At 40.7% G+C, this 288,358-nt stretch overlaps 12 protein-coding genes across 20 annotated transcripts; 6 read left to right on the top strand and 6 right to left on the bottom strand.

Moving 5' to 3' along the window:
* The first annotated feature begins 5,900 nt into the window (after positions 1 to 5,900).
* LOC115567777 (thrombospondin type-1 domain-containing protein 7A-like) lies at positions 5,901 to 101,153 on the top strand. Its single transcript, XM_030394624.1, has 27 exons — positions 5,901 to 5,913; positions 7,050 to 7,884; positions 13,464 to 13,712; positions 14,858 to 15,042; positions 24,237 to 24,392; positions 26,384 to 26,587; positions 30,999 to 31,193; positions 36,080 to 36,326; positions 48,574 to 48,689; positions 50,052 to 50,187; positions 51,774 to 51,877; positions 54,218 to 54,412; positions 55,722 to 55,988; positions 63,831 to 64,010; positions 65,155 to 65,293; positions 66,439 to 66,592; positions 68,001 to 68,142; positions 72,788 to 72,903; positions 73,477 to 73,594; positions 77,118 to 77,263; positions 79,288 to 79,462; positions 86,099 to 86,272; positions 88,986 to 89,078; positions 90,548 to 90,630; positions 92,126 to 92,339; positions 95,156 to 95,243; positions 99,105 to 101,153. The coding sequence occupies exons 1-27, from the start codon at positions 5,901 to 5,903 to the stop codon at positions 99,193 to 99,195; spliced, it is 4,815 nt and encodes a 1,604-aa protein (XP_030250484.1). The 3' UTR covers positions 99,196 to 101,153.
* Positions 100,070 to 119,589, top strand: LOC115567422 (neurexophilin-1). Its single transcript, XM_030394015.1, has 3 exons — positions 100,070 to 100,175; positions 104,508 to 104,907; positions 117,837 to 119,589. The coding sequence occupies exons 2-3, from the start codon at positions 104,809 to 104,811 to the stop codon at positions 118,635 to 118,637; spliced, it is 900 nt and encodes a 299-aa protein (XP_030249875.1). The 5' UTR covers positions 100,070 to 100,175; positions 104,508 to 104,808; the 3' UTR covers positions 118,638 to 119,589.
* A 15,735-nt stretch (positions 119,590 to 135,324) lies between these two features.
* ica1 (islet cell autoantigen 1) lies at positions 135,325 to 148,498 on the top strand. 2 transcript variants are annotated; one of them, XM_030393875.1, is made up of 13 exons: positions 135,325 to 135,450; positions 137,522 to 137,551; positions 137,655 to 137,826; positions 138,389 to 138,461; positions 139,732 to 139,855; positions 140,383 to 140,581; positions 141,683 to 141,808; positions 142,038 to 142,136; positions 142,569 to 142,669; positions 142,851 to 142,894; positions 143,512 to 143,745; positions 145,868 to 145,957; positions 146,203 to 148,498. In XM_030393875.1, exons 2-13 carry the CDS (start codon positions 137,535 to 137,537, stop codon positions 146,322 to 146,324), a joined length of 1,401 nt encoding a protein of 466 aa, XP_030249735.1. In that variant the 5' UTR covers positions 135,325 to 135,450; positions 137,522 to 137,534; the 3' UTR covers positions 146,325 to 148,498. The 2 variants fall into 2 exon arrangements, with proteins under 2 accessions (XP_030249735.1, XP_030249734.1); XM_030393874.1 differs by having other exon boundaries at positions 143,482 to 143,745.
* On the bottom strand, positions 148,495 to 171,373 carry glcci1b (glucocorticoid induced 1b). 2 transcript variants are annotated; one of them, XM_030393871.1, is made up of 9 exons: positions 171,206 to 171,373; positions 170,697 to 171,058; positions 165,760 to 165,908; positions 158,624 to 158,713; positions 154,519 to 154,644; positions 153,548 to 153,685; positions 152,376 to 152,565; positions 151,197 to 151,317; positions 148,495 to 150,891 (listed from the first exon to the last, which is right to left on the bottom strand). In XM_030393871.1, exons 2-9 carry the CDS (start codon positions 170,992 to 170,994, stop codon positions 150,540 to 150,542), a joined length of 1,464 nt encoding a protein of 487 aa, XP_030249731.1. In that variant the 5' UTR covers positions 170,995 to 171,058; positions 171,206 to 171,373; the 3' UTR covers positions 148,495 to 150,539. The 2 variants fall into 2 exon arrangements, with proteins under 2 accessions (XP_030249731.1, XP_030249733.1); XM_030393873.1 differs by having other exon boundaries at positions 154,519 to 154,641.
* A 1,309-nt stretch (positions 171,374 to 172,682) lies between these two features.
* mios (missing oocyte, meiosis regulator, homolog (Drosophila)) lies at positions 172,683 to 185,703 on the bottom strand. Of its 2 annotated transcripts, none has more exons than XM_030394735.1 (12): positions 185,563 to 185,703; positions 183,924 to 184,790; positions 183,347 to 183,836; positions 182,749 to 182,847; positions 182,363 to 182,617; positions 179,942 to 180,111; positions 179,300 to 179,365; positions 178,995 to 179,153; positions 176,875 to 177,027; positions 174,893 to 175,097; positions 174,505 to 174,634; positions 172,683 to 174,220 (listed from the first exon to the last, which is right to left on the bottom strand). In XM_030394735.1, exons 2-12 carry the CDS (start codon positions 184,740 to 184,742, stop codon positions 174,130 to 174,132), a joined length of 2,637 nt encoding a protein of 878 aa, XP_030250595.1. In that variant the 5' UTR covers positions 184,743 to 184,790; positions 185,563 to 185,703; the 3' UTR covers positions 172,683 to 174,129. The 2 variants fall into 2 exon arrangements, with proteins under 2 accessions (XP_030250595.1, XP_030250596.1); XM_030394736.1 differs by having other exon boundaries at positions 174,505 to 174,628.
* Positions 185,704 to 186,325: 622 nt separating this feature from the next.
* Positions 186,326 to 204,118, top strand: col28a1b (collagen, type XXVIII, alpha 1b). Of its 2 annotated transcripts, XM_030393219.1 has the most exons (35): positions 186,326 to 186,501; positions 187,016 to 187,158; positions 188,723 to 189,288; positions 190,893 to 190,913; positions 191,020 to 191,079; positions 191,201 to 191,254; positions 191,331 to 191,375; positions 191,464 to 191,490; positions 191,582 to 191,626; positions 191,708 to 191,752; positions 193,522 to 193,575; positions 195,066 to 195,134; positions 195,504 to 195,572; positions 196,148 to 196,216; positions 196,466 to 196,534; positions 196,681 to 196,749; positions 196,878 to 196,946; positions 198,236 to 198,304; positions 198,416 to 198,487; positions 198,583 to 198,651; positions 198,780 to 198,851; positions 199,626 to 199,694; positions 199,782 to 199,850; positions 199,928 to 199,996; positions 200,088 to 200,156; positions 200,284 to 200,352; positions 200,451 to 200,519; positions 200,634 to 200,702; positions 200,808 to 200,888; positions 200,974 to 201,009; positions 201,201 to 201,237; positions 201,328 to 201,882; positions 202,001 to 202,185; positions 202,474 to 202,768; positions 203,454 to 204,118. In XM_030393219.1, the coding sequence occupies exons 2-35, from the start codon at positions 187,017 to 187,019 to the stop codon at positions 203,624 to 203,626; spliced, it is 3,600 nt and encodes a 1,199-aa protein (XP_030249079.1). In that variant the 5' UTR covers positions 186,326 to 186,501; position 187,016; the 3' UTR covers positions 203,627 to 204,118. The 2 variants fall into 2 exon arrangements, with proteins under 2 accessions (XP_030249079.1, XP_030249080.1); XM_030393220.1 differs by lacking the exons at positions 186,326 to 186,501; positions 187,016 to 187,158 and adding an exon at positions 187,853 to 188,010.
* Positions 204,119 to 204,664: 546 nt separating this feature from the next.
* LOC115567776 (uncharacterized) lies at positions 204,665 to 216,495 on the bottom strand. Its single transcript, XM_075488153.1, is given in 14 exon segments — positions 204,665 to 204,885; positions 206,014 to 206,147; positions 207,070 to 207,151; positions 207,154 to 207,191; positions 207,287 to 207,384; positions 207,429 to 207,441; positions 210,096 to 210,241; positions 210,772 to 210,940; positions 211,460 to 211,581; positions 211,726 to 211,866; positions 212,095 to 212,255; positions 213,039 to 213,220; positions 213,750 to 213,892; positions 215,896 to 216,495. Coding segments are annotated over 14 exon segments (2,007 nt in total). The 5' UTR covers positions 216,348 to 216,495; the 3' UTR covers positions 204,665 to 204,759.
* A 308-nt stretch (positions 216,496 to 216,803) lies between these two features.
* LOC115567056 (protachykinin) lies at positions 216,804 to 219,044 on the top strand. The gene is made up of 5 exons (XM_030393240.1): positions 216,804 to 217,932; positions 218,182 to 218,281; positions 218,378 to 218,401; positions 218,479 to 218,535; positions 218,618 to 219,044. The coding sequence occupies exons 1-5, from the start codon at positions 217,792 to 217,794 to the stop codon at positions 218,626 to 218,628; spliced, it is 333 nt and encodes a 110-aa protein (XP_030249100.1). The 5' UTR covers positions 216,804 to 217,791; the 3' UTR covers positions 218,629 to 219,044.
* Positions 218,933 to 235,854, bottom strand: septin7b (septin 7b). 2 transcript variants are annotated; one of them, XM_030393229.1, is made up of 15 exons: positions 235,706 to 235,854; positions 234,676 to 234,677; positions 233,701 to 233,803; positions 231,887 to 231,993; positions 230,305 to 230,405; positions 230,030 to 230,164; positions 226,103 to 226,220; positions 225,598 to 225,690; positions 225,411 to 225,507; positions 224,991 to 225,042; positions 224,609 to 224,737; positions 223,569 to 223,589; positions 221,947 to 222,082; positions 221,015 to 221,157; positions 218,933 to 220,288 (listed from the first exon to the last, which is right to left on the bottom strand). In XM_030393229.1, the coding sequence occupies exons 1-15, from the start codon at positions 235,707 to 235,709 to the stop codon at positions 220,249 to 220,251; spliced, it is 1,281 nt and encodes a 426-aa protein (XP_030249089.1). In that variant the 5' UTR covers positions 235,710 to 235,854; the 3' UTR covers positions 218,933 to 220,248. The 2 variants fall into 2 exon arrangements, with proteins under 2 accessions (XP_030249089.1, XP_030249090.1); XM_030393230.1 differs by lacking the exons at positions 234,676 to 234,677; positions 235,706 to 235,854 and adding an exon at positions 234,080 to 234,395.
* A 394-nt stretch (positions 235,855 to 236,248) lies between these two features.
* Positions 236,249 to 250,915, top strand: nek10 (NIMA-related kinase 10). 3 transcript variants are annotated; one of them, XM_030393222.1, is made up of 36 exons: positions 236,249 to 236,443; positions 236,604 to 236,718; positions 236,840 to 236,900; positions 237,025 to 237,158; positions 238,736 to 238,831; positions 239,240 to 239,324; positions 239,418 to 239,456; positions 239,553 to 239,631; positions 239,721 to 239,788; positions 240,754 to 240,833; positions 240,912 to 240,998; positions 241,251 to 241,475; positions 243,134 to 243,273; positions 243,799 to 243,860; positions 243,961 to 244,032; positions 244,146 to 244,210; positions 244,390 to 244,492; positions 244,645 to 244,773; positions 244,875 to 245,012; positions 245,122 to 245,167; positions 245,259 to 245,380; positions 245,627 to 245,729; positions 245,839 to 245,914; positions 246,056 to 246,185; positions 246,293 to 246,363; positions 246,460 to 246,667; positions 246,837 to 246,924; positions 246,998 to 247,072; positions 247,215 to 247,260; positions 247,435 to 247,472; positions 247,568 to 247,668; positions 247,812 to 247,922; positions 248,402 to 248,507; positions 248,745 to 248,788; positions 249,119 to 249,174; positions 249,384 to 250,915. In XM_030393222.1, exons 1-36 carry the CDS (start codon positions 236,383 to 236,385, stop codon positions 249,418 to 249,420), a joined length of 3,297 nt encoding a protein of 1,098 aa, XP_030249082.1. In that variant the 5' UTR covers positions 236,249 to 236,382; the 3' UTR covers positions 249,421 to 250,915. The 3 variants fall into 3 exon arrangements, with proteins under 3 accessions (XP_030249082.1, XP_030249081.1, XP_030249084.1); XM_030393221.1 differs by having other exon boundaries at positions 239,415 to 239,456; XM_030393224.1 differs by lacking the exon at positions 244,875 to 245,012 and having other exon boundaries at positions 239,415 to 239,456.
* Positions 250,916 to 251,231: 316 nt separating this feature from the next.
* LOC115567051 (retinoic acid receptor beta-like) lies at positions 251,232 to 268,243 on the bottom strand. 2 transcript variants are annotated; one of them, XM_030393226.1, is made up of 8 exons: positions 267,433 to 268,243; positions 261,475 to 261,635; positions 259,810 to 259,951; positions 257,026 to 257,192; positions 255,547 to 255,723; positions 254,561 to 254,765; positions 254,236 to 254,394; positions 251,232 to 254,068 (listed from the first exon to the last, which is right to left on the bottom strand). In XM_030393226.1, exons 1-8 carry the CDS (start codon positions 267,602 to 267,604, stop codon positions 253,884 to 253,886), a joined length of 1,368 nt encoding a protein of 455 aa, XP_030249086.1. In that variant the 5' UTR covers positions 267,605 to 268,243; the 3' UTR covers positions 251,232 to 253,883. The 2 variants fall into 2 exon arrangements, with proteins under 2 accessions (XP_030249086.1, XP_030249087.1); XM_030393227.1 differs by having other exon boundaries at positions 268,155 to 268,204.
* A 5,128-nt stretch (positions 268,244 to 273,371) lies between these two features.
* On the bottom strand, positions 273,372 to 274,508 carry LOC115567775 (C-type lectin LmsL-like). Its single transcript, XM_030394623.1, has 4 exons — positions 274,490 to 274,508; positions 273,792 to 274,133; positions 273,598 to 273,689; positions 273,372 to 273,493 (listed from the first exon to the last, which is right to left on the bottom strand). The coding sequence occupies exons 1-4, from the start codon at positions 274,506 to 274,508 to the stop codon at positions 273,392 to 273,394; spliced, it is 555 nt and encodes a 184-aa protein (XP_030250483.1). The 3' UTR covers positions 273,372 to 273,391.
* Between the last annotated feature and the right edge of the window lie 13,850 nt (positions 274,509 to 288,358).

Genomic DNA, 288,358 nt, shown 5'->3' with positions numbered 1-288,358 from the left:
CATTTGCTCTTTTCTTTGCTAACCCCTGCTGCATACTGAGGCCCATTAAGACCAAAGGGCTAATATCCATCTGGTGCTAAATGGTGATCTTTTGACCGTGCCCCATAAGAAATGGCATGATGTAAATGGCACCATTTGTCGTCTGAAAACTGCATTTAGAGCTGGCTGCGCTCTTTAAACACAAAAACAATGCACAGTTGGCCCATCACACCAGATTTGTGTTGCTGCTCTTGGCAAACAAATGCTCCGCTGAGCTTAATGTGACTCAACATGGCAAGTTCAGTGTGGTAATACTTAGCTCTCCCAGCGGCTATGCAAACATGCAATTGTCACATTGTAGCTCATGTGATTAAATCTGTCTAAACTGTGGAGTTGCACAGAGGGTTGAACACTCAGAAACCCAATGTGAAGTTGCTTTTTTAAAAACTCAAACAGCGGGGCGTAGCAGAGTAGTTTAAAACACTGCAGTTGGGTTTAAAAGCCGCGAAAGGTTACATCATCAAACTGACATCCTGCATTCTTCGCGTGGAACTGATGGACCAATTTTCAGGGACGTTTTCACGAAACAAGCTTTGGATGATTCGTTCAGGCTTTTACAAACCTTAAAATACCATCGGAACACCAAAACATGGTTTGTTTGTGAGCCATATGCATAAGATAAATATAGTCATCCGTGAAATCAAACCTCTGTATAATCATCTTTCTCAGCTTTGATTTGATCTGACAACTTGACTGAACTCATTCTCATGTCCTCGAACTGTGTGGGAGAACAAAATCTTAAGAGACCTGAGGCTTACACAATACTGTACGTACATTAACTCACTTCTACCCATCAGACTCCTGCTTCTTGTTTCTCTACTGCATATATATACTCTGACGATATACCATAGGAGTTTTGACAGTGTTGTAGTTAAGTTTCAACTAAGGGTGGAAGGATATTCTACACTTTTCTCAACAGTGCACTAACCCCGCAGTGCTGTCTTAAACTTATTATCACTGATTGAGGCAAGCCAGCTCCTGTTTCATTCGACTTTTTTCCATGAATAGCAGCCAGGTTGCCTGATTTGAAGTCAAGACACTGGCCATAGGAGAAAAGTGCCGGGCAGACAACCGAGACCATCCAGAGATGAACCCTGACCCGGCTGAGAGAGAGGTCCTGTCTTTGAGCGCGAGAGCCTGATGCTGTGGATTTGAGATATAATAAACAAACACAAGCAGAAAGAGAGAGACACAGTGACCCATTCATTAGTGAAGCTGACCCGGTGGGGACAAAGGAGCTGTTCATTAAATAGACACTCGAGGCCCAGCCAGAGATCAGGTCCTCAAACTGACAGTGAGGATATCACACTCGACATATATTGTTCAAAGCAAACGTCCCCAGTGAGCAGCCGGGGAGACTGCCAGGAGACTCGCTTTTGGCTCCATGCTGGCCACATGTAATACGAGGAAAAGCTTGTTTTGTTGTTATTATTTCAGTTAAATTAGTTTGAAGTGGCTGCAGAACTGTCATTGCAGGTTATTCTAATCTTCATTAGCACATCCCCTGGTTTTACTGCAGGTAAAGGTGTCAAAGCTCATTATAACAGGAAGGTAAAGTAGAAAGAGAAGTGAGAAAGAATTAAATGTCCATGATCCAATGACATTCTTTTATGGAAATTAATAATACAGTTTCAAGGTTTGCCAATGATTCATCCATAATTGATTGGTTTGAGGTATACTGTAGATATCAGCACATTTATTTATCACCACTATTAATTCCTTCTTTAATAATGTTCCTGTTTTATACTGTATAATGTTGTCAGCACATTTTCCTTCTCCTTTATACATTTGCCGTCAGAACAGGTCATCTGGCTAACGCCTCTGCCTCCTCAACACCCGCCGCCATCCTCTTATTTTTCCGTCTGCGCTGCTCATCTCTCACTTTGCTCTGGTGTCAGCAAATACAGCACAAACACGAGCTCAGTGACAGAGGTCGCTGCTCCAGACATGCATGAATTTTTCATTTGCTATTTTGAAGCAGATATTATATAAAGGGGTATTTGGTTGAGCTTGAACTTTCAGCCAATCCAACAAGTTTCCAAGCCGCAGGGTTTACTGAATTCAGTTTTCTTCACACTCACCTTTTAAAAGGACTAACTGGTTCAGATGCATGGTCAGGGCCGAGTCATATTATTCTACTAATGACAAGGATCACATGGTGTGCAGTGGAAAAACCTCCAGACACACTTGTAGTAGAGCATTTTAATTGATGGCTTTCAACAGGGTCATCCTGATGCTCGGGTTTTGACCTTTTAAGACTCTTCTCCTTCTCCATTCACCTGGGAATTAGGCAAAGTGTTGCCAGGAACCTTTACTCTCCTTCTTCAAGAATTACATGGCGGACAGATCGCCTCGTAAATACTTAACTTATCTTCATACCTGAATGACTGAATAGGTCGATTGCCACTCCAAAAATGGCTTCCATCGCCGTTACCAAAAGCGTTGCAGCCTACAAGCAACATGCTTACAGACACTTCATCATACGGCGGCAGTCTGTGCTGGTTTAGGCAAGAAAACTACCTGGATAAGTTTCCAAAAATATTGTGGTTTGGGTGATAATTCTGTTACAAACACACAGACTTTACATACGTAACCCACCATTAACTTTTGGTTTTGCACACGACATGTACAGCACCTGACTTCCTCCTTTGCTGCTGTAATAATTTCCACAGCCACTAGAAGTCGCAACCTAACAACAAATGTCAATATGGGTCATACAGTAATAAACTGCTTTCACAGTTAGTCCATATGGTTTTTCTGATGAGGATGGGCGTAAATATACTACACACGAGCGATTTTTGTCTCTCTACACAGCATTTATTTATTGATTTTTGTGTCTAGAAGTATTGCTTGCTCACCTGGCTCACCTCTGATTGAGTTATAGATAGCATTGATTAAACATGCTGCCTGTTTTACATGAAATCCGGCAAGAATATAAAGCCTCCAGAGATCATCAGTAGATTTAGTTACTATAATGAAAAGACAAAGAAAGGATGTTTTTGTTGCTGAACGATAAAACTACATTTACATTTAGATTGAGCAGCTCTGTGCTTCGTGTATGCAGCCAATGAAAGCTTCCTGAAGGACATGCACATGCTTAGAAATGTCTAATTTTCACCAAGATGTCAATTTGAACTCTCTGGATTTCTGTTTGTTCATTTTTCTTCTAGATTAAATTTAACCACACAATAATACGAATGGAAACTATTAAAATACTTTCCAATTTCCACATTTGGGAGTAGTCCTGATGTACAGTTGAGTAATGGATAATCTGTGAATACTTTCCAGACATGTGATAAATGGAGGTGAAACACAGTTTGTTTTCAGAATGTCAAATAGGGCTGTCAGAGCACATGCAATATTGAGAAGGTAGCTTTAGGCAACGAGGGCCTTGCATTGATTTAGATTTGGAGGAAGTTTCATTTGTTTGTGAAAACAGTGTGAGGAAGCATGCAAAGGGTTGCAAAGATCTGACTTAACAAACACGTAATAAAGGATATTAGACGCAGAATAAGATGCATCCTTAATGAGGACAACGTCAGACAAAAGCCATACTGTGTGACCGGACAGGTTGAATATGGCCAAGCTTTTGCGATCTCATTCGTTGAGAAACCTTTTTTATTCCACATTCAGAGCCAGACGAGTTTGATCGTGAGAGCTGTGTCAGAGAATATCCTCAGATAGAAGATAACGTCTGTCTGGGATGGATTAGATTAGGGCAGGAGGTGTTTAATTTTGGTACCGCAGAATCTGTCAGAATCCACTGCATTTTATATTTTGGGATGGGTATTTTCTCCACTGCATTTTCTTTCTCCACCTGAAACTCAATATCAGCTCTCGAGATAACATTCACCATCTTTATCGGTTGGCATTGTGAAGGAAAAAATTCTCAGGTCGCCTTTTTCTATTATTGGATTAAAAAATAAACATCACAGAGATTTTATGGACTCAGACAAACGCCTGAGAGGTTTCGTCTTGGGAATACTAAATGTATTTCACCCTTTGAATCTTGCTCTTAATACCAGGATGTCTAAAAACTGGTAAAAAAAAATACAGTAGCATGATGTGATCTGAAGCTATAGACACCAAGCTAATCTGGAAATCATTTGATGATCAGACATTGATCGAGTGTGTTGATACAGTGACTAGTATACAACCATTTACCAATATTCTTTGAGGCTCCTGTGAAAGCAGCATCATGTCGTCTGGAGATAGATCCTGTCAGCTGTATCAGCAGCTGAGATCAGAGGCAACAAGCAGCCCCATCAGAGGCAGTCATTCCCGGAAATGTGCTCGGATTTTCTACCAGCACGATTTTTTAACTCTGCATGGGCGTGGGTCAACATGAGCTGCCCTCGCTCCGACTGCCCATTGCCCACAAAGGGTCCAATCAGCCTCAGGCCACATGCTAATATAATCAATTACCCAAGAGGTTAATGCGAGGTGAAAAGGGAAGCTTCCCAATTAGTTTGATTTCCTCTCCCTTGTAGTATCAATAGCCTTCGGATGAGACAGTCAGAGCGCAGGCACCCTGCGTTAATTAGTGTTTTTCTTTTACTTGCTTGGACCAGCTGAGTTGGGCTGACAGTTCTCATGCTGTCAGCTAAGCTTTCAGTCCTGAAATCAAGAGTTGTGCAGGGGAAAGCAGAAGAAGTGTGACTCGAATCTTAAAGGTAATAAATAGTGCGTGCAGATCCTTGTGTCTGGAAGATGCTCTTTGTTGCTGTTAATAGATTTATATTCATACTGCTTGAAGTTGTAAAGATTTTCAGCTATTTGAGCAGAGCTGATGTTTGTTTATGATGTTTCTAGTTTGTCATAATGTAAGGTATACCCACAGGAGTAATAGATTAACACAAACTAACCATAATACTGTATATGTGCATAGGGCTGATAGGGTTGTGGGCGATGACCCTAAAATAAAAAAGCTGTATGCCGATGCTATAAACAAGTGTCCAGTTTTTAGTATCAGGGATAAAGGAGAACAAAGGTGTTAGTCCGTATTTCTCCTATTGTCAACAAAGTCAACACAAAAAAAAAGAAAAATACACTTTTTAGCGTTTTAGTTCATATCTCATGGTACTTTCTGACTTCCCTACCCTGTCTGTGTAACTCTAGTTGGACTTACCAGAAGCAGACAGTTGGTTTAAAGCCTGTCAGGAGGCATCTTCTTCAGGCGCGTTCCCCTCTTCCTTCTATTTCTGCTTGTTACTGTTTCAAAAACCCTGTCACTACAGGAAACAACAGTAACAGCAGTTAACAAGCAGACAACCTACATGTTGAAGTTGCACTAACTTGGTTGCTAACGGTTTGAACCTAAACAAGCTTGCCGCTGTTACTGTTTCTTCTGCAGGCATTTAGACATTTTACAGCCAGTGCTCACCACCCCATGTATCTTCCCTACTACATGATTTTGCATGAGCGCCCTCTCTCCATCCTGGGTTTGGCAGCGCCCAAGAATATTGTGATTAGTTTGAAGAAATACAAACAAGCCAATGCGAGACTAGTAGCACTCCAGCCTATATCTCGTTGGTTCTCAAGGAAGATATTCTTCAAAAATTGGGTCATCAATATATAATTTGTAATTTTCAAAATGCCCAGTTATTTGCTAAAAAAGCTAGGCATTGTAGTTTTTTTGTAAACCTTACTAAAACACCAGTAAATGCTGCATTCACGAGGGACTATTTTTTAGCAGTGGATCGATCCAAATTTGGTGCAGTTCTGCAAGTATAAAGCAGCAAGACAGTGCATGTGGGATTGATTCACAATAAGTAAACGGTGTTCATGTTCATCGTAGTGAAAGAGCATGTTGCCTAGCACAACGGTGACTCATTGATGTGTTTGGACAACATGGAGCTCTAATGGCACAGAAGAGTAAGCTACATTGAGCTACCCAGACAATACTCGTCAATAGAATTGATTCATCCCTGCTTTGTTCTTTTCATGGCCTTTTTGTAAAAGTAAATACCGAATATTTACAGCCTTGTCCTTGACGATTACTGTAAAAAGCCCTCTTTTTTTAGCAAGCAATGCTGTATTTTTTGTATTTAAGATAAATGTTTGATGAATGACTAACCTTTCACTACCTCAGTCCTGTTCCAAAACTATTTGTTGGATCTTGACTGCAATTAGTAAGAGAGGATAAAGGAAGGCTTTGCCAGAGACTTGTGTACAGACAAATCAAAGTTTATCGATGTTTTTGGCAACTCCTGCTGGTTGCCAATAGAGTTTGATAAAAGATTACTCACAGCCCGTGTAAATTTGCTTTCAAACACTTTCTTTGATCACCTTTAATCTCCGCTGTTGCACATCATATTTGCATTGCCTAATCATCCCTCCACATCCCGATGGCACTCAGACAGTTTTTACCATGCACTGAGAACCGATGTGTCTGACCTAAGTGTAGCACAAAGCAAGGTCACAGATTATTTTTATTGAATGTGGCATTTTTCTGCGCTCACACATCATCTGCTGCTGGTTGCCAACGGCTTTTCAACACATTTTACATCAAGGAGCATATTAGAGGAGCCTGTGAATTTACTGTGCCGTCCTTGAAGATGCATTATGTGCTTTCTCATCACTTGACAACAAGTTAAATCAAACTCTCAGTCTCTCCTCAGCATTAAAGGGTATGAAGTGTTTGACTAACTGATGCTTGAATAATATGGATTTTTGTTTCAAAGGCACACAAGAGCTTTCAAATGGCATCATTGATCTCCTTTGATTGTTACTAATGTAACTACAGGCTATTTGTTAATTCTACACTTCCAATCAATTCACAGCCAGTGCAATTATATCACTGCACTGTGGTGCAGTCTCTCAAATGTCTCCAATATAAATGAAATGTTTCCCCCTTTTCTGGGTTAGTTTTGATATGTGTTGAAGCCGTTTACTGTAGAGGTTTCTGACAGTACACCACACTGTCCTTCTTTGAATAACATCTGAAGCTCAAAGGTCTATTGTTTCTTATGTTTCACATTGTAATTTGGGTCTGTTCATTTGTTTCCCAGGTCCATGGGGAAGATGCATGGGCAGTGACTGTGGCCCAGGTGGCAGCCAAAGCCGGGCAGTCTGGTGTGCCCATGTGGACGGCTGGACGACGCTTCACACCAACTGTGACCAGGGCCAGCGTCCGTTAAACCAGAGAAACTGTTTCCGTGTGTGCGACTGGCACAAGGACCTTTATGACTGGAAACTGGGTGCCTGGAATGAGTGCGTGCCAGTTTCAGCAAGGACCTTTGGGGCCCTACGGCCGTTCACATGCAGTGGAGGCGAAGAGGGCATTCAGACCCGGGAAGTGGGCTGCATACTGAAGTCAGACGGGTCTCCAGCGGAGGATGCCATCTGTGAGTACTTTGAGCCTAAGCCACGCCTGGAGCAGGCATGTTTGATCCCTTGCCCCCAGGATTGTGTTGTTTCAGAGTATTCGCCATGGACTTCCTGCTCCAAAACGTGTGGAACAGGCCTCAAAAACAGGGTCCGTAGTGTCCTGGTTCCTCCGCTTTTTGGAGGCGCAATTTGTGCCAACCTAACTGAGTTCCAGTCTTGTAAACTGGGGCCTTGCACAGGTCCAGAGGGCATGTACAGTCTCAGGGTTGGACCGTGGAATCCTTGCACCCTCCCACAGACTCGGACAGAACGCCAAGCGAAGCGCAGGAAAGGTAAAGGCCAGGGGCTCAGAGACAGAGCAGGAGTCAAAGATCCGGAGACCAGGGAGCTTATCCAGAAGAAACGAACCAGGAATCGCCTTAACCGGCAAGAGAGTCCATTCTGGGACATCCAGGTGGGCTACCAGACCCGGGACGTGACCTGCATACACAGGAATGGGAGCGCTGTGGGACGCCTGTAAGTTGCATTTTTATGTTAATGTGACAGTAAAGTTAATATGTTTGTTCCCCTCAGCGCTATTATCTGCCTCTTCAATTTTCCTACTTAGGCAGTGGGGAATGATCTGTCAGGATCTGAATTATATCTTAATGACAGACATTTTGAAATAAGGCTTTATTATTTACCATATTACAAGCCTTAAGCAAGTATAGTTATTGAATCAATTTGTCTGTATAACTGCATTTTTTCGTTGTACTTATATCAGTAAGCAAGCTGTTCCTCGTATTTTTTTCTACCACTGACGTTTAGGTGTGCTGGTCCTTAAGTTACTGCGTTTCTAACAGCTGAACACGATGCCAAATTTGTCCTCTTGAAAGTTTTTCATCTCCCTGTCAGGAGGTGACACACAAGGGAGGATGTTTATTGGCTTCGTCTTTGTCACCGCTATGCTGTCAGAGCAATGAGGAGCAACTACCGCATCGCATTTGATGTCAACTTCCACGGATAGAAGTGGCAGAGCGACTCAGTTTATGACATGCGATCAATCTCAGCCATGACTTTAGTGGCACTTTTGAATATAATGCAATTTACTGGGCTTTGAACTGAAGCGCGTGAAAATCGACATTAAAAGACAACATGGGTCGTCGAAAGAGCCTAGATTACATTTTTTGCGCGAGAATATAAATCAAATTTTGTTTGATATTTTGTTGTCTTTGAGATTTTGTCTTTGAGATCAGAGTAATTAACCTCGACCCGCATCTCAAAGTATGTGGTGTCGTCGAATTTGAGGGATTTGGGCATGGAAAGTCCTTAAGAAGGCCTTGAACTTGATGTTGAGTTGTGTAGTGAAGTCACAAGAATGTAGGTGACTACAGTGACTTGAAAGAAGAAGCCAATATATCAAGTCAGTGTTTTTTTTTTTTTTTTTACATTATTATGTAAATGTATCAAAATGGAAATCCCTCAATGAATCATCACTTGAATATGTAATTGAGTTCTGCCTTCAGTTGGCACTATTATCCAAAACACATGCTGTAATTATACAGTATGAGCACTCACTTAAAGTGTTTGTAAGCCCAAGTGGGATCTAACCTCTGGCCCTGACATTATTATTGCTGCTGCCACTGTCTGACTGAAGATGAGATGAATCAAATGGTTCTGAAGTCCTACTCGTTCCTCGGCAGACGTCTCAGCCTAAAATACAGAAGAAACTTTCAATTCTTAAAATGAAATCATCAGCAGAGTCTGATAGGAAAGCAACACAAACATGAAGCCTCACAGAAGTCAGACACACACAATATATTTTCAGGAAGGATTGGATTGTTATCCTTTATCCAATAATCAGGTAGAAATGCAGCTTATAACACCAGAGATAGAACGCTATCCTTCAGACACTGATTGGGGTTGAGGTTAAGTGCTAAGGCAGGCGTCCTCAAGGTTTTGATTACTGATTGCCAATTTTGGGAGCCAGTATATGATTGAGAGCCTCACAGGAAAGTCAATGAACTTGTCATTGCATGTGTGAATAGACTCGTAATGCCGTTTAACATTCATTTCCCTGAGCGCCATTTTCAGCAGTAGTCAAATGTAGTAGCAGTAGTAGTAGTGTGGTCTTTGTAGTCTACTGAAAATGAAAGTAATGAAATGACCTGTGGGTGATTAATAAGATAAAATGCATGCTTTTCATGCCACTCTTTGCCCTTGGCTCTCTCTTTGAGAAACTAAAGGTTCAAGTCTGAAATATTTAAAAAAAAAAAAAACACCTTTTCACTGGTTTAAGAAACATTCTACTCAGATTTCAGAAAGGTTGCATGCATCAACTTCTCCATCACTCATCTGTAACCCTTCCCCTCAGATTGTAGGTATAAATACAAACCGTTTATTTTTCTGCTCCCCCAAATTATTCTGCAATTAGTCTTTTAGTCTTTAATTGGGGGAGTATTTGGTTGCAAACAAAGAAGAAAATGTTGATCATCCAAAGCGCCTCACAGAGGGAAGCCTTTTTAAAATGTTACTTTGATTCTATGTGGAAGATTCACAGAGTACAGCTGTTCACCTGTGGATAGACGGGTTATAGGAGAGAACCAAGGGCCGACAATACAGGAAAGAACTCCTGCACACAGTTTACCTCGCAACCAAGTTTAATTACAACACTCAGGTACTCAGACCGTCGTCAGGTTAGCGTTAGTTTGAGTGTGACAGTATGAATCACTCAATGCAAGCTTTTTAGACAGCATAGTTTCATTGGATGTTAGTCATGTAACAGCATCCTGTTTGGTATGTTTCTAACTAATTGCCTGAATATTTATATCTTTGACTAACAAGCAGGAAAGTTTGAACTATCAAATACAACAGCTACCAGTCTGTAGCTGCAGGGTGTGGTGAAATGAAATTAGAGGGAAACAATAAGATGAAATGTTTACGTGGTTATCAGGCAACAATATTTTCTTTATTAACAAATTGTAATAAAGGCTTTCTCTACCCTTTTCGATCCAATGAAAATTCCCTCTGAGAGAGTCTGATCAGGCCAGTCTCTTACAGCTGTAATTATGATTATTAGTGGAATATAAGGGTCCATGTAAATGCAGCCACTGTTCACAAGAAGCTGTTTTCATTTCTCAGTGTTTGATGAAATATATGCAAGAAATAAGAAAGAAAATCATCAAGTAGTAATCAGTGAATTCTGGTTCTTGTTACAACATTAAGTGGTGTTATTTGTAATAACCCAGTGATGTCTTTATTAGAAGAGTGTGAGTAAATCAGTGATCCTTCTAAAGTGCCTTTTCTGTGGATCTATCATCTTTTGCTCTGTTCCTGAATTGACTGTAACCTAAAATGTCACTGCTCGTCTCTAGAAATGTGGATTTGGGGCTTCCACAAGGTCTCTGATATCCAGGAAAGAATCCGCGACGATGTCAGTAGAACAAGCCTCTATTCATATTTGTCACATGCCACTGTACTCCAAGATTTGATCAATTATGTACTAAATCTATTCATTAATGCTTTGTTGGCGCAGAGCGCTAAGCAGTGACTGGGATCAAATATTTCAAAGGAACTGTGAAAACAACTCACATGCCCTTAGGAGCATAAATATTAATCCTTGACTTGTTTATTTCTTGTTCTGAAATATTCATAGTTGTTTTTGCCACTTTCGCAAAAAAGTGGAACAAACTTCCCAGTGAAGCAGTAACCCAGTCATACCCCAGCCAGGCGCTCTCTGAACATCTTGCTTCCTTCATTTCCAATTTTGTTTGATGAACATCTGTCATTGGGCCTCTACTTTCTCTGTAGTCCTCGACTCGTCCCAAACAGGCCACTTCCTCATAACTCAGTCTTCTGCTCGTACTGTCAATCAAACCCTCACCATGACCTTTTAATTCAGCTGCCGCTCTGCCACTAAAGGACTTCACATCATCACGTTACATCATTGAGTTTAATGTCAATCGTACAGTTTTTTTTTTGTTTCTCATCTATTTTTGGAATAACTTCTCCTCTCAGCTGTTTTTTTCTCAAAGGCGCCAAAGTTGTGAAAAGGCGATTTTTTAATCACTTGACCCATATGGAATGATGTTTTCGGTGCGACACTGTTTTAATGGATACAGCTCAAGTAATGAGCGCACAAGTGTTAAAATAAGGAGACTTTCTGACTGCTTCTATTTTGTCTGAAAACCCTCAGAGCTGTTGCAATTACAATGTAAAACCTACAGGCTTAAAAATGAACATTTCTCAGACATCATCTTACTTATTTAAATAGTGAATGATTGTGTCCTCATTCTGTCTGAATGACTGAGATGAAGAAATAATGACTTCTTTTTTTGCAACTTTGAAATCTCCGCAAAAATGCTCGGGCATGCACACAACAAACGGCAAAGACTCAAAGGAACCAGCTGCCGCGAAAATGGGTCATTGGCTGCATTAGGGGCTTTTTAAAACACAAGAAGTTCCTTCTGAGACAGGAAATCGAGCCATCACCCTCAGTGCGTCACATTCACTGTTTAAGTTCCTCATTGTTTTCCCTTCAGTGTTGGCAAGCTGGCACACCGAACGTGTTTGGCAGAAAAACAAATCTAAGATTTTTCACAGTGTCACTTAGGTACCACTTCAAAGACTGCAGAGGTGTTTTAATCTGCAAAGACACAGGAGTTAAAGGAAGAAAAAGAAAAAAAACACAGCTCACACTCAGCTCATACATTTACCTCATTTATACCAAAAGTCTGAGTTGCTGGAGGTGAAGTGTGGTGGCAACGTCTAAATGAGAGGTTTCTAAATGAAGCAGAGCTGTAATTAGCACTAATAGCTCGTCAGCTGCGACGCCTCAAGGGGAAAGACATCCAGACTGAGCAGCAGAAAGCAGTCGGCTTTAGTCAGAACAAATTTCTAATGATTCGGTAGGGGCCCAAAGAGGACGGGTTATTCATTACATCTAAATGCTATTTAGATGATCAAAAGATGTGTGCGAGCGATTGATCAGAGGTTGTTTTGGTTGTCTTAATACTCGCGGATACACACACACCACGCCACACCAGTCCTGTTTTACTCCTAATGTGAAGCTGATTATGCAGTGTGTATGCTAATGAGAACAGCTAATGACAAAATGTGGCACCAGTCAAGGGCAGAGAGTTAAAAGTGAAGCCCTTGCACACCACTTGTGGTCACATATCTGTTGCTCTAACGTGGTCGAGGCCACAAACTGTGGCTTGAAGGCATCTTCACACAGTGACACTAAAATCCCAGCGAGAGGTGACTAAAAGATTTAAAGTCACCATAATGAGGCATCAGAAAGCTGCACACTGCACGACTCTGTTTACCATAAATATGCTCTGTGACCAGCTGATGCCAGGGGAAAATAAACAGAGAATAGGATCAGTCTCCGGAGAGTTGTAAGGCTTATTTACTTACTGTTTTTATTTGATTCTCCAGCTTAGATTTGTAACTTGGTGCCAGTCAATCTACAGAAATTTAATTCAACATTTTTGTTAAGCAAAGATTGGTGTTGTATAAACATTGCTCTCACTAGGCCATTTTGTCAGCCACAGGGCACGAAATAGACCAGGAAAATGAAGGCTGGCAGGCGATCCAGTCACACTGGCACCATTTCTCTCTGCTTTCATGTCTCCATTATAGACTAAATGAATTAAAAAAAAAACACATTTTTTCTGTGTTGTTGGTCATTGCTATTGGGAAGAAAACACAAAGCCATGTACTTTTCTTTGTGATACCAGCACCAACTACAGTACCAGTTGGGAAGCAAATGTGTTTGTTGGTTTCTTGTATTTTAATGTTTGCATTTGCTGGTTTTTGCACTTTATTTTATTTTCTCCCAGAAAGACAGAGTTTGTTGGGCATGGTAGAAATAATGTGCCTACCAGCTCACTTGTCAACATGAATATCTTTCTTATTACCAGCTTCTTGGCTGGGACCAGTGACTTTCTGGACTTTTGGGCTGAATAATTTCAGTTTAATGTTCGTGTTCCTCTGCTTAGAACTCAAAACATTGCAAATCATTGCAATGTTTTGAGTTCTAAGCAGAGGAAAACCTTCTCTTATTCTAACGTGTTCAATATCATAACCACACCTCCACTTCTTATCCTTTCTAGCCTGTGCGCACCAAGAGACCTGCCGCTGACTGTCCAGTCTTGCGTCATGCCAAAAGACTGCCAGGTGACCGACTGGGCCGAGTGGGGCCCCTGCTCCAAAACCTGCGTGGACCCCGAGACTTCCAGAGGCAATCGCTCTCGGATCAGGCAGGTGCTCCAGTTCCCCGTGGGGGAGGGGGCCGAGTGCCCGCCGCTGGAGGAGTCGGAGTCGTGTGAACCTGCGGGTGAAGGCGTGCCACCCTGCGCCACGTGAGTTCCTCCTGTTGACAGGGGAGGGAGGCAGGAAGCACAGCAGGGGCTTTCTTTTTACATTCTAGTGGAAGCTGAGATGTGTTTTTTGTCGTGTAGCACTCGACAGGTGCTCATGTTTCACACAGATGCAATTGTTAGGTTGTGATAGTACCCTCCCCCTTTGGTTCCAGCATTGTGAAGACCCTGCTACAGTACGAAACACATGACAGGAATTCATTCTGTACTCCAGTAAAGCTCAGGCGAAATCAAAGTATTTGCTTTAAAACCTAGCTGAGGCTGCACAAGCTTCCTGTTGACTTCCCTTTACTCATATCACCAAGCTAATTTGCCTTCTGGGTGGGCCGTGTGTGTCTGTGTGTGTCTGTGTGTGTCTGTGTGTGTCTGTGTGTGTGTGTGTTGGACATAGCATATTGAGACAGATCCATATAAGTGCTTGGGCCAGTGCCAGGGACAAAGTAGAGAGGAATGGAGGGAGACTGCGAGGATATTTAAGACCCACACACACACACACACAGATTTGAAACATAGGCTGACAGATGCCCGTCTTTGCCTCAGTTTTATCCTGTAACATCCTTGCAAGCTATTCCCAGAATACATATCCATACTCTCATCTCGGAGAGGGTTTGATTTTCTGTCAGACTGGCCCAAAATACTTTTTTTTGTGAAGAAATCATCCTCTCAGACCAAAATGTCTTTTTTATTGTCGACTGACACTTCTTACTGTGCCACCACACTATGAGATAACTACCTGCTGTGATGACAATCCTCTAGATCGTGACTATTAAGTATTCATCATCATTTTCCAGAAATCTGATGTCACTTGTGTGACTTTGAATAGTGATTTCAGAGACATGTGTTATTCTGTCGGGTAAATAATGGTTTTAACCGGTTAAACAATGGTGAAGCAGCTGAATTAAGTGAGAACGGTCCAGGGAATTGTCTACATCAATGAAAGTGCTGTCATACTGTTTCAGAAAAACAGGATGACTAAACCGGTTGTAACTATGCAACAGATGTCAGTGTCTAAAGTTAGAGCTGCATAATTGTAAATGTGCCGTACTTTGACACGACATCACACCTACACAGATCTCTGTCTCTGCCGTACGTCTGTCCCCTCTCCTCCACGTTCTCCTTCTCTGTAGTTACACCTGGAGAACCACAGAGTGGAGCGACTGCAGAGTTGACCCATTGCTGAGCCAACAGGACCGTCGACGTAGCAACCTGACAGGGCTTTGTGGGGGCGGCCTGCAGACGAGGGAAGTTTACTGCGTCCAGGCCAACGCTGAGCTCCTGAAATACCTCAACGACCTCAGAGAAAAAGACAAAGGTAAGGAATAAAACATAAAGCAAATTGTTCTTAAGCTATAAGCTCATATTATCACACTGCAATTAGAGGTAAAGAGATTTAAATTATAGCATATATTATCAGCATTACATACAATGTGTTTTATTATACAGTCTGACCTCATGTTAACTTGCACAAATGATCCCAATGAGTTCCCAGCAGTAAGGTATACAGCACTGGTGTGTGCCTGTTATATTTTCGTGTCTCAATCTCGGGCTGATCTATAAAAGTTCTTTCCGTTATGTTCCTCTTCACACCCCTCCTGAACACTTTCAGTATCTCAGCGTGTTCAATAATGTGAGAAGCTCAGACTTGTTCCTCAAGGTGAAACATGGTGAGCTTGTGAAGATGCATCTTCACCTCCATTCACGCCCTCCAGAGAAAATTTGCATCTGTTTATACCCACTCACTTCTTTGCATTGGCTTAATATGCAATCACACTGCCTATAAGAGGTACCTTGTGCTCAGTCTTAACAAACTTAGAGAGGGAAATAATCTTCACCATTTGGACCCTTAGTGCAGCGTTGGAGTCCCTGAACACTTGGCTCCGGATCTTTAGTGTTTCTCGATATCGCTCATAAGAAGCGAGTTTTCAGGGCCATGCTGAATATATTTTAACATAAATGTATTAATCATCTTTAAGGAGGCCGTATCATTAAGAAGCTGTCTGATGCTACAGGGCTCATAATCAAGATTTTGCACAATGTTTTGAATGGATATTAAGGACAGTCAAGCTTCTACCAATTTTAATAAAACTCTTGTATTGAAGGTCAAGAGTTTGGATTCCTAGACCCAACCTGTGCTTATGGGCTGGTTAGGTTAAGGCATAAAACCATTAGTGTTAGGAAAAAGATCATTTTTTGGCTTAAAATACCTGGTTTTGTTCACACAAACATGGCTGAAGATGTCCCAACTTCGCATCAAAGATATCCCCTTTTGTTGCCACAAACAAGGCTGAAATATCCAGATGTCTAGTTAAAAACACTCACTTCTTTCACCACAAACACATCAGGAAATGTCCCAACATCTCATCAAATATTAGGTTTTGTCACTAAAAACACAACTGGAAAATGTCCTGTCGTCTCTTTAAAAACACCCTGTGGTTTCACACTTAAAAATGACCAAATGAAGACTCCAACAGCAATCACTGGCATGGTAGCCATTTCCTCTATCTTCTTTGATTTTGATATTATTATTTAACTCGAAAAAATTGCCTCTGGTCCATCACACATTTTAGTTGTATTGATCTCAGGAGGCTGTCAACCAATCTTCCTTCATTACTGACACCAAAGTCAAGGCTGCAATTGCATATATCAAGTCTTGCAGCAGCACGCAGCATAGCCTGAGACAAATCAGTTGAACTCTCTGGTGTAACGCAAATAGATTTGATCAAGCACTATTACATGACAACTTACATCCTCCAACCCTCCACACAGTATATGAGAACTGCAGTCCCCTGGTGGATGTGTAGCAGATCATTACCTATCAAATGCCTTTAACGGATAAAAGCCTACACGTTGACTCAGTTCATGTCCAAACATGCACTGATGTACAATATTACATTTGCATTAATAGTCACTGTAGTATGCAGGGTTCGTACGGGTGCTTGAAATCCTTGAAAGTGCTTGAATTTCAATGTTGTGTTTTCAAGGACTGAAAAGTGCTTGGATTTTAGTTTAAGTGCTTGAAAGTGCTTGACATTATAACTCTGTCTTTCACAAAATTGGGATCAGACTGGATAATTAATTTCTGACGTTTTTGCTATTATGAAACATAATTTTAGATGTTTACAGCATAATACAATGTACATAATTGTGATAAGTAAAAATAACGAGTATATATATTCCTGTAGATACGTATTTTACCCCAGCAAAAAGGTGCTGGAAAATCTTGAAAATGACCCTTAAAAGTGCTTGAAAAGTGCTTGAATTTGACCTTGAAAAATATGTACAAACCCTGAGTATGTTTTCTAATCTCCTGTTTTCCAAATATCCCTCTGTGGCCACATTGTCAGCTTCAGTCTTTGTGCTGGAACATTCAACTAGACTCTTTCCCCCCCGCCATGTTTTCCTTTTAAACCAAATCAGGAGTAATTTAGAACGGGGATTTGTCTGCTCGTGTGACCTGCTGAGACTGTCATGGTCACAAGTGCAAAGGCCTCCAATTCTGACACTTGTCAAGCCAGCTTAAAGTCAAAGCTGCCCTCTTAAAGAGGGCGTTAAAGACATTAGTTGAGGCCAAGCTTACGGAGACCAACCATGCTGATTGCGTGAGAGACAGAGTGGCAAAGTCTAAGAGGTGGTGAGATGCCCACTCTCCACTTGTGCCAGATGTAAAGAGATGTTCCTCTCACGCACACTCAGTGCTTGGGCTGCACTTTATCCATGCTAACGGGGTTTAGTGTAAGTTGTCGATACATGGAGATGAGCTGTAGGTTGTATCCTGAAAAGTGGCATAAATTGTAAATGCAGTTGTGTTTGCATTTAATTATTCAGTCGGACATTGTCATTTTTTCATGTATTTTACTCCAACCAATCACTGGTAATTATTTATTTATGTAGAATTTTTAAAAATATAGTCACAGTTTTCTTTACAGTAAATCAAGAAATACATTATTTCTTTTAAAATGACATAAAATGATTATGAAAACAGTTAGAATAATTTACCATCAGACAGCCATTAGTCGAAAATGATGCTTTAAAGAAGTCGTTTTAAAGAGGATGCTGACCTGCTGAAACTTAATCTGCGTCAGCGGAACTTCGTTACAACCAAAGTGTATTCTCTGGGTTGCACCACACAAACTATTTCTAGTCGCACTGAATATTTACAGCTGTTACCTGCCAGGTGTAACTGTCGTCAAACCAACAGAATCCGCTGTTTGATTTGACTTGCTCAGACGAGAGTATCAGAGTTAACTTGGGCTGACCTGACACTTAATAAATGCTGTTGAATAAAGATTTAAACATGAAATTGCATTTCAAAAAATAACACAACGTGCCTCAGATTACACAACTTAATGCTAATAAAGTTAAACTCGATGAAAAAAATAAATTAGGTTTGTATAATGAGATAATTCCAATTTATTCGAAACTGAATGGGGTTTTTACACATTTTTCATGGATACCTAGATTTACAAAGTACTGTCAGTAGGTTTGATATATTGTTTGTCACCCTAAAAACTTCTGATTAGGTGGTCGTGCATATATTTAATAGCTACTAGTTAAACAAGCACTAAGGTATAGTTTTCGCACAACACAAGCTTGTAATCTCCAGGAACTTAAGAAGGAATATGCACAGAATTTATTCGGTAGCTGATGCAGCCCGATCCCGCTGTTATGCTTTGATGAACTGCCTTTGAGCTAACTCAATGTTGTGTTACAGGAATACATTTTGTTTTTAACATTTCTTGAAGGGTTCTCATATTGATCTAAAATTATCTTATGTGATGTTGAATAAATTCATGATAAATGAGATGTGAGGGAAGAGCTGGCAGAGCATTTTCTATGGCCAAGCATTGTTTCTCAGAGTTTGAATTGATCAGTGGCCCTTTGGCTCTCTGTGTATCAGCCCTAATTAAAGAATAATGAGTCTGGGACCCAAGTTAAACATCGATAGACAGAGAATGTTGTATATATGAAGTGATGTTTTATGTAGACCTTATGAGTTTGTATTTCCTCTGAATCTTTCCTTCTTTCTCGCCTCCAGATAAATTGCTATAGGGCGAGGGAGATCACAGAGTACTGGAATGATCATACACACTGAGGCGCCTATAACCTCTGTTAAGATACAGCTGAAGGTTCATATATCAAACATGTTGAGAGTGTTGCTGCTAGGGCTGCCGGTGCAGAAAAGTGCGTGACTTGTGTGTTTGCGAGAAGACACACATACACACACACACACACGTACACACATGCTCAAAGTTCTTATCTTCGTGGTGCAGGATTTCTCTTCCCTCCATTGGGGGGTAATCTTCCAGCATACCACTGAGACAGAGAGGTAGACAGTGGTTCAGTGAAGTTTCCTGCAACCAGCGCTCTCCTTCCCTCCACTCTCTTGCATAAATATCACCATGCAAAAGGGCGGAAGATCCCCTCAGGCCAAGATCTGAAATCAGCTTACAACCTCCTAAATCTTAACCTTAATCTTTATGGGGGAGTGGTTCCCATATGACCCCAGATCAGTATCGCAGCCTAAGTAATGTCATCCGGCACTTCCACATCTAAGGCTGTGTATCTTTGGGTCTGCTCAGCTGGAGCATATAGGTGCCTCAAGCACTTCTCTAAACCTCATGGGATTTGACATTTTGGTCACATTTCCAACTATTTAAGATTTGAGATTGACTCAAAAGTCCTTTAGAAAGTGTAATGAGACTGAGTGTATCCGGGGAGGCTTATTAGAAATGTTTAAGTTCATCCTGTCACTGCAGGTTAGAAGTGTCTTTTAGAACTCGGGTCGCACCAAAACCGCTGATGACAGAGGATATAAAAGGAAAAGTTCCTTTTCTTTACCTTTTTAAAATGTATTTTCTTTTTGGAGTAAGTCAAGAAAAGTGATACCAATCACATGCCTTTGCTTTAAATAAAGAGCAGGGGTAATGACTGGGTTAGCCTAGCTTAGCATAAAGAATGCAAGCAAGGGGAAACAGCTAGGCTCGCTCTGTCTTTATTAAAGAAATTAAATCTCCTCAGTGGTCTTATTTGTGCAGTGTGTGTTTGTTTTATCAGTACGTGAGCAGAAATGTAAAATCAATAATTAGTGATTTAAGTGCATGTTATTATTCTACGTAGCGTCTTCAGTTACAGTATGGGCAAAAAACTGTGTTAAAGCTTCACGGCCATGCTGGAGGTGTGGCTGAGGGCGGTGACTGTATAATTGTGACATCGATGTTCCCCCCGACACTATTTTGCAGGGACACTATTGCTGCATCCAGGGTTAGCACCCCTAAGACTATTGTGATTGGTTGAGAAACATGCAAATAAGTGTTTTTTCCCCCCATACCTGAATGTGATTCGATGCTGCCAGACCTTTTTTCATCGCTTTTAGTGGTGCAGTGCTGTAGAGATAGGTCTGGCTGTCTGAGACTATACCAGCACCTAGACCTGCTTTATAATTAAAAAAGTCTTGAGAATCGTACTTTCTACAATATTGGACCTTTAGTTATTCAGCTTTAGAGCTGCTGGGAGGTCTATTTTGAAAAGAGCAAGGCTAGCTGTTTCCCCTGCTCCCAATTTTTATGCTAATCTAGGCTTTAGACATCCTGACTCCAGTTCTGTACTTGACACACAGACATGAGAGTGATATTGATCTTTTCATTCCAATCTTGGAAAGACGGTGAAGGAGCATAAAAATGTTGACCTACTCCATTAAATACCTGGAAAGCCTATAAAGACAAATTTACAATGTGGACTGACACGGACTTTCAGCTGAGCTAATTAGCTGCTATGAGCAGCACCGAGTCTGTTGCTCCAAAGTTGAAAAGACTGTAATCTGATTTATTTTGATTGCAAACACCAAAATCTCCAACCTGATCGCATGACATGGTCACCAAAAGTGTATGTGGCCTTTGATGGTGAACCGTGGCTCAAAATAAGTGATGCACAAACAAAACTTCCACTGTCGCTCAGACCAAAGATAATAAAAGACCGATTTAATCATGTTCTTAAAGCAGTTTATTGCAAACAAGCCTGTGATGCGAGGCCCAGCTCTCTGCGGCCTCTCCTGCTGTTGCATTAGTCTCTGGCTGTCTCTTGTGTTTCCTGTTACACTCTGTGTTTGCTTGATAGTGCCTCCGTCTCCCCAGTGTGTGTGCGTAGCTAATAGCGCTATCTCCCCTGTAATTGCAGCGGGTCAGACCCAAAGACAGCAGAAGCCTAGTGTCCCCCCTCTCCTCTCCATCACCTTCCAGATTACAGGTAGGTCTTCTTAGTCACGCTGATAACAAAGCCCTGTCCTGTCCTGTCCTTCCCTCTGCCATTGTCTCCTCTCCTCTGCTCTCCTCATTCATTTGAATTCCACTTTGATTCCACTCTTAAATTGTCCTTCTCCTCCACTCTACTCATTTCCTCGATTCCTTGTTACCTCTCCTTTCTTGTCCTCTTCTGACCTCTCCTATCCTTCCCTAATTTCTCCTTTCCTTTCCTTTCTTCTCCTATCTTCTCCTCTTCCTCTCTCCTTGTTTCCTCACTTCTTTCCTAACATAACAATGGATCACAAAGGGAAAACAACACATGATAATAATTCAAATAATGATTTTAACAACACTTAGAATGTCTGCTCTTGACTCACTGCTGTAATAATTAAATGTATATATATGTTGATGATAAATGTACACAACACACTTCAACAAAGTTACACGCCCTGCTTCTCTTTATGCAGGATGTCCGGGATTGTTGCCAAATCCTACAAAGGGACAAGTAGTATTACAACAAAGTTCTGTATTCGCCCATAAAAAATCCGGGCAGACAAGTTGAAGCTTTGAGGGGACTGTCAGAAAAAACTTTGTTCCTCCACAAACAGAATATGGAAATTGAGATGTGAGACATTTTCCACTCCTGCAGACAGTAAGCCACACTCGCATGAGGGATTTTTCCCTCCGTTGTCAGTTCAGCACAATAGAAAAAGGAACTCACTGGAGAGAACACTATGAAATGGACTAATAGAGAAGCAGGATATAGAGAGGGTTTTTTTTTTCTCTCACTCTTCAATACTCTGTGTTGGTCCTCAATTTTGTATCCCCAAGTGGATTGATGTTAAAAGATTGAAGGCAGTGTAGTTCCCCAATAAGACATGGATTAACAGTGGCTCAGCAAACTCAGTGTTCGACTTTCAGTGTATTTGTAAGAGGAATTAAGCATTTTGCATTTCAAAAGCCGCACTTGCCTTCCCGTGTACAGTTCCAAGGGAATTATGATTCGGCTCTCCTGATGATGAGAGACTTTAAGCTCTTAGATGTCTTGTAGGAACAGTTTGAATACAGGCAATAAAGTGCCTCAGGTTGATCATGTGAAGAGGTCTTTTTAATCTGAATAACTAAATATCTGATGTATTTGAAATGTATCACTCAGCACTTGAAAAGTTGAGATCAATCCGTCCTTCTTCTCTGTTTCAAGCTTTCATGCCATAAATGAGGTCTTAAGACTGAGGTGGATTTTCTTTTGCCGGAGGAAGAACTTTGAAATATCCCAAACACACACAACAAAAGATGCTAACTCAATGTTCAATATTTTCCATCAAATTCAAATAAAGCAAAGTCTACCTACATTAACAGGTGTCCAGTGAGCACCACAGTGTCCTGAGTTGATTACAGGAGATGAAAACAACACCAAACTCTCTGGAGAGGTCGTATTGATTTGAGGAAATTGTGCTTGATATCATATTGTCTGTTACAGGTTCGCTTTCATAAGAATCTTTTTTCCAGTGTTAAATTATTCTTGTGGTTAATATCTTCTGAAATGACTCTTAGCAGAGAAAATGAAATGAAAAGACTATTAATTATAGTCTCAGTGAAGATATCAGGTTTCAGCTCTGTCTCACTAAAATAAAATGTCTCTATATTTTATGCAGCTTTGAAGGTTATTCATTAGCACTTGGTATGCATTTAAGAATGAACTGGATCCATACACACGGCTCCTCATGATTGCTTTGTATTAGTGGGGCTGAGAAAAGGATAAAGGATTGTTGGTGTCAGTCAAAGTGTGGAGCTCCAGACGGGGGGTTGAATCGGTCTGCTGAACGAGCAGAACTCCCTTTAACACAAAGGAAGCATCAAGGTGTTGCCCTGTTGAGCCACTGGTTTAGAAAAATAGGCCAACATCTTGGGAATCAGAGATGAGACCATGATTAATACGACTTTCATATCACTCTGTTAAATATGAAGCTACAGCCGGACAGCTTGGAACAAAGACTGGACGTAAGGGGAAACAGCTAGCCTCGCTCTGTCCAAGGTCAAATAATCCTGCAATAAAACACAATATTCTGCTTGGGCTCTTTGGTTTTTGTGTGGATAAAACAAACTAGATGTAATGGGTGAATGAGTGAGCTTTAACAGTGCTGGTAGGGAAATGTTGTTGCCTTTTGAAGAGAGCCATGCTAGCTGTTTCATCCTGTTTCCCGTCTTTATGCTAAGATGAGCTAAGCTAACCAGCTGCTGCGATGTAGCTTAATTTCTAACCTACATAAATGGTAATTGTATCAATCTTCTCATCCAACTTTAAGCAATTAGGTGCATTCACAAGATGTTAAATAAGTCCTGTAGGGACCATACAACATAACAGCCACCAATCCCCAAAGCTAAGTAATGCCCCTTTTAACTTTGGATGGATTTTGAATCAGTTTTGCTATCATCACCACTTTCTCCTTCTCTGTCAATCTGCACCATCTAGTATCGAATATAAACTCAAAAAGGGGGGGAAAAAAAAACATGAATCTTGAAGATGCAGCAGCTCCCCTTTAAAATGACACTAACGCATACATACAGTTTGTGCATGCATAATGCCACACCTCGAGTTTATTTATCGCGGCACGGTTGAGCAGACATGTAGAAATGTATTCTGCACAGTTGTCACAGAGCTTTGCCTTGCATGGCGATAGCATCTCTGCTTTTTATTCCCACAAAGTTCCTCAGTGTGAGTTCAGACAGGCATGGACTAACCCGTCGTATCATGAAAAAGGCTCTCTAAAGCCAATATGGCACGGCAAGGGGAAGTAAGTGCCAAATTACACCTCATGGAATAAACATGAGCCAAGACATTACTGTTCTCTTACACCTTGACTGTTGTATTGTTGCATCCTCTCTCCTGTCTTCGTTGAGAGTGGATGGGCCAAGCTCCACAACTCTTTTATGTTTCTAGCAAGGCACTGCATGAGATAATCATTGCTAATTTATCATTCTGACATGCTAACATGGAGGCGATAAAAACAAAACAAAGGCATAATAGTGTCTACCTCACAGGCATGTTTTGTTTTTTCACTGTGCTTCTCATCTGCTCTCTAAAGGGACTGTACTGCCAGGAATGAAAGTAAATGAGCATTATTGTATCCCTTGTTCCTGTTGATTGTAATGCTGGTTACAATAAAAAAAGACCTACATGAAGACAAACCAGAATAGGATCAAAGTAAAGCAGCTTCATTTTAAATGCATCTTATTTGTGCTTCCTTTATTTTGTTCATCGGCACAGCCTCCCGCCCAGTGGAAAACAAGCTGTGCGTGGGTCCGATCCCCAACCGGTCCCAGCTGTGCCAAATCCCTTGTCCCATCGACTGTGAGGTGTCACCGTGGGGGGCCTGGGGGCCGTGCACCTTCGAGAACTGTGACGACCAGGCTGGAAAGAAAGGTATGAAGATAAGGTTTGATGGTTTAATGGTGCTTTCAGTATTAGAATCATTTATTTATTTAATGTGTATTTGTAAAGGGAAATGTATGACGCATAAACTGATGCTACAGTTCTCAGCATTTATAATCTAGGCTAATTTGCAATTCCCTTCCCTAGATGAGCCTTTAAAAAAACATGAAACATGAAACTCAACATCAAATCCACAAGAGACAATACAAAGAGAAGTTCAACAATGAATACATATAAATAAAAACAGACAGAACACTACAAGACAAACTGTAAAACAAAACAATAGAACAAAAAGCATCTGATCATTCATGTAAACATGATCTGATCCATCTAGAAGATGTTTGATTTTAAAATGATCCCAGTCGGGATCCGCTTTAAGTACTGCAGGTGATTCCACATACTGATCCCGAAATGGAAAAGCTGACATTTCTGTTAGATTGAGCCAGAAACTCAAAGTCTGTTTGCGGAAAGGCAAAGTCATTGAACTCCTGAGGAGCTTGTATATTTTTTTATATTTTCATACGTTTATAAATTAATTTAGAGATTAATTTGTAACAGTTATTGTGCTTATTTTATTGTTAAAAGGCGATAATGGCCAGTTTCTCAGGCCAATTAAAATGTTTATGTATTTCTAAATACCACTGACTCTTTATTTTTGGCTCCATTAAACATATTAAAAATGTCGAAAGAAATGTTTTCCATTATCTGATATGAATACTGACGGTTTCACTCTGTGAGGAAACAACAATGACCTCTTTATTTGTTCCTTGTTAATATTTCCAGGAATTTTACCAACGTATTCAAATGAATGTGAGCATGACAAAACATAAGCACTTTCATTACCTTCATCTGGCTGCTCTCCACTATAATAACCCAAATACTATGGTTAAGCGTTTTTCTTTTTACACTCTATCTGACACTATTGTATTTTTTTTCTGAAACAATAGAATTGAGATACTGTAAGCGGTCATCAGTCTGTGATATTCATTATAGTTTTTCTACGTATTACTATCAATTTTATACCAGCGATGTATGGCCGCATAGCTTCAGAGCATAACACTGAATAGTTAATGATTGAACGTCTGGTAGGAGGACATCTTGTTAAAAATACATAGGAAACATACCATTCTGTAGACGGTACTGCAGCCACATTAACAAGACACTTTCAGCACAAAATGTACCTTCTGTTGTATCAGTAGGTAGCAATTGTTCAGTCAGTGCCGTCATAGTCTGGGTGGAGTAAAATGTTCATGCAAAATTTAACATAATTTAATGCGATGTATGGGAAAGAGCAATTAAATGATCAGCCTCAGTGTCACAGGCCAACTTCTTTGCCTGACTTGATTTATTGGTCACATGTGCATAATGACTGCTCATCTGTAACGTTACTGGAGGTAAAAACTCAGGGCATACTGTAACAAGATGGGCGGAGTAGGACTTCTGATTGCCCCGAGTGCTCGGTCCATGTGGGGAAATCATCAAAGTTTTTCCCTCATTAGTATTAATGAGCTGTCTCATCAAGTCAGCCATCAAACCAAACCAAGCTAATCCAGAACATCTATCATCAATGCTTGAATAAGTACTCAGATTATTTACTTAAGTAAAAAAAAACTAATTCCACGGTTCCAAACTCCTTCATTACAGCTAAAACTACTTTACAGAGTCAGTTCACCCCAAAATCAAAGGCAACTGGACTTGCTTGAGGTTCTTGCTTGATGAATGAGGTTCTTTAATCCTCAACAATTAGTTTTGAGCCTGTCAGAATGATTTATGTGTAAATTCCTACAAAATCCTAATTTTAGAATCTTAATCTGAAAAGTAACCTGTAGCTAAAGCTGTCAGTAAGGTGGAGTATGAAGACTATGAAGATAAGGCAGAATAAAATGTAAGAGACATATTCACACTTGATTTTAAATATAGAACCGTTTCAGAACACTTTGTTACTGTGGTGACTGTTGTTCTACTCTGTTGCCACGATGCAGGTTTTAAACTGAGAAGACGACGGATCACCAACGAGCCAACAGGAGGACCTGGAAACTGCCCGCACCTGGTGGAGGCGGTGCCGTGTGACGAGCCCAGTTGTTACAACTGGCAACTGGTCAGCCTGGATGAGTGTGTTCCTGATGATGGGAAGCCATGTGGCCCCGGCACCCGGCTGGCGCAGGTCCAGTGTGTCAACAGCAACGGTGAGGGGGGAGAGTTCAGTCTCATTGTTTTGATAGATGAGAGGATTTCACCGAATTTGAAATGCAATTCCGACTTTCTACTTTCTCATCCTGTGAGTTCTGCTTTTGACCCATCTCCATTCTCTTTGAAGAAGTGCAGGTCTCACATTGTGTGACAAATCCCATATTTTTCAAGGTCACCTCTCCACTGACCCTCCACCTCCCGCTGTACAGCTCTGTACGTGAGGAGATTTCCACGACTCCACTCCCGGCTGCCATTCATCAACTTTGTGAGGAGTTCTCTGCCTCCACTCCTCTATCCTCTCTCCTCCTGTCTCTCCCCCTGTTAAACCTCTCCTACTTTAACGCTTGCTTGATTCAGCGTCGCCTCCTCTCTCACGCTGTCTCTCTCATTACTGTCTTCCTCTCAGCACGCACAATTAAACCTTACTCACACTAAATCAAATCAATCCTCCATGGCCCTGAGTCTTGGAGTATCTGGTGCCCTTTGCTGCTCCTGATTTTTACTGCTACTCTTTATTACTGTAAATCTTTAATACAAGGGGCGATGGTGCAGAAATGATTTCCAGACTTTCTGTTGCCTTCAGGTTGTGGACAAGTGCCAGGCAAAATAAGGTACAACACAGTATCGATTTTTATACAGTTGCTTTTTTCCCCAGCCTGGTGTAGATTACATACCACTTTTATTTATTCAGCATGTAAAGTTAGAAAGTGCTGCAGCTCTTGGAATCTAATTCTCTTCCAGATGTACTCAGTAAATCTTCATTTTACGATCCCATACGGTGACTTTGTTCATGTTTTTGCCTTTCGTGCACTTGATTTGTCCTTCTAACGTCTCCCACAAATCACACTTCTTGTATTAACTGCAGGTATTCAGTGAAGTTGGTCCGGTGGAGAGCGAGGCCTGTAGTGCCAGAGTTAACAGAGACTCTGCTCTGTTCTTTCTCCCCTGACTTCAGTTGATTGATCCCCACCCCACCACACACACACCTTCACTCCCCCATCTGATGAAAATTGATTTGTTCTGTTTGGGTTTTCACTCCGCTTTTTCGCCTCAGAGATTTTTCACTGCGATGTCAGCTGTATATTTTCTCCAAGTGTGTCCCAGTCATAAAAGAAAAAGGCCACACAGCCGGGCCCCAGACAACAGGCGAAGGTCGATACAAACGTTATTGAAACTGGCTATTGATATTCCCCTTGCTGACTGCTTGCCCACTTAGGCAGAGAGCTGTGTCTTCTCTGCACACTGAGCATGGAGGTTTTCCTCTCATAGTGGGTGTTCTGTTCATTCATGTTTTTCTCTGTGTGAGCCTGAAGAAACTGCCCGGGTCCCTTGTCACTTCTTATTTGCGTGCCTTCTCAGTTCAGTCATGACTGGTTCACTGCGAATCTGTCAAAGTGACATCTTAATGCAAAGTCAGGCCCAGTCTGACTTTTGAAGCTCGAGCAATTTTCCTCTGCTTGAAATTTCAATTCAACCGTTAAAAGCTTTAGATTTTCCTGGATGTATGCATCTCTTTCAGGGGAAAATATTCTCTGCACGGTTCATGGCAGCACTTGAAACAACGCAGATGAGTATGTGGGTTAATATAATCCACTCATGGCAGATGTAGGGAGCTCATTAATAAAACATCGACGGTGTAAAAATGTCGGAGTCCCATGTGAGTTTTCTTTTGCCATGTTCAATGCCACTTTAGTATGGAGATGGGCCGAGTCAAGAGTGCATTGATATGAATATTCTACCGATAAACCATAAAACGGGGTCAGAGCCTGTCGTCATATCAATATGGAAAACACACTTGAAACATGTTGAATTATTTCTGTGGCGAATCACAAAAATAAAGAAATATTGGACCAACTCCAAACATCAGACGTGTCAATACTTAGAATGCTTTTTGCTATTTGTAGTGTTAAGTTTTTGATTTCACGGGATCGTTGATGTAGCCTCCCATTTAACATTATTCGCAAATAAGGTTGAGTTTGTATTTAAAGGTGCATAAAGCAATTTATCAGCCTGACGAGACCAAGAGACAGCAGGAAATAACTGTCTGACTTTGTAATTTATTCAGTTACATTAATATTGTCCATAAATCTTTCAGTGAGATGCCCGTCAACTCCACCTCCATCCTCGTGAAATTAATCATCATGTTTGCAAACCTGGCTTGGCTCAAGATTGCTTGATATCACACAGAAAAGATGAATCACTGCTTCATTTAATCAACCTTTTCTGGAATGTCTACTCTCTCCATGCTGTTTAGGAATATAGTTTGTATAATGTATTATTGTATCCTTCAAATTTCCAATTCATGTCCCAGATTTCCTTACCAGCCACGTAGCTCCGTCAAAAGAATGCCAAGTCAAATCTCTTGCCAATTTGGAATATATCCTTCCTCAGTCGTCCGAGGGACAACAGGCGGCTTAAGAAAACAAGCACGCCTCTACAATTTGAATTGAGCTGTGTGCTTGACATTGCGCCATCGATTAAGACACACAGCTGTTCATTTTCCCAGCTGCTCCAACCGTCTCTGGACTGAAGTGTAGTTTGAGGGTGGTAATCTAATTCTTTCGATTAATCTTTAAGCCTTCCAGTTTATTCTCATTACCCAAGTTCCCACCTTGTCTACATACTCAATAGGCAAGGTTCACAGGTTTCACTCAGCGATTCATGAGGCAGTTTTTTTTTGGTGCTCATGTTTTTATCAACTGTATCACTCCTTCCTAGACTTCTGTGTTGAGCATTTATTCCCCAGTTGGTAGATATTTTTATGAATGTGCTACGGAGCATAAAACGGTGAACCCCCAGAATAAGCACTGTAGCTTGGTCACACAAACATGGTGATTAAGGGGGTAATTACAGAGGACACACTAATGAGGATATCTTGGTAATAATATTCATTTTTTGATTTAAAAAAAACAATGTAGCGTTGGCTAATTTGTATCATCATGGGATAATATGATTGGCTAATATCCGTGCAGTACTTTTACTGTCACAAGAGAATTCCTCGGACCAAATATTGATTTTATTATTTTTATGTCATTCAATTAAACTTCCTCTAAAATGACTGTAATCCATTGCCTGGAGGCACAGATGGCAGTTTCTGAGTAACAAACTTGGCCCATAAATGCATATAAAATTTTGACTATAATTACAGATACGAATGCAAAACCACCTGTTTCAGCTTGCAACTTAAAACTCTTATGTTCAGGACTATATTAATTTAAATAAACTGAAAGGGCTGGACTCTATACTTCGAACAGCATATGGAATTTAAGCATTTTCTGAACCTTAAACCATGGACGAAAATGCAAAATGCATCTTTTTTTTTACATTTAAGGGCCAGGAAACCAAAATCAAGTCCTGGAATCAATGCCTGGAAACACAGATGCTAGTTTCTACGAGATAATCATTAATATATGGAAAATATATACCCTCCCATTCCCACTGACATCCCAATTAGCATTAAACAGGACTTCATTATATCCCTTTATTACATTATATACTCTTCAAGATTATAAACTAATATAACCACATTTTTATCAAGAGAATATTACTCTGATATTAAATTCTGTGAACACATATCTGCATATGAATTCTGAACCTGTAGGCAATGGATGAGATACAGTTTTTTGTTTGTAGCCTAAGTAGTATTGAGCAATCACATTTTAGTGGGCAAGTAAACGGTCCATGTTTAGAGCTAAAGAGGTAGAACGCACTGATCCGAATGCAATTTGTAACCCATCAGCTGTTGTCTGGTGATATGTAAGCATTTATTAGTTTATATGTTTGTTTTATTTACCTGCATCAGTCTCTGTTAATAGTGATTAGTCAAATTGTTATCGTTTCAATTCGGTAATCTGACTCTAAACAACGACCAGTGCGCAAAAGAGGAAGTCTTGGCTGGGTTATCCATTATCCTGGTAGTCTGTGGCTACACTAGAAGCCCTGAAATGGCTCCTGATGGTTAGTTGGTAAGTTGATTTTTGAGTCTCAGTCACAACTCGTCAAATACTGACTTTTGGACGCTGGCCGACCGAGCCTACAATCCCCTTTGCCTCAGTATTTGACAAAGTGTGATTAGGACTCAAAAATCTACAGTCTTACACATTTGACTTTGGGTCTGTGTTGCTGATGGTAATAGTAATACGTTTGTGATAATGTATATGATGATGCTGTGAAACCATGAAACCTTATGATGTGGCAACCCTATTCTGAGATTTCTCTGATATACCGCTGTTATCGGGTTAGATTTCAGTTTTGTCACCCAGTCATCTGAATCTACTGTGTTGTTCCCTTGTTTTTAGTGAATTATACAGTGTAGAAATGAATTATATTTTACGTTCAAATGCAGCTTCAGTCTGTCCTTCCTTTCTTCCTCTGTGTTGATGGTGTATATTTCACTGTTTCCTTCAGGCGAAGAGGTGGACAGAAATCTCTGCTCGTCCTCCCCGGCTCTGGAGCCCGTGCCCTGTGAGGTGCCTTGCTCGAGGGACTGCGTGCTCAGCGACTGGACCTCCTGGTCTACTTGTTCTCAGACCTGCTCCAGCAAAACCATCGAGGGAAAGCAGATGAGGACACGCTCCATTCTGGCTTATAACGCCGGGGAAGGTGAGCCTCCACCTGTCGACTGTGCGACAGTCTCCTGCACCATCTTGTATGGAAATATATGCAGATGAGGCCTGGATATTGGCTTAGTCATGGCCTTTCAAGTTGTCCTTTGCTGTCACTCACTGAATGTCTGGATTTCACACTTGTCTGCATGTGCGTTTGTCCTTATCTCAAACAGTCTGCTTATCTGTCCTGGTGATTATTTCTGTTGGTCCGTCTCCTCGCCTGACACTCACTTTTTATCTGTTTCTATGATCATTCCTCTGCATATGCTTGTTCTCTCTGGTTTAAATTTCTGTGTGCATCCGCTGGTCTGTCTGTCTGTCTTAATTTTTGTCATGTCTCCAAACATTTTCCTTCTGTCTTATCTGTCTGTGTATGTGTGTGTGTGTGTGTGTGTGTGTGTGTTTCCTCACAGTCACTGCGATGGTTGTGGCGTGGATCACAGTGATGGAGGGTAACATTTGTAATTACAGTCTGCTTGTAGCTGTTTTAAACCTCTAGCCGTGTGTTTTCACAGTCAAATTAAAATTGTAAGCCTGTTTTGACTTGTAAAAACTGCACTATCAACACAGCTTCAGGGTAACTTATAATTGATTTAGAATTTATTCCGTAAGTTGTAATGCAGTCAGGCCTTGTTGGTGGCCATGTGTGAAATAGCTTGATTACGTTAGCTCTTGTTCTGTTGTTCTGCTGTAGTGTTAGTTTGTGTACGGCATATCTCACCTGTCACATTAACGTATTTGATGTCTGTATTCATCAAAGGTCTTTCCCGGGTGCCAAAGTTTCCGGAACTTTTCGGTAAATCTTTGACTTGAGATTATAGATACCGTAGCTGTTCTTGTAGTAGCTTTAGAGCGATCTAGAAACACAAAGGAAATCATATCAGAACTATACTCTGCTATCTGTTCAGACACACACGCTGAAGAACAATACCTGAATGACGCTTTGTCTCTCCATCACAGGTTTCCCCCTGCAGAGTAGATTATCTGATTAGATTTTGAGCTCCTTGGCGGGTTTCATAGCTCCTGTGTTGCATGTTAATGAGGAAAAAGAAAATGTTGAAACTAGAGGAGCCACTCAAAGCTTAACATACAGGCCTAATGTGAATGAGCAACCACCAATATGTTGGTTCAGAATTACGTTCAAATTAAAACATTAATACGCCTAATTAATGATCTATTTAGCTTTCTGCTTACGTTTAATTCCATGGTGATTATTGTGGGACTAATAATCACCCAAGTGCCTCTTACTGTTTGACACCCGTCAGTTGAATGATATTCAAGATGCATGCTAAGTGCCACTTGCTCCGGCTCTTTGTGAATGAGCCATCAAACTGTAATCTATCCTGCAAACATGAACACATTCAAACGTCTCACATACGCTGGCCTTGTTTGTCACCCCACCATGTGGTCTATGTTTCCTGTAAGCTGCTTCGCATTTCTCCCATTGTCTGACATGCAGCTTTTCTAGGTCATTGTTCAGGAACGCTTCGTGTACATTGGGCACCGTGTCATGTTCCTGGTGGGACTAGCATCTCCATGTTGTTAGTCAGCTAAGCCGGCATGGCGCAGTGAGCAGAGAGGTAGTCATCCTCGCTAGTCATTAGGTTGAGATTTGTCTGAGTTGGCAGTCTGTGATTCAGGCCCTACTGTGTGCACACCACCGCTCATTACAGAGCTGGCTCTCTGCCAGCTCCAGCAGCAAAATACAGGTGTGGAGGACTCTCAGCCCCGCAACGCCTCTCAATCTTTGCTGAAAGCTCCAAGTGTCGGCAGTTACTCCGAGCCGCAGAGGGCTCTCTCAGTACATCGACCCAGCAACTGAATGACTGACTGACTGACTGACTGACTCACAAGAGAAATGAGAGGCAGACAGGCACAGAGAGAGGGGAATGAGAACAACAATACATGGAGGTTGTACACATCATAGCAGTGCTCTCAGAGTTTGACCTGCGACTCGCAGTCATAAATAGTCCCCAGAAAACCAAAATGTCTGCATGAAAAGAGCTCTGTCTTCCCGCATGTGAACACACCAGCATGTCCGCACTGTTTTAGTTGTACCAACCCAAAGCAACAATAAAATAAAATATGAATGCAAAGCACCTCTCTGTACCTCTGCTATGATGGTTTGTTTCCTCTGGGAATTTTGGCGGTTAATTACTGTTCAGGTTTCCCCTTGAAGTCCAACTCAGTAGCACACAAAGTTAAAGACTTTGTGTGGAAGCCAGAATGCTTCACAGAATTCAGTGCATAAACATTTATTAATGATAAAGTGTAGCACCTTCTCAGCAGATACTTTATACTGGGAGAGCAGATGTGTGTTTATAGGTGCAGGTGTATTTGTAGTTGGTGTTTTAAGTAAATGAAGGTCAGAGGGGTTGTGGAGAAAGTTATCTGTGTTCAGACTTTTCGGGAGCTTTATATAGATTTCTATCCAGCTTCTAGTTGAGCTGCAGGATATGGTTTAAAAAAATATATTTTGCGAATATATTACATTGCAATAGGAAATGATGATGAATACAATACTGCATTTGTAAGTGCTGAATCAAAGGCCACTGGACTTGTTTTATAGTTTCTTGAAGACGTTTCACCTCCTACCCAAGAGACGTCTTCAGATCTAACTGGAGGAGAGTTTGCACGTTCTTTAAACTCTGTGTGGGAGTGTCCTTACAGAGTCTTCAGAGTCGTTGGGGCCACTGGTGGGTCGTTGCAAGTACTGCATTTCAATACTGTTGTGTCACACATTTTACCTTTCCACACTTAATCCCTGTCACAGAATTCTAAACCAGGGTCTTTGGTATAGTGTATGTGTGCAGGTGTTTTTATCAGCACTGTGTCTTGATGGCCTTGCACCTATCTGATGTGAGTAAAATGACTCCTCTTCAACGCGATTTTAACTTTATCAAAAATAGTAGCTTCTGCAGCTGCTCTCGAGGATATTTAAATCACAGATGTTCACCTCAAGTTTTCAGCATTATCTTGAGTTAAAGTTTCAGATACGTGTTTGGCATCACTGTAACCTCAAAGAAATGTTGCGGTAGAATAAGATGATGACACAAGTGTCAAGTGAAATGACAGTAAAGCATACACAAAAAAAATCAGGGACATTAGGCACTAAGCAGTGACAATGATAGAATAGAAAATAAGATATCACTGTGAACATTTTTTAAAATCTTTATCACAGTTAAACTCAAAATTGAGCAGTCTCAGATAAATTAATTGGAGTCTCAGTGTGTAGCCTCCAGGAAGCAAACTCTCACATCTCAAGGTTTTTAAATCTTGAAACTGGCTCATTTACAGTCTCTTCTTAAAGTTTTTATTTAAAAATATCCATCTCTTTCTGCTTGAAAAAATTTCTAAGGTTAAATGTAGGGCTATGTTTTTTTTGTTTTGTTTTAATTAAATGTAAAAAGAAAAAAGAAAAAGTGACATTTAGAATCAGTGGATCACTGGGTTGGATGCTTTATATGTCTTGAAATCCTGGTGCGCTCTTACAAAACATAGCAATTATCATTCTTCTTCCTTCTAAAGGCTGATGAAAGCGTTTCTTAAACAATAGAACATATGTGTTTGAGTGTAGATTTCATTTAATGGGTTCAGATGATCAGATGTGCTAGATTTTAATAGAGCTCCTTCCTGAAGTGTGCATCAAACTGAAGTCTGAATAGCAGTTAACAACGTCTGTGGTCCTAATTCATGGTATGTCTCATTTTAGTATTACAGCGGTAATAGTAGAAGGCTGTTGCTGCCCGGGGCCAATGGAAGACATTTCTGTATTCGATGTTCCAACATTGCCATGAATTACTTCATACCTTACACTTGTTCATCCTGTGTCAAACTTCTAATAATAATACAAAGTAATCTTTATCCATGGAGCCCTACGTTACATCCATAATACAAAGTGCTTCACAAAGGCACCAAAATAAAACAGATAAGTCATGAAATCGTCAGGTTTTAAAATAAAACAAGAAGACATTAAAACTGAAAAAGAAAAGTCAGGATAGACTCTTCAAACAAAGTTTGCTTAAAGAAGAGACTTAAAGGAAATCACTGACTCAGTTGACCTGATTTCCTCAGGCAGATCTCTAACATATTCATATCTACTCTTTACTCTTCACTATACATTTGTACATACTCTGCACTTCACTGCTTTATATGCTTCTGGTTAGATGCTACATTTCCTTTCATGGTCTTGGGACCCATACTGTGTGTACTGACAGTTAAATAATCTAATATAAAGCAGGAACACAAAGTTGAAATATTTTTTCCTCATAAAGTTTGAATATTAAATTTGCCAGTAAACTGCTGTATATTCCAATATCCAAAAGACACTGAGCAACATTAGCCTTTATGTTGTTGTGTTTCTGACACTTTGTAACTCAATGTTACGTCCAATATTTTATCTTTTTTTTGCTTTGTTTTGGTCTCCACCAACTCTTGATTCAAATATGATTCTCTTAAGCGGCTACACCTTTCACACTACACGTTTTCAGTTGTTTGTTTTCTTTCAGTTTTAACTTTCCCAACAAGTAGAACATTTATATCTTATGATATTCACAGGACCGAAAACAAAGTTTAGATGTAAAAATAAGCCAAAAACTCAGAACACCAACCAATACAAACAACACCGGAGGTTACAATGTTAATGCACAATAGATATAATCAGCAGAAGCCTTGCAGCATGATGGCACAGACAGCAGACTTTATGTGGTCCGAATAGGATTCAGAAATGTGTAGAATTGGTCTGTTTGTGATGGTAGTATTCATGTGAGGTACTAAACCCGACCTATCGACATTTAATCCATTGGAAAACAACGACAAAGAGAATTATTTTGTTTTTCTTATGCTATACATTTGATCTTCCCTTTGTTTTGATATTCTCAGGCGGCACCCTGTGCCCAAACAGCAGTTCCCTCCAGGAGGTTCGGAACTGTAACGAACACGCCTGTACAGTTTACCACTGGCAGACGGGGCCCTGGGGCCCTTGTACCGAAGACCCCTCAGCCTCGTCCATTAACACCTCCATAAGTGTCCGTGGAGGCGGCGACGGTCAGGGTCCCTGCTCCCTGGGAATGCAGACTCGAAAGGTCATCTGCGTCCGTGTCAACGTGGGACAGGTGCCACCTAAGAAGTAAGACTTATTTTCTTTGCAGTGTGATTTTAGTTCTTATTTATTGGTGTTTATAACTGTGAAATCAGCTCCTGGAGTCTTGTGTTGAAATGAAAATTGCCCAGTGCTTGGAACTAAAATCCTCTGGCTTTGAGCAGCCGCTCTCAATCATGTGCTCTTAACATCCAAGAGTGGGCAAGTTTTCATTTCAAATAAATCCCTACATCAGCTGATTTTACTGATTTGAAGACACTCATCTAAAAGGAAACCAATCAGTTAAATCTGAAGCCACACTTCAAAGAATAGAGGACAGGGAGCGTTTTGGTTGCCTCCTGATGTGTGAAACCTTTTATTAAAGAACCTCTTTTGTTTTGGGTAGGCGATTGATGAACACAGAGAAAGGTTAGAGTCATTCTCCAAGCAAAAATGTAAAAGCCTTTCTGACGTTGCCAAGTCAAACAGTGATCTTTTAGGATGAATAAGCGAATAGAGAAAGCATTAAGACACTTCTGTTTGTTTACTTGAAAGGAGATCAGTGGTAAACCTTCCAGGGTAAGATTGAATGGTGCATGCAGATATGTCTGTGGAACTGAAAGCAAGTGAGGTTTTAAAAACTAAAGAAGAGTCAGGAGGTGAGAGACAGATGAGAGAAGAAGCAGCGATGGAAGCAAAGTGACAGCAGGAGGGTAAAGTGAGCCAGAGACCGAAACAAGGAACTGGTTAAGCAAGCAGAGCAGACTCTACGTGAAGTTAACTCCCAATTCATATCTCCCCTTTGCAGGCGACCGCAGATAAATAAATAATCTCTCCGTCCCTGAAAGCCTAATTAACCCTGCCGTTTTGGGCGCTAGTAATTTCTCATTGATGATAATGACAGTAATTAAATGGGATTGATACTTTAAGGCAATTTAATCATGAGGCAGATGAGAGGCAAGATGTTTGCGGTTAGCTCTGACGACCACACTGTGGGACTTAAAATATGCTGTCGAGTTTACTTTAGCGTCTGCCAGAAAGTTCGGCTCCAGCCTGGTGTCAGTTATGCTTGACTTATTCACTCGACAACAAAAGATAAAGCAGTGGATGTGCTGGTGTCAAAATCTGTGGATAAAAAACCAGAGTAGATTTAATACTTGCGACTAATGCTTAAAAAAAAAAAAGGTCCTAGTGTTGAATTTGTTGCTTTTCTTTCTCACTATTTTTTAAGGTCAGGAAATATTTCTCCTCGTGTCTTACACCTCCCAAGAGTGGTTATCAGTGAGGAAAGGACGGGTTCATAAATAATTTAAAGAGTCGGAGTGCCTTGTGTACGAGGTAAATGGGATTCATAGAGGGCACCACGTGATAAAATGAGGATTAATGTCCAGTTCAGTGGTGGCTGACCCAGACTCTGCTGCTGCACTGATCAGGCTGCAGAGGAGAGGTCCAAGTCCAGGATGTCTTTTATCGCGTGTGTTTTGTTCTTACAGAGCTGAAACAAGACAGGCACGAGTCCGGTGGGTTGGAGGAGAGTCGGAGGGTTAGAGGTGTTGTGGGTAATGCCATTGAGTAACTGACACAGAGAGGTTTCAGTTGATCTGCCTCCATTACCTTTTGTTTTCACCGGTCAGTGTAAGCTAGTAAAATTTGTAATAAGGGCAAAAGAACATCATGTAACAGTATCAATGATTACAAATGAAAAGAAGTAACTTTGCCAAAGTGGACTCCCGTCGAGCACCTACACACCCACTCAGTGGGTGGTTGATGCTTCTCACCTCAGCTGAGGTGGTTTGAGGTTTTGAATAATGCATTTCACACACTTGACTTAAAATATGCCTGGAGATGGTTGACATTTTCAGCCATTTATTGGGGAAATTTTAGGTGACTTGCAGTTACAACAGGTCATCTTTGATTTCTATTATGTTGTTGCTGTTGTTTCATTTTTAGCTTGAATCAATTTTGAGTCTGAAGTAGAGTCCACTCGACTGAACAGCACAAAAAGTCAGACTATCGACAGGTTGTTTCCAATTCTCTACTATATAAGAGACTTATTTGTGAGTGAAAACTGCAGCTTTAGAGGATAAGATAGTAATAATATGGCCTCTGGATAAAGAAATACAGACGTACAATTTCTTTCTTTCTTTGAAATAGAAAAAAGCACATTGCCTAACATTCAGAATCGATCTGATGTTCTGTTTTTAAACATTGCAATTTTAAATCTACTCTGAAAATGTATGATCATAGAGTCATATATAGGATTATTATCTCTCTGACGTTGGATTTAGGTATTAAGCTTCCACCCCACAAGTACGGTTTTAAGATTTTCTCAAACCTCCTGTTTTTTTTTGGCCTTTTATGGCTTTTTTTATTGATAGAACAGCTGAAGATATGACAGGAAACGGGGTGAGAGAGAGGGGAAGTGACACGCAGCAAAGGGACCCAGGCCGGGAGTCGAACCCGGGTCCGCTGCAGAGCCTCGGCACATGGGACGCGTGCTCTACCCACAGAGCTAAACGGCACCCCTCAGACCTCCTGTTTAGTTTTCATTGAAAGACCTTTGAACCTGCGGCTTCAGGTATATTACCATAATAAAAGGATTTTAATGTTGCACTATATAGTACCTAAAACAATGAGTTGCGGCAGTCATGAGAATTGGAGAAAGCGTCCTTGTTTCTCTGCATACAATAGTGTTCTGCACATGAACTTTAAACATTTTTGAATTTACAGGGAATAACAGGATATCAATTCCAGTTATTTCCGGCATTTACCTCCCAATCCACCCTCAGCTATTGTTAGGACCACAGAAAAACAATTGTATGTGTCATCACAGCCTCAGTTTTCTTCTGCCCGATGGGAAAATGATAGAATGACAGATAGTGGGGGTGCTGTACTCTCTGTTGACTGTGAGGTTTCTTTTCACCTGCCCTCATGGAGCAGTTGTGCTGTCCGTGGTGCTGAAGAAGCTCCCCTCAGTCTGCCTTGTATACAACCCCAGCTATGCCTCAGTGTCCATTATTATGTCCTTTTGTGAGAGCCCTGTCTGTTGTAACCCTTCAAAGCTCTTGTTCAAAGTTTGTAGGTGGATTTTCCTCAGGCCATTCTCACTGGCAGGGGTCCAGTAACAGGCTGTAAGCCAACATGTAGACTTTGACTGCACTGTAAGAGAAAAAAGCTGTCCTTGTGTAGACAAAACATCACTCTTTTATTTAAGCCGTTAGCATTTAAAAGTTTTCGTTGTTGCCCAGAACTATTTCACACACACACAGACACACACACACACACACACACACACACACACAAACACAATCACGGGACATAGAATAATTCGAGCACCTCATGGGGAAATAGCTTCTTACTATTTCTTCAACTCGCAAGACAAACACTGCCACCAAGATGGGTCCCTATTAGATTGATTGCCAATTAGCCCCATTTGTCAGGTAAAAAAGAGGTCTAGCAATCAGCGCTTTGATAAGCAAGATTTCAACGCAACATGAGACAATTAAAAGAGCTGGCAGAGGCCAAATCAACGTGCATGAGCACCGGTCGAAAAAACCAAAACATGGAAACAAAACGTATTTATTATGTCGAGGGGAACGGTTTTAAAAATCTAATGAAAACATGCAACTAACACAAACTGCAGTGATTAAGATGAACATCACTGAAAATTAACCAAAACTCAACCATAGCATTGTCATCCCATAAAACAGATCTACAGACAGGACACAGATAAATGATGTTGCCATGCCGATCAAGCATCAAGTCAGAAAGCGCTCAGTGTGTCATTCTCGAGGGCATGGACAAACAGCGTGTTTTGTTGGTTGTCTTTTGGCCCTGAACTGTAGGACAGACAGACAGCAGAAAGCCACTTAAAATCAGCAGCTGCGGCTCTTAAGGCAGAGCGGGTCATCCAGTAATCAGAAGGTCTCTGGTTATATTCTCCGGCTCCCACGGCTGCATGTCCAAGTATGCTTGAGCAAGATACTGAACCCCAAATAGTTTCCGATGAGCAGGTTTTCACAGTGAACGGGTGAACTTGAGAAGTGCTGTAAAGCAATTTGAAAATTCAGCAGACTTGAAAGAGGCTACAGAAATGGATGGAGTAGTAATCCTTTTACCATTTAGTCCCAAATCACATCCTAACCTGATGCGCTGGTTTCTAACACGACCATCTAGAAAAGTCAAAAGTCATCAGTCTATTCTGAACGTGACCAGTAAAGGCCTTTGGTAAGAGCATTAAACTGTTACTGAAGCCAGTTGAAAGGGATGAAAACCTTTCTCGCTGCCTTCAGGGCCAGTCTGTGCTCTTCTCTCTGTGAAATAAACTCTCCGGTTCTGACATAAGTGATGCTATTGCAGCATCGACGCTAACCTCTTGAGGAGTTATTGTTGTTTACTAGCAAACAGTCGCTTCTCTTAACGGCCATCACTTCTGAGCCACACCTGTAGCTGCTGTCTGAAGTTCACGCCTGTGTGCCAAGCTCGTAGCTTGAAGCCTGACAAGAGAGATTTGTGCAATCATTTGATCTCAGGAATCCTGCCGTCTCGCAAGGTAAATCATCTCCCTGAGCTGGAAGAAACTGTTTTGATCACTTTCCAATACATCAAGAGAATAATCAATGGACCAGTTTACAAAGTTTAAGAAGACACACTTCAGTGCACCTTGTCGCAGACTCTCCAATTCTGTGGAACTTTTTCCTTTTGATTGACATCTTTCTGTAGTTGTTTCAAGGTTACGGTCCTCCTATCATGAAAGTTTACTTTGTATTACCCCTGTAGATTTGACAGACTGCAGTGGCAGGTGTCTTAGGCTTCAGGATTAAAGAATACTTTGTTTGTACATTTCTTGACCAAAGCACAAAGATGCTACAGCGCTGGTCTCCTGGCCATCTGTTGCTCAGGGGCAGTGTTTCCTAGCCTGCACTCTGGAGGCTCTTGACATATTGTTTTTTTTTCTGCTCTGCATGTCTTCATCTGGCACAACCCAACTGGCAGGTATTCTTGATCAGTGCTCTCATGGGATCCCAGCAGAACAAACAAACATGGCCGCCTGCACCCTGCTTATGCAGATGTGCCCTGTCTCATTCACAGATGGATCTGAGCTGTCTTCCTGCAGCAGCCTGAGGCAGTGAACCTCACAGAGAGCATGTCACACACACACACACACATGCAAACAGCACACATAAACGCTGACTGTCAAAGCCCAATAGAAAGGAGAGACACTACTGAGACAAATATGTCAGCGCCTGAGGCTTGGGCTGCTATCATCCTATCGGGAAAGCTGTTGTGGTGTGAGGGAAAAAAACAACAACGTCTGCTTATTGATTCTGACAGTCTGTGTGCTGACTGGTACCAAATGTGTTTTCGTATAATCACACTGATGCTGTGGAATTTGTGAAAAATGAAACTGAATGATTCATGCTCATGATGTTCGACAGTAGCTGTATTAAGCCCAGTCAATCATCCGTCTGCCATGTTTTCTAGTTTTCTAATGGAGGCTGTGTTTACTGTGACTGTGATAGATAGCTGAAAGCCCTCGGGAAGGAGGCCAAAGACACCACTGAAAGGGTCCTTGAAGAAGCCGCAACTGCTCTATGCTAAATTAAACAAATGATGTTCTTGTTTTGTAGTCCGTAATATTGATAATGAAATTAATTAGGCCTTATCTTTTCCCACCAGACCTTGTTTTTGGTGAGTGCATGTGTGTGTACATGCTCTTAAAACTACTGACAGTTCTTAGCTTTGAATCTCCTCTCTTCATCCTGCTCAACCATCTGCTCATTTCTCGAAAAACAGCCTCTCGCCGAACAGATTACTCAACGCACTAATAGCGGCAAGCAAAACATAAGCATTAGCCTGGCTGCTCGTTTTAATGTTGTGCTTTGGGACAAGCTCCCAGTGCCATGTTGTGCGTGTCGTCGCCTCGCTACAAATCATGACATTTAAAGATCATTATGAGATCATGACTCTGACTGGAACCAGCCAGTCAGTTAAAACCAGATGCTATTACTGGATGTCTTCATTCATTTCAGAGCAAAGCATTTCCACAGTGATAAACACACAAGTGAACTGTTAAGACAAAGACAGAGGAAAACATAGCGTAGAAAATTGTGCAGTTAGGTTGAAATACCCCGGGCGCCTTGTAACTACACATTTGTTCCTCAAACAAACAACAAAATCAATGTGACAAGCACAATTAATATTGGAACGAGAGCAGGAGAAGTAAAGGAGGAACACAGCGGAACAACAAAATGTATACATAATGAAAAATGCATAAATGACAATAATACACTGAGCTTTCACACCCCCACAGACAGAGTCTCCAAGCCAAGCATTGTGCTGTTAGTATTCTGGTTCGTATTGTGTTCTACCATCAAACATTGCCTGTTTTTTTGGGGGACTCTGGAATATAATTGAATTTTAATCATCTAAATTTGGATAATACCCATCATTAGTGGGGCTACATTATAATGAGACTAAAAGGGGAACAAAGGGGATGGTTCCTCTCTCTGTTGGAGGTAACATGCTGTAACTCATTGCCCTACATGTAAAGCACTTAAAACACACAGGTTAATAACGAAGAAGATTATAGAAAACAAAATCAAGAGTGAGAGCCGCACTAAGCGAGAATTTTACCACAGAAGAAGAGAAACGTGCCACACCCAAACACTCCATCCACCCAAATCAAATGTTAGCAGTCAGATGAGGACAGATAAGAACTGCATAGAGAGTGTTACCAACCATTACGGGTCTCACGAGGTTTGGGCCAGTCTTGGCATGCAGTCTCTAACACAAACTATTAGACCTATGGTTGATACAGAGTCTTCAGTTATATGACCTGTCAACACAATCTCATCTCAGGTTGTCAAATATAGACAGTGCTTTGTCGTGGCCCTCGTTGTTTCACAGAGACGTATAAGCTTACCTTTAGAAGCTTACCAGAAAGCCTTTCTTGCGCAGTTTTTTAGGGTTTAGGCACAGTAATTACTTGGTTAGGTGAAGGAAAAGCTCGCTGACATTTGCTTTCACAGAGGATGCATACACTGGCCTCCTGCGGGAATGTCTTGTGTACTAAAGGGTACCTTCTGCGTCTGTATGAGACTCTGAGAGACGTGACAAAATGTCCGTGGCTCCACTGGGGAATAAGTCCAGGCTGCTGTATTATTTCAAACTGTGGGCGGAAACCAAATCCCCTGAATGACACTGAGACTTACAGAGAGAGAGATGGCAACCCAATTGTCGGAATAAATGTTGGTATTTTCTGCAAACCACAGATATGTTGCAGCTTCACATTTCTTTAGGTTCAATTTGCTATTTTATGTCTTGACAACACTTTGCTTATGATTATCGGTTGGTTGATTGGTAGGTTTTGGCACTTGGTTAGGGTTCGGGAAAAAGATTGTGTTTTGGCATTGAATGCCTGTTTTTGGGAATGCAAACACAGCTTGAGATGTCTCGAGTTCTTGTTACAGTCATCCAGTTTTGTCGGATGTCAACAGCTGGAAAAAATTACGGTGTCTTTAAAAATATTCAGTGGCGACACGCTTGCAAATTTTGAGACCCAGTCTTCAACCGCAGCTACCAGCCTGGTAGCCTCCTCACCTAGTCGGGACTCCACCTGCATCGCCTCCATCTTCTGATCTGAATATCAGGTCATAAACATGTAATGTAAATTTGATACATGTACTATATGCACAAACTAACCCAAGAGTTGATCCTTACCCTACCAACACAAAAGTGTTTTACCTCCTTTGTATCAAATTATTATAAAACTACAATACGGTAGAGTACAGTACATTTATTAAGCTTTCGTCCAAAGCGACTGTACAAAGTACCGTACACTCAACCATATGGATACAACCCAATATTGCAAGCAATTAGAAAATCAGTGCCATCAAATGAGCTGAAAAGTGTCAACTGCTACATTTAGTAGCTTTAAAAGGAAGTTTCTCCTCTGATGCTTCTGTCGACAATCACCTTTTCATATTAATACTGAAGTCTGTTCCCTGGCCTGTCTGCTGTAATTAAGGCTTGGTTGGGTGTGAGCACAACACATACTTGGTTAAGTGTCAGCAAAAGTCATGCTTAAGGCTCAAAGAAAGAGGCAGGATATGAACAGTATGTTTTCAAAGTCATGCATCTTTGTTTGACCAATTTTCCACCCTGACATCCTTCCTAACAGGTTTTATTGCTCTACGACAACACCATGTGACTTCTACCTTTGCTACTGAGAGATTAGTCATAATTCAGACAACTATAAGGAACACGGGTTGTTTTAGGCGTCCGAAGCAATAAGGAGTGCTGTTGTGTTTCTTGTAAGGACATTCTCACCAGAAAATGTGCTTGTGTTTGTGTGTATAGGAGAGTGAATCTAAAAGGTGAGCAGTCTGTGGGGTCTGTGAGCACTCTGAGGTTTGGTTTTGTATTCAGCGCGTGCTCCATCTGGATCAAACGTGAAAGTCAAGCGGTGCTTTTTAGCTGTAGAGTTTTATCTCAATTGGAATATTGTTTTATTGCCCATGCTCTTTCAAGATCTTTCACAAGTGGTAAAATGTGGCTCATCCTGAGACATTTACCATTTTTGAGTAGCAGAGGGAGTATTACAAGGTCAAAAGCTTAATCCCTTCCTTGTCAAGCTCTTGGAGTCAAGAAATCTTATAGCCTCAGTGCTCTGATCCCTCATGAAGAGGAGAGAATCAATAAACAAAAGAAATGTGACATTTTAATTCCCTTTAGAAACACAAATAAGTCATGCTTATGCTAACAAACCAAAACTGTTTCAAACATGCCGATGAGAGTTTCGGGATCACTTTGCATGGATAACAAGCAAAACCAATTCTGTTTAATGTTTGTGTATGTTGTTGTGACATCTCTTCAGGGTACCTGTTTGCATTGGAATTTGTGTTGAATTTGATTATATCACCAGCCAACATCCTAACAAACTAATCAGCAGTCTGTTTTGGAGAGTGTTTCAAGGATGAGCTTGTGACAAACTTAAATGAAAAGGTTGTTTTGTTTTGCTGAAACATAAATAATTTGGTTTATGAACCATCAGATCTGATATTGTAATGCATTTGTAATACACTGCTGTTCTCTGTGTTCTGTATATACTTTGATTGCATTTAGATCCTGCAGATTTCTGTTTATTTTTGTCCACACCCTGCTTTCTCTGCCAGGTTTCCCCTCATAAAGAGTGCCTTCATCTCTGCAGGCTCTAAACATCACAGAGTTAAAATAGGTTCAAGTATTAAGTGATAAAATCCTGGCTAGCACTGGGTTGTAGTGTAGAGATTGTTCTGCAGTCTCAGGTTCAAGGGTGGGATCTTGCATCTTGTTGAAGTGTCCTGGGGCTAGACACCTGTTCATTCACTTCTTTATGGTGTTGAGCATCAGCTGAAGGCTAAAAATGTAGATGTATCCTCCCCCTGCTGCATCCGGCAGCTGTTTTTTTTTCCCGGGGACCATTCACTTGTACGAAGACACCAGAGGATTTGTTCCGCTCGAGAGGGATTTAGCTCTGTCTATTGGTATTAAAAATAAATCTCTCCTTGTGTCGCCGTTACATTATTACATTTTCCCTGCGCGGCTCCCTATCGCTTCCCTGATAGCACTGTGCTAACGAGTATGGAACGCCCAGCGGAGAAGCCTCATTCCTAGCAACATTAAACCTGACCCAGATGATCGCTTTGTCAGCCATAGGTTGAGGCAACAAAGTGGCAGCATCTCGCTGCGAGAGCGGGGACGCGGTGTTGCAGAGATCAGATTACAAGATGTCTTCCAGCAGGTCTATCTCGACCTATTTATCTCAGCCCAGTTGTATGCACAGGGGACCTTAGGTGCTTAATGACTGGAGATTAACTATAACCCTTGTTCGAAAAACCTCGGCTTGACCCCCTATTCTGTGCCATCAAAAGGATTATCACTCGCTGATAGCAGAATCCTGCTAAAACAAGGGAGTTTCTGTCCTGAGGCCGCTCCGGTCGTCTGCTGGCTTTAGCCTGGAGGAAATCGGTGTGTTTCAGTTTCCTTAGCAATGAAAAATCCATGTAAAACATCCTCCTGTAGATCAGCTGAACAGCTCCTGTGGTGCCTGTATGGGGGTTTGACCACCTCGTCTCTATACCTTTCAAGTACCAGCCAGATGGCATACATCAGCCATAAACTGGATGTGATTGCATAGGTTTTCATCAGTTTTTATTGCCCTAGATTGTGGCTAGAATAATTACATTCTGTAAACATCCAAGCAATGCCCAGATGGCTGGTGTGCCAAACCTCTAGGTTATATTTATTAAAGCTTTAAATCATGGATTATATTTCTAGCAGTGACTATTATGAATGTCAGTTAATTCCTGACTGAAAGTCATTTAGACCTGGTTGATGTTTTACAGTTTAGTTAAAATATCCATTTTTCAATCGTCGTAGGAAGCTTTTAAAAATGTTGGTAGGACTTTCTAACAGGGGTCCTGGGTTCTTCACCAGAACCTGTTTTAATAGAGTCGATTTAATTTCCTGCATTTTGGCTCCTCTAAGCAGGTGGGATGATACTTTAACCTTGCGCAGCCAGCATGAGAAAGAATATTGGTAAATATTGGTAAATCATTTCATCCAGAGGAAGTGTTTGGCCCCAGATCACATATTTGAGGATATTAAAGAGCTAAAGGGACAGAATTGATTAAGTGACTAGTTTATTATAGCTCTATGGCACAGGCCCCTGATATTTACTGTGGGGGCTAAAAATATATATTTGCTAAGATTTCAAATAGAAAAATCCAACACCACCGATTAATCTAGTGGAATATCTGCATTAATGTGAGACAATTAAACACTCCAAGGCGTTGGTGCTTCTGGCTGTTTTGATCTAATAAGGTGCCCAGTTGTATTAATTAATTGTGGCACTGCAGTTGTAGTTAAAAGCTTAATTTCATCCCTTTCTGTCTCTCCCTCTAATTTACTCTTGTTGCCCACTGACTTTCCTTCTTCCTGTCATGTTTCCCTTCTTTCTACCAAGCTCAAGCTCTTTGCACAAGGCTTTTTGTGGTGACAGTTTGTGACCAATCTTGACTCAGCTGCCTGGCATTCGAGCATCAATGACTAGTTAGCATTTGTGGCACTTGCGCGTATTTCTGTGCATGCTATCTGTCTGAATAGGCATCTCTTATTAGCATCAAAATGTCTAAAAACGACGTGGTCGCGTTCTATACTTACATTATCCTTCAAAGTTCCCTCAATGTTGACACCCAGAGAAATTAGATATTTTATTCAAGGTAGCGGTGCGTTTCTTTGCTCAAATGAGATACATCAGATACAACAGAGACTGACGAAGGAAGTTGGGGAGTTTGACTAATCATTTGAATAAAACTCTTTAACGTTACCTCGCCTTGGACTTTTCTGCCTAAGTTGTGTAGGTAGATTTTCATCAGCAATGCTGATTGTTTAGCAATTAAGACAACAACTCCCAGTATCCCACGCTACTTCATCAAATTGAACTATATCTCTTGTTGTAATGGTTTAATTGAGAGACCCCTGGTGGCAGAAATAGCACACCGTGTGTTTAAAGTAAGTTAGTTAATAAAATATAGGTATATGTTCAAGGATCTTTTATTTTGAAAAGCTGTCAGTGAGTGCTGAGTTGAACATAATGCCATTATCCTTGTCAAAAGAAGATTATTATACATTATTTAGGGCTCAGTGTGCACTGACTCAAACAAACGTGTTCATTTTTTACTTCATATTCTACTCACAGTTGCCAGCGCCTCTTTGCTCTTCAGAACAAGCTGTACTTAAATCATTGCTTCCCACAGTGAAAGTGCCTGCAACTAACACCACAATATCATTTTGGCAAACAGGGAAACATAACGGGACCTCCCTTGGACACTTTGTTGTGTTTCTGGGTGATGAAACCTGGAAAAAAAACAACCTCTTCTGCTTTAAAATGACCAGAAATCCAAACCTTGTGTTGAGGTTTTATCTGGCCCTCAAACAATTCAGAGGCTAAAGAGTGTAGGAGGTGTAAACAGTGTTTTTGTTCAGCCCCCAGTGATTTTTAAAGAAAGCTGTTTTTTTCCTAAGCCTGTGACTTGCCAATGGATTCGATTCCGGCGTAGATACTGTGTTGTGTGAGGGGCAAGTGTCAACAGAAATCCACTGAGCAAAAATCTGCTGCTGAATATCAGAATAATTCAGTTTATTTGATCTTTGAGGTTTCAGACCACTCGCCGCTGTGTTTTGGTGAATGTGTAAAGAGTTCCCAGCTGTGTTACTCCACAGCCTTGCTGTGTTTGTTTTTGTTGCCTAGGTGTCCAGACGGCCCTCGCCCCAACACAATGCGACCATGTCAGCTGCCCTGCAAGAAGGACTGTATCATGACCCCTTTCAGCGACTGGACTCCCTGTCCTGTTACTTGTGACGCAGGTACAGTGAAAACAAAATGTATCCTGGAGGGAGCAATGAACTAGAAATGACATGTGAAGTAGTACTGCTTCATACAGGAATCACAGTTATTATTGTTTTTTGGGGTTTTTGCCTTTTGTAGAAATGTACTGGCCCATTGTATCTAAGTTTTTGTCTGTTTTTTGTAGTTTTACATTAGCAAAATATAGAAAAAAAATGGATTAAAATAGGATAATTTTTGCAATGACTCTCGACTAAGGCTGCAACTATAATCTGTTAATTATTTCCTTGAATAATTGTGTCCTCTTTTGGTTTGTAAGATGTAAAAAATGTCAAGTACTGTGTCTCAAAACTCAAGATGACGTCAGGAAATGTCTTGATTTGTCCACAAACCAATGATATTCAATTTACTGCCACAGAGGAGCAAAGGAACCAGAAAATATTCACATTTAAGGAGCTTTTTCTTAATCGAAAATCAAAAAGTGAGCGATTAATTTAATAGATGACAGCTAATCAATTGCAGCTCTAGTCTTAGCCTTGAAGTGTACACAGATGCAAGTTTTAATTCACTGTGTGGAAAAACTACTGAGGTGGGACTCAGCACGGAGCCAGACACATTAACTACCACATAAACACATGCACTCGCATCTCGTTACACATAATTAATTTGACAGATTGTTGTGTAAGACAACCTCGAGGCCGACCTCCTTAAATGTGCCTGGAAAGCCGACTTGCTCGTGGCTACAAGTGTCAGCGAGTGCATTGTGGTCTTGTTGTTTTCATGCTGTGAAAGAAAAACACTGTTCAGATGAGGTCACCTTTGTCACGCAGCCATTGCCCGAGCTGTTGAGCAGAGGCAAAGACATTAAACTGATTTACGATGGAAAATCATTATCGTCCACATTTTGATGACCTCTTCGTGTGACACTGTGGCATAAATCTCCACATTCTGAGCATGCTGCACCGATAGCTGTGCATTTTAATGTGATGCTGTTGATATCTTCAACTTGTGCTGAGAATTTCACACCACCCACATACACAGGTTTAAACCAGAGTTCAGGACTATCCAGAGGCTCGTTTCATCTTAATGAACTACTCGAGGGCATCTCAACACATGTGAATACCATAAATTTAATCTGAGTCAATTCCAAGGTCTAATGGGATTTTTCTACATCATCGTTGTTGGCCTGATATCCCAAGTAATTAGACGTGCGTGTTGTTTACGATAGCTGTCCAATTAGATTTGGCAATAGCATTCTCCAAGTGCATTCTTCAAAGACTGTGAACAGAGTGGCCTAGCTTATCATTTTGACATGTTTCTCATCACATTCCCATGCAGACATTTTTTTTATTTTAATTCAATAATTGTCTGTGTGTGTTCAGCTGGTAATGCTCTGAAGACCAAACAATCAAGGAAACGTCTTATCATCCAGCTGCCGTCCAACGGAGGACAGGACTGCCCAGAGCTGCTGGAGGAGGAGAGGGACTGCGAGGTCCCTAAAATCTGTCCAGGATTCAGGTAAAAATGACTTCAGTGATACGATAATGCTGGTGTCGGATGGAGGATTGGCTTTTTTCGTGTTTTTGACTGCTTGGATTGACAGAGTATCAGTAGGTTGAGATGGTTTAAAGGACCTTTTAGCTCAATTGTTTTTGCTTCCTCGACCTTATCCTACATATTATTACATAGACAGCCATACGATTAACTTACTGTACTGTAGACCTAAGAATGTCAAAAGTCAAATCAAACTTCAAAAATCAAATGCAAAAATGTTCATAATAATATTTAGTTGTTATCATTATTTTGGTTGCATATGAAGACATAACATTCACTTACACTTGAATAATGAAGGGTTATGGGCTAACTAATTTACTGATATTACAGCAATATTGTGTTGGATGACATTATCAATAGTTTGAGTGGTTTGTGTTACTGCCTCATTTAACTCATTGGTTCTGTTGAACAGCACAATAGAGTAATTGTAAAATATACCAGTACTACTATATTCCACTGACTCCATAGTGAAAGAGTTTATTTCTTTATTTGGATTCAATACAATCAAATATTTAATCAGAACTGTTTGTTCATTGCTTAATATTGGACAAAGAGCTATTTTAATTACTCTCGGAGAATTTCCTTCATTTTGGACTTAACACAAAGATTTTGTCTTTTTTTAATAATATGCCAAAGTATGTCAATATGTTACAGCGATAATGATGAAGGGCATTCAAATAACAGGGTCTACACACCACTCTGTATCATTTTTTAAGTGTGTTAATTAAAAAGTGCACTCAGTCTTTTTGCTGCTCAGAAAAAACAAACAAACAACAGAGTGGTCAGTCTTCTCGTATATCAACGATCTTGGGCAAGTAACAGAGTGATAAAGTTATCAGAGGGTAAACATTGAAGTAGATTAGAAGATTTCAGGATTTCGGTGGTAAGGCATGGAGGTTACACAATATATTCAATCAGTCAATCTTTATTTGTATTGCACCAATTCACAGCAAAGGTCATCTCATGACACTTTGCAAATTTAGCAGGTGTGGACAATACACTTTCATTCACCAACATGTCCCACATGATCAAGCATTTGGCAACAGTGGTGAGAGAAAACTGCCTTTGCTTCACAAACCTCAGATCAGGACCGTACTCAGTGGTGGGTTGGCATCTACCTAGACTGGTTGTGTTGTGAGAGAGAGATTCCTACAGCAATGAGTCTGTGTTTACTTGAAACTGTCATACATAGATGCCACTAATAGAATATCTGATTACATTTGTGCCAAACTAGTCATATTTTCTAAAACAAATAATAAAATCAAATAAAGAGGATTTTTCTCTGACTGACTCTGCAAACAACAATGTCAAGCAACTGCATAATTTCATCTCAATCTATTCATGTAAAAACAAGATCCAAGATAAAAGACGTTTGTGTTAAGTGTCTGATACTGTCAGATTCTGTCTTGTACCGTACACTTCAAAACAAGTTTCCTTAAATAGTTCAGCCTTTAAACCGAACTTTATTACATATTGATTGTCTGACATGGTGCAGTGTGTTGGTGTTCAAGCAAACACACTGATTGTTAAACTGCCCTGATGTATTCCAGGTGGAAAACACACAAATGGAGGAAGTGCCAGCTGGTCCCGTGGTTTCTCAGACAGAACAGCGCCGGCGCGCAGGAGACCTGTGGACCAGGACTTCAAACAAGAGGTATAGAAACCAATCTCTTCATCTCCGCTTCCTCCCTGCATCTTCACTGAACCATTCCTAATCATCGTAAATTAAATCTTTGCTCATTGCGTTGCATCTGGAGCCCGGCCATGAGGCAGCAGATGGATGTGCCAAGGTTTAGAGAAAAGGCCAATTTACTTAGAGCACATATCAAATCTTCACACTTACAAGATTCGACACATTTGGAGGCTGACGCTCCTAAAAACATCTGCAAGAGACTTTTTTCTGATTTGTTTTTATTTTTTTGTTTTTCTCCAGAGCTTGGAGAGGACGTGTGCTCACAACTCGTCATATGCCTCTTGAGACGTGTTTGACAGTTTTCGTTGTTTCACTGCTGGCTTTTTTTTTCGCTTCAGGCTCTTGTCATGCAATTTTAATCAAGTGTCTTTTGTTGAAATTTAGGAGGAGATATGCCGCACCTTGCCTATAGCATAAGCACAGCCCAACATCCTGCTCATATGGGTTTACACATAAGTGAAGAGTGTTTTAAAGAAGTCGTGGCTCTCTCTTTAAAAGCATATGTCCTCGTGCCTTTTTATAGAGGATGGATGTGCCATGTAGTCCTGGGAGGCTTTCATAAAAATCCAATTTCAGGGGGTCACGCAGAATGATCAATTTCATTATGCTCCAGCTCCTATAGAAGGCCATTCTTAGTGCTTATATTTCAGTTTTCCTTTTTTGCTAGCTCATAATAATGGATGGAAGAATCAATTTATTCGTGAAAATGCTTTAAGGTCCACTCACTGCACTATTCTCCGCAGCTTCTCACTGATTTGATACCATGTGACAGCTGATGCCCAGACGCTCCTGCACTTGTCGTCATCCCTTTGACACCTTTGAATGACAGAAATCATTTTGTCATTGACTTAAACAAAATAGGACACGCTGTCTTTTCTGGTCTGATTTTTGGCATCGTGTTGTCTGCCAGAACAGAGGCTTTCCTCGGAGGGGAAAACACTGTAGAAGCACTATTAAACACAGGGAACAACTGAGAGCATGTGCTTCCCTTTTTTCTTCTTGAACACACATACCTGACCTCACACACCACGAGACGCAGGCTTTCCAAACCAATAGCAGTGCCCACAGGGGTTCAGCAAAAAAGTGCTTAGAGATTGATTTCTCTATGAAGGTACAGCCCTGCAGAGCGTCTGCATCACAAGAAAATGAAATATTGCAGCAACAAAAGTAATACCCTTTATTGAAAGAACAAAGAAGGGGGATGATGCAAGCTAACATAAATTGACCTGTGGGCTTTAAAAACAATTGAGGTAGAGATGCATTTGTTCTGCTCTGCTTGTGATTGTTATTTAGCCCTCCGTGAAATCTAATCTGAATTATAGAGTCGAGCTATTTCTCGTGAGCTCTTGTCCTCTTTGAATCTCTATTTGACGCTTTGTTCACAAGTGGAGAAAGACATACTGGGATCTCTTAAATGGACCCCCCAGCTTTATGAGATATCAGTCGTTTTACCGGTTACAGGGATTACTTTTCAGTCTGTATCGGTTAAAAGCAACAAAAAACACAAAAAACACTGGGGTCGGTTCTCAAACAAACATGTTTTCTTACATCTGGAGAAGAAGAAATTGGCAATTTACCCTTATTATTGTTATTATATGATTTGGCCATATAACAATGTTTTTTTTTGGTTAATTGTGCAGCCTTTATTCTTTGTCAACAGTTTAACGATATGTTGTGTGGCTCCAGTTGAGCTTCATCTTTTGTAAGAAAATGATTAAGCGCCATCACTTAAACTTATAGATGTAAAAAACTGAATAATTTATGTCCATTTAATTTTTCATAATGTTTTTAAAAAACAGTTATGTAAAAATACATAAAAAGAGACACTCAATTTAGTTATCATTAAAGGACTATTTTAACATTTTGATGAAAAGGCTTCTTTGGTTTTTTACTGCGAGTGAGGTGAGAAGATTATGTGTCCATTAAATATAGTATTAAAATACAGATATCAACCAGTGAACCAAGCTGAACAGTGAACTAACTAATTTGGTGTGCAGTTTCCCAAAGTGTTGGGCTATTCCTTTATTAGAAATGTTAAAAACTACTTTAAAATACAAATGCAAAATGTTCTAAACTTTAAAAACACTCATATATCTGGAGGTAAACTAAAGGTACAGTATGTGCTGCACTTGGGTACTACAGGTCACTCATTTCCCCTCTAATCACCATATGTCATTAGTTTGCACTTTTTAAAACTTGCTATAACCAAACCTTCTGTTGAAACAGTGAAATAAGCCACTTTATGGCCCCTTACACATTCTAATTAAGCTTTTTTGACCTGTCTTCCTCTAATTCTTCCAGCTGTGTCCTGTCGCCAGCTGGATGGGACGCAGGCCGACATCAGCGAGTGCCTGAAATTCGCCAAGGCCATGCCCACCATCACTCAGCGCTGTCAGCTCCCGTGCCAGGATGACTGCCAGCTGACCAACTGGTCCAAGTTCTCGTCCTGCACAGCTGACTGTGTGGGGGTCCGCACCAGAAAGAGGGCATTGATAGGTGGGGAACACAGAGTGGCACAGCACAAACAATGGGCTGTTGTTTTGAATCCCTTTTTGACAAGCTTATTTGCACTGTAGTTTAAGTGTTTGTGAGCTACCAGACAATTTAGGGGGTAATTTTACTGGGCGACGCTCCAAGAGACGAGGAGTAAAGTGAAACACAATGTCGTAAATCTGTTCATGTAGTTCTTTCCCACTAAATGCTCCAGTGGGATTAAAGCAACAAATCTAAAGTGTCTCCTCAGCCTTTGTTATCCATCAGAGTGCCCCCAGAGAGTTGCCCTGTGTATCACAGTCATAAAATCAAAACAACAAGACTGGTTGAATGCATTAAGACACCGACATGGGAGGTCACTAGGGGGGGAGTCAAGTTGGAACTGTGAGAAAGTGGATTTGAAAAGCTCTTATTTTCCCCTGATGTGAGATGTTCTGACCCATTCAGTGGAGTGTAAACGAGCAGAGAGGTCAAGTAGTGCGTAAAAAAGCCTCGTAGAAAGAGTGGTTTAAGTCTTCTTAGCTTTCAGATGGCGTGGATTTTATTTTATCCAGATTCCTTACCGCTGTATTTGAGAAAGTTGTCAGAAGTGTTGGCCAGTCCCTCGCACACCCATTCACCAGTTAAAAGAGTCTTCAAGACTCAACTTCAAGAGTTGTTTTTATCTTCTTGTTGCTTTTGTTCAATCCAAAATGTCTACTTTTCTGCTGCTTGTTGGTCACTCTGACCTTTACAGACAGATGCCACACAGTCATTAGTTGTTTAAATACAATTAGGAACAACCAGCTGTGGCCCTCATTGAGGGTTAACTGCGCAAAACCTTTGCTGAAATTATTTGAATGCAAAACAATTAGTCAAACCAGCTTTATGGAGACACTGGCACCTACAGGTAAAGACATTGTGGGCTGTAAGGTAGACAGTCACCATTACCTTATTTGAATGGGAACAACTCCTGCCACAAGAGAAAAGATTTTTTTGCATAGTGATCAATGATTAACGATGCTTGACATGTCTGAGGATAAAAAAAAAAAACGTCAAGCTGTTTCAGTAAAAGAGCACTCTGCTTGAAACTATTTTTGCCGGCATAATCTATCATCAGGAGTTGCTGTCTCCCCATGCATGAATCCCACGTGAGGGACAACAACTTTTTTCAGTCAGTAAGCTTTGCCAAGCCTTGAAAGTGGCCTTGAGTATCAGGAGACTCAAGGCCGCTTCAGCCCTACAGAGACAGAAATCCACCAACACCAACAGACACGTGGAGTCACATTTCCCATGGCTGTTCTCCTCATCTCTGTCCGTCTGATCTACTTAGGGCGAAGCAAGAAGAAAGACAAGTGCAAGAACACGCAGATGTACCCTTTGAGTGAGACCCAGTACTGCCCCTGTGACAAGTACAATGCCCAGCCGGTGGGGAACTGGTCAGACTGCATCCTGCCCGAGGGAGGTCGAGTGGAGAGCAGCCTGGGGATGAAGGTCCAGGGAGACATCAAGGAGTGTGGACAGGGCTATCGCTACCAGGCCATGGTGTGCTACGACCAGGACAACAGGCTGGTGGAGACCTTACGCTGTAACAGCCATGGTGAGTACATGTGAATGTGTTTGTGTCACTGCAGAGGTTTAATCACAGAGTCGGTTGCGTTGTTTAAGGGTTGGTTCGCCAAGATTACAAAAAAAGGGTATTTTTGGCCATGAGCCTCCACTCATAGTGTACCTAACATAGATATTATATAAAGATAACATGGATTATGACTCAGTAATCTTTATTTGACACTCTCTGTAGTTTAGAACTCATCAAGGCTTTGCTTTTACTGAAAAAGACTAAGACTAATTAGATAAAACTCAGTTTCACATCTCATGAACTCTACTTAGTTCAAAAGGAGCTTTCCACTTACTTTTTTTCAAACAAACCCACACAGCACACATACATTTGTTGTAGTTTTAAGTGTTTAGCTGCAGCTTGTGTGGAGGAGTGAATTTATCAAACATATAGATGTGATGAAATTAGAGAGTACATTCTTATTTACAGCCCACACGGGTGGAAGTTGTGTTAGGCTCCCTGCGGCCCTCTCCTTAGTGTTAGCAAGCCAACTGGGATTGTTGCTGAGCTCAGAACAGAACCACACCCTCTGACACCACGTCACCCCTGAGAGACATTAGTGTTTCACTTTAGCAATAGCTCACGGAGGGCCATGATAAATTGTTCATGTTGGGCTGAACAAAGCCCCTTAGCTGTGATATAATCACAATATATCACAGCCTGGAGTGATGCATTGCTTTTATTAAAAGGTGACCAAGTATTGCTGTATGAAAGTTACACACATTCAAATTATACCGTTTTTTTAATAACATGTTCATAAAACATTCACACTCCTGATCTTAAATGTTTCCTTTTTATAGCAATTGTACCATTGACAGTGTCTTACAGTGTTGCTTAGAGGGAAGCAAGCCAGACATAGGGTGAGGAATTGCAGAATTGTGCAAAGGAGTTGGACGGAATTACCATTTTAGAGAGTTAATATTCGACCATCCGATTGCTTGATTTGATTTATCAGTTTTATAAGCTCATTATACATTTTGTGTGATTCAAACTTAACCTAAAAAATGTAATACAATTGAGTGTTCTGTGAATCATCCGATTTGTAAGATTTTGCTGTCGAATTGACCTGGAGAAATAAGACCAAAACTGTCTGCAACGCTACATACATGTAGCACTAGAGGCCAGTGCAAAAATATAATCTCTCAGAATTTGGGTCAGCTAATCTTTAACTTTGGCCTGGGACCCTTGATGATGGAAGAGGCTCTGACAGAAATCTGCATTTGAGCACAGAAGTCTTGAGGTGTAGTACTTTATGTACCAAATCAGATTTTCTTTCCCTTGCCAGCCTTGGCCAGGTGAGAAACATACTGTAGCATATTGGATTGCTGTAGACGCAAGAATAACTTTTTGTTCTCTTAAATATTCATCTGAAGTGAAGGGTTTTGTTTGTGCCTGTATGAAAACACCTCCCATGGAGGCTAGAAACTCATTTTGCATCCTGACTTTCACATAAGAAGACCTTTTTCTGGCACACTCCTGTCAGAATCATTTGTCTCCTTGTTGTAAGGTCTTATCTTAGATCCAAAATACTTCAAGCAAAGAATCCGGGCTCAGAAACTCGTTGTGAAATTGCTGTGAAATAGAATGCGGGAGATGTTCAAATGAATACATCAGCGTTGTGCATATATAAACATGGTTTTAGTCTCCTTCTGTGAGTCACAGATTCAGATATGCGTCAGTTAATCTGAGTGTGGGTGTGACAAGAGCACGTCGTAAAGATGTGGTTGTGTGTGTGTGTGTGTGTGTGTGTGTGTGTGTGTGTGTGTGTGTGTGTGTGTGTGTGTGTGTGTTTGTCAGCTTCTGTGTATTTTTACACCTATGTGAATGTGTGCGAGTGCATGTGTGTGTGTGCATCCATGCATTCATCTTCAAGCATCGTTGAGCTCAGAATAAAAGATTGTGTTCCTTGAGTTGCGCACGAAAACAAAAACACATTCATGGGGCTTGGCATTTGTACATGTGAATCTCAAAGATATCATTAAATCTCTCTTTTATCCTCCTCATTTAGTCGCTCTTCCCCTTCGCTCTATCTGCCACTCCTGCTTTCATTTTCTGTGCCTTTCCCTCCATCTCAGCCGTCATCGCTTTTAATCTCGGTAGAGGAGGAGACGGGGTCCTTCCACGACTCTGCGGCTGACACAGTGCCCTCGGCTATGATGGTGATCAGGAAAACTGTGCCACTGTTATCTCTATATTCCACAGACATCAACAGAAAAAAACGGGATTATCATTAAAAGTGCACGTTGAGCCAAGCTTTGTGGTGTTACTCACTTTTTAGCTTGCCTCATTCCTCTATGAGAGAGAAATGAAATATTGTTAGAGAAGATGATGCTAAATCTTTGTGAGCAATTCTTCTGCAGCAAGTAACAATATGAGGGTCGTCAACTACAGAGAAAAATAAATCAAAAAGGACTTGTGTAATTTGTGTATTATATTATTTTTTTAACTATATAAATCATTTAAATTTAGCTTGACAGCTGGGAGACTAATATTCAGCAGCACAAGAATTTAGTAACATCCAAATGACAAATTCCTGATTCTATTAGTTCCCTGCAATGATTGCAGCCAGCCACAAGAAGATCTAATTAGTGTGTTGTCATGTTCAATATAATCAAGACTGAGGGGGTAGAGGCTCAAGACTAAGCCACAGTGTTACAGCTCAAGACAATGACCGGAATTGCTTTGGTCTGCTGTCATTAAGATGGTGTCTAAAGTTTTTAATCCCATCTAACAAAGATTTTTTTTTACCGTATCAACAAAAATCTAATGGCTTTATCTACAACTATTAGCACTGTGCCAAAGGTCATGGTGTAGTCAGGGGAAATGTCCTATATATGACATTAGTCATATAGTTCATATATGTATGACTACAAGCGACCCATGATGCTTTGACCTTTACCGTGACTTAATATTACAGGACAGCTCAGGGTGCCTTAGCCCCGTTTTAGCAGGAAATGGTGAAGGAGGAGGGAATACAGTCACTGTGGGAAGCTATAAAGGGTAAAGCTGAAGGGCAAGTATCTTGCTGTGGACCTGTGAGCTTGACCGGTACTGCAGTGACCAGATTAGTTGGTGCTTTACGAGTCATATTTGTAATTACAAGAGAAACACACTTGACAGCTGTGCCGTATAATTGAGCTTAGGCTGTTTTGAGTGTTTCAACATGTAGACAATGGGCTTCCAGCTCTGTGGACTGAGGTCAGTGTCTTTAAAGATCAGTAATGTGCATCAAAGGGTCCTTCTGGCCTCTGGTAACTCTTATTCCTCTTTGCTCCGTCCTGAGCAAATAGCCTCCATAGTTTTTTCAGAGCATGCAGGGATTTCGCTGTCCACTTTGCCTTGGAGATGATTCTGGTGCAGGAGGTGTAACAGGTCAGAAACCTGGCAGTAATGTTGGATGATTCCTGGAGCCAAAAGGTTCATGTAAAGCTTCACAGGCCCACCACCCGTCGAGTGTTTGAAATTTGTTTCAGAAGCCAACACTATGGTGACTGAGCTGGGATTTATTCCTGGCTGGGTGGCCAGAAATAAGTGGTGGCTGGATCTGCTATCAGGGTGTCCTGGGTTCCCTGGGGCCCAGCATGCTTTTGGTCCTTGAAAGTGCAAAAAAAAAAAAAAAGGGAGGGGGGTAAAGTATTTGGCAAAATCCCATTACTAACTCATGTGGGTACAAACATCAATCTAGTAGTGTATACCCCAGAGCTTTTCATAGTCCAGCCATCTACCTTATTATACTACCTTATTACAGCTCTGATTAACAAATTGTGATTCACCGTGCGTATGACCCTCTTCATAACGATGTGAATTTGATGGCCGACAATCTGTCTGTGTCTGCACTGCCCCCACATGCTCTGATTGAATGTGTGTTTGCACGCACTCAGCTGAGAGGTTGCGTCCTGCCAAGCTGGGAGTCGTCTCCAGCATTTGACAAATATTAGCAAAATAACTGATGACAAAAGACATTAAGAATTGAATTGATTACACACACACAGCAGATACTCTCATTATGCAGGCCACTTTGGAAAACACTGGTGGAAGTAACTTGACAATGGCACAGTAAGCATTAAAAAAAGTCCCCTGAAAGCACTCCATTCTACATATACTTAACTCTAAACAAATGAGTGAATTAACTTTGTTTACTTTTTTTTTTTACAGCAGAGCCGTAGACTAATTGCAGACACACATTAAAACGGTAATATTGTCACAAGTCTGTATCATTAAGACATTTAATGAGAAAAACATATTGCACCTTAAAATAACCTTCTATTGTTGCTCAGCTAGAGAACATGTTTCTTGTTAAGTAATACTTTAACCATTGTGGCCTTCATGAATGAGGGTGTCAATAAAAAAGAAAGAATAAACAAAGTTTAAAGATTCTTAATCACAAAGGTTGTGATCATGTCTGAAAAAAACACAAATGTACTGACAGGTCTACAAAACTTTATTTAGCAGGCGTACCGCTGTGAAGGTGATGTATCTTAAGCCATATTTTGTGGTCGTGTTCTATTTTATGTTCAGTCTTTCCTTTTGAGGTTTATTCATATCTTAACATTATGTCAGGTTGTTAGGAGGGATCGTGTGTATGCAAACAGAAAATAGCAGTCATAATCATTTTATATATATATATATATATATATAAAAAATGATTATGACTGCGCTTAGAAACCTGTCTATTTGTAGAGGCATTTAAATGCATATCCCAATTTTCAGTTGGATGTTCAAGAGCTGGTTGGACACTTAATATTTCAGGTGCAGTTGGGCTGTCAGTGTTTAGAAAAGCTTCACACAGCAGTGACAACTGTGTAGGGATTTATAACAAGAGCTGGTGCCAGGTTAGACGTTGACTTCTGAAGGCAACAGTAGTGATCTCCTAGCTGGACTCATCCCAAAAACCTCCCTGAGCACTGGCCAAGACACCTATCAAGTTTATATCAGGTGAACTGTAAGTGAACTGCAGACAGAGGTGCGGCAGCTTTTGCACTGTGAGTGAACTAAAAGTGACAGCATCTGTGATTTAGAATGACTAGACTGTATGTAGAGCCTACAGTGGGAGGTCAGAGATCATGACGCCTCCGCTTCAGCTTCCAGAGGCCGTGCTGAACTCAGCAAGGTGTTGATGTAGAGATGCTGATCTGGACTCTGGGCAACAGAGTGTAAGGAGGTCAGGCAGAAGTGTGTGTGTGCGCGTGCATGTGTATGGTTGTGATCATGTCGCTGTGCATTTAGTTTGTGCCAAAGTGCTGCCAGGATTGAAGTCCTGACCGGATTAAACCGAGTTTTTATTTTATAATCATATTAGCCTCAGGAAATGTTACTGCTCAGTTTTAGGACTGCATAGCAGCAAGATCACCCTTCAACTGTCCTCTTTAGCTCAGCCAAGTTTAAACCCCATGCTTAAGCTCCACTCATCCATATATAAGACACGTCCAAGTGTTTCTGAGCAAAATGTTTCCACCTATGGCTGCAGAGTTCTGCAGATATGCTGAGAGAGGACAAGCAGAAAGAACAGTGAGAGGCCTCGTAAGGGTTAGAGATTATTTTACCTGTAAGAGGTCTCACAGATTTGTTTAGTTGTAGTCACCACATCGATGGTATTAATCTCGTGCAGACGTTGTCCTTAATAACAAACCCTCACCCATCCTGAATGATGGTAAGGCTGTGTTCAGACCAACACTTGCACTGAATTGAAAAACTAAATGTTTTCTTTGTGATTAAAATTAGAAAACTGCATGAACATCCGGGTCATCTGTCAAAAACATCAAAGCCAGCTGAAATTTTTTCTGCAACATGTTGAAAGGTCTTTGATTAATTTGGCAATCATACACGTGCACATTCTTGATGGGTTAATTTTCAACATAAATGGGTGTCATCAGGGAAGAAGTGGTAATCGGCATGATAATTTTCTTAAGTTTTACAACCGTGTATCATTGTATTATTAGCTGTGGTGCACTTTCCTTGGCATCGGCTGAGCCCTAAAATGTGTAAATGTATTAGTCAGACTGAGCTTTTTGGATTATGTTTCATCTTCTACAGTACCCTTAGCAACATGCCCACACCAACACAGCCGAATGCATTTTTTATTTAATTATTTCTCTATGTATTCATTTATTTTTGGTCTGATCATGGCCTGACATAACCAGGCATTGAGAATGGGGCAATAGCTGTTGTACCCAGCAGATCAATGTGCTTCTGAGCTATTCACAGAAAAACACGTCTGCCCTGCAAGACTTGACCGCGGTTAAAAACGTGACAATAAATAGTCAAATATAAATTGACGAAATTGATTTGTAAGAGCTGAATAGCCTCTTTGGGATTCCTCTAAAACGAGTCCACTAAAATCGTGGGAAGTGTGTTTTCAGCAGATCTGTCAGTCAGTGTAGCACCACATGTCTCTCACTGAAGAGCAAAGCATCCTGAAAGAGCCCACATCAGAAAGAGGAAGTGTTTAGGCGTCCAGTGAGACACTCCACTTTCCCGGCTCATTCACCTCATCGATTTTCTTAATCAAAGGCTAAACGGATTCACAGCCAGTGCTGTTGCATAAGCCTAAAAAAATGTCTTAGGTTCTGTCTTCTAAACAGGCTGTCTCTGAGCAAGTGAAAAAAAAGTCTTTCACACAGCCAAAAGTTCGGAAGAATAATCTCTTTCAGCACATTTGACTGATCCCTAGACTGTGTGTACAGGCGAAAACAGAGGAAGTCACAGCCCAGAGTTGGTGAAAACACAAATAACAAGCAGAGTGAAATGCTTGAAATCATCCTGGTGAACTGTGTCACGGCCCTGTGAGCTGAGGAAAAATAGATTGAAATAATGAAGCCTGCCGCCCGCCCCAACCCAACCACTACTTTGGTAGATTTTTAGACCTTTATATAACAGAGCATAAAGTTCGACCTTTGACCGTGGGCTGTTATCATTCCAGTTGGCTGGAAATCAATAGATGCATTTAGATTAGTTTGTGAAATATTTGTCAGTTAATAGTTTGCAGTGCTCTTACAGCTGGGTACTTTTCCCCATCTAGTATTTAAAGAGATCTTTAACTGTAATGCTCTGGTAGATTGAAAAGCCAAACTAACTTTAAAAATGTAGTTTTATACTAGATAAGAAAACAAGATTCTTCTGGGAGATTCACTCATTCTCAACATGGAGGCTGAGAAGCTGAAATCCAGCTGGTGGGCTGCAGAGTGAAGGGAGTTTTATTTCTGAGGAATCTAAGTTTTCTGGTGAATATTTTTTCCTTCTGATATCATTAATAACAGACTACAGTGCACTGTCTAGTAAAGCAGCAAATCATCATTTTGTCTTGTGATGTGTGTGTGCACCTCATGGCAAAGCAACAATCATCAGCTACCCTTTAAAAGGACATAAGCCAAAAAACAGAACTGCCACCATAAGAAATCTTTTTATCTCTGTGAAACTACAACCATTATTCAATTAATGGATTGGTTGTTTATTCATCTGTGACAGTTATCTAAATATCTTTTAGTTGTGGACAAAATTAGCCGTTTAAATGTTTCATCTTGGGCTTTGGGAAACACTGATTTATATTTTGGTGGTTGATTAACATTTGCTTGTTCTAGCATCTTAAATTTGACAATGTGCTGCTTTTCTGTAAAATGTATGACTGTAAATGAACCGTCTTTTGGTTTTTGGTCTGCTGTTTTAAAGATGTCACCTTGGGCTTATGGCAATTGTTATGGACATTTTTCCCAAATGTATAAAGCTAAATGATCAACTAATTAATCATATGAATAATCATTAACATTAATCGTTAATGAAAATGATGTATTTTCAGCCCTAAAACAACCCTTTTTGTGCTCCTTTCAGGATATATTGAAGAGGCGTGCATCATTCCCTGCCCCTCAGACTGTAAACTCAGTGAATGGTCCAACTGGTCTCGTTGCAGCAAGTCCTGCGGCAGCGGTGTCAAAGTTCGCTCCAAGTGGCTCAGGGAGAAACCGTACAATGGCGGCCGGCCGTGTCCCAAACTGGATCACATCAACCAGGTACAAACACTGAAACTGGCACTTTCCCCAGCTCAGTTTTGAAGTCTGAATCGGGGACTGAGCAGGAGATTGAGATAAAAAAACAGAGCTGGCTTTCATCTCGCCATTGATTCTTGAATATTTATGAACTGTGCTACAATATATTTATACTTATTACAAGTCTGATACACATTATACGTATCCAACACTGGAGAGAGAGAAAGAAATCCATTATTAATGAATAATCAGCTTGAGTCTGCAGAGCTTTCCTTTACCTTCCCCTCATTATTGCTGCACTCATTTTTTGCTGTAGCAGCGACAGTGGAAAAAGCAATGTGTGCTATAAATGGATCCCATCCACCACATTAATGCCCCAACGTGTGCCAGTTGATTCCTTAAGGTTTCCATGATTTGCAAAAATGAAATGCTTTCCAGGCCCGTGAGTATCAGCAGATGCAGATTAAGTTTGTGTTGATATATGCCTGGCAGTGTGTGTACTGTACGTGTGTGTATCTGCTAAGTTCACACATGTATTTATGCCAGAGGCTTTTCTGATTATGCCCTCTCGAATTTTGCATTAATCATAGGTTCTGCACTATATGAACAGTTGGCATGTGCTCATTAATCCATCTGTCTCCTTTTAATCCACCCCAACGCTCGCTGGATATGACTCACTGCTACAGGCTCAGGTAAGAGCTGCTTTCCTCAGCTATCTGTAATGTAGTCGCAGATGTTAAGTGTCACTAATGTCAGTGGGTCAGTGACAGATGTATGTACACAGTATCCTCACTGTAAGTAAACAAGGTGCTATCAGATGGGAGTTATATTTATACAGACATGTCTCAGAGGCAGAGCTGCTCTGGGGGCAGAAATAATCTTGTTGGCTGAGTTAAACCTCGGAGAGCTGAGCCAAAGAATCACTGCGCATTAGGCAAAACTTTTCTGACAAACTTCCATGGCTAAGACGAAATATTTCTAAAGAAATATATATAGTTTTTTGAGGCCACTTCTTTTTTATGTCCAAGATGATTATGACACTAGCTGGCCCAACCTCCTGAATGTTCTCTGGAGTGAAAAAAAAAAATTACATCCATCTGTTACCTTTGTACTTGTATCTCATTTCAAAAAACTTTGAAAGCACATAAATACTGTGAGGCGATTCTGTCCTCAGGTGTATGAGGTGGTGCCCTGTCAGAGCGACTGTAATCAGTATGTGTGGGTGGCTGAGCCGTGGAGTGTGTGGAAAGTCAGCAACGTGGACTTGAAAGAGAACTGCGGCGAAGGCGTCCAGACCAGGAAAGTCAGGTATCTATCAAGCTCTTTGTCCTACTGTGTGTCTGTGTTTCTACTGTTTCTATACATCATGGATACATCACTGTTAAATGTGTCTTGAATTAATGCTGAAATGATGAGCCAATATGCTTACTGGTCAGTTTAGCAACAAAAATTATGTAATAATTGCTTTGGTAATTGCAGATGTGCTAATGTGCTGCATTTTTTCTTTTATTGGTTATATGTTTTCGTAAATTTGAATTTTGGACTAATGATCTATCAAAACAAGCAATCTGAAGAATCACTGAGCTCTCTATGAATATGTGGTGTCTACTTTATAGGTTGTCATCATTATTATTGTTAATTTATCATCAGAGGATCTTCAGCAGCTGCAAGCTGTCAGAGCTCCAGTAAAGCTGACAGGCCTAATTTACATTAATTATTTAATTAATATGACCCTAACCCACTACATTATGTAAAGTAAGGCATTTTTTGTAGGAGGGGAAAACATTCAAATGATTGCATGTTGGCTTGACTGACCTGTCAAACATGGTTTAGCTGACAGACAACAACCTACACGCTGCCAAATGCATTGAGATGGAACTCTTGAACTTATAAAAAAAACACAAGTCTCACGCCTTGTATGATTGTTGGTGTTCAGTCACGGAAGGCTGCTTTAGAATCACAGTGATTAAAAATTCGGCTGATCTTAGCTGAGTTTTTACTCTTTAGAGAAGGTGAATTTATCAGTTACACTAGTGGCAGTCTCACCTCCTCTTTATCTTGTCTGCTGCAGTGTAAAAAAAACTAATGTGGAGGAAATAAATCCAAAAATTGTGGCAGCAACAGTTGATGAAAGCCAGGATTCAGTTCAAAATAACCACATGCATCAAAATAATAACCTTCCTTTGAATTTTTTCATCTTACTTTGAGGTTTCTATTTAAACCATTCCGTTTTCATCACACTGCCTTCGACAGTTTGTGCTGCTGTCACCAAATACAACACATTTTCTTTATCCTCATAAAATTGACCTCACGTACTCTGACTGACACACCACACTGCTTGAGAAACACAGAACTTCATGTACCTGCCAACTCTGACTCTTTTGCTCTGCTCTTGCGAACAGCAGCATCACTAAAATAAGGTCAAATTCAGCGTCTCTCAACAAATCCCACAGGTGCATGCTCAACACTATAGATGGGCCGTCTGAGTCTGTGGAGGACTACCTATGTGACCCAGAGGAGATGCCCTTGGGGGCCAGAGAGAGCCGACTGCCCTGTCCCGAGGACTGCGTTCTCAATGACTGGGGCCCCTGGAGCCGCTGCAGCCTGGTGAGAGCTGAACCCAGATCAGAAAGCAGCAGCTCAGCTATCTGGCACACAGTAGATATGGGAGCGTCAGATTTCAGCAAAGCCCACTGAGATTTATCTTGATATCTTTTTCTTGTCAGAAATATTTTTTTTCTCTGAGGCTCGAGGAATTCAAAGCGTAGCTGCTCTGTATTATAGTGAGCAGTGTATGAATCTTTGTCAACAGGTTATTTCTCGTCCACCAAGGAGGAATAAAAGAGATATATGAACTAGGAAGCAGGAGAAAAATTGCTTATATATCACCTATATTACACTGTACTCACTGTGCATTCAGCAGGGAAGGAAGATGATTTATGATGAAGACTCAGGAGGTGTCCAAATTTACATTTTCTGACACACACACTCCAACTGTCTCTACATCAGCAGTGGTGTACAAAAGTTGGCTAAAAGTTGGCTAAGAATGAGATCATCCTTTGGCAGTCAGCCATGACGGTGAAAATAATTAGTTGTATTTTCAGAAAAATATCGATTTAGTTGATGGCAGAATGAGAAGATCTTAGAAATTATCTCACTCCTACATTATGACCTGAAAGTCCTTTTCCAACTCACTATAAAATATTAAGACTTTGCAGTTGTTTTTTGGAAAGGGTCACCGACCCCTGATTTAAGTCAGCAAAACTTACACCTACAAACTGCAGCCCGAAGAAAAACCTTCGTTCTTCCTTTTGCAAAAACATGCAAGATGTCAGAACATCCTGTTCAGCTCCTCCGCCCCTGAAACCTCCCGTTCGGGCTAAAATGCCATTTTAACTGCTCTGGTTTCACCTGCTGTTCGCACAGCAGCATGCTGGCCATTGTTAATCACACCCCATTCTCTCCCAAAGTGCTTGACACACCGACTTCCCACAATTCCAATCTCGAATTGGAGTCTGCAGTGGCACCAGCGGGGCCTCTCCCATGTTTTATTCATCTCACCAGCAATGGAGTTATTCAAAAGGCTGTCATTTTCCCCCACAACTCTCTTTTCTGCAAGCAATGACCGTGTAGGATCTGGTGGTTTACCATTCCAGCAGAACATCTGTCCTGTCATTTCCTGCAGGAAAAAATTGAATTCCACATTTTGGGAATGCCAGGTTAGAGCGAAGGGGAACGCTCTTTATTTATTTATTTTCAGACCCTACAGGAATGAGGCATATTGACGCTGTGGGAGAATTTTTTTTCCCGCACCGAGATTTTGACATCTCAATTAACTGTGGCCCAGTTAGATGGGAAATAGTCCTGACATGAGAAAACAAACACAGTTTCAGCCATTAATGTTCAACATGGACATCAGTAGTAGCAGGAGCTCTATGGCTTAGTTCCACTTCAGGGATATGTTTGTATTCAGTTATCATCATTTCACTCTTTAATTGAGAGTTTTCTGTTCCAGCCATGTACCAGAACCAACAGTCGAGTGCGAACAGCGTACACCCTCCGGTCACCCAGCGTCGGGAGGGAGTGTCCGAACACGACTGACAGTGAGCCCTGCAGCCTGAACCTCAACTGTTTCAACTACTTCTACAACATCACAGGTAAGGGAAATGTTCAAGAATGTTAAGAGATGCACTGTCATTAAGACGCAGTGGTCAGAAGTGACTAAGCTGAGTTTCTGTTGATTCGCCTCTCTCTGTAAGGTCGTGAAAGCAGTTTGCTTGTTGCAGACATGGTTCCCATCAAAATGACGGTACTGTACGTGCCTTGTGTTTTTGATAGACCAGATTGGTATTTGGGCTGCTGCCAACGGTTTGTCAAAATAAATGTTTCTCAACTACAACCGAATCACTAATGTGAAAACAGCCCTTGAAATGGAATAAATCATCTGAAATTGAAACCCTCTGTGAACATCAGAGCAAACACAGCCTCCGTAACAGTAGGAGCAATTAAAAAAAAAAAATTGGATCATCTATTTTTATTCTTAGCAGACTTGTTACTTTGATTTGTTTTGTAAGTTAATTGCAAACCTTGCAAGGTTTTATCAGACCTTGTCTGATATGCTGACCATGTTACATTAAAGAGCTTTTTTAAGTTTTGCTCACAGCTGCTTTTTGCAAAGTTCTTGTCTGGACACAGGCTGATCTCGGTGTTGGTTATGTTTCACCTTGGCTTCAGTTTTAGAGGGAAAGTTAAGTGGGCGCACATTGTGGTCTGCAGTTTACTACAGTGACAATCATTAAAGTCTAGCGGTTACCAAGTACAAGTAAAACTGTTGGCCACTGGGGTTGAACCTGCCAGTAAACAGTTGCTTATTTACATACCCAGCAACATTATCATTCTTTTGGAGGTGTCTACCAACTCCTTCAAGAAATATCTTTAGCTGCTAAAGCTGCTGAACAGGTAGTGTACAGTGGGTCTTCAGATGTGTTTTCGCTGAAAACAGCTGCCTTCTTCGGTCAAAAACACTTTCAGAGCGTACAGCTTAAAAATGAGCTAAAACTCACTATAAAGTCGAGCTGACCTGCAGATCATGTGATAATTCTCAGTAGGTTCATCAGTATGAGCAAACACTTTCATATTGTCCTGCTTTTATCAAATTGTCATACGACACATGGTTTAAAAATGTCAATTAAAGCTGCTATGAAGAAAAATATTTCAGAACCATTCAATGATTTGAACTGGCCGTCTTCCAGACCTCCCCTGTCTAATCTGCAGGATATCACACCTCCATATCACATGTCACAGAGGCAGCTCTATCACATTTCATTCTGGAAACTGTACCAACTCTTTCAATATGAATGGAAAAATTAGAGATTGTCTCTGTTTCGATATTTCAGTTCCAAAGATTTGTTGTGTTGCCTGCGTTGCCGCTGCTCCACATTTTCAACCAGCCCACCCTCCTTCTCTGTCGGCCCTTTGTGTGGTTACGCTGTGAGACGTGACATATAATCCCTACTGCTGGGTTCACAGTAGCATACTGGCATCCCGGGGTATATGTACATAATATACGAGCAGAGATTATTATTGGGTAAAGCACTCCTTTTTTTTTTTCTTTGTTCATGCCGGGACAATCCAAGCTGCACCTTCCTTCACAGTTTTACTCATTTTCTTGCTGTCTCTCTCTTTGTCTCTTACTGTCACTCTTTCTTGTTGCAATCTCCCTATTTTCAGTCCCCAGAGTGCCACAAAGCTACTCGGCAGAAGGAGACACAATTCCCAGAGTTGAGCTTGCAAACGAGCTCACTGCAGCTAAAAACAGCCACTCATCTTTGTCAGCGAATGGCACACTTCATGAGTGATACCTCAGCCTCCCTGTTGTTGCAGAGTGTTTTTACCAACAGACTGCACACTGTGGTTTTAAAGGCACTGGCACCCGAAGTCTGGAATGAAAAGTTGACTTTCCACTTCACAGATTTTTTATTTTTTTTTGCAAGGTTCAGCCTCTTATGTCTCTGTATTTTTCTGGTGAGGTTTATTTAGGAGAACTTGAATTGATGTTACTTTTAAATCCTTTTTTTTTTTAACTAACATATGACGGCCTGGCACCACAGCTTACTTATGATGCTGACATAAAAGGATACTGATGGCAGCCAGATTTATTGGATTTAGTGAGCTGTTATAAATCTCCAGTGACGTCTTTGCTGACAAAGTCATCATCTGTTATCGACAGTGATCTTCGACATTCAAGAAGCTATATAGAGTCTGACTCACACAACAAAACACGCACCAATTATTTTAAGTTTTAAGAGCGTCATGATGGAAGGGGAGGACGGCGGAGAGAGATGAAGTGCGTCACACAACAAAGGTCATGAGATGAAGGCAAACTCACAGTATGCCATGCACACGGCATGTTTGTAATTTTGTCGAGTCATCTGTGAGCCCGTAGTGGTTTCATTTGTATGCTTGGCAAATCCCTCCAAAAAGATCTATCACATACAGTGCAGTGAAGGAATGAAAGTTTGAGTTAAGTCAGAAATTAATAATTAATTTTGTAGTGTCACGTCTTGGAACACCACATCAAAAATGTAATACAAAAGTTGCCTTCTGCCACATCTACATGTATATCAGCTTATAAAACATTAAGCTAAACATCTTTCAAAGTAACATGAACTCATGGTGCGACCGTGCATTTCTGCATGTTCACTCTCAAAAGGCTGAGGCGCGCCATGGTTGTTTCTCACTGTCTGGGATTTATTCATTCTGAAGTGTAAAGAATTTGTGACAGCTGACGCATCTGAACACATTTGAAAAGCGTCTCCTTGTGTTTTGTCCCGTCACATCAACCTGCTTCAACCGAAAAGACATCCAACTACAGAAGACGAGCGCTCGTGAAATGCTGGTTTCTGTGACTTGAATACATGTTCCTCTCCCCTTCCATCCTGCTCCTGTCTAAATCATGACTCCCTCTCACCTGCCTTCCAACTCTGCTTGCACTCAGGGTGGTAAAATCAAGAGCAGCAACCTGCTGAACACTAGCACATATTTGCTGTGTGTGGCTAAGTTGTCTGTTCTACTCTCCAGCAGGAAGCAGTCATCATGTGAGGGTCATATTCTGCTGCAAAATGTAGTTGGAGGATGTTTCTTTGCAACTCATCTTGTACAAATATGACCAACTCATTTTAATGTTCCAACTGTATTTTTGTGCCTGTATTTATCCATCAACCCTGAATATGACAAATATGATTATTTATTACAGCTATTTTGTCCTGTGCAGGTGCATGTTAAGAGCTGTAGTGTTATGACATGTTCGTGAGTCACACTCAAAGGCGCTATAAGCAATATTATACATAATTGATCAACTGTCTATGTTTGTGTAGGTGAAAGGATCACTTGTTATTATCACCCAACTCTGCAGGTCCCCTCAGCTCCATAGAGCAAGATACTTTCGCTCATTGTTTCGGTTTTCCTGCCGTGAATTCTACTGTTTTGGTTCATCCTCACCGATCTCATCTGTGTCTTTTCCAGGCACGACAGGCAAATAAGCTCTGTTAAACCCACTAAAGGCTACCTGCCCCGCGTCTAACAGCAGGCAGATCCCAGCTAGCAGGGTATCACAGTGGAGCATTTAGAAGCTAATTGAGCTGGATTTTGCCTCGGGAGTTGCTGTAGAGCAAAGCAGAGTTATATCAGAGAAAATATTGGACTTCATCACATGGCCACATACACAACTTCAAATGAATGCTAATGTTGCTCAGTATCTGCTTGATGTATAAAGACATTTTCAACTATACCAGTTTAATAAGTGATAATACTGTCTGTCAGCGTTGTGTTTTTTTCTGCTGTAACCAAGCGGTCAGAAAATGTGATAATAGAAGTCTAAGAATGGAGTTGGAACTTGCCTTTGATTTTATTCAGATTTGAGAAAAAGGTTTAATAAAAAATAAAGAAGTAATTGAGCAGTGTAGGGTGTACCACACACTTGCATACTGACACATGTGAGAGCACAATCACATAAAAACATTAGTAACAAAGTTTTGACGGATAACATTTTCAAATGTTGTGTCATTTAAAGAGTTCACATCTGAAAAACACATTGTATTTGCTAAGGACTTCTACATTTACTTGAACTTACCCTTAATCCTGCAGCACAAAATGTTTGCTGCTGTTATTTGCCTAAGCTGTCGTACCTGCCCTCAGCTCTAAAACATCAATCTTTGCTGGTTGACTTGAAACGCATTGCTGACGGTGGGCCAGCGTGAGAAAATCACCATGGACTCCAGTTTTAAAAACTCTGGTACATTGCTCTATACAGAGAGATTGATATGCTGCTGATAGGCTTGATGAACTGGTTTGGCACAGTATTGAATGTAATGGACTCTGCAGGTTTGAGGACTTGAGACCTAAAATTACTTTAGATTTGAATTTGCTACACAGAAATGTTTTAATAGCTATGACGTTTGTATTTTTGTAAAAATAGCTTTTCCTACTAAGAGTTGCACTGACAAGGTTAAGAGAAACCTTTCTGATGTTGTCACCGGTGTTGTTTATTTTGATTTATTTCTCATTGTATTCAGGGTGAGAGCTAATGGAACTCAGAAAATCCTCAATACCTGGTTTTAGGATATCATTTGCCAGGATCAAGGCACTTTGCTGCATTAGAATCCAACTAAGAAACTGACAAGTACATTTAGCATATGTGGCTTTTCTCCTGACAGTTCTTGGACTGCTTGCAGTGTGAAAGAAGCAAATAGAGGAAATGCAACATAGTCAACTTGAACTTGAATATGTTCTGTTTCTCATTAGACTGGAGCACATGTCAGCTGAGTCCTACGGCTGTGTGTGGAAGTGGCATCAAGACCCGGATGCTCGACTGTGTTCGCAGCAACGGCAAATCAGTCGATATGAAATTCTGTGAGAAGGTAAGACTTTCCTCAAGTGTTTCCTTTTACTTTCCCTTTTGGCTTCTGTGGCTGTTTAGTTTATTACACTCTTTCTTTGACACCATCATTTTTCTTAATGACTTAATCACATCACTCATTACAATAGATTACCATACCCTTCCAGTACTATTAGGCCCAAAGCAACATTAAATATTCACAATATTCCCGTGCAGAGATTGTTGTTGTAGCTTCAGGCTTAGTGTTTTATTCATTCATAATGTGTCTCAGCTCCCTGTAATTGTAACCGGCGGGCTGTGGCTGCGCCGTCCCCTCAGCTATTTAACCCTTGGCCCACTTCATCATCTGGCTCATTCACAAAAACACATTGTGTCAGAATAGCTTTCACAGCAGCTGTGATGTTCCAACTCTGCTGGCCTGATGCTGCCCAGCAAGTCCGTCCCCTGCCAGAACAAAGACTTCTGGGAATTGTAGTGCTGAGAGGTCAAACTCCTGTCTGGCTGTAACAGATTGAATCGGTTTGTTCCCCTGCGTTGTGAATGATATGATGATGTGTCATGACTCGCCCCCTTTCATTTCCTACCTGTGCTGCAGTTGAATTTAGAAAAGAAGTGGCAGATGAACATCTCCTGTGTTGTCGAGTGTCCCGTCAACTGTCAGCTGTCGGAGTGGTCGGCCTGGTCAGAGTGTTCACAGACATGTGGACTAGAAGGTAAGGTTCATAATGGTCGAGGCATTTTGCCCAACACTATGATGAACTCAAATTTTCCAAAACTGTTGTTGACATTTATCCCTTGAGCAGTTTCCAGTTAGATCAAAGAACAGAAATATGTGACCTTTACCCAACAAGACACGTTCTCTAAATGTTAGGTCACCTCTTCCTCAGCAATTAAACACCCAGTATGTAATTTCTGCCGCTAGACGTCTTTCAGTCAAAGCAGTGAAAACCAGAGGCATAGGTTGATGACATCTGAAGTAGCGTGGGACCACGTCAGTTTTAGTCTTGAGCAACCAGTCAAGGAAAAACTATCTGGCATGACTCAGGCAGAAATGTGTACGGATGAGGTGATGTATGAAAGCTTTGTTCACGTTATGTTTAGTCACGTTCCTCTACTTCCTTCCTCACTCCCTGACACATCATCTGAGCTTTCCACTGAAGTGATAGCAACAGGCGACCAAATTAAACAAACTGCTACAGTATCTAATTCAAGGTTCCAACACTGTTAGAACATTTGGGACCGGGAAGTGCACAACTGAAAAAATACACAAAAAGTTCTAGTTAAGTTATTACATATTTTAGTGCATAAATGTTAACCTATTATATATTTAGTAGTAAGTAAACACTTACAATGATCACTGTACTGATATGTGTTTATATTACAGTTTTCAATATCCGAGAAAAAGACACATAACCCCATAAAGACACGCTCAGGGGCAAAAATAAAACTTACTGACATTAAAGTTAGTCTATAAATGTTTTGAAGATGGGATATAAAAAATGATGCAGAATTTGTCTGAGGTTAGCAAGTAAGCAAACACATCAAGCTATTGAATTTGCAACAGATAACAGGGGCAGTGATTCAGCTCAAATTAGGTTTGACTCTTAAACTTCACAGCTCTGCAGTCGATTCAGTCATTACAGACTCATGCTGTGCAGCGTAGCATTGCACAGCATGAGTCACATTTTTAAAAAGTTATTGAAATGTGATTGCATTGATGCACAAGACATCAATAATATTTCTATTTTCTATAACTTTGCAGCAAAAAGATAAATAAATACATACTAAATCTATTTAAATATTTCACTAAGTGTAACGATCAGGCAGCTTCAATGAAAAGCTAAGAGAAGCTGATACAGAAAATGATGATGAGATGATGTTAACAAACTTAAAGGGATTTCGTAGAGTTCTCTTGTAAACAAACAAAAGGTAGTTTTACATCCATTATTACTCACCAAACCTCACTGTGTGTATCCTTGAGGTCAAACAAACATGTTGAACACATTTACTTCAACCTAAAACATTTGCAGAGATCATATTTTTAAACAATATAAATCCTTCCTTGTTTGTAAGAGTATAAATGTTTACTACCCTGCAGTCTTCTTCATTCCTGCCTTTGTTCTCATGTTTTCTCATGTGTAAATAACAAAATTGAGGATTCACTCATGTGTAAACAGCTCCATAGCACGACTAGAGGTCGAAAACTCAGGTAAGCTTCAAAGATACATAAGAGGGAAAATGGAAAACTGATATTTTTGAAGTTGAAATGTTTACAGCATTCAGTAACCTCATGGCTGACACATCTGCAATATGGTTGCTATGATCTCACCTCCATAAACAATGTGGGACAAGAAATTAATCTGTGAATATTTCCAACAGCGAGGATCACACACACCCCCGGTGTGCTTGATGATAATGACATTGTTAATATAGTATGATGATGTGAAGAGGCAGACCTGACGGATATTATCATTATGATCCAGCAGCACTGAGACACAGGTGTGACTTTTTGTTTACACTCCCTGGGCTGCTTGTAACATGAAATAATCATATACTGAAATTGCAACAGTCGGCTTTATGATGCTCAGTAGCCAGTAAAAGAAGACTGCAGTTGTATTTAGCAGCCTTGAGTTGTAGACAACTCAAGGCTGCTAAATACAACTGCAGTCTTCTGATTGTGAAGCAGGGAGATGCAAGTAAAAACTCACAGGTCTGCAGGGGGCCTGCATATAGGAAGGACATACACACACAGTATCAGGTTTGTTTGTAAGGAGAATATTGCATCAACAGTTTTCTGCATTAAAGCATGCGGTGGTTTGGTAAACATGCACGCTCAGCAGAACATCCTGGAATGACTAAAAAAGTCTTATATCACACATTTCCTGCTCCCCCAGGAGGCATTTGGCCAGAAAAACTCACAAAAGCACAAAAAAGAGGAAGTGTTTATTTAAGAGACCTTACAGTCTTCCCCAATGACCGGCGAAAATTTGTCCCCCTGCTGCCTTTCTGTTGTTCCGGCGGTTCACACAATTGATTTTGTCCCATTACATCTTCCTGCTCCTCAAGGCTGCAGGGAGCACTTTGAAGAAGCATTGCTACTGCGATAGTTGCTAAATCACAAGGAATAAGATAAAAGTTTCAGAAAGGCTAAAGGAGCAAGAGGGGACCTTATTTGATGTGTTTTTTTGTGTGTGTGTGTTTGTGATTGTGTGTGTGGGAAGTTCTCTTGCTGGAATAGGATATGAGGTTGTACAGTTTGTGTGAGTGTGTGGGATGGCTGGTTTGTGTTTTATGTGTCGAAAGGTGTCATAGGTTAGGCAGAGGTGTATTATGAGGTGAGCAGATTGCTGGCTAGGCAGTGTGAAAATGAAAGTGGGACGTTCAACAAATGAAAGGCTCTGTGATCTGAGAGTGGGTGGTTTAAAACAGGTAGACGGCAAGGTTGCATTTTAATGTGTGTGTGTGTGTGTGTGTGTGTGTGTGTGTGTGCGTGTGTGTGTGTGTGTAGTGTTTTCTTTGCAGATTCATAGTGTAAATTCTGCTCTTGAATCAAACATTCTCTGAGGTGTTAGCTGCTGTAATTTCTTGGATGATGAGAGTTTGCTGATTGATGTGGAAGCAAAGCTATTTTACACAAGTGCACCTGGAATCAAGGTGGCAGTGAAAAGAAACAGCGCAGTATTACAGGCTATTCATAAAACCCGGCTCCTTTGAAGTGAAGTGCTCTTGCGCACAGTAACATTAATTTAATGCGTTCAAAACAAACACATACACATGTATTTAAAATGAGCTGTTTAGAGGGGGAATGGATAGCTGCTGTGTGGTAAACCTTAATGGCCACTGTGTGTGCCAAATCTGCTTGCAGTAAGTTTATTGTGCAGAAAAGACAACATTTGACACTCAATAATCAAAAATGTGTGAAACAAAAACCTGTAAAGGTTTTGCAGAAAGAAAAAAACAAACACAACATTTAAAATCTATCAAGCACAACACTCAAGTTTCAGTACTGGTGCGGGGAATAAGTCAGAGAGGACCTTGTTGCTACTGTTTTTCTAGCTTGAGTGGTACTTAATTTTATCATATAAATGATATTTGTTTTAATTGAACAAACCATCACAAATAATTCGGCTGTGCAATCATGGCAGTACAAATCCTTGGCATACTCTGCGGGAAGAGCTCCTATCTTCAAACAAAAATAATACACTGATTATGTCACTTCTTGTGTGTTTTCTCCAGGTAAGATGTGGCGGCAGAGGTCGGTGGTTCAGGCCTCTCAGGGTGACGGCCGGCCCTGCCCTTCTCAGATGGAGCAGTGGAAGCCATGCCCTGTGCGACCATGCTACCGGTGGCAATACAGCCCCTGGTCTGAGTGTCGGGTGGAGGTATGTCAATAAATCATAACGTTATACAATTAATTATTAATCATAGTATCGACCTATGTCAGCCACACGGAATGTAGCTTTGACAGAGGGATCAATAAACACAACAGTTTGAGCCAAAAAGTGGATTTTGGAAGACAGAAATCTCAGCACATAGCAAAAAATAATGGAGTCTTTAGTATTGATGAACAGTCCCATCAAATCCCAGCTCATGCAGTTATTTTGTGGGATAGACAGCAAAAATCAATCTAATGCACTTTTAATGCAGATACATTGCTGTAAACCAATACCTTTGCCAAGATATTTGGCAGCCCTTACAGTTCATTTTGCATCGTGTGCCACCAGGTCAGATTATTAGAGTACTCTGCTGCATCGCTTTATCACATAAAACTAAACTTTGCGAGCATGGGTGTACTTTTATGGGAAGACAGGGAGACTTGTAACCTCTTAGCGATAATTTAGGTCATCGTTCCTCTCAATTAACTCTATCAAATGTCCAATAATCTCAACCTTCCTCACACTTATGACTGAGAGAAACAGACGGAGAGAGGGAGACAATTTTTTCGAACCACAGTTAGTGTCGGCCATTACCACTGATGCACAGTAATCCACTAGCCTGATGTCTGCAGGTCTTGAAAGATTTCAACTCTGATATCGCTGTGTAAGAGTGAAGCGTGAATAAAATTAAATTAAAAACAGTCACACTGGATTACATGCATGTTTTCCTTTGAATCTCTTGTGTGTGTGAGGGCATGGTGGACCCCACCACTTACAATGAAAAGTACTTGCTTAAAACTCTTAGTCAACTTAAATCTTTAGACTTTTAAGTCATTCATGTCTTTATAAAGTAATTACATGGGTAACCTCTGTTTTTTAACCTGGGTGCTTTGTTTCCATGTCTTCATGTTAAAGTAATTAAATGGGGACAACGTTTTTTGAAATGGGTCCAGCTGTAATTTAGTTGAAATAAACCCATAATTCACCTGTTAGATGTTAAATTACTCCTCTCCTTATATTGCCACATCTAAACGATTCTGTTCTTTAACATAAACATTCCTCTTAGGGATCTTCTTCATAATGTTGTCAGACACTCTGACCCTGTCATTTAAGTCTACATATTTTGATGGAGCACAATTGTCCTTGATTACTTTACATCTGGCTTTGTGGCTGCCAGCTGCCGGCTGTAGCAGTCTTGCTGGACCAATTTCAAAAAATGTTGTCTCCATTAGTCACTTAGACACAAAAACATGGAAAATAGGGTCCAGGTGTGAAGTTACTCTTTAATTTCAACAAAAAACATTAATCTGATTCATGTCTGAAAAGAACAATAGAGTCTGAACACAACTTTAAGTCAGTTTAATGACAATATGGCTTTCTTTAAGCATCACGATGTTAAGGTATGGTCAGCAGTGATTTCTGTCCAACGAGGAGACAGCAGCGTTTTTGATGATTAACTAAATGAAACCGTTCCAAGACGAGTGTTTGAAGACGGGAAAAATAATGAGCATGTGCAGATTTTAATTACATACTTGTCAAATTTTAAAGAAGTGTGTTCAGAGAGCTGACTGTCCATAAATGTATTAATTAAATAGTGGATTAACTTACAGTGAATAAGGAAACGTGAGTTTTTCCTTCTTTACCAGACCAGGGCAGACATGCACATGTTCATCAGTCTCAGAGTGCAAAGAGCTTTAAACTGACAGTAATATTTTAAACTGTTCATGATTTTTTTTGCACTTGGTAAAATGCAGCACAGATGAACTACATGAATATATACACCATTTAAAATCCCAACTCATGGTATTGCAGTTTAGTCAAAAGTGATCCTTTTAATAATGGTCCAGCAGACACTTGAACAGATTCAGTTTCGGAGCCGTAATATGACTTTGAGTTATCGCTTAAAATAGCTAGCATAGCTATAAATTACCAGTATTAAGCTGTCACCAAATGGCTGTAGGTTCATGTAACTCTCCTCTCTCACTGGGGTAACTCATCATCCTCCTTCTGTGGTGTCCCTGTCCTGTCAGAGTGTGGTGTGTGGACACGGCATGCGCTACAGGAACCTCTCCTGCTTCGTGTCGGACGGCTCCAACGATGGCGAAGGTAGCCAGGTGGACGAGGAGTTGTGCAGCAGCCTGGAGCTGGCTGTCAACGGAGACAAACAGATCAGACTGAAAGAGGCCTGCACCCTCCCCTGCCCAGGTAATAATGTCATTTTGAGCTTCCTGTGTTGCATGAGCAACCTTGCAAAGTCACATCCAAACACAAGGTAGAGCAGGAGCAGTATCAACAAAGTAAGGATGCTTTCAACACCTGTATGTCATAGTCATTTGACAAATACTTCTACAGTCAAGATAGAGAGATGATATTTGTAACAATACAAACATGTTTATTTCAAATACTGGGGCAGAAATGTTCAGAAGAAGTCTTGAGAGTCAGTGACACACAATATATCTTTAAGGCCAGTCTATAAGAAGGAGAATTTGTCACTGAAATGCTGCTGGTTGGATTGTGTTTGTCTGAGTTCCTGGGTCAGTGTCATGTCCACACGTGAACATGGATGCAATCAGTATGTGTGATTTAAGAAGCACTAGTGCTTTTTTTAGATTGTTTCATCTTGGTTAATGTCAAATTTTGTGCAACTGACACTACAATGCAATTAATAAATTGTTTACAATGTGTCAGTGATCGCAGAAACACTGTATCGTGATACTGACGTTATCATGGGCAATGTGTTGTGATTTGTATCATCTCGTGTTTTACTCTGATTCCCATCACTATTTAGAATTAGTATTAGCTTCTAACACACCGTTATTTGAATTTGGTTGAATCTCAGGCTGTGTTTCATAGACAAATCTCTGACTCTGCAGTCAGTGCTGTCAGTTTCCTTGAACTTTGATTAATCTTTGATCCTGATTTCTGAGGAACTGTTTCTTCACCATTTTCTCTTTTGCATCTGGCCCCTGGTCTACAGGCTGACTGATATAACATTGTACTCACCTCCACTGCTGCGATACAGAGATTGTCGAGTTCACTTGAGCCTCGATCATCTGAGTGTCAGACTGATTTCACCCCTAAACAAACGTTGAAGTGAAATAATCCTTCTCAACTCTGTTTTGCATTGCAGAGCTGCTCTCAGGTTCAACCAGCAGAACACAGAAGTCAACGTGCAATGCAAAACACAGACAACACGTGTCAGCGGTTTGTTTCATCTCAAAGCAGCCTCTAAAAATACTTTTGTTACAGGGTAGATTTTATTATCTTTAACCACTAGCACTCAGGATCTATCATGACCTCTAAGGAGGTAGGAGCTTTGCTGTGGGCAGATTAAATGGACTACATTATGACTTGTAGATACTTTATAAAGGTGCGGTTTTGTGCGAGTTAAATTTACTGGTACCTACTGTATTTCATTGCCTGCAGCAAGTCAGAGAGCCCTCTGTTCTTCTCTGCCAAGGTATCGTACTCCAAATGCAGATTTCAGTCTCATATTTTCTTCCAGTTACTTGATGTCTATCCACAGTTTGTCCCACGAAGGAGATTAAATAAAAGTCAACCCCTTTTTTTTTTCACCTCCCAGAGAAGTCTCACATGAAGAGGGTAGAACACTAGTGCAGTGGTCAAAAGATGGTCCCTCACAGGCCCTCCCACCCGCGAACATTGTTAGTTGTGTTTGTTGAAGCGTCTGGCCAAGCCACAGGCGCTACTGCTGTCAGGGACCATTTTATGTTTTATGTGGAAGACACAAACTATTTAGACCACCTGCTCTTTTACTGAAATAGACTGAGAGGTGGATACAAATGAAAGCTGTGACCCCTTCAATCCAATTTATTCCATTTGTACAGTGAAGGCACATGGAGGCAAGTGATTAAAACACACACACACGTTGAGACAGAGATAAATATAACGGGGGGAAAAAGGGGTGCAATCAATAATCTGTGTGGGCGAGATAACAAAAACCCTCAGGGCTGATAAAAAAAATAAATAAAAAAAAAAGACGAGATGGCAAGCGGAGCTACATCCTCTGAATAACAATCTACTGTGCTGGAAATGACAATAGATTTTATGCATTTATTCACCTCACACATGAATGTGGATGCTGATTAAGAGGAGAACAGATTGAAGAAGTGTTTTCTACGTTGATTATAGACATGGCTCATGTGACACGCGGTGTGGCCCTATACTTGGTATGCTCACAGTAAGGCAGTTATACAGAATATTTCATAAACAAATGTGATTCAAAGTGATTTATATACCGCATTAAAGCTTAAGACATCAAAAACACAAAATTAGAAAATAGAAAGAAATTAAAGGGAGAATTAAATCAAAGGACAGCTTGCAATCATGACTGTGGTAGATTTATCACTTTTTGAAACAGCAGGTCTCTGATTGATAGACAACACCAGGCTTCTCATCTCTAGCTGATGATTGTCAATATTTCTGGAGAAATGACAACTGTAATTAGCTGATTTTATCAGCCGTAGCTAGCTAACAGACTGAAGCAAGACGCTGCATGTCCTAGGGAAAAAAATATGTGGAAGTCAGGGAACAAAAGAAGAAGCATGATCATATATATCAGTGGTAAGATTACAATTTAAAGCTAGTTGTTCCCCATATTATGAAACATTTAAATCAGAACTCTATCTGAAAAGAACGTTTTTGTAAAGCCTTGTGTGATATATTCCCTCTAAACTTTATATGCATAGTTTTGGAGTAGATAAGCTGTAGAACAAAACTCCCAAACACGACTGATGCCATGTGTCATTTTGTTGAAGCCTCCCAAAGCTCGTTAGTGCGCCATGTGTGCACACATTTTCAGCATGGGCAGCCTCAGCACGTAACAAACCCTCAAACCTGGCAGTGTCAGCGCACGATCGACCTGCACAGGATGACTCTTTTATTTCGGTGAGTGATTCGGTCTCAGCACCGTCTTTATGCTGAGCTGGACATCTGTTGTGATTCAAATGAAATTCAACCACGCAAAGCAAAACCCGTGAGGTATTACACAGATGCATAGTCTAATTTAATTGCTGTAAGTCCTTAAGTGGTTTATTGTCGTATGTTTAACAAAGTTAGCAACCCATCTGGCAGTTTAAGTCTAATGTTCCTTCTACTTTCTCCACATAAAGTAAACATTGAAAAGCAGAAGCATATCAGATTTTCCCTCAGTAAGCTGCAAGGCGCCATCTCCCTTCCTCCTTCAGGGTCACCTTCACACACAAACTCCACCTTCAGAAACTCTCCACACTCAGGAAATCACTGAGCTAGTTGCTTCTTGTGGACAGCTTCCTGGTTTTTAATGCATCATTTTTATATGAATACATTTTTCCTATTTTGTGTCACTTATTCATTTTACAAGACAGGGATTTAAATAATTCTTTATTACCTCAACATCTATTTTAGCAAGACATCTTCCCTCTTAATATGATCTATTGATGCTATTTGGTGTTAATGCAAAATCAGCTTTTGCATATTAATACGCTGACGTGATGAATTCAAGATAACATGCATTTTCTCTTTTAGATATACTGCTGCAGTTTGCTCTACGTTGCCTTTTGATTTTGTTGTTTAAAGTGAACACGTCCTGCACAGATGTTTCAATGTAACACCTTCAGGCAGCTCGAAATTCAAAACCCTTTCGTGTCCTGCTACGCTTTTATTGTGAAATATCTGTTGGACTCTTTGTTGATAGTTGCTTGACATCAAACAAAAATTGAAAGTCGAATCGGTTGTAATCAATAAGTGAACAAACTCTAAACAGCAGATTGGTGATAATCTACCAGATGTTGTATTGTGATAGAATGAGTGCTGCGCATATGCACTTTATCCTGAATTTACCATCTGAGCCGTTACAGTTCTCATTGAGATCCGAGGTAATTCGTCCAGCGTTGGAGAGTTTATCCTCTCCTAGATGGGCAGATTAACAAAAGATTTCGCCCATACACACTCTCAAGTCGAGCAGCTCATTTTTTCGGTCTCCTCTCCCTCGTATCTTTCACGCTGCTCGATGTTTCGTTGAGTCAAGCTGTTTTAGATCGTATTCCTTGACAAAAGCAGCTTTCTTTTTGCAAATGACACAGGAGGCAGTCACATTAAACCCCTTATCCAGTAATGATGAACTGTCTGCCTCTCTTGATGCTGTTTGTGCTCCAGGTCTTAATGTTTATTTCAAGTTAAAAAGAGACAGTTTTTTGATCCTGTGGTGAAGTATCTGAAGTGTTTATGTCAACATGAATGAGCAAAAATAATGACGAAACATCATTTTTATGCTGTGATTTTGCAGCCTTTCTAAAAACTAAAATAAAGAATTGTTGGGGGAAAAAAATCATGCGGAAACAATTTTAAAGACATTTGTAGTTTGGATATAAGACATTCTAAATGTGTGAAAGCTTTATGAAATAGTTTTCAGAGTAATTTAAGGTTTTTTGGGGGTAGACGCAGCTTATGAGAATGCTTGTATCGTGTTTTCAAGGACAGTTTTATGTACTGAATGCTCTAACAGTGATAAATCCTTTTCAGCAGCGGTAAAAGCATTGACTTAGGAAGTAAAAGTGGTGGGTATTTGGCAACAACAGCAGTAAGCATTGTGTCTGCTGGGGCCTTCATCAATACAAGTACAGCAGCATATTGACTGCACGTTGATTAACTGGTGATCTCTCAGCATTGCAGTGCAAAAACAGCATGATCCCAGCTTAGCACCAAGGATGTCAACCAATTGGGGGAAAAAAAAAAAAATGGGGAGAATCTCACAGATGGGATTATCACTTCAAAGCTTGTGTCTGATGAGTTGTTGTCAGGTTTTGTGACAGAGGCTTGTCAGCTGCTGGGTGTGATGTAGCTTCACAGTGCAGAGCAGAGCAGACAGGTGAGCTCAGCCCAACAACTGCTGGACTCTTAGCATCAGGTCCGCTGCTCCGACACTCCACTGCTCCTCCCAGAACCTCAGCGTGGTCTTTATATTGTCAGGCTTCACCCTCGGCATTGTGCCGCGCATGGAGAAGTGAACATCAGTTTCCGTTGGGTAAATAGGGCAAATCTACACCATTTCACTTAGAGGAGATGGGGAACTGAACCCAATTTATGATTCAGCCTGATAAGAGGGTTGTATTTTCACACAGTGCGGGCTTAAATATGAATCAGTTATTTTCAGTGTCAGCGGGTCCCTGAAGGGAGAATTATTGTTACTTGCTTCTGCCAGAAGACAAAATACAAATGTGGGGTTCATTTCCAAAGTGCTCTGCGTCTATTTTGGCTCATCATTGATCGCTCATCATTCAATCTCTCTAAAATATAGAGCAGGAAAAACGCTGCCCTTCTTTTAACCCGCAGCTCGTTTAAAAGCATCAGGGTTTGTATTCGTTTTATATTTTAAGAGCAAGTGGCAAGTGTTTCCGCTGGTGTGTTTCTCATTTTGGAGGGGGGGGGGGGGGGGGGGGGGGGACTCTCATCAGATTTCTGCTGGTCCCTGAGATGGAAAACACTGAGAAACGTTGCCCTAGATAACAAGTCAGTCCAACCCCTTTTGCCAAACTGCAGGAGCACTGAAGTATCAAACGGCAATCAAAAGCACAGACTGTTTTCTGTGCAGAGAGGTACTGTAGTGTGATTATGAAGGAAATTCAAGGGCTGTTTGTGCAGGACCAGGGACAGCTTGGGAATTCTGGCAGGTTGCATTCACACATGCACACACACTTTCATGCACTGCCACCCTTGACCCATGTACTATTTCCCCCGCTGTTTGATGAGCTGCAGTAGTCAGCTGTGATCAAAACCAACACGCTCTGCATTTGGAACTTATACCCTCTTCCTCCTGAAGCTCTTCAAAGCACCTTAAACATCATGATAAGATAATACAGAAGCAGTATCTCTGCCGCATGCCTTAACACCTCACCCAGGTTGAACTCGTTTCGCCCAAAGATAAATGGGTGAAATATTGCTTTAATTCTGCCAAAGTTGAAGATCTGATTTCCCTCAGGACACACACTACAGCTGCAATGCAGATATTTTTGCACAGCTTTGCCGGTTCTTTAAAAATGACATGAAAGGCAATGAGTGAAAACAAAAAGAGCCAATATAACAAGAGATTGAAAAGAGATTAATAAATGTATGAAACATTTAAAGTGAGATACAACTAATCAAGTAATTCTCGATGTGATTTCCGATTCTGTCTGCTGAAGCTCCTCAGGCAGGCCCTGGTGACAAAAACCTGCTCACCTTTTAGTCTTAACCTGTGGAAGAACCGACCTGAAGAACCTGCCTGAGGATCTGAGGCTGTGCACACTGGCTTACAGGATATTAAAAGATTTGGGATATGGCTCAAGGCAAGACCGCACAATCTTTTACAGGTTATCAGGCGTTATTTTAAAAACCGGACAGGTTACAGTGACAAATTGTTGGAGAGATGTAGTTTAATTTCTGCCTGTTGTATTTATACCAAACTGGAAGTTTTGTTGTTGTTCTACTAACTGATTGATCGTCTGGTAACACACCTGACTCTGGTGTGTGGAGGTATAATTGTGTATAATCTGACTGTTCATTCTCTTTTTTTTTAAATCTAAGTGACAGGTTTTGTGTCTTGCCTATTTTTGCACTTAGTATTCACTATATATTACTATGTAGTCAGTTCAATCAATCTGACAATAACTGTCACAATAAGTGATTGTTTAGCTTGTAAATTGTAAAAAGATAGTGAAAAAAAAAACATCCATCACAGCTTCTTTGTGTCCAAGGTGACATCTTCAAGTGTCTTGTTTTGTCCAGCCAGCAGAATATCACAATGACAGAGAACAAGTAAACCTTATATTAATGGTCCCAATTATGTGTTTTGTCCCTTTGTAGGTGAATGCTACCTGATGGAGTGGTCAGACTGGGGCTCATGTGTGAGCATCTGCGTCAAGGGGGCCGGCGTGGACTTTGGCTCTGTTCAGGTCCGCTCTCGAGCCGTGTTGGCGCAGGAGCCTGAAAACCTGCAGCTGTGTCCTGACCAGGCTTGGGAGTCTCAGCCCTGCACAGGTGAGAAAACTCCCTTTGACTAGTGAACCTGCAGTGCAATGCAAATTAGCTTGCAGCAAGCCAGCAGCCCCAAAGTCTAATTCATTTATCCTTTTACTCTACCGTCACGTTCCAGATACACATGATCATGGAGAGAGGAAGTCAGTCTTAGCTTGTACGGAAGGCCGGGAAACACGAGGGAGAGCTCGTCAGTGCATCATGGGGCTAACACAGAAAGACACTTAGATTCAGGGTCATACCTGCAGGCTATTTAGTCTTCTGTCTGAATGTGCACGTTTGACTGTCAATGGAAACTGGAACACCAGTAGAAACCCACAGAGAGAAGATATTGAGATTGAGGAGAAGGGATTGAGGCCAAAGCAGTACATACCCTAAATCAGGGGCTATGTTCAACTAAACCAACACTAAGCGCAAACCACCGTGATCGCTTTGTTTTTCCTCGTTTACACTGGGTCAATTGGCGTTCTCCCAGATGGGATTTCTAGAGTCAGATCTCTAAACAGAGGAAACCCCCACACTCATTTGCTGTTGTGATATCAGCGTCTCCCTGGGCGCGTTAATCACCCATTAGGTGCAATATGGGTTGTGAATCACTCGCACAAAAAGCTCGATATCAACACAGTAGCCATGGGCTCAGTCTGTAGAGAAGCCACCCTCATCCAATCCTCTCCTCCCTCGCCTCCCACGCTTCCTCTCCTCCCTCCCTGGCTACCGAACACAGCCCTGCAGCAGTCTTCACCAGCCTGACCTGGTTTCACAGCATCTCTCCAGGCACAGGGGGGAGGAGTGGCCCAGCCAAGACCAGCGAAGGCGGAGGAGGCAGAGGGAGCGGAGGGAGGGGAAGATGGAAGGCGGTGACTGAGAAAAGGAGGCTAGGGACAGAGGGAGACAGATCAAATAGGTACATTAGAAATGACTTGTGGGGGCGCCCTGGTTGCCTAATGGTTAAAACAGATACCACATAACGGCTTAGATTTCCAACCACAGGATCTTTGTAGAATTTCAAACCTTTCTCTCGACATTTCCAGTCTTTCTCCCCGACGTTTTTGTATGCTCCTGTTGTCTTTGTCAGAGCTCTGCTCATCCCACACATTCACATTCAGCTAATAGGAACAACATGTCAGTTTTTAAAAACATATATGGTGTTAGTAGAGGTTGAACGTTGTCTGTAGTTAAGTCATATTTCCATTGGCATCACTTTATTCTCTGTCTGAACAGGAAGGAAAACTAGATTAAGACAGTTAAATATCAGTAAAATGAAATGAGACATCAGGCTGGCAAACATTGATAGTTTGATTATACTTTGATATCAGCATCATCACAAACACTCCATTTGCATCATCAAAGAAAATCAAAAAAATGAAGACAAAAAACAAAGATACAAACATTTAAAATAACATCACAGTCACAGAAGACGGTATTCAAAGCCCTTTAAACACATTTGATGTGGGAATGTGGGATGAAGCTCCATATTTAATTCAAGCATTAACTGGTGTACCTTGTTAAAATGAAAAACTCTGTATCTCCACTTTGATGGTAACAATATGTTTTCACTGTTGAAGTCATGCTTGTGGTCAGAAACAATGTTATCTGCCAACTTTAACATGTTGTTATGTAAGACTAATTCATAGACTTATCACCAAGCAGTTTTTCATTTGGTGGAGCAGTTTTGACAAACATTTGGACTATGTCCTATTACAATACTGAAGAATTTACTTATATAATTTTTTTAAAAAGTTGTGTTCTTGCAGCAAAATTCTTGCAACAATTGTTTAATAGATGGTTTATAAAGCTTTTTATTGATAAGTAAAAGTGAAAAACATAGTAGCTAAAGTTTAATTAACTATAAATTTCCCATTTATTATTGATGTTTATTATAATGTGTTGGCAAAGTGCTATATGAGTGAAGTCTAATTATAACTGTGGTTGTAATGAAACTTTGTTTTAAAGTCAGTGGGTTTGAAAATCTGCACTCTTGGTCCTCACAGAGACTTTTAGTTATGTCTCAAAAACCTGTGATATTTTTGAGCTGACACAACTCCTGACATTATTTCTGCTTCCAGAGCGGCTCTCCCTTTGAGAAATGTTTCTATAGTAGTAAAACTCCAATCTGCTCGTAAAAGATGGTGGGAAGTGCCGCTGAAGTGAGTGATTCAATGATAACTTGACACATTTGAAAAACGGCCTCAGCTGCACCACAGCGAGAAAGAAAGGGGAGAAATGGGAAAAGTGGAGAACATAAAGGGTGAATTTGTCTGAGCCGCAGACAAATTGTCCCGTGAAGCCTGCAGATAGAGCTGTGCCATCGACTGGAGCAGTGATACTGTACCCGGGCCTGTGGAGAATAGATCTTTTCTTTGTTCAAGGTTAAATTGTTCATTTGAGCTCGCCGAATGGGCCGGACTGATGATTGGTTACACAGGACTCCTTTGGGAAATATGGTCATTTACTGCACTGATGGAGATATTGATAAAGTCATAATAGCATTGATAGAAAGTCATTAAGCAAAAGCTCTTACTGAAGATTAAAACATTGAACTGGACCCCTCTGTGAAGACACACTGATGGTGATATTATACGACAGCAGCCTATTATACATCCATAACTTAGCAGCTGCTTTATTAATGTGTCACACGCATGATTAATGGTCCTCACTGCAGACTCCCACTGTACAGTCTGTATAGATGTTGATTGTTTTTTATTTTTGCTCTCAGGGGGCGAATGTTACGAGTACAAGTGGTTCAGCAACGGAAACGCCAGCCGCCCTTTGATCTGGTGTCAGCGCTCAGACGGACTCAATGTCACCGGTAAGGCACTCTGAAGTCTTGGGTTATAATACATCTGCTGTTTGGAGAACTGGGTCAGTAAGTCAGCTCACTTGTGAGGTGTATGACGCAAACAAAAACACACATTTTCCATGTATGCCAAACACAAGATGTTTCCGTAACTGAGGTCAGAATCTGGTGAATGGCACTCATTAGAGCGCATACCTTCGCCAAGGCCGAACAGTCCCCTTTAAGGCAAACAAGCCAAATCAAATAACCGATAGCTCTCTATCACTCCACTCTCGACCGTCATTTAAGATCACCAGATCTGGGATCCGCATCAAATTGTACTCACTCGTAGATACCAGCCACCTACTCACATCCGATTGCTTCAATCAAGGTCCATGCATTGTTCTCTGAGACATTTACAAAAAATGTCCAAGAACCAGATCTCGTGATGTCAAAGAAAGTGAGAAAAACAAAATCCTGGATCTGCACCAAATGTTAATGGGATTGATTCTGTGCTGAGACCCGTCCTTCATCCAGGTTTTGTGGTAATCTGTTTAGTGTTTTTTGTGTGCTGCTGACAACAAGCCAACTAACTAACAGACAAACAAGATCAGGATATCCTCGGCGTAGGTGCTTTGCCACACAAAGTTAAGTTTAAATAGACTGCAGTTGTTATTTTAACCTTTTTGAGTGGCACTGACTTTATGCTCTCATCATTGAATAATCTGCTGATTATTTTCCCAGTTGGGCAGTTTGGTCCATGAATAGTGAAAAATGGACATCGCAGCTTGCTGAAGGGCAAGCTGACATATTCAAATTGCTTGTTTTGTCTGAGCAACAATGCACAAACCCAAGATATGTCAGTTTAATATCACAAAAGATGAAGAAAACTGGCAATTATTTACACAAGGGATGCTGGAACCAGATATGTTTTGGTATTTATTAATTCATCGGGTTTTAATGTATTCAAAGAAAGAAAAAAAGGGAAAAAACTATTTTTCATTGACCTGACTTCATTCTGTAGACACACAACTGGTGACAAGGGATTTCAAGTAGACCTTGGTTTGTTTTACAGGGTCGACACAAACAGTATTCAGAATAATAAGTAGCGTAGCTGAATTGATCTTGAAAGTGAGAAGCTGAGATGTACCAGCAGTACTAAGGCTCAAATAGCTAGTCTACATCAGAAATACAACATACCATTTTTAAAAAAGGGAGTGTTGTTTCTGTAAGCAGTGATGGTGGTGGGCGATGGCAGCCTGTAGAGCTCTTCATCCCTGTCTAACACATGAACACGTGGCTACTCACCAAAAATAGTTTCAGAAATAAACCTGGCTACACCACATCAGCTATATTGAACTATAGGTAGTTTTTTTCTTGTAAAAATGTAAGAATATACAGGCTGTGATACATACGAAAATGATTGTTCTGCAGTACCTCTACAAAAGCACATCAATGAACACCTTGTAACCCTGTTTGATTCTATTTTCTTCCTCCCTCAGGTGGTTGTCCTGCCATGAATCCTCCAGTGGACAACAGCTCCTGTGACCCTCCCTGTCTCATGCCAAAGTCTTTCTGCAGTGAGGTGAGCAGCTCTTTGTTCTCATCTGGCCAATTCAACTGGAAAAAAAAAGAAATAAAAAGAAAATCTCATAGAGGAATATTTGGTGTGCAGACAGAGATGCACAATAAAAACGGAGTAAACAGAATAAAAACAATAAAAAGAGATAAACCTGAAAGCACATGTCCTCTGATGAATGGCAGCCTCTGTACTCACTGTGACACACCGCTGACAGAATTGAATTTGAATGCAGCGGGGAATGAAATGATGGCAGCATGAAGATGTAAAACCTATTTTCCTGTTGTGTCACTCAACTGTGCAGCATCGAAACCAGGATAATAAGTTTAACATCCACAAGATCCCGCAGCTGGTAAATCTCCAAAGTTTATCCATTTTCATGGCTTTTGATTTTTCCCAATACAGGATGGTTATGAGCTGTATTGGTTGGTCGAGCCAGCCGATTTAATAACCACAGAATAAGCAGGTCAGAATGATCTGATGAGAATCAGGCTTAGGACCTCCGGGGTCACGGTGTCAATCCTGCATCATAAATCTAAATCACTTTATTACGTACACATAGCTAAAATAAACACAGCTTAATGCAACAGCCCAGCTTTAAACCCAACAGTCATGAATATTGTAATCCTCAGTTTTTGTTTAAGCTGGTCTAGGGAGGTATGGATTCAACTTTATGGGCACTGTGGAGGCTGCAAGTTTGGCCTGCTGACAGGTGTTTCCAGGGCTGGATAGTAGGACTACATGTAATCGGGATTATGTAATCAGATTACAAAAATAAGTAACTATAATCAGCCAAGATTACATTTGAAATAAAACACTTGTGTGATTGGGTTGCCAACACGTCGTAGCACACGCACAGTGCACCTGCAGTTTGTGCCAGTGCTGTTTTTGAGAGGATAATTCAATTTAAACAGTTACTGAATGATTTTCATTCTCATAATGAAAATGTTTTGAAATGTTTAGGAGAAAATAGAAAATGTGTAGTGTTTTTTTAGTATGAGGTGCAATATTCTTATAGCTGGATTTTCAAGTCATCCAAAAGTATTCCAAGTAGATAGATAGATATAGATATATTATTTGTAAATCTATGGATTATGTAACTAATCACAGAAATTGACAACATGTCAAAGTAATCTGACCCACTCCTGCGTGTTTCTGATATTTTGTCAACTCCACTTATATCAAAAGAGGTAAATAGCAGAAACAGCTCTCTGTATGATGAATAAAGCTCACCAACAAGCTGGGAAATGGTTTTGTTTTTTTATAATAAGGGATGATGCTTTTATCTAGATTGAAAGAATCAGGCAGAGACAGCACACATAGATGCTGCTGAGGACGTACAGGGGTCCAACCTGTGACCAAAAATGTTGAAGAACATGAAACATACAAACGTCGAGGGCCTCTTCCAGAAATTCACTTCCATGATGACATGACCCAATACTCCCTTGATGTATTGTGACTGCAGTTCAATCCAAACTTGATTCTGCGCTGCCCCCTGCAGGCCAGCATCTGCATGTGCGAGGAGGGATTCACAGAGGTGCTGTCGCCAACTGGACAGCTGAACCAGTGCGCCCCCATCCCCATCCTGGAGATCCCCACAGCAGGGGACAAGAAAGGGGATGTGAAGACCAGTCGTGCCATTAACCCCACCCTGCCTACCACCATCCTGCCCGGACGCACCGGGCGGACCTGGTACCTGCAGCCCTACGGACCAGGTCAGACCACATGAAACGTTTTAGATCAGATCCACCAAACTAAAAAACGACTGCTTCTCTTCTAAAAGTATGAGAAATACAGGGAAGACAGCGTTGTTGCTGTCAAGTGAAAACCTTTTAATCTTTTAACTGTCATGTTAAGGAGAACTAACCCTGCCGTAATGTTCCCTTCAGAAGCTCCTATTTTCCTATTGTCAAGCCGTAATTATAGAAACCACCACATTCAAACGCTTCATGTGGAGGAAGTCAAGCGGGCGCAGATGTTGTTGGGTTATATTTTGGGAAATGTAACAAAATGTTTGACAGTGTAATTAATCTTCTCCGACAGAAAAAAAGTATAAATAAAACTCATCCAGCCAATGATAACTACAAACAGAGTCTATATTTACTGCAAATGTGCAATTACTTGCAGACAAATAGTTATCCTGCCAAGATAAAGGTCAGGAACGTCGTCGCACATCGTTTCCAAAGTTCACGCTTTGTTTATGCATGTAAACGTTTCAGGTCAGGAACTTGTTTTTAAAATATTTCCACTTTTTCCTCTATTTTTTTTCTTTGTGCCCACTACGTCTTTAAGTTTATCTAAAATGGAAAAGACCCAATTTTCTCAGCCTGCAGAGCACCATGTAATCCTTGAGGTCGAGTTAGGAGGTTTTCACTTGACAACAGCAGACTTAACTTTGAAATTGTGAGAGGCAGATTCAGTGTTGACAGGGTCTAATTAACACAAAGGTCTAACACATTCGCACTTGCAGCTGCTGTGCATGAAATAAAACTTGACACATTAAAAACAAAGATGCATCAGACATGTTCTCAGTCTGTTCCACTCCGCTCTGATGCATGTAACTTATCAAAACTGCTGCTACATTAACATTTGAGAACTGCATCTGCACAGAGCGTTGAGAGCGGCGGAGCATGACAGCAACAGAAACATTTAGGATGCAAGAGTGCAGAACAGATTGAGTTAGCGTCTGTCAGGAGCAGCTACTTCCACATTCACACATCATCACGTACACAAACCCTTGTATCGTTTATCTTCCAAATGTTTACTTGTTTTGGCAGCACACTTCTTGCTGTAATACTTCACGACATGTTTTTTTGCCTTTTGAGAAAGATAAAGGAGAGACTTACTGGTACAATACAGCCTGCAATTTTCCGTGTAATTTCATTGTGTGAATCAGGTACAGAGAAAATACTCAACAGTGCCTACTGGTACTTAAATGTAGGAATGAGGAGATAACAACAGGAACTTGTGAGAAGTAGAGAAAGTATTTTTCCAAATACTGAGGGATAAAGGAGATGTCTGGGGGGGAAGCAAAATCACTGATGGAATGTATTTGACAGTTAAGATGAACCAGACTGCCAGTTAATGTTCTTTGGATCGACGGCAGTGTAGTTAATCATAATATTGGATTAAGTACAATATACACAAAATGTTTTACACATGGCAGGTATTTGGTGAGGTTGCCTGAATCGATGGAACATCCTCTCACATAACGTCCTGCCCATTACATTATCTGATTGGTTATATGTCACAAGTCATAGCCTGTAAACACTTCATGATCTGAACCTGCAAAGTAACTAAAAACTAAATGTATCAAAACAATTTAGTGGAGAGGAAGTATAAAGTAGAAAAGGGAGATTTAATCCAAATTATTCATCTCCTTGATTTCTAATGATCTGTATTTTATCTTGTACTTGTATCATAAGAATAATAGAATGATGTATTCTATATTACTGCATCCTAATTATCGATGCATTGATGTGAACATCACTTGAATGTTGCATCTGCTAAATGTGGAGCTAATAGATTCATCCAAACAATGCATCATCATTAAATGTATTACAAGGAACTGTAGAGTGGTTATGAAACAGTCTCAATGTAATATTGATGCCTCTATATGACCTACATCAGCAAACGGGACCATCAGTGAGGTGATTGATTTCTTTTTAGCTATTGTTAATACCTGCCACCGGATTGGATTCCATTGAAAACACAGCATTAGTGTTTATATCTCTGACTGTAGCTCAACAACATTTCTATTAACGAGCAACTAAATATGTTAGCTGAAGGCTTACATGTAGCCTTGATGTATGACCGGCGCTACAACAAAGTTTACTGTGTTTTGCCATCGTGTTATTACAGGTATTAATCTTACATAGCCACAAATAGATACATTACTCATTGCGATGTATCCTGCAAACAGCTGTGCTTTCTTTATAAAAGAAAAATAGTATTAAAAGTAATGTGTCTTCCTTTCATCCGCTTTAAAAAAACCAATGCTCCACTAGCCAGATTAAATTCTTTAATACCGGAGGCGGTGGTGATACTACAGGGGCCGCCTGAATCAATAAAAAAATGAACGTTTCTTCTGGCTGATTTAATTAGCTGATTCTATTATTTTATATGAATCATCTGACTGGCAAAGTAAAGTGCAGTTACCTCAAAATTGTACTTAGGTACAGAACTTGAGTAAATGTTCTTAGTTACAGTCAATCAGTTGTACAACTACTCAAAAAAGTAAATAGCAGGTATTTCTCCTTTTCTCTCAATGTCCAGTCTTTCTTGTTTTGTATCTTTATAGTTTTATTCTCTGAACTTTTTATTTTATTTTTAATTGGTACCTGATTCATACAACTAAGTCACACTGTTAATTTGCCTGCTGTATTATTAGAAAGTGTTAAAACTGATAAATAGAAGCAGCAATGTGTTAAAGTTTTCTGGAGCCTTCACAGAATGAATTGTTGCAGCTTTTAGTTGTTAGCGTGTTGAAGTGTAAACAGACAGACAAACTGACGAGCCTCCTCCTCCACAGATGGGAAGCTGAAGATGTGGGTGTATGGTGTAGCAGCCGGAGCCTTTGTGCTCCTCATATTCATAGTGTCTATGATATACCTAGCTTGGTGAGTTGACGCGTTTAATTCCCCCCTATTTATCATCATCCTCATTCATGTGACCAAGCCCTCATTTTCCCCTCCGTTTTGAGTTCAAACACCGCTCCTCCACCCTCACATCACCGTTTTTGTTTGTCTTTTATTTCCTTCTCGCCTCCTTCATGCCGTCCTCTTGTGAGAGCAGCAGCTACTGTGCCAAGGTGCATCGCTCTCTTAAGGCCCAAGAGACTGACGCCAATGGGACGGCAGTCTGGGTGGGCCAAAACGCACATGAGATGATTTACACCTGTCCCGATTGCCAAGAGCTGGCTCAAAGCAGCAGCAGCTAATGAGGATGTAGAGGGTTCAGCCCCCCCCCCCTCCCCCCCAACACAGCCTCCAGTATAAGTACCTGCAGTCCTTGACCTTTCCCTGTGACCTCTCTGAGTGTCACATGTCTTGCCTGACTAGCTGAGTGAAGGTGCTGGTGCAGGTGAGGACAAACCGCCCAATAGGATTGTAGATTTTGTAGAGCATGTAGGCCAAATAGATGGTGTTTAACTGGTGTGTTTAGGTCCGGTAAAGGTCTTTGACTCAATCAGTAGTTTAGATTTGTTTTTGTTTATACCTTCTTTTATAAGGGACCCATATCTGATCAATGTGTTCATACCAAAACTCCTAAAACAAGCCACAAGTCACTGTTGAAATAAGATCACACAAGTTACCATCACAGCAGGAAATAAACAAGAGAGGAATAACAGTTAGTGCAGTATATGTTCATGTGTGTCAGGTGTGAAATATCACCTGTGAGTACTGACGGACGGTGGTGGAGGAAGTTTTTAAATCTTTTACTTAAACTCATAGTTTGACATCATGGGAAAATTAGCTTATTTGCTCTCTTGTAGAGATTTGGAGCTAAACATCAACAGCTAAATGTACTTAATGTATCATTAGTAAAAATACTCATTATACAGCCTGTTACTATGAATACATTATATTATTGTCAGCACATTAATATTCTTTAACAAGTAAGCAATTTCATTTTATAGCTGGATGGGGTGGAGCAATTTATATGTGCTTTTTTTTCTTAATATGCAAAGTAGCTTAACTACAGCTGTCTTATCAAGGCAGTAGAGTTAAAAGTATATTTCCCTCTGAGCTGTTACATGGAATGAATTGAGTATTAAAGTATGTATTATATTGGCATTCTGAGCACAAGAAAAGAGAAGAGATTGTAGCCTGAGTTTGCGAACTCAATAAACAGGAATTTTTATCTGATCTATGTTTAGATAATGAAAATGTAGCTTCCTCATCAGATACTCAGATCAGGTCAGATAAAAGTTCCTCAACTGGCAGGAAAACATATTACATAACTCCCATCTTGTCATCAGTATCGGGTCCCTTTAACACGAAGGTGTAAACAGAATATTAGCAAAGCATAGTGTTCTGATCCGGATGCAATGACACCGTGTTTGTGCAAACATTATTATTTCATTTACATGCTCACGGGCATGTTGATGCATCTGTGCAGCTCTCTCCAGTTGAACATCTTTACATGGGTGAATATAGATTTGTTAAAGCTGACGTAGAAGCACAGATCTGCAGACTGACAGAGATAAAGGAGAGTTGAGAGCTGAATTTCACCACAGGAACTCATTTCTGTACCACAAATTAAATCCAAATCACCTTTGAAGTCCATCACCTCTAGCGTGATGTCACGCTGCCCTCTGCTGGTGAAAAGAGGAAGTAGGGCAAATCGCTCCCCTTTATTTCTCTCCTATTTAATTTGCTGCCAAATCAGGAGCTCATTATCTTTTTTACACATTCAGTATAAAGATGTCATTTCTCTGTAGTCTGCTTTGAACAATTATATAAAAATAATTTACTTATTTAATTTAATTTTTTAGGTTTTGGACTGATAAACCAGAACAAGCTGTACAGTGTTAATACAGTACATGTTTATTGTGCCACGTTCAGCTTCAATGATGAATCAAGACCATAGTTGGCAGATTAATTAATAATGAAAAACATTTTTGGTTCCAGTCAGTATTTGTGAACATGAGTAACTTTGCCAAAGCGACAGAGAAAAGAGCCTGGATGATCTTTGTGGCAGCAGAATTTGTTTGCCTGAAAGTTTGCGGATGTTGTGAGTTTGATTTCGTCAGCTCGTCATCACAGAAACTATTCAGAGAAAAGTCCCCCGGGTGCTCCTCTGATTGTCTTTTCCAACTTTCCCAAATATTCTTTTTGAAGCAGCCCAATACTCCAGAGGCCATTACATCACATAACTCTGTGCTCGTTGTGCTGTGGGAGAAAGTTTGGAGAAAAGTTTGAATGTTTAGCAAATGTTAATTGGGCCGTCCTGCAATAAGTGGATACAACATTGGATTAATTGAAATTTGATAATCAATACAGCACAAGTGAGCATTAACTTTCAAGTCGTCACAGCCTTTCCGTTGAGGATATAAAATCCTGTATTTCTGAGTGTCTTAAATCATACAGCCATTACTTTGAGACACAGGCTGGTATTTAAGGCGGCGCTGACAGCTCAGAGAAGTACAAAGGTAGAAATCATGCCGTCTTCCTCTAAAGGTGCTTTTCTCTCCCTGGAGGCGTAGTAGGAAATGTCTGGCATGTGCAGAGTTTGCATGCAAATTAACTCACTAATAACCTTTAATGCTTTTAGATCTAGACGTCTGTGTCCTCTGCACAGGAAACAAACTGTTTGTCAGTATCCTGTTCTTGTTTTAATAGACAAGTTTCACTGTTTGTGAAGTGAGTGGAGAATTGTTTTTAGCTCTTAAACAGTCAAGTTTGGTTGAACACAGAAGGTCAGCTGGCTGTTTTGAAACTGAAATACCTCTTTTGGTTGATGTATCGTCTGGTGATATTCTATATTTGTGTTTTTGTCAACAGATTCCTTGAAAAGAGCAACAACAATATGATCCTACTAACAAGTATTATCTGTGAAGCCAAAGCCTGATACATCTAATTACTCTTACACATCAGTAAATAACACTGTTGCACTGGGCGAGATGTTCCTTCATTAGCATAAATACAAAACTCAGTCCCACGTCATCGTCCTGCCAGAGCACAAAATGTGTCTTAATCCACCAAAAATGGCCTCCAGCAAATGCTCTATTTGCTCCAGAAAACTACAGTGCCGAGCTGTTCCGGGAGTCCTACTTAAAAATATGATTTTACACATCTTCAGTAGACATGAAGGCGCTGAGGTACTGAGAGACAGATGGTTGGTTGTGGTCTTTTCATGGGATTTGTTGACAATAAGAAGAATATAGAATACTAAAGTCTTTAATGTTTGGTCATTTATTCGTGATGATCATCATCTCCTCTGGATTAGAGACTAATAGGAGGCTCCACTTGAAACCTTTTAAGTTTTTTGCCTTAACGTGTTATTATGAGGTAAATGTTGCACAGTGTACTGGTTATAGAGTAACGACACCATCAGCGTTTATATTACTTCCCTATAAAATCCGTTTTCACTATGCAATCTTGTCTGCCGCTGGACACAACATCTGGTAAAATTAAGTCTGACTGGCACCATTTCTATCTGCATTCACGTCTCCATTCTAGATTAAATGAATGGATAAAGTCACTTTGCGTCCTGTGTTGTTAGTAGCTGTGCGACGTCTTTGCGACTTTGCACCAACAATAATACCACTCGGAAACAAAGCAAAGTCTTGAAGAGAAAAAAAATATCTTCTCAGTTTCGTATTGAACCAATACAAATAAAAGAATTGTCCCTGATGTAGAAATCATCACCCTCATCCATGTTTTCCGTATTTTCCTCCATGTTTACCCGACACAGAGTTTCGGCTGCAGTAGCAACCGTTGTTGCCACACTGACTCTGTTTTAATCTTTCCTCACAGCAAAAAGCCAAAGAGACCTCAGAGACAGAGGCAACAAAACAACCGACTAAAACCTCTGACTCTCGCCTACGACGGGGACACGGACATGTAGTCCTCCAGGAGACGCTTCACCGAGCACTTCACCTGTCATAGAGACCCACTTCATCACAGCCATTACAGTGAGGGACATGGATGTTTGCAGCGTGAATGGACACGTCACAGAGCGGAGAAATTACAGAAAATCCTCTTAGTGGAGACACTGGTGGGCTTTTACCATTTCAACTAAAGCTCCATTCACTCCCCCCTTTTGTTTTCTTAAAGCATTTTCTTTTGCTAGAGCCTTCGTGACCTCCACCGTGTTCAATGAAATGCCTTTTTTGCCCCCCCCCCCCTCCGACACGTCCACACTTCTGTAAAGAAAAGACTAATTTCAGTCAGAGGAGTGGAAAAAAAAAAAAAAAAGCTGGGTGCTGAAGAGAGACCCAGCTCTCCTGCTGTCTCTGAACATGGCAGCACAAGCTCCAACTCTTCCCCCGCGCTTTTCTGCTTGTCCCTAAAAATGCTGAGTAGCTGGAGGCTTAGGATGCTCTGACGGTTCGTACGTTGCCAAAAGTCACCGCAGGGAAGAGGAGGAGGAGGGAGAGGAAAATCTCCATAAAAAGGTTTGGATTCCTTTTTCTCAATCCTCAACTGGGTTTTGACTCAAATCTCTTTTACAGTCTTGAACAAAAGGGAGGCATTTCTTCTCTTCTTTTTTTTTTTTTTTTCTTCTTAGAGGCACACAGGCCTGTGTTTGTGGGATAAACTGATCTGTACGATGCTGATGGAGGAGTTGCCTGCAATCAGTTGGTTCATGGAAACTACTGCCTGCCTGCCTCCACCCTTTCTTTTTATTTCAGGCTCTACATTGCACTATATTAGTGCAGCATGATATGCACATGTGACTTCTACCTTCTATTGCCATAAAACACTGCCTCTTCCACAGACTCAACCATACAGCAGAGGAACAGCTACTGTACCGCGAAAAACATTCAAAAGGAAAACAACGGCAACAGGAAAAGATGTTACGATGTGTCACATTCTACAAAACAGGTGTGACTCTCAAGTAAATATATGTATAGATTTTATTTCTCACATCTGATTTCTTTTTTTTGTTCTTTTTTTTTTTTTTTTTTTGGTTGTAGTAAAAGTACCTTTTGTGGTTTGTAGATTTCGTCTGGTGTTATCACTTTATTTCTGCCCAGATGCAATTAAATGATATCAAGAGGCGACTTCTTTTAACGAATCGCCCGCTTTGAGGTTCTTTTTAATCATAAAGATTCAGATGCAATTCAGATTCTTTACTTTTTTTTAACCTAAAGTAGTACATTGAGAAAAAAAACTGACATTTCCCAGTGATTAAAGGAAAAGACCAATAATTTTAAAACCATTCATGTCGCGCAAACGTTATTTCTGCCTTACTGACAATAATAAATACTAACAGTCCTGTAAACAGTTTAAATACTTGAATGGGCCGTACATTATACACATTATTAAGGCTGCATTTATGTTTCCTCGAGGTCTCTCAGCAAAGTATACGTCAAGAGTTTTTAAAACTTCCTCATGTAGTAATCCGTATCTTAGGTGCTCTATTGTTTCACATACATGAGGTGAGATATACTTAAAAAAAATCAATCTGTACAAACAGAAATTATTCAACATGTTAATAATAAGAGAAGACGCTTTCTGCTGAGTTCGACGTTAAAACAAACTGGTGTGGAGAATGTTTACCTTTTTTGTTGTGGGATTTGTAAATAACAGCGATTTTTTTATTTTTTTGGAGACAAAAAATATCAAAAGTATGTGTACATTTATTTTGTATTGCACAGAAAATGTTTAGTTTGAATATTGCAAAGTGGGTGTGTGATATTGCCGATTGTTGTTCTCATGATGCAAGTTGTATGTTGTGAAAAAAAAAAAAAAGGAAAGAAAAAAGAAAAACGAGGAAAAGGCTCAGCCGTTTTGTACAGGTTGTTTATATGTATGGGAAGAATTACTGAAAATAAATAAGGACACGGTTGTAAACACAAAGAAAGTTACTGAGCGGTTTTTGTAATTCAGGATCCCCTGGCATTAAAGGAACAGTTCATGCAAAAAATAAAAAAAAACATCATTATCTACTCGTGTCCCGGACGATGGACAGTCAAGTGAACCGCAACATTTCCGGAGCTTCACAGCGAAGCCTCAGTTATTCACTCTGCAGGCCTCTCCGACCCAGCTCCAACCCGAGGTCCAACTATGTGAAACTTTCGGAAAAAGTGTCACTACAAATTGGTACCAGTGGACTCCAAACGGCCCGAAACAAGCTCATAAACACCTCCCGAAGGAACAATTCTGGCCCTGACACGTCAAATCTCACCTCAGATCCATCCAAGTTAGAAACTCTAAATAAAATACAGTTTATATCAGGTTTTGAAAACAGATATTTCTCAGTACCGTCAGTTCATTATCGGTCATTCTAAAGAGATTTGTTGGTAATAATAATAATAATAATAATGTATAAGATAAGACTGATCCTTAAAGGTGGAGTAATCATGAAATGAACTATGGGCTGAAATCACCAGAGTGTTTTAATGCTGCTCAATCTGCTCTTATACTGAAAATTCTGAGTTTAAACACTGTTATTGTCAGCAGTTTCAATCATTACTCGTTTCAGTGTTTTTTCAAGCTCCAATGTCAAACATTTGCTGCTTCCAGCTTCTTTAATGTGATGATTTGCTTTTGTGTCATTGATGAGAGTAAATGAAGAGTATTTGGGTTTTGAAAGGACAGTTGAACAAAAGAAGCAATTTTAAGACTTTTCAAAGATTCTTTGACATTTTATAGACAAGACGATTAATCAGTTAATCGTGAAAATAACCAGCAGATTGATCAATAATGAAAATAATCATTAGTTGCAGCCCTGAAGGTGTTTGTGAGCAGGTGATGGGATGATTAAGGCTTTTTAAGGGCCGCTCCGCCAATTTTACCTGCCAGCGTCAGTTTATTAACAAAGGGAAAAGAGAAGCTTTTAGCACACAGACGTTTCCAAGCTCGCCTCTCCTTTTCCTTTGTTGCTGTGTTTTGCCTGTACCTGTACCCGGCTAGAGTTTGATGTGCACACTGCTCACCTTTCTTTTGCAATGTCAGTTTAGTAGTCATGATTTGTACCTCTCAGCCATTGAAGGTGTATAATGTTCTCTGTGGCTCCAGAGGAGCTTTTTCAAATCGGACAAAATTACATAAATGGCATCAGTGGGGCAATTTTGAGCTTGAAGACTAAAAAATCTGACCAGTAAGTTACAAATTGTGGACATGATGTTTTAGCTGGCAGTGAGGGTTTAACAGAAGATGCTATAGATGCAAGATAGCTGCATTATGGGAAGTGTAGGAGTCAGTTTTTTATTTTTTAAGCTTGAACCGTTTAAAGGGATATTCCGGTGTAAGTTTAATCCATGGTCTAAATCACCGTGAAACTGTGTTAGACTCCCTCTCGAGAGATCAAGTTAGCAGACCGCTAATTTACGGAGTTTTCTCAACCTCAGAAACGACCGCACGACAACAATACACTGCAGTAAATGGATCCAAATATAAACCGCCACCAAAAAGCCACAAATAATGCTCAGAACAGCACCAAACTTCAGCAACAGTACAAATAGGGTCTCAGCACATAGTCCGGGGCATCTAACCTCCGCTAGCTTAGCTGGATTCTACTGAAAAGCTGACTAAATTTACCACTCTCCTCCATCAGCTTCCGGGTCGGGGAAGTCCCAACGCGATGATTACCGAGTGCGGTTAGAAATGCTCAATTCCGTTCTTTTCCCTGTCCGCTCTTGATAATAACTGTTATAAACTGGCAGGTAAGACACATATGAACTTTGATTGCTTTTCCATGGAGTCATAATCATACATTTTCATCCATGAGCCGCGGAACTCTACTGCACTCGGTAATCGACTCGTCGGGACTTCCCGTCAACAGGAAGCTGCTGCAGAAGAGTGGTAAATTTAGTCAGCTTTTCAGTAGAAATCCAGCTAAGCTAGCGGAGGTTAGATGCCCCGGACTATGTGCTGAGACCCTATTTGTACTGTTGCTGAAGTTTGGTGCTGTTCTGAGCATTATTTGTGGCTTTTTGGTGGCGGTTTATATTTGGATCCATTTACTGCAGTGTATTGTTGTCGTGCGGTCGTTTCTGAGGTTGATAAAACTCCGTAAAATAGCGGTCTGCTAACTTGATCTCTCAAGAGGGAGTCTAACACAGTTTCACGGTGTGTTAGACCATGGATTAAACTTACACCGGAATATCCCTTTAAAGGATAGAACGTTGGCCTCCTTCTTCGTTTGTTTGTTCACATACTATAAAAACAGTTTGATCACAAATGCACTCAGATCTAAATTGTGTTTATGACTATGAAACATTTTGCCGGCATAATTTTTCTTTTCTTTCTAAATTCATTTTGTATTCCATCCCCGAGAACATGTGAAAGAGAAAATCAGGAGAGCACAAGAAAAAAGTGTGGCTTGTTTTTTTTTTACTTGGTTTCACACATCACTTTTTTTCTCCTGTTTCACATGAAAATATTTTCATTTGTTTGTTGTTTTCTTTTATATTTTTACAAAAGATTATCCTGGCAAAAGTTTTTTTTCCAAACAAGAGTAACTGTTCTCCTTTAAGGTATTAAATTATCTTATTAGAGAGTTTAATCTTTTTGTTGGTGTGACAAAAACACTGTAACAGGTGTTGGATTTTGATTTGATTTTACAAAGAGTCACATATATTACCTTTGTTATTTGGCGTTCAAACCTTGAAGGTCAAGTGTGTCCGATTTCGTGGCATCTAGCCGTATTGCAACCAACCGAATATCCCTCGCCTTGCCCTCCCAAACTATGGCCACTAAAAATGTAATAAATGCAACAAGGCGTTCTCTCTAGCCAGAGTTTGGTCTGTCTGTTCTGGGCTACTGTGTATAAAAGACTACATTTCATTTTTTTTTTTTATTTTCAGGTGATTAAAATGTATTTAAAACCTAATTATGAACATTTAATTACATCCATGCCAATAGATCCCCCCAAATCCTTCATACCTACTTCCACGGTAGTAAATGCTGTAATAGGTTTACTTTGAATTGAGGTCATAAACTACACATAGACTTCAAAAGGATTAAATATTTAGTGTTTCTACAGCTGTACAGTTTCTGCAGCTTCATGTGACGCTGATGTAGACGATGAAAGCGGCCACTAGATGTCAGCCCCAGACGACGTTAAAAGAAAAGTTCCTTCTCAAAAGTCTATAATGTGAACCTCCTTCTCTGCTCCCCACCGTCTCCCTCCCCCCTTCCTCACTCACTCACTTTGTCTCTCCATCCCTCCCCCCTCTCTCTCTCTCTCTCTCTCTCTCTGAACCTCAGAGCGCGCTATATAAAACATCCCTCCACACTGACACTCAGATGTACAAACACCTCGCGTCTCCTCCAGTCCTCGCATCTAAAATCCCCCCCATCCTCCTCCTCCTCCTCCTCCTCCTCCGTAAACACGTTTTACCAGCCGACACCTGACCCTCCTGAATGAGCCTGAGAAGATTCATCTCTGCTCTCCCGCCTCAGGACCGCCTTCCTCACTCCATATTTCTCCTCAAGTTCGGCAGCTGATACCGGCTCAGTCAGAAGGAGGTTTCTTTTTTGTGGCTGAGAAGATCAAGGACAGTTTGACATGAGGGGAGACGCTCCACAACGAGGCATGAAGACCACATGTCTGTGGGCCGCCGCTCCAACGCTGCTGCTGCTGCTGCTGCTGTCAGTCATCTCTCTGGTGAGTTAAACGTCGTTTCACCTTTTTATTCATCCTCCTGCAATTTCTGTGATTTATGTTTGTGCTCGTCTGCTAGCAGGAACATCGAGGAATGTTTGCAAACGGGATGATTTGACGAGTGAGTTTCAGGTGGAGCTCTGCGCCTGATTTTTGTGAGACTTTATCGCTGCAAGATTAATTTCGGTTGCAGTCTGATAATGTGACAATTTGGGGGAAAAAAAAAAAAAAAATCATTTTGTTGATTTCTCTCCTGTGCAGATTCATTTGTACACCTGTTATAGTGGAGTTAAAGGGATGTTTTCCTTCAATTTGACTCCTGTCGTGATAAATCGCACCATCACAAACCAGATTTGTAACCGCTCCCTGAATCGACTCATTTATATTTCCACGAATTAACGGATGTCAGTGTGAACAACAAGCTTCCCCGAAATCCAAATCTGCACCTTGACAAATCCACCCGCACCCGGTCCCGCTGGATATTTCTCCCTCAGCACTATCCATTCAATCCACATTTTTTTGCATTTTCCCCTCCTCTCTCCCATTTACAGATGCAGCTCAGTAAGGATGTATTTGACAGTGCGGCGGAGAACAGCCTGAGCCCATTATGACAAACACACCAGAATGCTCCTAACTCAATGCCTTGACAGTTTGTGACAACCCAATTCCTTTAATCCTCGCAGAGACAGTAACCCCTCACCCGCTGATAAATCTGTCAACAAAGCAATCAAAGCAGAACAGGAGCCACTCCTCTCTCCAACAAAAATTCCATAAACTTAATCCCCACAAACTTGACTGGCCTTAAAAAGCTCCCGTGGTGTTATCTGTGTTTAATTTGCATAGTGATGGAAAGAAGTCAATTACTATTAATTATTCTCTACAACTTAATACCCATTATCGAATTGAATTCACCGTCTTGAAAACCATAAACTCAATTTCACAGCTGACTAAGCGCACTAATCATTTCACCCCCTCCCCTTCTTCTTCTTCTTCTTTTTTTTTTCCCTTTTACTTCACGAAGCCCTTCCTGCATCGAAGGAACACAAGGATTCTCAGCTTTCAGAAGCAATAACATTAACTAACATGGATTCCCTCTGTTGTCACAACATAAAGACAAACATTAATAATTTAACGTGCGACTTTAATGTACAATAGCATCACGGTTGTGCGAGCTGATCTCGTAGCATCACTTGATGGGAGTGTGTGTGTTTTTTTTTTTTCCCAGACTGGGCTGCCAAATTGCTTCGCTATGCTTTAATGGGATGATCATAATTGTTTCGTACTCGGTGCATCCTAAGCCTTCGCCTGCAGCTCCTTCAACAGATTGACAGACCCATGGGAACCTCACAAACTTATTTTGGCCGCCTTTGAACCAAGTCGTGTGTGAAATAATATGATTATGCATTTTTCCTCTGGGTAAGTTGAAAAACTGGTGGCTAGGTTTTTTTTTTTTTTTTTGCCTTCTTCCTCCCCCCCATCCTCCCCCTCCTCCTCCTCGTTCCTCGTCTTCAAACTGCCCCGCTCTAATATCCCGCAGTCTGTCCGCGTACAGTATTTATCCTCCTCAGAAGTCATGGTAATAATTGTGCCCTGGACTCTCAAAGCGGTGCTGCAGCGATAGGACTCGGCTCCATCCACAGCTGCCTGTGATGTCTTGACACACTTTGTGATTTGTCATCATCTCTGACCCCCCTCAGGTAACACTTTGATATCACTGGGAGAATATAGACCTAAACTCTTAGTGGGCGTCAAATGCCCTTAGTTGATCCATCAGCTCAGCGACGGGGGGAACCTCACAAGGCGAGACAACTTAAATTCAGTGTAAATGACTATGACGACTATCATATCCCAAGTGCCCGGTTGGAAAATACTCTTTAACGGACAGCGTCCACACACTGAAGACTCTCAAACAAGCTTCCTGTCTAGAGGTATATTCCTATCAAACGCAGAGAAGCAGAGCGGATGTTTAATACACCGAGATATTTAGTTTTCCCCCCCCCCCCTTCTTGTTGGGAGTGATTCATGGCATTTGAAAGTCATAAATTAGATTAAAAATAAGCTTCTGCTGGGAGTGGTGGAGCCAGACTTTGGATCTCATACCCGAAAGGTCACACAGGTTTGATCCCAAACCAGCCACATGTCCTTGAGCCAAACTCTAACCCCAAATAGCTCCTCCCGCTTTAAGCCTCTGTGGATAAGAGCATCACTTTAATACCTCAAATTTTAAAAAAAGTAAATAAATCCGCAGAAACTTCTGCAGTTTGGTCTTTATGCAACACAAAAAAAAAAAAAAAACAAACGTTCAAGGCCAACACCTCCATTAATGTCTGAATGTTTGCAGCTGAACTCTGAACGCGCAGCATCCAATCAAGATTGCAAAGTGGCAGCTGGAATCTGCTATCAGCCCGGTGCCGCTCCGCTCGGACTCTGTTAAACTAGAACTGTCGCACTCACAAATCCTCCCCGCACAGCAGCCGCAGCATTCAGGTAAATAAAAAGTGACACACACTTTCATTCTTTCTCGCAAAGGTTTTGTGTACAGCCCACCGCCGAGTCATCTGGCTCCTCCGGTGGTTCTATTAAAGGTGGAATTTGTTGGGGGGTCCAGCCCATAGAATATCCTGCGAGCTCCCGAGGGAAGCCGAGGTTGTTTATCTTCCTGTTTCAAAGAGCGGACGCCTGCGCCTTATCACAGCCTCGCCAAGAGTAGATAGCATTTAGGTTTGTCCAACAGCCTGCCTATATGCTGCATCTGGCAATCTGAGAGTCGTTTCCTAAAGGACTTTCTGCATACCGATGCTGTTTGTGTTATCTTGTAGCGGAATTCTGCCTCATACATCCAACCTGGGAATAAGATTAACACGCGGTTAAATGGGGTTTGGTGGGCGGGAGACGGCGGCGCGACAAACTGCAGGTCGAAAAAGTTGAAAAAAATCAACTCTGAGACACGAAGAGAAAGCCTCCAAACATGATCGTGAGATACGTCTGAATATCTTTGAATGAAAACACAATATTCAATATATATTACAAATTATATTTTCTATGGTATCACATTTGTACGAGGCTTTGACGGACACGATCTTCTGTCAGCTTCTGTATTTTCTTGGATGAAAGGGGCACACCTCCACCCGCGTTACAAACTGTACAAGTGGTGACTGAAAGCGGGTGAGGTCTAAAGATTAAGCCTATTTTGAATTATGGGAAATGTAGGAGCAAAATGAGTCAAACAGCAGCCCATAAAACTTAATCCCAAAGAAAAATAGCCATTCCTGCAAACGTCCTGCACAAGACACTCGGTCTTGGTGACTGAAACGTCGACCTTTTTAAAAATAAATCAATGCAGGTAAAAAAAAAAAATGTGTGCAGGAACGACTATTCCTCACTGAAATGTAGCAGCTAGACTGATACCACGGACAAAAAAACCTGTACGTCTCCGCTTCTGCTGCTTTGATTTGTACCTCTCTTTAGTCTGCATGGACAGGCTACACTGAACTGATCTTTTATTTTTATGTTTTATCTCTAAAGCCGCCGGAAACGTGGCTTCAAATCTCATATTTCATATGCAAATACAATGTGCAACAATCGAAGTTTGCGTTCAGACAAAACATCGTCAGCTGCTGGTTTAACTCGAAGCTCGGCTCCATCAGGACAACGTGGGCGAGGTTTGATCCGCTAACAGTGCTGAATTCTGATTGGTGCACAGGAACACGTCACTGTTTTCCAACGGAGCCCCGCCCGAGCTCAAAGAAATACAAATAATCCCTCATGTGAAATAAACCAAACTGGAAGACAATAGTGTGTCCTTGGCTTATAGCTTGAAGCTGATTGAGAAAAAGCTGTATTCACTGCCCCTTTATATCTTAACCGAACACAAAAGATTAAATCCTGAAACCTCAACTAGCAAAATAACATCCGGATCAGCTCGTCTGCAAAACTACACCCGTGTCTTTGCACATTTGAGCCCATTCCACTTATCTACTGCACAAATCGTGTAAACTTTACATTTTCCATTTCAAGTTACACAGTTTCAGATCTTCACTTAATCAGTTCACACTCTTGAAACTTGCTCAAGCACATTTTAAGGATAAGACTGATGGAATTATACATTTTTGTTATTGTCTACAAATCCCTCGAAAAAGACGGGAAAAAAAAAAACCCTCAACGCGTTAGTCTCGCTACCAGACTCCCCGGCTCTGTCTGTGGCCCTCAGCCTCGGGCCAGTCGGTTTCGCGCTGAATCTTTAAAAGTGGGTCACTCTTATACTTTCATTTAAAAAAGAACTCAGTAATTTCCCTACCAGAGCCGGGTGCTGTGGTTTTTTTCAGTAAACGTCACTCAAACAGGAGGGAAGAGCGCATTTGATGCGACTATTTCTGGTGGCAGATTAAAACGCGCTGGATGCTCTCGTGAGGGTTTTACAGCGGCAGGAAACTAAAATGTGTGTGGAAACAACAACAGAGCTGCGAGGAGCAGGCTGCGATACGTAGGCGATAGTTGGGAGAATAAACTCTGTTGATTTGATCGCTTTATGGGATTTGTTGACATCGACGATCAGAAAAAAACAGAAAATAAATCAATTATGGAAATATAAACGGTTTCTTCGGGGGTGAAGTTAAAGAATATTTGTGATTTGGAAGATTTGTGTTATTTTTTTTCCTACATTTTAAAATGTTTTTATTACTGAGACATGTTTTCTGTCTTGATTATATATATATTTTAATATTTTCTATGTTTTTATTGTAAATATTTCCAACATCTCATCGCCTCGTGGAGCATCAGACTGCGAGGGCTCTGAGTGACGACTGACTGACTGATCACCATGCAGATCACATCCACCTCAGTAATGGGCGTGTTTATGTCTGTGTGGGGCCCGAACCAAATAACATTGTTTTTAAATTATAGATTACTCCGAAGATTATTTTCTCAAATTATAGATCAACTGTTTGGACTTCAAAAAGGCAGAAAACAGTGAATAAAGGTCGTTATGATTTCCTGCAGCTTAAGTCTTTCAGTTATTTTGTTTTGTCTGACAAAGACAGCTCAGTTATTTTCCCACAGGACAAAGAAAAGCGCACTTTGAAGTTAATTTCAATAAACTGACTAATTGTTTCAGCTACGACACTCGACAAAGATCTCAAGATCAAAACTTTGTTCTGTTAGAATACGTTTTCGTTTGCACCTCACAGATTTTACATTCTTTGTAGTAAATGAGCCAAAACATGTAAAATCACTAGTACAGTCAGTGAAGGCAGAACTGGAGACACGCATGAGATCAGACAGATTTTGTTGCTTTTTACTTGTGAAATACTGAATAGTTTTATCTTTTATGGTCACTAAAAATACTTAAATAAACCGTGAAGTTTAGACAGAAACATGTGACAAACCTCACAGAAAGTCTGAGTCTCTTTACCAAAACATGACGGGGAACAAAAACACCAACTGAAAACAAAATGAATTTATAAAATCAGTATGTGCAGGAATCCAGACGATGCGTTTAAGACCTTTTAAGAACCTTTTCTTACATTTTAAGACGTCATCGCCGCTTTTAACTCCAACTGGTTACATCAGCTACACACATTAACTTACATTAACGATATATTGATTGTAACTAAGCAGTCTTAGTCAGTGATAACTCCTTATCAATACAATTAATTGAATATCATTAAAGCACAAGAGAATGAACTGAGTGACTAACCCAGTGTCAGGTCTGTCAGAAAGAAGAAACCAGGATCTGACCAATAAACAGAACAACTGACGAAACTAAAAATGAAATATCTTAAACTGTGGTGAGCTTCAGGAGGTTCAGGCCACGTAGGAACTCCCTCACAAGGACTCAGTGGTGGAAGAAGTATTTAAATATTTAACTCAAGTCAAAGTAGAGACACAACAATGTGAAAATACTCAACAGGTTCAAAATCCTACTTCAGTAAAAGTAAAGTATTGTCAGCTAAAAGTAAAAGTAAAACTCGCTGTGTGTAACATTCACCCTGTGATTGATTTATTATTAGAATATTTATCTTTAGATTATTAATATTGCATCAATTATATGAACTATCAGGTGGTTTCCTGCAGTGGTTCCCTCCGAAGGTTCACGAGATAAATCTGAGGGGTGCTGAGATTATTAATAAGAGAAAAAGTTCTGCTAGATAAATTTGATTATTTAACAAACTTTCAGTCTAATCTTCATTTTTTTGGGTGAAATATTTCAGAGTTTTACCTCCAAGAGCCTCAAATATGTATTTAATTAAAACCATGTGATGAAAATAAGGCAAACTTTACCTATGTGGATAAATATACAAATTGAAAACAAGCTATAAAATGTAAAACCTTGAAAAAGGGCCTTAATTTCCACTAAATTGATTTATTAACTTCTCATACTTTGTAAGACCCTGAAATATTTGTCCTGATTAAATAAATCAAATTAAAGGGGAAAAGCACGTCACACTTTGGACCGAGGTTGATAAAGTTCGTCCTGTATTTTGTATTTAATGAAACCCGATTCTGACAACCCAATACGGGTTAAACCCAAAGTTATCAAAGTGTGACTGCTGACCTTTAGCTGCCATGTTTGTTATTCTCCTGTCCTTTATCCAGCAGCACCGTCCCTCTTTTCTCTCCGCAGTATCTCTTTCAGACACATTCACGTATCCATCACACACACACACACACACTCCCTTTGTGCCTCGCTTGCATGTTTTTTTGAAGCTGGCGAGAGGTAAATCTTGGCCCCTCCGAGTGTTGGTGCAGTCAGTCGGGGTGTTCTGGATATAAACGTTGCTTTAGTCAGGACTGCCTCTGATCTGCCTAATCTCCCCGGGCTGGATTACAGGTTGGGCTCTAATCCGTGAAGTGGGGTCTCTGTGAATGTGCCTCTGAGTGCTCTAATCCGGAGACTGTCAGGTGCTTTAGATGAAAGCTAATTGCGTGTCACAGTTTGGGGACCGTACAAAACGCCGCTGACAACAGAAGGCGAGTCTCCACAACAAGGACTCGGGTCTGACGGTGACTGGGCACGCACTTTTAAGGCGCGCTGTGTAATTTTGATAATCTCGGAGGGGAAAAAAGTGAAGCAAAAAAAAGAGAAGAAGAATAAGTATTCCAGCGACACGTCGTCGCACAAAATTATTCATAACGTGAAGCTGCAGAAAATGACGGTGCCTCTCAGAACACACTGACGTAGGTAATCTAAATTCCTGGCAAACCTTGAACCAACTGAGTCCTAAACCTGCTTAGATCTGCTTTTGTTTAGAAGATATTCTTTCCGTTTGCACTTTAAAACGTCGTATCAACACACACACACACACACACACACACACCGTCACTAATTAGCCTGACAGTCACTTAAACCAGCTCAGAGCAGTTTCCTGATATCCCTTGATCTGGTTTTCGTGACTCCATTGAGACTGAAACCCAGTTACTGAGCAGCGTCAGTAATTACTGCGCTGCGAGAATGAGATTTCATTTGATCATTAGAGACTAAAGCCCCTTTTTTTCACAACCTCGAGAATAGAAAGAGTCGTGAAAATGATCAGAGCTTTTACAGTTTGAGTCGCGGGTCAAAGGTCGTTCTGAAGACAATTTGTTTGCGTATGATTTTAATGAACGTGTGAAAATTGAATTCACGCTTAAACCGGAAAAGGGATTTAACAGAATCCTGCTCATTTACATCCGACACAAGTTCAGGAGTTCATGTTAAAGGAATGTTACGTACATTTTTTTTTACTTAAAACAACAGTTTAAAAGTCGCGTTGATGGTTCAGTGTCTTGTAACAGGGGGATCGTGTCTCTGTCACTTGTTTCTGCTCTGTGTAACTTCAGTGAGAGTTTCAGGGATCATGTTTACTTCAGCATTACTTTTCAACATGTAACATTGTTTGTGACGTATGAGTGGTGAGTGTAGTTACAGTGTAGCACCGGGATCAGGGAGGATTATGTGATTAGGATACAAAAGAAAGGTAAGTGTATTCAGGTAAAAAGATGTAATTAGATACAGGGGAGAAAAAGGGGATTACTAAATGAAATAAATACATTTAACTGCATATGTACTGGGAGTGCAAAGACATGAGGCTTTTTTGGGGTGAGATCTGTACTACTCTATCAAATGTACTGGAAGTCATTATACCTTGTTCTCCCACTGTGCTACTCTTGAATGATACCACCCCACTGAAGCTAACTTGTTGGAAAACACGTGTCCTTCTAACAGGCATCACTGCTGCCAAAAAGACTTGACTTACGCTGGAAACCTCCGCATGTAGTTTCTAAGCCCCAATGGTTAAATACATTTATTGACATAATAAATATGGAGTTGTCAGTGGCAAGAATGCACAGTGCTGGAGCTGATACTATCCTAGCATGACAAACAATGGCAGAAAAGATCAAGGAATTGCTGTAATATCCTTTTTTATTAACTTATTTTGTTGTTAAATTGCGATGTCTCATGTCCTGCTTAAGTGAAATGGAGATCCAGGGGTTTTTGTGTTTTTTTTTGGGGGGGGGGGGGGTTCGCCGCCAGACTTTTTCCCCCTTTTTTTTTTTCTCCCCACATGATTGCAGTGTACCTGTACTGTTTCCGGACTGCTATACATGTTTATATTTTAAAGCAATAAAAAGTTGTTCACAAAAAAAATAAATACATTTAACTGATATGTTAGTCTGCAGCCACTTCACCAGTCTAACACGACACCAGTGTGGAGCCTCACTCCGTCATCAAGACTAAATGAAAGTCGTTTTATTGATATTTCTTTTCTCTTTTCTTTATCGGCATGTGTTTGGAATTGACGTAAACCAAAGGTTACGTTACTTTGATATCATGATACTTGGATTACGTTACTGACTGCAGTTTTTTAACAGGTAGTTAGTAATGTGTCAGACATTTTTATAAGTAACGCTCCCAAACCTCGTTACGCCTGACAAGCTGTCACAGACCTGGGATTTTTTTATTTTTTTATTCAACCTTTATTTAACCAGGAAAAAAGACTCATTGAGATTAAAAATCTCTTTTACAAGAGTGTCCTGGCCAAGACAGGAAGCAGCATATTCATACATACACACAAACACAAGGTAGACATAGACATTAAAGACACTCAGCATCCAAAACAGCAACATTTGAAGGTCACAGCTACAGTAATAACAGCCTCAGGCAAAACATCTATCGGATCTGAAACTGGGGGAGGCGCCAAATCGCACAAAATGCCGATGTCTACATAATGTTGCTTTAAAGTTTTAAATCAGTTGTAAAGTGTGAGCAACATGGACGCCAACAAGAGTCGGATAAATGTTTTTCTGATAGTTCCGACAGCAGAGTTACTTAAAGACATGGTTGGCTATGCCTGTTGTCCGGAGCACAAAACAAATAAAATAAAATACTTGTTTGTGTTAATGAGCAGGCAGGTTTCGCACCTCTAGTACAAAGAATGCTGGTTTTGTACTGTCTCAAGTCCGAGTGGGAAGACAAAGCACCAGGCTGAACAGACGGGCTGAAAATGTGCAGAAGTACTAAATCCAAATCCTGATTCGTGTCCTGATCGTCCCAAAAAATCAGACTGAACCAGATACTTAAATTCTGATCGTTGTGATGTCATCACGCAGCCGGATCTGTGTTTTTTCTATCCCGCGTGAATCGTGGATGTTATTTCTTTTGACTGTTAATGAAATGAATGAACAGCTACTGCGAGGGCGACGTCATGATGCTGGAGAATTAAAAAAAAAAAGATGATGAGAGAAATTAAAGATACAAACCCCCTTTTTTCCCATAATGGCAGACAGCTGATTCATGATGAAAAATGACTTTAGCTTTGACCACGCCCCATTTTCACCCGGTCAGAGAAGGAAAAACAAACCACAGCAGACTTCGACACCCGTGCTCTCCATCAGGTGAATCCCCGTCCTCTTCACCTTCTTCACCTCCTCCATCAGCGGGCTTCTTTTTCTTTCGCAGTGTGGAGTTTCCACAGTCGTTACAGCGTTACCTGGGGACAGCGGCGGGGGAAAACGACGCCTCGAGCGCCTGATTCGACCTTTTGCGTCTCAGAGAGAAATCCAGACCGAAAAGCATAATGAAACGGAGGTTTACAGGGAGCCAATCTTTATGTGGATGGTTTCATATCTTTACAGCTGTGTACTGTTTCATCTGTATTCACTAAAGCAAAAAAAATCATCTATTGCAAGTTTAAAGACTGAGCTAAATGCCATAATCAACTTTACGGCTGCTTGGCTGGCGGTCTATAAGACACTGTTTCACCGCTACTTTTACATCCTAAGGAGCTTTATGTTTGACGATAATGGCGCTAATAAATCCTGAACAGGAAGCCTCCCTCTCCCTCACACTCACTTTATCTTTTTTACAATACATCACCAGTGAGGCAACATGACAGACTTTTGTTTCCAGCAATGGAAGACAAAAGGAGGTGTTCATTAATACGGTTTAACTGCCCCACTGCGCGCGGAAACTGCTGAAATTCATATTTCTCTTCGGCGCGTCGATACAAACGTCCCGCTCAGAAGGTCCCGCAGCTTCCCTTTCTTCTCCTCGTCTGCGGCGGTTTTTCGGCGGCGTCCGAACGTTTACTGCGTTTTTCGAAAAGGCTTTGATTTGACTGTGCGTATCATGTCGCATTAAACGCTCAGGCTACGCTCCTCTGTTCAGAGAGCGGCAGAGATATAACAGCTTCTGAAGCCAAAGTCTCCACACCGCCACTGACGGTTCAGCCGCATCAGGTCGTCCATCATCGAGGCCTCTTCAAAACAACTGGAGGCCATCTTTTCAAACTCCTCCGCTCCGAAGCCAAGTTCATAAAATGAAACGCGTGCTTCGGAGGAAGATCACAACTCCTGCAACAGTTTACTCACCGAGAGCTACACACACACACACACACACACACACACACACACACTCTCTCTGGTCTACAGTACGACAATGTCATTCAGTGAACTTTTCTGAATGAGAGAGGACCTTATTTTCAGAGTATCGATCGAGGGGCGAAGGTACAAAATGTAAACGCTTCGACCAGATAGATCTGCTGTCACGTTCCTCAGCCGGGGTTTGGACGTCGCTGTCAGGGGGCCGCTGTGGGGCGCACGGGGGGGGAATCTTCGCTCTCTCATCTGTGTGATTGTTAGAGGGGGGACGCCGAATGAATCATCAATCATCCGTTCAGGCCGCATTCAGCAGGTAATAGTCTGCTGTTGCATCACGTCTGCACCGCTTCATTCGTCTCGATATCCTTAATCTTGATTAACGCCACAACACGCTTCACGACGCTGTAAGGGTCGGTCACAGCGTTAACACCGTGACCGCCGACACGCTCCTGCACATGTTGGTGTTTTCTTACTGCTGCAGAGATGACTGGTTCAGGTCGTGTTTGTTAATTAGCAGGGTATCCCCACGAGCGCGTCAACAGGTTTAGCGTTACTACCCGAAGCTGACGGCAGGCGTTCTCCTCAGTGACGTATTTTTATTCTCTAGTTTCTTAGGTATCTCTGCGCCGCATTCCACAGCAACGTTGAGGCTCGAGAGAAAGATTGTGGTTCCGGGAAATAAACGAGATCCGAACAGAACACGAAATTGGTCGACTGCAACAAGACGCGCCTCTAAAACCAAAAGCACGAAAAGCTTCATCCACCAGCTGAAAGCCACACGTTTACTTTCCTCGTCGCTAAGCGTGGCTCGATATTGGCCGATGGGTGTAAATGTGCACATTGTGAAATTCATGTAATTCCATGAGAAACTGTTCAGCTCCACGAAGGCTGAAGCACAACCTTCTTATGTAGCGAAGGATGTTGAGAGATTCTAAATTTGTTAGAATTACGGAAAATACTTTTGACAGAAGATCCTTTAAGCTTTTTCCAACATTTAGACGTTTGAATGTTCTTTCATCATTATTTATACAACTTGATGATTATCACCTAATTAGGCTCTTAAATTGGTTCAAAAAAATAAATAAATCTCATCCTGTTTTCTGCAGAACTTTGTGTCAGCAACAACTAATGGCTTTATTTTTATAATCTGGTGATGCTTTGGTAAAGATTTGGTTGTGTTGAGCCAGGAATGGTTCAGAGTGGATACAGACACTGATTATTAATAACACCAATTACTGATTTGACATTTGCATTGAAAATTCTAATCTTGTTGTTAATATTAAGAATAAGGGGATGAAATGTAACTAAATGAAACTTACTCAAGTTCTGTCCCACAATTTAGATTTGTCCATTTTCTGTCTGTTCTTTGACATTTGAGGACTTTAGTTACTGGTTACTCTGCAGATTCAGATTATTCAGTGTTGATTTGCCGTTACTACCGACAGATAAGTGATGTTGCATCAGAACTAAAGTATTGCACTTTTAAATTAATTTATTTCACAGCATTTGAACCCAAAAACACCCAGACAGACCATCAGAAAAATGCTGATTCTCTGCCCTGACGAGCAGCCAGGACGATAATCTGTCTTTCCACAGTTTAGACACAAAACCGACTTTGGTTTGGTCGGAAAACAATTTGAGTCAAAACTACGACTTCATTCAGGTTAGGAGACATTTTGTTCAGAGTTAAAAGAAGCACCTGCAGACTGTTTTACTGTTTCACTCCTGACAGACACGAGTCAACATGAATTCAGCCGCTTCGTCACTGGAACATAAACAGATGCTGCATGAGGGCATTTGCTTAAATGTGGTTTTCCTGGGAGGACGCATTAATTCAGCGGTTTGACTCAGCTGAAGTTGTACTCATTCGTCTTTACACGATGATCTAACGTTCCCTGACAGGATCTGTGTATGCCTCGTCTGTCAGCACATGTTTTTTTTTTAAGCTGAAAGCAGAAGCAGATAAAATGTGTATAACTTTTTTTAAAGAACTCTTGGTGAAAGGTTTGAGCTCTGTGGATGCTTCGAATGTTTCAGTGTTGGTGATTTTCCTGTTTGTTCGTTTGTTCTTCCAGGTTTCCTGTGCTGATTCACCGTCTTCAGGAAACTCGAACTTGAGAGAGAGCTCCAAACCCAAAGTGAAGACCTACTGGACTGACAGCAGCCGGGCCCTGTCCATCAGCCGCCTGCTGTCCCAGACCCTCTACGACAAAGAGAACTTCACCTCTCTGGATCTGAACTACGACGACGCAGACTCGTTCTCCAAACGGGAGCAGTGGAGCTGGCTTTACAACGCCTCAAACCACCGCGATCCTCGGTCCAGAACGAAACGGAGGCCCATCGTCAAGACCGGCAAGTTCAAGAAGATGTTCGGCTGGGGCGACTTCCATTCCAACATCAAGACGGTGAAGCTCAACCTTCTCATCACTGGTAAAATCGTGGACCACGGCAACGGGACGTTCAGCGTCTACTTCCGCCACAACTCGACCGGTCAGGGCAACGTCTCCGTGGGACTCGTTCCTCCCACCAAAGCTGTGGAGTTCCAGGTCCACCAGCCGCACCAGCAGTTCCACCACCATCACCAGCAGCAGCAGCAGCAGCAGACGGCTCTGGAGACCAAGGACACCAAGCTGTTCAACTGCAGGGTGGAGTACGAGAAGGTGGAGAAGGGCACCCGGAACTCACTGTGTGCCCACGACCCGTCGCAGAGCTGCCCGCAGGAGCAGACCCAGAGCCACGTGTCCTGGCTGTGCTCCAAGCCCTTCAAAGTCATCTGCATCTTCATCACCTTCTACAGCACCGACTACAAGCTGGTGCAGAAGGTGTGTCCAGATTACAACTACCACAGCGACACCCCCTACCTCCCCACCGGGTGATCACGTGGCCGGGCGAGGGGGGGGCACCAAAAAAAAAAAAGAAAAAAAAGAGACGCAGAGACGAGCTTCTGGTCCTGAGTCAGATTGTTCGAATGAAAACGGAGTGGGGACACTTGAAACTTGAGACGTTGACAGGCATTATTACAGCTAACATACACTTGTCCGCGAGACTGATATTGCTCCAACGAACAGACCAACCCCGAGGTCATCACGGGAGCGTTTAGGGAAGCATTTATAGGCTTGCAATACTCATATTATATGCATAGCTGCTTACATCGAAAAGGAAATTCTCGAGCCAACCGTGAAAATATGCTGATTGTATTTATGTAAATATCGCGGATTCCGAACAAAGACCAGAAAACAATTTTATTAATGTTTTCTCCGGCTAATTTAGTTGTTTATGTCGATAGTGTATTTCCGTCTCAATCATGCTTTCTGTCTTTTCCAATCAGTCTCTGGTAATCATCGCAAACACGTAAATGTCAATGCAGATACGACGAATCTGTCAGTATGCATTAGAGGGCGTAATGGAAAAAGCAAACATATTTTGAGTGGTGTTGTTTTCTGCAGTGTGACTGTTGGAGAGAATGTACCTCTCCGATATTGTTGTTGGAATCTCGTCCATGTCCATGCATGAACCCGAATGTGGTTAACGACTGAATAACGTCCATCTATATTTTCAATGTTATTTGCGGCTGTCAGAAATAATCTTCATCAAGTCACAGAGGGGAAAAAGAAGAAGAAGAAGAAGAAAAAAAAAAAGTCTTTCTATTTCAATTCTGTGTTTATGTGTTAGCGATTCTTAAGGCTGAAATGTCACCGGTGGTGGCTCCCATCGCATCCAGCGTGAGCCGGCGAATGTCGCAGTAAATAAATAAAAAGTTGCAGAAGACGCACGAGATGACAGAGATACAGAGGATCATTTTCTGCACTGCTCCTTTAAAAAAAAAAAAATCAAACGCAACTGTGCTCCAGTTCTGCTGTTTCCTCAGTCCTGAATTTCCATTTTAGACATTCAGATGTTGCTCTTACTTTTATGACTTTACAACAATTCGGGTGTGATATATTTCAACTCCTGCGTCGCTGACGTGACGAGCAGCCTTTAGTAAGAAGTGTCAGACACGCACACACACACACACACACACACACACACACACAGTGCCCCCTCAGTATCCAAAAATAACCATCTGCACACACAGAAATAATCATTTATATAGTAAAGTGCTAATAATGACACACACAAAAAACAAGGTCAGGAGAGATGGTTTTTTTTTTAAAAGTCGATAAGAGAACAAGCAGGAGATGAAGGCGTGGAAGTGATGCGGAGGACGATTTCCTGAAGTTCGTTTAGCAAAAAGCTGAAACGGAACAAAACACTTCTAAAAAGTGAGATATGCTAAAGTGTGTTTTCTTGCTCGGGAGGAGACGGAACATACATTAAACAGCAGGCGCTGATCACACATTCCACCTATCAGACGTTTGCACCTCTGGTTATCAAAAAAAAAAGAAAAAAGAAAAAGAGCAGGAGAAGAAAAAATCTGGATGAGACTAACACTGGCTGTTAATGATATTGGATGTTCCAATTGGCTATTAAACCTTTTTTTTTCTTCTTTTTCTTCCGCTTTATCCATGCGGGTTGCGGGTGATGTTACCGCTTTTATACCACCCTTTTCAAGGTGGAGCGGGAATACTGGGGCCAAATCCAGTGGCTCTATGGGCGAAGGCCAGGGTACTCCCTGGATGAGACGCCAGCTCATCGCAGGGCCCTTACTGATGGCAGTGGCTGCCACGAAGGTGCCAACTGCACATCAGGAGCAGTGTTGGGGTTCAGCATCTTGCTCAAGGATGCTTCGGCTTGTAGCTCAGTCCCGCCCAGGGGAGCTGGGATTTGAACCAGTGACCTTCCGGTCACTAGTCCTCAGCTCTACCCACTGAGCCACAGCCGCCACCTTCATTACATAAATTGGGAGCCAGTGGCTCCACGTGAAGCATTTAGAGGAAATGAACACAGTGTAAGTGGAAGCTCTGCAGAGTCAACACCATAGAAAGAATGAATTAAAGAGCCGATAGAAAAACCTGTAAAAAAAAAAAACACAAATGTGCACCTAGGGGTGCAATCACTGCTGTCTATTTAAATTCAGTGCTCTTTCGCAGTGTACGATACGGTATACGCAACACAGAAACCGCTAATGGCAGCCTGGACGACACCCAATATGCCAACATGGGGTGTATTTTGTGACAAGGCAGGCCAAAGAATAGGTCTGCCTGTGGGATGAGTGAGCATAAAGAGGAATTTATGATGTGGAGGAACAAGGCTGGCAGAAATCACTGGAAGCACCTGACTCGTAAATTGAGAGCGTGTTTCTGTCACCGAGAAGAAGGAATGACTAATGTCTCAGATTGCTGTTTGGGCCAGTTCTTTCATCTCAATAAAGTGACTTTGATATCTCTCCACCCCTACCCGAATGTGCCAGGGACAGTTTGTTCGGCTTCAAAGAATTAAAGCAGCACTTTGCCGAGACAATGCAGCTCTCATTATGCACATAATCTTACAAGTGTAAACAGTCTGACGAGAGATGGATCTGTTCCCTCGACGGTGTCGTCTGAGGGGACACGCAGCGGATCGTGTTGCGTGCTGTTCAATATAACGACCCGATTTTTTTTTTGTTGTTGTCGTCGAGACGAATCCGCAGATTTCCCCTCGGCTTTACGGAGCGTTTTAGCATCTTCCAGCATTTCTGTTTCAGTTTTACAACCCTTAACTTTTACTGTCCAGATTCACCCTCATCAGCATCGTATCCGACAGCACCGCCAAGAAAATCTCCCGATTAAATCCGCCGCGTGCTACCGAAACAGCCGGCAGACGCAGTTAAAGCATCTAGCTGGTGAACCTGAGCAGCAACAGATCCAGATGTTTGCCTCGGGGGCGAGAGGAAAGCAAAAACGTGTGAATCTCCGACTTCCATTCGCCAGGTTGCAAAACGCGGCGCCGTATGAGAAGTGACTGTTGTCTGTGCGTCTGCTGGAAGTGTAAACAAGAATCTAACATGCAAGGACGTCGAATTTACGAGGCGATATTTTGTCGGTGTTGTGTTGACAGCTTGTTGTCAAACAAATCAGTTAATCCACGTCGTAGGAGTTTGATGAAAAATCTGCATTTTGTGTTCCATATGTAATGCAAACTCTTAACATGGGACTGTGTATTTAAAACACTCCTGGTTTAAAATCTTTAACACCTGGAAAATATTATTAACTTAGTCATTAAGTCTAGTCTTCATTAGCCCCTTTATTAAAGCATTTGTTAATCATTCTGGGAACAGAAAGTTCCAATTTCGCGTTTTTGGCTGCGAGCACAAAGGGCTAATCTTTGTTAACTCTCAGATCACTGATTGTACCTTCAGTTCAACCCAATGAAAAGATTAAACCGAGGCGATGTAGGCGGAAGAGTTTTATAATTAAAACGCAGGGAAATATAGCTTTCCAGAAATTAAATTCGGGCCAATCTCAAATATCTAATAACCCAAATTCTTAGCAGCAAATCTCTTTCTTGGAGAGACTAATTTGCACAAGAGGGAAGAGGTTCGGATTCTTTAACCGTTCTTAAATTATGTTCGTTTCAAAGCAACCGTTTTTTTTTACCCGGCAACAAGGAAAAAAAAACTAGCAATCTCCTCAGAGGAACCGCCTGTTTAACGAGCTCGGCGCGTATGAATGAAACCGACTGCGTTACAACCCGGCAGTGTTTGGACATCCAAGTTATCTTCGGGTCCAGATCTCCTCCCTCGGTTCAGTTGTCCTGGGCGCGAGCCATCCATGCCTGCCGTCTATCCCCTAGCTCGCCCACAATCCCTGATTAATGTGGTCTGGGCGGGAGCTGTCAGAAATGGCAGAGAGAATCATGGGATTTCTCCTTCAGAGTCCCAATGACACCCAGCAGCTGCAGGAGTAAACAGATGACTAACCACTGGCCTTTTGGCAGCCTGTGGAGATTCACACGGAGGGAGGGCTGCGAACGTTGCTTTGACATTTAGGTGGATTAGAAAGTTCTTGGGTTCTGCTCTCGTGGTGTCAGAGGTGGTTGGCATAGTAATTATTTGCGTCTTGCTTGCTTTCTTCCGCTTGACCCCCCCTCCCCAATAAAAAAAAATAAACTGTAGAGCTGCTTCGTTCTTTATCCGCTCGCAGACGTTTTCCCTCGAATGAAATGTTTAAGTGTGAAACATCCTCGCCAGCCTCATTTATAAACAAATCACATTGTGTTTGCGCTGCTACAGGAGACATAATAGGTGTCTTACTTTGAAAAACAAACACCAGTTGTCATTTCAGACCATGTCCTGCTGCAGAATTCATTTCAGATCTGGGGCCGCAGCCGTCCTGGGGCACAGTTTTGTGTGAGGTATTGACATATTAAAGGCTCTATCAGACAATGGCTGGTGTTCTTTTTCCTTTTTTTTTTTTTTTTTTTTAAATCACAAATAAATTACTCTCCTCAAAACACTATTGCTCCTCCGGAAATGAAAAACTCACTCATTGTGAATGTCTCGTATCAGGTAAAAAACTGGAGAGAATTAATTAACCTTTGTCATTTTAATTGCTTTAGTGACAGCTGTCCTTTGGTGCCGGAGCGATCCTAATGCACATACTGTGGGCTTGTCAATTACTTTCACAGTGAATAGATTAAAACGCCACAGAGGATAGAGTCATTTCATTAGTCAGACTTAATGCCCCCCAGACATAACCAGGTACGAACACTTCACCCCTAAATATGCAGGAAAATGAACAATACTATTAAGCCCATATGAATCGAATGAATTGTGGCAACATGAAATTAAGTTTACGCTCTATTTAATTCCGTCCCGCTGCTTATAGCACATCTGGAATACAGATTTCTCTTTGCAAGGTTTGTGGGAATGAAGAATTTCGTATTTAAAAAAGGCTTTTTATTCGAAAAAGGTGTCACAGACTGAAGCGCAGGGCACCTGTGTGCTGCAGCTAATTGCTCTAATGGATGTTAGCACCGTACGGCTGTCAATTCTTACTACAATGGATAATGGCCGACAGCAACGACCGTCTAATTCTCCCATTTTGCTGTTTGCACATCTATGATCTAATGCGTCTCAGCTCATCATGAATCCCAACCAAATTAGGCCGCTTTCAAATATCTGTCAGCTGGATGTCTCGGCTGCTTTCAGCACCGAAGCCTCCACTCTTTACCACATAATGTGAAGAGAAGAGCCGTTTTCACATTTTATCTGCCTGATAAACCCCCCTTTTTTTTTTCCCCCAGCGACTGTGAGGATTTTGACACTCGTGCGAGTGGAGAATCAAGAAGGTTCTTATCAAATTACAGTGAATGTAACAGAAGAAAAAGAGCCTCACTTCTCACGACTGCTGATGTTACAGAATCCCAACAATGTGAGAAATTGTGAAGAATGCAACAGTTTGAGGTGCAGCTCATTGTCAAATCTGTCTTAGGAATTTGTAAGCGCTCAAAAAATTCTTTTTTAAAAACACTCGATCAACCCCAACACACGAGGTCGTTGTGACCCGATGGAGCTGTGATTTAATAACACATTTGAGTTTTACAGGAGACATTTTATGCTCATTTTATTTTGGTTTACCGCTAGAATAGTTTTACATGCTTTAATGTTCATCCAGATGTTTATTGTTTTAGCTCCTGTCTCTTTAAGGCCCCTCCCGAACGCCCAGTCTGCTCTGATTGGTCCGCTCACACACGCCTGAGCCAGCACCGCCCACAACAACTCAAACTAGCCGCTAAGCATGAATTAAGACGATGTGTGACATGGTGATGTACTGTGATGTGATGTGAAGTCACAGAATTAAAGGCGGGACTACCGACGAGGCGTTTGAGGAGCAGTGTTTCCTGTGGGAGACGGGAGCTTCTGTTCTTTTGACCTTTTTTAACTTACAAGATCTTTTACACATGAAACATATAACACACAGAAGTAAAGAGGAAAAAAACAAAAAAAAAGCATCAAAGGTCTTTTTAAAATAAAGCGCTTGTTGCCAGCGGCGTCACTTTGTGTTGAAAAGCGTGAGGGCTCAGATGAAGAGACACTTCAACATCTACAGTCTTAAGTGGCGATCAGCGTGAGGTCAGAGGAGATAATTAAGGCGGGAATAAAACACTCAAAAGGGCGTTACAGAGTCGACTATACAAAACTACTCTGCAATCAAAAACACAACAATATAACACATCCACAGCTTCAGCATCACATCGATCTAACAATGCCAACATCACATCTACTGCAGACAGCAGCAGGTCAGTCAGCTGGTTTATTTTTTGGGGGCGGAAGCTATTTTCAGAACATTTTTAACATATGATCCTTTTAAAAAGTGACGGGGACAAAACCAGCTGTGTGAAAGTGTCAGGCTCACGTCCCCCAGCAACGCCCACGCCTGGAACGTCCAACACTGAGTCAGTTATAAGTCAATAACTGCTGTTTTGTCTTGTCTCGTCTTTCTCCTTCTTCTGGGAACAGAATTTGCATCTGTGATCCAAACACCGAGTCAATTAACGCAGAGATTTTTAACGTGTAGAATTAAAGATTTACATTAATGTCAACACATCAATATAGCGCGGAGGCAAAGCGTTGATCGCTCAACTGAAAGACGAGGATTCTGATCATCAATAGTAATTATAGTCATTTATAGCGCTGCAATTAACAACTACTTACATGATCAATTAGTCAATTAATAATGTAGTCGTGAAAAAAATCCTCGTTCCGGCTTCTCAGAGCCCGAGGTGACGTCTGAGGATGGTTTTAGTTTTGTTCGACAAACAGACTGAAAGACATTTTCACACAAATATTGTGTCTATGATGACGAGAAAAAGGGAAAGTTTCCACACTTGAGGAGTTGGAATCAGTAAACATTCGGTATTCTTGCTTGATTATCAACATCGTTTAGACATTATTTTCACAAATCGTTGCAACTGAACTGGAGTGGCGACGGACGACTGGAGCGATTCTGTTTCCCTCAGAAAACAGCGACAGCAGCAGCAGTACGGAACAAAACGTGAGTTCTTCCGATCATTTCCTCTATAATAGAAATGGATTGCCAGTTAACCAACGTTTATTGGGAATCTATATAAACATCGATGGTTTCATTATTCTATATCCAACAAACTGTGCAACCAACATCTAATTCATAAAGACACGTTGAAGCAGAAAACTTGTCTACTTGTTGCTGATTTTATTTGCATGGTCCAAATCACAAATGGCCTTGAAATTTGTCGCAATATCCTTTGGCTATTTCACTGAATACCTTGATATGGGGATGACTATTGGTACTTTCGCATTATATTAACACTGAATAATCATCAGTCAGTCTGATAAGTCCAGAAAATGACATCACTTTACTGTAATTCAGCCTTTAAAACCAGGAAAAGACAACAGTTATGACACATCATGATCACGATAATGATAAAATATCTGTATGTCGCCCAGCCGGAGCAGAGATCTCTCTTCCAGGAGGGACTGATATCAGTACATCAACTATTTACCAAGCAGCAAGTGTCAAACATCCTCTCTTTGTTTCTCAAATGTGAAACTGTTCTGCGTTTCACAGTTTTTTATGAGTGTAAATTGAGCAGGTTTTGATTTTTTTATGCTGAAACAAACAAGCCGTCTGAATGTGTCACCAGAGGCGACGGGGAGCAGCGATGAGCGCTTTTCAATATTTTCTGACCTTTTGTCGACCAAACAGTCAATCAAGTAATAACAAGAACAAATTCAGAGATTAATTGTTAATTAAAATAATAATTAGTTTCAGCAGTATATACATCAGATTATCGGAGGAGCTGAGAGGCATTCCTTATAACTTAATATACAGCCAGTGGTTCATCCTTTAGGGAGCGACCTCGGGGTTGAATTTATGACCAGATTTATACTTCAGGATCATGAAAAAGATCGTTTCAAGGTTTTTCCCTTCTATCATGAGGCATAGATGCAGAACTCAAGACATTCTGCGGACCATCTCAGCCAAATTAATGTAAAAACAGACATCTAACGGTTGTGTTTCAGCCCAGTCGCCTCGACATAATGTTAGCAGTTAACGTTTCTCTAAACCAAAGATATGTTCAAGGTTGACATTTGTACCAAATGGAGCGTATCGCATTCACATTGAATGAGGAAGGCTGTGCCGTTATTACAAAACCAACAAGGTTGCCAGGGCAAAGGAGGACAGCTGGGGATGTTTTTGTCAAGTCAAAACCAGGTGTTTTTCTCACAGGAAGTCAAGACCGCCTCCATTCATGATTGTGGCGACAAACACAGGTATGATAAGTGATGTTTTCCTGACCTGTGACGGAAACCTCAACAGAGCATAAGCAAAGCGTTGAGACGGGAGAGAAAAAAAGAAGATTCAGCCTAAGCAGACATAAAGATTTAAGATATCGTATCTGTGCTTCTGCAGAAATGTACTTTTCACAACATTCACTGTTGACTGGTTTGTTGCTTTGGTCCAAATGGTCCATAATCATGTGAAAGTCCATAATTTGTATGTAAAAAAAGAAAACATTTTCTTGGAGAAGGACCTCCAAACAACAGCAAACACGTGCACGTCGTCCACAAACGCGAGGAAAACGCCACTTTAGAAACGCAAATGTGTGATTTTATTAGTTTTATGAGACATAAAGATGGAGTGTTTTGGTTCTGAGCGACACGTGTAAAACATCTGTGTCTCTAACTAAAGAAACCTGCATTGTAACGCCATAACTGTGACGGGATTGTACAATTTAACAATGTAAGCCCTTTCTTAACTTCACTCAGCTGATCACAGTCGTACAGAACTGCTCGTTGTTTCCGGCAGAACAAAGTGTTCCTCATTATCTCTACACCAGCTTGTCAACTCGCTTCTTTTGAGGGAGGCAAATATGCAGTTTTTCCTCTTGTGAGAGGCAGCTTTATCACCGGCGACACACAAGTGTTGATGACAAAGATGTGTTTGCTTTTCAAAACGACACGAGATATAAGAGGATTACATGGCTCATGAATACGGCCCGTCTCTATCCTCTGATTTATCACCTTATCGGAAATCCTCATCTCCAACCACAACAGCGCTGCCACGCCACACAAAGGCCGACGCTCTCGTGCCTGAAAAGCTCAGATTCAATTTAAGTTAAGTTAAATCTTGTCTGATCAGCTGGATGAATCTGTGGCCGAGCGTGCACAGATGCTAACCCCCGACAATTAGGCTCATTCACATGCAGCCGAGACAAAAACAGCAACTGGTTGAAGATCTATTTCTGTAATATGTTCTACAATGCTGTCAGTGTGTATTTACTGGAACAACAGCGGGCAGAGCTGAACAGCGGGCAGAGCTGATGATTACCGAATATCACCTTGTCAGAAACATCTCTGAAGTATAGAGGCGAGGTGATGCTATTTATACCAGACACAGTGCAGACACACTCGTACTATCCTCCATCATTTACATCTTCAAAAGAGAGAGAAAAGCTGAGACAATCAACGAGGTATTAAATTATAACGCGGCACCTGGTTGTGTTTCAGAACGCCGGGGCTTTGAAGTCGGTGTTAATTGTTAGCGGCCAAACAAAAAGCTGTCTGCGTGATGAGTAGACCGTTTCCACGTGTCATCGTCTAAATATATAGTTCAGTTTTCCTTCACCGTCCTGCCTTTAAAAAAAAAAAAAAGGCCGGCAGGTAAAACAATCAGGGCCAGCTCACACCGGAGCCGGGTGCTTCGTTTGCCATTGATTTATATCTTAAACAACCTCTCCCGGTGCTTCCACTGCTAAAGGTGAGACGCACCGCCAGTGTTTGTGACAGAGATGGACTAGGCGCGGTGGCAAGAGAGAGAGGGATGATGCGGTTTTAAAAAATGCATCACCATTAAATCAAAGAGTAACCTTGAACGAGTTCAGGCCGGTGCCAGCTCGGTGACACGCTCTGCCCTCAGCGCTCGGTGCCACGGAGCATGCCAAACAGCGGGGAGACGGAGCTGCAGCGCTCTGATACAGGTGAGGCCGTCAGTGCTGGGTAGCCGTCCAGCTCCTCGATGACCAAGGGCACTCACACTGTCACTTTGTCCAAGTCGGAGCTCAACATGTTATAGGCGGACGTATATGGCGGCCGAATGGCGGGGATTGTCCTTGCAAAATGCCTCAGAAGAGTTCACAGAGAGCTAATGAAAGTCCTTGTTAATCATTTGGACTCGAGCAGGGAATGTGTGCACAGATGGTGCAGAGTCAGAAACCACTGGTTCAACATATGTGACCCCGCTGCCTGATGTTTGACTAAAAACCTGCTCTGACCTTTTCTCTCTGCCTCCCTCTTGCCAAAAAAACAAAGAAAGAAAGAATGAAAGAAAAAGGGGAAAGAAACGAGCAGGCTTTATGGTAAATAAACGTTTTCATAATGAGAAAATACCAAATGCGAATACGAGATTACGTTTATTATTCTTGTTTGCTGTAAGACAAACTCCCCGAGCTATTACATGGTTTTTACAGAGCAGACTAACAAAGCATTGGAGTGTAGCCTAGAGCAGGAAAAATGAAACCCCACCGGTCCCTTCGAGCCGCAGCAGCTGAACTTTACATATTGCTTGTTCATGCAGGCTACTAAATCAAGGAACTACACTTATTTACGCTTTTTAATAAGGCGCTAAAGCCTCAGAGGAAAATTTTTTATTGAGACGGCTTGCGGAAAGCTGTGCAGCAGGAAAGCACCTATATTTTCAGTAAATAACGTCCTCTGGGCTGTTAATGTACACGTAAAAGAGTTACCAGTTGATGCGGACCGACTGTGCATACATAAGAAATAAAAACACCTTGCAAGAAACCTCGTGTAAGATTGGATTTTCTGGGCAGGAACTACTGGCGGTATATAACTTATTTTTAAATCTAACTTCCTCCACTTCTCCCGCATTCATTGAGACATGTCATCCATCTATCTCGGCCTCCGGCTGCAGTAGTTCCTCGGCCATGAGTGGCTGCTGCAGCGGGGCTGTATTTCAGCATGTTGAAGTGCATGGAGAATTCCCATGAAGGGTAAGGGATTATGGATTTTGGCCTCTAAGCTGCCTGGATGCCCAGTGAGGATGTCTCTGAGCGTAGTAATCTTCAAACACCACGCAGAGTGATGAGTGGGCACTGAGGACTTCTACTCAGGATCTAAATGTGTTCCAGCAAGTTAGTGGTGAGAGAGCGAGAGAGGGACACAGAGAGACAGAGAGAGAGAGAGAGAGAGAGAGAAAGAAAAAAAACACCATTTGGTGCAGAAATGGAAAGGATCGACTCAGTGGCTCCTTCGGGCAAGAGACACTTTTGATCCTGTGACCTGTTTTGAGCTACAGTCTGTGTCGAAAAACTCGCGCCGAGCAAGGGATCATATTGGAGTGGTGCGAATGTAAATGTCATGGTTCCCCATCACCACACATAACTGCAGATGGAAAAAGTCAATTGAGCAATTTTTGGGGTCAGGTCGGGTGCTCTCCGGGGGGCGGAAAAGCTTCATAATGAGGGCACGCTCAAAGTCTGGTTTAGACTGTGTCCCAGAAAATAGGACTCCAAGTGTTGGTCATTCTAGTGTTAGCTGGTGTACAGTGGGTGACACTGTAACATGAAAAGAAAAAAACTCACACACGCAGAGAAAATCTTACGAATGAAGCACAGCCAGATTCAAACAATATAACCAGATAGTTAACGCAAAGATGGCGGCTATTCAGTCGAATAAGACTTTATCACTGGGCGCAAAATGCCAAAAACAAGTTTCCTAGCTTCAATTTTACTTCCTGGTTTTGAGACTGCTGGAGTGGTGACGTCTTTCTGTAGGCTAACCTGGAAGTTAGCATCCCCTCGACTGAAAAGCCAGTGGAATTTTTCGACTGGATTTTGGATTATTAAAAAATAAGCTCTGTTGTTTGTTACCAACACATTTTGCTCAGTAAGATAAAAGTCTGTGTGTTGTAAAGCTGTAAGTTGTTAGAATAGTTTGCAACTATATCCCACCTGTTACGTTGTTACGTTCAATGTCCCTGACAACCTCTGTCGTCTCATTCAGCCACTTGTTAGCAACCGCTTGTTATAATCTAAACATTGGGTATTTACCGACTTATTTTATGAAAATCTCTTATTCCTGCCTTAACCACAGTTCTAATTTCATGCATTTCACCAAACAAACATTGAAAAAGCCTTTGAAACGAGGGAAACTGGGGTTGCAAAAATGCCAACAGATTTCTGGGTTTCAGGACTCATTCTTCTCATCAAAAATTCTGGATAGAAGAAGTCATAATTCACATTTTGTTAGATAAGACATCCTGTCAGACGTCTTTTACATAATGGCATGCTGGGAGGAAAATGCCTTTTTGGGCTGCAGGGGAATTTTTTGCTGCAATACCGCAACTGGCCTCTGAGAAAAATTGGGTGGTTTTGCTTTCCAGATGTAAATAGCGGAGCCTGACGGATATATTGATTAGCCAATTTTGCCATTTTTTTCATGTTGGTGTATATGTTTCCCTATAGGTGCCAATATGGAAACTTTCCTTTGAAAGATTAAAATGCAGACACTTAGGAAAATGTATAATTACCAAACTCCCAGTGAAGTTTATTGTTAAAATGTAAAATATCTGTTACATATCTCTGTCACAAGAGTTTCGTAACCATGCTAGCTTACAGAATTTTGATGTCCGTAAAATAGAATATCAGTCGGGCTCTGTTAAATAGTAGATTCACGAGCTGAGGACACAAGTTGGAGTAAGGAAAAGTCGGATGAAGTCAACATTAACGTCCCTGATCAATAGCGGGACGGAATTTCTCGGACTCCATCCTGATTGAATTAACCCCCCCAACAGTATCACTTAATTTAAAGCCCTGATTGTTTCTGTCTGACTTAAGTGAACTTAAATTGCTTTGATACCATCTTTGACCTGAAGATAAGGTGGTTAAGTGCAGGAGGGGGATCAGATGGGGGGTGAAGGACATCAGTCTTTATGGAGATTATATCCTCTCCTTAAAACATGCGTCATTCTATCTGCTCATATCAAAAGCCTTCAGATGATGTCAGAGGTCAGGGTTTGGAAGGGCGCCGAGGCTCGCTGGAGAACTTTCTCTGGGAAATCACGACGGTATTGTGACACTAAAGATGCAAAATAACTGAGAAAAGGCAGCATGCTTGTTTCCACATTGCATAGAGGATGTAAAGCAGCCGTATTGTGCAGAAAGTGACCTCAGGGCGTTCAAGGATCAAAGGGTTCAACGCTCGTCTGGTGATAATCATATTAAGTCTGCAAAAGCTCGACATAAAACACACTTTTCCAAATATAAACCCATAATCTACTGTTTGAATGTAAGTCAGTGTGCTGGTGTGTAAAATCGTCTGAGCTCGTATGCTGCTCACGCTCTCCACGTGACCGAGCAGCACGAACACTGTCCGAGGCTGCGAACAGGTACATCAATTTGGAGCATGACAAGAAATTCCCTTTAGGTGACAACGAAATGTACATGCTATTAGATCAGCTGCAGTATAGTGTGATGAAATAAATTGAAGCCAACAGATGAAAGCTCGAGGCCCCAAACAAGGAGAGAGGAGACTATTAAAGGTGCGCTGCCCTTCTTTTATGTTACACTGCCATCCTTTGGACGAACGCAGAACTAAACACCGGCGGACGTTTCATGCACACGAGGACTGCAGACTGAAACACAATCTCATCTCAGGGCTGCAACCGATTAACGTTTTTATTATCCATCAAGCTGCCAATTACTTTGTTAATTAACTGGTTAACTCCAACTCATAGAATTTTTTAAACAATTGTGAAAAAGGTAAGATAACGTCTTCAAAATGTTTTTATTTTGTCCAACCACTGGTGTAAAACTCAAAGATATTCATTTTGCAGTGATACACAGCAGCCAATCCTCTCACTGGAGAAACAGGAGACAAAGGATGTTCACTTTATTCTTACATTTGGTTTGAAAAATGGCTGTAATTATTTTTGGTTGCTGAATTTGTTTCTGTGGATCAACTAATCTATTGTATTGATCAAGAAATTAACTAATTGTTTCAGCTCAAATATACTGTATAGCTGTAGATCATTTCTTCATGACTGAATTAAAACTGGGTCTTATGATTTCTCACTCCATTTTTGCTCAAATGTTTAAAATACCAATGATTGAAATATAACTAAGTGTATTCACTCCCTTCAGTGCAACGTTATGCCTTTAATCAACTGCATTTCAGGGAAAATATTTTTGTTTTTACTGCTCTGTGATATCAAACAGTTATATTTATTGTATGCTTTGCAGAGACTCTGCCCTAAGCAGGACTTTGCCTGTCAACCCATTTTAATCAGCAGTTAAACCAGATAAAGCTGAAGGCAGCTGTAAGTTTCTAATATAATCTTCAGGCAGTTTATTCTGTTTTTCTGTGAATGTGCAGCCTGTTTTCAGGAAATGTGTTCAGTGTATTTATCTGCTCTAACAATGCAATCATTTAGGCATGAGCCAGCAGTTTTTATAAGTGGGTAATAAATCTGATCATAAACTACCTAAAGAGTATGTAAAGTAGTTAAAATCAGCTCACCTTCAACCAACAACAACATTAAAATCCTGCTTACGTGTTAGCGCATAATTACGGACGCCCTGAGGGGAAAGTGAAGATTAGAAGTCTGAGCTCATTTGTTTTCTCTCCTGTGTTTATGATTTGAGAACTGGTGGGGAAAATAAGTTTTGCAGAGATAGTCTGTCTAAATTCCTTTATTTATTCAATCCATCTGTAAAATATTATGTAAAAATAATTGTAAAAATTCCCTCCTGATTTTTTTTTCCCGCCCACCCACAAATAAATCCTGAGAATTTTTATTTTTTTTTTGGGCGGAGATTTGTCAGGAAATGACAAATCCCCCTGCCCCAAAAAACATTCCTGGAATTGTTATTTTCTTTTGTTTTTCACAGAAAATAAAATTCTGGAAATGTTTAGTTTTTTCTTTCACAATACAAAAACATTCTCCTGATGTTTTTCTCACTCAGTTTTACAAATAAAACATATACAAACTGTTTGTTTTTTTCACAGAATAAAACAATTGTCCTGACTTGATTTTTCACGTTTACAAAATAGGAAAATGTTTCCACATATAAAGAGTGTAAACAGGAAGTGAGACCCTCAGACTGACGGTTGTTGTTTACATAAGACGTTATTGATAAGTGACATGTTTCAGGCTGAACTGTGAAGACAAAGTTAGAGAAGTGAAATTCCAGAGTATTCGAGAAACATTTCAAGGAAAAAATCAGATAATTTCCATTAAAAATTCAGAGAATTTCCAGTAAAAATCTTGAGAATTTCCAAGGAAAATTCTGTGAATATCCAGGATAATTTTCAAGAATTTTCAGGAACATTTTCGAGAATTTTCAGGAAAATTTTCGAGAAATTTCAGGAACATTTTTCGAGAATTTTCAGGAAAAATTGCAGGGATTCTCAGGGGGAAATTGCTATCACTAAGTTTCACAGCTAACAAAATCCTGGTGGTTTTTTTTTTTTTTTTTCATAAAAATAAAAATAAATTCCCGATTTTTTTCAACATTTTTCTGAAATAAAAAATCACTGGAAATGTTTTTTCTTTTTCTTTTTTTCACAAAACAAAAAAAGTTTTCCTGATTTAATTTTGCTCACTTTCATACATACAAAAATGTGGAAATGTCACGGGGTTTTTTTTTGTTCAGAAACTAAAAAAAATCTTTTTTTTTTCTTGTTGTTGTTGCATATTTCACAAATTAAAAATAATCGACATTTTTTTTTTTATCATGAAGTCGTGTTTTTACATTGTAGTAGTAGTACTCTCATTTAATTAAAGGATGAATGTTTTGAATGACTTTCACTGCTCAGCAAAATAATGTAACCGACTCATGAAAAAAAACTTACATAACAACAGAAGATGCTGGAAATGTGTATTTTCAGTAAAATGGTAATCAGCACCATCTTGGCAGTCAAACAATCTGTAGTTTGACACATCAGCTTTCAAAGCAGCATAATAACAAAGCTAGATGTCCAATAATGTGTTTCCAGACATAACAGCAGACAGAACTATAGAAGAATTATATAATGTGTCAAGGTTAACACTAGATATCCTATAAACATAAGCCGATCAGTTGCAACACATTGAAATTACAGACTTCCAAGATGCAATCAGAAATAAAGATTTAAACAAAATAATAAACATCATTAATGTCTTCTGATGCTGTCCGAGGCTTGTTTACACCAACACTCTTACAGAATTATAAAACATTATAAACTGCAAATAAGTAAACAAGTAGTGCCCATGTGTAACTCTATTTTTGAAAATTTAAAGTATATAAATCTATTCTATCCCAAATAAAAGCATGAACCTGACAATAAGCGTATTTTGACCTCTTTAATTATTACTAATCATGTTACTGTATGTTTCAGTTTGTATGCAAGTCAAGCTGTTCAAACAAAATTGCCTTTGGTTGGATCAATAAAGCTGCTTGATTCTGAATCTCTATAATTTCTTTTAATAAGAAAAATATTTAATTATGCTTATATATTTACATTTTTTTTCATAGCAGCCTTAATGTTTGTTTCATTTCACGTCATCTTTTCTTCTCATCAGCATCTCAACATCTGTCTGCAGGAGACAGGCATTTGAACGTGGTGCGCATGACGTCAGCAGCGTCTCGTGGCGGAGGATGACGCGCGGCGGTGAGCGAGCAGCTGTGTGTACAGTGATCAGAGCAGCAGGCCTGCAGCCGGAGCTGCTGTCCGGACACGATGACAGGGATTTAACGAGACGAGCCTCCTCTGCAGGTGATCGACACGGAGAGGTGCGTGTGCGACAAACCGCCAATCAGATTTCTGATGTTTGATCTTTTAAACATGTTGACGTTTGTGTGATGATCGGAGGGAGACGCTGCTTCAGAGCAGTGAGTCAGGCGATGTGCTCCCCCCCTCCTGGTTCTGTAGTAGTGTGTGTGGTATAAATGGTGCTGGTTGGTTCTGTTTAGATGTACATTGTGTTGTGTAATAATCCTTGTTTGTGTGTTAAAGCGCGTTCATCGCCTCACATCTCCGAGTCGTGACTGCTGCATATAGGAAATGTGCTCATTGATTATTAATGTCGTCCTCGGCAGGTGATGGTGCTGGTCAACATAATGAGCTGACATGGTTAGTTAATGTGTGCAGGGAAAGGAGGGACTGTAGAAATACAAACAGAACACACCTTCATGTTTCTCAGTCATCAGTCTGAGAAATGTGACAATAATCAGGTGCTTGTTCTTTCCTGGAGCATTTAAATTCTTATTTATTCCATACATGTAGTTTAAATACAGATTCAAATGATTAAAACACAAATACAAACCAACAAATAACATGATGTATTATTTCTTTAAGCCATTCTGTGTGTACATTAAGTAAATATAAGGAGCTTCCTCTTTACCAGCTGCAGCAATACAGTGAAGTTCACACATTAATGCATTATTAATTGCAATGCAGCAATATGATTCTGAAATGGGCCATTCTGCATAATATATATGTACGATAAGAATATTTTGATGTTTATACCTTCATATGTACGAGCTGAATGCAGGACAGGTAAACACTGGAGTAATCTGAGTACTTCTTCCAGCACTGGAGGCGTTTCAGTGGCGCAGGGATCATAAAGGAGCTGTTATTGTTTCACAAAGTCGCAGAAACACTAACAAAATAAGCAAGTTAAGTATTTCTTTTACATATTTGTGGGGTTTCATCTAGTCTAACGACGTCTGTAGGCGTGATATAAAGACGAGAGGGTTGCATACAGGAATATATCTTTTAACAAGTTACACAATCACCTGTCTCGCAGTAAACTAAATGTTTTCAGCACACCCTGATGACGGCGGGACGTGTGTGTATAAATATTACGTCAAGGATAGCTCACCAGCTGGTCAGCGCACAGTGGTAACCTCACAAACGAGCTACTGTAGGTCGAATAATCTTCACTGATGGAGAACAGAAGAAATAAACTCAAAAACTATACAATTCGAAATAAAAACAAGAAAGATGTCTCCGGTGCAGGGATACGAGGATTTGTGAGATACGATCTTGTTTCTTTGTTTCAGTTGAAACTCTTGCAGCTGATATCTGAATGAACGATGATTGGGTTTGATCATTTTGCACGTGTTGTATATCGTTTATTTGTCATATAGTGACATTTTGACATTACAAGACACTGTTACTAATATGGTGATATCGATTTCAACCGTGTCTCCTTAACTGGTAACTCACCAAAAAGTTTGTGTGTCTTTCAAAAACATAAAATAAAAAGAAAAAACAACTTTCCAGTCAACCTCACTGACGCAGCAGGAAACTACTCGCTCAACACAACCTTCAGCTTTTACCAAAGAAGTCGGTATTAATTAACCGCTAAATGAGATCCAGTTAAAAGGATGCTGAGGAATTTAGAATTAACAGATATTTGCAGTGTTAGAACTGAAAAGTGATATAATGATATTAATTTTCCTCCTTGGAACCAATTCTGAGACCTGAACTTTGTCTATTGGCCAAAACTGAGAACCAATCTGACACCAGGGCATTAGATAAATGTTATATTAATATTTCTTAGCAGATGTTTACTTCTACGGTTTGAAATTACATAAATCACTTACCGTTGATTTGAGGAAAACACTGATTTCACCAAGTGCATACTGTAATGCACATTTTTCACAGAAAGATGAGACGTGGAGCTGTAATTCATGAAAGTGTAACTTTCTGCAAATCTTTGTTTGCTGCAACTTTGAGAAGATGACTTAGAGAAGTGTTAGAAGTGTTCCTAAACTCTGCTGCATCGCTTTATGTTCCTCTCTACATCTGTTACCCAGTAGGAAGTCTAATCTAAGCTGCTCTCTGCTTTCTCCACAGGCCGTCGTGAAAAATGGAGGGAGGAAATTTGTGAGTATGCTTCTGTGTTTACACCGATCAATAAGTTCCTCCCAGATCATTAATGGAAGAGGGCAGCAGTCACAACATTGGTGCAACCCCTGTGTCATTGCAGCGGCTACTCCCGGGACTATCTGGACCGCTTCATCCAAAGCCAAGACTCGTCTGTGGTGAACAAGTTCCAGCAGAAGTACTGGAAAACCAAGCAGACGCTCATCAAGGTCACCGGGAAGAAGGAGGACGAGCATGTGGTGGCGTCGGACGCAGATCTGGACGGCAAGCTGGAGGTGAGGAGGAATGTAAAAAGTGCTCGGGCTCGTGGGTTTTTGCAGCAGAGAGTCTTTCTGGGCGACGTAAGCCTCCATCACACCGCAGAAAAACATTAAGAAGCACAGCAGATTCTTCCCTCAGGTGGACTCTGCAGTGACTTAGATGGCTTTTTGATTCACATGGTGCCGGTATTCGCCTCAGGCTCAACTCTTACATTAGGCTGCCGCTCTAACCTCCATCATCGATGCCTCCATTTCAGGAGTGAAGTGAGTTTAATGGCTGAAATCGATACCTCATAAAAGGCCTGAACGCCCAACCTTAATTAAGGCCAGGTGCTCGACAAGTACGGTGGTGAATCGTTTAAAAACGGGATATCTACGTATCAGATCAGAGCTGTGATGAGACGTTTTAACACTTCCATTTCTACCTCACGAGGGATTTCATGATGGATATCTGTGGTTTGTCTTCAGGAAAATAAATCACAGCATTTCGGGCAGTGTGCTACGCAACAGTTTTTTACAATAATGTAAACAATGATCAGTTGTTCTGTGTTTTTGCTGACTGTCTTCTGATGTGCAGGTCTTCCACTCCATCCAGAGAACATGCATGGAGCTGCTAAAGGTCATCGAGCAGTACCAGAGGAGGATCTGCTGTAAGTTCAAATGAGCAGCGTGATAAGTACCAACTGTGGGACATATCAGTCCTAAATGCCTCTTTTAAGAATTGTAGCACGTAAAATATCTCTCTTCAAAGAGGGCCATGGTGGCAGCAGGCTAAACAGGGCAGCACATACCTCTTTCTTCAGTTACATCCTCCAGTACGTTCTGAGTCTCCTCCCTGTTGATCATGCCCACAAGGTGGCGTCAAAGAGGAGCGCTGAACCACTCCAGACATTCACACTCAGTCATAGTTCATCACCTTGTCCTTCAGGGTGAACCAAGACACCACGCAAAATAACTAATTTCACATCCATGTTCCTTGTTTCACCTGATCCAACTCATCACCAGGTGATGATCAGTCGGCACGCTGCCGTCTTTACCAGATCGGTTGATTTGTCTACAAAGTGGATCGGTCTCGATGCTGAGGTGTTCTGGTACCAGCTGAACTGCCACATGCTTCAATGTTGTTGTCGTTTCAGAACAGGAGGGCAAATCTTCCCAAAGACCTCCCTCCATTAAAAATATAAGTGCAGCAGCAGATCTGCATCCACAGACTCGCTCACACCATAATTAAGACACTTCCCTCTCCTCTAAACACGACCTCTGCATTAGACGAAGGCGACAATTACATTTTGGGTGTTGCTCCTTTCTGTTTTTCGGGTATTGCAGACTCCGTTTCCCAGAACTGAAATCTAATCCCTGCCGTGAGCAGAGCCGAAGCCGTCCCTAGAGGACGGAAGTAATGTGCTCAATTTTGAGGAAGAAAGTTGCCTTGGTGTCAGTGACAATAAAATGTGTGCTTAAGCTTGCTTTAAATTACTAACTGGCACACACAAACTGGTCGCACTTCAGTCGGTTGACTAGCTAGTGTTAGCATAGAAAGCCATCTCCGCAAAAGCTAAAGTTAGAAAGACAAAGAACACGGTTTGAAGCTGCGGATGGCACAAACCCTCAACACTGGTCTCAGTCTGACCTCTGCGCTGGAAACTATTTGTCACTGGAGAAAACAGCTCCCAGCGTCCAAAACATCCACAACAATTGAAACCATGACTCTGAGATCTTCTTAATCACCATAAACAGAAGTTACAGGACTATTTGTGATGCAGAATGTGATTGTTAATGGTAAAATGAAAGTCATGTTGAATATAAAATACCTTCTGAAATACCTAAAAGAAACGGCCATTCATTCCAGTTCAAGTTCATTAACGTTTTCTAAGCCTGTACGATTGAATCCTAAACCCGTTCACCGTCTCTCCTGTGCAGATCTTTCCCAAGAGGAGAACGAGCTGGGTCGTTTCCTGCGCTCGCAGGGCTCGCAGGACAAAACCAGGGCTGGAAAGATCATGCAGGCCACAGGGAAAGCACTGTGCTTCTCCTCCCAGCAGAGGTGAGTACAAGTCTGAGGTGTAACCCTGGAGCTGTTTATCCACAGTTCAGGGATGTTTACACCAAAATTACAACACGAGGATAACATTTATCTGATTTCTGAATCTGTCGAAATCAGTCAACTACAAAACGACATAAACATACTGATTCTTAATAATGAAGTTAAGTGTTACGTTCTTACAGAATTAAAGTAATTGTGAACAACAGTTTGATAAACACAAGAAAATCAGCAGCCTTTGTTTCTGCTTCTGCTCGTTTCTCAAAATTAAAACTAAATATCCAACACTTATCTTTTGATTAAAACTTAAGACCTACTAAAGTTTGTTGATTCTCTCTCGGGCTGTTAGTTGACTCTACTATTTGTTTTTACACAAAGTATTTGAGCTGTTGGGGCAGGAAGAGCTAAGTGGCTTTTTTCTTTATGACTATTTTGTGCATTTTAAAGGCTGATGTAAGTTTGTGCGCTGTTATTATTATGAATTTATGCCAAATGTGTCACATGCTGCACCTCAATACTTGATCCTACAGACTGGCTCTGAGGAACCCTCTGTGCCGATTGTACCAGGAGGTCGAAACGTTTCGCTATCGAGCGATCTCGGACACGTGGCTGACGGTGAATCGAATGGAGCAGTCGAGGACTGAATACAGAGGAGCGCTGCTCTGGATGAAGGACGTCTCTCAGGAGCTGGATCCAGACACACACAAACAGATGGAGAAATTCCGCAAGGTCAGTCACACAGATGAGTTTTTTTAAACAGAAAAGGCACCGATAACCAAATTTTATTTATTGTCGGTTAAGTGAAATGTAGCCCGTTCCAAAATGAAAACGCCCTCTCCTAAAATACGAGTCGTGTTTTTGTACGCAACATCGAAATACGCTGGAATAGATTTCCTCTCCATGTGACGACCTGCACATCGATAATGATGCCAGAGAAGAAAGTAGAAGATAGAGAGAGGCGGTTCCAAGGGCGACTCCGTGCCAGGATGAAGAGGCAAATCATAACCAGGAGGCAAAATAACAAGCCAACAGGCAGCGAGGGTCAGTGAAGCAGCCACCGCCAACACCTGTGAGAAACAGGACCGTGTTGACTAAGGAGAAGATACTGTGCACACTGTGCTCATGGAAAAAGAGAGAGGGAGCACATGTGTCGATATGTGTGACCTTTTCTGAGGCCCGCTGTCAAAGTTAAGAAACAGCTGCAGGCCAGAGCAACATGAAGATAGAAATAACCTGGGGAACCTGCCAACACAGTGTGTGGGAGAAGAAGAAAATACAACCGCTGCTCCGCCGAGCATTACATTCGATTAAACGTTCAGAAGAAATGTCCACAATGACGTTTTCATATATCCTGCTTCACGTCCAAAAATAACCAGTTATAAGATACTCAAAAATATCTGAGGGGATATTTTTCATCCGTGTCTGTTTGTTTGTGTTTTTTGCTGGTTGGTTCGTCAGCAGCTTTACACAGAAGCTACAGAGAGAAAGGGAAGCAAATCCTGCGTATTCAGGTGGCCGACATCAACTTGATGCCGATAAAGGAGACTGTTATCACCATTTCAGCTCCAACTTAACAGCAGATCACACAAACAGCATATATCAGGAAAAAAAACTCACAATAAAAGGCCACTAGAGGGCAGAACACACCTTCAAATAGAGGTATTTCACTTGAAACTTTAACTCTACAGTGACCCATGCTGCTACAATCTCCTAACACTTGCACAAACTTGAACTCCAGTGTTTGTTTTATTATGCTGAATACCTGTGCTACACATAATACTGGCTGCTTTCCCTCAGTCAGGACATTTTTCTTATCTGCTATAATCTCAGGTTCAAGCCCAGGTGCGCACAACCAAAACAAGCTTTGACAAACTGAAGAACGACGTCTGCCAGAAGGTGGACCTGCTGGGAGCCAGCCGCTGCAACCTCCTCTCGCACGTTTTAACCACATACCAGGTAGAAACACACGTCCCAGCTGTTTGCATTGCACACCACTGATCTTCTATAGGGAGTTTTCAAGAGCTGTAACACACGATGCCGACATAACAACAAAGTAAACAAAAGCTCCACAAGCAGATTTAAGACCATGTGAGGAGACGTGAGGAACAAATTAACTTGATGACGGTGAATTGTTTTTGAAACGACCAGCTGATTTGTGTCGCGTCGGCCTGTTCTGCCGTTTCAGACGACACTTTTGCACTTCTGGGAGAAGACGTCCCACACGATGGCAGCCATCCATGAGAGCTTCAAGGGCTGTCAGCATTATGAGTTCTCCACACTTAAGGTGAGAGATCATCTTGACCCGCACGGTGATCTAAACTCTGACCCCACTTAAAGAGGCCGTTATCATCCGTCCCGAGTGAATCGATCACGGGCGCCTCCAAGAAGCAATCGAGGACACATTTGAGACGCGATCACTCAGATCACAGTCTGGGCAGGGTATGACCACAGCTCATGTGTCCTTAGCCACAATGACAGATTGCCTACTCAACCAGAACAACGGGGAAAATGTATTCACCAACATATTTCCATTTGGTTTACTGGAATGCAAATTAGCTGTTTTGGCTCCCTTAACTGCAGATTGTGCAGCAGGAGTTTGTCTGTTTCGACTGATTTCACCGTTTAATTGGTATCAGAAAATATCAGAAATATCACAAAATTTGTCGAGTGAGAAGAAACTAAAAAAAAAACATACTGAGACTTGGTTGTTCTGCAGACCTTACAGGACCCCACGGACAAGCTGGCTAAGAAGAAGGGGAAGAAGAGAATCAAAACGGAGAAAGAGGGTGGAAGGAAAGCCGAGACCACAGACGACCAGTGAGTTATTTCGCCCCGATCTTTACTCATGCGGGGAGACAAAACACGCGCATGCCAACAGCTCAAACTGACAACATATTTATAAGTCTGGACTGAACACAGACGCTGTTTTTCTACACACCTGTTGCCCGATGTATGCGGAAAATGTTAATAACCGATCCGCTGTTTGTCATATTTACAGACTCATCTCACTGAATGAAAACACCAGCGATAAGACCAGAGAAGGTAAAAGTCAATACTATTATTTTCTTTACAGGATTATTCCTACAAAATTCTGCTGATTATTTTCTTCATCTTCAGATAAAACGTCCAAAAATTTTGAAAATATGTGATCATAATTTCCAACATTTCAAAAGGGACGTCTTCAAGTTGCTAGTTTTGACCAATTGTCTTAATTACAAAAAGGTATTTGGTGCTAAAAAACACTTTCTATTAAGTTCCCAGTAATAAGTGTCAGTGGAAGTCCTAGTAATATATTTATTAATATTATTATGCATTTTCTATCAAGAAAGACAAAGAAAACAAGCAAGTAAACACATTTGAGAAGCTGGAACCAGTGAAGTTTTTGTCATTTTTGCTCAAAAATTGACTCAAATTATCAAAATAGTTGCTATTTATTTATCAGCAAATCCGCTCATCAGTTACCCGATCAATCATTTAAGCTTTGTCACACTTACCTTTTCGGGAAATGTGGCTGAAATTTGGGAAAATGTAAGTAATCAAAAGTCAAGGAAGTTATTAGTTACAATTCTTTATTAGATAAATACGCATTATCGCTGAAGTCATCTGATCGCTCTGCACGGTCGTTTTAGGAAATGGAGATCTTCTCTCTGCTCATCCAGACGCAGAGGGAGAGGACAGGGACAGCATGGCCTTACTGAACGAGATCCTGGGCAGCATGTCCGTGGAGGAGGGCGACTTCTCTCGAGAGTGGAGGGAAGTGTTTGGAGACACCGAGGAGGGAACGAGTGCAGCGCCGGGGGGACCAGCGGAGGCCGAACAAAAGGAAAACTCCTTCTTTCTACCATCTCAGCTGCTGGACCAGAGCCTGAATAATGTGCAGTCTTCACTCTCAGGTCAGCACGTTAAAGTCTGTGCTCATTCTTAGAGAAGAGGTCCAAAAGCCTCTTCAGTTATCAAAATAATCCCTTTTTTTCTATCAAGATGAGACATCTTCACTCCTAACTGAAGCCATCCGAAAACAGCTATATTAGCAAACGTTATCTTAATTTAATTAAGCATCTAGGTGAAATAAATACGCCTCCAACTAAATAAAAAGGAACAGTTGCTTTCCATGAATTGTTGCATTAACAATTGCACAGATTTCTGCTTTTCCTTGTGGCTTACTATTTCCACAAAAGGGAGAAAAGCGGCTTCAAAATGATTTATCAAACCCACATCTGTCAAAGTAATAGGAGTCCATTATACCAGGGCAGTTAGATTTGCTTCCCTGTAGGTGATTGCCAACGACTTTCCATTTCATCCGGGCCTGGGCACTGGCTGCTAGCATCTCATCTGGTTTTGTTGATTTGGTCTCTCCATTTCCAGCTCAGAGGGCTTTTTGAGTAGCCCCACTAATAAAGCTATAAAGAAGTGGAAACCTACAGTATGTATGCATGTCCTGGGTGGATTTATGAAGCTGGCATTTCAGTGTTCATCAGGGCAGTGAAATATGACTCCTGCACGGTTCAGAGCCACAGCGTGATTTAGAAATATTCCTTCAGTTTCACTATGATCATCGATAAGGAACGCGTTAGGAAAAGAAGCAAGTTTTTCAACTCAAGTGTATCAGGACAGACTGAGGAGAAGCATATGGTCGGCGTGATCCGAGGCTGGCGAGATGGCGAGGAGCGCCGAAAGGGAGGCTGAGAGTCCAGCTGGTGAACGAAACACACTTGGGGACCGATCAATATTTTCCTTTTAAAAAAAGCTGTCAGAACATATTCGAACTGTTTTCCACATGTCAACAGTTTTTTACAGCTCGAAGCAGCAACAATCACAACATGCAGTCTCAGGAACTGTCAACAGAATTCAATCAGAACTGCACAGAACTTGGTTAAAGTACAGAACGATTTTTAAATAACTCAGTGCACTTAAAGCCGATTCAAGCGGCAATCAGTCGGCAGGAGGGCACACAAAACTAAAAAATGAGCACACAAAAAACATCGGGCGCGGGCTCAAAACTCATTTAACACTTTACAACTATACCTCTGTGTCCTTGAAACTTTTTCTTGCACGTACTGATTGACACTCAAATTCGTTCTGCTGTTACGAAAACAAAAGGAAAAAAAACGCTGCAGACTTTCAAGAAGAATCCGGGTGTCGGGAGGCAAGAAAGAGCTTGTTCAAGAGGTTTACGGCCTCCATTTAACCTTGACTGGAGCCTGAAACAGGTCTGGAAACACCCTGGTTCAGAGTCTAAACTCGTGACCGACTCTTGTAGAGGCTTTCGCTTTCATAAAAACAAAGCTACAGCACATCTTCAAGGAAGAAAATCCCCCCAGTTCTCAGGAGTTGAGCATATTTAGGTGCAGCCACACTAGGACTGCCCCACATAGTAAAGTTATTTGTGACAGATTTGATTGATGTTTCATGGGAGCGATCATTTCTGCGTTACAATTTTCAGAACTTTCACTTTTCACAAGCTCTCAAACTCAAACAACGAACAACATTTCTAAAAGATTTACAGCCTTTTCATCACGGGACATTTATCTCAACAAAAACATTGATTCATTCAACATTTCTGCTCCCACTTCAGGACTTGTAACCATAAAAGAAACACTCTTAAGGATTCAAAAGGCTGTTTGGGTATTTAGGCCCGCTGGACTCTTTGTATTTGTTTGTATTTGGATTTTAAACTGTTATTCACAAAATAGAACATGCACACCACATACCGGCGTCCTCCCTGGTGGTTGTTTAGTCCTGCTACAGAATGTATTATCCTGACACAAAAAGCATAAAAGCTAAAATAAACGTCCCTGAAACAAGATCTCAAGTGGCAATTGCAACTTTTGGCCTGTAATGTCGTCAGATTTTGCCGTGATTGACTTTGTGATTGTTGTCGTTTGTGCGTCTGTTGCATAATATCCGTCCACATCAGCAGCGTGCGAGAGGGCGTGATGATTTATTTGTTGAATCACGCTTTGGCACGTTAAAACGTCCCCTGTTGATTAATCTAATTCTGCATCGCCGTTTCAGATTGGGCCGGGATTGTTCCACAGCCCGTCGCCCAGGCAACGGAGCACTCATCTGGAGCCAATCAGAACCCTCCTAAGCCAGCAGTAAGAGGTAGGAGCGGGCCAAATGAGCAAAACATATGAGAAGACTTTAAAGAAAAAAAAAAAAAAGACTTACTCATTCTAAAGACACATGTCAGACTGAAACCTGTGTTTATGAGTATTTTTTCAAAGAACTTGTGGGTTGTTTCCGTTCGTAACGTTGGATCGAATGGAGAGGATTATATTTTCTCCATGTCTTAAATTGTTCAGCAGCGAGTCTGCGAGACATTCACCCTTTGTTAACTCGTTTCGCAGAGACGGCAGGGACGTCCAAAGACCTCTCGGCGTGGTTCAACCTGTTTGCTGACTTGGACCCCCTCTCCAATCCTGATGCGGTCGGCAAAACTGACGCAGAACACGAACTTCACAACGCATAGTTCTTCCTCAGCGTCATGGTGATCTGAAATGGGCGCCTTTAGTTTAGTGGGTACAGCAGAATAAAGCTGCCACTGTGACCCGAGACAAATCTGACGAGCAACACGCGACTGTTTTCTCTTTAGACTTCAATTTGATTTATAGCTGAGACAATTAGTCAATTAATCTACAGTAAATTAAATCGTGGCAACAATAACACCACAAAGTGATAGAAGCAGTGTCAAAAAAAGTCTGTAACTTGAAAGTTAACGTCCTGCATTCAGAATTTAGCTTTAGTAAAAGTACAGAAGTATAACATTTAAAATATACTTTAAGTACCTAAAGCAAAAGTTCTCACAATGGCCCCTTTTAATAATAACGCAAATTATATCACTGAATTATAATTATGTGTGATTGCAGAACTTGTATAGCTTTTGAATTTCCTGCAGGGATCAATAAAGCTTTATTTCTTATCAATAATATGACATCATAATTCATCTGTTGATCATATTTTTTTTATTATTGATCAGAATCTGCAACGATTTATTTATCAATAAATGTAGTGTAGTAAAAAAGGACAGTATAAGCAATATATTATATAAAGTAAAATGGAAATACTCAAGTGAAGTAAGAATATCTCAAAACTGTACTTCAGTATTGTGTGAGAGTAAATGTAATCAGTTACTCTCCACCGCTGGTCATATTGTCAAATGTACAAACGCCGAATATTTGTTTTAATATGTGCTTTTCTTCATCAGATGTTGTAGCAAATTGAACATCTTTGTGGCTTTTAGACCGTCGGGAAATTCAATATGTGATTTGTTTTAAGAACCAAACAGCGAATTGAGAAAATAATCGGCTCATCAACCAATATGGAAAATAATCAATATACTGGCAGCCCTCATTGGGTCTTTTTCTTGTTATAACAATATAAATAAATGTCTGTTGTTAAAATGACATACTGAACTATGATGACCATGTTTCTTACAGTAAAAATACACTTCCATGTCCTTACAAGACAACAGGTTTTGAAGAAAATACAAATTAAAGTATCCGCAAATCTGAAAAAAAAAACAAAAAACAAGAGAAATTTACTTGTCGTTATAAGAAACAAATCAGATTTTTGTCTCTCGGTGGCAGTGTTATGCTGCTGTCAGTGTCCTGCTAACAACTACCAGCTCTCATTCTTTCCTTTGTGAAAGAAATTAAACATTAAAACTTCACTGGGTTGAACATTTAATGTTTAGCAGGGATGCCTCAGAATGAGTTTGGAACAAGAAGCCTTTGACATTAGCTGCCTTGGAAATCTGTAGTCTCTAGTAGCATTCATGCTTTATTTCTGATCCTTATTACTGAAGAATGCAAAGCAGCGAAAAACAGTCAATTTTAATTTTAAGTTAACATTTCTGCCGTCTGAATCTGATCAACATTCAGCAAAAGCAGGTTAAATGATCAGAATTATCAGCAACTATTTAAGACCACATTTGAAAAAGGGGAAACATCCTGAAGTTGTTTTTTATTTTCAGACAGCTTTCAAACAGCAAAGGTTTCTGTTTTATGCTTTTATTTGGTTGCTTCATGATTTGTGTCCACTCTTTGTAACATTGTCCAGAACTAAAGATTCACATATCACTCATTTATCACTGCATGTTGCATGCCTTGTTTTCTGTCATCCAGTCAAACGTGTGATTGAATGGAAAATATATTTATATCGGTGTGAGATTTTTCATCAGTACTTCCATTATTCAGACTTGTGTTTATTCAGTGCAGTTGTTGGCTTCTAACGGGTGATATATGCCGTTTTCAATGTATTGTTTTCAAAGCCAAACTAACTGCAAAGTTTTATAATCATGAAGACAATGTCATACTGATTTTGACGATAATGCTGCATAAATTAAATATTTATATCAGAGTAAATGCCTTAATTGAATCACAAATAAACAATATAGAACCTCATCGAAATTATTATTAAATTCCTTCTACAGTATATAACAGTTGATTGTGAATTTATTTTACTGTACAATGCGTCATTCTTTATTTTCATGCCATGTGACATTTGTTAATATTCAATCATGACCAAATACATTGACTGCCTTACCTTGCCTCCTATTTGTAAATGTATACATGCCATGCTTGTGTATATTATTAGTTGATGTGTCTGCCTTTGAAAAAATTACATACCAATCCAAAAAAGAGATTTTCTTGTTTTCTTTATTGAAAAAACACACACAAGATCTACATAAAAATGCGTAATACACAGGAGAACTGAATCATCATCGCCAAACATGGCAACCATTCCTTAACTGCACTGCAATGAGCTTGTGAATAAAATCAGAATTAGTATGAATGGAAACTCTTGGAGCTGCAAGCAGAAGAGAGTACATCAACTTAATCTGTGTGGAATGTGTTGCATATTGTTCGTATTTTAATTCTGTGTGCAAGTGGTTTGATAGACCAAAGTTTTGGAATGAAACACATACTAGTTCACTAAATCAGTCATGTTTTCTTTTTCTATATGTTCTGGTGACACAACTTGTGCAGGTGACGTTAAGGGCACATCCGGTTGGATCTGTATATTGAGCCAAACTGTGTTACACAAAAAAATGTTAGTGTATTCTTTACTTCAAACAAAAATCAATTGCACACTCAAGTTCTGATTGTTTTAAGTTACAAATTGGTCTAAAAATAAGAAAAAAAAAATAGTGATTATCATCTCACTTCCAAATAAGTGCTTCGGCTTGGTTTAACGATTATCGCCTGTGTTTGAAACACTATGAACCAGTGTTTACATGTCGCTGAACTGTTTATAAACAAAACAAAAGTGCACATGAACATTCTGCTTCTGGCACAAAAAATGGTGCCTCTTGTCCCAAATACATGACAGGCCTTTCATTGTTTTGTCATTTGCTTTGGTACATATTGAACAAAGGGGTAAAACAAACGACACATTTGTCACTTCTCAATTCGGGATTATGTAGCTTATGTAGCTAGTTGCGTTTACACTAGTACTCACGGCTGACAAATGCAACAGTGATCTCTGGAATGTGTCATAGCACCTGAAACCCTAACCTGAACAGGTTAATCCGAAAGTCATCTGTCACGAGCTGTGACATCAATCAGTTGATTCAGTCCATTATAACCTCCCTCTCCGGGGAAAAAATAAACATTTCTGCAAAAGACTGGAATGTCTTTCTGTAGAATAAAGTCATAAACACTGGGGAAAGGCAACATAGTCCAAGCAAGTACATTCCATATGACCTGAGTTACTGTTCTGTGTAGTGTGGGGCAATAAAACAAGGCAATAGGGGAATTGTGTGCTTTGTTATTGGTTATTTGGTCACTGAAAAAGAATTGATTTGCATTTTGTGTTTAAATGGTGATCAGACTAGAATTTGTAAGCCTGTCAGGTGGAGCCTGCGCTCCAGCAACTGCTGGTTTCACACAGACACTGTGATACAAATACTTTAAAATAATAAACAAATAAAACAGGCCTCAGCCTGTGTCACTCTGATCCAGGTCTTAACAAGTGCAAACATTGTGGTTAATGTGGGGCAATGTGTTCTAACTGTAAGACATCCTGATATGTTTAAAATATGAATCGAGCATTTCCCATCCTGTCAAAAAGCTTGTGTATATTTACTTTAGATGTTAGCTTGCTGAACACGTAACAGCTAATAAGCCGGTTAGATAACATGAGTAGAATGAGTTTCTGATACCTCAGAGTTGTTTCTTGTGAAAGTTTTATGATTTTTCCTTTTGAAATTTATCTTAATAAAACTGCAGGCACTACGTAACACAATAATTTGAGCTGTAATTTCTATTTTTTGCGTAAAACAAAGCAAAGCTATTTTTGTTATGGGAGTCGTCACAGTACAGAGGAGAAGGCTAGGTTAGTGATGGGTGAAGGGAAGCTGTGCCCAAGGTCAGCACACACTTAAGTCTGGACAACAATGATCAAACTATCAAGTTTGCTTGATAATACATCAGAGTTCCACGACAGCGGGACAAACACTGGGACCGAGCAGATGTGCTTGTGCAGCAGGATGCTGGTACCATTATCCTCTAATGTGTTTGTCATTTCCAGACCTTGGGCACTCCCTGCTGGCTAACGTTAGGATTAACGGAGTGCAAGGATTTTTTTTTTTTTTTGCTTTTGTTTGTTTTCTCTGTTTTAAAACCAGCCAACCTGACTAGCTGAAGTGTTAGCTGTAGGTGGTTTGGTCATGAATACCTGAGGACTAGCTGGTGAGGAGAACTTGTGCTGAGCCGTCTTTCCCCACATCTGCATCGGGGCTCGGGCTGTCTGTGCTGTTGTCTGTGTTTATGCCTGTGCTTGTGTCGGTGCTCCAGTCAGCGGAGGCTGGAAAGGTAGCTAGTGGTGCAGTAGGCAGAGTTGGGGTCACCTGAGGCCCTGGGCTGTCGTTGCCATGGAGACCTGGGCTGGCGGAGGAGCAGGACGAGGGCGAGACGGGGGAGAAGAGGGAGGAGCAGAGGAGTTTGACCGGGCAGAAGGCAGAGCCCCTGGGAATGAAGTTCACCTTGTTTTTGTCAGGGCATGAGAAAAGAGGGAAGCCTTTTGATTTGCCGGACCTGAAGACAAAACAGTATTTGTGGTTGTTATTTTGTATTTTGATGATCATTCAGATTAAATACAAGTTATTTATCCTACACAACAGCTTTGGGCTCATCCCTGCCACCCACAATGCAAATAAGCTTGTTAGCTTTGTTGAACTATCATCCAACAGGATCTCAGAGTCCATGAAACAGTACAGTAAACTCTCTGTTGTTTTGCTTTTAATGATGTGTACACTCGACAGGCAGAAGCAAAATTGTGCAGTAGCAAAGGATCAAATTTGAGGGTGACTTTAAAAACAAACTGATGTTAAAATACTTACACCATCTCCTCAAACACTTTGACCCTCTCACAGCCCTCTGGAGGTTCCCGTTTGAACATGTAGCTGTTGTTGGGTTTGGGAGAAGTGGCAAAATTGGGGAGAGGAGAACTGCACAAATTGTCTGGAAATAAAATACAGAATATAACATATTATTATAATCCTCTTGTAGTTATAATGAGACAAACAGGAAAAGAAAAACCCTTTAAGCAATGTGCTTAAAGTAAAGTTGTGTATCATTCTAAACATTTAATACAAATGCTAATACAATACAAATGTCTGCTTTTGTACATAGTCGATATCTTTGTCAGTATCTTGCTTTATGGAATATAAATACCCTTTTCTACAAAACCCTTTTTTTTATTTGATGAAAAAGATGTCAAACCTATTAGCAAATGCAAATTACATGACAATGTTCAACAAAAGCTGCCAACTTCGCCTAAAGAAAATATAATATATCTTAAATTTATGATTCAAATCAGAAACAGCTAATAGACGGACAGTGATCAAAGAACATATTCCGGCAAACCAAAGATTGATGAGTTCAATACTATGTGCTAGCTTTTAGTGTACAATGTCATCTATGTGTCAATTTTAATAATCTTTAAGACCATAGACAATCAGAGTCGCTACAATCAGCATATGAGATACATGCAAGTAGCAGCTGATGAATAAAATAAGTACAAGTTGCAGCTCTGCAAAGGAAAGAAATCAATAAAACCCCTTATCGCTTACTGGACCAATTTAGCATGACCTAAAATACAGTTTAAAAAAGGATCAAATTGATGCACCACAACTAGAGACACTATCTTTTTTCATTCTATGCATTCTTCTCTTTTTAAAACCTGGCGCCTACATTACCCACGATGCAACTCAACCCCTGACAGCTCAGTCAGAGAATCAGGTGTGTTATGTGAGTAGTTGCTAATGTAGCCTCAGGCAGAGATGAGGAGAGGGCTACAGCAGTCTGGTAAGCTCATTTTAAATCCAACCCACACATTTCTTTTTTCATTTGCAAAAACTTGACTCAACGCTGACTCAAGTGACATCATTTCACATATTTAAAGCAGCGCCCACATATCCACACTCCTTATGACCTATAAAAAGAATTTAATGTGTAATGTGGTTGAGCTCCCCTTTAACGCAGTGACCACAAGCTGAATGTGTCAAACATGGGCACACCTTTGTCAATGTCCTCTGCAGAACAGGGGCTTCCATCAGGGGAGTGGAGGTGGTCGGAGCTGTACGGGTGGAGCAACGGACTGGAGTCACCACTTGAAGGGGCCTGTGTGTCTGTGTCACGTGTGTCCCCGCTGTTGCTGTAGTGATGCGGAGGGAAGGGGGCGCGGCGGCCATCTACCACATCCATGGCCTGTGAGGTGAGAGGAAAGAGGAGGGGGTGATAAGTCATGTGTTAATGTGCGTGGATTCTGAAATGGTGTTGTAGTGGTGGTGCTTAGCGTTTGGAGAGAATTTTAACTCATAGGGTCACAATCAATCATCTGTAACAGCCAATGTGTCCTTGAAACACTCATGTTGAGGCTGAGCAGCTACCTGCTCACTCACTGTATGATGTCGCTGTTGGTGAAGAACATCAGCTAAAACGTCCTATATTTAAAAACGACTGAAACTGAAAGGCCTCTGGTGTGTTTGTCTGTCTGTTTAAAAGGGCAATTGGAGAAGCAAACATCACACCAGATGGTAATACTTGACAGTGGATGAACAGTGTGATGTGCAGAGCGTACTGCTTTGGCACAGCTGATTTAAAAAGGCTTGCTGCACAGCAGGCTGTAAATCTGTAGTGGTGAGTGTGTTTGTTTGCGCTTTAACTGTGTGTGTGTGTGTGTGTGCGTGTGTGTGTATACATGCAACTTTCTAGGAGGCTAGCTTTACAGACCTGCCACGGTTTACTACCCCACATCAGACAAGATTTATGCCTACCCTCACCCCTAAGCGATTTAATTCAGTGCGAGCAGGGATAAATGCTGTCTGACTGAATGGTGCACAATGCTGCAAGGAACTTTACAAGACTATGCTTTTGCATGCATGTAAAACATTTGAAGCAAAGGCTGCAAAGCTATTTTTGACCACTGATAGTAGTTACAGTTGTGAACTATTTTTTGGCTGCATTGCAATTACAGCATGAATCGGACATTAAACCCAACTGGGACTTAAATCATAAAACTTGGGAGGATGAATGTGTTAGGTGAGTTCATCAGATATAGTACAAGCAAACTCACTGTGTTCTATGTGATATATATTATCCTCACACGCTTGCAGTTCAACAAGCACTTTGAAAAAATGTTTTAAATATCAACACTTGATCTGTTGCTGGTGTGTGTTCACATCCCTACCTGTATGCCGTGCTCCCAGTCCTCTCTGATAAACACATTTTCTAGCTCGTGGTTGATGCCCTCCACACTGCTCGGCACTCTGGATATGAGGGATTTTGGCACAGGGATTGCCGACAAGGCTGATGAAGTTCCCTTGAACTGGACAGACAGACAAAAGTAAGTACAAAATGACATACACAACAAAATAATATATACTCAAACATGACCCCACCCTCACAACACATTAAAAACAATAAAGTCAATTATGCAATTACATACACAATACTTCAGATGTCTTAGACTCTGTGACAATAAGATCCGTTTGCGGTATTGAATTGTCGCTGATCCAGTTTCATGAGATATTTAATGGGTGGAGGCATTCAGTTTAAATACATGTGACTGAAGTGAGATTAAATTTCAGAGGGAACAAAAACACAGTCATGATTGTGATCTACTGCCGGCTGGTATAGGACATATCCTCGTTTGTGTTAATTTTCCCACAGTGGTTGGTGTGTTCTGTTACTGGGCATCTGTTAATGAATGAACTGCACAGGAGAGAACAGGGCATGTCCAGACACATTCTCTCTCTCTCTTCTCCTCTTTTGAGACAGCTGGTCAGAACCGGGATTCATTAACTAGACCTCCTCAGTCAAATGCTGTGCAATATACAACATCATACATTTTCATGACCTACACACAAACCTAAAAAGAGCATGCTACAACAAACTTGCAGGCACTTTCACTGTGTAATGTAGAATGCCACTTTGCTTAACCCTGGTATAATCACATTCAGTTTTCTTATCTTTAACAGCAGTGATATGGCTTGGTCACCGTCTGTTTCCTTTGTATGTTTTTTGCTTGGCTGCTAAGCTACCTTATCATATCATCACTGTCACGGTGAAATCTTGCATCACCAAAGTCAGAGTTGGTTAATGTTTTCACCAGAAAATAGCATGCCATTGACTCAGTTTGGCAAGGCATGAATAACTCACCTGTGGTTGGCATGCAATGCCATGCTGTGCCTGTTGCGACAGCTGCAGCGAGCTCTGCTCCCTGTCTTTGCTCTGCCGGCTGACCTGTTTGCTGCGCTGCAGCTGCAGTCTCAGTTTAGCAATCTGCTGGAAGAAAAATAACATTACTTCAACAAATGAGCACAATCAAGTCGTGAAGAAATATTTCTGTAAACGTGAATTTTCATCTTTTCCCACGATTGAATCAATGAAGCAAAACGTGGATGAGCAAATCTTTTCGGATGAAGGGCTGCAGCAAATGCTTATTTTCATAAACAATTAATGTGCAAATCGTCTGGTGTATGCTTTGGCTGCGTAAACAGGTAGTCCACTCATCAGAAAGTTGTGGTTTGCTTGCTGGCTCCACCAGGATCCTTGCACAATATACTGGATCCCAGTTGCCCCAGATGGCTGTTCCATCGCTGTGCACATGGATGTGAGAGCATAGAAATACCGTGGGGCACGTTGGTTAGGAAGCGCTGTACTGCTCCTGATGAGCAGATTGGCACCTAGCATGGTAGCCTGTGCCATCAGTGTAAGAATGTGTACAAATGGGAAGATGTGATGCGTGTTGTAAAGTGCTTCAAGTAGACAGTGGACTAAAAAAGCACTTTATAAAAAGATCATTTCTCATATACGAAACTTCAAAAAACTGGCATGTTTGGATTCCTCCAATCTAAGAGTCAATTTAAGTTGCTCTAAGTGCTGTTGTCATTTTAGCCAACTTCCTGTCCGTTTTTTCAGTAAGCAATCTCCACCCTCCTTTCTACGTCACCAGACTTGCAAAACTCCTTTTTCTATTTCTGAGGCACCTCTTTTTGCCCCTTTCTTTTCTTTTTGCATTATTTTTTGGATAGTATAAGCCAGCGATCCTCAATAGGCAGCCCCCGGGCCGCAACCGGCCCGCCGGCCTCCTGTTTGTGGCCCCCGAACTTTTATTCCTTCACCATGTGTTTTGGTTGGGTCAGCACGTGTGCACCGGGACTTGTCTCCATGCCAACGATACAGAGACAGCTGGGTCACTCACTGCTGCGAGCACAACTTTAAACTTTCACTTTCGTTTTCGGAGCAATTCGCGTGTTCACATTTTGCCGGTGGTAAAAGATTGAAAATTGCGTGTTTCCAAGTAAACTGCTATTACAAAGTGGACAGCGAAAATCCGCGACTCAGAGAAACAGGGATTTAAATTTGCATTCATTCTCCCTCTAACCAGGACAAGCCATACGTATCTGACAGTGTAGCGGTAACAAAGGCCGGACGTAGTTTAACTAGTTCCACTCCGTCTCATCACGTATTTTCAAACACTCAAACATTGTAACGGATGGGGAGTTTCTCCCGGCAAACACCCTTTCACTCATGGTGCCAAAATGTTTATCATCCTTGTTAAAACTCAACACCATTTAATCAAAGAACAAATGACGTGAATTAACCCACAACCATCTTACATATCATCTTATTCACAAACACATTCACAAACCATAATTACACCAACACCAACAGAATACCCAAGAGTCTTTGCGCCACAGTCAACAAGGGGCGTTACAATATGCCAGGAGAAGCTGTGATGAAGATTTCCAATTTGAAACGGCATTATGAGACGAAGCATAGGAATTTTGAAGAGACATTTCCTCAAAATTCAGCGATAAGCACAACACAAATAAATGCACCGAAATCGTCATATCAAGCTGCAAGCAGGATGCTTGTCACATCTATGTCACAATGAAATAAAATAATGCATGACTGAAGTGATGGACACAATGTTTGAAGGCAAACAAAAAGAGGAAATATTCAACTATGTATTTTAATTTATGTTAAAATGGAATGAAAAGGACATTTTGTTTTGAATAATACAGTATTATTGCATGTGGCCTGACCGACCTCAATACATGGACCTTTGAGTCACTGAAAAAAATCTTTGTGGCCCTTTAAGATTTGTATTTGAGTGCCCCTGGTATAAGCCATCACCGGGAGGGCTGCATTGATAGCTTTTCCCTGTTCCACCATTGCTGCTGTTGGTAACCAGAATGAAGTGGGCAGGGATACCAGAAAATGTATTTTCTGTTTTACTGCGTGAGCAGTGGGAGGAGAAACATGGATTACTGACCAAACACATAGAATAAAGAGCTTTTAACACTTCTATCAAAGACAATAACGGTTACAGCAGCTTTAATCAACTAATATTTGCAGCTCTTTTTCAATGTATTTAACTCTTGGCCTAGAAACCTATATGAAAAGAAATTAACTGATCTCTAATGTTTAGGGTATTGAATATTTTTAATTGATGAATTGTTCCTGACAACCACCACTAATAAGAATATTGCGCTTTTAGCCAAATTAATATTCTTATTAATAATTTAAATATTTATATTAATAAATGAATATGTTGGCTGGGATGCTTTCCTCTCTCATGTGACCAACAACATCTATATGGCACTAGTGAGCTTAGTGCACCATGCATATTGACTTAACTTGAACATTGTTGCAGGCTAGTATTTTGCAGTCATGCATGTCTGGTGATGAAACATGTTAGGTCAATGGGTGTTTCTGCTTCTGGCCCAGTATCAGCCTAAAAACAGGATACCCTTTGTCAGCCAAACAGACTCAGTTGTACTATGCAGACTAAGGTGTGGTCCTCAACACTGATCTTGTAATCCTGGCAACACAGTCAACAAAAGAGCCTGCTTTTTTCATGGATGTCCTCCCACACAGTTAATCGCAGAGGTTAAGAGAGCTAGAATGTGGTTCACTACATTCAATGAGTGACCGGAGCACTCGATAATGACAAGTCCAGGCGATTCCGATGTAATCTCAAAGGATTGGAAAGACACATTTTCCTGACTGTGCGAAGCTATTGACTGATCAGGCCAAGGCCAGGGCCTCCTCTGTAGGAAGTTCAACACCACATTTTTCTAGCAGGCCTAGTTATAGTGTTTGGCTACATTTTCACTTGAATGTGATTTATGAGAACTCATTCTAGCACTCAGATTTTATGAGATCAAACTGCTCTGAGTACATAGCTGGGAAATTTTGTGTATCTCCTGTGGCTGTTTTTATTAAAATGTGTCTCTTCCTGTCTCCTCTTTACAGCTGTTGTATTGCTTAAGTGCAATGTTGCAACTGACAACTCCAACAATTGTTACTCACTATAAAAGCCATCAACACTTTTCTTGACTTGACAATTTAATAGTCAAGCAGGTTAAATCAAAATCTTAGCAGGATCAGACAAGTGCAACCATACCCAGGCCAGGTAACACGTGGTCAACCAAGTGAATACGTAGCCTGTCCGTCCCAAACACCTTAACTACTACTTTCTTCAAGTTGTACTTATTATGAACTTGAATAACATCAGTTTTGGTATTTAAGTCATAAAGTTAAGTTATTAATGGAATGTAGTTTTGCATGCAGCAATAGTAGATTCTTCAAATTGTACTTGTGAGTTTCTAAAAGACTTCCAAGGTGTAGTTTATTCTGGTCACCACATTCTGGTCACCACAAAACAAAAAAACAAAAAACAAGCCATCTGTGCATCCTTAATGTTTTGGAACTAAATATTGATTGCATGCAGATTCTGGAGCCAAAACAGGAAAAAACTATGAAGGTGCATATTGAAGTTTTGAAGTACAATTAATCAATGTACTCAAGAGGGCAACAATATGGTTGTTTCACCCGTTAGATTCCAGCACTGTCGCTCAAAAACAACAGGCCATAATGAGATGCAACAGTGCAGTTGTGAGGGAAACAAGAGGGGAGGAGGTTAAATTTAGACTGTGGTCTGGAGAGTTGGAGACCTAATAGCTCCATGTGGTCGGCTGGTTGGCCACCGAGGCCAGCAGATAGACAGGAGTGGAAACCAATGTTAAGGAGGATAATATTTAGACTGACCTCAGACCCTGACAAATAAAACACATTTTGAGTAAATCGAATGAACCTCAAATATGACATAAACATCTCTTTGAACAGGCTGTGTGAATGTTTTAAACCAGTCAGACAAACTGCTGACACTACTCCCTGTGTAATCCACTGTCTGTGGTGTTTGTCAGAAGCAGCTGTGACTTTGGTGAACCACAGCTAAGACAGGTGAATCTACCTCTTTGAGGTGGTCTGCGCTGCCCCAGGAGGCTGACCGCTGGTGAGGACTTCCCTGTTCTGCTCCCTCATCAATCCAGAGACCTGGAGTCTGAAACACAGAAATACATGCTGACACATAACCACATGTTATACAACTCAACACATACAACTCATGCTCTTGATTCATGTTCCAAACTTATTGTTCAACACTGCAGCTACACAGAGATGGGAATGATGAACAAAAGAGTGTGCAAAAGAACTTAAACAGAAGAGTTCATTGTGTGTGGATGCAAAGGTATCTAAATAGAACACATGACATCATCCTTGAAGCCTAAGATTAACTAACCTGCAGTTTCTGAGATTTGTTTACGTGGCAGGGTGGCCTAATGTTTACAGAGAACAGATAACTGAGAGGCCACAGACGTAGTCTTTGTTGAGTCTTGTTGAATGTATGCCCGCAAAGAGTCCTCTGTCTTCCAAATGCATTATGCATTTGTTTCACATTAAGAAAGTTTTGGCACATTAAAAATTCAATTATTATAAATTCTATGATATATACACACAAAAAAAATGTATGTTCATATACACAGAAACACTCTTAACGACATTCACAACCCTGTTTCTACAAAAGGTTGGAATGCTGTGTGGTTATTTGCTGATCCTTTTTGACAGATGCGCGAATCAAAACAGCCCAAAGATGTTTTACCTCATCAACTTTGTTTGAAAATAAAAGCTTATTCTGAATTTGATGCCAGTAATACATTTCAAATTAGTTGGGACAGGGGCAACAAAAGCTTGTGAAAGTTGTATGATGCTCCAGAAACACCTGTTTGGAACATTCCATGGGTGAACAGGTTCACTGGTGACAGGTGATAGTGTCATGATCAGGTATGAAAGGGGAATCTACCTAAAGGCTCAGCAAGGATAAGGTAAGGTTCACCACTTTGTGAAACACATGACTGTATAGAGGATATCAGTACATGAGCTGAGGATCACAGTTTGTTTGCAAATTATTGCACTTTGCATTTATTTAAATTTAACATAGCCCCAAAACTATTTTGGAAATTGAGTTGTACTTAAAATATACTGTGTACGAATTTAAAGCAAACAACGATCTGTGCAGGAGAAGTACAAAGCTAAAAGCTTAAATGAAAACTACTTGAAATGTTCTTGATAAAGACACAGAATACCCATTGTGCTACCTCAGTGTGATGTCACTCAGGATGTGAGTATTGACTAAATACCTAAAATGTTAAATGTTTGAATAAGCAGTTGAGAAAGATGTGGGTAGAAGCAGTAATGAGTGCAGTGTGCTCAAGAGCAAAAAAATCTGGAATCAATGAAAATGAAGGAAAATGTCATGAGATACTATCCCTGAGGAAAGAACTACATTCAACAGGAAAACAAAAGTCATAGCATACTTGATTGCTTCCAGTAAGAAAGGTTAAGATAAATATATTTGTGTCAGGGCTTAAAACCCATTTTTAACCAGCATGTTCAGTTCAAAATCCACCAGCTCTTCAAAAGCCAAACATAGTTCCAGTAAATAATTAAAGGGCCACCAAATAATAAACGGTTACCTGCCAAAAAGACTTCCTTGTCAGCCACAGGTGACATTTACAAGGACTACTAGCAGATGGTGTTGGCTAAGTTTCCACCTTTTCACCTTCGGTAGTTTCCATTAGTCTACAAATTAAGTATTACATTTTAACCTATGTATTCTTCTGTGATTTGGCAGAATGTGTGCAGCAAAATCTAGAATTATACCAGGTCAATGAGTCTACAGGGAAATTTTGTGTTTTTAGTACACCCGAGAGAAAACATCTAATATACTAAACATTCCCTACCAGAGAGCACAGAGGCAGTTCTGTCTCACTGAACATGTCTTTTAGACCTCTATTGCATAAACAAGGAAACGGTTAAGTTATGTAAATATATGCAAAAACAGAAACAGACTGAGGATGTTTCATAGGGTTGTCTGAAACCACATACTTCCCCCTGATTATGCATATCAACAGTGCCTCTGGTCCTCAAACAAATCCTCTAACATCTGACGTTTCATGGTCAGCACAGTGGTGCGAAACATCTGAAATGTCAGTGTCTTCACACTGCCTCATGTCTGACCCCGCACTAACAGAAAATCCTCTATGGCTCTCTAACTAACGCACAAGCCTTGCTCTATGATATGGAATATCACACTGTGAATAATGAGGAACACCCGTGAAGCCTTTTGCGCTGGATCGCTGTTGCTGGTTTCCCCCAGAAAAGGACAGCGAATTAAATGGGTGCTTGTGCTCTCATAAAAAGGGACCACTGTGCTTGGCCACGCTGGATGGCAGATGTGTAGCTAGCCTTTAGCATTAACATTTTGTGCATGGCCTGTGCTGTTTGATGCATCTGCCAAACATTGAGAGACTTGATGCTGCAGCCTAATCTGTTCATACAGACTGTGAAAGGGCAGAGAGGCTTTCTGGAGTTGTGGACTTGAAGAAAAAACTAAGTTCTCACAGATGTTCTATGACGTCAAGAAGGGAATGCTAGTAATGCTGCTGCTTGTAACTCAATGAAATGTGAAACGTTTATATGGCAGTAAGTGATCTGTATAGGATTTCACAGTGTGCGCAATACTGGTTAAAATCAAATGCTCAATTATTTTTCTTGAGATCTAAGGACAAAAAGGAGGGCTTTAAGCTAAGGGCTCATTGTCACTGACAAAACAACGTGGTGCGATTTGAAATATTTTAATTCAATACTATTCAAGTAATTATAATTACAAGTGATATATTTGTATCATTCCTATTTTTCATGAGCTCTAAATTAGAGCACAATCAATACTGATTTTTGGGGCAGATGCCACTGGGGGAAAAAAAAAATATATGCCATCATTGTGGCAGCTGAAAATCTTAAATACATATTGTATTTAGAATAACTATAATAATTATGATTACCAAGCATCTATTTCTGCATTATAGATTCCAAAAAAGATTTTCCTATTGGCACATAGTGGTCAACATATAAGTAGATACTGATAAATCTGTGATACATTAATATTGGTCGATTTCCACTGAACTCCACCCAATTAATGGTATGACAGCAACTACAGTACACAAAAAAGGAGAAGTTCAACAATTAAGATGAGAATTTCGCATGCAGCCTGTGGGTTTTTGTCTCAGACTAAAAATAAACTTTTTCTACATTAATCCTTTTGTTTAAAAGTAAGATTAATTGCTTAATTAATTACTAATTAAGTTATCAACAGGCCACAGGTGACATACCACATTTTTCTTTATGTTGGATATCTTGGTTGCAATTAAATGCCAAATTTTTCCCCAGGTATCTATTGTAAGACAAGACAGTTAAAAAAAAATACTGCAGGCCATCTCTGTTCCTCCCAAACAAATTGTCAGTTAACAAGAGCACCCACCTTTATTTACCCCAGAGGCCCTTTTATCATGCTAGCTCTTGAGCTTCCGGCCCAAGATGTGTGCTTTGTAGACATGTGTGCCAGGTGTTGTGCCTGATAATGTACTACTGTGAAGATAAACTCTGTTACCGTGGCCTGCAGCTTGCTTCCCATTATGATTCCCACCCAAAGGGTTACATACAGGCAACATCCTCAAGAATCCAGCTCTGTTCCAAAGCAGGAAATAATGACTAGGCTTCAATAGAACTGCAGTGGAATTTGTGCTGGTTTGTTTAGATTGCGTGCTGAGACATGCGAGCAGAGTGCCACTGCTATCATTTGGTGGGGTTTAGAGATGAGAAGAACGTGCATTGATTTGCTGAGTTGACTTTGTGTATCTGTTGTCTCATGCATGTCTGATACTCAATGAGCATTCCAGAAAATGGGTGTCCAAGATGTGAGTTTAGATTCAGCTTCATGTTACAGGCTCATAATGAGACAGTTACATGAAAAACAGATGCTAGTTTGTTTAGTTTGTCTTTCCTTTATGTTTTTTCAGATAACAAACACGGACTGCTGATTAGTTATTTCCTCTCATCCAGGACCAAAATGTACATGCATGTCGGTGGTCAGCTGCCCATCAGGCTGTTTTCTTTATGTTGTGCTCTAGTGCAACTTTTAACAGAAGACGTGAGGCGACACATACTGTTTGATCAGTCTGCCTTTGTCGGTGCTGTTTCTTTGAGGTCGGCTTGGTGTGTCAGGGCCCTAATCTTCATACAGACATTCTCTGTGTTCTGTAACCACGGGGCCTAGGGCATACAGACCTATCCCGGAACAGTGATTAGCATATGTATGGGCCCTCTGCTCCTCAACTCCCACACAAAAGGCAGGCGGGCTGCGCAGCCACGAGGGCCAGGTGGTAAGCAGTGGGATTTCTCCTCGCCTCAGCCGTAGCCTGAGGGACAGGTGCAAACAACTTCACCTCCATGCAAGACTACATTACAGCTCAAAGGAGAGGCCGTCTTGAACTTCTGCAGTGCACAACAAAAGAGGCCAGGGATCTTTTGTCTGCTGCTTTCTGCTGTTGTTGTCTTACAAAAAGAGCTGGGCCCAGGCATAGTGTGTTAACAGGAAGTGGTCTCTGACTATCCTTAGGGGAGTTTGTGCATTTAATTGTTCAAGGACTGTCAAGTGTGTCACACTCTCCCACAACATTTCAACATAGCCAAATGTTTTCCATCTCAATTTTCCACAGCTTTGACAGACATAAATCTCTTAACTTGTTTTAAATTGTGGCCCTCAATCACATTTTTTGCCAATCACGTCTGGGAAACATAGTCGAGACACAGGCACAGGCGAATATCACAATGTAAGTCTACCAGATCATCGTGTATACGTGCCCAGACGTTGCTGTGCAATGACATTCTTCAGGACCTGATAATTATCAAATTGATTTTCCATACTTGTCCAGTCTTTCCAGAGCTGCACAGGAACCCTGTAATTAGAGGTGTTTACTCTACATACAGCCACTTGCAAGAGATCTCTCAGGGCCCTCTCACTATTTCCCCTGCCTACACACAAAGAAATGCTAGGCAAATGAGGGGTTAAAGGGATGAAGCCCATGTAAATGAGGCTTGGTGGTCTTTATTCAGACACATGAAAGGCTTCTGTTAGCAAAGAGGGAGCAGCCCTTGTCATGATCATACATAGTCAATATTCTTTCTTTAACCCCCAACCCAAACTCCCTACACCACAAAAATTAAGCTCTTAGAGAAAAACTGCATTTAGCCATCAGTCACATGGCAAGATTACGGGGCGATCATGTGTGGGCTGCTATCCAGGAATACTGTGGTCAGGCTCAATGAGAAATCCATACTTGGGTCTTATGAAGTGTTATAAAAAGGTATTAAAATTTCAGAATAATTTCAGTAAAGTCTATTAGGCCTTTATTAGCAGCAGACTTCACCACCAGCCACCAGTTTACTGTAACAAAATCTTTGGCCACAGCTTGTAGATTTGTCTCCTTCACCAACAGTTATGACAGAAGTCGTAATTACCATAATTTGCTCGGAGAAAGGTGAAAATAAGTGTTGAATTTGGGGATTTACCAGACACTCTCACCAAAGTGTTGGCCAATTGGCTTTAATATAATATTACGATATCTTACTGGTATTTCTTAAAGCTGTTCCAGCTCATGATCATTACACGAACTTCAGTCTGGTCTTTCCTTCACAGTGAGGTTTGTTCTCACTCATCCCTGCCTGGGTATGAATGACTAAGCCATCTGACTACTTTGACAATCGAATCGTACACCTGCTTTATGGTAATTAATCAGGGACGCACATTGCATTTGCAGGGGAAAAAGTAATAATTTTGGCAATCATTCATTTTCAATTGCTGAGCTGAATCAGACACGTCATAATGTATCAAGATCAATTTGGCTACAAGAAGATAACTTGGCCATTTGATGTGTGAGATCGTGCACCTCTTGCTTTTTGTTTCAGTTTAGTAGGTTCTTTTTTTAGGTGGACGCTGCAGTCATGTGGAATGCACCCTGACCATTTGACTACCAGTGAACCCCCATGTCTCTAAAGATTAGTGTTATCAAGCCACATACACACTACCCTCGTTTCATTTTTGGAAGCAACCGACACTTTTGCCTCACGTAATGCTCAGCATAATCTTGATGTACATGTAAATTTCAAACGTTGCAATATTGTTAAAATCATATGATTATTTGTTTTTTAATCACATAATAATTCATACAGGAATAAAGTTGTTAAGAGTCAGTTTGTGGGCACACCCTTGTTTTGAAAGTAACAGTAAAACAAGTGAAATCTTTCCACAGACAAATGTTACATGACTCACAGCTAAAGCATTTTATATTCACTCATTTCTACCCAGTTTACTCATCAGTAAATAAGTTCAACAATTGCATTAGAAAACAACTGCATTAGTAAACAACAACGTCATTGATAAAAAGAAAAAAAAAGTTGAAGTACATGAAGATGTGTACATAAAAATGCCAGAAGAGAAGTTAATTACCACTCCTGACTTTGATTTTGGCATTTTGGGACCTGCACCACTAATGGAATATAAAGCTAAGTAATAATAATGGTGTTGAGAAAACACTCAAAGAATCTGGAGCTTTGGACCAATTTACTTTTAGATTCTGGGTTAATTTGACAGTTTGAATAATTGTGTTTTGTTCACAAATTCAATGACAAAAGCATTTGGAATTTGCTAACACTTCTTCCCCATAGCAATGATGGCCAAGGCTCATAGGTAATATAGTATTTAGATAACAGCCCAACCAATATATTGATTAGCAGATATTTGGCATATCATGACTATAGTGGTATTGGCATACATGTTGTCCAATATAAACTGATATAAAAACTTGTTTTTTGGAGATTAGAAAGATGCCTGGTTTAATTCATAATGATACATTCCAAGTGAAGGTCAGTGCACTGATGTTATTTACATTTTACAATAAAGTTTATTGTTATATCTATAAAATATACTGCCATATTTTAGGGATCATTACAAAAAAAATAAAAAATAACAGCCACCATCAGATAATGCAGACAAAAACATATTGTGGTTTTATGGTGAGTAACAGTGAAGATACAGTTTAAAATCATTTTTAGATTGGGAATACAGCATGGAGAAAAAAAGGAACAATAATAAGGCCCATCTTTATTTAGGCCTATATCCAAGACAGTGTTTTTATATTGAATGGTTTGTACCTGTGTGGCTTTGTCTTTCATACAAGAAGGGTAGGGTCCATGGGAGTCCCGTGGCCACTGGCCGGTGAGGTAAGGCCCTGTGATGGCATCCAGGGAAGATGTCCGCCGGATGGCACTGGAACTACGAACCTGTAACTTGGACCTCTCGGCTGTGGGAAAACACAAAGAAATAAGATGAAGCACACACACAAACACACACTCATGCAGGCACAAACACCAAGTGAGCATTATTACCCAACATGCTGAGGCATCTCAACGTTCGTCGTGCCAACTTTCCCGATTGTGTCAATAAGGCTATGTTCAGCAAGGTATAAAAATGTCACTGCGTAATAAATCCCTGCCAGGGGCATTATTTAATGTGGCACAATGACCCCTAATGGTTTACATATTTCACCTGAAATAAAAATAAAATAATCAAAGGCTTTAACTGTCATTATAGGTTGGTCTTCATGGCTTGGTTTATTTAACTATGTGTTGTGGCAAGAGCACATGGGTATATCCTCACGTTACAAGAATCACAGAATGAATTCTTACTAAAGTCAACGGGGGAAACAAGTTAGAAAATCTCCTAAAACAGAACCTCATAAATCAATACTTTGCCCTCACCTCTGTTAACTACTGCAATTAACAAGTGGTTTACTGAGACGAGACCTTGCCCTGCAATCTCTCCTTGTTTTCAAAGTGTGGACAATTTTTTTCTAATCTCGTAAGAATTAGTTCAGGGAAAACAGCAGGTTTGAGAGCTAAGGCCTGAAGCAAACGTAAATGGCTGAGCAGGAGTATCTGATGTTATGAAAGCAGTCTGCTGTAAGCCAGAGCAGTTAAGCACACACCACCCACATAAGAACTCATAAACAACCACAACACAATGCACATCAATACTGCCTGTATCCACTCAACATTCCAGCAGTGACACGCAGTTAAAAAAAAAAAAAAAAAAAAAAGAGAAAAACAAAAACAAGCAAACACAAAGACATTAGCTTGAGAACAGCATGAGACTGCAGTAAGAACTGGATTAAATGTATTAGCCTCAATTACACTTGTTCGATTACTACAAGTAAATTAAAGCTTCTTCATTTCCCTTTCCGAGGCAGAATAAAGAGAACAGCATAATGATCAGGAAACGTGCTCATTTACTCCATTCCGTGTTCGAGCAGGCTGCAGCTGAGGCCTATCCAACATGATCACAGACTAAACTATCTACATGAGGCACCCCTCTCCTAGCAGAACTACACAGCCATTCATTGTTGTTCTTTGTCCATAGAATACATAGGCCTACCCACCCAAAGGTATTGCCTAAGTAAGCTTACTGGGCTACAGTAAAATTCCCTGAAGCATTGTAGACAAAGGAAGCAGGCTAAATTTCCATCAATATTGATATAGGCCAAGCCAGTGCTCTCAGAACTAGGATTGTGGTTATTTTCCATCGTCTCCCTACTTGCCAGACTAGAATAATCTCCTGATGAGAAAAAAGAAACAGTGTGAAAGAAGCCAAGACATCAAAGCAGTCCATCTGCTGATTTCAGGGATGAGTGAGAGGTGTATGTCATATTAAAAGGAATATTTTCAGGTTGAATTTTAATAAGAACTTTCCGTCGCTGGGCGTTCGGCATGCGGCGTAAAAGTCTCTGCAATTCCAGGGATAAATGGGTGGTTTATTAACTGTAGAGCAGAGGCAAATGTGAAAACAAACATGTGGTCCAAATCAGTAAACCATAGCAGCATGGTTTCCTGTAGGTTTTCGCAAGGCTGCTTGACACAGGTTGAAAGGAAAATCACGATAATTTAGTCACTTTTAGGTTTCATTTACTCGAGAAAGGCTAGAGTAAATTAAACCTGATAGGGCTTATATATAACTCTGCCATACATGTTCCATACATGGCCTTGGACACATTTAGTTCAATTCAACCTTACTGTAACTGCTAAGACTATCTACAGAGTGAATATTGAAAAGCATGTAATTGCCTACTCTCTGTGCAAGCTTGGTCATTGTACAAATTACTTAATAATACTTCAAAACAACAAACTTGTATTAATCACTGTATAAAACAATAAACTGCTGATACAACTAATGTGATTACAGGTTCTGTTAAGTACTTATGATACTGTTTGTTTATACACACACTATATTAGGGCTGGGCAAAATATTGATTTTATGTTATCCTTGTGAAATAAGAGTATACATCATCTTAGATTCTGGATATTATTTTGTTGTGATATTGCATAAATTTTTTCCCTGGTTTCAAAGGATACATTACTGTAAAGTGATGTAAAGGATTGGAAGAGCGGTTTCTTTTTTCTGTGAGCTGCTGCTTGCATGTTTCTCTCAATTGGGCAATTCTTATTTGTGATTTCTTAGCTTGGCTTCCTTCGTACAACTCTTAAATGTATGAATGTATGTCCGCCATGACTGGAGAAACGTTTCTAGGGCCATACTGCCCAGCCCTATGCTACATTATATACATAAAGCACATCATTACTTCATGTTTTGAATCAAACGCTTGATTATACAGTTATGGGGAATCTGTTTAACTACTTCACCACCTTGCAGTTCATATTCCTTTACAGTTCTAGTTTAGCTTCTCAAGTTAAAAGTGTGTTCATTGCAAGCAGTAATTTCAGCAGTGTCCGTCTCCCATACTATATAAATGATGAATGATGAAATTAATCCTGGCTGTAATCTTTTACAGTTATGAGTTTCAGCATCTGTCCCTCAGCGGGTCAGGAAATGGCTTGTTAGCATTATTAGCATCACTCAATGAGTCCAGTGGGTACCTCCCACAGCAAGCCATCTTGGACTTGTTTGAGTGTGTCCCAATGGATGAGAAAGGTGCTAACAATTCAAAGCAGAAGTTAACATCAAAGTTCAACGCGGTCAGTTTTGTGCAGGCTTTTAAAACTACAGCAAACACAGCACAGTTCCACCAGAGTCGACTGATTTGGACAACATACTCATTTTCACATTCAGTCCTACTCTGCAGTTTGAATGGGTGACAATGAAGCAGGGCTGTTTCAGCACAGCTGGCACTTTGACAGGGAGTGGGACATTCATTGTTGGGGACAGTGTGGTAAGAGAATGATGTCATGCTGGTGAACCTAAAAGGTCATGATGTGGAATATAATATTCTTCACTATGTCCGTCATCATCAGACCATGATCTGAACACCAGAGCAGGATATTACCAGTGTAACTATGCCTGGCACTCACATTGATGGTACTGTACGGCACTTTGGACTGAATTCCCCACCAAATGGCAAGTATTATGTCTGTAAGTGGGTTCAAAGTACAGAAATGAATGACAAATTACAAAGTGCAAAGCCTACTGCTTCAGTCAAGCTGTGCTGCTGTGATGAAAGATGAAAATGACTGAATCTTGCTCGCATTGTGTTACTTGTTTGCTTCTTGATAGATGCAAGTCAGTTTGCATTTTTGAGTGCTAGAAGCCACCGACCCTGTACTGATATGATCACAGTCGTCATCTGAGGCCTCTTTTGCATGTTTGGGCTGTGAGGTCACAATGATGAAGGAGGGTCAGGTCTCCATCATCACTACTGACATGGGACACTAGCCTGGGTTAGAGGTCGTCTCTTTCAGAGGACTGAGGTATGCGTGGCATGCCACTGGGGTGGGAAATCAACACCAAGCGTTAGCCAAACACGGGTGAAATTAGTCGTGCCTGGCAAGTCTGCCTACTCAGTTGTTCTGGAAGAGACTTCGTTTCCTGCCTTGCATGGTACACTGGTCAAGGTTGGAGGTCATCATTCAAAGAACTGAGGAATGTGAAGCACGTCACAAACATCAAATTACACACACATACACACACACACACAACTCCACAATAACTACCATGCTGCACTGAGACAAGAGGGCTGCCATTTTGGTTAAAGGTAAGAGGGGGAGGCTATCAATCGTGACAAATGAAGGTAGCATTGCTCCCCTGAAGCTTAAGAACGCAACACTATTGTAGTGAGATTACCAGGTGCTTTTCATGTGAATTGATGCAGAGTCAAAAAAACCCATTGAGGCTGAAAGATTGAGTCTCTTTTTGTCTCCAGATACTGGAAAAGCAAGCTGTATTCAGACACTTCCAAAGAACAATGTGTCTCAAACACTCGTCAGATAGTGTGTGGTTGTGTGTGAGTGTTTCATACATAAAAACACAGGGTATACAGACCAAAAAAGCTAAGCTAAAAACGCAGTTCTGGCCTAGGAAAGGGAACTGCTACCAGTCTGAAAAAGCAGCCACAGTGTCGATATTTGGCAGGAGAGGCTGTCACATAAATAAGATTTAGTGGGAAACACGGATTTAGGTCTGCCTCGACTTTCATGTCCTGCTTCGATTTGTCTCTAGATCACTTCCAAGGAGCAGCTGAGCTTGACATGAAATGACACAGCACTTGCCTCTGTTAGCCATAGTTAAGCGACATGGTGAGGCTCAGCATATGTTCAGCATATGCAGAGTACTCTATGCTGCGTGTATGAAGTCAGCGAGGTCAGACTAGGCAACACCTGACCATTCGCTTAGCACTGCTTCTACTGGGACTGACGTGGCCCCATTTACAACTGAACGCATGTCTTTCTGCCAAATCTCTCCTCCCCCTCCCTCCTGTCAAAAGTCCATAGGAAATAAGAGCCAATAGAGCACTCTATTCTCTTTATGAGTGCCTAATTGTGAAAGTAGACAATTGGCTAAACAGTTAATGAATCAACCCTCTTTAAGTCAAGTACCAACCAACACTAATACAGATTCAGACTACCCCCTTAAAATATTAAATTTGACCCATTATTCACATTCACATATCACATTTTTAAATGTAGCTGCATCACTGCATGCCAGTTAAAAGTTACCATGACAAGTTTGAGTGGACTACAGCACGTGGTGACATGGCATTTTCTTACTTGTATAAGGAAAAACAGCTAAAAATACGTGTTTTTACCTCTGGAAACTGGAGAGTCTGAGGGGCAGGAGGAATCCTTATTTTCGGGGGACAGTCTTTGCTTAGCACTTCCTGAACTGAGTGTCGGGCTGGAGGGGGGGCTTGAGCCCCGGCTGTTCGTGGCTCCCCCGTAGAGGGTCTGCGCCCTCGTCGGGCTGCTCTGACCCCCGCGCAGGAGCTGGTAGGGCACGGTGGCACGGATGGGGTGCAAACGGCAGCTGTTGTTGAACGAGCCGGGGGATCCCGCATTGCTGCGTCTTACCCTCGGCTGCTGAAGCGAGTTGCTGGGGGCTGACATCCTCCGAAACTGGCTGTAATTCCTATCGCAGTAAGAAAGACGTACTGCCAAAGCTGCTGCTTCTCTAGAGGAGGAGGCGGTGGGGGGAACGGTAAGATAAACATTAGCCTGTTAGCAAAGAAAAAACGTTAGCTTCCTTTTTAACGTTTATAACTCATGCGCTCGAGGGGGAAATAAAAGCTTCGACACGCATTATTTCGTGATTACTTACCTGTAAGATACTAACACATGCCGACGTAAACTGTAGCCATCACACAAGTAACTTTAAAAGTTGTTTTTGATACTTCTTGAAAGGTTTAATTCGTGTTTTCCAGCTCTTGCTCTGTCTTCCCCATCATGTCCACTCACTCTAAATGACAGTTGTTCCGACCAGACTACTGGCTGATGCGCGTGGGCGGGCTACGCTGCTCGCTTCTGAGCTTCTGATTGGGTAGTGGCGTTTTACAGTAATGACGCTGATTGGTGCAAGCTGGTGTATGGATCGTACTTTCAGCCAATCAGCTTACAAATGTCTTATTAGTATGGGTGAAGTTTCTTTTACTGAAAATTAAAGATCTAAAAACATATTACAAGTAATGATCATGAAATCGATTGTATACTGTTTTTAATACAGATTAAAGTATAAATATGTGACAAGTATTTAAAAATTAAATATCACAACTGACGATTTTCACATTATCTCATCACAATGTCCATTAGTAGATGTTCTGGAGCTTTCTAACTATCACACAGTCCTCCACAGTAGATAGAGTTTTAGCTTTGGACCTTAAGTGACTTCATACTTTATCCATAAGCCACTCAATAACATATTTTACAGAATATTTATTCAAGTATTTTGATAATTTGACCTGTACATAGGAACTAAACTGTATGTTATTGTCTATATATATTCTAAACACACTCATCTGTACCTACTTATATGTATGCAAGTTGTATTTGTGTTTACTGATCTTTGTTGTTCTAGCTGGAGCTGTATGTCTAGTGTACTGTGCTCTGTTTGTTTGCTTAAACATACTTGGCCAGTTAAGTTTTGTTTGGTTGTGGTGCGATTGTTGATTAACTGATGCATCTAAGGTCAAGAGTGAATTTCAGTCACAACTTTAAGCCAATTTGGACAATAAGTCCTTCAAAAAAATGTCAATGTGACAACTGGGCAAACTCTATCTGCCTAGGACAACTGTAATATGATCATGAGCCCCAGATTAGCTAATAATGGACTTTGTGGTGAGATTATTGTGTCAAAGGCTGCTTCTAAGGTCAATAACAAACTTTAAAGGTCAAATGTGTAAGACTTTCTGTTGAAAACATTCAAAATGTATCTAAAATTCTTAACTCTAACCAAGCTAACCAGCTAACAGCAGCTACAGTTAGCAGGCAAACTTGAGATTTGCTGCCTGTTCGTTTCAACAGGTTGACAATCTTGGATATTGCACATTTAAGTGTAAAAGGAGATGTATTGCTCATCTATTCTGAGGCCGCAAATCTATCCATCTTAACTATCTTTCTGCCGGCATTGATGTTGTGCGATTCTGTGGGAGTTCCCATGAGAGAATAATGTGTGACTCAATGTTTTTTAGGCAAAGATAAAGAATGCACACGACATAAAAACCCACGCCATCTGTGTCTATGAATCATAATATAAAAATAAGCCATGTAAACGTATGTAAAAACACTCCATTCAGCTGTGCTCCAATTTGTCAGTCGGAATTTATTTAAAAGGCAAACACAAGAAAACACTGAAAGGATGAAATTCCAGCCACCCTTGTTTATCGGGACGCTACACGGCTCGCCAATTTGTCAGCTCCACTCCAAAATAGTTCACAAAAGGGCATGCAGGCCTATAAAACCTCCCACACCGGGAAGAGATCCTGGTGAAAGCAGCATACAGTAGCTCCTGTGCCCCCCTCCTCTGCACCTCCTCCTCCCTACTCCATGACTAAGTGATTTAGCCAGCTCTGGTGCAGGCCGCCTCTCACTTACAATGCCTCCCTAGGTTAGTGACAGAGTGGGGAGGGTGGCAGAGAAAGAGAGAAAACCCATTTACAATGCGGCTTACACACGGCCGTCCCCCCACAGACGGCGCCCATCCTCAGATTGATGTGTGGTATGCATAGTTTTTGGGTGCAATTTGGGCACCAGAGTGAGGGGAGAAAGAAAGAGAGGGCAAGTCTGTGTATGTCGGAGGGTGTAGCAGGGAGGGGGTACGGGGCTCAGGCTGTCTGTTCTCTCGCCCTCTCTTTGAGTCAATAGTGTTCCGGCAGCTGAGGTTCTTTATGAGGGGAACAATCTGGAGGGTCTTGTCAGAGTGCCGAGCAGCTGCTGTTTTCTGGCGAGCTTCTTTCATGGACCACAGGCCTGGAGTGGGCTGGTGAATACAGACGCACCCCTCCCACCCTCCTCATCACCCACCATCACCACCCCTACCTTCTCCTATTCCTCATTCTCGCCCCCAAAAAAACCCACTGGAAGCCCTCCCGCACAATGCTAGAAGAAGAGTGGCACAGGCGAACATGAAGAGAGCAAGAGAGTGTTGTTATTGTGCGCTACACTCGGCTCTGTCACCCGGGGTACCGTCCTTCACCCCGAAACACGCTTTCATGAGGTATGTGAAGATCCTTTCGTAAGACAAACACAGACGTTAAATAGCGTATTAAAACACAAGCCACAAAATATAGCTCAGACATATTGGCACCTGCGATCACATCGTTACAACCTGATGTGTGAGTGGACTTCTTTTTTTTTTTTTTTTCTATAAATCACAATAAAACCACAAGCCTGATTCAGGTTAGATTGGAAGAGGCTGATTACAGCAGAGCCTCTTGTATTTCTCCTGAGTGGGATTTTCATTAGCAGAGCAGTGAGTTTGCATTTGCTCCCTTTCTGTCATTGATTCAGTTAGTGAGATCAGTAACACACACTGCCTCCCTTCTTCATGTAGGGGTCTGTCACAACGTTACATTCACTAGATTATAACTTAACAGTATGTCATTCTATTCAAGCAGCCACTCCAGAGGAGGACACTGCTGGCACCCTTTGTCCCTTGCCCAGTTGTCGGTGCAGCGGGTTCAGCAGTGAACCTGCACTGGTTGGCTCTGTGCTGGTGTTTGGCTTCACTTTCCGACAGGCGTCTCCTGTTTAGCTGCTGTCTGAAGGCACCAGGTTCCCTGTGGTGTCCAGCTGCATGCATTTACACGTGCACGCCGACACTGGGCACTCTGTGTGGTCTCTGTAACGGACAAATTTGATGAATGAAGATGAGAAGAATGGGTAAAGAATAGATAATACAGAAGTTTTCATCCCGGCCTCAAGAACCCAGAAGGGCAAAGCAGGTCAGTGTAACTTCCATTAATTTAATCTACAGTTTCAGCTACATTTTCAGCAAATATACAATTATTATCAAAATGAGCTGTACTGTACATTTAATGATTATGTACAGTCTTAATATTTTTGTCACTTTCACATTTTTCTGTCTGAAAATTGTGTAGATGTGCAAAATCATGCAAGTCCCACCTGAACCAGCTAAGCATGTGGCCAGCGTGGCCTCCATGTCGACAGTTGTGACACCAGGTGAACCAGTTGTTGAACTGGGCGAGTTTGTTCTCCCTTGTCAGGTCCACCTTCTCATCTGACTTCCCTGTTCCTGCCAGAAAAGATTTATCCTTAAGTCTATATGAACAGTCACTAAAATTTGACTATGTATCAACATTGGTATGAGTGACAACAAGGCAGTAAGGAAACTGGATTGGCCATATAACTGCCAGATGCAACTGCAACTAAATGTTGATCAAAGTCCAGACATTGTCCCCAGAAAATCCTCAGTTAAGTATTATGTGCACTCAGGCTGCTCCAAGATGCCTGCGAGAACATCTGTCAACATACTCCACACGGGCTGGTTTACCTGGACAATTAGAAACAGGTGTGCCCATGTTCATGAGGCAGAGGGCACAACGTGGCAGCGGTTTCCTGCAGCCAGGGCAACTGGTGACTTTTGACTTAGTGGGTGAGCCGCTGACCCCGTACTGGCTGAAGCCGCGGCCCTGGTGAGGCATTGCCGAGCAGCTGTAGGAAATGGACTTCCCGCAGAAGTTGCAGCTCACAAACACCTGTCGCAAAAGAACAAACACAAAGGTCGGTTGATAAGCCGGTGAACATGGAGGTAAAACTGACAAGTGCATGCTCACCAGCTGTCCGATTTTCACTTTGAGGGGAGAGGGAGATAAGGATTAGATAAACTATAATCCCAGCATGCTTAACTGTGAATATTGGAATGCCAGGGATGCAGTTAGGTAGTGCCAAGTTTAGCTTGCATGAAAACAAGCCAAACATTTAGTATTAGGATTTATAAAAAAAAAAAGGTTTATTAAAGAGAAGTGTGTGTGTGTTGTTTGGAATACATCACTGACTAGGACACGTTTTATGTTTTAGGAAGTTTTATGAAGAGAATTGGAGAGCAGAGCTGTGAGTGTTATGAGTTTGGCTGACACTCTTCATATTGCTTGGCACAAATACCTGTGAGTAATAAACAGTATAAACGTCCCATTTTGTTACGAGGGCAGTAACGTCTAATACAGTAACACACAAAAAGTTTTTCAGTTTTACCAGTAGCTTGAATACATTTTATGCTTGTATATCCTCCTGACTACCAGTAGTTCAAATTTGTCCTCTGTGGAGGACATTTGTAAACCTGAATATCTCCCACCCACTGCATACTACTGAATTAACTCCTTTTGCTATCTACAGAGGACATTTAGGGCTTTTTAATGATACCAAATGTGAAGGGGTGGGGCTTTGGTAACTTTCTCTTCCTCATTCAAGGAAACTGGCATCCATCAGTGCAAGCACATTTTATGGGAAGAGGGAAAGTAAGCGCATAATACTTTTTATTGAGCAAATTTTGGGGTGAAATGTTGTTGGCATATTTTATACAAGTCTCTTAACAACACATTAAAACATTTTCTGAATTATTTTAACTGTATTTTAGAATAGTATTTAAGTGTTTTAAAAATGTCCTCTGTAGTGGAAATCTTGGTTATTTCTTCCATTTTGTTCTGTTTTTTCAAATGAAAAGAAAGGAAGTCATTCTCAGGAGCACCTTGGCTGCCATCAAGGTTCAGTTTCACATGTATGGTGTTCCGATGTCCACTGTAGTGGACTGTTACTAGAGGGCCATAACATGGTCACATGATATCTTAAAAGTAAAAAAAAAATTTAAAAAATAATGTTTTTAGTACTAATTACCTTACAAAGATTGCGGAATTAACAAAAAATTGTGATTGGACAATATTTTTTTTCCTGGTAGTCAGGAGGCTATATAAAATTCCTTTTCATGGTTCTCTAAGCCACTTTACATAAAAACATCAACTGATTTATCGACTGGCATTATGAAATAAAAGCGTTTATGCTGCAGTTAATGATTATTTTCTATAATAATTAATATTTGTATTATTTTTAGATTGATTCTTTACTCTGAAAAATATCAGGAAATAGTGAATGATGCTCATCTTTACAATTTCACAGAGCCAAAGAAGATGTCAAATTTAAGAAGCCTGCAGGTTTTTTTACATTTTCTGTTGATAAATGGCTCGAATGATTAACTTTCGTTTCAGCAGTACTCTCTGCTCTCACACTTCACTGCAGAGTCCATTCTTAGTGTTGCACTGTAGGCTTCATGCTTCCACATCACATTTTGTGTTTGCAAAATACTGGACCAGGATTGGCTATCAAAGTATTTGTGATGTCACAAACCATGCTCATAGGCACGTCTCTTGAAATCAGACTCCCAGTGTTGAACTCTGCACATACATTATTCTGCAGGGGGTAATCATTCAACTATAGGAACAAGAAAAACAAGGGAAAGAATTGTCCCCTGATGTCAGTTACCTGGGCCAGTGGTTTGGAGCTGGGGTCCAGCTTTCCTCTATGGATGTCAAACTCGGCACGTTTGTGCCAGAATCTCCACGCGTCCAACAGGTTGCGGTAGTTTTCGATCCAGCATTGGACTCGAGGGTCTTTCAACACGTCACCTGGGGAACCCTAATGAAGGAAAAAATGTCGACGCCTTGTTTCACATCACTTCAGGTTTATCTGCCGCATGGGAAAACAAATAATTTAAGTGTACCTGAACAAATGCCTTCTAAAGGTCTCGCCTTCCTACACCCATCCCTCTGGTGAAACACGTACATGTTTGTGTATACACAGCATGTATGACAGGTATATGAAATTACTGCAGTGCTCTACTAAGGAGCAGGTTAGAACAGGAAAACAATCGAGCAAAGAATTGAACACCATGTTCTCCAACATGTTAAAAACTTACAGACCGGTTCCACAACTGCTTTCGTATTTCTTTAAGGAAACAAATGCATGACAGCAAACAGCTCCAATGAGATGAGCTTCATAGGAGATGGCAACTGTGTTAAGAATAAGTGGCTTTTTAGAAATGAACGCACAAGTTTCAACATGTGCCCTGATCTCTACTAGGGTGCGATCAGACCTTCCTTCAGTTCTTTTCTCTTGATGGCAGTTTTACGATTTGTTCATTTAGGTTACCGTTTAAACCTTGTAATCTAAGGGGAAGTTTTAGGGCTGTTCCATGTACTATCAAGGGTGGCAGGGACGCAGCCGTGTATGTGTTCAATATCATTTTTGCATGCTGTGGTTGTTTGAGTATTATTCTATTTCATTTACGTATAAAAATGATTTATGTGTGTTGCAGGATTGTGCCTGAGGCAAGGTGTCACTTTTACATTCATTTGTAGGTGTTAATAGAGTGACAGCAGCTTATTTTGCTGTAAATCTTATTTGGCAATAAAACGACACAAACGTGCCTTCTGTGTTGCACTACAAGACAAGTTTAATTCATAGTTTATCCACAGATGAAAAGTGGCCTGCTTCATTTCTGGCTGAAACTCAAGTATTGTTGTTGTTACTGGTGCTTTAGGAAAAATCAAGTTATCTGCATTTTTTCAGTTAGATGCCATCTTTTTGTGGTTGATGGCCAAACAGGCTTAAGATGTGGAATCCTTTGTTTGGCCATAACCTTTATCTAATCAGGTCTTATTGAGATTGTGATCTCTGTTACAAGACAGACATGAGTTCATTCATGTACAGCCAGGCAAAACAACAGGAGAAATACATAATCAGACAAAAAAAAAAAAAAAAAAAGCACATTGACAATCTCTACATGTATCTGAAGTTTATGATCTTCTGTAATTTATTCCATTTACAAGGTGCAACGGACTGGAAGACAAGTTCATTATGTACCTGAAGGGTAACAAGAGTAAAACAGGCCTGAGATCTGGTCTGGTGAGGAGGGTTTTTAAATTTGAGAAGAGCAGCGTTATACTGACACAGGAGATCTTTTTCCTCTTTCCTATTAATCCATCCACACTGTTTTGGTGTTAGTATTGATTCTATTGAGTTTTTGGAGGAACTAGATGGCTCAAAGCACAAAAAAACATTTGAGAAACTCACCAGGAATTTCTAGGAATCATAACCTGGTTACTGGAGATAATACACAGACCTTATTGTTAGCAGTTTCATGTGGAAACTAGTTTGTTCCTACAGGACTTCGTACATCCGCCAACAGTATCACTACATAGAAGGAAGTCTGCATTTACTCAAGAATGAGAGCTAGCGAAGTAAGTTTATTCTCTTCTTATTGCTACAGAGAAATGATTCATTTCAATTAAGCGGATAATATATTATTTTCGGTGTCATTTATCCTAGAGGTTTATTAGATCTCACCATGCACTGAATAACTGAAAGTCTCAGTTTTCATGCTTCTCTTCATGTGGGGACATTTATTTTCATTATTAGATCATTTAGGTCATGTTCATTGGCTTTTACATGAGCTTTGTATATGAACTGTCATCTACAAAAGATTTAGAAAAATAAACCAAACTGCAGAGGTGAAATCTTACACAGCTAAATACTTTTGTTGAGGGCCTTGTCCTGATTACAAAATAGGACCAACTTGTCATGATTTCTCTGTGTCTGTGTACCTTCAGCATGCAGAAGCTGGCAGTCTGGACATCTCCAGTGCGGTCCACGTAGCTCTCCATGAGGTCCACGCCATCTTTAGTCAAACCCGTCAGCAGGATGCCCTCCAGGTTGCCCGCCTCCTTCATCTCATTGGTTAGTTTGTCGATGTATCGAGGGAGCTGAAGTCAAACACCCCCCCAGAGCAGTTTATGAAATCAGAGGAGAATGCAACCTGATCATGCACTGCAGAGGTTCAACAGGAAATGCTGTAACAAGGAATGACATGGGACATAATCTGCTGTTGAAAGGCTTTGTGTTGTGTTACCTGGGCGTCGCTGAGAAACATACAGGCAAAGGCTACTCGGTCCCGCACAGCAACACTGCTCTCATACTGAAATACAGACAAAGAATTTTGATCCTCTCTTTTCATTTTATAAATAAATATGTTGGGCTCTGTTAGGATTTATACATTTTCATTATGCCCCTTTATGCCCCGCCGACCACTTAGTATGTCCCCCACAATCTCGAATAAAGGCATCAATTTGCAACTGGAATTTTTCTGCTCCGTGACACACTTCTGCAGGAACACCTAATCAAATCGAAGAGCCAAGATGGAAAGAAACACAGTCAAAGGGACTGACTTAATGCTTTTATCGTGGAGTCATCACTTCTGGCCAGGAAAAGGTCTAAAGAGATAAATAAATGTGACAGCAGCTGGCTGCCAGATTCTGATGCAACTAGGGGAAGAAACAGAAACATACACTCTGTCCTGGGCACAGGTTCAATTTCTGTTAAGTGTTTAACGACCTTACAGCGCTGATTACATAAATGTGAAACACATCTCTTCCAGTGCACCTGAAGTATTAACTATTTCTTCGCCGATTTCACCGTCTATTTTTTCGTTCACTAACTTTCCTTGTGTTTGCGATAGAGCTACAAGATTCCATGACAGTAAGAGATCCATTACCAGCACGCCATCATAGGCTCCAGGCTCACTGGTGAGAAAGGCAAACATAACGCAAAGGTAGGGGTTCTTCAGCTGCAGCCTCAGAGAGCTGCACATCTCCCTCCACAGGGAGGACTTCTCGTCGGTGTAACCTGACAGAGCCATGGCAACCACGTTCAGGTTCAGGTCACCTGTGAACGAGGAAGAAGTCAGACAGTCTGGTTTAGTTTATATCAGCAAAGTCTTCGTTGTAATTGCAAGCGCTGCGGTCGGGCAAAAAGAAAGCAGTTTCTTTGATAGAGCTTCAGAGGCAACTTTTCAAGGCAATTTGGCTTTGTGGCTCAATGAACAAGAAGCTCCGAGACACATGAATTACTTTAAAAAGCCCTTTGTTTTGGGATTTGTTCACATTAAAAACAGCTCCATCACTCTGGTCATGCTGTGGTCTTTGTCAGCATTTAAAACAAAAGGATCTGAAGCACCCTGTTTACTGATGGTTTCGTGTTGTTTATTTATTGTTTCTATCATACAACAGGCTTATGAAGAGTTTCAAAGGCCGCAGAGGCGTAAAACTCATTCATTCACTGACTCCACATTAATCATTTACAGGAGTAGAGTAACATTTTGGCAACTATTCTTCTGGCAAGATCTATCAGTCATGATAAACTGATAGTGACGCAAATGCATATATTGATATCATGTTAATAGTAGCCATACAATAATATCGTGTAAATAAACTGGTGCCTCTTAAATCACTTGTTTCTTTCTGTTCTATTTTGGTAGTAGGTGTAGGTGGAATAATGCATTTTAACGCCTGTTTCCACATGCAATAATAAAGAAGAAGACAACGATGCAGTAACTACAGTGTGTGGCTGCTACTGCCACACACACACTCACATCAGAGGAGACGACAGACGAGAGCGAGACACTCTACCCGAAGTGTGGGTATATTTTGCGATAATGTCCTTGCCGTGAATGCTTTCACCCACGATAATCGTACAGTGAAGATCTGAAATCGTGCCAGCCCTAGTACAGATTAAACAAACGGGATATAAAATGTTTTAGTGAGCTTTTGAGATGTTGTCAGGTGGATTTGTTAACCTTTGGACAGAGCAAAGCTTAGTTAAGCGTCTTATGGCTGCATTTTCTTTGGCTATCCATCCGAAGCGAACAAGCATTTTTCCCAGTGTCCCACTTATTCTTCAACATTAAATCTAAATAGTAGATTTTGGCAAAATTGACTAAAATACTTGTCGTGGCTTTCTCTGGTAATGTAACTCAGGCAGTTTCCAGTTGGCTGCTACAGGCAGAGAACACGTCAAACTAAAATTACCACCACCACAAAAATTTTCAAATATTTATACGAGTGTGTAGATGAGGATCAGATCATTAACTAAGAGCTGCTGTTTGAGAAAAAAACACCGTAAGTGTGTGTCGAGATGGTTCTGTTGACACTCCTTATCTAATGGATCACCCCATCAGTCATGCTCAGGAAACACTCATTAGAACACACAGCAGAAAAGCGTTTGACCTACATTGGTGGAATTTTTCTTAGTCAAGAAGACGTGTGTAAACAACAGCCTTCCCTCTCCATTTTCATCAAACCTCAGTGTGAAAAGCACTGCAGCTGATACAAGACAAGTGCTGTGTGAAAAACAAGGTTCTCCTGCTGTTACATTGCTGAAATGCCTTGCTTTTGTCTGAAAACAAAAAGGGGCACTTTATTCTTTATCAGGACAGTACAATCACATCTTTCTCACATTTCTATGAGGTTATTTGACCTGAAACAACCTAAAGGCGATGACAATGTTTTGTCATGTTTTTATACACATTGCAGACATAAGTCATTGGTCAACATAGCTTTCAAAATGCAGCTTACTTCATTTCCTGGTTAAGCAGCGTGACATTACAATGCACATTTGTGCAGAGGCAGATGAGCTGAACTGAGAAGTGTAAATCGTTTATCAAGGAGAGATCCCTTTAAAATGATGTGATTATTAGACATTTTACTGCTTCTGCTTCTTTTTTAGCCACTACACAAGTTAATTTAGACCTTTTTTATGAGAAAAGGTTGTTTTTTAAGCAGTTGTTGTTTTCTTGGTCTTGCACTAAACATATTTGATTATCTTGGGGTTATGGACTGTCTCTCAGGTAGGAGATGATGTTATCCTGGGCTCTAGGATATTGTGATTTTTTAAATGTTTCTTGATGTTTTATAAACCAAACAATGAACTAATTTATCAAGAAAATGATCTGCAATTTGCACAAAAAGAAGTTCATATAAATGTATGTCGGTCTGAAAGAACATTAAAGTTTTACATTTTCAAGCAGTACATGTGCAATTATGAGTTTGTTCTGAATCAATCCTCCTTCCAGTCAACACCTGTCTTCAAAGACACACCTGCTTCGTCTCCCTTCACTCTCGGGAGATGCAGCACTCACCCTTCTCAGCTGTGGCTCCTTTGTTGAGGATCTGGATGGCCCGGCGGATGTCCAGGTTGAACAGAGCCACGGCGGCCGCACGCTCCCACTCGCGCTCCTGCTCAAGTGTTCGGAGGAATATCTCCACGTCGATGTCGGGACCCCGGCTGATCCAGCCGCAGAGCCGCAGGGCAAGGCAGCGCTCCTCGCTGAGGTAGCGCGGTACATCCGTCTGCCGGTCTGAACCGCTCCAGCATCTGCGGCTCTCTGTTGTGCCTGAGAGACCAGGAGGACAAACACACACCATTCTATAAATCAATAACACACAACCCGACAATGTTTATAAATATTACTAAACCAATTTCTGGTTATCGTGAAACGTTCAGAGTGTCCGTGACTTAGGCTACCTGAGCTGGTCTTTACGATGTTCTTGATACCAGAGTAGACTACGGACTGCTTGTTCCCCTGCAGCTTCAGCTCCATATCTTCTGCACACTGCTTCATATGTGATACTCTATAGGAAGTTTAGCTGATAATGCAGTTCAAACATGACAATGATAGCACAGAACAGAGGAGATTTAAGTGCACAGGAACCACAGTTACCACAGAACTTTATCACATTGCTCAAACAGAAACTGGACCACAGTGGGATAAGAGGAGATTAAACTGCTGCAGGCAATTTTACAATGTATAATTAAAAAACAGCCTGTATTCAAAAATTTTCCATAGATATATGTAGATTCTTAAAATCTAAAAAGAGTGTTCTGAAGACCTGACCCATTAGCTGCGAAAAGGAGACAAAACTACAGATAAGAAAGAGTTATAAAGCTGTAGTGCTAAATGAAGCATCTTTGCAGAATTCTTTGATTAGCAGCTGAGTCAACAGATTTGTTGATCAAAACCCAGGTGCACCAAATCACAGCAGACTCTCGATGATTGTTATACCAAGATAAACAGCGTCCCGCTGAGCAGGCATTTCCTCCACGTCATCGTCAAAAAGGATATAGGACAGATCATACCACAAAGACTTGAGCTGGGGATCGTTCCCTCCGGCCAACAGGTGGTTCCTCCACACCTGGACGGTGTCGTGCCCGTACCTGGACTGCGCCCTCTGCCTCATCTTAGTGGCGATGTCTTTCTCAATCATGCTCTCAACTCCTTCGGCCCCATCCTCCACACAGTCATACAAGTGCCTGCCACACGCCCACATGAGAGAGGTAGTAGAGCTCCAGGCGAGTGAGATGCGTTCAAACACGGTGAAGTCAGTCATGACCCGGTTGGCCGCTGACACCACCACCATGCGGTTCTGAGAGGACGGGTGCCAGGCGAAGCTGCCAATCTGGCTCTCGCAGGGCTGCACGCTTCGCTCGATGATGGTGGGCTCCGTCTCATCGCCGATGGGTGTAGGAGTGTGTTGCATGTCGTACAGGCGGATGATGTTGCTGTCACGTGTCAGTGTAGCCAGCAGACCAGTACGGGTCGGACACCAAGCCACCTGAAATGAGAAAGAAGATCTTACCCAATTTAACTAGACCGAAATTCAACGTTTAGCTAATCTCGTTAAAAACAAACTGGGCCTGACCTTAGTGAGTGGCTTGGGCTGCTCGGTGAGCGTAAGCACAGGCTTCTCAAACTTCCTCAGATCCCAGATGGCCACCTGGCCTTCAAAGAAGGAGGCAACGCGGTCATGGAAGTGTGGGTCGACCGTCACCCCCTGGATGGCCTTGGTGTTGACAAACGTTTTCTGGCTTGTGTTTCTCAGGTCAAATATTGCGAGGTTCCTGTGCATGCCAGCCAACAGCAGCTTTGGGTCCCGAAGCAGCCAGCAGAGAGACAGACACGCATCGTTCTGGCCTAGCTCATACAACGGTTTGGTCACTACTGTGCTCGAGTCCAAATCTACAGATGAGAGACGAATCTTATCTGCGGCTACACTGGTCTCTGGGGAAAACTTACTGCTTATGTCCCATATGAGGACAGAGAAGTCTGCCCTGTGCTTGTCCAACCCAGCAGCCAGCAGGTTGCTGTCCACCGGGTTCCAGGCTAAAGTGTTGCATTGACGGGCGTGCTTGGGCACAAACTCTTTCCCCACCAGCTCTTTGCATGCAGAGTTGTGGCTCTGACCCAGGCTGGTGAGCACTACTCTGCCATTAGCTTGGCCCACAGCGAGCAAACACTCAGGCTCATGCTTTGGGTACCAGGCCACACATTTCATATACGGGGTGTCAGAGTTAATGGCTAGTAAAGTAGCAGCAGTTTCTTCAGACAGAGGGAGCGTGCCAGCCTTGGTTTCCGCGCTGCCCACAGGTCCAATACGGTACAGTCCAAGTTCAGAGTCACAGATGACATAACGGTCCGGGTGGTGGGGAGACCACAGGATGTCTGGCTTGGAGCCACTCATGATTCAAAAGCAGCTAGAAGGATCTCAAAGAAATCTGCCTTCTATAACCTGGAAATTGGATAAATGAACACAGAAATTAGTCCGATGATAAACACTTCTGACACCACAGCGACAATACAAACCTGAGGTTACTGAAACAAATGCAGGTTGGCCAATAAACAGCACTGACACATCTCAGAAATAGGTACAGTAAAGGTGCACTATGTAGTATTGGGGAAGACATTTTAATCAGAAGAGAAAAACCTTCATTGACCAATTTTTGTGCATGCCTAAACAAACTATATATACTTTTTGTTTATGTGGCGGACCCTGCCACCTTTCTAGTTTCAAACAGTGTTCTGGGGACCTTATATTCCTCTGAGAACAGCTTGTTTATTTAGTTATTTAGTTATCAAATATTCCTGAGTTTGGATTATTAAGTCATGAATATTTTAAATACTAAAATTCTGAGTTTGAATCTCTTCTCCAAAACTACATAGTGCCCCTTTAAGGTCTAAATTAGCTAAACTGTTAATGCAAATCTCAACGTTAATGCCTTTTCTGAAGAGTTAGCAGCCTGATGCTAAGTGGCTAGCTTGCAACGCGTTTGTTTGATATAAGAGACCCCTTTTTAATAAAATATGTAGTTAATTTGCGACATGCCAAAGTGACACGGCAGGTAAAACTACAGATCCAAGTTTGTTGACATGCTAACTTTACTAAGCTAATGCTAACGAGTGAAGGACGAGCTGAAACACAACCGTTTAGCTAGCGCTGTTTTAGCTAGCTGTCGAAAACACTCGCTAACAACTGACAAGATTAACGATGCTGTGTTACTTACAAACACGCGCAGTGTTTAAACGAGCAGGTGAATTTCGACTTGACATACACATGTCGGGAAGAAGGGACACTTCAAGTCCCACTGAATGTTGTGTGTTACACCAAAACACGTCCGGGGTGTTCAGAGGTGTCAGCTCCTAAAAAGTTCCGGTTAACTTTAATCTAATACACGCAGTTTACCACCAGAGGATGCTGTTACCAAAGTGTATGAAAATACTCAGAACCCCCTCATAATAACACACACATAATCAGATTATCATACTCGAGTACAATATAGTAGATTATTTGAAAATCTGTTTCTTTTTCTTTATTTCTGGGGAGTTATCTAGTGTACATGGATCATCAGATCGACTGCACTTTACGAGTAGGATGCTTTAAATAAGGTTAAAAACTGTGCAGTACATGGGAATCATAATAACTTACAACTCATCTGGTTTTCCCATCAGTGGGCGACAGTGGAAAAGTAAAACAATCTCATTTGGGACTCTTACGCACAGCATCCAAAACAATCTCCATGCGCAACAGCCCAAAACACAAAGCAGTGAGGCTAAATGAAAACAGCAAAAGACGAAGTATTATTATTTGATGTGAATAATAAGCTATATTATATTTTTTTCATCTCTGTGGTGCTCAGTTTTAACTATTGTGTTCTGTCCACACTACTAGAACATTCCTGCAAACACATATTGTGAACTGAACAGGAGGGTCAGGAGAATAGAGTCCTCTCGGTCAGTCATCAAGCTCTGAAGTGGACCAGGGGCTGAAATGTTGGATTGGCCCCAGAGCCCCCGGCTACACACACAGCAGCACATCAGCTCATCTGATGGTCCTCAGTCTGTCTCAGCCCGGTTCACAGGACCAGACTGAGCGGCGAAATGCCCCCCAAAGAGCCACAGCTGACTGGACTACGAGCTCTGGCAGCAGCTAAATGAGATTCTAGGTAACATATTTTTGAATATCTTTCATTTGCATTCCCAGCACAGTATGCAGTTGTTATGTATTTGAATAGCAAAGTTTATACTACACTTTAGACAACTCATTATGTTTATATTAGTCAAATAAGGCAGAATGTTATTTTTTTTCTATATATACATATTCAAAGATGCTTATTTACTGACACAAGCTCAGCTATGTTAAGGATTATGCAAAGGATGCAGCATCTGAAAGTTCTTTAGACTAATTAGTATTTGCACATATCATTCTAGCTTCATATTTTTATAATTTAGAGATTTTGTTTCTCAAACAGTCAAAGCATTTTAGAAAACACAAAATCAGTACCAGGAATCAAAACCATTACTGTTTTTAACTGAAGCTTTACAGTTCTTAGTTGGGGGGCGTTTAGCAGGATGCATGATAGTAACGTATAAAACAGGTGATTCCTATGACACTAAGAATTTCTGATTTGCATAATGCTGACGTTAATTTACTTTATTTCCAACTGCTTTGTCTACTAGGATGGAAATGTTGCTGAGGGGAAACCTGAGGAGAGGAGTGGCGCTCTGCCTGCTGCTGCTGGCTCTCCTGCACGAGGCCAAAGCCCAGAGAAGGAAGACAGGACGCAGGAACAACTACAGGCTGCATGACGATGGAGGAAATGGTAATTTCCTTATATGAGCTGTCCACATGTGGGGCGGGGAAGGTCAGTCACTGGATCCCGTGGGTGTAACAGACTTCAGGTAGGAGGACCAGACATTCATCGGTCAGCATGCACAGCTCAAGATAAGCAGAGTGAGAGTAAGAATGAGCCTGTCGGGATTACCACGTTTTGTTGGACGGCTTATTGTCTCCAAAATAACTGCCGGAAACCATATTATTGTTATTTTTATATAATTTAATGCTGTTGATATAAAATAGCATAATAAGTACACCCTGTCAAAGAGCAATTAACTTTTAGTTTAGGCAAAGTATGAGTAATGTGAAAGAATATCCTAAATAAATGAACCATAAATAATTTAAAAGCACACAAATTAATAAATAAAATGTGATCAAACACTGAAGTCTTATACTGGCTAGTTTTTCAAAATTAACGTCTCAAATCCTCGATGTTTAAATCCGAGGCAGAGTTTAGAACCAAACCCTATTTTAAGCCTTTTTTTGTCAGTGATTGAACCCAAGAATCCAGAGCTGAGTGGTCACAGTGGGACCATCGTAGAGAACGTGGAGTGGTTCGTCCACTGATCACAGGGATGGAGGTTCCCATCTGCTGAAGTGTCCTTGAACACAACACTGAACCTCGAATTTCTCCCGATGGTCAGCATGGGAACTTGCTGCCATCCATGTGTGAGGCAAACTGAAGCACTTACATACTGTACATGCTACAGTTTACACTTATTATCTAACAGTGGATGTCCTCCATTTGCACAGACGCTGACACAAACCTCATCCTGTTTCAAGATAGGTTTTTTGTTTTTTGTCAAACGATCAACACATTGAAAGCAACACGGCAAAGGTAATTCTTTAATGTACAGAACACCATTTCTCCTGCTAGAGGTCTCTCTGTCAAATCAGAAGACAGAAGCAGAGTGGATTTACAGGATTTGTTGAACAAAACCCATTGCTGATGAGAGTTAATAGAACATGACACAGGCAGAAACGCTGATGAAGGTTCTCGGTCATACAGGTCGCGGTAACTCGAAGTGCTGTATCGTTGGCAACTGGACTTGTTTCAGTTTCTTGACGATTTCACCTCTTTTCCATGAAGCTTCTGAAACGTCTAGAACGAGTCCAGCTGCCTACGATACAGCATTTAAAACACAGGTGGAAATGTTCACAGACGAGGTAATGTTTTAAAATGTCATGTGCATTATGTTTGGCCACGTTGTCCTTTTTCCTCACTCTCTCCATGAAGTCATGGTGGCAGGAGAACAAAAGAAACACACTGCTACCTTGAATAATATGACGGATTTCTCTTGGTTTAGATATTGTTGGAAACATTTTGGATAATCTAATTAGAAAACTCAATGAAATATATAACAAAGGTTTGGAAGGCTCATAAATATATATTGATTAGCTAATCTTAGTTGACCAACAGTCCCAAACCCATTGAATTATCTATCTACTTCTCTTATGTACTATAAGGACTATGCAGTTGCAACCATCTCCAGGTTCTGCTATCTGTCTTCCTCTACAGTCTTGGTTTGATGGGTTTCTTTCTCCCGCAGGTCTAACATGTTCGCTCGAGGTGGCCTTCATCCTGGACAGCTCAGAGAGTGCCAAAATATTCCTGTTTGAGAAGCAGAAGGCCTTCGTGTTGAGCTTCAGCACCCGCCTCGCTATGCTGCAGGTAGCCGGCTGGACCCTGAAGGTGCGAATGGCTGCACTTCAGTACAGCAGCTCTGTTTCCATAGAGCACAGATTCTCAGCCTGGAGAGACTTGGATTCATTTCACGGTCGAGTCAGCACCATGAACTACATCGGCCACGGCACCTACACCACCTACGCCATCACCAACGCCTCGCAGCTGCTGGTGCAGGAGACGCCGGCGGACAGCGTCAGGGTTGCGGTGCTGATGACCGACGGGGTCGACCATCCCCGCAACCCTGATGTGATCTCAGCTGCAGCCGAGGCCAAAGGTCACGGCATAAAGTTCTTCGCTGTGGGTCTGTCAGACATCGCCCAGCAGAGTCAGAATAACGCCAAGCTCCGCGCCATCGCCAGCACACCCGCTCAGCAGTTTGTCCAAAGTCTGCTGAATCCTCAGCTGGAGGAGAAACTGCTCAAAGAGATGGTGAGTGCCGCCCTCACGTGAGACGACACCAGATAAGATGGCGCTCATGTTGACATGAGAAACAACTGGGACGTTCTTTTTTAATGGCCAGCAGGAGGCAACTGCACTGATTTTGAAAAAGTCTGATTCTATGTAAGCTTATGGGGAAATTAACCCACATCTCACTTGATCTATTACCTCAGTAAACAGTTTCCTGACACGTTTTTGTAAGATTTGGTCCCATTTGGAGTAAAATAGAAGATCAAGTCGAGTGTGCTTAAGATGTGGCTACATTGTGATTAAGAAGTCGCTACCACAGTGTGTCTCTGGGTTCTCTGTCCGAACCAGTTCGGATATCTGTCTTAGTTCCCCCTACTTGTTAAAATACAGGCATTTCTGACAACATGGCAACTGCTGTAATGCAAAATTCAAGGCTTGAAAACGGGTTGGGAAAAAAGGGAAAAAGGGTTGGGACCCTCCAAGAGAACCCAAGATCAATTGAAGGGATATAAAAGGTAACTGGGATTATTTTTCTTCCCAGCTTTTATGTTAAATTCTGGATTATTTCACCTCTTATGACCTCTGAATTATGACATTGAAAATAGAATTGGTTGGGCTGTAACCATTGAAGTGATGCAAGGAGATTTAATTTTTTTAAGGGGTCACCAACAAGAAGCTTGGCAACCACTGTGCTTAACTGTGAGCTGGAACAGGGGTCCTCTTTGTTCGCACTTACTTGTGTCCTTACAAGCGGGTTCATGTCTCAGTGACAGAGTTGTGTCTGCATGATGTGGGGTTTTCCTGCCTGCTTTTGCATTTTCCACACACACAGAAATGTCGGGGTCAGAGTCAGTCGGACAGAGTGGTCTGGTTTGTCCTGCTCTCCAGAAATGTGTGAAATTATTCAATCATGTTTACAGCTTACAAGAAAGACACTATATATCAATACAGTCAAGTCAGATTTAAGTGTGAAGTGTCAATTTACAACCAAAGCTCTCATCTCATTACACGTTTTTATATAGAGCAGGGTTAGACTGTACTCTAATTAATCCCATGAGCAATCACGTGGCGACAGCGAAGAGGAAATACTGCCTTTAAACAGGAAGAAACCTCCAACAGAACCTCACTCGTAGTGGACGGCCATCTGTCTCGACCGCTGGGATAAAGAGAGAGACAGATACACAGATGTGCACAGCAAAAACATTAATAACAACAGCAATAAAAAAAAAAACTACAAGGGTCCAAACACAGAACCCTGTGGAACTCCCTGACTAACATTGGTGTGCATGGAGAATTCATCGTTCTGATAAACAGAACTTAAAGGTGCAGTGTGTACATTTTTTGTTTCAGTTGGTCAGAGATTAACAAAAATTATGAACAGAATGTAAAAAAAACAAAAAAACAGGAGATTTGATGTTAAATTCTGACTATTAAACCAGACTAAATATATCTCCTCAATTAAGATATTATTAATATAGTCATAACAATAGTTTATTTTATTAGTTCAGAGGAAAGACAAGATTTAACAAGGAGGTACCAAGTTTTCAAGTAAATTAAATAAATTGATCTTAACTGTGGTACTGAACATGTAACTGAACACGTTTTGTCTCATGTTTTGCATCCAGGCTGCAGTCGCATTTGAAGGGGTAAGTCTTTCAACACAATTCAGCATTTCACCTCTGTAATTATACTGTTTATTTTAGATGTAGCATTGACTCATTGACATTGTCTTTTTATTTTTCTTCCTGTTAGTGTCCACAGGCTCAAGTCTGTTTGTGTGAAAGAGGAGAGAGGGGCCCTCAAGGAAGTCCAGTGAGTGTCCAGAAATTATTCAAAAATCTGTCTGTGTTTTTCTGCATGTCTTCATCACAAACGACATGGCTTGAATTAGTCTTTTAGCACCTAACTAAGACTTGACTGTTACTAATTCCAGGGTAGAAAAGGGGACCAAGGCTTCAGAGGGTCACCTGGTCAGAAAGGAGCGAGGGTAAGTCAACACACAAAGACGATTCTTAACTGTTTTAGTGTCTGATTTTACTCTAAGTTGGTGTCTTTTCCTTCAGGGAGAGCCCGGCTTGAACGGTCGACCTGGAAATGACGGCCCAGAGGTAAAAAAGTAAAATCTCTTTAACTACCAAATAACATGCTTTTCATCAGACAAAATGCAGATTTTAAGCATGTTTTACCCTTTTGCAGGGTCGACCAGGTTACAAGGGAAGCAAGGTGGGTGGCGTTTAGCTTTAGCAACATGCTAATCAGCTCGATTCAAGCCTGAAGAAAACAAGAGGGTATAATGTTGTGTTTGGTGTTTCAGGGGGAGCGAGGAGACTGTGGCACTCCTGGTGAAAAGGGTGACAGTGTATGGTCATCAATTAAGTACATTATTTCCATCAATACTCACAGAGTTTATCCTCATGCTGAATTAAGTGTCATTTTGCAGGGACCTGAGGGACCTCCAGGCCAGCGAGGACCCAAAGGAGAAGAGGTAGAGCATAGATAGATGTCTTCTTTTATTGAACGATAGCAACAATGAGCTTGGTCTGCTCATTTTAAACCCAACAAATATTTCCATATACAGCATGGGAAAAAAAAAAAATCCCCTGACTTTATGTGGCTTATATATACAGCATGTTTTGTGGAGAACAGTGAGTGTCACTGCTCAGTCATGCTATCAAAGTGTTGGTCACCACTTATGTCCAGACTGAAAGCTCTCAACAGATATCTGATGGATCGCAGTGAAGCTCTGTACAAACATTCATTCATTCATGCATTCATGGTCCCGTAGAAGATGAATCCAACCGAGCGGTGACCTCCGGGGCGGAAAGATTAAGCCACGCTCCACCTCTTTGCCCATTTTTGGATTAGCTGGGAGTTAGGGGGAGTCGGGCTGTGCCAAGATGGTAACAGCTGGAGCCTCCACACTGAGCTTCACAACGGCTCTTCGGAAACCTACGGGTGACGTCACAGAGACGCCTTCCATGTCTATGAATCCTACTGACTCATGATCCCCTGACTTTTCCTGAGGTTAACTTTCGTGGTTCAGTCTAATAACTTCTGTAAACTCTTATCTTTTTATGTAGCACCGTCATCCTGCAAACACCTGCACTACCAAAGATTCATCCCACCTGCTGTTGTCTAACGAACATTAGGCCTCTGAGAGCAACGGACAATATTTCAGGGCGTAGCCAGTAGATATCGGCATAACGGATACCTAAGTCTAGACTTCCTCTTTCATGCACTGGTCGTGGTTTACAGCTTTATTAGCAACCTGAGAGGCAAGAATGGAGACTCAGACACAGACTCTTTACCTGCACGCCACTAAAACGCACTCAGACTTCAGTAAAACTCGTCTCTTGCCTACAGATTCACAGTTCTTATAGGGATTGGCAAACTATGTAAGAGAGGAAACATGTTTTACATTATACTTGCTAAATATCAACAAGTTAGCATTGTTAAAATAGCTTTTTAGCATGCTGACATTACCATTTAGCTCTTAGAACCTTTATGTCTAAATTAAGCCTCACAGAGTCGTAAGCATGACTGTAGACTTAGTCTTGTTTAAATGATTTAACTTTGATAAACTGTGATTGATCCCAGTTTTTACTGACTTGTCATCAGATTGATTTAATCATTTGAATTAGCCATTAAATCATTTTTGTAATTGTTATAATTGTATATTTGTTCCTGAGACTTCACACCCCTGATCACTCAGTTTACTGCCTGCTGTTCACTGACACACAGACATCATGTTACGTCCACATCAGACAGCCTGTTCAGCCTCCAATATGAAAAATGGAAGTGGAATTTGTCTCGTATTCATCTCTGCACTAATGGAATGTGAATATTGGATTATGGGTAATCCTGATACCAATGTGGCTTTCCAAAGCAGTGAATCCAGGCTTGCAGGATATTATTCTTTTGCAGGAACAGACTTTGTGTGGTGGGATTAGTGCAGGGACCTGGCCGCCCAGCACCACTCTTCCTCCTCTGTGCCACTGGCACAGTGTCAGTATAACCTTGTTATTTTGTGGGCTTGGCCTGAGAATCGAAGGACATGAAAGCCATGAATGTTGATTTTAATCCTGTTGTATTTTTCATTCGGCGCTGTTGGGTTCTGACCTTCAGTTTGGTCATACAACGCCAGGGCCACATTTTAAATTCATACATGACCGTTTCCTGCTGCTGGATTCAACATTTCTGTCACCAAATGAAGAAAATCGCCTCATCACATCATATTTTAAATTTGTTTTGCAGGGTGCATTAGGACCACCAGGAGAAATGGGTGCTGAGGGTCCAGCAGGACCGAAAGTGAGTTTCCTCAAGACCGCAAGATGCATTAAATTCAACTCAATTTTCAAGTCATATGCACAAATTTGATCACATGTATAAAACCTGTGCTAGGATTTGAACATTTCTTACTTTACTGCCCCCCAGTGGTTGTATCAAGAACACACTGCAGCACGTACACCACAAAAACTAGTGTAGAACTTTTTAGTTTTCGGAACCAGGATACATTGACACGTACTGAAAAATAGAAATAAATATAGTAAACATATACTTCAACGTATGGAAGTAGTTTACATATATTCTACAGTGCATATCATTATTAAGCTTCTAGAATAAGTTACATATACATTTAGATAATACATTAATAATATACTAATATGAAATATTAAATGTTGCATATATTACTAGATAATAAGCTTTTTGGAAAATATATTGCAATATTTTGTATTAGTGCAAAAATGGCAATAATTTAATATTTGTCAACATACAGAGAGAATTTTTTGACCCTTTCCTATAAATTCTTACAACATTTGTATGATAGTATTCAGACTTTTTCCATTATATAATGTAATGTTTTGTTCTGAGAATCTGATTTTTATAATAATAATAATAATAATACTGCATTTGTACTGATCACAGTTGTCACTGTTTCCATCCGCCCAGTATCTCTGTTCAGCATCCACACTGGTTGCCCGGCAACCACAGTGTGATGCCAAGAAGTCACGGCTGTTTGTTTTTTGTGTGTTTCTTTTAAAGCATTTTTCCCAAAACGTCAAACTATTCCTGTGAGGTTTTCGAAAGCTTGTTTTAAGAAATGTTTTCATTTTGTGATCCAAAAAAATCCAATCCATCATCCTCCCAGAGACACAGAGGAGCATTCTGTCTGTAAAAAAAGAATGATTATTTGGTCAACCGCAAAATCCATTTATTCAAATTGTGTAAGAATTTCTCCATTCACACACACACAGCGCTCCCCCAGACACGTTGGCACACAACATTTGTATTGTCAGACAGCAGATTTGCTCAGAAAGCGGGCGAAACATAAGATCGACCTTTAAAAATGTGTGCCCACGGCTAATAAGATGCTGATGCCTCCATCGCCACAGAGCCGTCCTGCAGCTTTCTAACAAAGATCTCTTTATGCAGATGAAATGTAACGTGATTTATCGCACATCCAGGAAAAAGTCCAGACATTAATCGAGTTTTAGAGAGGGGACAAAGGGCTGGTCTTTATTTCTTAAATGCCAGAAAATGTTTAAAAAAGACTACAGGCCATTTGGCTTCACTGATGAAGATTAATCAGCGTGTAACGTGTATTTTTATAGTATTTTCCATCAGATGCTTTTGTAAATGACAGTAAATGCCAACGGGAACAAGATGGCACCCTGTACAAAAAAAGGGAAGATGACTAAATGACTTTGGTCCCTTCTTCTGAATTCATTTCACATGTTTACAGTGTTGAACTGCCGTCATCGTGACATACATATGTCTGAATGTGTTTGTTGCCACAGGGAGACAGAGGACCCCCTGGTTCTTCTGGACCACCGGGGGACATTGGTATCGGTTTCCCAGGAGCAAAGGTAACTCTTTACTGTAAAACCTCATCCTAAAATCTAATCGATACCTAAATCTCACTCAGTGAGGTGAGGATGTTTTCCTTTACAACAGTTGTATCCAATTTATGAACGCTTTACAATTAATCTTTGTATAGTACATCATAAACACTATCTCTCTCTGTTTATCCCTCTTGTCTCACTCTTTGTCTTTTTAAGAAAATTTGCAGAACATTTTAGGACGTCTCTACCAGCCAGAGAGTTCGTTTAGTTGTTTTAACTGATAACGTGAAACCAACAAAACCCCAATAAATGACAGATAATGAATACATATCACCTGACTTTGATGAATGATTGGAAAATGTGGATATTCGTTGAACTGTGTGACGTTTACAGGGTGAAAAAGGCATCCAGGGAAGAGCAGGTCCCATCGGCCCTGTTGGGATCGGAGAACCAGGACTGCCAGTGAGTATGAAGATGGTCTTATAATGTACAAGAGTAACTGCAACAAGATCCTCTGTGTACACAGTAGATTAATCTGAAGTGTTCTCTGTGTATGACAGTGTCACTGGCAAGTAACTGAGATAAAAGTGGTCAAATTAAAGATAAATATAAAGTCACTAATATTTGAGAAGTGCTTGCATCTTTTGTTTACATAAAGTATTTCTAATATGCTGTAAAAATACTTACAAGGACATTTCAATTAAATTAAATTAAACAATCAATTAAAGTAAGTGGAGATGTGTTTTTTTAACTACATCACACAAGGATTGTACAATATTTCCCCTCTGAACTCTGGTGAAGAACTATAAACAGCACAAATCCACTCTTTTGTTATCAGTTTGCTGAAATTAAGACCGTCAAACTGTCAAACATGAGCATGTTCAGTCCACTTCACTCTCGTCCCTCTCGGGTTGTTTAAACCCCTGCTGCCCCCTGCAGCGCCAATGTGCAAAGTACAACCTGACTCTGTCTAAAGCAGGAGCATTTTGTATTTAGCATACGCTGGATTTTTATTAGAAGTTGTGTGTCTGTTCCAGGGCCCCCCAGGACCTCCAGGTGCACAAGGAAACTCGGGACCACCTGGAGACGGGTTTCCAGGTCCGAAGGTGTGTCAGGTTTTTTCATACAAACAACAACATGCAGTGTCTGATTTACTGAATAAGAATGTGGTATTTGTATATTTCATAACGTTCACTGCCGGTGCAAAGCAGAATAAACTGATTCGTAGCGTTGTGCATTTATTCAGGAATTTACATTATTGGCTTAAACATCCAATTTTAACAATTTAGACAAGTGTGAAGCTCATTCAATTATGTTATTAGAACTGTCGGTCCAACTCAATGATCTTTTTTTAGGGTGACCGAGGATACGAGGGCCCGAGGGGCAATAGAGGACTTCCTGGTGTCGGGGTCAAAGGTGACAAGGTGAAGAGACTTGAAATGTTTTATATCTTTACTCAAACTGTCTGCTGAAGCTGCAACATTTACTACAATGTAAGTGTTCACCTGCGCCTCACATACTCTGATACAGAGCTGGCTCTTTGTTTACTTTTGTATAAATCTTTTCTCAGGGCAGTCAGGGCCCGCCGGGGCTCACAGGTCCGGTTGGTGCTCCTGGTTTGGGACTTCAAGGAGAAAAGGTAAAAAACTGCTGGAACCTCTGCTAAAACTGAAGGGGAGAGACACTTTCTAACCGTCGTATTGAGTTATCAGCGTCTCCCAGCTGCTTTAGTTTGATTTGTTTTCATCTTAATCTTCTTTCTCGCAGGGCGATCAAGGCCCAGTTGGACCCGCAGGCCCCAGAGGACTCCCAGGTATTGGAATAACTGGACCAAAGGTGAGACGGGAGGGGGACGTCCAATAACTGACGGGGTGTTTGTCTCAGAAACAGAAACTCAGATAGTAATTGTGATTGGCAGTCAGCTGATTGTCTGACTGCATCTACATTGTTTTGCATATTTTATCGCACAGATGCACCTGTGGGCCACAGCTGGCCCGTCAATCACACGCCTGCTCGAATCAGTCTCAGTCTCGATCACGGCGGCAACAGAGAGGCTGCTAGTTTATAATCTGAGACACACTCAGATCAGCTTCATGTGAGATTCTGTAAATGTTACTGTGTAGGATTTGCTGGTTACTGTTTGTGAGCAGTTGATTGTGGTGGCTCAGTCTCAGTTATCACATACCATCTCTGTAGAAACAGACACGACCACACAGTAATGTAAGTAAGTAAGTAGTGACTGAGAGGATTATTTTATGAGTCTGTTCTGCAAAGTCCTGCATAGTGTAACTTTAAACAAGAAAAGAAAAGGAACTAAACATTTTTTCTGCTCTAATGTTTAGCATTTCCTTTTACGTCCTAAACTCTATTCAGGTTTTTTAAATCTCACTTTACACTTAATTTCAGTCACAAACAGCCGTCTTTGATTTTCCACTTTCTTGTTAACATGTCCTTATGATTTGATTCTCATTAGTACTAACAAAAAATCACAAACATCCAATTTTAACTTAACTTTGTATATCAATCTGGTGATGTTTGATATTTTTCTTACTGTAAAAATAAACCCACAAAAAGAAAATCAAAAAGAATGAATTGTTCTTTTTGAGTTTTGTCTTGTGTATCAAAACCCTGATATATCTTCTTCCTTTGTGCCTCAGAGCTCCATTATTCTCAATAGTCTTTGAGCCCCACCGTTAAATCTACAGTCCACATCCACACTCACCGTCTGTGTGTATTAATCCACCGCTACAAATAGTTCCCAACAAATATATTCTAGTTAAAGTAACATTTGTATATAACTACAGTACTCTGCTGTTTTATGAAATTACTGAGCCCTTTTTTTTATGTATTTGTGAACATTTATATCTTCAGTAGGAAGTAACAATAACAGTAACGGGATTTTTTACCTATACGAAAAATAAATAACAACACAAGTCTTACTTTTTACATTTTTTTTTCTCTGTAAAATGATGCTACATTTTATTCCCAGTTACACAACTACAATATTTTTTAGAATCCAGTATCACATTTGTTTGAATTTCACCTCTTTATTGTCAAGGTCAGTTTAAGCTCTGAGTTAAATCACTGAATATTCTGCTGTGTGTGCTGTGAAATTTACCTTTCAGGGGAACCAGGGACTCCCAGGTGAGGTTGGACTGCCAGGTGAGAGAGGTGTGGGAGAACCAGGACCCAAAGTAAGTCTGCTAATTTAATTGCTGCTTTCACACTTTTGCAGTTGGGGTTTACGTCATTCTGAATCAGTCTGCACGCCACTGACGCTCTTGCGCGTTATTGTCCTCTCTCAGGGCGACCCGGGAGCTGAGGGGTTACCAGGTATACCTGGTCCGCCAGGAGAGGACGGAGCCGCGGGACTAAAGGTATCATCGCTATCTAAACCTGTTTATATTTTTATAATGTATCTAATAATTCCTACCAGTCTTCTGCTTCATTAACTGTTTCCAAATGATGTCAGGGTGACATTGGGCTACCGGGGCCGAGGGGAGCTGTCGGCGCGTCTGTTAAAGGCACACCTGGAGAACGGGTAACGGACGTTTTTCACAGTTGACACAAAAATCCCAGTAATATGATATTCTGAAAGCGTAACTCATGATGGTGTGTCAGGAGGTTGTTTGGTAGAATATGAGCAGAGGTCTTGTGTTGTTCTGGCAGGGACCACCAGGGGAACGAGGGTCCAGAGGCCAGCCCGGTGCGGTCGGTCCAGTGGGACCAATGGGGGCAAAGGTTTGTAAATAAACAACAGGTCAATTATATATGAAAATGTTGGATTCTAATACCTGAATATTTATATCTGCTGATACCGACAGGTTTATGTGTCAGGGGACTAAAATATCTCCAAAGCAAGGACAGGTTGCAGAAGGCAGGTTCATAGTCCAGCACAAGCTCCACCATATTGTATATTTTCGTAGAACTGTTTAATTACTAATTAATGTATTTTGTGCCATAACACTTTGGATATAGAGAGCTGAAGTTATTTCGAATACGTTTTGGGATATGGTTTGAATTGTGCCATGAATCACACATATGATGTTTGTCAATTCAAAAGATTAGTTTCCAAGTTAGTTAAGATCACTGAACTGACAAACGACCCTTTCACATGACTGCAGTTGTCAATATGAGCAGATTTATTGTGATTTTCATCTTTTTTAGGACCTTTTCTGAGCCGTGTTGCCGACCATGTTGTTGTTGGTGACGTGTTGAGTGAGAAACTAGATGATATTTTACTTCAGTTACAAAAAAGAAATTCTTTACTTGAAAGATGATATTATAAATTGACAAACATCATACGTGTGATTCATGGCAAAACACATACAGTATCAATTTGATTTATTTTCAATTATTTGTCTCTCTCAACTCGCTACATAGTCTTTCCGAAATAAGATCCCTCTGGGTCCACAGGAAACGGTGTGACTTCGGCTTTCTTAGGCTTAAATCTAGCTATTTATTATTATGATAAAATGAAACTAATGTTAGTCTAATAAGTGTTTTCTCTTCCAGGGGGAACCAGGAATTATTGGGCCACCAGGAAAAACTGGACCACCAGGGAAGGGTATACCTGGTGCCAAGGTAAGCTCATGGGGCACAAACGCACCACAGCTGTTTTTGTTAACAGCAACAAGCTGATTTATTTGTTCTACTTCTGGTTCCTGTCAGGGAGAACTAGGTCCACGAGGTCCACCTGGAGCTGTGGGAGAGTCAGGGGTTGGCTTACCTGGACCCAAGGTGAGTCCAGCTCAGGTTTAATCTTCACGGATCCTCCCATGAAAAAGTTCTGAAACAACAAATGGTTTGGTTTGTAGGGAGACAGAGGAGCCCCAGGGCCCGCTGGGTCACCTGGACTGAAAGGTGACGGATACCCCGGGCCTCCAGTGAGTATCAACTTGCATCAACCTACAGAACATTTACATAATTTATCCCTTTACAGCCCGCATGATGTAATTATTTCACACTGTGTCTCAGGGACTTCCAGGACCTCCGGGTCTGATAGGAGAGACGGGATCGGATGGTGTTGGTTTGCCTGGACCAAAGGTAAAAGTTCAGCCCACAGAGAAGATTGTTGTTCTTCTGTTTTTGTTGGTTTTTCTCCTGATATTTTGATTTACAGTGTTTTTTCTTATATCTATAAATGTTTTATAACTAACCCTTTCCTGTTCAGGGGGACAGAGGCTTGCCCGGACCTCCTGGACCTGCAGGACCACCAGGGATCGGCCTTCTTGGTGCAAAGGTAATCTGCCCCATTTCAAACAAAAGCTTGTACGCGAAAAGCCTTTAACTTCATGTTGAAAGACATCCAGAAAGACACACAGTCTCTTTTCCCTGCAGGGTACCGTTGGCCGAGCGGGACAACCTGGTCCACCGGGGGTACCTGGTGAGGGCATCCAAGGACAAAAGGTACCGCTGTCAGCTGAAGACTCTGAAAGACTCGATGAGAGCAGCCTTTAGACAATAGAAACTTTGTATGCGCTGCATCAAGATCTCGTAGGCATCTGTGCTGTATGTTTCCAGGGGGAGCCTGGATTTCAGGGGATCTCCGGCCCCAGAGGTCCTCCTGGACAAGGTCTGCAGGGGGACAAGGTAACGACACACGATCATTGACCGAGATGATAAATTGCATGACACTGAAACAAAATGTGCAACTTATACGGGACTCATAACATGAGTGTTTCTTTCCTCTCGCAGGGGGATCGAGGGTTCAGAGGTGAAAAAGGCAAAAAGGGAGATAAAGGAGAGCCTGGAGAGACCGGAGCCATCGGACCTTTGGTACTGGAGTCATTTTTTTTAGACACATTGATTTCAAACTTTCAAACACATTGATTAAAACATGTTGATCTCTTTCAAATCACAGGGCAGAATGGGACAAAAAGGAGAGCCTGGACTCACAGTAAGTATCACTCATGACGATGAAAAACACGAGGTTTAAAAACCTTAACTAGCCATAATTAATCTTTCAGCACTTCAGATTTACGGGTGTTTGTATACTAGCAGGGGTAATGATCGCAGACTCAAGACCTGGACACTCGTACGCATGTAAACATTCAGTTTTAAAAGTATTGCGCTTTCTATCTTTCACAGAGAGATGAAATCATCAAAATAGTGAGATCCATCTGCAGTGAGTAAACAGAAACTCAAGACTCACATGTTGAATTGTAGTTGTGTCTTTATTTCTACAACGTGGCTCCTCTCCTCTCTGTTCCATCAGGTTGTGGAGTGACGTGCCGCCAAACCCCCTTGGAGCTCGTGTTTGTGATCGACAGCTCCGAGAGCGTCGGCCCCGACAACTTCAACGTGATCAAAGACTTTGTGAACGCCCTGATCGACCGAGCCTCGGTCAACAGGGACACGACGCGGGTGGGGGTGGTCCTTTACAGCCACATCAACATGGTGGTGGTCAGCCTCAGACATGAAGCCAGTCGAGATGAGATCAAGTCTGCCGTGCGCTCCATGACCTACCTGGGCGAGGGTACGTTCACGGGCAGCGCCATCCAACAGGCCAACCAGGTGTTCAAGGCGGCTCGGGCAGGCGTGAGGAAGGTGGCCATCATTATCACGGACGGGCAGGCCGATAAGAGGGACGCGGTCAGTTTGGAGAGCGCCGTGTCGGAAGCTAAAGGAAGTAACGTGGAGATGTTCGTGATCGGGGTGGTGAACGAGAGCGACCCGCTGTACGAGGAGTTCAAGAAGGAGATCAACCTCATGGCCTCTGACCCCGACAGCCAGCACGTGTTCCTGATCGATGACTTCAAAACGCTTCCAGGTGAGCCGCTCTCGTGGTCACATGACGCGGCAGCATATTAAAGGGCTAGTTCACCCAAATAACAAACACATTGCAAGTAACTGAGTTCACATTTGCTCACATTGCTCTCGACTTGCAGCCCTGGAGAGGAAACTGCTGACTCATATCTGTGAGGACGGAGAAAGGCATTTGTTCAGCTCCATCCCGAACTCCAGACTGCCTCCAGGAATCCCCGAGATCTCCAGTAACGTTCGAGAACCTCCGTACAGGACCGATACAGACACACCCACTTTCACGGGAGACTTCAGGAGAGTCCAGATGATGGTGAGGAGAACAAATCAGTCATTTTTTTTGTACCTTCCTGTTGATACTGAAGGCCCTATTACAATGGTTTATTCTATCACCGGCGATATCCAGATGCAATTTAGTAAAATCATCCAGCAACCCTCTGGAATAGCTCCGACGGTCTGTCCACCACTTCAGTCCAGACAGAAACGGCTCAAGAACTAGTCGATAGATAGCCGTGAAATTTTTATCCTAGCATGAATTACCCTTGAGTGATTACCTGACATATCGGCGGCACAGTAGATGATCTCATTCTCTGCTCTACAGCCCGGCCCTCCGGCGTCAGTCCCTGACAGAGAACCCATAACTCCACAGAGACCCCCGACCCCCGACGATAGATCCTCCTCAGAAATTCAGAGATTTCCACTGTTCGACAGGGAGCCCTTCAGACCTGTAACAGAGTTCATGCCACAGTTTGACATGCAGGACCCCACGAACAACGTGGTGATGACGGGAGCCATCGGGCCGGCGGGTCCCACTCTGAAGACCCCGTCTGAGGAGAGGATACCAGCACCACTACCGCCGACTCCTGCACTGAAGCCTTCGGACACCCGCGACTCAGGTAACAGGGAACCCTAGTGAACTGTACTCCTAAGATCCTATGTCCCCCGGTTATATGCTCTCCTAGGGTCCTATGTGGCCCAGCTCTAGGGTTGGAGTTGGGGGGTATTTCACCTGATCACAATAGGAGGGTTAATGCATGGAGCAAAATATTGAACTGGGAACAGGATCCAGGGAACAGAGTCGTGCTCCTCATCTTTAAGAGTACGTTAGCTTTCTGGGGTTGGCATTTAGCTTAAAGCATCTCTGTAGCCAGTGGCGGTTCTAGACCAGTTTTAATAGGGAGGCCAGGTTGGGGCCAGCTTTTTTGTTGGGGGGCCCATACAACCCAGGAAAAAAAGACAAATCGCTCATTCAGACAAGGGATAAATGGAACTTAAAACAGTTTTTTCTAATTTCAACAATTTTGATTAGGTAGTAAACTGCTGATACACTTTATTTCTGTCTTTCCCTTCAGTTCAAAATCATTGCCAAAAATCTGTCATTGTATTATTGATGCAGACTCCCTGTCAGGGGGGGCCACAGGGGGGTCCGGACTCAGAGTTACAGGGGCACTGGCCCCTGCTGCCCCCCCCCCCCCCCAGAACCGCCCCTGTCTGTAGCCCATCTATAGCATCACAGAGCTGCTAGCACGGCTTGTGAGCTCGGTCTCCTTAAGTCTGACACTTGTCTTTCGTTGTCCTCAGCAGAGCGCTGCAGTCAACCCCTGGATCCAGGACCTTGCCGGGAATACGTGGTGAAGTGGTACTACGACGCCACAGCCAATTCCTGCGCTCAGTTCTGGTTCGGAGGCTGTCGAGGAAACAGCAACCAGTTCGACGCTGAGAAGGAGTGCAGAAAGACCTGCGTCAAGGTCTAACGTGCACAACGCGCCTGTAGTCATGAACATGATGCTCAAAAAAAACCAAAACATTGTGCTGAGACTTCACGCCATGAAGTTCACCTCAAGTTCAGTGCCTTAGTATTTTCCTTGTAGCTACTTTGACATGGATAGGGAAAATGAACAGCAACTGTTCTTAAAGAGGCTTCAGTAAACCACATTAACCTAAAATGTAGTCGAAGGTTTAAATCGTTCAGTAGGCCACGTGCTATTAAATGTGTTTTTTTTCCTGTTGGCCATTGTGTTAATCAATCAGAAGGATGTCTGTGATGTTACTTACACTGCCGAGCAGTTGTGTTAAAAATAAAACAAACTTTGTAACCACTAACCACTTTCTGTTCAGATGAAGTAACCCTTTTGTATTATACAGCCGCGCATTTTTCTACTTCATGTCTCAAGTTTTTTATGTTTTTTAATACTGTGAAATGTCATTAAAAGGAAGAAAACACAACAAATAAACCTATAAGTTCATGCACTGTGGGGTTGAATGCACTTCCAAATCAAGTCTGTTAAGTGAATATAATGTGAGGTAACGCGTGATGACCGTGTATAAAAACACAAGGTTACACAAAAGAATAACAGTCATAGTTGTGCCTTAAATGTAATGAGCTTCAGTGGAGGAAACAGCCGGTATTAGCAGTAAAAAGCCAGCGAGAAGATCTTGTTGTTGTTGAAGGTGAGAGGAATTCCCTCCCAACAGGAAGATGACTCACTGAGCAACACTTTCTTCACCCCAAACTTTCAAGTTGGACATGATTACATGTAATTAGCGAGGAGAAGCTGCCCTCAGAACAATGCATCTTCAGCACGTGGAGTGCCTATTACGCTGTAAAAGCTTCTTCTTGTTGACTTTAGGGTAACATCTTGAGAAAAAGATGCTAATTGGCGTTCACGCTTGGCGAGCGTGGTAGGTGATACTTTGCGTCAGTGTCGCTGTCGCGGATAAACGGTTCCCGCCCGTCTGTGTTACTAAATGAAATAGGGGTAGGAGTAACACATCCAGTCAGAAAAAAGCAGTAGGAAAATAGACAATTTTAATCTTTGGCTTGATTGTACATTCAGTAGAATAGGAATACACCAACGTTGGAATTGCGGAGTTTGACAGAGCGGCGTCATTTGTAAAAGACAAGAAAAGACGACATGATGATGTATCCGGGATCTTTGGCTGGATTAGGATCCTTCCCTTCAAACAAGCCGAAGTAGAGAACAGTGTTGGATTCAGACCCGCTCATGTCCAGCTGAAAGAGGACACACACACACACACACACACACACACACACACACACACACACACACACACACACACACACAGTATTAACAACACATCTCAACTCATCTGCATCTCAAAAGAGACACAAACACACAGTCGACTGAATTAAGGTATATGAGCTGCCGTACGTTGTTTTTGGAGACGACGTTCAAACATTTGTCAGCGTTAAAACACTGGATATTTTTAAGGAGACATTAGAACAATTTCCAACAACTGTATGTTGCGACAGAACCACTTAAACCAAAACAGGATCTTTTCTTAATCCTAACCAAGCGACTTTTGTACCTAAACCTAACCAGCTTATAAGCACAGCGTCGTCCCAGCATGACATTTAAAATTGAACCCAAAGAAATGTTACAACAGTCAACATTTGGTCTGGCGATGAGGCTTTTCGTCATTAAATTGTCAGATTAAATATAATAACATTACATATTAGACTCTAATCTTTCGTTTCATCCTTACAGCAAAAGCTTAAAGGAAATTTGATCTCACGTCTGTGATAAACATGACAGTCAAGGACAAGTCAGGAGTTGATCAGGACATGATGATATCAAGAGCCGTTATGTTTGATTATTCACTTCAGATTAATTAAGTGCTCCGTAATTCTAGTGGGCTCACTTTACTCAAATGTTTCACTCCATGATGACGCTGACTTTAGTACAAGGCTCCTCTACTGAACTGTAAAGTCGTCTTCATTAAACTCGAACATGTGACGATAGTAAAAGAGATTCAACACTGTGTGCTACTCAAATGTATCAGATACTACTGAATTAAAAAAATCTCATCTCCTGAGACAAATATCCGGCTTCATTCTGAAAGTCTCCTGCTGGAGTTGTTTTTTTAAAGCTTTTTCACCGAGTACCTCCACCCGCTGTGTCTGGAAATGAGAGCAGTGCCAATGAACCAAAACAGTCAAGGTCCATAAACCCAAAACATTTCCTGAAAGGTCTCTGAAATGTGCGTACAGCTGAGAGGAGCTGTGTGAACAAATCCTTTCATATTACACACGGTCACTTAAATCAACTAATATAAAACTATTGATTGATCCAGCTTTGAACAACAGCAGAAAAAAATTAGATAAAGATCAATAATTCACCTGTTTGGTGACGTCGACCCTCCAGGGGTTGACCTGCAGTCCATCACACCAGCCGGCTCGTCCGTACAGCCACGTGCCGTGTTCGTTTGGAACGGCGCCCTCTTTCACTCGCGTGGTGCAGCCCAGCGGCGTTCCTGACGGCAACGACCACGACGGCAAAAAGGATACGAGGAAGAAATGATCAATGAAACAGCGGCTCAATAACCAATCATTGATTAGGGTTATCAATAGACTGGAACTTCACTGTTTGAATTAATTTGCATTTGCTGGTTTCAGCATTTCAAATGTGAGGATTCCTTGTTTGGTATCCCCGCAAACAGAATATCTTTTACACAGTCGGACTTTGAAGATGTCAACCAGAGCATGTGAGCGGAGCTGAGCGGCGAAAATTTCCGCTCCCCGCATACGTGGGTGTTCGCTCCTTCGCTCCATCGCTCCAAGTCATACCAGACAGCTCCGCTCAAAGACCGCTCTCCGCTCACCTAAAATTTCATTTGCTCCACGCTCGCTCAAATTTAAAAGAGGGAGCAATTCCTGACGTTGCACCTATATGACCTGTCTGCTTGCTTTTCGAAATATTTTACAAACTCCATCTCTCAACAAATGACCTCCTTGAAGGCACACGTGAGTCTGCGTGGACTTGTGCATGCCCTAGACTCGTGGAGAGCGGTATCGGAGCGGAACTGGAGCGAAACGGAGCCATCGCTCTGGCCTTTGGATTAAAACCCGCTCTGCGCTCATACTATATTTCGCACGCTCCGCTCCCCGCTCGCTCTCCGCTCCGCTCACATGCCCTGATGTCAACAATCAAACTTAAGGACAACAGGCGACATGTGCATGAGTTGGCTCATGATGTGAAACACATTTAACTGACACATTTTATGATTAAACTTGAGGATCAACTTGAACATTGAACAGGTAAAAACACATAAAATCATTTGTTTCCATCCTGCAGGTTTATTTTTCAAAGATCCAAAATCCAACAACAACAGTGACTCTTGATGAAGAGCGAGTAACATAGATATTTGATGTGATGACTGCCGAGATATTTCTCACCTGCAGAGTCGAATATTAGCGTGTTGTTGAAGACATCGTTGAGCAGGAAGTGGTGGGACAGCACGCAGAACTCTCCACAAGTGGGTTGTCGTCGTTAGCCCGTTGGGCTGTGATGACGGCGTTACCATCTCCACTCCACCTGAAATTAGAAGTACGAACGATAATAACGCTGACCTCAGACAGGACAGGAAGCTTCTTTAAAGGGTCAAACGAGCGGATCCGTCAACCTTCTTGGTCGATGGCCGGGAACGGAGAATTTGAATCGGCTCGTATCTCTTGTTGTAGTTTTTGTCGAAGGTTTCCTCCGCTGTAGCAGATTGACATCACTCTGAAGGAACGGAGCGCCGCGTCACCATCACCACGTCACGTTCACTGTGGATTTTATGGAAATGGTAAAATATACGCAAAGCTGTTACGTGACAAATGAAACATGTGCGTCTGCAACAAAAAATCTTGACAAACACACAGTAAAAATTAGGGATCGACCGATTGGATTTTTTAGGGCCGATGCCGAAACCGATTCTTTTTTCATCAGCCTTAGCCGACGACCGATACAGACTGCCGATTTTCTTGAGCCGATATTTGGAGCCGATACTACTTTTGCTCCCTCAATTTACATCGTAAAAATTACACAATGATGATAACAAATGTTACCAGTCTCAATTTTAAAAAAAAGGAACATTTATTGAAATTAAAAAAGGTGAGGTAGAAGAAGAACAAGTAAACAATATTAACAAACAGGTGAGGTAGAACAGTGCTCTGTGAAATGCTGCCACACTGGATTGGTTTTCTGCTCTGCCATTTCTTGCAGCGTCTCCAGCAACACGGAGCTGTAAATAATGCCAGATCGGCAAACGCAGCAGCCTGCATCGGCCGATGCCGATACGCGTATAAACACACAAAATCGGCCGATATATTGGCCGGCCGATGTATCGGTCTATCAAGAAAACTACGTAATCTCTTGAAGCTGTTTTATTATGAAAAAAATACTTGTTTTTGTATTCGTCTTTGATGATATTTAATTTAATAATCTGGAGTTTTCAAATGTTCTTCAGCAAACTAAATATCTCAACTTCAGATATTGAGATACACATATTTTTACTATTTCTGACATTTTTTGGACCAAACTATTTAATCGATTTATCTTGGAATTAATCATCATTTTTATCAATCATGAAAATAATCATTAGTAGTACCACATGGTCATTTTAAAACAAAACATGTAACACGTCAGTTATAATGTTACATTTCTATTTATATACTTCATGATAGGTTGTTGAGCTCATAAAGTGAAATTTGTCGGATGTTTGGTTGTATTTTATGTTAAAATGTGTTAATTTTCGCTGTCATTACTCTTTCAATCCAAAACCGTTTTAAATCGACTCAGAACTCTTTTTGTGTGCCTATAATGTCTAAAGAAACATGGAAATTACCTTATACATTTAATTTTCCATCAAACTCACACACACACACATCCATCATGTCTTTTTATGACCTGAATATCTCTTTGTGTGTTTATCCAAAATGTTTCTTCTCTTGGATTTTGATAATCTTCACTTTTATAATAAAGTAATATTACTTTCATCTTCATCTCTATTACTGTTCAAGTCATGTTTGCGGTTTGCAGGTTTAATGTCTTGGTAATATTGTCATAACTGTATTCAGTCTGGCAGGTTTAATCAATTTAATTTCATGTTAGCTTCTTGTTTTATTCACTGTCATCATCCATGTTTTGTGTCTAATGACCCTTCAAAAACAACATGTCGCAGCTAATGTGACTCATCCTGAAATGCATAGTTTCAATTTCCTCTATCTCAGGGAAATTCGTTTTTTTTAATCCCATCTAGTGGTTTGTTTTGTGACATTTAACAATTATTTATATTGTAGCCAAATCATTGCATGATCGGTCTGAGTACGTTTGTAAGTAAATATGAAAGTTTAGAAATGAGTAATACTGTAATAATACAAGTACTGTAATATTATTTGTCAAAAATGTGCACATGGTCAAATTTCATGTCAAATTCTAAAGCACAGGACTGCAGCAAAAACAAATCCGGTCTTGAATCTTGCCCGACAGACTCCTGTATATTTTTCCCTTCTCATCCTCGCTTTTCTGTAAAGAAGCTGAGTCGAATTATTTCCTGGAACTCAAAGCTGAGTGTCATTGTTCCAGTGACTATTTACAGACAGGCTGTTCCTTCCTACAGAGCCGTTCCTTCTCTCTCCCTTTGAAAACATCCTCCAGTGAGAGAACACGGGCAGAAAATGTTCCGAGATGATACAATTTCGGTTGCAGCTCTCCGTCCTCACAGCGGGAGAGTTCAGATCTGAGCACGAAAGCCTCTCTGAACCGCTACACCAGTGCAATGATGACTGCTGAGGGGCTGCTTATGTGGATTACATTTTCTGTCATGGAGTCATTTATTCAGCCGTGAGCTGCAGCTTGAGCCTTGTTTTTTTTTTCTTCACATTTTGGAAATTGTCACCATTAAACTAAGCCGAATTAGCTTTTAGTAGTTCCTGCTTGCAATGTACCCATGAATGTGCAGACAGCGATCAATGGATTACTTTAATATGGAAGATTACTTTAAATCATGTAGATTACAGGGCAAGTTCTGAAGCACGTTCTTTTTCTTTGATTTCGAAGCCGATTTATGGACGTTTATGTTCAAAGGTGATCAGATTTGAAGTTATTACTCTAAGGGGAAATATTAATTTTGACATCAGTGGCGGCAATGAGTGGTTTGAAAGTGTCTTAACTGCTGAACTGTGGTTCACAGCCGTCTGCTGACAGACAATCAGTGTGTCGTACTAAAATACCTAACCACCTGTGCCGTCTTCATATCACTGGCTCTCTATTTCACCCAAAGCAGTTTCTTTGAGTCGCATCTTCAACTCTCCCCTCCAGCCAGGAGCGCCTCGCCGTTTGCAAAGACTACATATCCACATCGCCCCATCACATCAACTGCTCAGTGCGCCCACACGGTGTTCCAGCCCCAAATCGAGTGAAACTTCCTCGTTCTCACCCGTCTGATTGCCGATGCTGAATCTCAGGTTGAGGGAGGTGAACCACGGCATCGCCCAAGGCGGCGTCTTCATGGTGAAGGTGCATTTGTTGGCGTCCAGCAGGGGGAGCAGAGGAGACACGTCCGTCAGCCAGCGACCGGTACCTCTGCCCAGATAACACACACCAGCGAATATCAGATTAAATAACAATAATGGGGTTCTCGCTCATGATGAAGCCAAAGTTAAAAGCTGATATGCTCTCAATCTGATATAAGTTTATATAACAGTTTTGTAAATTCGTGGTCTGCCATTATGTTAAAATTTTAAGAACTTTTTTAAACAGACTTTAGACTCATAAATAACATTCATAGGGACTGAATGACACCACACAATGATTTATAACTGTTAAAACTCACATTTTAAAAATGGTTGAAATGCTACAAGCGTTTATGTCACATGGATTACCAGTAGTCAGTGTTAACCTGTGATTTGGTGGTCTTAATCTGTCTGAGATCGACTGCTTCTGTCTCCAGCCACGTACCCCAGAGGTCAGGACATTTTCCTTATCGGACTAAAGTTATCTCTAACGAAACACCAACATGTGAGTGTCAAGAGAATATCACTGTGATGTTTTGGTGAGAGATAAGTGTTAGGGTGCGTTGGCTATAAACTTTTGAATCCGTGACGTCATCTCACCTGCGGAAGGCGGTGATCCACCGGCCCAGCTCCGTGTTGCAGTACGGGCCGCCAGGGTCACAGCAGACAAACAGCTGCACCGTGTGATCCCAGTGAGCGCAGGACCCGTCTCTCTTACTGGGACACGACAGGGCCGCGTCCAGCTCCAGCACGTTAAAGTCCGACAAGCCTGCAGAGAGACATAACATACAAGTGTGAGCATTATCAAAACGTTTTATCATACAGCGGATGGCGTCCTCACACGGACGCTCTAATGCATCAAGCTCCTTAGCTTTCCATGCTAATGTGGTGGGGTCAGTAGTTTTGAGCACTCTCTAATGGATGCTCCGGATAGAAGAGACCCGTAGAGTGACCTAGAAAATGGGTTATATCATCGAGGTGAGAACGGCATCTGTTTGTCAGTCCTCTCACACCACAGCTATGCAGAAAGAGTCTTTATAAACTACATTAATTCAAAGTTAAAGTTAAAGTTAATCTGAAAGTTTCTTTACACATTTAGTTTGTGTTCAAGCTGCAAACCTAAAGAATTATATTACTTGTCTGTGCCGGAGAGTTTGAGTGACACATGACAGTTTAAATCCAGTCTGATCAAACAATAATAATGTTTGTCACTTCTGGTATGAAATGTCTACTCAAGCACAAAACATTTCAAACGTTCCTGTCTCGCACGTCTTGTTAGTGAAGTTACCTGGCGGCATGTCGACTGTGGCCACCGCTCCCTTCTCCCCGTGCATCTGGACTCTGTCAAAAACAGTAACAACCTTTGCAGGATTTTGGAGTTTGTTCTGCAGATCAGTGTAGAAATCAAACCTGGGGACAAAGTCAGAGATAAATGCAAAAAAAAAAAAGGCATCTAACGACAGAGGGCGTGTAAATCTGTGATAGAGGGCTTTATTAAATAACATCTCTGCAAAGAACCTTGTTGTGTTGTTTTTACTCTCTGTGTGTTCTCACCACTGTGCCTGCCAGGCGACGAAGCTGAACGAGGGGTAAAGAAACCAGCCCATCTCAGCCAGCAGCCCCTGTTGGTCAATACTGAAGAAGAAGTACGGGGACGGGGTGTTCTGGAAGGACACATACAGAGGCTGTCCAGACCTACAGAACAAATTCAGAAGTATTATATCATTATGAGAGGGGCAACAGGAAAAGACAGACAGACATGATTCAGATGCTTTGTTCTGTAAGTTGATGAAATCTATTTAGCTGCACCAGATCGAGTCAGCAGCGAAATCCGAGAGGAAACAAAAGGGCTTTAGAGGATCATTACTTCGACCTTGAAAGTGTTCAGTTAATCTGTGTACAAGCACCACAGCGAGGTCTTACTCCAGCGCCTGAGCGACCGAAGGCTCCAGGTGCACCATGGCGGCGGGGATGCTCAGCGTCGCGTTGCACTCGTCGTCGACGCAGTTCATGTCCTGGATCGGGTTACCGGGGAGAGCGTAGACAAGGACACCGGAGGCGTTGGATTTGGCCATGTTTTCCACCTGGAAGGAAGCGCAGAAGAGCCGATGTTGATAAAATCATTAAAAATGAGATGAAAGTCGAAGCTGCCTGTGAGTTGCAAAACATTAACAGCAACACAGGAGAAAAGCAGCCGGGCTGTAACTAATTATCATTCTCTTTGTTGAATTTTATTTTAATGACTAATAGTTTAATCTGTATAATGTGAGAAAATATTCACAAACTCAGATCATGATTGTTGATTAACATGGAGCGCCTTGAGTCCATTAATGTTTGTATTAAACTAATGTGAAAATGACAGATTCTTTGGTTTCCAGCTTCTTAAATGTGACGATTTGTTCTTTGTTACGAATAAAATAATCATTCTTGGTTTATAGATTGTCATCAACACACAGACGGATGGAAAGCGAAAGGAAAAACCTGAATTTAAGAGCGGAGAGAGGTAACTAATGGATACGCTTCCACACAGCTGCACTGGATGGTGCAATTAAGTTGTTATCATCCAATCACGCTCCGTGGCAGGTATGAAATTACTGAGCAGCTGATTCTGATTTTTTTTATTGAGACGGCAACAGGAAAAGATCAAACACACCTTTTCTACCACAATAGGAGCCAACTCATAGAAAAAAACACTCAAATAATAAGCAAAAACTATTGCTAAGTTACGATTTATTCTTTTAATAAAAACTTCATTAGTTTTAAAGTTTGTGTTACGATTCTTGTTGTTGAGCGTGAAGAATGAGCTTTAAAACGAACTCCCGGGTGGAGGAAGCAATTTGAGTAAAGAACGGTGCACATTAACAGACCTTAGTGAAGTAAGAGCAGTTCCCCTCGGACACCCAGGCCACAGCACCCGCCAACGAGGGGGAGGGATCAGGATCGCAGCCGTCACCTGAATCAATCAGCTGATAGGACGTCTGACCCCAGCGCGTGCTGAGCCAATCATACCTGGCGTCTAGCCTCTTGATAATAATAGGCATGTGCCACCCTGTGAGGGGGGGAAAAAAAAACCAGAGTGCACACAAGAGGAACTTAAAGTGAGGAACCTGCAGCATCAACCCGCTTTCAAAATCCATTGTGCAATACACTTTTGGAAGACGACATTCAAAACAGACGTGTGGTTCACTGAATTAAACTGATTGCACCATGACACCCTGACATTCTGGGCATCAAGTTAAATATTAATGATGGTTTAGAGGTAAGCTGAGCAAGAACACACACCTTTGACCTATCGAGCCAAACGTTGATAATGCTGCATGTTAGCTTGAGAATAAAGGCAGACCTGCAGGGTTTAGGCTGCAGTGTAGAACGCTGTGTTATAGCAGCAAAAAGGGACCTTTAAGTTGAGTCTTTTACTGTGTGTGGAGAAAAATGCAAATATACTCTGCAGCTTAGAGTACTTCAGATGTTAAGATGATAAGAGAGATGCAGCGTGGATATACTGGACCTAGCATCGTGCAGTATTTCAGTGACAGAGTCAGACAACAATACGTTTTGCAAAGACAATACGCTCTCACCCTCGGAGGTGAAAGCAACCTGGGCAAGGACGCAGTTACGTGACACGCAGCCCCAGTAGTACAGCACCATGGGTATCCAGTTACCCAGAGCGAAGACGGGCACCGGAGAGAAGTGCAGCCTGGACAGAACCTCCTTCCTACCGCTGAAACATGGAAAGACATGAGAGCACAGAACTATTATTAGTCTCGAAAAATGTATAGATAATGAGGTAACAGTTTAAGGACAACTAACGTTTTCGTGTTTTTGCAAAATATACACCAAAGAGTTGAGTTAAGAGCGGTTATGTTTGTACGTTATATAGGCTATGACACTGATAAGATACAGGATGTGAAGCAGAAACTACTGCACCAGTACAAACTCTGCCGCAAAGGTTTTTCATATCGGGTCACATGTGAGTATTCGTCAGCCACTTACCTAACAGCACTTCCTTTTTCACTGTGGTTTGTCTCGTTTTTTGTTTTTTTTGACATATTAGATTATTTTGCAACAACTCATAGCGGCCAAACCGCCTGCTGCATATTTGGCCTAGATGTTTTAAAAAAGTCATAATCGAGTGCTCCGGTAATCTATTTGCCTTTAACAAGACGATTCTCTGTTTTGTCGTCTTTTATGTATCAACTGGTTTAAACGCGATTTATTTAATATTTTTGTGCGTGTAACATCCATTTATTTGTTATTCTGTTTAACTTGTGAATGTGTCAGTCTTGATTTGTCAGTTTATTCCACCCTGTAGGGCCAAATTTCCCCTGTGAGACAATAAAACAGAACAAGACTGAACTCATTCATCCATCTTCGCAGCAGAGATTTTATTGGAAACTTCAGTTTTTTAAGGTGCACTTTGTAGTTTTGGGGAAGACATTTTTATCAGAAGAGAAAGATCTTTACTGACTGATTTTTCTTTATGCCTAAACAAGCTAAATTTACAAACTCTCTTTGTTCAGTGACTGAATAAACACACTGACCTTAAAGGACACAGTGTCATACTGTTTTACTTTGTTTACGTGTGGCGGACCCTGCCACCTTCATAGCATAAAACAGTGGTCTGGGGACCTTATTTTCCTCTGAGAACAGCTTGTTTATCCACTTATGGAAAAAATAAATATTTGTATTATTACCTATCGTTATATAAAAAAATACTGAGTTTGTATTTTTCCACCACAACAACATTGTGAGCAGTCTGAAGGCGTTTTGCAAAGTACATTTATAAGTACTTCACTTAAGTACAGTTTTGATGGGTTTACATTATACGCTGCTTCACAGTTCACCTCCGCTCCATCACAAAGGGAAATGCTGCACGTTTACCTCTACTGTTTGTATTTAATAGACCACCTCACAACTAAAATAATGTCTTAGTGGGACCTCCAAGATGTCATACAGTTATTAGCAATAATTTCCCCTTGAAGCTTCACAGATTGTGTCATTTAAATAACTGCTTTAGTCCAAAATACAGTACAATTACCAAGTATTTTACATAAAAAGCAAGGTTTTCTGTATATAAAGTGGTTAAAATTCACCAGCTCCAGAAGCTACATCAGTGAAATGCTGCTTACACGCTGGTGCATCATTATTACCAACAATCTATTAAAGAATACTGAAATATTGATTATTTGTAATACTTGTGCTGGTAATACTGTGCTTATACTGCAATTTTAAATATCTGAATGCAGGATTTTTACTTGTATTGGGGGCATTTTAATAATGTTTTAGTGGGATCAGGATGTTATACAGTTGTTAGCAATAATTTCCCATTGAAGCTTCACAGATTGTCTCATTTAAATAACTGCTTTAGTCCCAAATAGGTACAATTACCAAGTATTTTACATGAAAAGCAAAGATGAGAGAAAAGTTTTCTGTATGTAAAGTGATTAAAATGAACCAGCTCAGAAGCTACATCAGTGAAATGCTGCTTACACACTGGTGCATCATTATTACCAATAATTTATTAAAGAATACTGAAATATTGATTATTTCTAATACTTGTGCTGGTAATACTGTGCTTATACTGCAATTTTACATATCTGAATGCTGGATTTTTACTTGTATTGGGGGTATTTTAACAGTATTGCATTGCTACTGCTGCCACTGGACTGGGCTGCACGTCAACACAACACGTTGCCTTGAAGCAGTGCTTCCTCCCCCGGTCACCTTTGCACGGCCGCCCGGTGCAGCTGGTCCCGCATCCACAGAGCATCACTGACCGCGGAGTCGTCCAGGGACAGGAAGAGCACCTGGGCGCTGTCGGGCAGGTCCTGCACCAGGCTGCTCAGGGACGACTCGGAGCTCCACAGGCACTCCAGGAACCCGGACTTGTTGGTGAAGGCGTGGATGATGAGAGGTCCCCGCAGGACACCCGGCTTGTAGCGGAACTCTCCATCCAGAGTCCGGACCATAAACGCGTCGGCGATGTCTCCCGGCTCCGGCCCGCCGACCCCGAAGCTTTTAGTGGATCTCAAACTGAGGGTGTTGTCGTTGTTGTTGCTGGACCCACAGGCCTCTTCATCTCCGATTAGTTTCGGTTTCCCTATACCTTCAGTCACATGAGCTGTCAAAACAACAAGCATCCAAAACATCGAGAACTTTGAACGCAACGGAGCCATGTTGCCTCGGACTGGCGAGTGCCCCTGAACTCACCGCAGACAGCCACGACAGAGCATGTCTTTCGGAGAGTTTATCTGAATTATAGAGGTCAGACTGAGTTAAACTCTGTCAGTGGGCGTTTTTATGGATCCTTAATCTGCGTCTAAAGACTTTTGAGTTGGAGGCGGGCCACGCAGCTGTCTACGGTGGCCCAGGGGGGACAGGAAGCCTTAAAAAGCGCAAATTGACAACAGTGAGCCGTTGATGGCTCGAAAACGGGATTTCAAATAGTTACCCAGTTTATCCGGATTATTCAAATCTGGGATTAACGACACCGACCTTTACTGCCATGATTGACTAAACTGTGATAAGACGCGTTGAATAACGATTATATCACGGTATATATTGGCAAACAGCCGATAAGTAGGCAATAATTAGAGAGGATTTTAGCTAGCAACTCAAGATGCTAACGTACAGTCAACTGAACAAAACAACCACTTCTCGCGAGATTTCAGGAATTCATGCCTAATGGTCTAGCTGTCACTTCTTGGTCTGGACGTCTTTTTTTATATATACATAAATTGAATAGTGAACGTTAATAGTGAATATTAACGTTTATGACTGACAAATTTAATTATTATTATTATCATTATTTTTAATAATGTACTTTTAACCATGTTTATTCAGCAGGAAGAGTCGTTTCTTTGTTACTTCAATAATTTTGATTTTACTTACAAAAACACGTAACATAAATATTTATCTCAAATTAAACAAGCAACAAGCATGGGAAATACAAATAGTCATCATAATATAAATGAAAGTGATTAGCTCTCAAAATGTGATTGATTTGTTGTAAAGTACATTTCCTCTACATTAAAATGACGTTTATACAAGTAATAATAATCCAATAATTTAAAGTATGCGATTATACAACACTTTAAAAGTGTCTGTTAGGTATATAGATTGATCCAACTCCTTGTTTTGGCTGTTTTTGAGGTCTTTTTCCCACTTCCAGTTATATCTGACAATATTTTTACAGCCAGGACGTCAGATTTGTTTTTGAGTTCAAATGTTACCACTGAACTGGTCATCCAAGTGATCCTCAGGCTACCAGTATTAACTGTATTTCACAAACTCTAATTTCAGCATTATCTTCACATTTTCTGAGCGTTATAATTTAGCCATGCTAATTACAACATATGTCAAAAGGAAGCCCTGTGACTCACAGAATAATTGCCAGAGAAGACCTACATCATCCACTCCAGCTGTGCCTAAAAGCCCTTGTGCGTAAAAGGAGCGTTAATGGACCCCCGTGGCGCAATGGCGCACCTCCAGTGAAAACGAGCTGATATCTGTTCTCTATCAGCATTTGAATAATTCAGCAGTGAGGGGTGGACTACCTGCACACATTAGTGTTTATCATTAGTAATAATCCAGGCTGAAAGGATTCGGATTTATATTTTTATGCGGAGACGTTTGGCTGAAATTACGCACAGTTTGGCAATGATGGAGCTGGTTAAACTTGTTATAATAGTTCTGCTGCTTCTCACAAGTGTTTTCTGCCAAGAAATGGAAGTTGACAACTGGAGAGAAGGCATCGAAGAGGTAAGACTCATCAAACTTAATCATATTTGTGAAACTATTAAGATTTGCCATTTTTGTAATGAATCGGAAACATGTCTGTAACAGTTCGTCCCAGGAGATTTTTGGATGGAAAAATCTAAAATAACTTATAATAATTTTCTTTTCGGTTTAGAAGTTCTTGGAAAGATCATTTGTTTGACTTAGCTGCAGATGTAAAGAGAGATAAAGAGCATTATTTGATTTTTCTTTGCATTCTTTGTCTCCCAAAAGAACAAATGGCCAAACTCGGGTGAAATTCAAGATATATTCGTGAGAATGAGCAGAAATCCAGGATCTCAACATTATCTGAGAGTCATTGGGAAGGACTCAGGTACTCTATTTGATGGCATTTCACACCAAGAAATCCTGTATTTATTTTTTTAAGACTGCTGCGTTCAGGTCTCATATTGTTTCTTTTCTCCAACAGCAAAATCGCAGAGATCACGTAAACGTAAGTTTGTTGTTTTGCTTCATATTTTAAAAGCTATCAAGGGATTGCTGCATTTTAACGGATCTTTTCATTCCCAGGGAACAGATTTCAAACATTTGTTGGACTGATGGGTAAAAGGAGCTTCGAGGATCAAGGTATACTTTTATTAGTGACATTAAATATTGTGAGGGACAATTTAGGTGAATATCTGCCTAACAGCTGTTTTTATCCTTGCAGGAGCCATGTGAGCTGCACAGAAGATTAAGAATCTGCTCACTTTATTTTTCTTTCATTCCTGACTGATTGAAAAAAACTTCTATTTTGCGTGTTATTTATTTAATTAATTAAAGAAATATTGAAGAATTAAGAATTTAAATTGAGTCGTTTGCCACTTTTCCAAAAGCTGAGCATTTTAAGGCAAACAGCGCCATCTGGTGTTCAAACAACATGGTGAAAAACTGCGTCTGCACAGTTTAATGATATAAAAACAGTCCTGTAAAGAAAAGAAAAAAGCATCCATACGTTTTCATAATAAACCATTTCACTCCTCAGTATCATCACAGGTTTATTAAGTGACTTTGTACAATACAAATGAAAAATAAAATTAAAAATACAGAGATGGAGTACATAGCCAAAGCAAATTGCGGTGTTGACTCTTCATTTCCCACTGATCGTTTCCGCAGAGTGATTGAAATATTGTATTTTTTTTTTTTTCTTTTTAAAGCGTCCAGGATCACTGTAACATATGAAAGCGTGTTTCTTATCAACAGTGGACGCTGCTCTTGAGTCTCTGAGGATTTTCTAAACATACAAAAGAAGTCATTACTTCAGCTGGCTCGGTATATATAAAAATAAACTAAAGTGAAATATAACACTTAATGATGACATTATAAATGGTGGTCCAAGGCTAATGGAAATAGCTAAAACACAGAGGAAAAAGAAAGCGTTACATTTCAGAAAAAAGAGAAGCTTTAGCCATTGTTTTTTTTTGTTTTTTTATCTATAAAAAGGCCCAAGGTGCATTTTATTGTTTTTCATGATCTCAGGTTTCTCTGCTGACTGGCGCACTGAAAGGAGGCGGGTTAAAGGTTTACCGCTCAAAACAAAAAAGGATTAGTCAATGCCTCGTCCTCTTCTGACTTTAATACACGATGGAAGATCGGGTTAATGTTCATATACTGGTACGCTCATTTTATCTGTAAACACATTAAATCCACCAGAACTTGATTGTAAAACAGTCAAACATGACCCAGGGGTATTTATTTATTTTGTGTCTGCAGTGCTCTCTGTAAAACTGTACACATCAGTCCTTTAAAAGCAACCTTGGGATGAAAAAAGAAAAGAGAGCAGCAAGTGGGGAGGGTGGGGGGGGGGGGGGGTGGGGGGGGGGGGGGGGGGCAGGGACAGTATTCAGTTATAACAACAACAATAATAATAACATCAATAATAATAATTAGAATAATAATATGGGTTTGGCCTTTCTAAAAAGGGTTTATTTCTGTCGTTAAGGGAAAACACATTCTTTGATGATGAGTCCCGAGGCAGCGAGGGGGCTCTGTGGTGGCGGCTCTGTACGTACATGAGGACCCCCTTCACCTCCTCACATACCCATAATACCCCCAGTACCCCCCTCTAGTGGCTGGGAGCAGGAGCGCAGCGGTGCTGGCAGACAGAGCGGGGACAGGGGACAAGAGGGGTAGAGAAGAAGGGGGGAGGGGAGAAGGGAGGGAAGGGAAGGGAGAAGAAGGGAGGGAGGGGAGAAGAAGGGAGAGGGAGGTGGGTGATGTCAGCGCCACACACTGGCGTCCTGACCGGCAACGTTGGCAAACAATATTAACTCGAGCCGGGGTGGTCCTGCCGACTGCGTCTTAAAAGATCTTGCCTTTCTTTTTGTTTTTCTCCAGGGTCCTGCAGAAGAGGAGAAACACACACTTTAGTTTCACATCTTTGAGCAGCAAATTCAAACATCACTTTATAAGTTATATCTGTAAGAAATAAGATATAAAAAAAGCCTACACAGTACTGATGCATTTATCCCGAATAACACTGTATATGTTGTCCGCAGCGACGGTTCCTGAACATTTTTGCACTGTGACCCTTTCAACAAGGTAATTAAAGTGCACTTGTGACCCATTTTTGCTGGCTGAATACACCCATCGGTTTCGATCACGCTGACCAAACATCGATCTTCTTCACATGAGAGAATTCTCAATTTGTCTGTGCTCTCACTGGTTTCACGTGGTGGGCTCAGTTGGAAACAGTTGCTACTAGTAGCCCTGCACGATGCTGGAAAAAACTCACATTGCGATATCTTTCTCTCCAGCAATATGAAAAATACAGCAATTATGAAATATTCTTTAAAAAAAAAAAAGAAATACATAAGCTCTGTCAAACCAGTCAAAACAATAAAGCAAAAAGCTCGTAGCAATAAAATAAATGTCTCCAAAACCAGCACTGCAAACACAGACAGACCACTTTCTGCGGGAAGATCAGATGTCCACAAGGTGACACTAATCCATTACTGTCCACCATTTACCCTCCAACAATACTTAAAGTCAGTCCCCCAGTGTGTTGTATAGGAGCCTAAATACTTGGGTTTGTCAAAAAAAAACTGAGTGAGTGTGATCATTGTACCTGGAAGCCTCCAATTTCTGCTGCTCCAGGCGCTGCTGGGCCTCCCAGTTTGCCCTCTCCTCCTCAAACACGCGTCTCTTCTCCTCCAGCTCCTTGTGCTGAGCCTCCAGGTTCTTCTTCATCTGCTCGTGACGCCGCTGAAGCTGCAGAGAGACACAGGAAAGAAGAGACGGTCAGTGCTTTCTCTTCTATGTTTCTGCAGTTTACAATACCCACTAACCAGAGTGAAAAGAGACAAGCCTTCGAACAGATAGTACTCCAACTGAATCAAAGAGCCTCGTTGTGCTGCAATATTTTTTTTTTTTTGGTGTTGGTAAAAAGAAAAACCACGAAACAAAGAGCGAAATGTTCAGCTGATTTAACAAACACTAAACAAGGGAGAATGCTTGGACAGAAAAAAAGGCTTGAAGTCAATATTAAATTCATGAGAGGGGAAACTTAATGTTTCATTTCATGGTTCTAAGCTTTGGTTCCGGCTCTGACTTCATATTCCATTTTATCAGCGTTACAAAAAACTATAACAACCTGTCGCGTTGAGTTGTGGTGCATTTTGATTTTGTTGCAATGATTTACACACCCGGAAATAATAATAATAAAAAAGAAAAAACATGTCGACTGTTTCCATCATCACCAGATATTGTTCGACGCAGACATAATGCCATCAGTCTGCACGTTACACACACGTTAACTGCAGGCAGACAAACAAATTAACTGCCGGGTACAAAAGAGGGAACAAGAAAAAAACGAACATCAATTGACACAAAACAGCAACACTCTCTCATAAGCTCCCTCGCACATCTAACCACTAAAAACACGTCAGCATAAGAGGAAGGAAGGCGCCCAGACAGAGATGAGTAACTTCACGAGGACATGAACGGCAGAATCCATCAAACCACACACGTACGTGTGTTTGTGCGCGCGCGTGTTTTTACCTCAGCTTCAGAGTCTTTGAGCTTCTGCACTTTTTCCTTGACTTTCATCTCAAACACCTGCTCCATCTCCATCTCCATCTTCTTCATCTTAGTCACATGCTCCCGTCGTTCCTCCTCCATCTGGGCCAGGGGACTCCTGCACAAACACACGCACACACACACACAAGCACACAAAGACACACATTTAGACCTGCACTGCAGAGCATCACCAGCACCGGCCTACTCATCAGTCTGCTGATAAAGTGTGAACAGTAATTACAAGAGTTGTCACGATAATTAACTGAACTCAGTTAAGTTAATTAAGTGTATTTGACAAACTCAACTCTTTGACCCAATTTGTTCTGCACGCAGAAATCTTATTTCAACGTGAGGAAGAAAAAGACGATCAAGAGAAAGGAGCACGAGGAGCATGTTTTACTTTCATATGAAACAGCAAGTAACACATGCAACGTTTCCTCTCCTAGGCCGACTGAAAGCTGTGCAGAAGATCTGTGCGAATCTTAAATTATAATCGTGACAACAATCGGCCCTCATTTCCCCAAAGGAATGCATCATGTCAGGGTGCAGGAGGGCGGAAAGGAAAAGTCTCAGGGAGGACGGGATCCGACAAGGCTGACAGGGAGCGGGGAGACCAAACCGACCACGAGACATCTCTGGGAACCAGAGGAAGGACCCCGAAGCTACTGCAGGGCACCTGTGAACACCGACTGTTAGTGCACGTGGTGGGTTAAATGTTAGTAAAGCTCACCGGGATGTTTTATGGCAGTGTGAGTGTACAGAGACCTGACATTAAATATGGAGAGGTTACCTGTGATTGTGACGACTGTATAGTCGGGACAGACGACGGTGTTATGACCGACTTAAACAATAAAAGAGGTGATGCTAAAGGAGACAACAATGCGATCCTAAAGCAACATTATAATAAGAGCTTCAAGATCATTCTGATGGTACAGTGACTTCTAATAGGGAGGCCTCTGTTAGTCCAACCATGTAACCTGGGTGAGCCAGAGTGCTCACTTGCAAGAAGTGCATAATACTTCGCTTGGGTTGAGCGCATTACCAATGCAAAGAGGAACAAGGCAATGCGAATGTAAAACTTTGGTTTGGTTATTTCAGTCGAGAGATTTCCTGAATTTGTCATTTTGTTTCTGATGTGTTTAAAGTGTGTGAGGCCAAGGTTTACGGATGTGGTTTACACCGACAACTAAAGGTGGAATGCATCATCAGCTGTAGCTTTGATTTGATGTTAATGTCGTGCATCTCGCAGTCATTCTTAACTACTCCATTACTCTCATGTGCAGGTCTCTGTTATTACTCCAAGCAGCAGCAGGAGGTGGAAGCAGCAGCAATAAATGCGACAGTGGAAAAGAGTTCTGTTTGTCACAGTCATAGCCCTCAAACTATATCCATGAGTGTGGCAATTCATAGTTTTTCTCCCGCTGTTCCTGGAAATATCTACTGACAGGGGGGAAGTCGGGGGGGGGGAAGAAAAACCTACAGTAATTCAACATGGAGGAAAGAAAACACCCAAATGCAGCCAACTTGGGAGTAAAAGAGGAAGGAGGGAGAGAGCTCATTCACAAGGGTCTCAAAAAAAAGTGAAAAAAAAAATGACCACTTACATTCCTTCAACTGTGTCAAGTCTAAAAAACAAAAACACATTCAACCAAACACGCACACACAGACACACGCACGCACGCACGCACAGACACACACAGCATGCAATAATGAGGTCATGCACTAAAAACATCTTTTAGACGTGTTCTGTGATCTCGGCCACTTTTTCACTGCAAATGGAAAAAATGAAAGCTTGGAAATAATAAAGTCAGCTTTGTGAGCTGGGTGTCAAGTGTATTAACAGAGTCGATCCAATGTTTAGCTGTGTGTTAGCATTAGCGGTGTGAGGCCTGTATTCAGCCGTGGAGCCAGAATTATAGCTGAGTGAGTTAGCCATTTGCTTGTGTCTACATGAATGAGAAAGCAGCGTGGTGCTTTGAATGGAAACCGATTAAAACAAAACATCAGTGGCTTGATTTTATGCAAAGTAGTACAGTCAGAGGTTTCGACAAAAGCAAAAATCATCGCATGTTGAGACGTGTGAACGCAGACTTTTTCCGTTACCTGGAACCTAAATATAGGACAGGAGTAAATAAAGTGACAACAACTCAGTCTGCAACTCGCTCTCATGCTGCTTTTTAAGGATTTCTGCAGGTTTCATCAAGTTAAATTTAAGAATTTCAAAGACCTTTTTAAAACAACACAAAGTAGAATGTAATTATGGGAAATCAGACGATATGTCCCAAAATCATTTGTCATTATATCTCGAGAGGAAAATGTTTTGGTCTTTCAGAAATTCAATTTTGTAATAAATCTACAGCCTTTGCACATACCCTGTTTAACGAATGTATCACACTTGCCTTAACACATGTCGAAGGTTAAAATGGTATCAATCAATTACAATCAGCATATCAAAATAAATTGAGATGCTTGTAAATATCATAATTAACAGACGACTGAGGTAGGTAACCAGCAGTTCAGAGCTCCTGTTCTATTCTACAGTTTGCAGGTTTAAATACTGTAATAATAGATCACATAGAAGTGAACCTGTCCTGCGTGCATCGACTACAGCTGTTGTCTTTAGTGAACTTTGTCCAGCACTTACTTGGTGGACAGTTGACCTTTAGCCCTGTTGTTGTCCACTCCGTTGTAGGTGACAGCGGCCAGCTTCCTGCTGCGGTAGTTTTCATAGTGGACGTTGTTTGTCACGTCCTTCAGGTCCTGCATGTGAGTTCTAGAGACAGACAAACAAACAATTCAATATATTTAATAAGCTCTTTGAGTAAAGTTTCAAAATGCTTCTTCGGCAACATCATTATTGCAGTTAAACAAAGACTGATATTGATTTTATTTATTAAAACTCTGATACCTCTAAGATCCTTTATCATCAGAGATCCTGAACTTAAACGGTCTCTATTTATTGACTGCCTGGTTAACTGAGTTGTTTATTAACTGTAAATGTTACAGGTCACTTATCATGTTTGTACCTGATGAGCATGTCCCTGAGGATGGTGAAGTCACAGTGGTCGCTGTTCTCAACTAGGAGAGAAAACAAGAAGCCAGTCAGACAATTATCGGAATAATAACTGTGTAGCCTTGTTTATTCAGACATTCACTAACATCTCAGGTTTGAGTTGTTGTAAGTAATGTTCAGTTCCTGCTCTCAGGAATGCTGTCCAACTGTCCTTACTTGTTGGAGAATAACACAACATTCTTACGTTTATTCATATTTGATCCGATTTATTTTTATGACTCCTACCAATTTCATCAGTTGCCCGAATTCATTTGAATGCATCACTTATTCAATTTCTTCAGGTGAATTCATTTGAATGCATCACTTATTCAATTTCTTCCAAGTGAAATTCGCAATTTAAGCATTTTTCACTGCGGTCACTAAACCTTCATACCTTCTGCAACCCCCCAGGGGTATTGTCTCCCTCTGACCCTCTTGCTGTTCACCTCGATGATGGTGTTGCTTCCTACCACAGCCAGCGGCAACTTGTCCTAGTAAAAGAGCAACATTTGACACAATTAACATAAATGCCTGAGTCTGGATTACATATATAATATGACCTGTCAGGTGGCATATTGTACCTTTATCTTCTTCACCAGCTTGTTCTCTTCTTCGTCGTCTGTCTCGGGGAACTCGTAGATCTTGATTTTGTGCTCTTGGATTTCCCGCATGATCTGGCAGCAAAAGAGAGGATCTTTCAGAAACTTCCGGCAGAGTTAATTGGAAACATTAGTCTTCTTAATCTAATGATGAGTCGGGAAAAATACATCAATTCAATCAAGAGATATACTCTCTATACTCTGCCTTGAAGATTTTTGCGTCTTACATGTCTTCGTAACACTTTTAATGTCTTACATGGTTAGAGCAAAACTTTCTTTTTGTGTTTATACAAATAAATAATTTACAGAAAACCTTCCACACATCGTCACACAAACAGCTGTAGCACCAAAGAGGTTCTACTTTATTTGGGTTTGCTTCAGGATGCACGTCTCTGCCAAGATACCGATGACCACAGTGAAAAAGAAAAAAAACGCTCTTGGATATTTTTTTTTTCTGCAGTGGTGTGCAGCTGGGGAAACTACTGACCTGTTTCTTGAACTGTTGGCATTCCTCTGGGGTGAGGGTGTCTGCTTTGGCGATCAGCGGGATGACATTGACTTTCTCATGCAACCGTTTCATGAACTCAATGTCCAAGGGCTTCAGTCTGCACGCAGATAAAGATACAGATTTACAAGGAGTTCCGCAAGCTGTCTCAAACCATGTTCTAACACTCTGTACCTTGTACTTAATATTGATATACTGTAAATTGTTTTCTAGCCATTCAAACAAACATTTGCGGAGTTAGTTTTTTGTAATTTTAGGACCAAATGCAACATTTTTGCGGCTGACTGGCTTTTGGATTTACTTTTGATAACGTTTTCTCGGTCGGCCCTTCTTCAGACGACACAAGCAGAAATGGAGCTTAACCAAATATAGAGAAGCATCTGTGACGCCTGACTTATGTTTGTAATGTCTAAGAAAATGACCTTAAAGTCGTGAGAAAGCGTTGCTATTCTTGGCTGTTTGTGGGATAAATAAATAACATTTGACATGGCTGAATTACTGAGTTATAGCTTCGCATTTCGATATAATCTTTATTTCACTCTTTGAAGTTACAGTGGAAATATCCGTCTGAGCTGAACTGCCTGAAGCAGAATCTGATACAGTATGAACAGTGGGATGCGTGTTTGTCACGTTGCCAACAGCCATGCAGATCTATTTAAAAAACACATAGTGCTGCAGTGAAACCTGGATGTAACCGCTAAAAACAACAGTTATTACAATAAAACTACTTCACTGCTTCTCTACTCATCAGATTAAATCTACTGATGATCCTACAAACATCATTAACAAATCTGATGCTGTTGCACGCCCAATGAGTATGATAAACTTTTATGATAAACCCAACAATGAATGACAACAGCTGGTCCATGGAGCAGGACACATGCACATCAGCAAACACTGTATGACTAACAGAAGTATGAGTAGACTGACTAACTGCTTATTGCCAAATGTTGGCTGACATCAATATTTCATAGCTTCTTTGTACAGCAGCAATATCTGAGTCAATGGAGCACACTAAATGTTGGATAAATTATCAATGAGATGTCGTCAAAAAGGGGAAAATGCCCATTACAACTTCTCATAGCCTGAGGTCATGTCTAAAAATGTCTTGTTTTGTTTGACCTAAATGTCCCAAACTGAAATGTATTCACTTTACGATGACAGCTGACAAAGAGGAGCAGCAAATCTGCACATTTAAGAAGCTGGAACATATGAAATCGCAGCATATTCATGTTATTTTCGCTGGATGAATGACTGAAGTGATTAATTGACTTTCAGCTCTACTTACTGATGCTGACAATGTCAGAAAACCCCTCTGATGATTGGTTTTCAACCACAGTTTGGGGAAAGCCGCATTTAATGATTTAGCAGAGATTGGTGTGGGTGATCTTTTCCACCATGAGTCACCGTCCTCAGAAAAGCGGCCACCACAGTTCAGCCGCGTGCTCAATGTCCAGATTGTCTCTCAGTGTTGGGAGGTCATTGTGATTCTGCGTGAGAGCTGTCAGCTGGTGTTATGAGGGGATGCTCTGTGTGTGTGTGTGTGTGTGTGTGTGTGTGTATGAGAACATACGCTGCCCATCCTCAAGGATAACATACTGCTTGTGTGGGTACAGAGGGCTGGCTTGTACAAACACAATGTCTCACAGAGGACGGACGGAGAGGTCGAGGAAGGAGGAGAAAAAAAAAGCACGAGGAGAAAGAAGGACAGGACAGAGCCTTCTTCATTGTTTACAGTAAGTCACGGTCAACAGCTTTAAGGGCATGTGAGCACACAGTGGACATTTGCATAAACATGAACTGGGACACAAACGACAGTATCCAAACAGCAGAAGCTCCATTTGCATTCTTGTTTCTCATTTTGAAAAAAAGGTCAAGAGTCTTGACTGGAGGCTGGGGAAACCGCAGATTTTCAGCAGACGGAAGTGATCCTAGCATTAAAATCTGAGGGATTAGCAAAATGATGGGATATGGATAATGATAATACTCGACTTTAGCGTTTTGATGATTTGCAAATAATTCATCCTGAACCTAAACCTGATCCAAGTCATAAATCGGGGCTAGAAAAAAAGGCATATTATTAAATTTTCTTTGAAGCTGCCCAAAAAAATTGTCAAAATTCTGGGTAGGAGGTCAAACAAACTCTATCAGTAACTACTGAGTTACCCGTCTGCACTCAGGTATCTATTCTTAGACTATTTCCACCTGAGTTTAGACTGTTAGCTGCAAAAAAAAACCCCCAAAAACAGCAACAACAGAGATAGCCATTTTATGTTCACTGAAGGCTAAATGCTGTGTTGAGACTGCCTGGAAGAGCACTCAGACCTGCAATCGGACATGGGCTTGAAAGTCTAACAGCTCAGCCGTGGAAAAACAAACTGAGGTCAAAAAGGGGACAAATTAAGAGTTTTTCTGAGTCCCTATCAAGTCAAAAATTTGTTTTTCTTCTCTTCTTGTCCTTCCGCTGAATAAATTCAATTTTCTCCGTGCTCAGTGAAAATCTGATTTTAACTGGCAGGCCTAAAAGCATAATTTGTAATTTGTCAAATCCTGGTCCAGTGGTCAGCATACACAACTGTGATGAGGTAACTTGAAGCCTCCAGTGTACATAAAACGAGTAGTGAAGAAGGAGACATCTTGTGCAAAGCAGCTAAACTCATGAAACAAAGTTTCTAATGAGGGACTAGCTGCCATTTAAGTTCTTCTGTGCAGAAATTATACTTATTTTCATCAGACAACTTTATATACGTCACAATACATGAGGGGAAGATATGTGTGATATGTGAATATGGGGACAATTTATTGATTATCTTGAAAGTCACCTATCAAGATGTTTGCTGACTGCTTGAAAGATGAGACAATTGTAATGTATAAAGGTAATATAATATAATCCAGCTAAATCCAGTTAAAGGTATTTTGTGGATAAATAGAACTGGAAAAAAAACAAAAAAAAAACCCCAAAGAAAATAAATAAATTCCCCCCAAAACAAAAAGAAAAAAATACATTTAAATGAGTTGTCAACTGAATATCAGCCTTTTGTTTTCAGGGGCGGAAATAACCTCTGAAGTGTCTCAATTTCACTACTCCCACACTTTCTACTCTTTGACTCGATTGTGCATCGCACAAGACTCCTACTCTTTTTAAAGGAAAGACTAGATGAGCACATTTGAGCTGTCAGCTAGCTGTAGCAGATCCGGTGGGAATAATAAACATGACAGATTAAATTCCATACAGTCGTGTCTTTATGAAACATTTGGCGATCAGTATCATCTGCTGGGCATTTTGCCAGCGTCTCTCGCTGTATTGCTCACGCCCCCCCCTCCTCGTTTTATTCCATCTGCAAGCTTGAAGTTTTAACCCTTATTTTGCAATTTTGCTGTGCTCACATGATCATTTACAGCAACAGCCTGGAGGCAGTGAGTGTAGAAGATGGAGTAAGACGACATGCATATTCACCACACACACTTAGGAGCTGCTCAGCCCGACCACAGCTTCGTGCTGTTGGCCACTTAGCTGGACCCTCAATGCAAATGAGTGAGGGCTTTACTGTCGATCCTTCCTTTGATTTTCCAGACTGCACAGAGACCTGAACCAGCACCCTTCACTTCCAGTCACAACTCTGCTTCTCTGACCTTTGGGGCATTCTTGACCCTTCATTTCCCTCCTTCCACTCTTTTTTACTCATTTCCTCTCACTGTTCCCGCGCCCAGCCCTTTCCTTTCTCCAATCCAATACGTTCTTTACGACCATCCTCTATTCTTTGTATGTAACAAGGAAGTGGTGATTCAAGCTCCGAAATTCTAACTGGGTCAGCACATATTAACAGCATGGGTGGCGCAGGCCGCTCTGAATAAAAGCATTCACAAAAATGGCTTTCATTTTGTTATTAATTTGTGTCCCAGACTCACCCATGTCCTGAGGGGGCGATGAAGTACAGGCAGCAGTGGATTCGGCTGTCGGGCATCTGCCGTCTGTTCACCCGGGATTCTGAGTTCAGGTAGTCTTCGAACTTGCTGTCTATGTGGTCGATGATTGGCTGCCAGCTGCATGACACAAATGACAGCTTCCATTAAGAATCAAAGACTGAGAAGCTCCCCCCTGATTTAGGAATGTCAGAGGGGTTTTAAGGATTGTAAGTGAAGGAATATGATCTGTGCTGGGTTGAAGTTGTGGCGATCCTTACCAGTTGCTGTTGTCAACGGCATCTCCAAACCCTGGGGTGTCAACTATTGTGAGCAGCAGCTGGACACCGCCTTCCTTTACTAAAACTTTGGCCTGCTCCACCTGACACAGGAGACAGAATAAAGGGCACATTGTGTTTACTTCTGCCACAAACTCTGCTTTAAAACGGTTGAATTAGGAAATGTAAAATCATTATGACTGTGAGGCAGCAGCATCACAGATCATACAGTTCACACATACAGTTCACACCAAAAAAAACACTTAAAGCTAGCAGCAAGTAGCAACACGCCATCCCACACTGTGCTATTAGCTAACTATGTTGAGAAACCAGAGACGCACACATGCATCTGCAGATAGAAATGCTGTCAGTCAGGAGCCAGACAGATAAAGTGCAGCACTTGAGGCACTAAACATTCAGGACAGCGTTGTGTAATTAAGTAAGATGGACTTTATGGAAAGAACAGACAGTCAGTCTGACCTTTTCAAAATAAGGTTTTACTGCATCTATCAAAGAGTCAGTCAAACCTCTTCACAGAGAGGTAAAAACGATTTTTTTACAAACAAGAAAGCTGTTAACACAGCTAGATCGAATAAACTCTGAAAGTAAGACTCTTTCTCGTCTACATAAAAATAATCAGACGATGTTGTTAAGTTGAATCTTAGAGGTAAGGTTTCCACGTGATTTTAACAAGTTAACTTTAGGACTTTTTGCAGTTTTTAAGACTATTTTGAACACAATTTAAGACCCACTTCATGTCCACACTGGCTAAAAAGTACAGAGGATATGAGGGAAAGTTGGAGTCAGTTCAGGGTTATAATTACTGGCTGTTTGTGCCATTTATATTTGTGATAGAACAGTTTAAGAAAGGGGAAAGGACTCAGATTATTTGATTTTATATTTTTTGAGTGCCTGTAGGAACCCTGGACAACTATTTCTGTGCTCTGTGTTAATCAGTTTGCATGACGTATGGTGAGACAGGCAAAGACAATTATTCTGTATTTAATTGAGCAAGTTCTCTGGCATTGTGATATTAAAAATCACAATGTTTATAAACAGCCCATTCATGTGTGCTTTCATAATAATGTGGTATCTTTGTTAATGCTCCATCCGATGTTGTGAACTGGTGAGCAAAGAAGTTTAATTTGCTGTATTCATCTTAGCGGGCTGAAAGGCAATTAATCCACTTGAGAGCTACATAGTTGAAAACAGTGGGGAAAAAAAACAGATAATTAAGTAGGCAATTATGTATAAAACACAGATCTATATTTGTTGGTTCTGTGGCCACATACTTAAATAGAACTTCAAAATGATGGTTTGGACAGCTGCCAAAGCTGTTGGTGGGTTAGAAAACGTTACCAGCCACAGCCTGTAACACATTTCAATGTTGTTTATTGAACTGTGCAATCTCCCAACTCTGAAATTTGATCTACTTAGAGCTGTATTAAACAAAAACAGCCTGCAGCAATTTCCCTTCTGCATCTGGTTTTTTTTTTTTGTGTTCGCAGCACATACCAACACCGTGGAAGTGTTTTTACACCATGTGAAACATCTCAGCTCAAAGAAAATATTTGTTTAGGTGTACCTGTACAGTCTTTTTGATTCTATGTGAAGGACCAGGATACTCTGCTGAATACAGGTCTGTGAGGAACAGAGAGTTGATCAACGTGGATTTGCCCAACCCTGATTCACCTGAAAAAAGCAAAGGCAGAAGACAAAATCAGTCGGGGGAACACATGGACCAATCATATTCATGTTATATTTAGACTGTTGGTCAGATGGGAAGGCTTGGCATAACTTGGACTACAACATTCCTATTACAAAGAACCCAACCCTCTGAATTATATCCACACAAAGATCACTGTTGGCATCTATAAAGACAATTAAAGGTCATGTGCTATCCAAAGTTGAGACTGACATTTGCCCAAGACATTAATCCATTTTGGTTTACAGTTCAAAGGCTAAGGACACAACACTGACAATGGCTCTTGTTATGTTCAGCTGACTGGCTGTGCAGTCTGGGAGGCTTCTCAAGCTTGGCTGGCCATTGTGTGCCCAGTTTCCAAGCTCCAATGAAAAGGATCATTAGTGGAAATGACCACTGACACTGCCTGCCTTGGCTGATGGCCACAAGTCAATATTTAATGAGCCACCATTTACACCCAAGCTACAGCCAAAGGCTAATTTTTGGAGCTCATTCTGTAACATTTGTCTGCCGTTGGTTTTACGCTTGGCATGTAAAAATGCGCTATGAGTCTGCACTTGTTAAGAGAACTGCAATATGAAATGATGACAGGCCTGTGAAATGAGCTGATTGCAATGTGGAGTGAACAGGTTGTTGGGTTATGAGTTTCATTAGGCATGGGCAGACGTGCCAGTTGCTGCTGGTATTACCGGTCCCATCTCTCTCGTTCCCTGCCTTTATCTTTCATCCTCCTCTTTTTCTCTTTCACACCACATTGGTGACGCATTGCGTTGCGCGGCAGGGACATGTGGGCACACAGCTCATCAGAGCCAAGGAAAGCTTAATATTGCGTGTGTGTCCATGGAAGAGAGTGATTCCAAAAAAACAATGGCAGGCATTTAACTATCACCAATCCCAAAGGGCCTCCTCTACTTTCCTTGTTGCTAGATGCAAAACCTTTTCTATCTTTTTCTGAAATTGTTCCCAAAACGAGGTTATTTGTCAAAAACACATTAAAGCATTCACAGGTCCCAGAGGACCACTTGGTGACCAACCAGCAGCTTGTACAGAGGGCACTGCGTGAACAAGAGAAAATGAAATTCAAGTGGCCTTTCATGAGGATTTTCTAATGTAAATAACAGCAATGAAAAGACCGCACACTGACTGACGCGTCTCAGCAGTACTGTAAGCAAAAAGCCTGTAGAAACGAAGTGTTGCTATCACAACGGGAGATGTGCTATTCTTAGAGGCATGCTGGGTACGAATTCTGCTGGTCCCACCACAGGAAATGGTTTTGACCCGAGGAAGCATTTTCCCTCCAAACAGGGACTGATCAGCCGAGGAGGATCTTGGCCCGGTGTCAACCACCACATCCAGGCATTTTAAAAGAATGTCTGCATTTTTGATTTGCTGAGTGCAGCTCTAGATAAATGCATCCCAAATGTGTCTGCTCTGGCAGAAAAAGTCGAGGACAGTGACATTAAGATTAATTTGAATACCAGCAATGGTCCCCTCCTCTCCAACTCAGAAATTAACACTACAAAGCTTGGGGCATGTCCCTTGCACAAAAATATGGCTCCACACACATGCACACAAAAAATCTCTCTCGTGCTCTCCAAAAAAACAAACCACAGACTGTAACGCCAACCGCAACAAATACAATGAAATGATTCATTAAAAACATGCGCAAACACAGCAGTGTGTGTTCTTCTTACCAACAACCATCAGGGTGAACTCAAAGCCCCTCTTGACAGACTTCCTGTACACTTGGTTTGGGAGGCTTGCAAAGCCGACATATCCCTCCAGATTCTTTTGCTGCTGTAAGACAGAAAAAAGAAATACATACATCAAAACGATAAAGATATTTAATCTCGCTCCCCTGCGTGAGCTGCAATGCTTAAAAGAAAAGTTTTAAGCTGTATTCCCACGCTGCCCAAACCGGAAAAAAAGGAAAACACCGGAATCCTTATGTTCCCTTCAAGTAGATTTAAAGTTGGACAATACATTTTCAAAATAATGCTCTTCAGACCTGAATGCTGCTTGTCCATACGCAATGGCAGTTATTTAAATCATAGACATAATTTTAATACTTACAGCTGTTTGATGCAGATCAATGTGATGTGGTCCCAGTGTGCAGGAAAAGGCAGCATTTCCAGGGTCAGAAAGCAAAGGGAGAGAGCACAAAAACAAAAAAGCAACAGAAAATCAATGTCAGGCCATCTGACAAACAACCCATTCTCTGTCCAGCATCAGTTTCCCAAGCTGAGAAGCCTGGGGCAAAATGATTCATGATCTACACTGTAACAACACAGACACTTGGCCAGTGTTGTACATATTCCACTCCACTTGCTCCTTTAATGTCAGTAGCACCATAAAGCAAGGTCCATTGACTGTTTCAGCTTTTTCTTTTCGCCCGTGGCTAGGAGTGGATTTTTGTCTCTTACGCTGGAGCATCTCCTGCCTACCAACTACAGCCCACATGTCTTCTGTGTGACGCTCTGACTTAATTTGCTCATTTGCCTACAGGATGTGCAGTATTAGTCTCTGCAGCATTTTACAGCTTTAGTTTGTGAATCATTAAACTATGGATTTTGCAAAAACATTACCCTGCACATCGACTGCAATCATCTCTTATCAAAGCAATCAAAAATGCTGAGCGGAAAATTTGAGGACTCTCATTTTAAAATGACAGCTGCCTGTTGCCTTTCCGGTTATGTCTGTCAGCTCTGATAAAGGAAGTGGTGGCAGGTTGAGGACTAACTTATAGTATGCTCAAGCAGATTTTAAAAAAGATTTTCCTCAGCGGAACACAGTTTGTTGTTTCAGTTTGAGGGGAAACCAGGTGCAGTTTTCTGCCTTGAAGGCAGAGGCCAATGAACTTAAAGTCAAAACATGAACCTTGAGGTACTAGATCCACTGTAATCCAGATTAGATGGCAGCCGTAACCTCCTTATACCTAACCCTGACACATCTTCCTGGTTTGGCTTCGACTGCCTAACCTAGATGCTACACATGGCAGTTTAATCAAATTATTGATCGCACACTAATGCAACCCCCATCACGGGCACACAGACGACACAAAGTGGTCGCTCGCCCTATTTGAAGCAGCACTTTGAATAGATTTTCACGTACAAATGTAATGCTTAGATACTGGGAGAATATTCCACATTATGCGCTTATATCTAACAGTACCTCGTTTAAACAGAATATGATCCAAAGTTCAATCGTTACATTTCCTTTCCCCATAGGTTCAAACAAGTTAGCATTAAACGCGAGCTGTTTAATCCAACATACGACACTTACTTAGCTCGTTAGTCAAATTGGTAGTATTTGTAGGCACATTTTTAAAACAAAATACCGTCATCTTTAAGGGAATGTTAACGTGGTTTAATATGTTCGATTATAATACACATAAAAAACGTTTACTAGACTACTTTGCTGAAGAGCTTAAGACAGGAAATGACACTCCGGTTAGATCATGCAGCCTGCTAGCGACACCCAGGCTAACAACTAGCTAGGTAGCTAGCTAGCATGCTAGCACACCATCAAACTGTAGGCGGACGACTGGGCGTTGGTTGCTCAGACAACTGCAGAAGCTCAACAGCGGCAAAGCCAAATAGTTCAATAAGCGAAACAAATCCAACACAAATGATCACAGTTGGAGTTTATAACAAGTGTTGCTGAAAAAGTCGCGACAGTATCTGACCGCAGCAGGCTCACCCATAACGTTGACGCTCCCTGCCGCCTCGAAAACCGATCATTCACAAGCCGACATTCCCCCTTCTCGCCGATTTTACTCGAGCTACGCACTTTGAGGGACGCAACGCCTCTCGCGCTCAGCGAGCCTACGCTGAAACCCTGACGTAGAATGTACGTGAATCACAAAGGGAGGAACGCCCCAGTCTCGCGATAACGTGTGTTTCCTTTCAGTGTCGTTGTGTTCTCGCGATAACTAACCATTATGGAAAGAACATTTTTTTTTTTTATGTGGAACAATTTTCTTTTTGAAAGCTTAATTAATTACAGTTTCCACTCGGTCCCCATGCTCCTGCGGTTTAATTAAATAAGAACTGGGCATGATTTGTTCATGTAGCATCAGTTGATTAATTAAATTCCTGTCCATTTCCTCACGTTTAGTTGAATTATTACAGTTAATTTACAATATGTATGTGTGTTTGTGTTTGTGAGTCAAAAGACATCTTAGTGTTTAAACGCTCGACGACGGAATGCGAATAGCGTCCGTTGCTTCCATAGCAACCACGACTCTCTAATACTGCTTACTTGGATTGGTTGAACATGCTGTGAAACTGAGCATTGTGTTTTCTTATTTGCTAATGTAGGGGCGTCTGCTGTTCCAAGAATAAAAACTAACCTATATACTCGACTGAGGATATTTAATGAAGCTACATTCATATTTAGCCGTCCAAAATAACTATTACTGCCAGTTGGAGACTGAAGGTAAGAGACGTTTGACTTGACAAACAAGTTCAGTTCAGTTTACCTGCTTCCTTCAGCCAAACATAAATAAGTTAGTCTAGCTAGCAGAAGCTAACTATGTTTGTATGCCTGAGTTACTGAAAGCAAGCTAACTGTCATAATGTGCCTGAAATGTCTAAAGTTGAGCCACAGGTCACTCATGGAAACAAAGGGGGGAGGCTGAAAATGTCCAATTCAGTTAGAAAAGTGAGACAAGGAGAAAAGTTGCCCCTGAGATCCAGAGGAACCCAGAGCAAGTAAGCTGGGGTCATCTCCTCCTCAAGGTTATGTTCCCAAACTTCAAATGTGTTCTCCTGATATGCCCAAAACAAATCACCTGATAAGACTTTTTTTTTTTTTCTCATCGACTTCTTCTAGGGCATCTCATGATCTCAGGAGGCTTCAGTCCCTGCTTGCCAAAAGCAGCCCAAAACAAGAGGTGAACAGCAACAAATGACGCCACTCTGAGACTATGTGTCTAGACATTTTGATAACAAAGCAGCTCATATTTCTTCATATCTGTGTACAGTGTATGTTGTGGTTTGAGACTCTCTGTGTTGCAGGCGGCAGTGTTGAGTCATAGTAAAGCACGCAGCGGTGGGGCCAACAGATCAGGCCCACATCCTCCTAAAGACACCAGCAGACACAGGAGTGAGAGCGACATCAACAGTGAAGTGTCTGAACTGGAAAAATTCAGGTTTTCAATCAATTTTCTGTCATTTGTTTTCACATGAGGAATTTGCTTTTGTGTTTTGGTGCACGGAATAACACTTAAAAAAAGACATAAAGCAAGTACAGCAAGTCAAAACAGATATAGTGAAATATATCCAATAAAAAAAACAATAAAATGTCATCTGAAACTTAAATTCAGTTCTTAGGGACACAAAACTCACTATGAAGCTGTATCGAAGCTCCATTTAAGCCTTTCCATCAACTAGTGAAGTTAAAATGTCCAAAGAATAATTGCATGTGTATCTAAAAGTCAAATATTTACTTAATTACCTCACATATTTCCTGCACTAACAATCATCTTGGCTTTCTTTGAGTGCATAAAAGTGTGTATATGTTACTGGGACTCTGTTATTTGGGGGAAAATTATATCTGAGATTTTCTACGCATACAAACAATAAATTTTTCACCTATATCTCACTTTAATACATATACATTTTAGATGTTGCTTTTTTTCAGGGATGCCAAAGGACTCAATTGTTAACAAATTTGGGCAAAATAAAAAATCAGATCAAGTCAAATCAAGTCTATTTATAAAGCACATACGACAGTGTCCACGGCTGTAAGTGCTGTATAATTAAATAACATTGATAAATAGCATGACAAGGTAAAAACAAAAAGCAGTACTGATAACATAAAAATACTATTGCATACAAGGATAAATAAGAGCAAGAGGGGTAACAAGAAAAACATGAGACCTTAACAACACTCTTGTTCTCGTTTAAGAAAACAAATAAATTTAACTTCAGCCCTAAAAGTGTCTGCAGAGGGGAACATGTGATTGAAAATGGTAGATTGTTCCGGAGCTTTGGGGCGTCCGCTGTGAATGCACAATCACCCTTTCCCCCGAGCCTCAACTGAGGGCTGTAAAAAGCTTTAAAAACAAATTATAAACCCTTAAACTCAGTCCTAAACTTGATGCTGTCTCTCTTCCTGGTAAAGAGTCAGTTTTCTAGCAGCCGCATTCTGCACCAGCTGCAGGCGAGACACGGATGACAGGCTAAATCCCAAATAAAGAGCATTGCAGTAATCCAGCTGAAAGGGGCATCTTCAGGTCATTAAATAAGAGGTACAGTTTGAGTCTTAGTTGGAAGAAGAATCCTTTCACAGCCGTGTTAAATCATTGTCAAATTTATAAGCTGGTTCGTAGATGACGCCGGGTTTCTGACCTGAATGTGAATGTTAGGCACCAGGGGGCCTAAGTGATCAACCATACTCATGAATAGACAAACAAGACCAGGACAGATGTATGTATAGATTTTTTCTTGACAGATATTCTGTGCTATAGATTCATTTCTGTTCGATATTTAGCCATTTTCGTATTCAGTATGTGACCAGAGCATGGTAGTGGAGAGGAGAGCATCTATATTCTACACCCATCATTCAACCTGTATTATAGTGGACAAGTCTTCTGAGATAAATAACGGACTGTCTCACACTCAATAGAACACAGAAGTTGATGTTTAAGATAAACTGTTTCTTTGAAGATCAGATAAGTCCAATAAGACCATTTAGCACTTTATTATAGATTTGTTCATTTTTCAGCATCACGTATAAAGACCAAAGATGTTTCAGCAGCCACCCGCTGCATACACTGTTCTCTGACATCCTCACGTCTTTGGTCAAGAACCGACTCTGCAGGTAAAATATGCTGTAAATGCATTCAGATTTCTTCTCTTGTCCCACACATTGTATCTTGCACTACAGTCACTCTGCTTATTTATACATTTATTTATACATTTGTAAATATTTCTTGTACATTTCTTACATTCTGTACATTTTTTACATTTTGTACATTATTTTGTATATATTACTTCTTTTTGTTTCTATTGCTATTTAATATGTCTAGGTTGTTCCTCTTATTTCATTGTGATGTTATTGTCTCTGTGTAATGCTGCTGCTACACCGTAATTTCCCAGCTTGGGATCAATAAAGTCTATCTATCTATCTATCTATCTATCTATCTATCTATCTATCTATCTATCTATCTATCTATCTATCTATCTATCACAAGGCTGACATGACTAACACTATGTACTCCTTGTGTAGTGAATGGATTGACCATGCACCACCTGAGAATGTCCTCAGAGTTCTGATCTGCCTACGATTATTGATCAGAGATCCCCACCATCAGGTACAATGTGAAAAAACAACTATCATTTGTAACTTTGACTGTATGAATGCTTCCAATGTGTAAATGCCTCTTTTAACTGCTTCCTTTTAGAAGATCCTCCATCAACTCCAAGGTGTCAGTTTACTAGCCAGGGTAAATGCTTTCTAAGATTTCCTCACATGCCTTAACAGGCTTTGCTCTGTGATTTTTCCGCATGTCATCCTCACCGCTGCTCTGTTCCTCTCTCAGTATCTGGAGTCTGTCACTGCCATGTACATATCTTGTGGTGAGCAGGCGTTTGCGGTGCAGAAGCTGGTCACAATGACCTGTGAGTAAACCGATGACAATATCATGAAACTCGTGATACGAGCCCCGAGTACGTCCTCATCAGCGCTGTGTTTGCTGATTGCTCTGCAGACATGTTTCAGAAGCTGTCTGCCGTTGAGAATCAGAGGGTCTGGGTCACAGAGAGCGGCGCTCACCGGGTGAGTGAGAGGTTGTGATAAGGTTATCTGTGATTATGTGGTATTCAAATCATGTCTGAGCTGAACGTAATGCCAATACGTAATACAATTTTTTACATTTTAAATGGAGAATATTTTTGTTTTTCTCCTGTATAGTTTTTCTATTCAGCTCCAACTATTGTTTGATTTACCACTTGTTTTTGCCACTGACAGCCTCAAATTGTTACTCAAAGTGTCTGACAGCATGGAAAGGATCCCTACAGAGATACACCTCTTTCTTTAAGCAGAAACAGCCGCTCGCTGAAGCCACCAGACTCCATTTGCAGAAACATGGTGATTAATGAAACAGTGGATAAATGAACCAAGACAGTTTAGGCAAGTTTGTGTCTTTTACAATCATAGAATTACACTTCTGCAAATGGAGGCTGGTGGATTTGGCGTCCTTACTTCCCACCATTACCAACATTAATGAAATTAAACTAGAACTGTAAAAAGTTCATGCACAGATTGCCGTGGATTTATTGAGAACATTCCTGCTCCCAAGAGGATAAACCTTTTCCACATTCATGACCACTAACAAGTGGAAACGTAAGAAGATGTCTCATAATCTAACTGATAGATTACTATTAAATCCATCCTAAACACTGGATTCTACTGAGGATACACCTTTTCACAAATTAACAACGTCTCTTGCAGTGTCATCCACATGAAAATGTACATTTAAAGCTCTGCTGTAGCTGTTATGGTTGCTAGGAATAGCCAGAATGTCAGTTGTGTTGCTGGCATGGTCGATAATAAACCTTGCAGCTTCCAGGGTGCGAATATTTGCAAATGATTACAAAGTCTTCAAATTTCTGACAATATTAGGTCACACTTTTCCTGTAGCATGATGGTCCCTGCTCTCGGTTTATTATTAAAAAAATCTTCATAATTTATTGAACTTTGTGGAAAAGATTCTGGTCTCTATTGAAATAAACTATTTATAGACCCTGGTGAAGCTCCTCTCCACCACGGATAGCAGCGTCCTGCTGGGAGCCCTGCTGGCGCTCAACACTTTGGCTGAGAGGTAAGCAAATACTTCATCTAGTGCATTAAACACATTTAGGATTTCATCCGTTGCAAGATTTCCTTTCCTCCTCTGCAGCCCAGAATGCAAGGAGGAGATTGGAGAGCTGCCTATAGTGGAGAACCTGCTCATGATACTGCAGGAATACGACCTCCTGTCAAAGAGGTTGGAAAACACTTCCTTGTTGATGAGTACATAACTGTCAGACAACATATTATGTCTAAGAAGGGGCACCGTCATCCATTTAAATAAAAACTAGACAAATAATTGCATCTTTTCTTAGCTTATCTCATCTCTCCTTATATTGTTTTATCTTATATAAGAACACAGACAGATTTTAACAAATGAATTATCAGCAAACACAGTAAACACATGGAGGGAAGCAAGGCCGGACTGAACCTGATGTTTTCCTTCCAGACTGAGTGCGGAGCTGCTGAGGCTCCTGTCCCCGGTGTGGCAGGTGAGAGACCAGGTGAGGGAGCTGGAGGGTCTCCCGGTGCTGCTCAGCCTGCTGTACGGGCAGCACCTGAAGCTGCTGTGGAGCGTCGCCTGGGTCCTGGTCCAGCTCTGCGAGGACCCCGACACCAGGACGGAGATCAGGAGCTGGGGCGGGGTGCAGCAGCTTCTCCGGCTGCTCAACAGGTTTGTGAGACAGAAGAATGAAATCTTATATGAAATTTCTGTCAAATCAAATACATTCAATTGTGTTATTTACAGGGTTCGTACGGGTGCTTGAAATCCTTGAAAGTGCTTGAATTTCAATGTTGTGCTTTCAAGGTCTGAAAAGTACTTGGATTTTAGTTTAAGTGCTTGAAAGTGCTTGACATTATAACTCTGTCTTCCACAAAATTGGGATCAGACTGGATAATTAATTTCTGAAGTTTTTGCTATTATGAAACATAATTTTAGATGTTTACAGCATAATGCAATGTACATAATTGTGATAAGAAAAAATCATGAGTATATATATTCCTGTAGATACGTATTTTACCCCAGCAAAAAGGTGCTGGAAAATCTTGAAAATGCCCCTTAAAAGTGCTTGAAAAGTGCTTGAATTTGACCTTGAAAAATGTGTACGAACCCTGTATTTAAAATATTAGTAGAGCTGGGCAATAAATCTCTATTAATATTGTAATCTAATATATTGTGACAGTTGTTATATCTTCATATATCATATGAGTTGTCCTTTGCTGGTTTTGAAGGCTGCATCACAGTAAAGTGACATCATTTTGAAACTTACCTGATTGTTCTACTCAAAGATCTCATTGTGTTAATACTTTGTGACATCTGTGTGTTATAGACGGCCTTACAATAATGTTGGAATATCGATATGAAGGCATTTGGTCAAAAATACGCTGTGCTGTATCAAAGGCAGCTGGACTTGTTTCAGTTTCTTGAAGACCTTTCACGTCTCTTCAGGTCTGAAGAAGCCTCTTGGATGGGAGGTGAGACGTCTTTAAGAAACTGAAACAAGTGTAGTTGACTTCGATGCAGCACTTAGAATAACTAAGACCTGGATTACTGTAATTGGTGGGACTGGATGACAGAAGCAAATATCTTGAAGGTTCTCGAAGTGCTTTTGAGGAGATTTTAAAAAAATCTAATATTGTGTGACTTGATGTAGTTAAAGGTAAAACTGCCTCTCTGTTCACTGACTTATCTTTCAACCAAAACCTTTTACCTTTGTTAACATTACTCACCTGTCCGTTTGTTTCCCTGAATATTCACTGTTTGAAGCTACAGCAGGTACTTTTATGTCCACACTGAAGTGATTTAAAGAGTCACTAAAAAGAAGAAGAGCTTGACCCATATAAAAGTCAGCACACCTCTCAGTCTCCCAACTTCATGGAAGTAAAACACTAAATCGCTGAAGTATCTTAGAGTGTTTGTGAAGTGAAAAGATTTATGTTGCCCCATACCAAAACATGAACTGTGATGTATCAGCAGGATGTTGATAAGTAGGTGAGCTTCATGAGCTTTCTGGCATTTTTTCTCATCTGAAACACATTCAGATAAACCCTCCAACATTATAACACATGAGTCACTAGCATCACACAACATTCAAGTAATAAAGCTGCATTTTAAGGCCAAAACAAATGACAGAAAAGTGCTGCTGTTTTCGTTTAATCCATTTATGTATTAGCATATTTGTCCAGGACAATACAGGAACCATTCTATCAGACTACATAACATTTAAAGATGTGTTGCATGCAGGATTTTCTACTTTAATTTGAGCACATAATAAACAGTTTAAGAATGTACTTTATTGAGTGCGGTGATATACAACATAACTCTCACAGTGACAGGCAGTATGTGTCTGACCGCTCGTCCATCGAGACGCTCTCCAGCGCCAACGCGGCCGGCCGTATCCAAAGACAGCACATCAGGGAGGAGCTGAGCCCGCAGGAGGAGGTGGACAACACGACGGCCCTGCAGTCAGGTCAGGGACCAAACAAATTACCACATGCTTCACGAAATAATGTGTTTTTTCTGCAGGGCTTCTTGAGAGTTAGAAATGATCCAGTAAGGATTTGATTATGTAAGATGTTGATACAGGCCAGTAAAAGTTTTACTAGTGTTGTATACTGTACGGTGAATTCCACCCCCAGTAGAGTCTTATCAGTAAGAGAGAATGTAAACAGTTTATTCCTGCCACTGAGAGAATCCAGACCACTTAGAGCCGACATGCCGTCTCTGTGATTGTGGAGGAAGTTGTGAATGTTCTGTTTGTTTCTAGTTTGTAGAAAAAGACACAAACTAATTTGTCATAAAAAAATAAAAAACATGTTTTTTTTTTTTGTTAGAGCTGCAGAGAATTGAACAGTTTAAAGGCATCGCTGTTTCCAGTGTTAGTTCTGTCTGGCGTTTGGGGAGTGGGCTGTTAACGTTCACAGCTGTTCATTGGGATGTCTGAGATGGATCAGATTGCATGTACGAGTTCTCTGCTCTTTAATCTCTTTTCCAGCCTGCTGTACAGTGCTGACTGAGCTCAGTCTGGATGACACATCTGCTCACCACATTGTGCAGGTAAAGAAAAGTCTTTGCTCACCAAGCAGGACAACTTCATATCAAATCTACATATATAAAACATTTGAAAAATGCATTAATTAAATGGATCTTTTCTCAGGAGAATGGGGTCTATATAATCACAAAGTTGATTCTACCCAAAAACTCTGGACCAAACGTCACGTCTTTACAGGTATATGACTTCATATGAGTATTAAATGCCATTATAATGTAAATGAAGATGGTTTATATCTGAAATATGTACCAGGAAGTGACATAGTGACAAATGTGTTTGTTTATTGGCAGTGCTATGCATTTCGGACCCTCCGGTTTCTCTTTAGCATGGAAAGAAACAGACATCTGTTTAAGAGGTGATGTTATACAGGATATATACACACACACATTTAAATATTTATTCTAGAAAGACACATATGCGACTTCGACCTCATCTCATGCATAAACTGTTCCAGTGTGGCTACTGTTGGATCTGTTGTGGAAAATCTCTCTGAATGTTCTCCAGTGCTGTTATGCAATCTTTGATCCGTTTCAGACTCTTTCCCACGGACCTTTTTGAGTTGTTTATTGATGTTGGACATTATGTACGGGACCTCGGGGCCTATGAGGGACTGCAAACCAAAGTTTCGCTCTACAGTGTAAGAGAACAGCTTCTAAATGGATCCGTCTGTTCATTCAGCTGGTTTCGGGCTGCGAAATTAAAATAAATATTAATAAATAAGATAAAATTGACACGGAGAGTTATTTTCTGTGAGAAAATTGATGGGGTGTTGTGTTTTTTGTAATGCAGGAAGAAGAGCTCGACAGTCTGAAAGAGAGCATCGAGGCTGTGGACCAGAACCGACCTCCCCTTAAAGTCATCAACGGTTACTCAATACTGGACCATCTGGGCACCGGGGCCTTTGGGAGCGTCTTTAAGGTAAAAAAGGGAGCACGTTTGCATTTTGTTTCTGAGTGACCTCATGCTTCGGGTGGTTCACATGAAGTGTCATTGGTTCCAATGAATATACTCGATGACAGGTGCGAAAGCAGAGTGGCCAGAACCTCCTGGCCCTGAAAGAGGTGAACCTCCACAACCCGGCATTTGGCAAAGACAAGAAGTCCAGAGACAGTAACGTGGAGAAAATCATCTCAGAGCTCACGATCATCAAAGAACAGGCACAGAGTTTCAGTTTTAATCACTGACAGTCCGTTTATGATCTGTCTGATCTAGTGCAGCTGGTTTTTTTTTGTGTTGTTTATGTGTTGATTTGATCTTTCTCTCAAGATGACACATCCAAATGTCGTGAAATATTACAAGACATTTTTGGAAGGTGAGGATAATTATTTTACATCGGTCCCTTTCGCCTCCGGGGAGAAATTTAACAAAAAAAATTCAAAGCTGAATCTCGCTGTTGATTTCAGGAGACAGGCTGTACATCGTGATGGAGCTGATCGAAGGAGTCCCGCTGGCTGAACATTTCAGCTCTCTGAAGGAGAAGCAGCAGCAGTTCACAGAGGACAGAATCTGGAATATTTTCATACAAGTAACAACATAATTCTAATCCTTTTTATATATATATATAAATGTGGGAAATTACTGCAGCAGGAGATTGTTTCCAAAAGGATCAGTGTGTTCTGAGGAATTTCTGTCTGGTCCGTTTGTGTGCTCACTGCCAATAACCTAAAATATGAATGTACATTATTTCCACATTTTGGCTCAATGGAAACATCTTAGTCCCTCTGAAGTTTTAACTTAATTTATAATGTATACTGTGTACCCTGTCCCTCAGATGTGTCTGGCGCTGCGGTATCTGCACAAGGAAAAGAGAATAGTCCACCGCGACCTCTCTCCAAACAACATCATGCTGGGCGAAAAGGACAAAGTCACAATCAGTGAGTTGTAGCTTACAGGTTTAAACACACCACATTATCTCCATCCACATCACTCTCCCTGTCCGGTGTTATTACAAAAGTGGAACCTGTGTCCGTCTTTCTCTTGAAGCTGACTTCGGCCTCGCCAAGCAGAAACAGGAGAACAGCAAGCTGACGTCAGTGGTCGGCACCATCCTTTACTCCTGGTGAGGGGTTTTCATTAGGACTACTTATCTGTTGGAAAGTAGTTCTTTAACTTTAATCGCCATCCACATCATTGGGAGAAAGATATCCTAAAATCGGGGTGTGTGTGTGTGTGTGTGTGTGTGTGTGTGTGTGTGTGTTAGTCCAGAGGTGGTGAAGAACGAGCCGTATGGAGAGAAAGCTGATGTCTGGGCTTTGGGCTGCATCCTCTACCAGATGGCTGCATTACAGCCTCCTTTCTATAGCAGCAACATGCTTTCGCTGGCAAGCAAGGTCACACACAACACACACACACACACACACACACACACACGTTGGAGTAAAAATAGTTTTCTCTCTGCCATCTGTTACTTTTCTTGTGTCTAATTCTGTTCTGGTAGATCGTCGAGGCCTCGTACGAGCCAATCGAAGAAGGAGCTTTCTCAGAGAGAGTCACAGACATGATCGGCTGGTGAGACTTTTCTGTACAATTGATTGGTTTTCATTTTATTTTATATAAAAGTCACTCACTTAAAGTACTCTCTTCTGTTACGGGACGTCGTGGCAGGTGTTTGAGTCCAGATGCGGACCAGCGGCCCGACATTGTGGGCGTCAGCTCCAGGATCTCCGACCTCATGATGAGGCTGATGGACGGCCTCTACACTTCCCAGAATGCACTGGAGAGAAGAGCAGAGAGGGACAGGAAACGAGCGCAGAAGTACTTCCTGGAAAGACACACATGCAGGAGGAACTGCTGTCACTCAGACCTGCCTCAGGTTAAATGCAATTTAAAGGATATCCTTGGAGAATATTAAGATAATATTTGTTGCTGTCCAAAGAGGCAACTAAGAACTATTTTTGCGATTAAATATGAAAGTTGTAAAAAACTTGATATTTTTAGTTCATGTCCTGTCCATACGTTCTGCACTTTTTTTTTATTTTTAGGAAAAATCCTTATTAAATGCTGAATGTCCGACTCCACGCTCCTCTGCAGCCTCCAGTTCAAACCACAGGGGGCAGAATATCAGTCAAGGTACAAATTTAACAGACTGGGAAAGAAAATGATCACATGGTGTAAGTCATTATAAATGTTTTTCTGTTTTTAGATGAGTCCTCAGATGTTGATGTTGAACCTTGTGATACCAAAATCGACACCTCGGCCGTTACAGGAAACCACTACGGTTAGTCAGCAAGCTGGTTTCAGTGATAAATACGTTTTTCCTGTTCACTGTCAACAAGGGGGGCAGTCTGGGGTTTGGACTGGCAGTCTTTCAAAGCCAGAAAGCTACTGTTTTTTTCTCCTGTTATTTTCCATGTTCTAAGGTTTAAAGTCCAGTCCCTGTGTGACACCTGACCAAATGATATCTGGGTAAGAAAACTCTCACATTATCATCAGTATTGATGTGTAATGAAACAAGCAGCTATGTGCAAAGAGAGACAGACGTTTGTAGATGCACGGTCACCCAGACAAAGCTTGACAAATTGAATTTGTTCACATCTGACAGTTTATTAACCTGCATTTTCATTTTGTCTCGTCTCTCAGTTTGGATCACGCTGCTGCAAAGATTAAATCAAGACCAGGTGCCGTCTCAACCTGAAGGAAATGCGTAACACTCATTGTTGACTCATAAAGAATTTATATATATATAAGTGATATGGTTTTGCTGTCGCCGAAGGTTCAGCAGGGCTCTGTGTCTCCCAGAAGAAGGTTCGGCTGATCGATGATCCCATTCAGAGGCTCCTCACGCAGCTGCACAAGATTATTTACATCACTCAAGTACAGTAATACAAACAACTACTGTTCGATCTTCTTAAAGTTCAGTTTAATGCTGAACACATCTCATCAAATACAAATCCAGTTATTCTGAGGGTTTCAGAGGCACAGCGGTGATTAACGAGAAGTCTTTTGTTCACGTCCAGCTTCCACCTGCTCCGCACCACAACATCAAACGACGGGTTGTTGAAAGATTTAAAAAGTCTCTGTTCCACTGTGGGAGCGATCCATACAACCTGAGGGTGGAGCTCAGCAAGGTTTGTACATTCTCAAATGTAAGTTGAGCTTGTTTTGTCTGACCAACGTTCCAAGAATGGGCGAAACCTCACAAGTGAGAAGCTGGAACAAGGAAACATTTGGCATAAAGTTATTTTTCTTTTTGATTTTGATCAATTATTGGTCCAAACCATACTTAAATTAAGGAACGCGGTCACAAATTAAGTTAAACTCTTTGGCATTATCTGATGTAATTAAAATCCATGTTTATGTTAGAAGAAAAACAGTATTTTTGATTCAGCTCAGGAATATAATCCCTTTCATCCTTTAGTTATTCATCCCACTTCTGTTATATTATTTCGAGATATTTGGTGAGATTTCTTTTTTTTTTTCTTTGTAAGTCAACAGGAGAGTCCAAAGAAATTATTGGAGAGTCTCATTTTTTATTTTTTTTATTACACCCATTAACTTTTGTACCGTCCCAAAGCAAAATGAGAATCTGCTTCATGTTTGGCTGCAGCTCCTCCAGGCTTCTCCGGAGCTGATGGAGTCAGGTTCGACCAGTTCAGACTGGTTTCCCCTGATCCGCCACTTCACAGGAGACCACAATGCTGCTGACAGTACAGGTAAGAGTCACCGTCACCTCAGCCTCACCTTGTACGTCAGGCACAAAACACAACACAAAATACTGGAGGATCTTTGTCAGCTCTCCTCTCGCATAAAAAAAATCAAAGAATCTGGGATGTAGTGATATATATCGAGGTATTCATCAAGCTGATTTTGGCCTTATGTGTTGCAAATTCACCGCTTTATGTTTAGATTTTAACGTCATGAATGTGCGTCTGATTCTCTGCTTCTAACAGGCGACGGGAACCTCAAGGAGGGAGTCACCTATCAGCAGATGCAGGTCAGTTTCTCTGAGAGGGTCATCAGAATTTTTGCGTTCTTTTTTTTTATTGATTGATTGACGTCACACTGATTCGGTTTCCAGCTTCGAGTTACATTACAAGATCAATACTGCTCATGGAAATGAAAGACTTGTTATCAAATAATTACTTTCAATAATTTCTGTCATATTTACCAACTATTTAAACTCTCTGGACATGTTTTAGGTGGGTGTCAGGTTTGTTTTCCTCCTGCTGGAACTCTTGTCTCATTTTTAATTTCCGTGTCAAGTCATATTGAACATCTGTCTGATACCAGTGAAGTGATTTCCTGCTCAAATGTTCCTTTTCAGGGGATCATAGAGGAGCTGCTGGAGGAGAGCAGCTACTATGAGGAAACACACAGCAGGTGATGAAGGACGACTCGAATTCAGTCGTTATTCATCATTGAACAGATTTTTTTTAACTGTTTTTATGGTAAAATTATGATGTGTTTTATTTTAAGAGCAGCTGTCAGTTCATTTGAGCTCTTACGTCACAGTTTCTCCTGATTAAAGAGCTGAATTGAAAGCGACTCGCTGTAGTTTTAATCTTCTGTGTTTCGTGTTCATTTTTAAGGATCTCAGAGAAAAGAAACGACCAAGACAACAAGTGACCTTCGTCCTCGTCCGTCATTACTCCAGAGTGGCGACGTTTGCATCAACCTGAGTTCACAAAAATACTGTATATACACTAGTAATGTAATTTGAATCCATCGTTTATACATAATTTATAATTTTATTTAAAACAATGGAAAACTTGTTTGTATTTAGGCTATTGACAGCTCAGCTGAGTTAATGTTGTCATAAGTCTGCTGCAACATGTAATGATCAGTCTGGTGATTATTTTCTTAATCAATGGATTAAATGTTTTGTTCATAAAACGCCAGAAAACAGTGTAATATGCTCCTGAGCGTCTTGTCCAATCAACAATCCACAATTTGAATTTAAGATTTTAAATGTGGTGGCAGGAAATCCTCACAAACAACAAGCTCGAACTGGGGACTATTTTGAATTTGTATTTACTTAATGATCAATGGATTATCAAAATATTTTCTGATCATTTTTCTGGAGATTGATAAGCGAAGAATTGACTTATCACTGCAGCGCTACACCGCACATCTCATCGGTCCTCAGGCATTGATTATTTGGACAAACTTGACGTGACTGTGTGGTTCTCCAAAGATAATTTTATGTGTGTACTAGAGCTTCAATGGTCAATCGATTAATTTGTTATCAAATTATTCAGCAACTTTTTTGATTAATGATTAATTGAGTCATTTATTAAGAGAAAAAAAGTACAAATTCTCTGATTCATGCTTCTTGAAAGTGAATATTTTCTTGGTTTCTTTGAGTTGTGGACGAAATACGACACTTTAGGACGTCTTGTTTGGAAAACTCCTTTTCTGACATGTTTAGACCAAAACACTGATCAAATCAAAAAATGTAAATAATCTAGTCGGAGCTCTTAAATCTACACTTAATTGTATATACATGTGCTTGTAATGAAGCTTGTTGATGTTTATTTCTGTCGGTTTAGACCGTGAGAAGCTTCTCAGGTCACAGTGAACTGGCCTGTAACAACTGACTTAACCTCGACTCTATCAAAGCTTTTTATCTCCTATCTGTTGGGTTCAGCTCGTGTGAAGCTCTCAGTTTTGTTATTTCAGGTTCGTCTGAGTTTAGCACTTTAACTTCTCAGGATCAGACTCAGCAGTTTGACTGTTTTAACTCCTCACTGCAGGACGGCGTATCACAGCGTGTGTTTCAAATGGCTGCGGGCCAAAATGTCCTCATTCAGTTTACTTTCAGAGAGCTGATAAGAAACCAAACCTTCACCTTGGTCCAGCATCACGCTGCAGTTGTTTGACTGCAGCTTTGGCGGACGGTGAAAACTGACCACGGACCATTTTTCAAAACCTGTTCCACTCTCGCTGTACTTTAACTATATGTTGACGTGCACTTTGTAAGTAAATTCACTGTACATTTTCATTGTGGAGGGCAGTTGAAGGGCTTTGTATGCACTTTGATCCAAAAGGGATTAGACAGTATCACCTGTATAAGGAATGTATAATGATGCAATAATTCACCGAATAAACAATATTTAATGCAGCTGTGATCGTTTCTTGTGTTTCGTATACATAAAATAAATATTCAGTTTTGTTTTTCTGATTTTGGCAAAGTGAATCCTTTAATATGTGACAGCCCTTAAGACAGCACTATTATAATTAGCTTCTTATTCTATAAATATGGACTCTATTCACCAGGTTTTTTTAACCTTGTTTATTATCTGTGCTGCAGTGCAATTCCTTACAAGAGCCACAGGGGGCAGTAGGACCCCGCTTTTTGAGAGAAGATAAGCTGACCTCAAACAACCTCAGCTCTTCAACATGAAACTGTCAGTTCAGAAATAAGAAAACCGCACAACTTCAGTGGAAAGACTTTTTAATAGGCCGACAAAAACATATGAAATGTCTGTTCCAGGTTGCTAATTATGTAAAATATGTAAAATTCACGGATATGGAAGGTGTTGGCACATTTAGAGTAGGCACATGAGTTCTTACAGTACGCCGGCTGCTCGTTGACTTACAGGAGATTAACAGCAGGTAACAACGTCCTTCTGTTTCAACAGTGAGACACAACGCTGCTGTATGTGAAGCCTTTTTGTTTCCTCAAACATCAGAACACATTTCCCTATAAGCCTTACAGATACATTACTTTTATTTCATTATTAGTATTATTTCAGTGTATTATATTTCAGTAAAATTCATGTACAATAAGACGATATGAAACACTGATGTGTTTTTTAAAAAGTGACTTATTTTGTTACATGTAAAATAAAAGTTTTGAGTTTTTTTTTTTTTTTTTTACAAAACTCATCAAAGCAATGTATTAAAGAAAAAGTCAATTTTCTGTATAAAAACAAACTTTGACTTTTTGAATATCCGGACCCACCGATCACTGCAAATATGCCATCTGGGATTAAAACTTTTATAATATGTGTGAGAGAATAACGTACGATATTAGCTTCCATACAGTGTATATACATTTTATATTTGATACTGCAAAACAATCGAGTAGATCTCCAGTGATATGGAGCGGATCGATACCACTCTCGCGTCTGTCAGTTCAATACAAATCTGGACCAAGCAGCCGGTTAGCTTAGCTTTACACAAAGACTGGAGACAGCTGGCCAGCATGGTTCTGTCAAAAGCTAACAATAGCACAGATCAGCTGACTAATTAACATGTATCTTGTTAGTTTATTATGTACAGAATTAAAGTGTTAAAACAACAATCTGTGATTTAACGTGGGGTTAGAATGGATATAATGAGGGGAATCTGGATACAGTCTTTGAGGCGGAGTCATATTCATTCCCATAAAAGCTGCTCAGTGGTCGTTAGGCCAAAATAGTTCAACTTCCTGTTTATGACATTACCCAGATCCTCTACATTTTGGGACCCGAGGAGCTGCACACTAGACTTCTTCTGACCAAGCTGTTACCTTTGGATTTAGAGCTCTGCTAAAGTCAATGAGAATAAAACAAGCCCCCAGGAAGAACGTTACGTAGTGGCCAAACTGTGTAGCTACATCGTCATGTGATGCACTGCAGCCCAATAAGACTTTTCCCCATAAGCTTACATTGTGAAAGAAGTCACTGTAAAACGGTGTATAACTCATTTTTGAGCATCACAACCACTGAGAAATGACTTATTTCACTGTCATAACTTTAGCCATTCAGTCCAATGTAATTTGGAAAGTCTAGCTGAGCCACATTATCAAATAATTTTATCCGAAAGTTAGCAGGCTCTGGTGTGCAGGCTCTATGGGCCGTACAACACGGAAGATCTGAGTATTTTCATACCCGGGAAGTTATTTTTGGGCCCTGGTGCATCATGTGATAATGTATGTTGTAATTACACAGTTTGGCCACTATGTAAAATTGGCTTCACAGCCTGCTGCTGTTCCTGAAGCGCTTGTTGCAAACACAACAGCAGTGCTGGTGTGACAAAAATGTCAGGGAGTGCCAGCTCAGGCCTGTGAGAACTGACCAGTCAGAGCAGACCGGGTCTTAAAGAGACAGACACTAAAATGGAGCATTCAGACAGGGGGTGAATAGAGGTGCTGCAGCACAGTATGAGAAAAGACTAGTTTTTTTTTTTCATCATTAAAGCACGTTCTAGTAGACACCCAAAATAAAAATATGAACCCAAAAATGAAAATATGGGACCCTTAAAGATTTGGTGTCAATGATTTACTCATACTTTAACTCAACACCTCTTGATTCTACACCTGTGTGAACAACTGAGTGTCAAAACAAACACTCAGCTGCTGGCTCCAGCTTTAAATCAACCATTAACCATGTCAAATTACTCATTCAAACTACATCGATATACAGTATGTGACACTATACATATAAGACCATAATTATGTACTTGACTTGTTTTCTGTACTTCACCATTTTCCTGTACAATCTCTGCTATTCATGTTTGTGAACTTGTTAATGTCAGTTAAGAACATTCATCTTTATGAGTAAAAACATTTATATTTCCCTTTTGTACAGATACATCTGCTTATTTTTCCAAATGTGTTCAGTTAGTCCGCAGCTTTCCTTTTTACACGTGAAAATCAATAACTTGTCTAAACATATTTTGAGATGTGAAAATAATTCACATAGCACATGAAAGAATTTTAAAAAATCCAGAAGATTAAGTCTATATGTTTTCTATCTTTGCTACGCTAATGCTAAAAGCACTGTTATTTCATGAGGTAAAAATGAATCCATGTGATATCTCATGCAAATATAAATACAGTAGAGACCTGACACGGAAAGGTTGTGGTTATGAGGCGGCTGCCAGGATTAAAACATTACTGCATCATTCTCTTTTTTCCCCTTCGAAGCAGAAATGAGCTCTTTCACCAGCGAGTCTGTACTGACAGTTCTCCAACCACAAACTGAGGTAAGACACTAGAACCCCTCTGGACTGCACCTGTAGTATACAGCGTTAGTGTTTCCTCTGCGAGGGAAGATGGGAGCCATTGTTCTTCGATCGTCTTCGGAGTAAGAAGTCCGAGGAGTTCATGTGCTGTGAGGAGGCGGTGTGTGTGTGGGGGTGTGTGTGCCTGTGTTTTGCTTCTCTGTACTCTCCTCCGAGTGTTTCTTCTGGTTCTTCTCCAGGTTCTGCAGATCCTCCAGCATCTCCTCGATCAGAGGGGGCATGCAGCCCGGGATCTCCATCTTCAGGGTCACCACCCTCTCAGCTCCTGTGGACATGGAAAATTGAAAATCATGTTACGTGTCTTCCATTTCCTTCCTGCACAAACAGGATTAATTCAAGTTTCCTTCACTTATCAAACGATTCTTTAAGGACTATTATCAAAACAATATGTGACAAATAAGGAACTTTATAGAGAAGACAGTGTTTTCTGACCTTTGGCGCTGATGCTGCGCAGGTCAGTGATCTTCATGAGGGCCTTGGGGAACATGAGGGGCATGCTGGGCCGCCGCTTGCGGGAGTAAATCTTCAGAGCCTCCAGCAGAGGCTCCTGCAGCACCTCCACCTTCGACGGCTCCTCCAGGTCCTGACGGTCTGTTCAGAAAACAAAAGACAAACATCTCATTACAACCATTCAGACATGAACTTTTTTCTTTCAAAAGCGAACATTTGATTCATCCATTTACTTCCAAAGTACGAAAATAACATCGACGTTCACTTGCTGGTTTACGTAACACCTGTTCTCAGGTTGTGTTTTCACCTCCAGAGACGAGACAGATGGCGCTGAGGAGGCCGCTCTCTGTGTCATCCATCTGCAGCGGCAGCAGCTGGCCAGCAAATGTGAAAACCTGATCTGTCAGGGGTCCAAATCCAGCGTTGTGGATCTGAGTGCGGGTCAGTGTCAGCCCGTCGGAAAAGGTCATAGTGTCTTGGTCTGGAGTGTAGCGAGTGCAAATCCTCAGGATCTGTAACAGAGTGAGGAAGAGGAGGACAGACGGAACACAGGTTTCAATAAATGTGAAGTAGAACAAGTATCAGGTCATGATGGCACATATTATGATAGTGACACTGATATTCATTATTCAATTCACCTCCTTATATGTGTTTTACTCATCGTCTGTTATCAGATTAATGTTGTAATGTGTAAGGCACAAATACACATCAAGAAAGCGTGCATGGCCCACTGGACTGTTTTTCTTACAGTGTCACATATTCTGGGTTTACAGTGTTGCCAGAGTGACAAACATGCGGCAAATGAGGAGGGCTTGGCAAACACAAGTCCCTGAACGCCTCATCAGGGAGAAATGTGTAGAAATGTAACACAGCAGAGCTTTTGATGTTATGTGACTCTCCTCCAGTGCTATCAGAGAACGTCAGAGTGAAGGATCAGGCCCTGATGGTGACGATGACAGACACACTTGGCTGTGAATGACAGTGGAGACGGAGGGAGGATGAAGGAGAATAAAACATGTGACACACTCTGCCTGAGGGTGGCTGTCTATCTGCCAGCCAGCATGTCAGTGTGTCGTTGGCAGGAGTGTGAGCTGCCAGCATGAATCAAGATCCACAGAAGGTGTGAAGGAGCAGTGTGTGTGTGTGTGTGTGTGTGTACACGTAATTCAGGTTATTCACATTAAAAAATCTTGTGTTGGCTGCAGGTAAAACAAAACTATTTACAACTCACAAACTTTTTTCTCTCAATGTTTCATGAAGTGGAAAGTTATTTTTGGAAACACGCAGACGTACCAGGATGTCGAGGCAGGCAGTTTTGAGCAGAGTGATCTGGTCAGCGATGGTCAGGCCGGTGAAACCAGGCACTCGCTTGGCGAACTCCACCACCTTGATGATGCACTTGGTGGCGAGCTCGCTGAACTTGTCCCACAGTCCGAGGTCCAGCTGGATCCTGTGGTCTGAGCTGGAGTTCTGGGTGGAGGAGAAAAGATGCAGAATATCTGTCATCTGTTTGTTTTTTAAAGAGTTGTCACAGGTAACATACAGGACAGCTACCGCTACATTAAAGGTGGTTAAATCCATCCACACATCAACTCTGACACAGAGGACTTTCAGCTGCATTCTTGGATTTGTCATATCCATTTGGGGGCAGTGCAACAAGCTGTGAACACAACACTGAAATATTGTCGCCTTATAAAGCTGACCAACAATAACATCCTCACTCATTCATTTGGCGTCGTGTCCCTGAAGATCTGAAGAATGTGAATGTGAGTTTAGCTGTTTAGCTGTGGTTTGTCTCCATCGACTCCTGCATAATAAGTGCAGTCATTTCGAATCAAGTACTGACGCTGAATTACAACACAAGAATAATGGAGCTTTGGCGACAAGAGGAGCATCCCTGATGTTAACTTCCAATAGCAATAAAGTGCAGATTTCAAGATGATTTTCAGAAATTAAGACAGAACTGTTACACATGACCAAGAGCAAAGAGAATGTTTGGGTCTGAGTAAAAGCTTGTACCCCCAAAAAATCTTTGAATTTGCTTTTTATCGATATCCATTTTAAGCGCAGTGGTTCAAAATGTACAAATTCAATACAAGTTTTTCTGTGGGGTATGATCATTTAACATGATGATTCTTGAACTTAAAAAACACAAAAAAAACATAGATAAATGATCTCTACAAGAAGTATTATGATAACCAATTTGAGGCATTTCATTCTGACCGGTTGGATTCCAAAGTCTTAAGATTCAGACGTTTCCTGATAACAATCAAACCACAGAGAACAGAACAACATGAGTCAGTCTGTCTGTCAACATTTCCTGATTTTAGTCATATATCAGGACATCGCTCACATTATTTTGACGTATCAAACCACTTAAATGTGACCTGACGGACATTCATGTCTTTGTGGAAAGGGCACAGCCACATACTTTATAGCAGCTGGGCGTGTTTCATCAGGGAAGTCTTTTGTTTACTCTGATTAAGGCGTGCGCAGTTGTTCCTATTTGTGACGCATGTGAGCTAAATTTGCATGAAGAACACGTTGTACTTCAGTGTGTGCTTCCTGTTATGTTTTATCTTCTGTTAGCAGCCGCGGTGACTGCATCTACTAAAATGTGTGCTGTCCTTCCGCTATTATCCATAACAGGTACGTCTAAATGAAATGAATCATCGGACCGAGAGGACGGCTTTGATCTCCTCCTCTCTACAGATTATTTTCTCTCTCTCGAGGAGCATTATTTGATCAGTCAGGTCTCATGTTGTGACTCACTGTGGTGTATTTTCCCAGCTGGCAGAGAGCGGGGAAGGTCTCTCTGTGAGCCCTGCAGATCTTCTCCACTACCAGGCCGAGCTCTGCTGTCAGTTCATACGTCTCCATGATGGTCATCTTCACCGCTTCCTTCTTCCCCTTCCTCCGAGTTCTGTCATTTCTCACAGCTGAGGACAAGGATGACACAGTTTAGTTAAGGCTCTAGCGGCCTGGTAGATTTTAATTTCAGTGACAATGACAAACAGCACCAGACCAAAAGTACAAAAGTGTGTGGACAGTTTGTGAACAGTTGCTTTGGTTTGATTACTAATTGAGACCAGTCACTCAGACAACTGCCTCCATCCCAATCCAGTGGAGATGAATGAATATTCAATAGTGTTACTTAACGCATCTAAAATTGACCCCTGAGACTCAACAGGCCTTTCAGTGGACTACTTTCTGTGGTAGAAAGTAATTTCCATTGAAGACAGCTGGCAGTAAGCTGTGTGGATTATCTGGTTACTCCGGGGAGCACGTGAAACCGGCTAACGCAGCCCAGCCAGGTTAGCCTTTCATAATCGCTTCAATAATGGTGTCAACATGTTTCAGAGCGGCCTACTGACTGGGCTCCGGCAGCTACGCACATGTCAGAGGAGCCCAGGATTACGCAACACCTCCGTCTCTGCCTTCCTCCTCCTCCTCCTCCTCCTCCTCCTCCTTCGATGCCCTACATCTAGTTGTCACTGTGTAAACAATCGCAGTGGGATAATATTACTCACTAGCCGGAGTGGTAGAACGCGCAGTTACATAGCATCCGTCTGCTACATGTGAGGTATTTATGTAATATGTGTGTCTGAGAGTGAAGGAGCAACAATAAGAACATGTGGATGGGTGGATCCTTCACTGCCGCCCTATCGCTGCCCTCGGCTCCCTGCACATAACACACACACACACTCTTATCTAGGTCACTGCACTTCTGGGTAACACACACAGTTTGACTTTGTTTCTGTTGTAAAGCCGAGGCGCTAGAGCGCTGCTGAAAACTCCTCAATGAGTCACTCAAAAAAATAAATATTTAAAGGGGCTCCTGAGAGGAATGTTTTGCAGATAGTTTCAGTTTCATTTCCAGAAGCTGTTCTGCTGCCATGCTGCTAAACAGCCGGGACCAAAGTCTCAAAACCTTTAAAAAACGACATTTTAACAACTAAACAGCGGCACGTCTTTTCTGAAATGTAGTAACCGTGAATAGTGTCAACACTTCTCATTAGCAATTGTTGAAATACTTAAATCTGTCCACAGTAAACAGGATATTTTGGGAGTTTAGAAGTCCTCTTTGTGGGTATTTCCACATGGCAGTGTTAGACTGACATCTGAAAGCTAGCAGGGCTCATTTCCGTGGTGTGCTGCTGCGTGGGGAATGACAGTATGACCAAAATCTCATATCCTTTTATATCCAGATAATGTTCTATATCACAAGCACATTTATTTTACTTCAAGGAGTAGTAGAGTAGAGTTCTGCCAAGAAGACAATGTTATCTTCTGTGTCTATCTGTACAAGTTGACCTAAACAGACTTCCTCAAAACTTGGATGGAGGATTAGACCCCATTACCTAGTGGTGTGGATCTGGATGAAGGGACACATGCAGGTTTCCTTTAACATTGTGAAATAGGGCATTTTTCTACAGTTTAGTTAATTTCTCAGGGTTAAAAACATGGATCTTGATGTAAGAAAATCAGGTGTGTTTATGTGTCTGGTCAAATTGACTCAGATCCCAGATCCGGTAAGATTAAATTATTTTTAAACGGTTATGGGTGGTTTATAATGTAGAGTGACGCAGGGCTATTAAGTTGGATATTGGATTAGGCTTGATTGAATTAAAGGGGACTGTTGGGCCGTGCTGTAGGTTTCTGCAGTACTGAGTGTCATTATAGGTTCATTTTGAATTATATTATCAACAAGTAAAATGTCTGATTATTTTTCACACCTTTTATTTAGAACCTCTGTGCAACTTTGCCCTTGAGCATGTAACAAAATATAAAATATGAATGCATAAAATACGAAAAGGTAAATAGAAAACATGTACAAGACATTCCTCCTATTTCAAAAGCCTGAATAGTGTTATTTCTGCAACTGTAAGGATCTAAGCTGTTTATCACTTAATGACATTAAACACTTGGGAGGATTCCAGAGTCTTCACTCTAAAAGTGGAGGCTAGTTAGCACAGCTTAGCTAAATCTTTTCCCACTAGATGTCATTTATTTTCTTCATTGGTTCACATAAGGGTGTTGGTTCCGTGACAGAAATCCAAAGGACTAAATGTGGCAAAAAATAACAAAAAAATGCCGGGTGAGTATCTGTTGTGATATTACCTCCACTATCAGGACACATTAAAGCTGTGTGTTAAGATCATTACTATTCAGGTGTGTAAAGTCTAAATCTGCCTTTCTTGCTCTGAGCTTTTATGAATCATTTATGTAACATGTAACTAGTTCCGCAAAAACGCAAAAGATAAACCAGAGCTGATAATTCCCATTTATGATACAAAATGTTCTGTCACCTCTGACATCTGTGACTCACTATCTACCATCTGCCCTGTGCTTGAACGTGTCATAAATAATTCTCATTCACATTGTGTAAGAGAAGAGAAAAATCATGTTGTGGGGAGAAATGTGTAATTTTAGAATCTTACAAAACGCTGCAACCGACCCAAAATATTTTCAGCATGAGAGGGAGTTAAAGGGGATGTTTTATGCAATGAGTCCTCACGAGGCCTCCTGCTGAATCAGAGTGGATCAGACACTTACACTCCTTGGACATTCCCACAGCGAAGCACCTCTGGAGCCGACAGTACTGACAACGGTTCCTGGTGATCTTGTTGATGATGCAGTTTCTGTCTCTGTGGCAGGTGTACACCATATTTTTCTGCACGCTGCGGCGGAAGAAGCCCTGCAGAGGCGACAACAGAGTAAAGACAAGATATTAATCATTTATGTTACCGGAGTATGAAAATAATCCTGCCTCAAGGATAAACATGGAATCGTTTGACAATGTTGACAGGTATATTCACTCATTTATTCTGAGTTCATAGTGATATTATCATTGTTTCGTCTGTGCAAACACAACAATCGATAAATGAATAATTTGCGCACAATAAAACATCCTGTATAACTGTATAACATATAACATATATTAAATAATTGAGACATTTTACTAGAAAAGTGAGAAACCTGACCTGCTGACGGCACTAGAGGAGCCGAATACATTTTCCTCTCTGGGGCCAAAACAGACACCTATTGTGTTTTTACAGTTAAGATCCACAGTTCCCTTTATTGACTGACTTTCTGTGCAGAGGGTCACTCTGCCTTCTCTGCTCAAACTATAATCAATAATTAGGGTTTCTATATAAATCAAGAGCATTTTCACCTCACACAAAATAACAGTAACTACAGTGACTTGTATTCTATCTTTTCAAAAATTTATTTCAATATATTTTTTACTAGAAACATCTGGTAGGCCAAATCAAACTGCATGGCAGGACCAACTTTAGCCTGCAAGGCCCAGTTTGGCAAAGCTTACGCTAGAGGAATAATCACCAAAGTGATATGATGCATCTTGTGGGAACCATGATTGTCTGTAGATGAAGATGATGTTGTGCCAGTCCATCAAATAGATAATGACTTACAGTATACTGTTGTTAAACTACATTAATTAGTTTCTGAAAAAAACAAAACAACTGAATGACCTGTAGACAAACTGACCAACCATTGTCATTTTGACAAGATTATAAAGTCATAAAAATCCACTGGTTTGACTTTTTCCTACACTAGTAGTCTGAAGTATTATCTGTCTGTTTGTGTAAAGCTGCCAATGGAATCGGTCATAACAACAAATTCCAATAATCTGTTTCAACAATGACTACTGTTTGGATCAGGCATGTGGATTTTAAATAGCTGGATTGTTAGCATACACTTAGTTTCTAAAAAATAAGACTTGAACTTAGTAACAGAAAGAAACTGTGAAAACATCTAAAAACATAAAAATGCAAATCAGATGACACAAATAAGAAACTGAATGTGTTGACGTTGTCTGGGATGATCTTACTGTTGCTGTAATATTGACAGAACACCATGTTGTTTTACACATGGTGTTTGTCAGGACAAAGTTCAGGACCTGTAGGGATGTCGATGTTTTCCAAGTAAACACAGATCAATAACTGATAAATGTACCAAAACATCCCGCAAAAGTGTGTTACAAAATAAATGTCTCTATTTACCTAATTTACCTAATACCCAATGTTTTTTTTTTGTGGGTTTTGGAGTCAATTCAAAGGTTTCATCACAAAACAGCATGACACACATTTATACAATGACCACTGACAGAATACCGCTTTGTGGAATCTACTTGGCGCATAAGTGATCCTTTGAGTGAGGAGCACGCTGTAAAGCAGACCACAGGCCAGCCATTTTTACCTTGCAGCCCTCGCAGGCGCTGACGCCGTAATGGTAGCCTGAGGACTTGTCTTGACACACAAAACAGGGCTTGTAAGTGCGAGGAGGGGGCGGCGGGGAGGACGGGCTGGCGAACAGATCATCTGAGCCGGAGCTGGAGCTGGAGCTCTGGCTTCCAACTGCTGCAAACACACAAGGAGGGAGAAGGGAGAACATAACAAACTGTCAGTGACACATCTAAACTAAGCACGTGATTTCATGACAGCAGCATGACAGTATGATAGGAAATAGAACACCTTTGGGTTTTGGACTGTAGGTTTGAAAGTTTGAGAAATAGCTTTTGTTCAAAAAGGAGGAAAATAGTCAAATATTAAAACTATCTCATGAGCTGTTCAACTTCAAATTTTATCATTACAGACAGTTGCAGTAATTTGCTTTATCATCCAGCAGAGGGTACGGTTAACATTCTTGATTTCAGTAAACTAAACTAATGCAAAAAAATTGGAGGAGGACACCAGCGAGCAAAGCTGAGCCAGTTGGACTATCATGACAACGCAGCACAACCACAACAAATCAGAAAACTCGCTGCAACCCAAGAGATTCAGCAGAGTCAACTGTAAAACCTCGTCTGACTGCCTCTTCAACACACACTGTGGTTTTAAAACAACACAAAGGAAAATATTAAGACTTCATCAGGAGATGAACCCCATTTGATTGGTGACCCTAGGATTTTTCCTCTAATGCATTAGGTCAACGTGTACAGAAATATGGAAAAACTAAAACCACACTGTAATGAATGAATGATCAGATGCTTGCTTCCAGGGGGATGAACCGTTTTCCTTATCGACACTTTTTGCCCTACCTGAGGAGGAACAAGAGCTCATAATAAAAAGAGCTCATCATAAAAAGAAAAATAAGTCACCAATGAAAGGCAAACAACAATAACAAAAGATATAATCCATAGTAATTATAGATATAACCGATTATAAGCAGAGTACATTTCGCAGCTGAGCAACTGTGAATCCAAAGCACGTGAGGTCAAAAGTAGAACTGTACAAACAATTATTTTCAGAATCCGTTAATCTGCCAATTAATATCTAATTTTCAGGATTTGTATAATGTCACCACAATTTTTTATAGCCCAAAGTGATGTCTTGACGTCTACAAATGTTCGACAGTCCCCTTTAATTCAATCAAGTCTAATCCAATGTCAAATAAAACGTATTCAAATATGGATCTGCATCAAAATGTACTCACCCATAGATACCAGCCCCTTCAATATACCTTGTTTTTCCATTATGCATTATTTCTTGAGAAACTGACAAAAATGTCTAAAAACGTCTGATCTCACAATGTTAAAAACAGTAAGAAAAAAATCCTGCTTCCGTCACTTTATCAGGATCTGCCCCAAAAATGTACAGGGGGCTATCCTGGGCTGAGACACATCCTCCATCCAAGTTTGGTGGTAATCTGTTCATTAGGTGTTGTGTGATCCTGCTGACAAAAGTGAGAAAACCTGTTGCAGCTCTAGTCAAAAGCATCAATAAATGGCATGATGGATTAGAGCTGCAAGAGCTGCACGCGTGGCTTTAGTGTTACTCTGAGAAAGCAAGCTTTGTGCCAAGAGTACACATGTTGTCGCAGCGTTTGTGAAATCAAATATTTATAGTAAAAGGTTTTGAGTAAAGGGATGTTAAAAGTTGATTCAATTGAGATGAAATCTAGCTGTGTGCATCCTCGGAGAGGCAGATACTCCTCTGAATGCTCGGGCAGCTCAGTTTCTTAAAGCTTCTATAGGATTTCAGGATTAGCGCGTACTTTACTCTTCTGGCAGGACTTTTCTGTAAATCTACAACGATCTTATCAGCCTTTATCAGACTCTGCGGAACAAAGAAACAAATTCCTCCCCACAATAATGCATATATATATATATATATATATGGAGATATGCGGCTGCATATCTGAATGTGCCCTTCAGGAACTAGGAAACCAAAACTATGGAGTGAAAGCTAAGAGTCTCAGAAACAGGACAGTACAGCTCCATCCAGAGAAGACTGTATTCAGTCTTTTATTTCCATTTACATCACAGCCTGGCCCCAATGTATACAGCTGCACCTATTGTAGCACAGCATTACCCTCCATTTTCCCTGTTCAGTGTTGAATCATTTCACTTCATCAATCACAACAGTCCACCCTCCCACTTTAGACCCACTTTTGAGAGGAGAATTGCTCCTGTCTGTGGGGCTCGCTCAGGCCTCCCCGCCGGCTCTCTGATCACCTCCACCACTCCGACGTTGACAGAAAACGAAGAAAGAACTTTTTCAAAAGGGGACAAAACGAGAAAAATTGCTCATCTACATCCCCTTGAACCCGTGGCCTCCGGTTGAACCTGGATCCAGCGGGTCAAACGAGGACGCCCCCCCATCAGCCCGAGCGCTCCCCCAACACAAAACAATGCAGGAGCATGCCACAAGCCCAGCTGACTGATGAGAGGCAGCGAGCGGGAGGGAGACGGACAGAAAGTGTGTGTGGTGGGGCATGTAAGTGATTTGGTCGGGGGAAAGATGTCCCCCCCCCCAACCCCAATTTAGCTGGTGTTACTTGATGTATGGAACAATGCATTGAGTTGTACTTAAATCAAGACAAATGTTAAGGGTTTAAATCATTTTGTAGGGCTGCAACGAACGATTATTTTCTCGATTAATCAATTCGTATAAAATGTTGATCAGTGTTTCCCAAAGATGACGAACAAAAATGTCTTGTTTTGTCCACAACCCAAAAGATATTTAGTTCACTGTCACAGAGGAGGAATTAAACTGGAAAATTATTCACATTTAAGGAGCTGGAATCAGAGAAATTTGACCTTTTTTTTTATCCTTCACAATAAAAATAAATATTCAAAGTGATAAATCGATCATTGAACTAGTTCACAATGAATCTCTTACTCTATGAATCACTGTAGTGCTAGTATTTACAAGCAGGAAAGATAAGGTAGTAACTTATGGAGGCTACTTCAGTGGATCACAAAGAGGAGGAACCTGCATGATGTGGTTGGGTAACACACTAAAAATGTCCATTAGTGTATAAACTTAATAATAAATTTTACATACTGCTAAATGTTATTCTTGGTCATACTGACACTGAAAAAGTTGAACTGGAATCTTCCTGGTGAATTACCTCATTTCATGTTTAGCTATATACAGCACCCATAAATCAAACCTCAGTATGTATTTGAATGTGAGTTTTTAATGTTCCATCCTTTCTTTTTTAAATAATAGGTTAGATTAGAGACTATGTAGGGACCCAGTGAACTGAGAATGTCATTGCACTGATACACTGTTTATCTCTGCATATGACAGTAAAACCTTTCAATCCTCGAATAAAAAATTAAATGGAAGCATTTTTATGCTGCAGCCCGAGCAACAATTAATATACCGCTCATTTTTCTGAATGAATCAATGCTTTGTTTATTCTGTTAAATATCAAAAAGTAGTGAAAAGTGCAACAAAATGACCCAGAGCCCAAAGTTACGTCGTGAAATTGCTTGCTCTGTCTGAGTGACTGTCCAAAAGCCAGAGAAACTCTGTTATATACGACAAACTCTCCGATTTGAGAGGCAAATTTTTCGCATTTGAGCTTGAAAAATTACTGAAACTGTTGACTGATTCTCTAAATTGTTTTGATTCTTTTTCTTTCAACCGACGAATCAATGAAATCACCAAATTGTTTCAGTTCCAGGTTATTTCTTAATTTATCTCATGTCATTTTTTACACATATATGACCTTTTATCTCCACCACGGCATTATTGTATATTTTCCCGAAGTTTTGGAAGTATAAATAAAGTTTGTTGAAAGTAAACTTGTTTGAATATTTTTTTCCTGGTTAAAAAGACTTTGAGTTCAGTTGACTTATGTAGATTTTCTTCCCTGAAACGTTTTGTGTTTTGGCATCTGAGAAGTAAAAGCAGCATCAGTCTTTGGTGCAATGTAGCAAAGAACATTTACTTAAATACTAGTATAGTTTTGAGATACTTTTGCTTCACTGTATTGCAGAGGGAAATAATCCGCTGCATTTCTCTGAGAGCTGCAGCAAAGTCAGGTTAATATTTTATTTAAAAGTGACATTTTTAGCTTGTGACATATACATCAAACAATCTTATACTGTCATATACAATACAATGTCGCTTCTGTACTTTGGTGACTGACTTGTAATGGAATATTTTTACATTTATTGTTGTGATATTTTACTCCAGAAAAGCTTCTGAGGAGCAACAGTCTGACTCTCCTCTGACCTCCTGAGCCAGTGACCGTCCGGTGAACCCGCGGCGACCCCAACCTGACCGGCCCTGCCGCCCGTCCCAAACACAGACCACCACACTGTCATGAACGGCTCTGTGCTCGCATGCAGTACCCTGTTTTCATCTGCTCCCAATTTCTGTTAAATAATAGGAATCCAATAGGAAACTCTTCATTAAAAGCATCGCAGTTTACAGATCAAGGCCGCACTAAAAGTAGAACGAGTAACACTTTGCTTTAAACCCTTCCAACCCATTTGGTATTCATAAGCAGCATGTTAAACATTTAATGCATGGCCATAACACATGTTTGAGTATTCATTAATGAATGCATTTGAGAAGAGGACATATTTAATGGTCCCAACCGTCATTAGTTATGTATTACACAGCCTCCAATTATGGCTTTACTTCTAAATCTGTTTACAACTACATTACACGTTATTTTAAACTATTTAATGACAAAGTAAAGTCCTCCAGACATGAATAAGACATGATTAAATCTCAAATTCTTGGTAAAAATGATACCAGTGTCATTTATATCAATGTCAAATCAACATATCTGGGATGAGGACAGCGAGATAGTACAAAAGTCCTTAGATTTTCATACTTCCCTGTTGGCCTATCAGTCCTCTTTAAAAATTAACCTAATACCTAACTACTTAGTCGATTGATTTATGGTCATATGGTCACTTATTTTGTTGCATTCATGCTCTAAATGGTCTTTATTTCCTGTATCTATTATAATTGGTTGGCTTCTTGTATTTATTTTTCAGTTATTTTTTGATCTATTTTATCGTTTTATCAATTAATTCTCATCATATTCATTTCTTCTGTGCATTAGTGTCAAATTGTTTTACTTTTCACAGTTGTCCCGTCTCATTTTGTACAGGGTGTCCCAGCACCCTGTACAAAATGTTCTACACAAATCAATTGATTGTTTGACTCATTGATAAAACCAAGCCGTAGAAAAGTCACACCAGGAAAAGATAACAACAATACGGTGGATTTGTCACATGTTTCTATGTGTATACGTTGTCCATATCCATCTACCCATCAGTGTAATCTAATGTTTTAAAATGTTATCGCGACGTCAGGATTATTCTTATGATGTAGCACAACACAAGACCTTTTATATATGATGCAAAAATCATATTGTGATTATTTTGACAGATGCATATGGTTACAAAATGATCCTCGATCAGTGGGAATGATTATTTCTGCATCACAATTTTAATTTACACAATCAAGATGATGTGGTATTTGCTGAGGTATGTATCACAATACAGTAACAATAATTGTATACCAGGACATCTGCAGCACTATAGAACTCCATTATAAAGCTAGACATTTGACCTTTATGTAAATAAAATTGCAGCTTCCGTGATTTGGATATTGCATTTTAGTCATATTGTGTTTTGATTATATTTCGATTAATTGTGCAGGCCTGACCTACAGTTAGACTTATCACTTGAAAACATAACATATTGGTGAGTAAACCTCCCTAATATCATTCTGTATGGGAAGGACGGAGGGTTTCCTGTAGTAATTTGTTGTTTCTGGGCCACTTCACTAAAACTATCCTGATTTAAGATGCTTTCTGTTCAGATAGTAATCTGGTGTTTTTCCTGATGGTGCCACAGATTCACCAAAACATCACTGACTCATTATTTTTTATTCCACCTACATTGTGAGCACCGGTGCTGCTGCCAGTCCACCGCCTCCATCAGCTCGGGGAAGAAGGCTGACAGATCCTGGTCCTGGTCCTGGTCCTGGAGCACGCAGGCAGGGCTGGATGTGGTGTAGAAGTCCACGAATTCTTCTGGACCGAAAGCTTGAAATTCGAGATAGTCGAACATGGTGGCGAAGTCTGTCTGGAGCCCTTCGCAAGCACTGCGGGTTCTTCCTCTATTTGCAGGTTTATACTTAACGTGAACGGAGTTTTTAAGAGTAAAACATGTCTGTGGTGTGGTCAAAGCATCGTGTGCGCTCAGGATCACGAACTAGATTTCCGATAGCCGCTCAGAAACTGCATGTCAGCGGCGGACTGTGGTCCTCCAGCGGGGAGACAGCGGCGGGTAAACACATCCAGATCCCGAGGCAGTTTAGCATAACAAAGTTTGTCCCGGGACTTCTTCCTTCTCCTTCTTCTTCTTCCCTCTCCTTATCTCGTCTTTATTGACGAATGTCTCAACTCAACCTGCTTCATACTAGTTATGTCAGAGCGAGCGATGGTGTTACCTAATGTATGCGAGTGAACTCTCCGTGAACCTCCTCCTCCGCTACTGACCTTCACATGACCCAGCCGCCGTCTGACATCACGAGCAGCGGTGGAAACGAGCACTGAAGTCGCGCACTCGACTGAAAGTGTCAATACAAGGGAAGGTGGCGTGTCTCGATTAAGTTTACCTTTAAAAAGTGTCGAAATTGGTACAGCAGAGACAGAGATATCACATTTTATCTTCTTCTCCCCTGTCAATCCTGGCGCCTACGTTACCCACAGTGCAACGCGGCATCGAACATTTAACGGTTGGAGATTCTGTCGGTTTGTTCTGCTACTAGCGGCTAATGTTGCCTGGAAGTGCTATCCTGCATAGAAATGATTTGGTTAAAGATTGTCTGGTAAGCTTTTTTATCCACAACAACATACTTATTTCCATTTTCACACATGTTTCCCCAGTCTTCAATGAAGTTACGTGACCGGACGTTGCAAATTAACCGTTCCTAACCACTAACGTTAGTTAGTCATCACCAAGAATTGTTAGCTAACTTAACAGACATTAGCCAGGTTTCCATTTAAATATAGTTTAACCAACTTTTCAGTAGAAGTTGCCAAGAAAAATGTGAATTAAGGCACTTTTACATCCATTAAGTGTTTTTGTCATGCAAATATTAGGGGTTGGCTCATCCAGATAACCAGTGGGTTGTGCTAATTCTCCAGTATATCAGTATAGACAGTGAAAATGAAATAAAGGATAGGGGTGTCAATCAAACCTCAAATTGTGATAAAAACTAACCAAAAAACCCCCCAAACAAATAGAACATTTCCATTGCACTTTTAAGCCACATCAACCTTTCCACCTGCCCCAAGCAAAAATATATTTTGTTATATATACCCCAAAGCACTGAGGTATTTATGCAAAAATAGAAAATGTAGATTAAAAACAGGTCAATGGAAACCCATCTATTGATGTGTAAAATTGTCTTATCTTTCCTTTAGTTTTGGAGCTACAGTAGAGAGCTAGGAGACAGTTATCATAGCTTAGCATAAAGACTGGAAGCAGGGGGAAACAACTAGCATGGCTCTGTCCAAAGTTCAAAAAGTTATAAAGATAGCCAATAAAGCTAACACATGTAATCTTTAGTTGCAGTCAATGTAACGTGATCTAGATTAGTTAGAAAAGTTGTTTATGGGCATTAGCACTGAAATCAAGCAATACTTTGGTTGCACTTGTTGTAGGGAATAGACTTTTGCAACGAGAAGTCTGGGACAAAATTACTTTGTAATGTAAAGCATTGAAGTTCAAACAGCTAACAACATATCCTCTGAATGCTCTTATTCTTTGCAGTTGAAAGAAAGACTTCCCAATACTGGAAATAGGACCGTCCAAGGAGCACGTGAATGCAGGGTTAGTAACTGTATTTCCCAAAATATATAACTATTCCTTTGAAGTAAAATTGTAAACAAGCATGAATATATAAAAAAAAGGAGTAATTGTTAAAGTATTAATCAGCTGGTTCAGATCAGGATAAAAGATGCAACAGCACAGGTTAAGAAAATCCCTACAAAATTACAAATATTTGGTTATTTTTATCATAGTGAAATCAAACTAAGCATCTGTTTGTTTTTTTCAGCATTTTATTAATTTCCTAATTGTCGTGTTTCACCTCATGTTATACTAAAATATTGTCACTGTCTGCTGAGGGAACGCAGTGTAGCTGCAACATCTTTTCTTTTATGCAGCAAAAGAGCATTATGCACCTTACTTTAAGCTTGGAGATAATAGCTTTTTAATGAAATATCTAGGTTTTTAGCTCTGGATTTATGGTATGCCATAAAGGGACACTTGTCTGTTTTAGATAAAGGGCATTCTAAGCAAAGCAGATACACTGATGTTCCAGTATTGGCATTTCTTGATTGAAACCATATGGCCTTTTACAAAATCAATACTTTTTAGACACCGTTTCTCTTCATTCACGTCCACTTCGATTCTGGATCCTTGACTTTAAGTTAGAAATATTTGCAGTTGGGAGGATCCATAATTAAATCTTCCGGAAGATAAAGTAGGTCAGCTGCGAGATGGGTTAGTGTGTGGGGGAAGGAAATCTGTTCCACTTCAAAATAAAGGACCTAATTTACAGCATTCTTCAACTGGAAATGATTGAAAACCACTTTTCTGCCTTAAAACCGTAAAACACAAAACAGTTAAATAGAAAATTATTTTAATGCTCCATGTAAAAATGTGGTTTGGGCGGTTGGTGCCAAACAAGAATGCTGAAGCTGTTTTGTTTGAAAATATAAATACACTTGATCTCCTTCAATGCCACTGCTAACCCCATTGAGGCGTAGAGGCAGCACAGATCCAATGTTAAAAGAGGCTAATTACTCCCAGTATCTCCCACACTCCAGGGAGGCCAGGTCATCCAGAGGACAGGCATGTGAAACATTCCTGCAGCCTGCTGCTGCTGCTGGACCTCCCTCCCAGTTCAGTCTTCCCCTGTCCTCCTTTTCTCCTCCTTCATCCATCCTCCCCCGGCTCCAAATCGTCCTCTTCTTCCCTATGTCCCATTTACTATAATCTTTTTTGGCAGGGGGTTGGGATATACTCAGTCTTTCGGATTAAACAAGACTAGGAGTCTGCAGCCATGCTACCAAGTCTGCAAGGCTGTACTGAGGCACAGCTGTGATCTGAAATAACACTAGTGCCAACATGCTAAAATTGATTGTGCCATCCAAAACTGTCAAATCAGAATCAGAATCAGCTTTATCGGCTGTTTACAAAGAAAGAATTTGGCTCTTGTTAACTTTGTCTCAATGTACAGGAAATAGTATAATACACATTAAATACAAATAAATAAATTAAAGTCAAATGTATCAGTTTCTCACCTCTGATAAAGTGCAGCACACGGCTGCTTTTCTACAGGAAGCTTCTGGAATTGTCTCCCATGCGATCATCCAATATTCATCATCTTTAGCTGTAAACTGACCTATCTTTGCTTTGAGCTGAATCCTAACATTAGCGTTACAGTAAGTACTATTAAATGTTATTATACTTACATTCAGGCGTAATATTTATGTAAAAGCTTGTTAATGTTAGCATGTTAGATCTTGAAATAAGTACATTGAACATTGCCAACATTCAACATGTTTTTAGCATTGACATTAACCGTACAGTACCGTTGAGGTTGACCAGAGTCCCTGTAATAGTTTTATTCTGTGATGATAGACCTGACATGTTATGTTGGAGAAAAGCACATTCTGACATAGTGATAGCACTAGATGAACAGTCAGAGGATCCACAAAGTCACTTCATAGCAAGTCCTTTTCAAGTTGTTTTACTCTGGACCAGTGAGTGTACCAGACTGACTGCCACTGGTGTTGCTACAACGTCATTAATGCATCTATATATATTTATTCTGACTGTCAGAAACTCGTGTCTCATGTCTCTTCATAAAATGGCATGACTGTACAATTTTGTTCCAATTTCAAATTAATTTAAAGTACGTATGATATGATCACAGGAACCATGTCTTAAAATCTTATCATCATATCTACATTTTGTGCATTTCCCCAGCATTTTGTCCAAATCTGGCATTGCACCAAATGCTTTACTAGAAGCAGAATGGCCAACAACTAACAGATTCTCAGACTTCCTTTTGCTTTTTTACAACCAGTTGTAAACTTTTACTCAGAGCCTGGCACCATTGAGGAGTTATTTATTAGCGCAATATATCTCTTTATTTTTACTGTCACACAAGCAGGAAAGGGATGACAGGGACCGGACAGGTTTAAAAGGGCTCACCGCAAGTCAAACTCCTCTTTGAAGTTGAGTTTCTAAAGGATCGCGCCTGGCCCATTAAACAGCTGAAAAACAACACCATTCTTGCAGAAAGATGTTGCCATGATTTTTTTATTTGGAACATCTGGGGCTAATAAGTTATTTGGGACATGACAGCTATATTCTCTGGCCTGCAACCAAACTGTAACCATGACCTTGTGGGAATTATGTGGCGTTTATACAAATGACTGCTCCAACTTAGGTTTATCAGAGGCATGCTACAATGGCACAGTCAAACTGATTTGTCTTTAAATTGCATGAATTGGTTTTTTTTCCATCAACATGTGAAGTTTTTCCTCACTCGAATCGAGGGTCTAAGGACAGAGGATGTTGTTCACTGTACAGATTGTAAAGCCCACTGAGGCAATGTGATTGTGATTTTGGGCTACATAAATAGAATTGATTTGATTTGATTTGATTTGAATAATATTAAATCTAAAACAAGTTTAACAAAATAAATTAGTAGATTTCAACTTGCAGTTAAGTTATATATACACATTCTGTAGACCGAAACATAAAAGCCACACCTAGTAAAATCAGGCAGAAAACATACACATTGCTTTCAATCTAAAAAATATGTTTAACTTGATAAATGCTGAGTTTACCAATGTAAAGAAAATGGAAAAACCCAATTCAAGACATTTTTTGGATGTCACACCCATTATTGGAAGTAAACAATCACCTTGTTAAATGCAATTTTCTCTAAATATTGTTCCCATGCCAATTGGTCCTGTTAGATTCAAAGGCTGCCCTCAAATCTGAGTAATGGGACATTTATTCATAACTGTCAGTTAAATGAGACCTTTGCCTTTGTCTAGAATTTTAAGTCAATGTATAAAAATGTAAAAGCATGCTTTCAATCAGTAGGGAAAGCAGAAATATACAGGTCCCTTTAGATACTTTGTCCACAAATCAGTTTGTTATAGTTGAACAGTGAGGACTTTGATGTCATCAATCAGAGTATCAATGATTCCTATTCCATTTCAGAGTAGGCTCAAGGCAATGTTTGTCTGCTGGCCATCATTACAGGAACAGAAAAGTAATCCAGCCTTCAAATTACATTTACAGAGATCTTTTGTGCTGTTCCTGTGGGGTTTATAGCTTCACAGTAAAGAGAAGATAACACATTCTAGAAGCCTGAAGAATAATAAATGGAGAAAGGTAAATACATGTATTACATAAAATAAGAGGAGATGATTAATCAACTGTATGCAGCACATTGACTTTATTAAGTAGACACTAACAGACAGCAATGGATTAAAATTTAAGTATATTCTTTTGTCATACCTGTCTAAGACAAAATTACATATTTAGAACACAAAAAATTACCTGAAATAAACAGACATGATTGCTACTTGACATGATAACTTTGAAACGAAAGAATAAGCAATACTACACAATGAGGTGTTCTGAATATATAACTTGTAATCAGATAAAGTCACAGTGAGAGAAAGTAACATGTTTTGTTTTACAGCTTTTTTGATTAAAGAGCAGCTGATCTATTGGATTTGATTAGAAGAGACATCGAGATACATTTTGTATTCTGCTTATACAGCTTGTAGAAAAACATCAGTTAACAAGGGCATCTTATCCATTGGCCTCACTGTCTTCCTCTTGTTTTATGGGTTGGATCCTCCATCTTAGGTTGATGTCAGTCTGTAAAGTCTTGCTCTTTAGCACTGCGAGTAGCTGTGAGGGATAAAAGTAAAATAAACTAAAGACTTGTAAACAAACTGTGATATTTAAGTTTGGTGCAGTTCTTCTCCTCTGAAGAGAAATAACATTGGACATACCTGTTGTAGGATCTGGGCGTTAGTAGCTGGATCTGAAAGGTCACCTTCGGTCTGAATCTTCATCCGCACAATGTTCAGTTTGATTGTTAGAACTAGACAATCCAATGTGACAACAAACCAAGGAGAGAAATATTTTAACATTGTTTAAACATACTAAATTGTGTATGTTGATTGTTTTTATACATTTATTTTACCATGGCAGAAAAATGGAAGTTTGTCACCACAGCTCGCGTCATCCCAAAGATGGTTTGAATCCTCAGAAGCACAATTCTGTGAACCTCCATAGTTATCTGGCTTTGAACTTAGCCAGTTTCTGAAGGAGCTGCTGCTCTTGTCAGACCATCTCCATGGTACTCGGTACAAGCCAATCCACACAATACCAATTGACATTACTGCTGACAACAAGTCTGCTTGTTCCTGAGCATTCTCGATCATAGCCAGGTCTGTGTAGTGTGTTCTGCAGTAAGACCGAGCATCCTCCCAGTTCAGGCGGTTGTCAATTAGAGTATACTTTTTCTGGCCTGCAGGATTTGTAGCTAGGATAGAAAAAAGAAAGCAAGCGTTTAACACACCACAGCATTAGCTGTTAGATGATGGTAGTAGTTTTGAAAATGTAAAAACCTGTTTATGAAGAGATGAATAGATACACATAGTAATTATTTCATTTTCATTAATTATCTATTCAAGATGGCAGCAGTTGATAATACTTCGAAATCATGCAAATCTTGTCTTACCAGTGTAACAAACAAATCTTCTTTCTGAGAGACAGCTGAAGTCATTCCATTGTCCAGTCTTTTCCACCAGCACACAGACCTGGTTTCCATCTGCATTATTTATCAGGGTACTACCCAAGTTATGGTAACCAGTTGTGCTTGTATTACCAGTCACTGACCATCTCCAGGAGTTGGCATCATTGCCCATAACTCCCTTCCAGGATTTAGGGTGATCACTCAGGCCAATCCATGCTATTGAGCTGTCTGTGTTAGGTCTGTCTAACCTCCTGATGTCATCGGTGCTTACAATAGTCGCCAGGTCGGTGTATTTTTCTCTGCAGTAATGCTGAGCGTCGGCCCAGCTCATTTTCACGTTGACATAGTGGTACTCCTGTAGCAGGAGGTGATAGCAGGAAGTGAGGCCAAATCCTGAAGGTGAACGATAGAGAGCATATTTATGATTATACATCACTGTGGTTCAAACTCTCTTGTAAATCTTGATATATCATTGTATATACGTTAAATATTTGCAGTACATTAATGGCTACATCATACCCAACCTCGGACTCGTGTTTAGAGACTGAAAACTTCCACTTTCATGCAGACTCAGTGTGGGCAATACGCTCATTAAAGAGACTGGACTAATTAATCACAGAACAGTAGTGGGTGGAAACACACATTGATTTAAATTTTCTTCTACCAATTTTCTAGAAATTTGGTTAAAATTTGTGCTCCACAAGAATGAAAACTGAAAACTGTAGGTTACATGACTCTAATTGGGGTTGAGACTCTCAGAAAAACTGGCGGACAGATGTACAGGAAATGATTAAACTAAGTTAAAGCTGTTTAAATTCTGTCTATTCTATGGTTTTGTCCACCATCAAATACAGTATGACATATACATGATTTTTTTTAAAATCACAAAAAAACAAAACAAAACGTATTGTGTTTTAGGCTGACGTATTTTCTTCAAGCGACCCCTGGTTTTATTATGAAAATCACCTTTTGTGTATGTTCTGTTTTGCTATAATCTTGTGGTACCTAGTTGCAGACTTTTTGAATAAATGTGCACTTACCGTGCCAATCATACTAATGTAGCTGTGACAACACTGAAGGCACACGTGATGTTCACTGTAATAGATTAACCTTATGCAAGTCTTTTTAAAGTCTCTATAAAAATGAATATCAGAAAACTTAAATGATACTAAAGTCAGCAGTAATAAATGATTAATATGCATGGGCTGAAACACACAACCACCAAGAATTTAATTAAACCCTTGACTTACCGAAATGGAAAAACACCACAAACAATTTGAGATCCATGTGTGCATTTACTGAAAGGCAGAAAACAAATGAGAAATAACACTTCAATATGGCACTCCATAAATCCATTGCTCTTACGAATTAACAAAATAATGCTAAAAAATTGTTTCTAGTTTGCTTTAAGTCTTAGTCAAATTAGGTCAAAATCAGTAATTTTCTCTAAAATAGCTAAAACCCTTTAAGTAGATGGAAACAAAACAACAAACAAAAGTGCTGCAATCAGAAATAAATGTATATGTTGACTGATAATATAATTTATCATTTATTGTTTAGTAAAAAGGTGGATTTTCCCGCTAAAATGTATATAGAAGGAACATGAGTGTTTAACTAATTACACAGTAGCTTAGGAATTTCTCTTGGAAAAGACTTTCAAAATATTTATATGTTTAAGATATTCAAGTATACTTAAAACATGAGGAGGGGATGCAAAGTCAAGAAAAAAAAGCCTGTTCAGAGAATGTTTTAAAGAGAAAACAAAGTGTAGCTTCAGCACTTATTTCATATTATGACGATCACATAATTCGACATTAAAGGCCGTTTTTCTTTCGACAGTCCAGGAATTTTATCGTCATTCTCAAATCACAGTTATGTTCAAAATAACTCATTCTCGTATGGTTGTTGAGAAAATACTCACGTTAACATCAAGATGAAGAATCTTTCAAAATCTCAGCTACAGCTCTTACAGTATATTCAACTCTTCAGTGCCCAAAGTTGCAACCACTCAACTCTGTAGGTCTACTGACCTCAGAGAGACAGCATCAGTGCTGTAGATCTTTGGCATGCTTACATTTTAATATACAAATATGGTTTGTGTCAAGGTCATTATGGTTCCTACATGATAGTAATCAACCAAACAGTGATGTTTGTTTGAGAAAATAAAAAGGTTTTGTCAGTACTTTAATAATTTGATCTTGGTGGCCTAAATTTTGAAACAGTCTTCTCATCTTTCTAAGCACTTGCATATAAGCTGCAACACAGAGATGAGTAATAAAAACTCCACAGTGGCTTTGGCTTACAAATGCACATATTATAGCATAAAAAGGGCAGCAAAAAAAATCTAAAACTAATTTATTTTGCACATTTCATTATTTTCAAAAATGAAATCTGACAAAGGTTTTGAAAATAGTCAAATGATGAATTTGACAAAGGGCACTTGACTATATTCCAACACACGTAACACACGCATCTGCAGGCAAACTTCTGAAAAGTTGATATTTCCATATGAAAATAAGGAATCTAACAAAGGTCACCTTATAGTGTTGTTTACATCATGAATTAGAAAGTAAAATGTTTGGCTTTGCTTTTGAAATGTAATCCATGTTTTTCTGCCTTCACTTAAGTCACAGGCAAAATAAACAAATAGAGCAAGAATGTGGTTTTCAATAAAGAAGACACATAATGAATACATATATAAAGCTAGTTAGTTTCTGTTATGCTTGTGCATTATACTAACATTGTTACTCAGCAACCATGTCTCGTATGGATTACATTAATTTATGACAATTTTGTTATCCCGGTTGGGCTCTGAAGAGAATCACAATCACTGCCTGTGTTATCACGAATGATTCCCTTCATACCGTGCAATGTAGCTTTAGGACACACACACCAAAAAAAAAGAAAGACATTTAAAAGTGTTCTTCTATTTTCTTTACCATTTCCTCAAATAGACTCTATATAACCTTTTGCATTTTTTTCTCATCCTCTGTAATTTGTAAAGAAACAGGCCAATATAAAAGAGTTTTACCTTTTGGAGGACCTGGTTGTTTGTAGCCGGATCTGTCAAATCACCTTCATTGTCATCACATTTGGCATCTTCACTTTTGGATCTGGGCAGCAAGATCAACAAAAAATCACAACCAAATGAGACGCATATTGAACTACAATACAAAAAAAGCTTGTGTTGTAGTAAACATTCACCTTCATGGCAGATGACAGTGTATCTGTTTCCAACTTTACTGAAACTAAATCCTACCACATACGCCAGTTACGTATCATATCAAAACTGGCTGAGCTCGCTTGCGTCCTTCCGTTTTAAGATGCTGCTGCTATTGGAGAGGCTTTCACGTAAAATCATCGATGAGATGATGAGACTCCACCTGCGCAAATCGCGAACTCACTGAAGTTACTGTGAGTGACTACTGTGCACTCAGGTGGCTGTAATTCAAGGCAAGCATACTACGCTGACCAGGCCAGGGGCACAAAGACCACTGTGGCCGTATGATGATATTTTTCTTTTCACGGGGCATCGAGGCCATAGCCGCCGTGGCCGCCGTGAAATTCTCACTCTGGTGTGTCTTATAGTCATTCTGTCCCTGACAAGTTTAAGTCTGTGCGTCAAATCCATTAAACAAATCTTTTCTTACCATTATAACAAACAAAACTGCTCAAGTGTTCACAGTTAATATCATTCCACTGACCATAAGAAATCCTGGGAATTCAGGATGGAGGGTTTAGGGATATGTTCAGACTGCTATATTTATCATATATCACTTTCAATCACAATGAAATCAGAGAGGGCAATGAAACATCAGCCTGGGAGTAAGTTCTGGGAGGCAATACATTAATATTTAATCATGTGATATGACACTATATATCTTTTGGATAGTTTTAGATTTTTTAAGTGGTCATGCAATCCAGTATCCTGACAAACTGTGTAATAGACCAACTGGTCTACTGTGTCACTGTTGCGTTTAGACTCTCCCACCTCTGAAAGTGTGTGTTACTCCATTGTCAAGATAGCAATAACAAACATGCACTTTGGAAATAAAGTCATAAAAACTGCATGGTTTCATCTTTTAGCCTAAAAGAACAACTGCCTCTAAACAGTTACTTTACTTAGTTAGGTTTAGGAAACCATCACGGTCTGTTTAAAAATGATTACGTTCTTAAAACAGTCACTGTCGACTATTTAATATGTGTGACCGGTCGGTTTCAGTGAGGATCCTGGGGCAACATTAACTGTAATGGTCCAGGAACAACACCAACACAGCATTATCAGATCGTGCAATTTATGTTTCTACAATTTATACATTATTTTACAGTATCAATTTAAATTATCAAACATAGACTGCTTAATTTGCCAGGCTGATAGATTGATCTATGATATTGTAGATATGTTGGTATTGGTGTATTTATTGGCCTAAACATCACAGGACATTGTGGCACAGAAAAACAATAACATAACATCTGTCAACTGTTATTAACACCTTGGAGTTGCTTCGACTTTTAATCAAAGAAGAAGAGAATCAGAGTCACATTACGATCCATTCATGACTTCTCTGTAAACAAGGAGAAAATATAGAAAAAATGCACAACCACACAGCTACTTTTTAGTTATTTTGGTTGTATAGACCTCTGAGTGAGCTGCTTGTTTTGTAGCTGTATGGGTAGGGAAACCCTCAAAACCTGAAATGTAGTGCAGGTTGCATATAAGCTTTCATGTGTGATAGTAAATCAACTGATAATCAAACAGGATTATCAGGATTATTACTGAGTAGGAAGAGGAAATCTGTTTTAGATATGAGGTAGCAATACAAAAGTACACCAACCAAACAAAATTGAACTGAAATGTTCTTCTTGAGAAGAATCATTATCTTACTTGCTAACTTATTTATTCTACATAGATATAAAGACATACTCACAAGTTTAGAATTTAGATGTTTATTTTTGAGATCTCTTTGTAGTAAATCCCTCACGCCTTTTGATACCACATAGTGCACAGTAAAATATGCTTCTGCCTCTATTTTCATATGTAAATCATGACTTTGGTAAAGGTTAACATATGTGGTGCTCATGTTTACATATTTAAACTAACCTTATTTGCTTCAAATATGGATGTATTGACTAGCTGACTAGTTTCATTCATAATGGCTTGTACAAATGTGAAATTTAGATTCACTTAAAACAATATTAATGTTTCAAATTATTTAGATAAATGTTACTGTTACTGTTACTGGTCTGGTTGTTAGGAAGGACTTTCGGAATAAAAGTGAAATTTAGATGATGACAATGTAGCCATGTGCAGCATAGTAGCATTGAGATATATCGAGAACCGTTTTGTATTCAAATCGCTAGCTAGTGAAGATTAACACCTCTAGCAATTATCCTTTTGATTGGAAAATGACAAAAAAAATTTAATCGATCAATCCCGACCAATCGTTTCAGCTCTGCATTTACATTCACAAAAAGCCAAAAAGCAGAAAAAATATCCGGAATGTCAATAGCATTAATATTCGCCCAGTTTCTGTTCCTCCTGTTTTCCGGGCTGAATCTTCCATTGCAGATTGAAGTCAGTCCACCCATGACTTGTTAGCTCTGCACCGACCTGAAGAGGAAAAAAATAGATATACTGATTAAATATCACAGGCCATACTCATCAGTTGTAGACTCGAGTTTCATGTCAATTTCTTCATCATGTGTAATTTACACTTCAGGAGGAGAAAGAATTTTACCTGCTTCAGGATTTGGATGTTTGTAGCTGGATCAGTTAAGTCGGCATCAGTCTGAATCTTCATCTTGATCATGGTTCTCAATCTTAAAACTGAACAGTACGATAAACATGTGTCATACAACAAAGGAACCCATGTGCTGAAATTTGCACTTTAAAAGGTCACCTTGATGGCAGATGAAAGGAATCTTGGCCGGACAGTTGCCGTCGTCCCACTCGTGTTGAAGATTCTCAACCATACAGAATTGATTCCCACCATAGTTATTTAACATGGCACTTTTCCAGGATCTGAAGGAGCTCTGGGTGTTGTCGGACCAAGTCCACGGCACTCGGTACAGACCAATCCAAGCTTGAGCATTGCTTGGTTTTGCAGAATACACGTCATTGTTTTCTTCAGTATTCTCGATTGTCGGCAGGTCTGTGTAGTGTTCTCTGCAGTATGCTTGAGCAGATTGCCATGTTTTTGAAGCTGAGATGAACACATATGTTTTCTCATTTTGGTTTGTAGCTGCAGTGGACAGAAATGTAGCCAGTTTAACAGTTAATGAAATGATTCCGGTTGCGTCACAGTTGCCTCTTATGTGCAATGAGGCTATAGCTACTCTATGATATCACTGTATAACAGTGGAAGCTGTGTGTGAGAGTTTACTGCTCTGTCATGTTGGCCTAGAAAATGTGATGGGCATTTTTTTTTTACTGTTTTCTAACATTTTGTAGATCAACAAACAATTGATGTATTCATGAAAAAAAGACTAGATTAATCAATGGAAAAAATAGTCAGTTTAAACTGTAGTTTGGACTCCAACAAACAAACCCAGTCTGAAAACGGTTTGAGATGCCAACAAACAAAGAGAGTTTAAGTTTAAGCCAGTAAGTAGAATCCATAAACTCAGATCTTTTCTTACCAGTGTAACAAACAAAACTCCTGAGTGATTGACAGGACACATCATGCCATCCTCCAGTACTGCCCATAATTACACAGTTTTCCTTTCCTCCTCCACTATTTGGGTCTCCACCCTTCCAGTTGTTGTAACCAGTTTTGCTTGTTTTACTAGTTGCTGACCATCTCCAGGAGTTTGTGTCATTGCCCATAACTCCCTTCCAGGACTTTGGGTCATCCTTTAATCCTATCCATGCCCATGTATAGGAAAAATGTGGTTTGAGCCTTTTGATATCATCAACGCTTTCGAAGGTCGCCAGGTCAGTGTACTTCTCTCTGCAGTATTGCTGAGCATCGCTCCAGGTCATTAAAGTGTTAATGTAGTAGTACTTTCGCAGTGGGAACTGAGAGCAGGAGCTGAAGCTAAATCCTGAGGATGGATGACAGAATGCATATTTAGCACAAATGTTGTTAGTATTTCAGGGTATCCGCGGAGTCTTAAAAAGTCTTAAAAAAATCTTAAATTTGACAATCTCAATTTTAGGCCTTAAAAAGTCTTAAATACGTTCATATTTTGCATATAGGTCTTAAATTACATTTAGTCGGGTCTTAAATATGTACGTTCATTAACCGCTTCCGTCATCGCCTTTTTTTTTTTTTTTTGTTTGGAGGAAATGTGTTGGTGAGATTCACAGTCATCTCCGTGTGTTCTTCTGTCTGAAGTATCCAGGAACGTAAGTGGTATTTTGCCAACAGCGCGGTCGGAATTTATTGCTGCACACTTCGCCAGTTCCGGAACGACTTCGACAGCGGAATCTGCCAGAGGACCCTCAAATTGGGCACACTCGGTGTGAAAGCGCTGAAAAAACACCAGTTAGCTTCTAAAAGTCTCCAGCAAAGTCACGTAATCACACACTTCTGTACGCCTTTGTCACCAGTTCCTGGTCGAATTTCATCCAGTTCTGCTCGACCCGAACTCTGCACTGCCTCTGCCACCTAACAGTCAAGCGACATTCAAACCATCTTTGGCCCAACTCCGACGTTGAAAGCGGAGGTGCTTTCGATTTTGAACAGTGTGTGTGTCAGTGTGTGTGTGTGTATGTGCACACACACCAGGGTTATTATAGTTAACTCAAATTAAATTCCTTGATAAAAACTATACTTAAACTACTTAGATCACTTGTTAAACTAATTGAAACTAAACTAAAATGAAAAAAACAAACTGAAAAACTATATCAGAATAAAAACTAATGAAAATGTTAAAACTATAATAACCCTGACACACACTCATTCACTCCATTCTTCATTGTTTGAGCTGCTCTCTGAATGGCAATAAATGTGGTTATTTGTTTAAAGCAATTCTGGGACCGCATTTTTCCTTACTTTTTCATACTTAGTGTAGGTCTTAAATTTAGTTCAAAATGGTCTTAAAAAGATCTTAAAAAGTCTTAAATTTGACTTGTTCAAACCTGCAGAGACCCTGTATTTTTAAATAGTAGATAACTAACATCCCAGCAAATATTCATTGGGTGGTGACGTCACGTCCCTTGCTAGGGATGACCAATATGGATTCTTTAGGGCCGATAAACGATCATAAGAAATCAAGGAGACTGAAAAATTATATTGTGGACTGCTATTAATTTGCAGTAAAAATGAATTTCTTAATGTTTAAACAACCAGTGATGGAATAAAGTAAGATTTACTCAAGTACTGTTCTTAAGTATAATTTTAAGTTACTTTACTGGAGTATATCAAGGTACTGTCATTTAACTTTTCTTCTTCACTACATTGATTTGATTAATTTAGTTACTTTGCGGATTCTGATTAAGCTTTTATAGGCTATTGATTGTGACGATTTACCGAACAGATACTGTTGTTGGCGGGACATTGTGTCAGAGAATGCTGCATTAAAGCGATAATAGCACATCTTTAAATTACTTTGAAAAATCCCTAATACCTATACTAATAAATGCAGACTATTGGCCCGGGCTGATAACTGGTTTCCTACTAATAAAAAGAAATAGGGAGATATTGGTCTAATTTTCCATTAAATTTGAATGGCAAGTCTTTTTGTCTTTAATGCTATAATTCCTTTTTTTTTTATATATATATTTGCAGGGAGCACATACAGCAGATGTACAGGTAATGTCTGAATGCTGGCAAAACTTAGATTTTGGAACAACTTTTGAACACAACGTGACGTTTTGATTGGACATTCAAACAACGGTCACTTAAATCTCAATATTTGCTGATACGATGTACAACTAACATTTGGCACATAATTAATTTATCTAAATATAAGTATGAATCCCCTTTCCCTGTTGCTATTTAAGAAGTTGAGCTTCATTATTATTTGTGACAAAGTAAATGATACCCTTAACTCACCGAAGAAGAGGAGAATCAGAGTCACATAACAATCCATTTTATGATCTTGCTGCAATCAAAAAGGCAATTGGTCAGTACAATGTGCTTGTTAGGTCACCAAACCTCATAACTAAACAGTTTTATGAAGATCCAAGTCCTAAGAAATGCAGCAAAATGAGTAGGAAAAGGGAAAAGCTCTTAGAAAATGAGTGAATCCGCTGGTTGCTTTTAGAAGTTGTGTGTAGAGGAATGTTAAAACACAACAAAGTCAGTACAAAGATACATTGGTGGTGACTTTGTATTTCTGGGACTGCTTTATTAGGTGGCTGGTTATCATGATTTTGGTGATTTGAATGTCCTTACAAGTTAAAGTCAAACTCCGTTAATTATGATATGTTTGGATAAAAAAGATGAAAAATGTTCACATCCACTTTGATTGTAATCATGCCTCACTCCACACTGAGATCACTGAAATGGGTTAACAATAATGTTCATATGTAATGCAAAGTAATGCTGGTTACAGCTAAGACAATTTTGAGCTGCAAATCATCAAAGCAATATTTTTCCTGATCAATAAACGTTCCCAACAACTTTCTCTCACTATGAAGTAATGTGAAAAAAATATGTGCAACTTCAAAGTAGTTCAATGTGTAGCTCCACCTCGACTACCTCTACTACTACTTTTGAATACTGAAAATGGATAATATGAGATGAAATGAACAAAAACATGACGGCTTTTGACAGAGAGATTTTCTGATGAAACAACTTTAAAGTTTTGGATGATAGCTACAGGATAAAAAATATGATTCCTATCATCTTACCTGTTCCACGTGAATAGAAAGACATACTTACAAATTTAAAGTTCAGCTGTTGATTATTGGGATTTGAACTCTTTTCAGTAAATCTTCCACACATACAGACATTGTTAATGCCTTTGACACAAGGAGCACAGTGTGAAGTGCTTTTGATAGTGCTTTTGATACTATTTTCATATGCAAATCATGACCTTGTTAAAAGTTGTCTCTGGTGGCTCATGTGTACATGAAGCCTTTCAAAGCCTCTTATGTACACACACACACACACACACACACACACACACACACACACACACATACATATGTAATACATATGTATATGTGCATGTATGTGTGTCTATATATATACATGAGTAGTTCCATAGCTAAGCGTAGTACTTTTACTGCTATGCAAACAAAACCAAGTGCATGATATTCTCAAGAGCCAGAGATATTGCAGACATTATTCTGCATGTTACCACTCTAACAGGACACAATATTGAATTATTTCTGAATACAATTCAATTATTGAGTATGTGGTTGGATCAGACATTCACATTTAAATTTTATTTTAACACACTTGTTAGCAAGCTAAGACAAAAAGAAAGGTTATTTATACAGAAACAGTACTCTTTTTATCCGTCCACTCTTACTCAACTAGACTCGGTTCATCACGCCGCCCTCAGATTAATTGCTGGTGACTGTTGTTCCACGCATCATTGTATTCTATATGAAAAAGTTGGAAGGGCGTCTTTAAGAGTAAGACATAACAGCCATTGATTTCTGTTGATTTCTGTTTCTTTATTAAAGCCTTGAACATGCCACCATATATCAGCTCTTCATTAAACTGGTCACAAAGTCACTATTCAACACACTCTAGAGATTGTATAATGCTCTAAGTTCCCTGGGTAAACACTAGATTTGGGAAAACTGCTTTCAGTTTAAGTGCTCCATACACTTGGAACCTTTTACAATGTACATTTAAACATTTAAACTTGATCCAGTTATAGATATAGGTCAGTTTATGGCTTTGTTGAAAATTAAAAGGTTTTGTCTCTACTGTAATAATTTGGTGTTGGTGGCCTGAATTTTAAAACAGTCTTCACAACTTTCTGAGCACTTGCATATAAGCTGCAACACAGAGATAAGTAATAAAAACTCCACAGTGGTTTTGGCTTACAAATGCCCAAATTAGAGCATAAAAATAGCAACAAAAAAATCAAAAACTAGTTTATTTGCGCATTTCATTATTTTAAAAAATGAAATCTGACAAAGGTTTTAATGACAAATCTGACAAACTTGACTTTTTTCTAAGACAGGGAATACACCTATCTGTAGGCAAACTCCTGAAAATTTTATATTTCCATATGAAAATGAGGAATCTGACAAAGGTCACCTTATAGTGTTGTTTACATCATGAATTAGAAAGTAAAATGTTTGGCTTTGCTTTTGAAATGTAATCCATGTTTTTGTGCCTTCACTTAAGTCACAGGCAAAATAAACAAATAGAGCAAGAATGCTGTTTTCAGGAAAGAAGACCCACAGCCACATAATGAATACATATATAAAGCTAGTAAGTTTATGTTATACTTGTGCATTATACTAACATTGTTACTCAGCAAACAACCAGGTCTTGTATGGATTACATTTATTTATTGCCTGTGTTATCGTGAATGATTCCCTCCATACCATGATGTGCTGCTGTGACTAGTAAATATATAAAATTGTAAAATGCATTGAGGATGCTTTGTGAGTTTGTCTCTCTGTTTTCTGGGCTGAATGTTCCATCACAGCTTTGTGTCAGTCAGCCCCCAACTTTTTAGCACTGCACCAAGCTAAAGAGGAATTAAATGAAGAAATTTAAAGAGCTTTGTTCAGTTTTCTTTACCATTTCGTCCAATAGACTTTATATAGCCTCATGCAATTATTTTGTCATCCTCTGTAATTTGTAAAGAAACAGACAGCTATAAAAAGAGTTTTACCTGTTGGAGGACCTGGTTGTTTGTAGCTAGATCTGTCAAATCACCATCAGTTTGAATCTTTGTCATAGCAAACATGCACTTTTGAAATAAAGTTTAATCTTTTAGCCTAAAAAACTACTCCCTGAGAACAATTTCCAATACTTGGTTAGGTTTAGGAAACCATCACGGTCTGTGTAAAGATAATTACTTTCTTAAAACAGTCACTATTGACTATGTACTGCGTGTGATTGGTCAGTTTCAGTAATGGTTCTGGGCCAACATTAACTGTAATGTTCCAGGAACAACACCAACACAACATTATCAGATCGTGCAACTTACATTTCTACAATTCATACATTATTTTACACTATTAATTTAAATTAATCAAACATAGACTGTTTAATTGGCCAGGCTGATATATTGGCCTATAATATTGCAGATATGTAATATTATATAATATATGTGTTGTATTTGTTGGCCTGAACGTCACAGGACATTGTGGTACAGAAAAACAATAACATAATATCTGTCAACTGTTATTAACACCGTTGAGTTGCTCCGACTCTTAACCAAAGAAGAAGAAATCAGAGTCACATCACGATCCATTTATGACTTCTCTGTAAACAAGGAGAAAATAGGTATAAAAATGCACAACAAGACAGCTCCTTTTTAGTTATTTTGGTTGTATAAATCTCTCTGTGAGTTGCTTGTTTCGTAGTTGTACGGGTAAGGAAACCCTCAAAACCTGAAGTGCAGTGCGGGTTGCGTATAAACTTTCATGCGTGATAGTAAATCAACTGATAATCAAACAGGATTATCAGGATTATTACTGATTTGGAAGAGGAAATCTGTTTTAGATGAGGGAGCGATACCAACCAAACAAAATTGAACTTTTAGGAAAAAAAGCAACAAAGCTGAAATGTTCTTCTTGAGAATAATCATTATCTATTACTTTCAGACAGGAACAAATTCTTGATGTATTTATTCTGCATAAATATAAAGACATACTCACAAGTTTAGAATTCAGCTGTTGATTATTGAGGTCTCTTTGTAGTAAATCCTCCAAACGTAAAGACTCTGTTCATGCCTTTTGATATTACATACTGCACAGTAAAATATGCTTTTTCCTCTATTTTCATATGTAAATCATGACTTTGGTAAAGGTTAACATATGTGGTGCTCATGTTTACTTATTTAAACCAACCTTATTTGCTTCAAATATGGATGTATTGACTAGCTGACTAGTTGATTAGTTTCATTTATAATGGCTTGTATACGTGTAAAATTTAGGTTAACTTAATACAAAATAAATGGTTCAAATTATTTAGATAAATGTTACCAAATTATATGGAACTAGATATAATTTCTTAACCAAACAGTTTCAGAACTCAGATATCTGGGAATTACTACTCAAAGCAGAGTATCCTTATGAATCCTTCAAGCCAGGAGTGAATTGAAATGATCAAGTGGGTGTTGACAATAATAAGTCAAATCATTTGGTAACAAACTATTTTTTATTCACCCAGTATCATACACAAGGAATTTTAAGTACAATGGAAAAAGGAAGACAGAAAAACAGAATACGTTTAATTTAATTAAGATAAAAAACAGTTTATAGTATGATGAAACTCTAAATTCTATGTTCATAATGTCTTCAAATCCAAGGTTATGGCTGAGCACACAAGACCAAAGAAAGCAGCTAATCTTGACATTTGAGACATTTTTCTGAATTTATCCTCAGAAATACTCTTCTGACATTAGGTTGAGTTTACTTTTGTAGGAGGTATGTTGGAGAGAGGCAAAGATCATCTGCGCGTGATTAAAAACTCACCTAGTATTTTTTAAAGCAGACATCTCGGGGCACATGTCAGTTTTTATGAACTTGCTGGGAAGTACAAACTGGACGAGACTTCTGCCTCAAAACAGTTATTAATCACGTTAGCCATTGTCACCTGAAGCTAATGTCTGCAGCCAGAAATGATAACTTTTTCAGCAGACCCAGCTAATCAGCCATAATCTGAGGTGGCACTGTCAACTTTGCCATCCAATTTTGAGAGAGCTGTGTGCAACAAAGTCAACAGATGCCTTATCTCAAAGCTGCCATGTGAAAACAATGTTATTGTAGATTACAACAAACGTGTACGGCACTGCAGATGGATAAATGTTTTGTTTTTGTCATGTTTATGTATTGAAAAGATGCAGCTGTCATAAAATAGACTGCTGTAGTCTGATTATTGGGGGAGATTTGGAATAGAAGTGGAATTTAAAAGATGACAAAG

This window comes from Sparus aurata, chromosome 17, assembly GCF_900880675.1.
Source record: "Sparus aurata chromosome 17, fSpaAur1.1, whole genome shotgun sequence".
Lineage (NCBI taxonomy): Eukaryota > Metazoa > Chordata > Actinopteri > Spariformes > Sparidae > Sparus > Sparus aurata.
The sequence above is the reverse complement of the archived record's forward strand: the minus strand, read 5'-3'. Positions and strand labels throughout refer to the sequence as shown.

Bases quoted from the DNA above. Each gene is read 5' to 3' on its own strand.
- septin7b (XM_030393229.1), bottom strand. The intron at 223,590-224,608 runs GTAAGTGCTGGA...TTTGTTTTTTAG, and splicing joins AAAGGTCAACTGTCCACCAA to ACTTGACACAGTTGAAGGAA. The intron at 222,083-223,568 runs GTAAGTGGTCAT...GTGTTTGTGCAG, and splicing joins CTTGACACAGTTGAAGGAAT to GAGTCCCCTGGCCCAGATGG.
- LOC115567056 (XM_030393240.1), top strand. From the start codon at position 217,792: ATGCGGAGACGTTTGGCTGAAATTACGCACAGTTTGGCAATGATGGAG. The intron at 217,933-218,181 runs GTAAGACTCATC...GTCTCCCAAAAG, and splicing joins GGAGAGAAGGCATCGAAGAG to AACAAATGGCCAAACTCGGG. The intron at 218,282-218,377 runs GTACTCTATTTG...TTTCTCCAACAG, and splicing joins AGTCATTGGGAAGGACTCAG to CAAAATCGCAGAGATCACGT.
- glcci1b (XM_030393871.1), bottom strand. From the start codon at position 170,994: ATGTCAGCCCCCAGCAACTCGCTTCAGCAGCCGAGGGTAAGACGCAGC. The intron at 158,714-165,759 runs GTACAAACCATT...TCTGTGTTTCAG, and splicing joins TGAAAGACAAAGCCACACAG to ACTCCAGGTCTCTGGATTGA. The intron at 154,645-158,623 runs GTAGATTCACCT...TTTTTCTTCCAG, and splicing joins GCGCAGACCACCTCAAAGAG to CAGATTGCTAAACTGAGACT.
- LOC115567777 (XM_030394624.1), top strand. The intron at 86,273-88,985 runs GTGAGAAAACTC...TTTTGCTCTCAG, and splicing joins GGAGTCTCAGCCCTGCACAG to GGGGCGAATGTTACGAGTAC. The intron at 89,079-90,547 runs GTAAGGCACTCT...TTCCTCCCTCAG, and splicing joins AGACGGACTCAATGTCACCG to GTGGTTGTCCTGCCATGAAT.
- LOC115567051 (XM_030393226.1), bottom strand. From the start codon at position 267,604: ATGTTCGACTATCTCGAATTTCAAGCTTTCGGTCCAGAAGAATTCGTG. The intron at 254,395-254,560 runs GTGAAAACACAA...TTTTCTGAACAG, and splicing joins CATCTGTCTCGTCTCTGGAG to ACCGTCAGGACCTGGAGGAG. The intron at 254,069-254,235 runs GTCAGAAAACAC...CCATGTCCACAG, and splicing joins GCGCAGCATCAGCGCCAAAG to GAGCTGAGAGGGTGGTGACC.
- nek10 (XM_030393221.1), top strand. From the start codon at position 236,383: ATGAAGCTACATTCATATTTAGCCGTCCAAAATAACTATTACTGCCAG. The intron at 240,999-241,250 runs GTTGGAAAACAC...TTTTCCTTCCAG, and splicing joins TACGACCTCCTGTCAAAGAG to ACTGAGTGCGGAGCTGCTGA. The intron at 248,508-248,744 runs GTAAGAGTCACC...TGCTTCTAACAG, and splicing joins CAATGCTGCTGACAGTACAG to GCGACGGGAACCTCAAGGAG.
- col28a1b (XM_030393219.1), top strand. From the start codon at position 187,017: ATGGAAATGTTGCTGAGGGGAAACCTGAGGAGAGGAGTGGCGCTCTGC. The intron at 190,914-191,019 runs GTAAGTCTTTCA...TCTTCCTGTTAG, and splicing joins CTGCAGTCGCATTTGAAGGG to TGTCCACAGGCTCAAGTCTG. The intron at 196,947-198,235 runs GTGAGACGGGAG...TTTACCTTTCAG, and splicing joins TTGGAATAACTGGACCAAAG to GGGAACCAGGGACTCCCAGG.
- ica1 (XM_030393874.1), top strand. The intron at 137,827-138,388 runs GTGAGGAGGAAT...TCTGATGTGCAG, and splicing joins ATCTGGACGGCAAGCTGGAG to GTCTTCCACTCCATCCAGAG. The intron at 142,895-143,481 runs GTAAAAGTCAAT...CGGTCGTTTTAG, and splicing joins CAGCGATAAGACCAGAGAAG to GAAATGGAGATCTTCTCTCT.
- LOC115567775 (XM_030394623.1), bottom strand. The intron at 273,690-273,791 runs GTAAAATAAATG...TGGATTGTCTAG, and splicing joins ACTTCCATTTTTCTGCCATG to TTCTAACAATCAAACTGAAC. The intron at 273,494-273,597 runs GTATGTCCAATG...TATCCCTCACAG, and splicing joins ACGCCCAGATCCTACAACAG to CTACTCGCAGTGCTAAAGAG.
- LOC115567422 (XM_030394015.1), top strand. From the start codon at position 104,809: ATGAGGGGAGACGCTCCACAACGAGGCATGAAGACCACATGTCTGTGG. The intron at 104,908-117,836 runs GTGAGTTAAACG...TTGTTCTTCCAG, and splicing joins TGCTGTCAGTCATCTCTCTG to GTTTCCTGTGCTGATTCACC.
- mios (XM_030394735.1), bottom strand. From the start codon at position 184,742: ATGAGTGGCTCCAAGCCAGACATCCTGTGGTCTCCCCACCACCCGGAC. The intron at 182,848-183,346 runs ATATCCTTTTTG...ATAGAGTATCAC, and splicing joins TTTGTGGTATGATCTGTCCT to ATATGAAGCAGTGTGCAGAA. The intron at 174,221-174,504 runs GTGGGACTTGCA...TGTCCGTTACAG, and splicing joins CACATGCTTAGCTGGTTCAG to AGACCACACAGAGTGCCCAG.